This window comes from Emys orbicularis, chromosome 13 (assembly GCF_028017835.1).
Source record: "Emys orbicularis isolate rEmyOrb1 chromosome 13, rEmyOrb1.hap1, whole genome shotgun sequence".
Classification (NCBI taxonomy): Eukaryota; Metazoa; Chordata; order Testudines; family Emydidae; genus Emys; species Emys orbicularis.
In genome coordinates, this window is record NC_088695.1 from 18,968,351 (window position 1) to 19,235,563 (window position 267,213).

The 267,213-nt window shown below is 49.5% G+C and overlaps 9 protein-coding genes across 11 annotated transcripts; 4 read left to right on the forward strand and 5 right to left on the reverse strand.

Moving 5' to 3' along the window:
* Positions 1-1,731: 1,731 nt before the first annotated feature.
* Positions 1,732-19,376, reverse strand: LOC135887554 (zinc finger protein 271-like). The gene is made up of 3 exons (XM_065415281.1): positions 19,257-19,376; positions 4,304-4,382; positions 1,732-3,914 (listed from the first exon to the last, which is right to left on the reverse strand). Exons 1-3 carry the CDS (start codon positions 19,374-19,376, stop codon positions 1,732-1,734), a joined length of 2,382 nt encoding a protein of 793 aa, XP_065271353.1.
* Positions 19,377-34,281: 14,905 nt separating this feature from the next.
* Positions 34,282-38,725, forward strand: LOC135887678 (acetylcholinesterase-like). 2 transcript variants are annotated; one of them, XM_065415404.1, is made up of 3 exons: positions 34,282-35,915; positions 37,180-37,343; positions 37,858-38,725. In XM_065415404.1, the coding sequence occupies exons 1-3, from the start codon at positions 34,282-34,284 to the stop codon at positions 37,863-37,865; spliced, it is 1,806 nt and encodes a 601-aa protein (XP_065271476.1). In that variant the 3' UTR covers positions 37,866-38,725. The 2 variants fall into 2 exon arrangements, with proteins under 2 accessions (XP_065271476.1, XP_065271475.1); XM_065415403.1 differs by lacking the exon at positions 37,858-38,725 and having other exon boundaries at positions 37,180-37,354.
* Positions 38,726-47,081: 8,356 nt separating this feature from the next.
* LOC135887555 (zinc finger protein 883-like) lies at positions 47,082-146,131 on the reverse strand. Its single transcript, XM_065415282.1, has 5 exons — positions 146,005-146,131; positions 145,629-145,742; positions 144,345-145,314; positions 47,387-47,805; positions 47,082-47,305 (listed from the first exon to the last, which is right to left on the reverse strand). Exons 1-5 carry the CDS (start codon positions 146,129-146,131, stop codon positions 47,082-47,084), a joined length of 1,854 nt encoding a protein of 617 aa, XP_065271354.1.
* Positions 58,445-60,451, forward strand: LOC135888088 (zinc finger protein 501-like). Its single transcript, XM_065415900.1, has 4 exons — positions 58,445-58,514; positions 58,893-59,461; positions 59,546-59,864; positions 59,997-60,451. The coding sequence occupies exons 1-4, from the start codon at positions 58,445-58,447 to the stop codon at positions 60,449-60,451; spliced, it is 1,413 nt and encodes a 470-aa protein (XP_065271972.1).
* On the forward strand, positions 82,326-111,433 carry LOC135888089 (zinc finger protein 271-like). The gene is made up of 3 exons (XM_065415901.1): positions 82,326-82,335; positions 82,876-83,882; positions 110,579-111,433. Exons 1-3 carry the CDS (start codon positions 82,326-82,328, stop codon positions 111,431-111,433), a joined length of 1,872 nt encoding a protein of 623 aa, XP_065271973.1.
* A 19,574-nt stretch (positions 146,132-165,705) lies between the features above and the next one.
* On the forward strand, positions 165,706-167,544 carry LOC135887556 (zinc finger protein 383-like). Its single transcript, XM_065415283.1, has 3 exons — positions 165,706-165,832; positions 166,095-166,208; positions 166,523-167,544. The coding sequence occupies exons 1-3, from the start codon at positions 165,706-165,708 to the stop codon at positions 167,542-167,544; spliced, it is 1,263 nt and encodes a 420-aa protein (XP_065271355.1).
* A 27,356-nt stretch (positions 167,545-194,900) lies between these two features.
* LOC135887557 (zinc finger protein OZF-like) lies at positions 194,901-218,910 on the reverse strand. Its single transcript, XM_065415284.1, has 5 exons — positions 218,905-218,910; positions 210,024-210,078; positions 201,398-201,574; positions 200,979-201,092; positions 194,901-196,344 (listed from the first exon to the last, which is right to left on the reverse strand). Exons 1-5 carry the CDS (start codon positions 218,908-218,910, stop codon positions 195,407-195,409), a joined length of 1,290 nt encoding a protein of 429 aa, XP_065271356.1. The 3' UTR covers positions 194,901-195,406.
* Positions 218,911-219,071: 161 nt separating this feature from the next.
* LOC135887703 (zinc finger protein 239-like) lies at positions 219,072-230,145 on the reverse strand. 2 transcript variants are annotated; one of them, XM_065415432.1, is made up of 3 exons: positions 230,067-230,145; positions 229,640-229,708; positions 219,072-220,504 (listed from the first exon to the last, which is right to left on the reverse strand). In XM_065415432.1, exon 3 carries the CDS (start codon positions 220,443-220,445, stop codon positions 219,573-219,575), a length of 873 nt encoding a protein of 290 aa, XP_065271504.1. In that variant the 5' UTR covers positions 220,446-220,504; positions 229,640-229,708; positions 230,067-230,145; the 3' UTR covers positions 219,072-219,572. The 2 variants fall into 2 exon arrangements, with proteins under 2 accessions (XP_065271504.1, XP_065271505.1); XM_065415433.1 differs by lacking the exons at positions 229,640-229,708; positions 230,067-230,145 and adding an exon at positions 223,130-223,181.
* Positions 230,146-247,224: 17,079 nt separating this feature from the next.
* On the reverse strand, positions 247,225-257,579 carry LOC135887704 (butyrophilin subfamily 3 member A2-like). Its single transcript, XM_065415434.1, has 5 exons — positions 257,498-257,579; positions 255,561-255,896; positions 252,217-252,498; positions 251,299-251,482; positions 247,225-249,560 (listed from the first exon to the last, which is right to left on the reverse strand). The coding sequence occupies exons 1-4, from the start codon at positions 257,577-257,579 to the stop codon at positions 251,334-251,336; spliced, it is 849 nt and encodes a 282-aa protein (XP_065271506.1). The 3' UTR covers positions 247,225-249,560; positions 251,299-251,333.
* Positions 257,580-267,213: the final 9,634 nt, after the last annotated feature.

A 267,213-nucleotide genomic window follows, 5' to 3' on the forward strand; every position in this document is an offset into this window, starting at 1 on the left:
ACCCAACCTCCCTCACCCATTGGCTGTGCCCATCCAGCAACAACCCAACTTCCAAATATTCCATTCCCCAGCACTCTCCATTTTGCCTCCCAGATCACCAATCTCTCAATGCCCCAGCGCCCATCTGTAATGAATGTGGGAATTTTCTGCAATATTTTTATGAATCTCCTTCCTTAGAGGTTTTTAAGGTCAGGCTTGACAAAGCCCTGGCTGGGATGATTTAGTTGGGGATTGGTCCTGTTTTGAGCAGGTGGTTGGACTAGATGACCTCCTGAGGTCCCTTCCAACCCTGATATTCTATGATTCTATTAACAATATGAGTCTCAGTTGACCATTTGTCTTTGCATTGTTACTCATTGGATGCAGAGAGAATAAAATGCTTCTCCTGGAACAGAGAAGGAGACATATGATGTTTGATCTCTCTGTGGTGGCATGAATGCACCCTCAGAAGCTGGCTAGAACCAAAACATACCAATGGAAGATCCAGAAGAGACAATGACAGACATTAAGCCTTAACAACAGGTGGTTCAAGCAGGTTGAATGTGTGAACACAGCATGGCTTTTTCTGGAGAACAGAGACAAGAGGTGTCAGGGATCATTGTTTAAGAAGAAGGTTCACAGACACATAGGAGTTCTCATTCAGGACTGAGAGATAGAAGGACAGAGAGAGAAGATGGATCCTACAACAGCATGGCTTTGTGAAGCCCTGGCTTTGTCCAGTCTGAACTGGGTTTTAACCTTTGCTTCTCTAAGGCTATGTCTACACTAGAGAACTTACAGTGGCACATCTGTACCGATGCAGCAGCACCATTATAAGATCTCTCGGGTAACCGCCCTATGCCGACAGGAGAGCTCTCACCCATCAACATAATTAAACCACCCCAACAACAGCTTCTCCCACTGACATAGCACTGTGCACACTAACACTTATGCTGGTGAAATTTATGTTGCTCAGGGCTGTGTTTTTTTCACACCTCTGAGCGATGTAAGTTTTGCCGACATACATGGCAGTGTAGGTATGGCCTAAGTTAACCTAAGGACTTCCTGATACTGTATCCCAGTTGATTATTTAAACCTATCCTGTTTGGAAAACACCTGCCTGGTGTTGCTACCAACACCACCTGAAGTGCTTTGACCCCTGAAGGGTGTGTGTGGGGGGGAAGTCTCAGGCTTTGTCTTCACTACCCGCCGATCCGGCGGGTAGCAATCGGTCTATCGGGGATCGACTTACCGCGTCTAGTGAAGACGTGGTAAAATCGATCCCTGATCGCTCTGCCGTCGACTCCGGAAATCCACCTCGGCAGGAGGCGGCAGCGGAGGCGGCGGCAGCGCGGCAGCGGTCGACTTTCCCGCGTCCTCACCGCTAGGTAAGCCGACCTAAAATACGCAACTTCAGCTACGGTATTCACGTAGCTGAAGTTGCGTATCTTAGGTCGGACCCCCGCTGTAGTGTAGACCTAGCCTCAGACCAGGAGTCTACCTCAGATAGATTCACTGTGCAGAGCTCAGCATGAGGAACAGGAGTGCTGGAGTCCAAAGGCTCAGTCTCAGAGGTGTTGAGGCCGGGGGGGCTGCCTTTGTTGCCAGGGCATGGCATGGACCCTTTAAATCCATAACAGGTACCCTGTAAAACCCAGCCAAGCATAGACCCCACCATCCCCATTTGACTGAGTGTAGCAGAACCGTTAGAAACACCATAACAAAAGCAACAATGAAAAACATTGTGAACACCTATTCCATGTGTATTTTCTGATGCCTTATAAGGTGGGAGCTCTGACGGAAGCTTTTCCCACACTCAGGGCATTTATAGGGTTTTTCTCCCGTATGGATCCTCTGATGTGTTTTAAGAAGTGAGTTCGACTGGAAGCTTTTCCCGCACTCACTACATTTAAAAGGTCTCTCCTCAATGTGGATTTTCTGGTGTCTAACAAGGCCTGAGGTCACACTGAATCGTTCCCCACAGTCGGGGCATTTATAGGGCCTGTCTTCTGAGTGGATTCGCCGGTGTCTCCTAAGGGCTGAGCTGTCAGTGAACCTTTTCTCACATTCAAGGCATTTAAAGGGTCTCTCTCCTGTATGGATTCTTTGGTGTTTCAAAAGGGCTGAGCTGTGACTAAAGCTTTTCCCACATTCAGGGCATTTATAGATTTTCTCTCCTGTGTGGATTATCTTATGTTTAATAAGGCTTGAACTGTCACTGAAGCTTTTCCCACATTCTGGGCATTTATAAGGTTTCTCTTCTGTATGGATTCTTCTGTGTTTAATGAGGCCTGAGTGGTCACTGAAACTTTTCCCACAGACAAGGCATTTATAGGGTCTCTCTCCTGTGTGGGTTCTTTGATGTACAATAAGGGCTGAATTCACACTAAAGGTTTTCCCACACTCAGGGCATTTATAAGGTTCTTCTCCTGTGTGGTTTCTCTTATGTTTAATAAGTCCTGAGCAGTCACTGAAGTTTTCCCCACAGACCACGCATTTATAGGGTCTCTCACCAGTGTGGCTTCTCTGATGTCTAGTAAGGTGTGAGCTCAGACGGAACGTTTTCCCACAGTCAAGGCATTTATAGGGTCTTTCTCCCGAGTGGAGTCTCTGATGTACAATGAGGTCTGAGTTCACACTGAAGCTTTTCCCACAGTCGGGACATTTATAGGGCTTCTCTCCAGTGTGGATTCTCTGATGCGTGATAAGAGTTGATCTGCGATTGAAGCTTTTCCCGCACTCAAGGCATTTAAAGGGTCTCTCTCCCGTGTGGATTCTTTGATGTTTGATAAGGTAGGACCTCGCATTGAAGCTCTTCCCACAGTCGGGGCATTTATAAGGTTTATCTACAGTGTGTATCCTCTCATGTGTAAGAAGGTAGGAGCTCACTCGGAATCTTTTCCCACATTTGAGGCACTCATAGGGTTTCTCTGCTATATGGATTTTCCGATGAGTACAAAGGGTTGAGCTCAGACGGAAGCTTTTCCCACAGTCGGGGCATTTATAAGGTTTAGCACCAGTGTGGATTCTCTGATGTCGAACAAGGCATGAGCGCAGGATGAAGCTTTTCCCACAGTCAGGGCACTTGTAGGGTCTTTCTCCCGAGTGGATTGCCTGATGTACAGTAAGGGCTGAAATCACACGGAAGCTTTTCCCACAGTCAGTACAGTTATAGGGCTTCTCTGCCACGTGGATTTTCTTGTGTTTTATAAAGGCTGAGCAATCACTGAAGCTTTTCCCACAGTCGGGGCATTTATAAGGTCTCTCTCCTGTGTGGGTTCTCTGATGTTTCATAAGGTCAGAGCTTGCACAGAAGCTTTTCCGACAGTTGGAGCACTTGAAGGGTTTATCTACAGTGTGGGTCCTCTCGTGCATAAGAAGGTAGGAGCGCACTCGGAAGCTTTTCCCACATTGTAGGCACTCATAGGGTTTCTCTGCCCTGTGGATTTTCTCATGTGTCCTAAGTGTTGAGTTCTGACGGAAGATTTTCCCGCAGTCGGGGCACTTATAGGGCTTCTCTCCAGTGTGGATTCTCTGGTGAGTAACAAGGATTGATTTCTGATTGAAGATTTCCCCACACTCCATGCATTTATAGGGTCTCTCATCAGTGTGGACTGTCTGATGCACAGCAAGGTCTGAGTTCACACTGAAGCTTTGGCCACACTCAGGGCAGTTATAGAGTTTCTCTGCAGTGTTAATTCTCTGATGGACTTTGTTATTTTTAGTTTTCCTGAGAGCTCTGCCAGTGGAAGTGGCTTTACTCTGTGATGTCTCTCCAGGAATTTTTTCCTGACTGTCTGATATGCATTGAGAGTCACATGCCGTCACCTGGTCAGGACTCGAGGAAACTTTCCCTGCCAACATTCCCAATAAACTCCCATGTGATTCTGCTTCCTCTAGACAATTCTCCTCCTTTAGCTTCACCATCCCATCCTCTGTTGGAATAAAGAGGGAGAATTGAGACCTGATTCATTTCTTGTGCTGGGAAGTAAAGAATCCTTGGAAAGGGGGAACAGCAGAAATAAATAATAATGATATTGTCTGAAATTAGGAGCCAAATCCCACAACGCAGAGGGACCAGTTCTGCTCCCACGTAACACCTCAACCGCCAGGAAAGGACAGAGGATGAGGGGGAGAGAGGTGTATTCGTCAGTCAGTGAGTGTGGGAAGGAAGTCATGACTGACACACCTGGCAGGAGGATGTGACCCCTGCTGGGACAACCCTGACGTGGGTGAAGAGGGGCAGAACTGGGGCCTTGGTGGAAAAGCCAGCTGGTTTGTTCACTCGCCCGTGGTTTCTGAGTTGGCTTAACAAACTCCTCACCTGTGCAGGCGCCTCTCATGATCTCCCCTTCCTCTGCATCCAAGGGGCCCGGCTCCTCCCCTGGCTCCATCAGAGAGATCTGGAGTAGAAATAGCCCCGGGTTAGATGAAGCGTGGACTCCCTGCAGGCTGGGTGAGTTTATTGGCTCACTTGCAGGCGGGTGCAATTTTTACTGATCTTTTATTATGAAAGAGGAAAGTGGTGTTTAAAAGTGAAGAGTTAAAATCAGTGGATGGAAACTTTAATTCTCTCTCCAGTCACCGATCGATGCCACCTTAGGTTGTTGCTATAGCAGGGCTTCCTGCATGCAGCCAGCTGAGAGACGGGATGGGAATGAGACAGGCACTAAGGAGACCTCGGTTCTGTTACTAGCTTTGTCCTGGACCTGAAGAGCTATGATGTCTTCCTCATGCTTTTCTTCTAGGATAAGAGGCTAACATGGCCATTCTCAAGTGTTCAAACACCATGAGTCAGCTCTTCACATAGCCCCGCTCTGAACCCACCCCAGATGTGTTCCTAGCCCACAGTGTTCCCAGAATGCTTCCAGACCCCGTTAGCAGCCAATGTGGTGAGGGAAAAGAAAGATGCAACCAGAGCTACAAGCCACATTAAAGAGGAATCTAGAACCCCAAGGTTCTAGGGTTGTGTTGGATGATATGCCGGCACTGAGAGATGGGGAACGGGGTAGGAACCATATGACATATGTCTGTCCCTCCCTGACCCCTTTATCTATCCCTAGAGTCTGTTCCTATAATGGTGGCAGCCCGCTGGCACTCCCTACCTATTTCCCACTGGGAGAAAGACCCTGTACATTTATTTCTAACAGTCTGAGCTTTATCCAGCTAGTTATCTCAGGATCACAGCACTCTTCTGTCTGGGGCGAGCTCTTAGCAAAGCTTTCTTCAAACACTTCTAGACTCTATCATATTGAGAAAATACTTGGCCAGTTTAGTACAGTGCAGAGCAGGTGTAGTGTCAGAAACTGCTGAGGGTGCATCATATTTTTCTTCCCCATTTCCTGTTTAAAAAACCCCACCACCACCACATTCCTCTTCTTTGTAAGTACAGGGGTAGTGAATTCTGGCAGACAGGGGTCTCCCTCTCAGAATTCCTCACCTTTCCCCATCTTGTAGTCCTTGTGATGGCAGTTTTTTACTAAATTTATTATTATTAAGGCTGTTTTAACTTAGTTCAATAAAGTTCATTCAGGATATTGGAGGATATTATCAGTCTCTCGCAGTTCCCACCCCTTCACCCTTGCCCTGAAGATTCCTTCTGAGACGCTGCCTTTGCTTACCCCTCACTTAGCCCCAGAGAGCAGTGATAACCTACAGCACTTCATGCAGGAATGAAGCATGGTTGGCCCATCAAGGTACACCTGCACCTCGCCTCATATCACAGTCACAGCTCTACCAACCTGCCACAACTACTCCCTCCGCTGTTCAATATACCTACACCGAACGCAGTTAATAGTGGTTGGAATGCATGCAGATAAATGCACAAACAATGGTGCAGTCTCACAGTGCTTCCACGTACCTACGTATGCTGCCGCTGTTGTTGATCCACACCCAGTATCTATAGTACTCCAGGGAGCAGAGTTAAGTCAAATGTACCCACTTTCAAATTCCTCCTCAATACTCTCCTTTGCTGTTACACCTACAAAAATCCTTGGCTGCTTGTGTTCAGAGACCACTACCTATCATGCCTCCTTGTACTCCCCCATCTGTCTGTCTGCATTTGATGTCTGTTGTGTGATAGTTGGAATGTGAGCTGCTTGGGGCAGGGAAAATCTTTTTGTGTTTGTACAATGTGTAGGGCCATGGGATCCTGGTCCATGTGTAGAGTTCCTAGGTGCTATGGTCAATAATAATAATAATAAATTAGGGCTGTCAATTAATCACAGTTAACTCACACAATTAACCCCCAAAAATTAATCATGATTAAAAAAATGAATCACAATTATTCACGTTTTAATCACACTGTTAAACACCCATCCGGTTTTTCACCCAGACAGTCCGAGTGCCATTTCACAAGCCCTGATGTCCGGTTTTTTTGATGGGGTGGCGGGGAAGAGGCGGAGCAGGGGCAGGGCCTTGGCAGGAAGAGGGGGGTAAGGGGGTGGGGCCTTGTGGGAGGCAGATCAGAGGTCTGGCCTCAGGAAGAGGAGGAGCAGGGGGGATGGCCTATGGGGTCCTGTTACCAGCCCTTAGAAAGATGGCAACAGTATTAGCCACGCTCCCCGTTCTGGAAGGGCAGGAGGCAGCACTGGGCAACCTTAACTCTGTGTTAACAAAGCTTTTGAGCAGTTCTTTCACTTGGCTTTTTAAAAATAATTTCAGCAACTCCATGTTCCACAGCCCAGCTCTCACCTCTACTGCCTCTGATTCCTGGGCAATCCTTAACCTGACCACAGAAGGCCCTGTCTGCATGGTTAGTTCCTGTATTGCCCCTGTATCATCTCCCCAGCTCGGAGTCTTCCTGTCTCTCTTACGGTCCAGCCCAGTCCTCCCCCACCCCATGCAGGGACAGACTTTGGCAGAGGCCCTGTAGGTTGAGGAGCTGGGCAGAGGATATGTGAACAGTGCAGAGACTGGCATGGAGTCACTGTGGCTGAGGTGTTTTTTTGGAAGGAGGACAGACTTGGGGGGCATAGACAGAGGAGTGGGGGGGGTTATGGGTGGCTCAGCTGAAGACCCCCTCCATCCCCCACTGCATAACTCTGATGCCTCTCCTTCTCCCCGTCCTCCTGCACTGCTTTGACCTCTCTTTTCCTCTAGGAGCAGCAGCATGTGGTGTGGGGACGGGTGAGCCTGAAGAACCTTCCCCACTGCTGGAAGCCATGCGATTTAACCCAGAATCATTGCACATTTTAACTGTGTGATATGAAGCTGCTGTGAGTAAAACAATTATTTATTGGAGACATCCACACTTTGGTATGTATATGGTCAGATATGTACAAAGAAGGTAAAATGTTAATCTGTAATGCTATGCAACATTAGCTTAGGGAGGATCTAACGGGTTTTTTATCCCCCATGTAGACATACCCTACATCTCTCTGTGTCTCAGTTTCCCCTCTGTACAATGGGGATAATAGCTTTTCTCTGCCAGGGAGAGGTGGTGTGAGGATATATACTTATTGAGAGGTGCTCAGATTCTTTGATGCTATAAACACCTTAGCTAGAATTTTCCTGACATCTGAAAAGTAAGTCTTTGATTATGAGCAATATGTAATATTTATATACCTCTGTTTAATTATGGATATATTTATTACAAAAGACTATTACTAGACTAAAAGTTATAAGGGCTTGTCTATACTCGACCAGTATAAACTAATGTGTGAGTTTAAACCTATAGTTACACTGGTATAACTCCTCATGTGGACACTTATTCCAGTATAAATGAGTGCCCCTGATTGGTTTAGCTTATATCATTTTGGAAGGGGTTTAATCTAAGGCCTGGTCCACACTACCCCCCCACTTCGGACTAAGGTACGCAAATTCAGCTACGTTAATAACGTAGCTGAATTCGAAGTACCTTAGTCCGAACTTACCGCGGGTCCAGACGCTGCAGGCAGGCTCCCCCGTCGATGCTGCATACTCCTCTCACCGAGCTGGAGTACCGGCGTCGACGGCGAGCACTTCCGGGATCGATCCCAGAACATCGATTGCCTGTCGTCGGACCCGGAGGTAAGTGTAGACGTACCCTAAATGGGAAAAAGGCACTCTGGTTTTGGTAGAATAATGTCCACATGGGGGGCGGGGGTTAAATCAGAATAACTACATCTGTATAATTGGTCAAACTTTCCAGTGTAGACAGTCCCTAAGGTGCTGGAGAGAGAAGCAAAAATAACATTCGAGAAAGGCCATCCTCTTTGGTGAATCAAAGGAAAAGGAAGGCATGTTATAGCAACCTAGAAAATCTGACAGCCTGGAAATCACACGATAGCAAAGAAGAAACTTGTGCTAGAGGAAAATTAAGAAGAACAAATATTTTAAATAACACATGTAAAATAAACATTCAGAATATCATAGGAAATATGTTTTACAACAAACTGAGACATGGCTGCTTCGCTACTTGCATCAATTGTGATTTTCTGGGATTATTTACCATTAATGAATGGTTTTTAAGTTGCACAATGACATCCAACTATACAATTAGGGTGACCATAATTCCCAAAGGGAAAATGTGTGGGGCTGGCCTAAGCCCTCCCCCTCCCCACTGTGGGACTAGCCCAAGCTGCATGCCTGAGCCCCTCCCCCCCATGGGGCTGACCTGAGCCCGCCCCCCCCCCCTCAAGTGGGGCTTAATATGGAGATATACCTATCTCATAGAGCTGGAAGGGACCTGGAAAGGTCATCAAGTCCAGTCCCCTGCCTTCACAGCAGGACTAAATACCATCCCTGACAGATTTTTGCCCCAGATACCTAAATGGCCCCCTTAACGATTAAATTTATAACCCTGGGTTTAACAGGCCAATGCTCAAACCACTGAGCTATCCCTCCCCTCAAGTGGCTTGCCCAAGCCCTGCCTGTCGTCCCCCCCCCGTCCCCCCCAAGGTGGATGCTGGTAGCACTGCTCATTCAAGTCCTGCCTGCCCCCCAACTCCCCTCTACATGGAGCTGGCACCACCACTCTCCCCCCCCCCATGTTCCTCTGCACCCCACTTTTCTGACAAAAGTGGGCATTTGTGCTGTTTGCTCTTGCCAACTGATCAAGTCGCCGAGACACATGGGACCAATGCCCACTTTTGCCAAAAAAGTTGGGGCAGCCAGAACAGGGTTTAAAAATGGGACTGTCCTGGCCAAAACGGGAGGTATTGTCACCCTAAGTAAATTAGGATGTGCTAAGGACCATTCCCCCTGCCCCAACCTATCTGGCAGCACAGCTCCCCCTTTCCGAACCCCAGCTACTGCACCCTGTCCCTGGTTTTGCCAATCTGCCCCTCTCCTTCGCTTCCCTCCACTTGTTTTGCCTTCCTCGGCAAACTGCACACACATCCCTGCCATGTGCCGCCCTTTGCCCCCTGTTAATCGCAGGGAGCAGATACTGATGGCAGGTCAGGGCAGCAGAGCATGTTCCCACTGCTCCAGCCTGCTCAGTGACTGCGAAGTCGCAAATTCTGGTGGGAAGCAGTTTCTGACATACACGAAACTGGGCGTGTGTCAGGGAGGGCAGCAGCTCTGAGGCTCGCAGCCTTTTCCCCCGGGTCTCTCCCCTCACCTGCAGGCTCCGGCTCAGGGGCTGGTGTCGGCAGAGCCCGGGGCTGCCAGGGGCAGAAAGTCCCCGCCGGCTGGGCAGAGAGGGGGGTTAATGCAGGTCTCTCCCTACACCGCGCTGGGGAGCAGCAGCGGCTCAGCCGGGGCTCCAGGCTCACAATGGAGGCAGCAGCAGATGCTACTGACCCAGGAAGCTCAACCCCTGATATCCTGAAGAAAGACAGAGAGCAACAGCTTCCTCTCCCTTCGCTCTCGGTGGGGAGGGCTGACAAGCAGGATGGAGAGGGAGGGGAAAGGGACTGGAAGAGCTCTGTGTAGCTGGAAAGCTTGTTTCTCTCACCAACACAAGTTCCTCCAATAAAATCTATTACCTCCCCCAGTTGTCTCTTATATCCTGCGACCCCTGGGCTATAAGAACAGGGCGTACCACATCCTAATGCACATACACAAGGGGGCAGAATTCACACTGTCCCCACGTTCTTGATTCTAGCCCAGCCCAGTTGTGAATGTTTGACTGAGCAACCTTAATCATGTTCATTTTTTGTTCTATGTTCTAGTTCCTGTAGGGAATATCGCTGTAAATCCTCCCCAAAGTGCTGCTCTTCTGTAGAATTACTTAACATGGAGATCTAACCCTCTCCAATCTTGGCCTTTTTCTCACCAGTAATCAAATACTGCTGTAATACCAATCCGATTTTTCCCTTTTCTCAGTTATTGGAATTTTACACAAAATCCCCTCAGATGCTGGTCTCTTTCTACTTATCGATTATTAATATACTGGCAAAATTACTTATTTTTCTCTCTAAATATCTAATAATAGAATCATAGGACTGGAAGGGAGCTGGAGAGGTCATCTAGTCCAGTCCCCTGCACTCAAGGCAGGACTAAGTATTATCTAGAGTCTAGATAGACCATCCCTGACAGGTATTTGTTCAACCTGCCCTTAAAAATCTCCAATACTGGAGATTCCACAACCTCCCTAGGCAATTTATTCCAGTTCTTAACCACCCTGACAGTTAGGAAGTTTTTCCTAATGTCCAACCTAGACCTCCCTTGCTGCAATTTAAGCCCATTACTTCATGTCCTATCCTCAGAGGTTAAGGCAAACAATTCATAGAATCATAGAAGATTAGGGTTGGAAGCATAGGCGCCGACTCCTATGCTCTGCACCCACCAGCAGCTCCCCACCCCGCCCCAGCTCACTGCCTCCTCCCCTGAGTGCGCCGCCGCGTCCTGCTTCTCCCCCCTCCCTCCGAGCGCTTGTGCCGCGAAACAGCTGCGGGATTAACAAATTTGTTAATAAATTTAAATAAATTATATAAATTTATATATTAAATTAATAAATTAAATAAATTTGTTCATCTCTAAGGTACCACTCCTTGTTGTTTTTGCTGATACAGACTAACACGGCTACCCCTCTGAAACCTGTCACTAGGGATTGTTATGGGTGGAGTAGTAATGATACCATAGTTAAGATGGCTGGAGAATTCTCATTTTAATAGGAGCTTTAATCCATTATTGCCAAGAAATGTTGTAAAAGTGCCCCCCTCCCCCCAACACACACACAAATTGCAAATCAGCTGAATTTTGAAGCTTTTCGTTTGGGCAACACCTCATTAATAGGGGGATGGAGACAGAAGATCCCATGGCAGTTGGGAGGGGGTAGTTGGGGGGTGGGGTTGGTGATTGGCAGCTGTTGCTTAGGGGGGCTGGTTTGGGTGGGGGGCAACAGCTGGGACAGGGCAAACCAAGAGCTGGGCAGTTGTCATGTGGGGATATTGCCCCTCTTGTTGGCATAGGGCAACCACCATATTCACACCACTAATGACCCCCCTAGAATCCATCTGTCAGGAGCTTTAGAGACCCTTTGGGGTGACAGTGGTGGTGGGAATGGGCGGGGTTAATACAGCAGGATCGTTATAAAGGATGACAATAGTTAGACACTCTGGATACTGATTAAGGGGATCAGGAACCCAGTCACACACACAGCAGCCCCCTGGAGGGATGACTCTCCCATCCTGCCCCCATCTGGGGCAAAATGCAGCCAGTCAGGGTCTGGCCAACGGCCCCGTCAGCAGCTGGGAGACACTGTCCCCCCAAATGGTGGGAGGCTTCTGGCTTTGATGTTTGTTACATGCAGAACAACTCACTTTCAGCAGCAATCCTGCCATGTTAATTAAAACTAGTGGAAAAATAATTTGATTTTCAGATATGAGGGGGAAACTTGATCATTAAAGATCTTCATTCCCCATTAATGGGAAAATGACTCAAGGCAGTGATTTCCCTCCAACGATTAGGGTAGTGGTCCCCAAAGATTGCACCCCCCCTTACCCCTATCCATGCCCCACGCCTCCCCCCCCCCCCCCCGAGCTGGAGCCGGGGCTGGGATCAATGATGTGGCTGGCTGGGGGGGGGGGCGGTGACAGAGGTAAGGGGGGCCGAGTCTGGGGCCGCAGCTGGGGGTGGATCTGGGGCTGGGAGCGAGGCCGGGTCTGGAGCCGCAGCCAGGGGCCAAGGCTGGAGACAGGGACAGGAGCAGAGCTGCGCCGAGGCTGGGGACGGGGTCAGGCACAGGGATGGGAGCCAGGGACAAGGCTGCAGGCAGGACCGGAGCAGAGCTGGGGGCGGGGAGGGGCTGGGTGGTGCTCCTTCCTGGCCCCCCCATGGGGACTGGCCCGGGCCCTGCTGCACCCCCCAAAGGTACCTCCACACACCCCTGGGGGGGGGCGCTCCCCACAGTTTGGGGACCTCTGGATTAGGGGGTTTATATAGTTCAATAATTAGGGAAGAAAATTGATGAATGTTGGGGGGGGGTATATCTATTTTATATCAATAAAGAATTTCCTTCAGAGATCTTTACAAAGAAGAGTTGGGTTCATTATTCCCATTATACAGATGGGCTTAAAGTGCAGCAAGGGAGGTTTAGGTTGGACATTAAGAAAAACTTCCTAACTGTCAGGATGGTTAAGCACTGGAATAAATTGCCGAGAGAGATTGTGGAATCGCCATCATTGGAATTGTTTAAGAGCAGGTTAGACAAACACCTGTCAGGGATGGTCTAGATAATTAGCCCTGCCCTGAGTGCAGGGGACTGGACTACATGACCTCTCGAGGTCCCTTCCAGTTCTATGATTCTATGGGGAAAATTGAAGTATAGTGTGAAAGTGACCTGCCCCAGCAGGCCAGTGGAGAGCCAGGAATAGAACCATGGGGCCCATCTAATGCCGGTGACCAAGCCACTAAGCTCCACTGTGTCTCATAGTAATGCACACCAAACCCTGCTACAACAGCCCCACGTGGCATCAGTCCATGAATGGAGAGAGAATTAAACCTTCATTGCCCCTCACAGAAAAGCCACACGTCTGATTTTAACTCTTCACTTTTAAAAATGATTTTTCTGTTTTCTAATAAAAGATCAGTTAAAAAAAATCACACCTGGATACATGTGAGTTTATAATTTGACCCCATGTACAGAGAGTCCACACTCCCTATAACCTGGAACTACTTTTTACTCCAGATCTCTCCGATGGAGCTAGGGGAGGAGCTGGGACCCTTGGATGCAGAGGAAGGGGCGAGCCGGAGTGGCAGCTGCACTGGTGAGGAGTCTGTTAAACCAACTTGGAAACCATGGGCGAGTGAAGGAAAAAGCTGAGATTCTCTCCAAGGCCCCGAGAGCCCCCCAGTTCTGCCCCATTTCATCCAGGTCAGGGTTGTGTCCGTCATGGCCTCCTTCCTCCCTGATAGAGGCTTATTAATGAGTCAATTTCCTGAGTGTTGAGGTGATATATGGAAGCAGAATTGGCCCCTCTGCTTTCGGGGATTTGGCCCCCAGTTTCAGATCAAATCATTATTATTTATTTCTGCCATTCCCTCTTCAAGGATTCTTTATTTCCCAGCTCTCAATTCTCCTTCTTTATTCTAACACAGGAGGAGATGGGGAGTAGAAAGGAGGAGAATTGTCTGCCAGAAGCGGAATGACATGGGAGGTTCTTGGGAAGGTTGGAAGGGAATGTTTGCCAGTGTTCTGAGCAAGTAGAAACCCGTGAGAGTCAAGGCGAATCAGAAGTCAGGAAAAAATCTCTCGAGAGGAGCCAGAGGGGTAAAGTCACTTCCACGGGCAGAGCTCTCGGGAGAACTAAAAATACTCAGGCTCGTCAAAGAACCAGCAGTGGAGAGAAACCCTATAGCTTTAGTTGGAGATCAACCCTTTTTAGACCTCAAAGAACCCACACAGGAGAGAAACCTAACAAATGTGATGGCTATTGGAAGAGCTTCAGTGTGAACACAAACCTTCTTACACACACACACAAGAGGACCCCCAGGGCGGAAAACCCCTATAAATGCCTCAAGTGTGGGAAAGGCTTTGATCTGAGCTCAGACCTTATGAGACATCAGAGAATCTTTACAGGATATAAACCCTATAAGTGCCCCAGCTGTGGGAAAACCTATTGTGAGCTCAGACCTGGTCAGAGTTCAGAGAACCCACAGGAGAGAGAACCTATAAGTGCCTTGACTGTGGGGGGAAAGTTTTAACATGAGCTCAATCCTTATGAAACACCAGAGACCCCACAAGACAAAAAGATCCCACACGTTCCCTGACTGCAGGGAAAGTGTCACTGTCAACTTGGCCTTCGTTAGACACCAAAGACTCCACCCAAGAGGGAAACCCTACAAGTGTCCTGACTGTGGGAAAAACTTCTGGTGTCATTCATTCCTTGTGACACATCAGGGAACCTACAAGAGAGAGACTCTGTAAATGCCCCAAATGTGAGAAAACTTCACTTGCTTCTCAGACCTCTTTATGCATCAGAGAATCCACACAGAAGAGAGCCCCTTTAAATGTAGTGAGTGCAGAAAAAGTTCCCAGGCTAATATGCTTCTTATCAGACATCAGAGCACCCACAGCAGGCAGAGACCTTATCCCTGCCCTGACTGAGGGACAAGCTTCTGTCAGAGCTTACCCCATATTACCCAGCAGAGAAATCACACGTGAGAGATGCTCACACTAGGTTTTTAGCTGGTGGCTCTGCAAAATCTACACATAATCTGGAGGTTATGGCACCTCCGGTTGCTTGGGGGCATTGAGAGATGGGGGATCTGTAAGGCGTGATGGTGGGGGCTGGGGAACAGAGGGGAATATCTGGAAGTTGGATTGTTGCTGAGTGGTCACAACCCATTGGAGAAGGATCTTGGGTTCTGATGGGTGGATTATTTAGGGACTAGGATGAGAGATGACAGGGATAACTGATGTCAGAGCCGGTCCGTGGGCAGCTGATATGTACTGGTCAGTTACCATGTTGCGGTCAGGAGATGTGTAGCAGAGTTGGGATCGAGCCAGGTCAGGATACCAGGAATTCAGGGGCAGGTTACAAACTGAAGGCAAGTAATGGGGTTGGGGACAAACCGGGGTCAGGAGCTGGAGTCCAAGGCTCACAATAAAACAAGGTATGGAGCAGAAGCAAGCAAGCAATATCTGCATCATTGCTCAGATAGTTCCCTCTGATGGCTCCCTGGTTTACATACTGGCAGAGGCCAATCTGTGAGCTGCCACTCAGGCCCTGCTGGTCAGCATGTCCTGCAGTGTTTAGTTTCCAGGGTGACCAGCAAAACTCCAGTGGCAATGTGGAAGCACTGGAGGCCCAGAACCTCCACAGTAGCAGATTCTAATCTCATAGGTTCTTTCACTTGAAAATTTTCCATTCTCCCAAGAGATTGAAAAGCAACATGCCCCCACACTTCCACCCAACTCACCCTGTGCCACAACACCCGAGCAGGGACCTCAGCGCTGTTAAAACAGATGAAGTTCCCCAAGGCACAGGCTGTGGAAGAGTCCAACGTGCCAACCTGTTGCTCCCAGAGAATTCGAGGTCGGAGATCAGGTTTGTGCTAGAGGAGATATTGGAGGAAGCTGGGACGCGTGGTGCTTTTCGGTATCTGTTAGAGACAGAAGCAAAAGCCCTACAGCACGCCGGCACCGTACTCAACGCAAAGGTGGCAAGTTCCACGGGAAACTTTCCCCGTCTCATGCCCAGGCTTTTAAGGTTTCGTTGAGTGGGATCCTGAGGCCACCTTTAGTGTCACTAAAAGTTTTTGTTTGTGTTCATATTTAGCGATAGAGGTGCTGATCCGCTGTGGCTCCAAATGAAACCACTGGGAGCTGCAGTTCTGCAAAGGAGCAGCCAGGTGCATCCAGCTTGGACTCCAGAATGTCGGCCCCTGAATGATGGGCCCCTGAACATTGCGGCTGGAAACCCTGTCTGCTCACTGAGGTCAGCGAATAAAGCAGGGTGGATAAATGCCAACGTTATTTTAAAAATAATTTTATTTCAATTGTCTTTTTATTTAAATAATTACTCTTTTAAAAACCTATTAAAAATCAAATGTGAAGTGATGATAACCTACAGTAAGGCCTTACTTTACCATCCCATCTATTAAATACATTTAAATTAAATAAAAATATTAATAAGTAACATACATTTGATGCTGAAGTTTTAAATAAAGTTGAACAGCTGGACTGATGGAAGTAATTGATTAGGCACCGTAACCAGCATTTGTTGAAGTGCTAAACCAGATTTTAACACTTCTTTGGCAGGTGCAGAGAGAACATTTTCTTCCTTTCAGTTTATTCAACTAGTTCAGTTCAATGATTAAGAACATAAGAGTGGCCAGACTGTGTCAGACCAAAGGTCCATCTAGCCCAGTATCCTGTCTACCGACAGTGGTCAATGCCAGGTGCCCCAGAAGGAATGAACACAACAGGTAATCGTCCCGTGATCCATCCCCTGTTGCCCATTCCCAGCTTCTGGCAAACAGAGGCTAGGGACATTAGTTCATTCAATGTTAAGAAAATGATTGGGAGTTGAAAAAGCAAGAAAACTTTTTGTCCCCTCTTCCAATCTATGAATACAAATGAGGTGTCACAGGGTGAGATCTACTAGTTCTGCAACCTTGAAGGGCAGAGTGACCAGAAACAATCAGTTCAGTTCACTACCTATAGATCACACTTCCTTTGTTTAATAAGTCAGTTGTTTATCAAAACAGTTCTTGCATTAAAAGCTTTTTTTTTCTCCTCATGTTGAAGGTAGTTTTATTTAACTAATAAAAAAGTGCTGGTTTTGTGCAGTTGTAACTGAATTCCAATTTCCAGCCAAATACAGCTGGACACAAATCACGAGTAAAATATTAATCATCTAGTAAATAAGAAATGCTTCATTCTCCATTTTCTAACATAAGAAAAAAAGTACAAAGAAGAATCTAAATGTATGTTAACTAATTGCTCAAATAAATGTTTTTGCTAACTGGTAGGTTACACTGCATCTATACACAAGTACTAAATTTAATGTAAAGGCTACATTTAATTACATATCAACAGGTTTTAATGGGTACCAACCAATGAGAATCAACCTTTCTTTAGGAAAGTAACTAAAAAGTTAAAATGCAAAGTGAGATTAAAACTGATCAGTAAAATCAAGGTTTTAGTGATGTCAATTACTTTTATTTAAATCAGTCCACCCTGGAATAAAGCCCCTGATTATTCCCTGGAAAGAGAGACAGAGATGGGGCAATTTCCACAGATATACACCCAGTGGGATCCATGTCAATCAGTCCTGGATTAAAGCAGTTCCAGCAGGTTTGTAAGACCCTCCAAGCTGCTCCGTTTCCCACAGATGTATTTCCCTTCTGAGAACTACAGACTAGAATGTAACAGACCACTTCAAGGTCCTCTTAGTGCTTCAGATCATTGGGGAAGTAACATTTGTCAACACAGTTTTTCAACTTTATATAATGTATTAGAAATAAAGCTAAGTTGAAAAGGAAATAAGCATATTAATAATAGACTAATAAAGAAGTCCAGTTAATAACAGAATGATTCATAATAACGTGAATCAACCATTAATTATTAGCTGAATCAGATCAATATATCAGACCATTCCCACGTGGACTCTAGCAGTGTGGCATGGCAGCAGTTCATTTAGCTATCAGCCCAGGCAATGGGGTGTTTTGCCAATTAGGTCTAAGCTTGTACTCCAGCCAAAGGCTTGATGCAGAAGGGAAAGAACCAAGCCCCAAGACACAGCTAATGTGTGGATCATAATTTAAATTGCTAGCAATCAGCTGTTTCTGCCCAGATTTCATGTTTCGATGATCCCCTTATTCACTGAGTGAGCAGCATCTGACCTAGGAAGCTCAGCCACTGAGCAGAGAGAGAAAGCAAGCAGCCTCCCCTCCCTTAGCAATACACAGAGCCCTCTGATAGCAACTCTGTATTGCTGTGGGATTTTAAAAGCTGCTGTGTCCCACCCCAGAGGTGGCTGCATTAGGGATCCCTGAGCAGCATTGGCTGTTAACTAGCTGCCATACCCCACCTCAGAGCTACTTGCCCACCAGTTACCACAGATCTTCTCTTTCTGCAAGCCACCAGTTGTTTATCTATGTTTTCCCAGTCACCGACCCCTGCTCTGGGCTCCCCTGCAGTCTGGACCTTATCTCCTCCTCCCACACAGGCTGAGCCCAGTGGGGTTGGTGCTCTCGGGATAAACAATCCCCCAGTGACTGCTCCCTGGCTGTTATTCCAGTATCAGAAGACTCCTGAGGTCTCCCATTCCCATTCAGGTTGAGCTGTGAAACAGAGAGAGCGGCCCAACTTGCAACTGGGGAACTAGGAAGGTGAGTGTTTGGTTTCCACCAACTCTGAGACAGGCACCCCAGGTCCAAATGGTTTAACTACATCTCAGAAGGACTGAACCTGGAATCTCTTCCCCTCCCAAAGCAATTCCCTTACACAGCCTTTCAAGCTGCTTTAAGGGCTGGGAATAGTATATTTTCTAAATCCCAGCCCCCCCTGCTCTACCCTACTAGACTCCACTCCCACCCAATAGCTGGGGATAGAACCCAGGAGTCTGGGTTCCCAGCCTCCCCCCATTTCCAATCCACTACCCCACACTCCATTCCTAAAGCCAGGAATAGAACCCAGGAGTCCTGTCTCCCACTCCCCCCTGCTCTAACCTGCTAGACTCCCCTCCCCAAGCTGTGATAGAATCCAGGAGTCCTGATTTATATTCCCCTTACCTGTAACCACAACACCAAACCTTCCTCCTCCTCCACCCAAAGCTGGGGGTCAAGTCACAATAAGGATACCTGAGCTGTACACTGGGAGTCAGGACTCGTGGTTTCTCTCCCTGGCTCTGGGAGGGGAGTGAGGTAGAGTGGAATGGTTAAAGAAGGGGGGCTGGGTGTTCAGGACTCCTGGGTCCTCCTATCCCCGGCTCTAGGACACCACATAGCATCCAAAGGGTATGTTCATCCCCAAAGTGCATCAGCCCTGCTCTGGTAGGACCCTCCCTCTGCATGGGTGAGGGGATTTCAGACTCCCTGGCTCATTTCTCTCTCTATGCTCTCTCATTTTCACTGTGCTGGCTCAGGGGAGCTGGGATGCAGGAGGGGGTGAGAGCTCCAGCTGGGGGTGCGGGCTCCAGAGTGAGGCCAGAAATGAGGAGTTCAGAAGGTGGGAGGGGGCTCCAGTCTGAGGCAGTGGGTTGGGATGCGAGAGGGGGTGAGGGCTCCGGCTGGGGGTGTGGGCTCTGGGTTGGGGCCAGGGATGATGGATTTGAGGTGCAGGAGGGGGCTCTGGGCTGGGATCAAGGGGTTCGGAGGGCAGGAGGGGGATCAGGGCTGGGGCTGAGCAGGGGATCGGGTCCCAGGAGGGGGTCAAGGTGCAGGCTCCGGACAGCGCTTACCTCAAGCAGCTCCCGGAAGCAGCGGTACGGCCCACTCCGGCTCCTAAGTGGAGGCATGGCCAAGCGGCTCTGCGCCCTGCCCCGTCCACAGGCGCCTCCCCCGCAGCTCCCATTGGCCATGGTTCCTGGCCAATGGGAGCTGCGGGGGCAGCACTTGGGGCGGGAGCAGCATGCGGAGCCCCCTGGCTGCTCCTATCCGTAGGAGCTGGAGGGGGGACATGCCTCTGCTTCCTGGGAGCCATGCGGCGCGGAAGCTAGCAGGGAGCCTGCCAGCCCCGTTGTGTGGTGCCGCCAATCAGACAGTCAATGGCCCAGTCAACGATGCTGACCGGAGCCGCCAGGATCCCTTTTCAACTGGTCAAAAACCGAACACCTGGTCACCCTACGCTTCCCTGATGTGAAAGGGCCTCTCCCCTGTAGCAGAGAGCTGGGTAAAGGATGGAGCCAAGCTGTGAGTGCAGCAGAGACCTGGAGTTACTGACTGGGGGCGGGGGGGGGGGTGTTTCTTAAAGGGGATCAGGGATGGTTAAGGGGACTCCTGCCCTAAGTTCCCTCTAAGCTGCGCGGCCGCATGGCCATGCAGCAGCCTATTAAGCGTCGCACAGGCGCTCAGGGCTGCGGTGGGGAGAGATGCCTCTCCCCCAGCCAAGGAGCTGACGCAGCTGGGGGAAAGATTCCCCTCCCCCGGTCCCAATGCAGCCAGGCCCGGACCTGCTATAGCCAGGGAAGAAGCGCCCCTCCCTCGGCCCCAACCCAGCCCAGCCCCGCCCTGGACCTGCTGCAGATGGGGAAGAGGCGCACCTCCCCTGGCCCCAACCCAGCCCAGTCCCCAACCTGCCATGGCGGGGAAGAGGCGCCTATCTTGCGGCCCCAGCCCCAGAGCTGATGCAGCAGGGAGAGGTGACTCAGCCCTCCAGCCTAGGTGCTGCTGTGGGGAGAGAGAGCTGGGGGGAGTCTTCTCTCCCCACTGTAGCCCCAGGGCAGCCTGCACCCTAAGCCCCTCATCCCCGGCCCCACCCCAGAGCCCGCAGTCCCAGCCAGAGCCCTCATCTCCTGCACCCCAACCCTCTGCCCCAGCCCTGAGCCCCCTCCCACACTCCGAACTCCTCGGCCTCACCCCCGCCAAATGAATTTTGTTATGTGCACCAATATGGAGGTGAGGTGTCACACATCACCTCCATATTGGTGCACATAACAAAATTCATTCTGCACATGCATGGGAAAAATTAGAGGGAGCACTGCTGAGTCCTACCTATAGGGGCCTCTTCTCTGGGGGATGCACCAGGACTTCTAACGTAGCATCCTGAGACAGACTTGCCAAGTGTCACACATGCCGTTGGTCTGTCCCGTAGGGTTGGTAAAAATGTCACACTTCGTTTGAGAGAAAAGATGGGTGAGGTAATATCTCTTATTGGACCAATAAGCACGGGTGGTTTGAGCATTGGCCTGCTAAACCCAGGGTTATGAGTTCAATCCTTGAGGGGGCCACCTAGGGGTCTGGGGATTGGTTCTGCTTTGAGCAGGGGGTTGGACTAGATGACCTCCTGAGGTCCCTTCCAACCCTGATATTCTATGAACTTCTGATGGGAAGAGAATAGGGATTTCCTCCTCCCCCAGGTGATCAACTAGCACAGTGTTGCCAATTTAGTTGTTTTCCAACTAGATCTAGTTGTTTTAAAACTTTTCTAGTTTTAAATTCCATGTAGTTGTTGGTTGGAAATTTGAATTGAAATTGAAACATTAATACACACTTTAAAGGCATACATATGATAAATTAGTTGTGTCTGAAAAAAGCATAATAGGTTTGGAAAGTATGAACAGACAAGCTTTCTCACACAGCTGTCAGTACATTCATTTCGGGGATGTTGGCCCACCTAATAATTTCAAATGAAGTTTTCTAAACAGCAATAAATCATCAGAAATTCAAACACTGATGTTTATTGGTGTTTTGTAATGTTTAAAATGTGGGGCCGAGAGTTAGTGCCAAATCACCTTGCCCATGAAAACATACAGCCCATCTTCACCCTCACGGTCTCACCCCTCGGCCCTCACCCCCTGGAAATTCAAACACCCCCTCTAATTTCAATTCCCAGGGGGAAACACAGAGAGAGACAAGCTTTTGAGCTCCACAGAACTCTTCTTCAGGGCTGGGAGAGGCTCTCATAGCTAAATGCAAATTGGAACAGATTGTTTAGCATATGCAGTTAACCCATATTCTAAGGGACCATTCAAGGTAGAGTCGCCTTTTAACACCTCATAGGACAAAAAGGGGAGTTAGTGGGTTACAGATTGTTGTAATAAGCCATAAATCCAGTGTGTCTGGTCAGTCCATGATTTTTAGTGTCTAGCAGAGTAATGAATTTAAGTTCCCAGGCTTGTCTTTTGAAAGTTTTGTGCAGGTTTCCTTTGAGGAGGAGAACTGATAGGTCACCTGGGGGAGGCAATTATTTTTTGTCAAAGGTCCAAATTTCTTGGTCAAGCAAGGGATAGTCAAGGTCCAGACTCCAGAGAAAATAATAAAAAAACAACAACAATAATGATAATAAGTAAATACAAAGATTTCAGGATCCATTTTAAAGCATCTGGTGGTCCGGATTTGGCCTGCTGTCCACCTATTAACTACCCCTGGGTCAGACACACAGTGATCGCTTTGTGACAAGGGTTCACCCACTGGTGATAATTGGACTGACAAAGCTACAGCTACACTGCATACACCTGGTTTGAGGGAGACAGACTCCCCCACACTGTGCCCAGTAGCTGAGGGGAAAGGTGCACCCAGCTAAAGAGTAAGGAACTTTAATCCTACTTCTTCTACACAATGTTCTTAATGCTCCTCTGAGAGTCACAGCTTTGTTCACCAATTCCTCCCATCCCAACTTTAGGGGAGCTATAAACTAGCACTTGCCCATTCCCCCCATTATGTTAGCTGTAACTGGACATCTGTCAGGTGGGGGATTCCCGGGGTTGGGAGAGGGGTTCCCAGAGTTAGTCCCTGGAACAAGCACCACACTTAACAACAGCGTGACACTGTTCCCTAAGCCAGGAGCACAGCCAAGTCAGGATCTCTAGCAGGGGTTACACAGACTTGGCACAGCACAGTCAACCGGATCTTCTCTCCCACTCACGTCGTCTAGACACACACACAGACTCACTGCTCCATGCCAATGCAATACCCGCCCCATGTGCACTCTGGTCCAGCTGGCGGTGAGCGCAGAACAGTGTGTTAGTTACAAGGTCTCCGCTCTAGGATGAGGTTATAACATTCCCCACCCTTTAGCCTGTAGTTACTAGATTTAGTGTTTGACTGGCACTTCCCCCAGCCAATCAGGTTTGTGCAGAGTAGCAGATGGAGAAGAGACAGGAAGGTGCTGTCTCGCAAGCACCACACAAATTCACATCAAGGAGAGCTAGGAAAAGAACCCAGGTCCCTACAAGAACCAAACATCCACTATTTTGCAACAACACCTTTCATTGGAAAGGGGCCACACTATCTGCTTTCCCTGCTAACACAAGGTGGCTCTTTTTGTCCAGGGGTAGTGTCCCCCTGGGACCAAACCAACCTGACCTATCCCGAACAAAATCTGCTGGTTTCTGTGCCATTCTGTGCCCAACACAAGGCTAAACCATTTTTCTTCTTCTGCCAATATGCTCATTGGGTTAGGTGGAGCTGTATTGATACAGGGATTAGTTGCAATAAGTAGCCAGAGCTTGCCCTGGCATCACAGAAGAGCCAGGGCAGCAGTTAGAGGGATCCCCCCCTTTTTATAATTAGGGTGATGCAGTGTCCCTATAGACACTGCCTAACTTACACCCCCTCCTGTTGGCTGCCAGCCTTGTCAGTTTCAGGGCTGCCTCTGGCTCAGAGCAGCAGCTGGGGCTCACAGCTGGAGCCCTGAAATTGACAAGAATGTCAATTTCAGGGCTGGTAGGCTCCCTGCTGTGACATTGAGCCTGTGGTGGGCTCACAGCTGCCCCCCGCCAGGTGTCAGCTAGGCAATGGAGGCTGCTCACCTCCTGAGCCTGGGGCAGGGCTCAATTTGACATTCTTGTCAATTTCACAGCTCCAGCTGTGAGTCCTCCACTGCTGCTCTGAGCAGAAGGCAGCTGGGAAATTCACTGCTGGGAGGCTCCCTGCTGTGAAATTGAGCCGGAGCCACCTGGGTGGCCCGGGGGCTCCAGCTGTGAGCCCTGTGTGGCTGTCAGTGTCCCACAATGCTCCACGTTCCTGGTGAGGATGTGCGCCACCAGCAGAAGGAGGGTAGTGCAGACACCCAGAGCCCATTGAATTACTGCGGCGGCTTTCGATCGACCTAAATTAAGTCAAGCTAATTGTGTAGTGTAGACAACCCCTTAGTGTGCATGAGAGTTTTTTTTTAAAAAACCCATAGAGTTGCAGGGCTGCTATTATGGCTGTGAGAGGCACCTCCCCACGCTGACACTTCGCTAGGTGTGCCGGAAGATGGAGGAATATTAAAAACATGTCACTCCTTTCTGACACCCCTCTTCCTGACTGTTAGTGCCCACCAGATGCCCACTGGCATTCACAGAGTGCTATGCACCATTCCTGCCCTCTTTCTGTGCATCTCTCCCAGTTTCCCTGAGGGTGGTTTAGGCTAACCGAAAGTGGTGGCTCACAGGGAATCCCTAGAACAAGGAGGAACGGATAGGACATCTGTCAAGTCCTTGCCAGTTTGTCTGCAGTTGGCAAAGTGGATGTGCCACTCGCTAGTTCATGTTAGCTAAATTAGGCCTATATACCACCCCTCCTGCCTCCCAGGCTATGGGGAGGTGGTGGGGCTGGGAGGAATGCCTGCTCCAGTTGGAGGCAGCAAAGATGGAGAGTGGAGATGTGGAGATCTGGAGTCCCTTCCTCAGATCTGCACCATGGCAGGCTTGGAGAGGCTGTGGAGTGGCCCTTTAATCTAGATAAGGGGGGTCTCCCCTAAATGAGAACCCCCTCTGGAGATGGTACAGCCTGAGACAATAGGCAGAGGGTGCTCCCAATCACTCCCCTCTTCCAGTCTCGGGGTGAGGGTTATGTGCAGAGGCGCTGACTTCACCAGTTCCCGGGGGGTGCTCGACCTCTGCTCTGCCCCAGGCCCCGCCTCCACTCCACTCCTTCCCCCAGCCCTGCCTCTTCCCATCCCCACTCTGCCGCTTCCCGTCCCCACCCCATTCCACCCCCTCCCCTGCTTCTTCCTGCTCCTGCTCCTCCCCACCCTGTGCCTCCTACAGGCTGCTGAACAGCTGATCATGGTGGGCGGGAGGTGCTGTGAGGGAGTAGGAGGAGCTGATTGATGGGGCCCGCCAGCGGGCCAGAGGGCTGGGGAGGGAGACACTGATCCACGGGGCTCCTGGTGGGTGCTGAGCACCCACTATTTTTTTCCATGGATGCTCCAGCCCCAGAGCACCTGTCAAGGCTGTATCCCTACTTTGAACTTTAGGGTACAAATGTAGGGGCCTGCATGAAAACTGCTAAGCTTATCTACCAGCTTAGCTCTGGTCCCGCTGCCACCATTCTCGATGGATTCCCTCCCTGGGAAGCCTTGAGAAACCTTTCACCAATTCCCTGGTGAATACAGATCCAAACTGCTTGGATCTTAAACAAGGAGAGATTGACCCTTCCCCCCTCCTTCCTTTCACCAACTCCTGGTGAATACAGATCCAAACCCCCTTTGGATCTTAAAACAAGGAGAAATCAATCAGGTTCTTAAAAAGAAGGCTTTTAATTAAAGCAAAAGGTAAAAATCATCTCTGCAAAATCAGTATGGAAAATAACTTTACAGGGTAATCAAACTTAAAGAGCTCAGAGGAATCCCCTCTGTCTTAGGTTCAAAGTATAGCAAACAAGATAAGCACTTTAGTAAAAGGTATATTTACAAGTTGAGAAAACAAAGTAAATCTAAGACGCCTTGCCTGGCTTTTACTTACAATTTTGAAATAAGAGAGACTTGTTTAGAAAGATGGGGAGAACCTGGATTGATGTCTGGTCCCTCTCAGTCCCAAGAGCGAACAACCCCTTAAACAAAGGACACACACAAAAGCCTTTCCCCCCCCCCCAAGATTTGAAAGTATCTTGTCCCCTTATTGGTCCTTGGGGTCAGGTGTCAGCCAGGTTACCCGAGCTTCTTAACCCTTTACAGGTAAAAGGATTTGGAGTCTCTGGCTAGGAGGGATTCCATAGCACTGTACACAGGAGAGCTGTCACCCTTCCCTTTATAGTTATGACACGCCCCCCAAATCACAGATAGTGTTGGACGTCCGGTTCCACACTGGCTGTGATTTCTTCCTGGAGCTTTAGGAGAAAACAGAGTTAATAAAACACATGTACCTTTAGACATACTACTGATTATATAAAAACTAACAATATGTTTTATTTTAAGAACAATTGTTAACCAGTTAACTCTGGGAAACTTTCCCGGGAGAGTGCATCAGCCACTTTGTTAGAAGCTCCCGAAATGTGTTGTATTTCAAAATCAAAATCTTGGAGGGCTAAACTCCACCGAAGAAGTTTTTTGTTATTTCCCTTGGCGGTATGAAGCCACTGTAGCGCAGCATGGTCTGTTTGTAGTTGGAACCGCCGTCCCCAAACATATGGGCGTAGCTTTTCCAGCGCGTACACAATGGCGTAGCATTCCTTTTCGCTGATTGACCAGTGGCTTTCCCTCTCAGACAGTTTCTTGCTGAGAAACACGACAGGATGGAATTCTTGATCCGGTCCTTCCTGCATTAAAACTGCTCCCACGCCTCGCTCGGACGCATCTGTGGTTACTAGGAACGGTTCGTCAAAGTCTGGGGCCCTTAGCACAGGGTCAGACATGAGTGTTGCCTTAAGCTGGTTAAAGGCTTTTTGACACTTATCAGTCCACTGAACTGCATTTGGCTGTTTCTTTCTGGTTAGGTCTGTCAGCGGGGCGGCGATTTGGCTGTAGTGTGGTACAAATCGCCTATAATATCCGGCCAAGCCTAAGAAGGATTGGACCTGTTTCTTTGACTTTGGAACCGGCCACTTTTGGATAGCATCCACTTTGGCCTGTAGGGGATTTATAGTTCCTTGACCCACCTGGTGCCCCAGGTACGTCACTCTGTTTTGGCCTATTTGACACTTTTTAGCCTTAACAGTTAGTCCTGCCTGCCGGATGCGCTCGAAGACTTTTTTCAGGTGCTCCAGGTGTTTTGTCCATGAATCAGAAAAAATGGCCACATCATCGAGGTAGGCAACTGCAGATTCTCCCAATCCTGCTAGGAGACCATCTACAAGTCTTTGGAAGGTGGCGGGTGCATTTCGCAACCCGAAAGGGAGTACATTGAATTCATACACCCCCGCCTGGGTGACGAAGGCTGACCTTTCCTTAGCGGGTTCATCTAGTGGTACTTGCCAGTACCCTTTGGTTAAGTCTAAAGTAGAGATGAATTGGGCATGTCCCAATTTTTCCAATAGCTCATCTGTGCGTGGCATTGGATAGTTGTCAGGACGAGTTACAGCATTTAGCTTACGGTAGTCCACGCAAAAGCGTATTTCCCCATCGGGTTTGGGAACTAGAACCACTGGAGATGCCCATGCACTGGTAGAGGGGCGGATTATACCCATCTGTAGCATGTCCTGGATCTCCCTTTGTATAGCCGCTTGGGCATGAGGTGACTCCCGGTAGGGTGGGGTTCTAATTGGGTGAGCATTACCTGTGTCAATGGAGTGGTATGCCCGTTCGGTCCGCCCTGGAGTGGCTGAGAAAATCGGTGCAAAGCTTGTGCACAGCTCCTTTATCTGCTGTCGCTGCAGACGTCCCAGGGTCGTGGAGAGGTTCACCTCTTCCACGCCACCATTCCTTTTTCCTTCATAGTAGACACCTGCAGGCCACTCCGCGTCATCAGTTCCCTGGGCTGTAAACTGGCAAACGTTTAATTCTCTAGAATAAAAGGGCTTAAGAGAATTAACATGGTATACCTTAGGCTTTATGTTGGAGGTGGGGGAGGCTATGAGATAGTTAACAGCTCCTAGGCGCTCCTGGACCGTGAATGGTCCTTCCCACGACGCTTCCATTTTATGGGCCTGGAGCGCCTTTAAGACCATGACTTGGTCTCCTACTTTGAAGGACCGTTCTCTGGAATGTTTATCATACCAGGCCTTTTGCTCTTCCTGAGCATCCTTTAGGTTTTCTTTAGCAAGGGCTAAAGAGTGTCGGAGGGTGTTTTGTAGGTTGCTTACAAAGTCTAGAATGTTAGTTCCTGGAGAAGGCGTAAACCCCTCCCATTGCTGCTTCACCAACTGTAATGGCCCCTTAACCTCGCGGCCATACACAAGTTCAAATGGTGAAAACCCTAAACTGGGATGTGGTACAGCCCTGTAGGCAAAAAGCAACTGCTGCAACACTAGGTCCCAATCATTGGAGTGTTCATTTACGAATTTACGTATCATGGCCCCCAAAGTTCCATTAAACCTCTCCACCAGACCATTGGTTTGATGGTGATGAGGGGTGGCAACCAAGTGATTCACCCCATGAGCTTTCCACAGGTTTTTCATGTTCCCTGCCAGGAAATTAGTTCCCGAATCTGTAAGTATGTCGGAGGGCCACCCTACCCTGGCAAAAATGTCTGCTAATGCCTGGCACACACTTTTAGTCTTGGTGTTGCTTAAGGATACAGCTTCCGGCCATCGGGTAGCAAAATCCATGAAAGTCAGTACGTACTGCTTTCCTCTGGGTGTCTTCTTTGGGAAAGGACCCAGAATATCCACAGCTACTCGCTGAAATGGGACCTCAATTATGGGTAGTGGCTGGAGAGGGGCTTTAACCTGGTCTTGGGGCTTTCCCACTCGTTGGCACACCTCACAAGACCGGACATAATTAGCAACGTCCTTGCCCATTCCCTCCCAGTGGAAGGACTTCCCCAACCGGTCTTTGGTTCTGTTCACCCCAGAGTGGCCACTGGGATGATCATGGGCTAAGCTCAAGAGTTTTACCCGATACTTAGTGGGAACTACCAGCTGTCTTTGAGGATGCCAGTCTTCTTGGTGCCCACCAGAAAGAGTCTCCTTGTATAAAAGTCCTTTTTCTACAACAAACCGGGATCGGTTAGAAGAGCTGAGAGGCGGTGGGGTGCTCCGTGCCGCTGCCCAAGCTTTTTGAAGGCTGTCATCTGCTTCCTGCTCGGCCTGGAACTGTTCCCTTGATGCTGGAGACATCAGTTCCTCCTTGGACTGTGGACTGAGGCTTGGTCCCTCTGGAAGCGATGCAGGTGCTGGGGCTGTTTCCATTGACTGTGAACCGCTGTCCGCTGGTGCACTATGTGGTATTTCAGGCTCTGGCTGAGCCTCTTGGGTAGGGTTATCTGCTGCTTCCACCAGTTCAGACTCGCTGGTGCCCTCTGGCATTGGAGTTGTAGACGGGCTTGCAAGCGCTGGACTCAGTGCTGGCAATGGTTCTGGTGCTGGGTGCGTTGCCAGTTCCGGTTCCGGGACGGGCTTTGGCTGGGTCTCTGGGATTGGATCCACTACGGCTGTTGCAGTCGTTGGCAGGGGATCCGGTTCCACCACCTGGTTTTGGGTCTCCAGTAACACAGACGGGGCCCTGGTGAACGGCTCAGGAACAGGGATGGGGGTGAAAGCTTGCTTAGCCTGGCTGCGGGTGACTATTCCCACCCTCTTGGCTAGCTTCACATGGTTGGCCAAGTCTTCCCCCAGCAGCATGGGAATGGGATAATTGTCATAGACTGCAAAAGTCCACATTCCTGACCAGCCCTTGTACTGGACATGCAACTGGGCTGTAGGCAAGGTTACAGACTGTGACACGAAGGGTTGAATTGTCACTGTAGCCTCAGGGTTGATGAGTTTGGGGTCCACTAGGGATTGGTGGATAGTTGACACTTGTGCCCCAGTGTCCCTCCAAGCGATAACCTTCTTTCCGCCCACTCTCAAGGTTTCCCTTCGCTCCGAGGGTATGAGAGAGGCATCTGGGTCTGGGGTTCTTTGGTGTGATTGGGGTGTAATGAACTGTAATCGGTTGGGGTTCTTGGGGCAGTGAGCCTTTATGTGCCCCAGTTCATTACATTTAAAACATCGCCCTGCTAAGGTATCACCGGGGCGATGTTGGTTGCTGGAGACTGGTGTGGTGGGGTGAGAAGGCGTCTGGGGTTTCCCTTGGGATGTGGGTGGGGTCTTGGGTTGTCCCCGGTGATAAGGTTTTGTTTCGGCTTGCCCCTTCTGATATTCGCTCCAACTGCTACTAGCTTTTTTCTTTTCTGTCACCTCCACCCATTTGGCTCCAATCTCCCCCGCCTCGGTTACAGTTTTGGGCTTCCCATCTAGGATGTACCTTTCTATTTCCTCAGGAACACCCTCTAAAAACTGCTCCATTTGCAATAGGAAGGGCAACTCTTCCGTAGATTTAACATTTGCTCCTGATATCCAGGCATCCCAATTTTTTCCAATGTGGTAGGCATGTCGGGTAAATGACACATCAGGTTTCCACCTTAGGGCTCTGAACCGCCGACGGGCATGCTCAGGTGTTAGCCCCATTCTGATTCTGGCCTTGTTTTTAAAAAGTTCATAACTGTTCATGTGTTCCTTAGGCATTTCAGCCGCCACCTCTGCTAAGGGTCCACTGAGCTGCGGCCTCAGCTCTACCATGTACTGGGTTGGAGGGATGTCGTATCCAAGGCAAGCCCTTTCAAAATTTTCTAAGAAGGCCTCAGTATCATCGCCTGCCTTGTAGGTGGGGAATTTCCTGGGATGGGAAGTGGTACCTGGAGAGGAGTTGTTAGGATGGTCTGATGCACCCTGCCTAGTCCTTGCTGCTTCCAGTTCCATCTCTTTTTCTTTCAGCTCCATCTCTCTTTTATGGGCCTCCTGTTTGGCTTTTTCTTCTCTTTCTCTCAGCTCCATCTCTCTTTTATGGGCCTCCTGTTTGGCTTTTTCCAGCTCCATTTCTCTCTTGTGGGCCTCCTCTTTGGCTTTCTCTTCTCTGTCTCTCAGCTCCATCTCTCTCTTGTGGGCCCCCTCTTTGGCTTTCTCTTCTCTGTCTCTCAGCTCTATCTCTTTTTCTTTCAGCTCCATAGCTCTCTTGTGGGCCTCCTCTTTAGCTTTTTCTTCTTTGGTAGTCATTTTCCTGGTTTTCTTGTGCTGGGTCACACCCCTCTGCAGTTGACTGAAACTGGGATGTACTTAGCTCAGGCTCCTGCTGAGTGCTGCTGAGTTAACAGAGACTTTCTAACAAGCTACTCCCGAGGATGTAAAAAGAAAAAAAAAACAATTCACCTTGTAAATTACCTTTACTAGATCAAAGTTTGCTCACTTATTGAACCGTTCTCTTAACAAAGGACCTTGTTAAAAAAAACTTAACACCTCTGCCTTCAGGCAAGGAGAGATAAGATATGCATCTACCTTCAGCTCTGCTCTCCAAGCAGCTAGAAGGAAAAAAAAATCTCTTACTGGCTTTTGGGTTTAAAACGATCCCACCGCTGCCACCATGTCAAGGCTGTATCCCTACTTTGAACTTTAGGGTACAAATGTAGGGGCCTGCATGAAAACTGCTAAGCTTATCTACCAGCTTAGCTCTGGTCCCGCTGCCACCATTCTCGATGGATTCCCTCCCTGGGAAGCCTTGAGAAACCTTTCACCAATTCCCTGGTGAATACAGATCCAAACTGCTTGGATCTTAAACAAGGAGAGATTGACCCTTCCCCCCTCCTTCCTTTCACCAACTCCTGGTGAATACAGATCCAAACCCCCTTTGGATCTTAAAACAAGGAGAAATCAATCAGGTTCTTAAAAAGAAGGCTTTTAATTAAAGCAAAAGGTAAAAATCATCTCTGCAAAATCAGTATGGAAAATAACTTTACAGGGTAATCAAACTTAAAGAGCTCAGAGGAATCCCCTCTGTCTTAGGTTCAAAGTATAGCAAACAAGATAAGCACTTTAGTAAAAGGTACATTTACAAGTTGAGAAAACAAAGTAAATCTAAGACGCCTTGCCTGGCTTTTACTTACAATTTTGAAATAAGAGAGACTTGTTTAGAAAGATGGGGAGAACCTGGATTGATGTCTGGTCCCTCTCAGTCCCAAGAGCGAACAACCCCTTAAACAAAGGACACACACAAAAGCCTTTCCCCCCCCCCCCAAGATTTGAAAGTATCTTGTCCCCTTATTGGTCCTTGGGGTCAGGTGTCAGCCAGGTTACCCGAGCTTCTTAACCCTTTACAGGTAAAAGGATTTGGAGTCTCTGGCTAGGAGGGATTCCATAGCACTGTACACAGGAGAGCTGTCACCCTTCCCTTTATAGTTATGACAGCACCCATGGAGTCAGTGCCTATGGCTATGTGCCGGGTGCGCTGGTTCCCAGGGTTTAGCACAGCTCCAGCCTGCATTGCTTAGTGCTCCCTGGCAGGAATTCAGCGAGCATAGGCGCCGACACCGTGGGTGCTCCGGGGCTGGAGCACCCACAGGGAAAAATTAGTGGGTGCTCTGCACCCACCAGCAGCCAAGCTCCCCCTCACCCCCTACCTCCTCCCCCTCGCGTGCCATGTCCCCGCTCCTCCACCTACCTCCCAGCACTTGCTGCTGCCAAACAGCTGTAGCAAGCTCCGGGGGGGAGGAGCGGAACGTGGCTTGCTCAGGGGAAGAGGCGGGGCCGGGGCAGGGACTTTGGGGAAGGGGTTGGAATGGGGGTGGGAGGGGGCGGGGCAGGGGTGGAGTTGGGACAGGGCCGGGGGCAGAGGGGGGTTGAGCACCCACCGGTGCCAGAAGAAGTTGGCGCCTATGTCAGTGAGTGTATCCCAGTAGAGAACAAACTCATCCTAGCTGGTTCTCCTGCACGGCCGCGCTGGTGCCATTTTCAATGTCATAGAATTTAAGGCCACTAGATCACCCAGACCAGGGGTCGGCAACCTCTCAGAAGTGGTGTGCCGAATCTTCATTTATTCACTCTGAATTAAGGTTTCACGTGCCAGTAATACATTTTAACACTTTTAGAAGGTCTCTCTCTATAAGTCTATAATATATAACTAAACTATTGTTAAAAGCAACAGAGGGTCCTGTGGCACCTTTAAAACTAACAGAAGTATTGGGAGCATAAGCTTTCGTGGGTAAGAACCTCACTTCTTCAGATGCATCACTTGCATCTGAAGAAGTGAGGTTCTGACCCACGAAAGCTTATGCTCCCAATACTTCTGTTAGTCTTAAAGGTGCCACAGGACCCTCTGTTGCTTTTTACAGATTCAGACTAACACGGCTACCCCTCTGATACTAAACTATTGTTGTATGTAAAGTAAACAAGGTTTTTAAAATGTTTAAGAAGATTCATTTAAAATTAAATTAAAATACAGATTTTATCAGTTTAGTGCAGTGGCTCTTAACCTGGGGTGCACACACCCGCTGGGAGTGCGAGATGCCCTTTCTGGGGGTGCGAGACATGCGAGATTTTTTTAGACAGTAAATCATCGAAAACACAAATTAAGCACAGGCACATAAGTACAACTACTTTGTTTCATCAAACCTATGTATTTATTAACATTATGCATTTTTTAACGATTACTGTAATATACAAACCAAGTTTTTAAGTTTTCAAGTTTTAAGCTAATTGTAGTGTAATTTTTGATAAGGGATGTGAGAACATATTTTGAGAATTCCAGACCGTCAGCGGGCTGAGCAGGGCCAGAGTGTAGTGTATTAAATTGCTCCCCATAGGAATGTGCTACTTACGGTGCACTACTTAGGGCTGCCAGTCCTGATGGTCTGAGCGGCATGGTAAGGGGACAGGGAACAGGGGTGGTTGGATAGGCACGGGAGTCCCAGGGGGCCTGTCGGGGATGTGGATAGGGGTCAGGCCAGTCAGGGGACAGGGAGCAGGGGGGCTTGGATGGGTGGGAGGTTCTGAGGGGGGCAGTCAGGGAGCAGGGGGTCCCGGGAGGGGGCGGTCAGGGGACAAGGAGCAGGGGGGGTTGGATGGGTGGGGGATTCTGAAGGGGGAAGTCAGGGGGCAGGGGGTCTTGGGAGGGGGCAGTCAGGGGACAAGGAGCAGGGGGGTTGGATAGGTCAGGGGTTGTGAGGGGGGCAGTCAGGGGGTGGATAGGGGGCGGGCTGTTTGGGGAGGCACAGCCTTCCCTACCCAGGTGTAGTGTATTAAATTACTCCCTGTAGGAATGTGCTACTTACTGTGTACTACTTACGGCTGCCAGTCCGTGCTCCGCAAATAGCACATTCCTATGGGGAGAAATTTAATACACTGCACTGGTGGACAGAACTGCAGACTGGCCACTGCTGGTCTGGGGTTCCATCCGCCGGCTTCTCCCAGCTGGGGTCCCAGCCGCTGGCTCCGCTCAACTCGCTGCCGGCCGGGGGTTCCGGTCACCCAGGCTGGCAGAGGGCTGAGCGGGGGCAGCCGCCGGGACCCTGGCCAGCGTACTAGTAAAAATCGGCTCGCGTGCCGCCTTTGGCATGCATGCCACAGGTTGCCGACCCCTGACCCAGACCATCCTCCTATATATCACAGGCCACCAGCACCCTCACATCAGCTCCAACAACTAGGATGGCCAGGTGTCTGGTTTTCGACCAGAAAGTCTGGTCGAAAAGGGGACCTGACGGTGTCCGATCAGATCTACTGACTGGACACCCAGGGAGGCACTGAGTTATCACCTACGCCAGCCCCTACTCAGCCAGGGCTGCCTCCTAACTGCATCCAGCGGCTGCAGCTCCCTGCCCTGGCTCTGCAGGCGAGTCCCTCCCGACCTGCACAGGAATGGGGGGAGAGGGAAAAAGCAGTGAGCAATGGAGGGAGGGGGAAAGAGGAGCGAATGGGGGGCAGGTCCTCAGAGGGAAGAGGCAGGGCAGGGGAGGTTCTAGCACTCCTGCTGGAGTGTCCAGTTTTTAAATATTACAAAGTTGGCACCCTACACAACTGAAATGAGCCCAGAGTCAAGGAGAGCCAAGGGAGGCTAGACTGTTATGTGCCACAGGCAGACAAGAGGAGGGGCTGAGGAGCAGTAGTGCTGGAGGCATGATTAAATGAGATACACCCAGATGATCCAGGCATGCGATGGGGCAGCGTGTCCCTCCCATGTCATCCTGGCCCCACACCACCAGCCAGGCTTTATGTCTCCACCTGGTACTGGCCCAACAAATAACTCCCTGTGGGTGGTTTCTTTCTCTTCCAGCTTCTGCCATGCTGGCACTCCTCCCTGTGCTGCCCTGCCTGCTGCTGCTCCTCTCCCTGCTAGGCCCTGGCTCTGCCTCCGTTGATGGCACTGTGGTGCTCACCAGCAGTGGTCCCGTCCGGGGCAAGCATCTCTTAGCTGGCTCCAGCACAGTCACTGCCTTCCTGGGCATCCCCTACGCCAAGCCCCCCATGGGGCCCTTGCGCTTCAAGAAGCCAGTTCCCCACAAGCCTTGGAGGCGTGTCCTGGAGGCCACCAGCTACGGCAACTCCTGCCCCCAGCAAGTGTTTTCTGGTTACCCTGGCAGTGCCATGTGGCTGCCTACCACACCGCTCTCAGAGGACTGCCTCTTCCTCAACCTCTGGGTGCCCCAGCCCCAGCCCCAGGTCCCCGCTCTGGTCCCCATCCTTGTCTGGATCCACAGCGGGGGATTCTTCATCGGCACAGCCTCCCTTGACGTCTATGATGGGCGCTTCCTAGCCGCCACTGAGAGCGTCATTGTGGCCTCCATGAACTACCGGCTAGGGGCGCTGGGCTTCCTCTCGCTGCCGCCAGCCGCCCCAGGAAACGCCGGCCTGTGGGACCAGCGCCTGGCACTGCGCTGGCTGCAGAAGAATGCAGCCGCTTTTGGTGGGGACCCAGCACGGATGATGCTATTTGGCCAGAGCGCTGGTGGTGCCTCGGTCGCCTTCCACCTCCTCTCACCAGGGAGCCGGCACCTCTTTGCCCGGGCTGCGCTGCAGAGCGGGGTCGCCAATGCACCTTGGGCTTCACTGAGCCCAAAGGAGGCCAGAGAGAGAGCCCGGGCACTCGGCCGACTGATGGGCTGTGGCAAGGGCAGTGACGGTGCTGTGGTAGACTGTCTGAAGAGGAAAGATTCGGAGGAGTTTGTCCGACACGATTTCACCATCACAAGGAACAAGAGGCTGGTTGATTTCCCCTTCTTGCCCACGGTGGATGGGGATTTCCTCCCTGATGAGCCACGGCGGCTGCTGGAGGCCGGGCACATCCACACCAAACCCATCCTCACCGGCATCACTGCCAATGAAGGTTCCATGTTCCTGATGTTCGGCGCTCCTGGATTCAGCCTGGGGAATGACAGCCTGATCGGCTGGGAGGAGCTGGTGGAGGGGGTAAGGTTCATGGTGCTGGGATTGCCAAAGCTCTCCATCCAGGCAGCAGCGTTGAGGTACAGCCAAGAGGGGAAGGCTCGTGGCCTGGCGCAGCACCGCTGGGCCATGAACCAAGCTGCCAATGACTACCTCTTCTTGTGCCCCATGACTGAGCTGGCCGGGCAGCTGGCGAATGCTGGGACCCCCACGTATGTCTACTTCTTTGCACACCGCTCTTCCGGCTCGCTCTGGCCCCACTGGATGGGGGCGGTGCACACCACCGAGCTACTCTATCTCTTTGGGACCCTGGCATCCGAGGGGGGAGCCAACCACACATACACGGAGGCCGAGGCGGCACTCAGCCATAGGGTGATGCGGTACTGGGCGGAGTTTGCCAGGACTGGGTAAGGCATAACACGGCATCCTCCCCTCCCCCTCTTCATAGTCACCTGCCCCCCAATGCCCCTCCCTTGCCCTTACATGTTTGCCTGCCCCTTTTTTCCCCTGTGCCCACATTCATCTGCTCCCATCACTGTCCCTCCCTCCTCTCTGACAGCAGTCATTCTCCCAGAGGACAGCCTGGCTTCCATCCCATTAACAACTCTGGGAACCAGTGGCCATATTTACTAGAGTCAGCCTCAATGCACAGTCATGAAGGCAAGAAGTGGTCTTCATAACTGAGAGAATCCTGAGGTTTCGAGTCCCATAGAGATAAATGGGAGCCAGTATCCATCTTAACTGAAGGTATCCTGTGGTTTCAACCCTACCAAGTCCAATGGAAGATGGTGACCATTTGACTAAGGGGAATCTTGTCACTTCATCCTCATTGAGAACAGGAGAGGGTGGCCATATTGAAAAGACAAAATTTTGGTCATTGGCTCCTGAGTGGCCCTGGACCATAAGAAACTTTAAAAAATAAGGTTGCCCTTGGTCCAAGATGCTAGCCAAAATTCGGGCCTTGCTGAGTTGTTTATGGTAGGAGGAAAAGTTGACTGTATGAGTTGGGTATTTCTTTAGTGGAATCCTGTTGATTTACAAAACATGTGTGCAAAGTCCTGGTGCCTGAACACAGCAGGAACAGATAAGAGTTTCCTTGTTCACAATATCCAAGTGTGCATCTCCAGCCAGTTCTGTGCCTCAAGAAGCTCAGACTCTGCTCCCTCTCAGGGCCATGCTCCCATCCTCTTCTCTGGCTTTTTGGTCCTGTCTGCTTCTGACACACCCTGATCCACCAATTAATACCCCAGCCCCTGAGTTTGCAATCAGTCCAAAGGAAACCCCTCTTATTCTCCCAGCGTTAGTGCTCAATTCAGATCTTCATATGTGGTCCAGTGCCTTCAGCGGTGGCTTCTGTTGTTTCAGTTATCTCTAAACAAAAGGACATTTAATTGCTTCCTCACTTAACTTGAATGAAAGGTGGCTAGCATACACACCAACTTCACTGAGGTCTGTGATTGCCCATAGATCAGACACATGCTAGCATGCCCTCAGCATAACAACACTTTGTGTGTGTGCGTGTGTGTTTGTATATGTGTGTAAGAGAGAGAGACTCTGGTGCCCTCAGTGTATGGGGATAAATTGCCCACAACCCTGTGTTTGAGACCCCTAGCAGCTAAGGTACGTTTCCTTTCCTCTCTCCTGACCTGGCTGGCTGAATTCTTGCCCTAGGAGTCCCACAGGGCCAGACAGGAGCAAGGGGCACTGGCCCCTCTACAACACCACAGAGCAGAACTTCTTTCACATCAGCAAGAATGAGTCTCAGGTCAAAGGGCCATTGACCACGCGGCACTGCAGCTTCTGGGCACGTCTTGAGAGGATCTCCGGACCCAAGGGTAAGCAATGAAAATTGTCATGTGGTTTCATTTAGGACAGAGGTTCGCAACCTTTTTCTTTCTGAGCCCCTCCCCCTCTCCCCCGCTATAAAAACTCCATGGCCCAGAGATGCCACAACAATTGTTTTTCTGCATACAAAAGCCAGGACCGGCTTTAGGGGTTAGCAAGAGGGCAATTGCCCAGGGCTCCATACCACAGGGGGCCCCTTGAAGCTAAGTTGCTCAGGCTTTGGCTTCAGCCCTGGGTAGTGGGACTTGGTACCCCAGGCTCCAGTCCCGTGTGGCAGGACTTTGGCTTTCTGCCCTGGGCCCTCGTGAGTCTAACGCTGGCCATGCTTCGTGGACCCCTGAAACCTGCTTATGGCCCCCCAGGGGCCCCTGGACCCCTGGTTGAGAACCACTGGTTTAGGAAATCCCCATGGAAAGGTTAAAGTTTTGAAAGCTTTTGTTTGTTTCTTTTCCCCCCGAATGGGGAAAATCCCATTTTTCTGACTGGCTGTAATGGACTCACTAGAGCTGTGATGTGCCCTGACGAATGGGAAAGTGACAGAAGATCTCTGCTCATCCTGACTGGTTTCATGCCCCCTGTGAAACATGGAAACTACAGCAGCACAGCACCCTCTTACACCAATGGCTTCTGCACGGCCTCCGAGAGGAGAACGCCCCCATCCAGTCGTCCATCCCACCATCCTGCACCACTTGGCCTTTTCTCTCCCATCCATGTACTTTGCAGATCCAGGCCCCGCCTTGCTTGTATTCACAGCCCTTTGCTGCTATTAACAAGCTTGCTTTGTGTTGTGCAAGCCAACAGATCCCCAGGGCCTAGGGGGCGAATGGAGACCAGAACAAAGAAACTCTCACGTGGGGGGAATATCACTGTCCGGCCGGGTGAAGGGATCTTGCGGCAGGACAGAGGATGACAGCACCGCCCCCGCATCTGTCTATTCTCAGACCCCCCAAATCCATGCTCTGCAGACCTCATTGCTAGGTACATCTGGAGAGCACCCTGCCCTCTCAGCTCCCAAACCACCTGCTTCTGTCAAAGAGAGATATTACTGCTCCCCTCTTACCCTCTCTATGGGGCCCATGATCACACCCACTGAGCCAGGCTCTCATATGTCCCAGAGTGCTTCCGCTCCTGGGCTCCAGCCCCAAGAGGGGTCAAACCCTTTCTCACACCATGATTCAGCAAATTGCACCCCAGAGAACTGCCATCCATCCCTCATCCACCACACACACCTCTGGGGTCGTGATGCCCCCCCCCCCAACCACACACTCATTGCTGCTGATTGGTTCATTAACAACGACCATGACAATGAACTGGCCAACCATCCAAAGTTTTCTGCTGAACCCCAAGTGGATTAAAGAATTTCCATCCTGGAGCTACTATCCTTCCATGTGAGATCTTTTCTAGCTAGGGGTGGGGTGGAGGTATGGGGGCACACAAGGGTGTGGGGGGGAGCCGGGATACATGCCGCTGCTGGGGTTTGACTGGGAAAGTTACAGAGCCTGGAGAGTGCTTAAAACATGAACAATCTGGATCCACTTCCATCAAGAACTGGGAACAGAACCCAGGTGTCCTAATTCTCAGCCACCTCTGCTCTAAACACTAGACACCACTTTCCTCCCAGAGCTGGGAGCAGAACACAGGAGTCCTGACTCCCAGGCCCCACTGCTCTAACTACTAGACACCACTCCTCTCCCAGAGCTCGTGATAGCACCCAGGAATCCTGACTCCCAGCCCTCCCACTCTAACCACTAGATTCCTCTCCCGTAGCCAGACGTGATTGTGGGATCTCAGTGAAAGCCTTAAAAGGCTCTTCATTCTCAAATTTCCTGTGCTGTAAACACAAAAAATAAGTTGGGGCTTCTGTGTGTGACACACACAGAGTGTGATTTGACCAAATTCAATTAGCTAGCCTGTGGCAAAGCCAGGAAATGAGACCTCGATGAGGAGCCTTACGACCATTTGTTTTTAAACAAAGCAATCTTCCTAGAATGGTGCAGAATGAGAAAAGGTTATTAATGTATGTATTTATTTATTGACGTTTCCATAATTGCTTCTGATCAATTTTGGCCATGCCCAAGTAGATCAATACCGTTTGTGCTGTTATGGATATATGGACATATTATGGCAGCAGTCACCAGGTGGCACTACAGGACAATCTTAAAAGTTCTTTTTCTTAGGGTGTGGGCACTGTTCAGTTTTTGAAGATGTTGTTAATTTTGCAATGCAGATTCTGTTTGGGGAGCTGTGGCTGTGGTAAACAGCAAGGGAATTTAGAGTAGAGTTAAGTCAAGTTTGGGGGCAGAGGTGCTTCTCACAAACTAGGAATTAGTGTTGGGCTGAGATTTTTAAAAGGCAGGTTTGCCTGCATCCCATTTATGACCACCTCTGTTCAAGGACTGGTGGATATAGTGTAAATATACAACTCGCAATAGAACATACCCTGACTCTGCGCCATCGATTTCTCCTTCAAAGCAATTGACCTGCAAGGCTCTGACATCTGCTACCGCTTGGCAAAGGGGGCTACAGTATATAGTCAATAAATAAGATAGCTATTATCATTACTTGTGTCAATATTTAGCTTCTGTTCAGCCACAGCTTCAAATGAAAGTTGCAGGTCTGGAAATCAGGATCACGGTGTGTCAAGCTGGGGACTCAAGAAAAGTGGCATCCTGAAATAACCATACCTTCTGCAGCCAGTGTAGTGTCAAAAGCTGCTAGAGGCATGGATTACTTCTATCTTGTGTGTAATTCCTTATCCTGGAGGACAGAGATGGGGGAATTCACCTTACCACACCCTGCACAGGCAAAAGCATCCAGTGGGTCCCCTAAAAATCAGCCCCCAGATTCAACTTGCCACTCCATCCCCTCCTCTCAGCTTTTTCCGTCCTAGGAAAAACCCACCAGCAGCTCCCTGTTTGATAATCCCCTTCTTGATCCATCTCCACTGCAGCTCTTTACCTTCCAGGGGCTGGGATGATCTGGAACAAAACGTGGATGTTACACTGCGGCCAGTCAAGGTGAGAAGGACAATTGGGAAGGTTTCAGAAGGAGCTTTAGTCCATTTCACACTGATTCCCCCCAGGCTCTTTCCCTGACAGTCACTGACACTACACCAGGGCTACCCCCACAGAGACATTTTTATCCCCTCTCCCCTCGTGTCCCTGAGCCAAATGCTAGCAAGGAGCAGAATCAAAGGAGCTGCTTTGGGGAGTCCCCCGATACAGTCCCCAGGACAGCACCTTCTACAGTTTTGACAGGACTATCCAAAGGTCCCGGCTTTGGCTGCTGCTGCTCCCACTGGCTGGCTCCTTGCTGCATTTCTGCTCTAGAACTTGACTTTGTGGTTATTATCGAGCTGCTCACCCAGAGGTGGCTGTTTTTTAGCACTGGGTGAGCAATCCCTGTGCAGTGTGACTGTTATCCAGCTGCCTGGTGGTGCCTGCGTTTCAGTGAGCATCACAGCCTGGCATTCCTGAAAACCATAGATTGTTTTCCAAACAGGGTCTCTGCTTTTCTGGTCACTAACCCTGCTCTGGATTCCCATTGGACTGGCCCTTATCCCCCTCTCCTGTGTGTACAGAGCCCAGCAAGGGGATAAATAAACCTCAAGTGGCTGCTCCCTGGCTGTTGTGCAGGGCATCAGAGGCACCCCGTATCCCCTGTTCACCAGTGAGAGCAGCCAAACCTGCTCCTGGGTGAGGTACATTTGTGCATCCCTCCATCTTAGATATGGCTCGCTGGGCTCTACCTCTCACCAGGGCCAAAAAAACCCTCCCCTTGCTGGGTAACAACTCCCCTTAAACTTCTTCCATACATTTCCTCCTTCCCACAGGAAACCTGACTCAGTACTGTTCCACAGCTGGGACTAGAATCCAGGAATCCTGGTTCCCAACCCCCCTCAAGCCCACTCCCCTGTCAGAGCTGGCACTAGAACCCAGGAGTCCTGGTTCCTAATCCCCCTTGGGCCCATTCCCCTGCCAGAGAACCCAGGAGTCCTGGCTCCCAACCCCTTGCTGACACAGACCCTCTCCCCTCCCAGAGCTGCAAATAGAACCCAGGAGTCCTGACTCCTATGCCATGTGGGGAAGGGAGCTCAGAAACTATGGCCCATTGTCTCTCTGGTTTCTCTCCAGAAGAGCTGGGTGGTTTGGTTGAGGGGGGCACCTGCCCCACTAGGAGCTGAGCTGTGAGCACAGCAGAAAGCCAGAGCCCACAGGGGGCAGGGGGAATGTTCAGGGGATTTGTGAGGGCAAAGGGAACTCTCCTGCCTGTACGGGGCCCTGCCAGGGCTGAGAAACCTGCGGGGGCGAGGAAGGCTATGTTTGGGATGCTGGACCTGCCCGTCAGTGGGGGAATTCGCAGGGACAGAGATTTCGGCACCATAGGGCCCATTTCCCATCCCCCCCAACCTGGGGCTGGAGCAGAGCCAGCATCCCATAGAGGGAGCCCTGGGCCACATTAACAGGGGCGGGGGGGGGTGGTGGTCCCGTGGCAGTTGGGAGGAGGCAGCAGTGGGGAGGGGCAGGTGACTGGCGGCTGGTGGTTGTGAGGAGCTGGGGTGTGGCACACTGGGGCTGGACAGGCTCCATTGGGGTCTCTTGCTCTTCATTTCCCCTCCTGTGGGCCTGCCAGGCTGGCAGAACATGGTGACCGGGACCTGGAGCCACAAAGGGACTTAGTAACGCTGAACTTATAATGCTGAACGTTGCAACACCTAACTTTTTCGGAGGCGGATTAAGGTTTCGTGTGGCCCTGGGCCAGAGCAAGTGGGGGGCCCCCTCCCGCCTGCAGTCCTGCCCCCGTTCTTCCCCTTCAGCCCCACCCCTGTTCCACCCACGATCCCGTCCCATGCCACCCCCCCACTGTGCCCCCCCATTTGCTTCTTTCTGCTCCCCCCCCACTGCAGCCCCAAGACCAGAGAACTCTGTGCCCCTCCCTCCCCTGCCAGGGCCCTGGGGCCGCAGCGGGCAGTGAGAGCTCCCCCAGCCCTGAGGCTGTGGCAGGGAGCCAGAGCTCCTCCAGTCCCGGGGCCACAGTCAGGGTCCGGGTGCAGGGGATTCCCCCGCCCACCTGGCACTGCTGCCGGGTAGTGGAGCAGGATCGGAGCACGGGGGTTTCCCCCGCCCTGCACGACCCTTGTCTGCTGGGGGTGGGGCGTCCATTTTTCCGGTGGCCCCTAATTGGCCGGGGCCTCTGGGCACAGGCCCTGTGGGCCCATTGGTTAATCCGCCATTGCTTTTAGTCACCTTGAAAATCACTGGAACAACACTGGGATCCACAAAGCTTGAGTGAGCCACCTTGGCTCCTCCCCCACTGCCCCCCCCAATACGTGGGAGAGAGAGGGGCCTTAGACTGGGATCCACAAAAGCTGGCATGCTCCATGGATAGGAGAGCCCCCTCAGACAGTCAGTGGGCGATGCCAATGCGAAGTGTGTGTCCCAAGTCCCTCTCATGGAGTTGGGCACCTTGCTCTGATTGTGATCCATGGGTGGCCCCTCTCCTGGAGCCGGCGGCTTAGGCACCTACACTGTTTCTTGTGAGAATGAGGTAGGCGCCTGCCTCACTCCATGCAAAACAAACAGCCATGGAGAAGGTGGCAATACCCACACAACTAACTTTTAACCCAGTAGCTAGAGCACTTACCTGAGGTGCTGGAGACCCAGGTTCAAAATGCCACCTTCTACCTCAGAGGGAGAAAGGCTCCAAACAGCCTAGTCTGTCATGAGAGCAGCCTAACCACCGAGCTATGGGACAGGCTGATAGAAGAAAGGTGAGGACTAGCTCCTAGTACAGGGGTGGCCACACTGCAGCTTGTGAGCCACCTGTGGCTCTTTTATAGTTAAAGTGTGGCTCCAGGAGCCCACCATAAGAACGGCCATCACCGGGTCAGACCAAAGGTCCATCTTGCCCAGTATCCTGTCTTCCGACAGTGGCCATTGCCAGGTGCCCCAGAGGGAATGAACACAATAGGTAATCATCAAGTGATCCATCCCCTGTTGCTCATTCCCAGCTTCTGGCAACAGAGGCTATGGACACCATCCCTCCCCATCCTGGCTAATGGGGGATGCCCCCCCCTCTGCCTAACAGACAGGCGGGGAGGGGAGCTCGTGGCTTCTGCCCTCTGGTGGGGCTCAGGGCTTCAGCCCCGTGGGGTGCGCCTACTGGGGCCCTGAGCCTTGGTAGGTGCCTGCCATGGGGCAGAAGCCCTGTGCCCTGGCAGGGGAGCCCCACAGAGCTGAAGCCCCGAGCCCCAGCAGGCGCGCCCGGCTCTCGAGGTTATGAAGATTATCGGATGCGGCTCAGAGGGTCAGTACATTTGGCCACCCCCGTCCTAGTACATGGCACCACCTTAACAAGCCACTGGGGACATCCAGAGCTGGGAGCCACTGTGTTACCCCTTGGCCTCAGCAAAAGTGAGTTGTGCTGGAGATTAGACAGTGTGTCAGCTCCCTGCCACACCTCTCTGTTTTCCTCACCAGCAAACTGCTCGGCACTCTCCCAGCCCAACCCTGCTAACAACTGGTGAACTCCAGCCCCCGAATGCCTCCAAGATGGTTCTCTGCAATGCACAGCCCCCATCACTCTACATTCACAGAAGATATTAAGTTCACTTCTCTGTTAAATAGTCAGTACATTACAGCTTGTTAACTGAACTAGGGTAAATACACCCTTCCCTTGAAACACAGCCCTGAGTTGCTTTGTATTGAAAGTAAAACAAGTGCATTAAACAAAAGTCATAGCTTAAGGGCATGGCTACACTTGCAGATGTAGAGCGCTGGGAGTTAGACCAGCCTTCAGAGACCGCAGCAGGGAAAACGCTGCCGTGTGTTTACACTCTCAGCTGGAAGCGCACTGGCATGGCCACAGTAGCAGCTCTTGCAACACCACAAAGAGCAGCGCATTGTGGTAGCTAGCCCAGCGTTCAAGTGGCTGCAACGTGCTTTTCAAATGCAGGGGGTGGGGTGGAGTGTGACAGGGAGTGTGTTGTGTGTATGTAGGGGGGGAGAGAGTGGGTTTTTGGGGTGCTGAGAGTGCGTCAGCATGCTGTCTTGTAAGTTCATACTCCTTCCCTCCCCCCCGCCTCTCTCTCACACACTCACAGCAAGCAGCATTCCACACTAATGGCTTGCTTTGTCCCGGAGCAGATAAGCAGCCGGCTGTCAGAAATGGAGCTTTGAAAGGGGATAGCCGCATTCCCACAGCCGATTCCAAAAAAATGACAAGAGTGGCCTCTTGACTTAAGGGGATTTATGGGACGTTTCTGGAGGCCGATCAAAGCGCAGTAATGCAACACCTCGTTCACACTGATGCTCGGGCGTTTCAGCCGAGGCACAGCAAGCGTTATGCTTCTCGTGGAGGTGGATTACCAGGAGCACTCCAGCTGCAGAGTCCAGGCGCTCTAAGTGCCTTGCCAGTGTGGATGGATCGGGAGTTAGGGTGCCTGGGGCTGCTTTAATGCGCTCTAACTTGCAAGTGTAGCCAATCCCTAAGTGATACCTGGTAGAAGGAATAAAGATAGAAAGGGTTACAAACAAACAAAAGTAAAAATACGCTTCCTAATGGCTAGGAGCTAAGTTAACAAGCTCCAATCTTTGTACAAGGTAGTTTCCTCACTAGTCTTCCATTAGGGTGACCAGATGTCCCGATTTTATAGGGACAGTCCCGATTTTTGGGTCTTTTTCTTATATAGGCTCCTATTACCCCCCACCCCGTCCCGATTTTTCACATTTGCTGCCTGGTCACCCTATCTTCCGTTCCCAGCAATGGCTGGCTAGCTTTCAGCCAGGAGCCCCGCTGTCGGAGTTCAAGGTGCTGGTTTTCCTTGTCTCCTCAGCTGAAGGATAATTTAGGGATTTGCTCCCTGTCTCTTTATAATCCAGTAAACCTTAGAAATGTCTTCTTCTGACATGTCTCCCCAGCTACAGTTCCTTTTCCCTGCTGGGGGTGGATGCTATCTCATGCTGTCTGCCTCTATGCTGCCTCACCTTCTCTTCTGCTGGCGATTTAGACAATGCAAATGATCTTTTTCTGCAAGCTCCGATACAAACGAATAGCCTACTGAATTTGGCCACACCTGGTTTCAGGTGTTGGCCTCTTTTCTTTGTCTGGAGAAAACCTTTTGTTTATCAACTCTCCCTGGCACGCCTGGTTTAAACACCTTCTAATCACAGGCTTTAAGGCAGTGAGTATCCAGAGTTCCACCTACAGCACTGTCACATACAATTCTGAATGATATTGACCGGTGTGTTATTAGTTTTTGAATGATAACTCACAACACAGGCGCTGACTTTTTTCCCCCCAGTGGGTGCTTCACTCCCGCTCTGCCTCTTCCCACCCCCAATCTGCCCCTCTCCCCGAGGCCCATCCCTCACATGCCCGCTGCTAGCTTCTCTCCGCCTCCCACCCCAAGCGCCTTCCACTAGCTGCTCGCTGCTCTGCTGGCCGTTCGGGGCCCGCTGAACAGCTGATCAGTGGCCAGCCTGGGCTGGAACCACTGTGGATGGTGGGTGCTGAGCACCCCCTATTTTCTTTCTGTGGGTGCTTGAGCCCCAGAGCACCCACGGAGTTGGTGCCTATGGCTCATAAGGCATATTTTGCACAGATATTATTGCAGTAGTGTGCAGGGTGTGAATCCCGTGGTGCCTAGGATCACAACAACCCAGGAAAAGACCATCAATGGGCCATTAAAGTTGATGGGGAAAACACTGAAACAACCTGAAACTGAAAAGAAAACCCCAGTCTTGGAAAACTAATAGTAATAATGATAATGAAACTTGCCCTCCCCTAGTGCTTCTGTCCTCCTAAGCCACTGAATACACAGTAATTCCACTTCTGAGGGAGGTGGGTAATTGTTATTTCCATTGTAGAGACGGGAGGAAGGGGAGGGAAGTGACTGCACAGGAGACATTAGCAGAGCTGGTTACCCAACCCTGGAAACCTGACTGCCACCTTCACCCCAGTCTAACCTCTAGACATCAGCCCCCTCTCCAGGATTCCTGAATCCGAATTCCCCCTGCTCTCGCTATTACACCACACCGCCCTCACGGGAACAGTGCAATCCCCCAAGGACCCCACCTCTCTGGGGAATCTCCACCATGAATTCCCCAGTCCCCAGCCAGCTTCCTGCATCTGCAGAGCTGGCCAATACACTGAGCATCACTCTGACTAGGGTGACCAGATGTCCCGATTTTATAGGGACAGTCCCGATTTTGGGGGCTTTTTTGTATACAGGCACCTATTACCCTCCCACCCCCTGTCCCGATTTTTTACACTTGCTGTCTGGTCACCCTAGCTCAGACATCCTGTCACTTCAGATCGGCAGCTCTTCCTGCTGTATAACTACAGCTATGCAGGGCCCCTTGCTGCTTCCCTGAATATCATTCCCCTGTCCCTGCCTCAAGATGCCCTAGAAGCCGCAGAGATGACTCAGACACAAATGATAATGGGGCATTTTTACTTCTTCCCTACACTGGAAAGTGTGTGTGGAACCCACAGAAACATCTCCCCACTGATCCCACCACTTGCTCCCCTCGAACCCTGAAATGACTCATCTCCCCAGTGCCCAGCATTTCCTCCTCCTCCGGGCTCCGCCAACCACCCCCCATAGAAACCCCAACCATCCACCTGTCTGTTGTCCCTACCCAGATCATCCTCAAAGGAAGCACATTTACACTTTGCTTCAGGAGGGCACAGACCCATTGCCCTGCAGGGAAAGCTCCCGACACCTTCTATCCTGTGTGCAGTTTCTGGTGGGACATTAGAGAGACCTTCACCTTGAAGCTTTTCCCACAGTCTAGGCATTTATAGGGTGTCTCTCCCATGTGGGTTCTCTGATGTCTAATTAGGGCTGAGCTCTGCGTGAAGCTTTTCCCGCAGTCCGGGCATTTATAGGGTCTCTCTCCGGAGTGGATTCTCTCATGTGTAATAAGGGCTGAGACCTGACTGAATCTTTCTTCACAGATGGGGCATTTATAGGGTTTCTCTCCTGTATGGATCCTTTGATGTGTAGTAAGGACTGATCTCACACTGAAACTTTCTCCACACTTGGGGCACTTATAGGGTCTCTCCCCCGTGTGGATTCTCTGATGCACAATAAGGTGTGAGCTCTGGCTAAAGGTTTCTCCACAGTCCAAGCACCTATAGGGTCTCTCTCCTGTGTGAATTCTCTGATGTTTAACAAGTTCTGAGCTCTGATTGAAGTTTTTCCCGCACTCAGGGCACTTATAGGGTTTCTCTCCCGTGTGGGTTCTCTGATGTTTACTAAGTTCTGAGCTCTGATTGAAGCTTTTCCCACAGATGGGACATCGGTAGGGCCTCTCTCCTGTGTGAATTCTTTGATGTCGAAGAAGGTCTGAACTCTGCTTGAAGCTTTTCCTGCAGTCAGGGCAGCTATAAGGTCTCTCTCCTGTGTGAACTCTCTGATGTACAATCAGGTTTGATCTCTGGTTGAAGCTTTTCCCACACTCAGCACATTCATGGCATTTCTCTTTAGTGCTGATTCTCAGCTGCATTGTGGTCCCATTGAGGTCCCCCAAATCTCCCCCACGGTGACTGGATTTTCCCTGTCCATCTCCTGGGGGGTTTCCCAGCTGCCCCTTTGGCCTGTATTGAGTCTCACAGGATTCTCCCAGCTCAGAACTTTGGAAAATACCCTCTTCAGGTCTTCCCAGCAATATCCCACGCGGTTCCACTTGCTCAAGACTTTTCTGCTGAGGACTCTCTTCCTCGTTCTCACTCACCATCACATCACCTGCTGGGACAGAGAGAGAATCAAGACAGGAGTCAGTCCCTGTGCCAGGGGGAAAGGGTACCTGAGAAAGGGGATGAGAATGGGGAAAACAAACCCAAATAACTTCTGGGGAGATCAAAAACTCAGGAGTAGAATCTGAATCCCAAGACCTTCCTCCAAACAGAGAGAGAGGAGAGGACCAATTTTGCCTCTTCATCCTATCTGAACATTCAGAGAGACATGAGCTGCTGCCAGATGTTGGTCAGGGTGGGAGGAAAGCCATGAGTAACATCTGCCAGGAAGATATGACACCTCATGGGCATAATCTTGACTAGGTTGAGATGAGGTAGAAATGGGGGAGTTTATGGGGCCTGTGTGAGAATCCCAGATGTTTATGCCAAGGCTGGATGATTTATGCGTCTGTTCAAACAATTCCTCACCTGACCGGCACCTCTCAGGATCTCTCTTTCCATGGAGCCCTGGTGAGCTAGGACTCATGGCTCTTCCCCCATTTCCAGCTAGGAGATCATGTTGGCTGTGGGAACTGGAAACCCAGCTCAGGGGAAAGAAAACAGCTGAGGCTGAGACTAGGGTTTTACAGTTATTCTCAGGCACAGCTGTTTCCAGATGTGCCAGGTAGTGCCTTTGTATAAACCAAATGGACTGAAAAATGGTCTTGGAGATCCTTTGGGGGAGGTCGGGTGTTTATAGTGGCATGTGATTCCGCGGAAGGAGATCCCGGGATCTCCATAAATTGGGGAGTCTTATGACTCTGGTTTAGGAATTGGACCATCTCTTACTCCTTTCTAATATTGTGGGACCAAAGCCCTCTCCAGGCATAGACCCAGTTCTCTGTAGGGAGGGACACTGTGCGCCCATGTTTAATAATACGGAGGAGAGGAACATGCAACTCTTCCTCTCCATTGGAAGTTCTGGGGATGGACTAGCATCTCCAATGCGTCTCTGAATCTCCTCTCCCTTGAAAGAGGGTGTGGAGTGGTCATATGGATTCTGGGGGTGATGGGGCTGATCCCCCTGAAATATAAGGGAGCAGGGAAGAACCCTGAGCAGAAGCCAACCCAGGTGCCTCAGAGACACCCCCACCCCCAGCTTCTAATTCCTAAGGGTACAGGAATCCTTACCCAGCGAGGTCACATTCTCACAATTCTCCTGCATGATGAGTCTCCTTCTTGAAGGTCACTGGCCCCTGAAATAGCAAGAGATCCTCATTCATTTCCTGCTGCCCCAGTCACAATCCCACCAGTTCACTCCAGGAGAGGGCTGGAAAATCCCCCTCCCCGCAGAGAACAGGGAACTTTTCTGGGGAGAGGTGGAAAATTTCCAGACGCTTTAATTGAAAACATACTGGTTGTGAGGTGAAAACCTGATGCCCAAGAGCCGCCGACTTTACTGAATGCATTTTGAATCTCATGATATTTAGTCTGGAGTTTTAGAAGTTTCCCATGATCTCACAATTCCTGACGCAGAACTCACTTGTTTTCCCTTTTTCATCTCCCATTACCTTCAGAAATGCTGAAGTCAAGCCGTCCTTATTCAAGAGAGACAAGGGTGATATCTTTTATCGGTTCAACTTCTGTTGGGGAGAGAGACAAGCTTTCGAGCTTACACAGAGCTCTTCTCCAGGTCTGGGAAAAGTACTAAACTCAGGGTGTCACAGCTAAATGCAAAGTGGAACAGATTGCTTACAAAGCCCCATTCAAGGTGAAGTGGCCTGTTAACACCACTGTAGTAGTCATAGAACAAAAAGGGGGTTAGAGAGTTACAGATTGTTGTAATAAAACCATAAGCCATAAAATCAGTGTCTCTATTCAGTCCATGATTTTTAGAGTCTAGCAAAGTTATGAATTTAAGCCTCCAGGTTCGTCTTTTGAAGGTATGGAGCAGGTTTCTTTTGAGGATGAGGACTGAGAGTTCACATACAGAGTGATCATTTTGTGAAAAGTGCTCACCCACAGGTGATAGAGCGTTTTTGTCTTTTTGCATTTTTATGTGTCAGTTCATTCGAGAGCATAGAGATTGTCTGGTTTCACCCACGTAGTTGTTACTGGGGCAGTGCACTGGGTGAGGTACACCCCATGTCATGATGGGCATGTGTAGGACCCATGGATCTTGAAAGGTGTGTTCTGGGGGGTGTTGATCATTGTAGCAGTGGAGATATGTCTGCAGGTTTTCCATCTGTTGTTCTGGCAGGGTCTGGTGCTGCTTTGAGTTGGTGTGTTCTGGTCTGCCCATCCAGACCAATAGTCATTGATGGAGCCATCTTCTTTGGCGGCGTGTCCTTGTTTGGTAAAGGTGGTTTTAAGTGTGTTAAGGTATGTATCCTGGACTTTTTCCTCAGAGCATAATCTGTGGCATCTGAGTGCCTGGCTGTAGATAACTGATTTCTTGGTATGTTTGGGGCAATTATTGGATCTGTGAAGGTATGTGTGGTGATCTGTGGGTTTCTTGTATATTGCTGTCTGTAGGGTTCCATTATTGCAGCTGATTGCTGTCCAGGAAGTTGATGCTAGTGTGGAAGTATTCCAGAGAGAGTTTAATGGATGGGTGATGGTTGTTGAAGTTGTGGTGGAAATCTGTGAGGGAGCTGAGGTGATCTGTCCATAGGATGAAAATATCGTTGATATATCTCAGGTACATCATTGGTTTCATGGTTCATTTGTCTAGAAATTTTTCTTGGAAAAGGCTGGCATTTTGGGGAGCCACCTTAGTAATACCTATGAATGTTCCCGTAGTAGAGTTGAGGACTATTATTGTTCATTCAATAATTATTCATTATTATTCCAGATGGCCGCCATTTCCCTACAGATCTTCCAGGCATGTGGAAGTAAGGCAGCTCCTAGTAATGGTCACCAGCTCCTATTGTTTTCAGTATGGTTAAAGCTATGCTCTCCTCAGGGAATATGGCTGGGGCCCTGTGGTTAGTTGGCTGGATATATAAGAACATAAGAATGGTTTATACTGGGTCAGACCAAAGGTCTATCTAGCCCAGTATCCTGTCTACCGACAGTGGCCAATGCCAGGTGCCCCAGAGGGAATGAACAGAACAGGTAATCATCAAGTGATCCATCCTCTGTTGCCCATTCCCAGCTTCTGGCAAACAGAGGCTAGGGACACCATCCCTGCCCATCCTGGCATGGACCTATCCTCCATGAATTTATCTAGTTCTTGTTTGAACCCTGCTATAGTCTTGGCCTTCACAACATCCTCTGACAAGGAGACACCATGCATAGAAAGGGAGACACGGGAAGCTAGAGCAAGACTGAGGAGGGTGCAGGGGAATTAGTGAGGGGTGGAGGGGGCGAGAGGTGGATTGTGGGGCAGTGCGCAGGGTCGTCCATGTCCAGGGGGCAGACTGAGGGGGGAGGAGGTGAGTGAGATCCTGGGAGGGGAGCAGGAGACAGACAGAAGAGGGTAATGAGTGAGGGGCAGCAGGGAGAATGAGGGATGATGCAAGGCACATGGGGACAAGAGGGAAACAGAGGCCCATAGGAGTATGTTCGGGGGGATAGAGGGAGGCTGAGAGCAGTGCAGGGGAATTTGTGGGGACCAGACTGAGTCTGACAATGATTTAGGGGAATGTCATGGATTAGGGAGTGCAGGGGAATGTGGGGTGCAAGGTTGGAGGCTGTGGGGGTTTGCAGATAGGGAGCACAGGGGCATGTGGGGTGGCTGATGCGAGAGGTACACGGAAGGTGTAAAGGGAACGGCAGGTGACTAGAGGGGCAGGTGTGAAGAGGAGACTGTGAGGATCAGGGGAGAAGAGACTGGTGACAGGGCAGTGATGAGGGAGAGTGTGGAGTTGGACACAGAGTAGCAGCTCCCCCTATCCCAGGAGTAGGGGAGGGTCAGTGGGTGGAGTCTCCCTGTGAGGAGGGAGGCTGCAATTTTGCATGTGCACTGTGGCAGGTAGAGTTTTGCTCTTGTGATGCAATATGCACACACACACTCTCTCTCTCTCTCTCGCTCTCTCTCACTAAGGGGGCAGGTCGCTTCCCCCCACAGGCTTAACCACCAGAAGATAAATAAAATCACCCCTCCCCACAAAGTGTATTTTTAAACCTTGTGATATTCAAGCCCAGTTCCCAACTTTCCAGAGTGACTTGAATGCGCTGGCTGTGCGCCTCTGATGTCTGCGTGGTCAGTCGTTTGTTACTTCTCATAGGGGAATTTTCACCCCCTCCTGCTGGGGTTGTCCCTACAACTTATGCCCCACATTAAAGCAGGCTCAGAAGGGATTTCACTTGCTGGGCTCCTACCTTTCTGCATTCCCCACCTATACCCAGACCGAACCCACCAGCAGTTCTGTCCTTTCCCTGTCCCCTGGGAGGAGTGGGTGATCTGGAGCAAAATATGGCTGTTACTCTGCAGCTTGCCAGGGTGAGAACAGCGGCTGGAGCAATTCTAAACTCTGTGACACTGAGGAAGATGCTTAGTCGTGTTTTTACCTTGTTGATCCAGGATCGCCCTTTGCATGTGCACCCACAACTCTGCACCCACAACTCTTTTGCATGCATCCCTCTCGCCCTCCATCAGAGTGTGCACATGGCATCCATGTGCACATGCCCAGCATATGAAAACATCCCAGGGGAGGCTACATTTTGGATGCCAATTCAGAGACCATGTTTAAATATTTTGTCCCTGTTATTTCAGAGTTTTGGGGAGTGTCAGTTTTCTATGGAAAAAAAAAACCCAATGAAATAATAACCATGCCCCAGCCCTGCCCCTCTCTATCACTTTGCATCTGGGGCTCTCAAAGTTCTTTACCCCCCTCAGCCTCACAGTCCCTGTGCAGTGGGTCAGGCTCAGTCAAAGACCAGAGCCACAGAGACCTGCCCTAGGGGGAGAGACAGCGGAGACTAATCACCCTGCCTGATGTAGCTTGTCAACTAGATTTCCCAGTGCTTTAGAGGAACCCATCCTCTACAGCCCGGCCCCAGCCCTTTCCCCCAGGTCTCTCCCCTCACCTGCAGGATCCGGCTCAGGGGCTGGTGTCGGCAGAGCCCGGGGCTGCCCCAGGGGCTGGGTCCAGCCACTGCAGAAAGTCCCCCATTGGTTTCTCTGGTCTCTCCCTGACACAGAGCAGCAGTTGCTTGGTCCAGGTCTCCAGATCACAATGGAGGCAGCAGTAGCTTCTTCTAGGAGCCTTGATTACTAATCAGTCAAAAGCAGGAGTCACACAGTGCATGATGCTCGGTTACGCTATCTAGATATACTGTATAGTTGTATTGCAGAAAAGCCTCCGAGCCCTTAACTCTCCCCCTTCCCTCTTTCCCCTGCCAGCATCTGTTACTTATATTCTTAGGCTCTTAGCTGCTCAGCCCCTTCCTTGGTCCCTCGCTACCAACCTGGGCTGCAGCCCAGTCAGTGGGACCAGCTGTAACTAAAGCCCAGAGCATCTGTCTGCAGGGAAAGAGCCTGGGGGGAATTGGGGTGTGACATGAACAAAAGCCCCTGCTGAAGCTTCCCCAATTGCCCTTCTTGCCCTGCCAGGCTGCTGAATAACGGCCACGTTTTGCTCCAGATCCTCCAAAGGGATGGTGAACATTTGCTAGTTTGCTGTCACTGAGCAGGCCGGAGCAGTCTGAGCAGGCTCGGTAACATCTGCTGAAGCTGCTACCCTCACCTGCCCTCTGAATCTGGGTGGGTGGGTATGGTGGATTTTTACACACCAGCCATGTAGTTATACCAACATAGGTCTGTCATGTAGACCTGGCCTCAGTCCTTTCAGACCTGATGGGTGTGGAGCAAACAGGCCCCTGTCAGCACTGGAATGCTGAGGAGATTTACCCATCGCTGCGGAGTTCACAGGGACCCCCGGCTTGTCTCAAGATAATGGGGTAGATTTTTAAATGAGGAATAACCCCCCCACACACACTCCCCTGAGCCCCCCACTCTTCTCCACTCGCTGGGGTGCCCCCCCGCACAACCATGCTGCCTTTACCCCCCCTTTCCCCTCCATCTCCTTATTGCTCACCCCTCCTCTTCCGCCCAGGCACAGGGGGGACCCCCGCGGGGGCCTGATCCTGCTATCCCGCCCCCCAAGGCCTTTCTCTCCATTTCCTTCACCTGAACCACGACCCCCTACCCCACCCCTAAGCCCCTGCAGGGAAAATTTCTGCGCTAAAGTCCGAGACTGGCAGACACGCGGGGAGCAGCGATGGGGTGAGGAGGGGGGGGACACCCAGCACTTTCCCCCCAGTTCTCCCTCAATTACCTGGAGTCTCCGGCTCCGCCTGGTGGGCTCCCGGCTCCCAGGAGAAGCAGCAGCAATAAATCGCAGCTCCCCGGCTGTGCTGAGCACAGAGAGCAGCGCCCCCGCCACCAGTCGCAGCACCCGGAGCGCTCCCCTGGCTACAGCGTTGCTGGGCAGCTGTTCCCGAGCTGGGGCTGGGTCAACATTGTATCTGCATTTCCGGAGCTGCTGCCGCCAGGGGGCTCTGCTCAGGGCTCGGGGAAAGGAGGCGGCTGATCGCTGAACTATCCCGCTCTCCCTGCTCAGGATATCGGGGTTGAACTTCCTCCCGGGTCAGACGGTGCCGCCTGCCTGGGGTATGAGCCGGGAGCCGGGGCTGAGCAGCTGCTGCTGCCCCGCGGGGTCTGTGCGGGGACAGACCTGCACTAACCCCCCTCTGTGCCCAGCCGGGGGGACTTTCTCCGGTGGCTGCCTGCAACCAGCCCCTGGGGCAGCCCCGGGCTCTGCCGACACCAGCCCCTGAGCCGGAGCCTGCAGGTGAGGGGAGAGACCCGGGGGAAAGGGCTGGAGCCGGGCAGGAAAGTGACTCTGCACCAACGGCCAGGGACCGAGTCTCCCAGCCCGAGGGGAGAGGGGGCAGGAGGGAGACAGGGGCAGAGACTGGCAGGGGCAGCAGGAGCAATCAGTGGGGAGGGAGGTTCCCGGCTCCCAGCCCTGCCCAGCCCCATTCCCTGCAGCGCCCCGGGGCAGATTGACTTTTCTGGGGAGGAGCAGGGAGAGGAAACGCCAGTTCCTGCCTCTGCCTGGTCCCTGCGCTGCTGGGGGGATGCGCTGCCCTGGGGACAGTGTCAGGGGGGATCCCGCAGAGCGTCTCCTTTGATTCTGCTCCTTTCAGTGGTTTGGTTCAGAGGCTCTGTGCCTGGGAGGGAGGGGGAGATTAAAAATGTCTCATTGGGTTTAGTCCTGGTAGGAGGGGCCAGAATAATATTACAAACTGCTACTGGTCATAATTTGCTACTTTGCTGTTGTTACTGAGCAGGTTTCAGCCATCTGAACATGTTCAGTAACATCTGCTGAAGTCACTTCCCTCGCTGGCCATCCGAATCTGCTCCCTGCTGTAAAGGGAGACAGAGGGGGCTCAGATCATGGGCCAAAACTGGACCACCAGATGCTTTTGAATGGACCCCACAATGATTTTTATTTATTCATTATTGTCATTGTTGTTATTATTTGTATTATTTTCTCCGAAGTCTGGATCTTGGCCATACCTTGACTAAGAAATTTGGACCTTGACAAAAAATATTTGACTATCCCTGGCTGAAATGATTACAGTTTCTCTCCTGAAGCCGGCTCTATTAGTAGGTGTGTTCCAGTGTGACAACACCTCCCATTTCTGGAATATTTGAGCTCACTATAATGCCAACCTCAGATGTCAACAAGGAACTTGAAGGATACTAATTCCTTATTTTAATTTAAATATAAAGTTGTTATATGTTGATCACTTGTACAGAGAAAAACATTGTATGCAGAAGGGCAACCTGGACTATCATGGATTGTGACAATTTAGAATACTGGTCGTTCTACAATTCTTTCCCCCTCCCCCTTTTTACTTGTACTAAATTTACTCTGCAGACAGGGGTTGGTCATCTCTTCCTCTGGAGGGTCAAAACTCCATGAAATTCTGTAGTGTTGGCTACCACACCAATATAATTGTCCTGTTTAAATTCTGCTGCTGACTGTGACCGATTGTTGCTAATTGTGTCCACCAATGTGGTTGCTTTTCTTGATGTACTTCATCTGGCCTCACATATGCAAATAAGATGATCTTGCACTAGGATTGAAAAAATGAACTGACACTAAATACGAGCAGTGTGGAGTCTTTTTTTTTTTTAACCCTTAGCTGGAAAAATAAAATGGGGTGTGTGTGTCCACTATTAATAGGGCCCTACCAAATTCACGGCCATGGAAAACTTGTCACGGACCATGAAATCTGGTCTTCACCGTGAAATCTGGCCTTTTGTGTACTATTACCCTATACTATACAGATTTCACAGGGGAGACCAACATTTCTCAAACTGGGGGTCCTGATCCAAAAGGGGGTTGAGGGGGTGGGGCGGTTGCAAGGTTATTGTAGGGGGTTGTGGTATTGCCACCCTTACTTCTGCACTGCCTTGAGAGCTGGGTGGCAGGAAAGTGGTGGCTGCTGGCCAGGCGCCCAGCTCTGAAAGCAGCACTGTCAGCAGCAGTGCAGAAGTAAGGGTGGCAATGGGCAGCCGGAGGGTGGCGGCTGCTGGCCGAGGGCCCAGCTCTGAAGGCAGCAGCACAGAAGTAAAGGTGGCAATACCATACCATGCCATCCTTACTTCTATGCTGCTGCTGGCCATGGCACTGCCTTCAGAGCTGGGCTCCCGGCCAGCAGATGCTGCTGTCCAGCTGCCCAACGCTGAAGGCAGCACAGAAGTAAGGATGACAATATCACAACCCCCCTACAATAACCTTGCAATGCCCCCAATACCCTCTTTTGGGTCAGGACTCCTACAGTTACAACACTGTGAAATTTTAGATTTAAATAGCAGAAATCATGAAATTTATGATTTTTAAAATCCTATGACCGTGGCATTGACCAAAACGGATTGTGAATTTGGTAGGGCTCTAACTATTAACCATAGGGATATAAATGTTGTAATAATTATCTTGCTCATAGTTAGATACTTACCTTCCATATTTTTGGAAAATTCTAACTAAGGTACTTTGAGGACCTTGGCAGTTTTAATGTATTTATCCACCAACTACCCCTGTGTAATAAGGAAATGCTATTGTCCCCACCTGGGGAACTGCAGCAGAGAGAGACTCTGACTTTCTCAGAGTCACACGGGAAGTCTGCGGCGGAGCGAGGTCTCCTGCATCCCAAGTTAGCAACCTAACCACTGGACCATGGTATGACAATCAGGGTCCAGACACCCAAACGGGAGAACCAAAGGTTTAAATCCACATAAGTAAGCAGTTAAACCAACTGGTTGCATGCTGTGTCATTGCACTGTAAAAACATATTCAGTAAGGTCTTTTATGAAAGCTTGTAATGTTCTGAACCTGCTGGCTGTTATGAGATATACCAAGGGTTCTCAAACTCAGTGAGGATGTATTTGGGGGGGACCCTGGACTGGAAGGGCTGTTCGTGTCACCCTACAAAGAGTAACTGGGCTGGTGAAAGCTAGGATGGAAAGGAATTTCTTCTGTGTGCTGCACTTACTTTTATTTAAATAAGTAGCAGAATAAAATTTCATTTAAATGTATCTTTATCTATGGTGGAATTGCTTAGTATATGCTTCTCGGGTGATCATATCAAAAATGCCTAATTGATTTCAAAGCCTAAGTCTCATTAATTTTCAGTCAAGTCCCTTTCTGGCATTTTGGGTTGGGTCTTCTCTATCAGAGGTACCCAAAATAACTAATCACTTTTAAATACCACGATCAGTATCTCTAGTTCTATCTCCCTGTCTGTGTGTTGTCAGCTTGTGATATTTGTCTCATGATATTTAGTGGGGGGGGGGGAGGAGGAGGGGTTAATAAAGCCCCAGTTCAAGGAGTCCTGCAATTACATGAGAATCTCAGCTTTCATTTAAAAAAATAAACAAAATAAAATTCTAGCCACGAGGGTAGCAGAAAAAGTGATCCCAACAGACTGCCAAACTTGGAAGAAAAGAACCCAAAATGTATTATTATTGGTTTGTTCTCTTTATTTAAATCACTTTTTTCCTAAGGAAATCTCATGATTTTTGAGATCTGACTCCTGATATTTGGAAACTTAGGGATGGGAATATTGCTTTTCAGGTCAATGACAGAGCTGGGTGTAGATCAGAGGTCTCATGCTGGTCTGCCTAGTACCATATCCACTAGGACTCATTGCTAAAGCAACAGCACAATGTGGCATCGGTCTGTGACCAGAGAGAGAATTAAAGCTTCGTTTCCCTCATAGAAAAACCACAAGTCTGATTTTAACTCTTCACTTTTCAAGATGACTCAACTGTTCCCGGCTAAAAAATCGGTAAAAATCGCACATGGATACACATGAGTGAATAAAGTCACCACATGTGCAGGGAGCCCACGCTCCATCTAACCCGGGGCTGTTTCTACTCCAGATCTCTCCGATGGAGCCAGGGGAGGAGCTGGGCCCCTTGGATGAAGAGGAAGGGGAGATCCTGAGAGGACCCTGCGCAGGTGAGGAGTGTGTTAAACCAACTCAGAAACCATGGGTGAGTGAAGGAAACAGCTGGGATTCTCAAAAAGGTCCCCCAGTTCTGCACCTTCTCACCCATGTCAGGGGTTTCCCAGCAGGGGTCGCATCCTCCTGGCAGATGTCAGCTTCCCTCACACCCTGACTGACACATGAATACACCTCTCCCCCCTTCATCCCCTTTCTTTCTCAGTGCTCAGCTGCCATGCAGAAGCAGAACTGGTCCCTCTGCTTTGGGGGATTTGGCCCCTTATTTCAGATCATATCATTATTTATTTCTGTCATTGCCCCTTTCAGAGGATACTTTACTTTCCAGCACAAGCAATGACTCAGGTCTCAATTTTCCCTCTTTATTCCCACAGAGGATAGGACAGTGAAGATAAAGGAGGAGAATTGCCTGCGGGAAGCGGAAGCAGATGGGAGGCTATTGGGAAGATCCGAAGGGAGCATTTCCCCGAGTCCCGAGAAGGTGACTACCTACGAGAGTCAATGCAGTTCAAAAGATCTGGGGAAAATTCCTGTAGAGGAGTCACATGGTAAAGCCAGTACCACAGGCAGAGCTCTCAGGAAATCTAAAAGTATAAAAGTCCATCAGAGAATCCACATGGGAGAGAAACCCTATAACTGCCTTGAGTGTGGGAAAATCTTCAATCGGAGGTCATTTCTTATTACGCATCAGAGAATTCACACTGGAGAGAAGCCCTATAAATGCCCCGAATGTGGGAAAAGCTTCACTGTGAGATCAACCCTTATTAAACATAAAAGAATCCACACCGGAGAGAAACCCTACAAGTGCCCCGACTGCGGGAAAAGCTTCCGTCTGAGCTCGACCCTTTGTACCCATCGGAAAATCCATACAGGAGAGAAACCCTATGAGTGCCTCAAATGTGGGAAAAAATTCCGAGTGAGCTCTTACCTTCTTGCACACGAGGCCACCCACATGGTGGACAATCCTTACAAATGCCCCGACTGTGGGAAAAACTTTAGTGTGAGTAGAGACCTCCTCGTGCATCAGAGAATCCACACTGGAGAGAGACCCTTTAAGTGCCCCGTGTGTGGGAAAAGCTTCAATCGGAGATCGATCCTGATTGTACATCAGAGAGTCCACACTGGAGAGAAGCCCTATAAATGCCCTGACTGCGGGAAAAGCTTCAGTGTGAGCTCAGACCTCACAGCACATCAGAGAATCCACACAGGAGAAAAACCCTATAAATGCTTTGATTGCGGGAATAGCTTTCGTCTGAGCTCCCACCTTACCAGACATCAGAGGAGCCATACTGGAGAGAGACCCTATAAATGCCTGGTCTGTGGGGAAAGCTTCAGTGACTGCTCAGGCCTTATTAAACATAAGAGAATGCACACTGGAGAGAAACGAAGGCCAACGCCTGTTACACATCAAGGAACTAACACGACAGCAGCACCTTATAAATGCCCCGACTGTGGGAAAAACTTTAGTATGAATTCAGCCCTTGTTAAACACCAGAGAATCCACACAGGAGAGAAACCCTATAACTGCCCCGAGTGCGGGAAAAGCTTCAGTCATTGCTCAGCCCTTATGAAACATCAGAGAATCCATACAGGAGAGAAACCCTTTAAATGCCTGGACTGCGGGAAAAGGTACAATGACAGCTCAACCCTCCGGAGACACCGGCGAATCCACTCAGAAGACAGGCCCTATAAATGCCCCGACTGTGGGGAACGATTCAGTGTGACCTCAGGCCTTATTAGACACCAGAAAAGCCACACTGAGGAGAGACCTTTTAAATGTAGTGAGTGCGGGAAAAGCTTCCAGTCGAACTCACTTCTTAAAACACATCAGAGGATCCATACGGGAGAAAAACCCTATAAATGCCCTGAGTGTGGGAAAAGCTTCCGTCAGAGCTCCCACCTCATAAGGCATCAGAAAATCCACACGGGATAGTTGGTCACAGTGTTTTTTCTCATAGTTCTGCTCCACTCACTCATCTGGGGATTGTGAGATCTATAGGTGGCTGAGGATGGGTGCTGGGGCATTGAGAGACTTGGGACCCATGAGGCAGGATGGTGGATGCTGGAGCACGGGAGGTGAATGGAGTATTTTGAAATTGGGTTGTTGCCGGATGGGCCCAGCCAATGGGAGAGGTATCTTGGGTGCTGGTGGGTGGGTTACTTGGAGATTGGGATGGGAGGTGAGGGAATAACTGTCCTAGAGTCTAAAAGTTTTCCTTCTCCAACAGAGATTGAAAAACAACATGCCCCCACTCTGCCGTCCAACTCACGCTCTGACACAAAACCTCTGCAGTGACCTGCACGCTGTCAAAGCAGATTGATTCCCAAATGCACGGGCTATGGGAGATGGGATGTGCTGAACCGTTGACACTGCGGGGTACGTAAGATTGGCCGTACTGTGTCAGTCCAAAGGTCCATCTAGCCCAGTATCCTGTCTTCTGACAGTGGCCAATGAAAGAAGCCTAGTACTAGTTCACCGGTCGGGTTTTGTGTTACAGCATGAGTGGGATGAAGTTGGATGCATGTTACTTTTGGGTTCCTGTTAGAGATGGAAGTGAAGGCCTCATGAAGCGTGGGTGCATATGATCCAAGATGCTGTAATCAGTGTGACAAGTCTTTTCCCTTCTTCTCGTGTTGGGCAAGTGAGTCCTACCGGAACCTTCACTCTCATTAAATGTCATTTTTGTTTCTGTTAATTTTATTCAGTGACTTTCATACAAATGTTTTTTCCCCAACAAGTTATTTTTTCTCCTTGCTCCCCAAACCCTCAAGTTTTGGATAAAGACAGCGCAGAGTGGGTTATGTTTAAAAAAATTTTTTTTGTGTTGTTGTTGTTGAGAAAATCAACTCACAAGGGGCAAACAGCTCTACAGCATCTTCTTGTTTCCTTTTCTATGTCTCTGTCCATCATTGACAATGCAACCGGGATCCGGCTTTCAGCCCCTCCCTCTTCTGTCTTCAAGTAGAAAATTTCTCCCATTCTAAAAATATTCAAGTGAACGCTCCGGGAGTGGAAGAGTATTTCCAGAACACGTCAAAGAAATTGAACTGGTAGTTTTTGAGAGGAAGACTCCTCCGAGGCCAAGGGGAGAGGAAGGAGAAACATAGGGATGGAGGATATTGGGAGTCAGCGGCCTGTCAGCTCTACACAGTGTTGAAACTGAGGTGAGCTGAGAAGTTTTTTCCCATCGTCCATTTCTGCCAGAGAGGCTTCATCTGACCCTGTAGTTTGCCAAGGTGGTGGGTACTCATATCAGGGATTTGGTTATCAGCATATACTTGAGCTTTCAGAACCTGTGAAACAAGTTCCACCCATTTTCTGACATGGGTTAGGGAATCCTGGTCTTGCTCAGAGCATCTCAGTGGGCTCTTCTCCAGTGGAATCATTTCAGACCCCAGGGTCTGCTTTGGTTCCTGTAGAAATTACGTACATTCCCCAAGTTCTCCCTCCCCCGCCCCCCCCCCCTCCCTCGGGTGAGACTAGAGTCTGGGGCCTCTCCCTCAGCAAAAGCGATGTTTGAAACCCCTAACCGACCTCCCACCTCTAAATTCTCTAGCCTGTGTTTGCCAGAAGCTGGGAATGGGTGACGGGATGGATCACTTGATGATTACCTGTTCTGTTCATTCCCTCTGGGGCACCTGGCATTGGCCACTGTCAGAAGACAGGATACTGGGCTAGATGGACCATTGGTCTGACCCAGTGTGACTGTTCTTATGTTAAATTTGGGACCTGTTCCCTTGGCTGTCCAAGTTCCCAAACACTTTGAAGCCTGGCTTCCCCAGAGCAATAGTCCCACTTCCCAAAGTTTGAGATTTGGGGGGGGGGGGGGGGCTTTTTATGTGCCTCATTTTCCCACAACCAAAACATGCTACCCCCAGGGCCTTATTCTTCCTTTGTCCAAACGGGGTCCCCACATCCTTTGTTTCAATCCCATAATAGAAGGGGGCCCATCACCCCTTAGCACAGTATCTTTAAGAGTCTGGGCCTTCCCCATTTCTATAGGGTCCTGAGCAGTGGGCAGAACTTACCATCACAATGCATACATACCTCCAGGCCTCTCTCTTTCTGCCTCTGGGGTGGCCAATCTCTTCCTGTTGTTGGATCTCCTCAGCATGTTGCTGTGGAAGCCTGGGAATTCCCAGCAATTGGAGCTGGAACTCCGGTGGTCAGTGCTCCTGCCCTATGCTCCAACTTGGTCTCTCTTCCCTCCTCGATGGGAGGAGCCTCTCAGTCCTGCAGTCTACGCCATATGGAAATGGACATGCCTATTCTCTGTAGCACCCCTTATGGCCAAATGAGGCTCTGCACTGGACCTTGCTCCCTTTTTTGCCAGTCACCCTATGACAGAGGGGATGGGCTATTCCACCCATAACACCCTTTGGGGGTTCTTAAAGAGAGATTTTATTGGGGGGTGGTCAAAATATAGAGACAGGTGAACTGGAAGACATGAGCTCTACCATCATGGCAGCCACTCCCCCCCCCACACACACACACAACTAGGACCTTGAGATCCATTATGACACTATTGGACCTTCATGGTCCTGATCCTGAAAGGCGTCATGACTGGACCAGAAAGAGGGAACCAATGACATTACCATCTCCCCTGTCTTCGGCTAGGTTCTGAGCTGCACTTCGGATGGGAAACGAGTTCCTGCTGCCGCCCCGTCCCTCCTGTGTCCTTTTCCTTCCCTTTCCTACCTTTCTCCTTTTGCCCTCTGTTTAAAAAGATCCTGCCTGAGCCGGACAAGATGGCATTTTTTGCAATGCTGCTATGAACCTGTGACTAGAGGGGCAGCTAAAAGTAGCATCTTCCAGAAAGCAGAGAGTGGCTAAACTGTAATGTCTGAAGATGAGGAATTGCAAGGTAAGGTACATGTCACCCCTGCGTAGGGGGTGAGGGTGGAGAATTGGAGGGGGTGGACTGGGTGTGCAAGAGGCCTAGCTGGGGAGGTCTGTCTGGGATGGGGATGGTGGGGGTGTGAACCAGCTATGTTATAGTTAAGGGAGAGAATCTGGTTAAATGATGACTCTTCTGGCTGCTCTCAAGCCCACATGCACCGACTGTCTTGAAATTGGCAATTCCTCATGGAATGTGGGGTAATTTCAGCAACGCATTCCCACAGTGCAGCCCCTCGACCCTCTCCCCCCAGCCCCAGAAATATTTCACAAACTCAACAGAGTTACCTATTTTATTTGTATTTGTGGGGCTCTGATATCACATGGGTGACCATATTTCCTGAAGGGAAAATGGGACACCATAAGGGGCTAGCTTGAGGCTCCCTCCCCAACTCGCGCAGGGCTGGCCCGAGCCCTCCTCCCCACAAGGGACTGGCGTTGCTGCTCACCTGAGCCCTGCCTGCCCCCCTGCCCGGGGCTGGCATCTTTGCTCATCCCCCTACATGTTCCTGTGCACCCCACTTTTTTGACAAATCTGGGTATTTGTCCCGTTTGCTCTTGCCAACTGATGAAGTTGACAAGAGCAAATGGGACAAATGCCCACTTTTGCCAAAACAGTTGGGATGGCCAGGACAGGGCTTAATAAAGGGACTGTCCTGGCCAAAATGGGACGTATGGTCACCGTAGATGTCATGGCAATATTTGATGATTAGAAGCCGCAGGGGCAATGTTGGAGGGGATTAGCTCTGCAAGTTAGATAATTATATAGAAGAACTGGATAAGAGAGGATTTATATCCATATGACGCACAAAACGCGACATTCTTCTTAGTATATGCACCATGTGACCAGGATTCATCACCGAATTTGGTGCGCTGGTTGGATCATTAGCTTCCTGGGCCTGGGCCGGGTACTGATGGGGAGTGCGACGTGAATGCTGAAGAAGGTCATTAAGGTTGCTCAGTCAAGCGCTCAGAGTTAGGCCAAAATCAAGGTGCCCGAACAGTGTTAATTCTGCCCCACATGGGTGTGCGTTATGGTGCAGTCTCTAATGACAGGATCCCCTACTGCACTGTTCATTAACACCAGGCCCTGCCTCACTCACTCCTTTCAGACCTGCTGTGGATGATGGAGCCAGCATGTCTCTGTCAGTGCTGAAATCCGGGGGGAGCTTTACCCATCACTCCAGTTTGAGGGGACCCCACGGCTTGTCTCAGTCTCCTGCTCAGCCGGGTGGGCTCCCAGGTCACAGGAGAGGCAGCAGCAATAAATCTGTGCTGAGCAGAGAGAGCAGCCCTCCAGCCCCCTTTCGCAGCACCGGGAGTCCTCCCGTGGCTACAGTCAGGGCCGGCTCCAGGCACCAGTTTGGCAAGCAGGTGCTTGGGGCGGCCACTCCGGAGAGGGGCGGCAGGTCCAGCTATTCGGCGGCAATTCGGCGGAGGATCCCTCACTCCCGCTCAGAGCGAAGGACCTCCCGCCGAATTGCCACCACAGGTCACGATCGCGGCTTTCTTTTTTTTTTTTTTTTTTGCGGCTGCTTGGGGCGGCAAAAACCCTGGAGCCGGCCCTGGCTACAGTGTTGCTGGGCAGCTGTTCCCGAGCTGGGACTGTGTCCCACCAATTCCTGTGGCACCAGGGGCCCTGCTTGTTGCAAAGGGGGAGGAGGAGGCTGCTTTGCTCTCTCCGCTCAGGATAGCAGGGGTTGAGCTTCCTGGGTCAGATGCTGCTGCTGCCTTCATTGTGATCGGGAGCCCGGGCTGAGCTGCTGCTGCCCAGCCAGGGGTGGGGGTGGGGGGGACTTTCTGCGGTGGCTGGACCCAACCCCTGGGGCAGCCCCGGGCTCTGCCAACACCAGGCTCTGAGCCGGAGCCTGCAGGTGAGGGGAGAGACCCGGGGGAAAGGGCTGGAGCTGGGCAGGAAAGAGACTCTGCACCAACGGCCCCTCCTCGCCCCAGCTCTGCTCCCGGGGGGGCGGGGGTCTGCGAGTCCCAGAGCTGCTGCCCTCCCTGACCCACCCCAGGCTCTGCTCCCCTGAGCGCCTGCAGGAGCCGAGCCAGCTCCGGGAGAGCGAACGCCCCGGGCCGGATGTAGTGTATTAAACTAGGGACCGAATGGCTAGGTAGCAGTTCTGCAGAAAAGGACCTAGGGGTCACAGTGGACGAGAAGCTGGATATGAGTCAACAGTGTGCTCTTGTTGCCAAGAAGGCTAATGGCATTTTGGGCTGTATAAGTAGGGGCATTGCCAGCAGATCGAGGGACGTGATCGTTCCCCTTTATGCGACATTGGTGATGCCTCATCTGGAGTACTGTGTCCAGTTTTGGGCCCCACACTACAAGAAGGATGTGGAAATATTGGAAAGAGTCCAGCGGAGGGCAACAAAAATGATTAGGGGTCTGGAGCACATGACTTATGAGGAGAGGCTGAGGGAACTGGGATTGTTTAGTCTCCAGAAGAGAAGAATGAGGGGGGATTTGATAGCTGCTTTCAACTACCTGAGGGGGGGTTCCAAAGAGGATGGAGCTCGGCTGTTCTCAGTGGTGGCAGATGACAGAACAAGGAGCAATGGTCTCAAGTTGCAGTGGAGGAGGTCTAGGTTGGATATTAGGAAACACTATTTCACTAGGAGGGTGGTGAAGCACTGGAATGCTTTACCTAGGGAGGTGGTGGAATCTCCTTCCTTGGAGGTTTTTAAGGCCCGGCTTGACAAAGCCCTGGCTGGGATGATTTAGTTGGGAATTGGTCCTGCTTTGAGCAGGGGGTTGGACTAGATGACCTCCTGAGGTCCCTTCCAACCCTGATATTCTATGATTCTATGAAACTGCTCCCCGTAGGAATGTGCTACTGTTAGCAGTTACTGATACCTAGGATTGTAAGAAACTGCTATTGTATAAAACTGCTACCTGATGTAGCAAATGCCGACCGGTAGCAGTTTCTTGCACTATAATATGTGTGAAATTGCTATGTGTAGAAATGTGCTATCTGTAGCAGTTATTGATATGTGTAGGTTGTAAGAAACTGCAGATGTAAAAAACTGCTCCTTGATTTTTACATTATTTGAAACATGATAACAGTTTTCATCTTCCCTCCTAGGTCATGTTTTCTAGACCTTTAATCTATTTTTTTTCTCTTCTCTGGACTTTCTCCAATTTGTCCACATCTTTCCTGAAATGTGGCGCCACGAACTGGACACAATACTCCAGTTGAGGCCTGATCAGCGCAGAGTAGTGCAGAAGAATTACTTTTTGTGTCTTGCTCACAACAGTGCTGCTTGTCTTGCTTACAACACTCCTGCTAATACATCCCAGAGTGATGTTCAGTTTTTTTGCAACAGTGTTACACTGTTCACTCATATTTAGCTTGTGATCCACTATGACCCCAGATCCCTTTCCGCAGTACTCCTTCCTAGGCAGTCATTTCCCATTTTGTATGCGTGCAGCTGATTGTTTCTTCCTAAATGGAGTACTTTGCATTTCTCCTTTTTGAATTGCATCCTATTTACTTCACATTATTTCTCCAGTTTGTCCAGATCATTTTGAATTTTCATCCTATCCTCCAAAGCACTTGCAACCCCTCCCAGCTTGGTATCGTTCACAAACTTTATAAGTGTACTCTCTATGCCATTATCTCAATCATTGATGAAGATATTGAACAGAAATGTATCCAGAATTGATCACTGCAGAACCCCACTCGTTATGCCCTTCCAGCCCTACTCTCTCAGAACTGTTTTCCAACCAGTTTTGCACCCACCTTATTTTAGCTCCATTTAGGTTGCATTTCCATAGTTTGTTTATGAGAAGGTCATGGGAGACAGTATCAGAAGCCTTACTAAAGGCAAGATAGACCATGTCGACCACTTCCCCCCATCCACAAGGCTTGTTAGCTTTCTTTGACAGGGTATCAGGTTGGTTTGACATGTGAGACTGCTATCTGTAGGAATTAGCTACATCAGGGGGCATTTTTTAAGCAAAGTAGGACCTGTCGCTGCAGGGAGTACGATCGTACAGATAGCAGTTTCACACATCCTCTGGTGTAAGAAACTGCTGTCTGTAGGGATGTGCTACCTGTAGCAGCGACAGGTCCTACTTTGCTAGAAACTGCTATCTGATGTAGCTAATCCCTACAGATAGCGGTTTCTTACACCATAGGCTGTGTGAAACTGCTACTTATAGGAATTTGCTACCTGTAGTACGGAGAGGTAGTGAATTGTTACCATTAGCAGTTACTGATACATTCTTCATGTTCTTATGTGCTGACTTGTCCTAATTTGCTAAAATTTGACAGTGGTGTGGGATGGAAGCAAAAGTGTTCAGCTTCCAAACGACCCTGCCTAGATTCATGTTAGTGGGACGCGGGACATGTGGAGGATAATTTAAAATCTTAATTTCCTTAGGGTTCGCCTTCAATATACTTCTATGCTGGTGCAATCTCTGCCCATTACAGTTCATCAGCTCAGCAGGCAGGCCCAGGCAGCAATGCACTTGTCCTGTTGCCTTCACTGAGAGAGGTTTCTGATCAAAGGGAGGGTAGATTCCAGCAAGCTCCTGAGGTAATATCTCATGGGAGATATGGTGTGTGTTTCTCATACCCTATTTTGTGTTTCTTACCATCATGCCATCTTTAGTTTTGTTTGGGGTTTTTTTGCAAGTCACATCATTGCAGTATAAGCAGTAGTCCTCCATGCTCTCTGAAAAAATCAATACAATTTTGTCAAATGATGTGACAAAAACTGTAAATAGAAATCTTCATTTATTCATTACTGTCAATTACGCCAAAAAAATTAACTTGTTTGCAAATACTTTTTCTTTTTGGGGGGTCATAGTTTGGATTGGATCACTGCTTGCCACTTCTGCCAAAAAACACTCCTCTTTGTCCGTGTCTGTGACCTCCACCTTTATCACTTGGCTGTTGTGAGGCTTGTGAGATACATTGCCTCCCATTTCTCCTACCTCTTCTGAGGTGACTTTTTTCATAGTGTCATCCACAGCAGTTTCCATTTCCATGTTTTCCTGTAATCTGTTTTCAGCAGCTAATGTTAGAGGCTCTTTAAATAGTTTTAAGTGGGAGATACTGTACATAGATCCTAAAAGTTTCCCTGAGATGGTTTCTAATTTTACTCTTTTACCCTCTACAGTGGTGACTTTGTATGGTCCACGGTAGGTAGGTTGCAGCAGCCCTCCCTTTCTTGTTTTCCTTCTTGCATTCAGTAACATGACACTGTCCCCAACCTCAAATATTATTTTCCTATGTTTACGAGTCTTAGTTTTGTCATACTGCATCTGTTGCTTTTCTTGTGCTTTAGAAATATTAGTAAGAGCCAATTCAATGTCAGCAGCACGTCAAGATTCCATATTTATGATGTACTCTTTGTAGAATTGTTCATCGAGTTCCTCAAAATCTGTTGGCTTTGTAAACAAATGGAGAAGGAGTTGTGTTTGTAAAATGAAAAATCATAGAATAACATGCACCTGAAAGCTGATGGTTCTTAAAGACACCTACCATGTAATTTTCTGAGACTTGGTCTGGGAATGTTGCTTCAAAGCCATACAGTAGTCGAAAGGGTGACATTTTGGTTGTTGTGTTTGGTTTTGATTGCAAAGAAAATAAAATGTCACCAAGAAATTCGTCCCAGTTACTCCCAGTGTCATCAACCAACTTCCGCAATGCTCTTTAACAAATGGTGATGGATTATTTGTGGGGGGAGGGGAAAGGACTGTCTTTACTGAGAGAAATTGTACGCAATCCAAAAGGTGTAAAGAGGCCATCCTAGTTTATTGGTACGATTACTTTTTCTTGAAATAAAAGACAAGTGGACTTGCAATGTACTAAAATTTTGAAGCTTGCAACGCCAGACAGCTACCGGTCAGTCAGGAATCAATTTGGAGTGGGCAAATCTACTGTGGGGGCTGCTGTGATGCAAGTAGCCAAAGCAATCACTGAGCTGCTGCTACCAAAGGTAGTGACTCTGGGAAATGTGCAGGTCATAGTAGATGGCTTTGCTGCAATGGGATTCCCTAACTGTGGTGGGGTGATAGATGGAACCCATATCCCTATCTTGGCACCGGACCACCAGGGCAGCCAGTACAGAAAACGCAAGGGGTACTTTTCAATGGTGCTGCAAGTACTGGTGAATCACAAGGGATGTTTCACCAACATCAACGTGGGCTGGCCGGGAAGGGTTCATGACGCTCATGTCTTCAGGAACACTAGTCTGTTTAAATGGCTGCAGCAAGGGATTTACTTCCCAGACCAGAAAATAACCATTGGGGATGTTGACATGCCTATAGTTATCCTTGGGGACCCAGCCTACCCCTTAATGTCATGGCTCATGAAGCCATACACAGGCAGCCTGGACAGTAGTCAGGAGCTGTTCAACTATAGGCTGAGCAAGTGCAGAATGGTGGTAGAATGTGCATTTGGACGTTTAAAGGGTCGCTGGCGCACTTTACTGACTTGCTCAGACCTCAGCCAAACCAATATTCCCATTGTTATTGCTGCTTGCTGTGTGCTCCACAATCTCTGTGAGAGTAAGGGGGAGACGTTTATGGCTGGGTGGGAGGATGAGGCAAATCGCCTGGCCGCTGATTATGCGCAGCGAGACACCAGGGCGATTAGAAGAGCACACCAGGAAGCGCTGCGCATCAGAGAAGCTTTGAAAACCAGTTTCATGACTGGGCAGGCTACGGAGTGAAAGTTCTGTTTGTTTCTCCTTGATGAAAACCTGCTCCCTTGATTGACTCATTCCCTGTAAGCAACCCACCCTCCCCCCTTCAATCACAACTTGTTTTAAAAGGAAATAAAGTCACTATCGTTTAAAAATCATGTATTCTTTATTAATTAATTATAAACATAGGGAGAGAACTGACAAGGTAGCCCGGGTGGGGTGTGGGAGGAGGGGAGGAGGGAAGGAAAAGGCCACTTCAAAACTTGTTGAATGACAGCCTTTTGCTTGGGCTGTCCACTGGGGGGGGGGGAGTGCACGGAGCATCCCCCCCCCCGCGCGTTCTTGGGCATCTGGGTGAGGAGGCTATGGAACTTGGGGAGGGGGGAGGGTGGTTATACAGGGCTGCAGCGGCACTCTGTGATCCTGCTGCTGTTCCTGAAGCTCCACCAGACGCCGGAGCATGTCCATTTGATCACGCAGTAGCCCCAGCGTTGCATCCTGCCTCCTCTGCTCTTCCTGCCACCACCTCTCATCTCGAGTGTCCCTCCTGTCCTCACGTTCATCCCTCCTGTCCTCACGTTCATTGGCTGCTTTCCTGTACTGTGATACCGTGTCCTTCCACTCATTCAGATGAGCTCTTTCATTGCAGGTCTACTGCATGATCTCAGAGAACATTTCATCTCACGTGCGTTTTTTTCGCCGCCTTATCTGAGATAGCCACTCAGGCCTGGGTATGAAAAAAAACCTACTTCTTCAGAGGGCTGAGAAATGACACTAACCAATCAGGATCCAACAGGCAAGCTAGGAAGGCTGCCTGCTTCATCCTGGGGGGAATGCTGGGTGATTCTGGGACAAAAGAGGAGCACCTCTGCCCTACCCCAGAAATCTTGTGCCAGGTCGGGGCCTTTGTTTAAACGCTGCGACCACGCAGTTACTTTCTGTGTTTGTTTACAAGTTTAAAGGTGCGGCCAGACAAAACTTTGAGTGTAACTTTCACCAGCACTGATCTGGCTGCATGAGTCATCTTGCATCACCCGTGCTGAGTCATCCTTCTGAGAAGTTGCCTTCACTGACCTCTCACTGACCCCTGGGGAGACCACAGTGAGATCTGCCACCAGACTGCAGACAGTCCCCACGGCAGGAAGACACCCTGATGGACCGCTGCTGACACAGCCTACGGAACTCAGAGCCAAAATGAAACCTGGCTGGTCCTTCAAAATCCACCCTCTCCTCATATCGCAGTGACAGCTCTGCCAACCTGCTCCCAGTGTGATTCTCCCCCTTTCAATACGGCTACACCAAGCACCGTGAAAGCACTGGGAGTGTGCAGGATTGTGGGTACACACAGACCGGTGAGGGGTTCTGTCCCCACCTGCCCTGTAACCTTGGGGCCTTTTTGCTGTGCAGCTAGGATTAATTCCCTGACACTGGCAGCCAGCCGACAAGCGTAAGCAGGGGCGGCTCTAGCTTTTTTGCCACCCCAAGCATGGCAGGCAGGCTGCCTTCGGCGACTTGCCTGCGGGAGGTCCCCGGTCCCGCGGATTCGGCGTACCCGCCGCCGAATTGCCGCCCAATCCGCGGGACCGGTGGACCTCCCGCAGGCATGCCGCCGAAGGCTTGGAGCGCTGGTGCCTGGAGCCACCGCTGAGCGTAAGTTCTCACCCCAGCTTCCAACAGCCTCGTTACTCCTAGCAGATTGACACCAACAGCCCTTCTAGTCCTGACTCTCCCCAAATCCATCCTCCCCAAGTTCTTAATTATCAGCAGGGATCCTAGAAATCCCTTTGCCGGGGGAAAAAGTGGGATTTGTGTTTTTAGAGAATCTTTAGTCTTTACATTTTTGTGAAAAAATAAAAACATATACAGAAAAACCCCGTTTAGCTGAGCCTCCATTATCTGGCTCTCCGTATTAACCAAACCACCAGCTGCCCGGGGCGCAGGCTGACCCCCTGAGGCCCAGCTGTCTGGGGCTGACCACCCAAGCCAAACTCGCCCAGGGGCTGACTGCCCAAGCCCCACCGCTGTCAGCCTTGGGCAACTGGTGTTTCAGTTAATATGGGCAGCAGATAATGGAGGTTCTACTGTATATCAATAAAACATTGTGCTCAACTGAGACCTATATATATATTGTGGCTCGGGAAACTGAAGTTCAACATTTCATTTTAATTGCAGAAAAATGTAGATTTTTTTTATCAGAGAATGTTGGGGTTTTATCATGGAAAACTAGGATCCCCAATTACGAGACACTGAGACTTTTCCCCTCTGGTTTGTAGCCCCAGATACCAGCATATTTTGGCACACACACTCCACACAGTTTACACACCAGACACTTGCTTGGGATAAATGAAAAGTTTATGTAATAGCAAAATCACAGATTCAAAGATGAAACCGTCTGGGTAAGCAAATGTATACCAGTTACACAGAAATTAAACATCAAGACGCAACCTTTATACTTCCATATTCGATAAAGTCCCTTTTCTCAGACAAGTTACTTATTGCCTTTGAATAATTTCCCACTGTAACTAGGGTTGCCAACTTTCTAATTGCAGAAAACCAAACACCCTTGCCCTGTCCCCTGTCCCCTGAGGCATCGCTCCTTCCCCACCCCTTTTCAGAGGCCCCACCCCCACTCATTCCACCCCCCCTCCATTGCTTGCTCTCCCCCACCCTCGCTCACTCACTCATTTTCACTGGGCTGGGGCAGGGTATTGGGGTGCAGAAGGGGGTGAGGACTCTGGCTGGGATTGCAGGCTCTAGGGTGGGGCTGGGGATGAGGGATTTGGGGTGGAGGAGGGGGCTCCGGGCTGGGGCAGGGGGTTGGGGTGCAGGAGGGGTGAGGGCTCCAGCTGTGGGCTCTGGGGTGGGGCTGGGGATGGGGGATTTGGGGTGCAGAAGGGGACTCTGGACTGGGAAAGGGGGTTGGGGCACAAAAGAGGGTTCGGGGTGCAGGCTCCGGGCGGTGCTGACCTCAGGCAACTCCTAGGCAGAGGGGGCCAGGGGGCTCCTCAGGAGCCCCTGCCCGCATTTGCCGCCCCCACAGCTCCCATTGGTCATGGTTCCTGTCCAATGGGAGCTGCAGAGCTGCTGCTTGGGGTGATGCCTGTGGGAAGGGGCAGCAAGCGGAGCCCCCCCCGGCCGCTCCTCCACCTAGGAGTCGGAGGGACATGCCAGCCGCTTCCCGGAACCTGCGTGGAGCCAGGCATGGAGCCTGCCTGCCCCACTGTGCTGCCAACTGGACTTTTAACGGCCCGGTCAGCTGTGCTGACCAGAGCCACCAGGGCCCCTTTTCAACCGGGCGTTCCGGTCAAAAACCAGACGCCTGGCAACCCTAACTCTACCCCATTGTCATGTGGGGGGAATCCAGCATTCACAGACAACTCCCACCATGAGACTGCCCTCCAGTTTCTGGATGAAAATCTCAGGCTATGTCTAAGTTTAAAATGCTGCAGCAGCACAGAGGGGTTCTCCTGTCACTGGAGTTAATCCACCTCCCCAAGAGACGGTAGCTAGGTTAATGGAAGAACTCTTCCGTCACCCTAGCACTGTCTACACCAGGGGTTACGTCAGCTTAATTATGGCCTTGTCTACACTACAGAGTTTTGCTGACAAAAGTAGCCTTGTAGTGTGTACACCTCCACTGTTTTTTTGGCAAAAGCTGTCTTTTTCCGACAAAACTGTAAGTGTACATGAGGCCTCTGTCGCTCAGAGATGTGGATTTTTCACACCCCTGAGCAATGTAGCTATGCCAATGTATGTTTTTGGTGTAGACCAGCCCTCAGTTTTTAAAGGCTTTTGCCTTTTCTTTTCCCTCCTGGCATGGTGACTCATGGCTATTCAGAGAGGGGAACTTCTAGCCTGTGTCTTCCTATTAACTCTAATGGTCCATCGTTGTCTTTTTCTGGGCTGGATAAAGGATGGGCACTTGGAATTGGTTCTGTGTGAACAATGGGCTTGGGAGGTGCCCCTGAGCCCTGACTGCTCCCTGCCCTGTTCTGAGGCGGAGCTGAAGTTTATGAGCATAAGTATTCTATATGCACAAATACATAGTTGTAATCATGGTCTGGATACAGAGATCATAATGCCTATCAAGTTCAGAACATTACAAGCTCTCATAAAAGATCTTACTCGATCTATGTGTATAATACAATGACAATCAATTAATGTAACTGTTCAATTTAACCCTTCTCTTCTCCCCTTGTGGTATCTGGACCCTGATTGTCATAGAGGGCATGCAGATAAATTCTGGAATTGCAAGTCTGTGGAGCACAACACAGGTAATGGAACTTCCTTGTGTCTACTTATTATGACACTGATCCATTCCCACTATTACTAGCTCCAGAAGGTAGAGTTGTATTGTGGGGATGACTTATACCACGTACAAGTATTCCCATTGATATCATTATCATGCATAGGTAGCTAAATGCAAATGTTTATATTTAGTAGAAATTACAGGAGAAATTTGCCTTCGAGAGGTACTTCAGATAAGACAGGACAGTGTCCTTAGTCAATATTTGGGAAGTACATTCTACCACAAGTGGTGACATGAAAAAGCACTAATGTTTTGTCTACATGGGAAAGTTTGGTTTAAGATAATATATGCAGTGTTGGCAATGCTCATGATTGTGTCATGAGTCTCATGGTAATTATTGTTTTTCTTAAAGCCCCAGCTCCTGGAGTCAAGTGGAAATGTGATGATTACAGCCTTCCTTCTGAAAGAAAAATGAAGTTTCTAGCCTTCATGGCTGTGGAGAAAGCTTCAAAATGTGACCCCAGTGCACGCTAATGGCTCAAAAAGCAGAAGGCAAATAAAAAGAACCCCAAAGCTATTATTTTCACATGATCTCATGAAATTTAAAGTCAATCTCATGATTTTTGGTGAGCCTGACTCATGATTTTTGAACATTTGGGGTTGACAATCCTGTGTGTGTTTAAACCAGTACAGTTATACTGATATAAGTCCCTATGGATGCTCATATTCTGGAACAAGGGCCTTTTTTGGTTTAACTTATGTCCTTTGGGAATGGCATTAAGACAACCAAACAAAAAAGCCACTCATTCCAGAATAAGAGTATCCACATGAGGAATTTATCTGTATAACTAGGACTGATTTGATTTAGTTGGGGGTTGGTCCTGCTTTGAGCAGGGGGTTGGACTAGATGACCTCCTGAGGTCCCTTCCAACCCTGACATTCTATGATTCTATGACTGTATAACTGGTAAAACTCTCCAATGTAAACAATCTCCTCACTGGAGAAAGAAGCAAAACAGTGATTGAGAAAGGCAGATGTCATTGGTGGATCAAAGGAAATGGAAGAAATGTTGATGGTAACCCAGGAAATCAGACAGCACTGAAAGTCCTGTGACAGCAAAAGATAAACTTGTGCTATAGGAAAAATACAAAGAACCAATTTGAAATAAAAGTGGTATGTTACAAAACCACAGTCAGAACGTAGGAAATGTTACACTAAAAAACACCGTGAGGTGTGATTGCTTAGCTACAAGCATCAATGAATGATCATTTCTCCATCATTTTTCCCCATTAAAACGATACATTAAATAACACAATGAGATCCATCTGCAGTATGTTTACCCAGGTAAATGATGGAGTGCTAAGCACAATCGGAGTAATACAAATACCATTTTTAAAATAAATCAATGGAGTGGAATTCCACTTCCAGTGGATTACAGGAAAGGGAGCACCCATCAGAAAATCACAAGAGCAGATCCAGCCAATTTCTGAGCTGCTATGAGGCCTAGTGCAGGCATGTCACATGCACATAACTTGCCAAAAAAAAAAAAAAAAAAAACACCCCTCTTTTAAACACCAAAAACATACATGAAAATGATGACAAATTTTAGCTACACTGTTCCTTTAACACCATAGCCCAGGGGGGCTGAGATGAACCATCCTGGGAGAAACACAAGCCCCTCTGCCTGCCCCCCACAACCAGTGGCAGATTAGCCACTGGGTCAACGGGGCCTGCGCCCAGGGGCCATGGCCAATTGAGGGTCAGGCAAAATGGGCACCCCCACACCCCAACCTGATCTGCCTGCCCAGCACTCCTTCCAGGGAGTGGGGGAAGCCCCCGTGCCCGGATCCTGCTCCCCGGCAGGAGTGCCAGGCAGATGGGGCAGGGCAAGAACCCCAACCCCATTTCCCCCAGCAAGAGGTGTGGGGTGGGGACTGCAAGCAGAAGGGAAGGGAGTGGACCCCACTTGCTCTGGCTCAGGGCCCCACAAAACCGTAATCCACCTCTGCCCACAATTTATGTTGGTTGCCACTGCAGGTGGCACATCCCATGTGTGGCAACTTTTCTCCCCTCTGCCCCTCTTTATCCCAGAGTGGTTTCTTCCTTTACCCCACCTATCCACCCACCCCTCCTCTTAGAGCAGGGAGCAGATTCCCATGGCCAGAGAGGGCAGCAGCCTGAGCAAATGTGACTTTTCCAGATCTCCGAAGGGGAAAGGACCAAATTTCCCCGGCGGGAGGGCTAAAAAGACCTGACGTGAAACATTGATGTTAATTTGCAGCCTGGCAGGCCTGAAGGCGGATGGGGGAGGTTCCTGAAGAGGCTTTAGTACATTTCACACCCTCACTTTCCCCCGCCCCTTCTTTCCCTGCAAATAGATGCTCTAGTCTAGGCTTTGGTTACAGCTGGTCCCAAAGGATGGCTGCTGCAGCCCGAGTTGGTATCCAGGGGCACAGGAAACGGCTGGCTCAGCTGAGCGCGGTTGCATCCGGTGCTGGCAGAGGCGAGAGTTTAGGGCTCCCAGATGCTGCCACAATCCCAGTGACAGCAGCTGTGCGCGGCTCCTGACTGGTCAGTGATCGCAGCTGCTAGAAGAAGCTGCTGCTGCCTCCATTGTGAGCCGGGGCTGAGCCGCTGCTGCTCCCCAGCGGGGTCTGTGCGGGGAGAGACCTACACTAACCCGCCTCCGTGCCCAGCCGGGGGGGACTTTCTGCGGTGGCTGCAACCAGTCCCTGGGGCAGCCCCGGGCTCTGCCAACACCAGCCGCTGAGCCGGAGCTTGCAGGTGAGGGGAGAGACCGGGGGGAAGGGCTGGGGCCGGGCAGGAAAGTGACTCTGCACCAACGGCCCCTCCTCGCCCCAGCTCCGCTCGCGGGGGTCTGCGAGTCCCAGAGCTGCTGCCCTCCCTGCCCCCCCCCCCCCCCCCGGCTCTGCTCCCCTGAGCGCCTGCAGGAGCCGAGCCAGCTCCGGGAGAGCGAACGCCCCGGGCCGGGCCAGGGACCGAGTCTCCCAGCCCGAGGGGAGAGGGCAGGAGGGAGACGGGGCAGAGACTGGCAGCGGCAGCAGGAGCAATAGGTGGAGAAGGAGGTTCCCGGCTCCCAGCCCTGCCCAGCCCCATTCCCTGCAGCACCCCGGGGCAGATTAACTTTCCTGGGGAGAAGGGGAGGAGCAGGGAGAGGAAAAGCCAGTTCCTGACTCTGCCTGGTCCCTGCACTGCTGGGGGGATGCGCTGCCCTGGGGACAGTGTCAGGGGGGATCCCCCAGAGCGGCTCCTTTGGTTCGGTTCCTTTCTAGCATTTGGTGAAAGTGTCTTTATGGGTTTAGAGAGACAAGGTGGGGGAGGGGATATCTTTTATTGGACCAACTTCTGTTGGGGAGAGAGAGAAGCTTTGGAGCTGCACAGAGCTCTTCTTCGGGCCTGGGGCTAGGTCTGTACTGTGGTGAAGTGACCAGGCATTTCCCCAGCATTGCAGTCAAGTCTCTTCCTTTGTATACTGCTTGGGTAAGAGCTCTCCCGAGAGACGAGGTTGCCAGGACCCTGCGATAACTGTAGCTGGACAAGCTCAGACAGAGAAAAAGAAAAGTACATGGACCGTCTGCAAGGGCTCTGGGGGCTGTTCTGAGTGTGGAATGAGTGGGGGATGCCAGTGCGATAGGAAGAGACAGACTGGACTCACAGGGGGTGTCTCCACACACACAAAAAATCCCTACAGCAGTAAGTCTGAGAGGCTGGGTCAACCTAGTTGGGCTCACACTCCAGGGCTAACCATAGTGTAGACATTCAGGCTCTGGCTGAGACCCTCCCCTCTCACCAGGTTTCAGAGCATGGGCTCCAGCCTGAGTTGGAATGTCTACACTGCTATATTTAGCCCCATAGTGCAAACCGGAGTCAGTTGACATAGGCTCTGAAACTGGCTGCTGACGGGGGTCTTTTGCTTTGTGGACATCCTGACAGAGACTTTTGTATGAGGGTGGACACAGGGAAGTGGCTGGAGTGGAGAGGGGGTGGTGAGGTAGGGAGGGGTGAGATAGGGAGGGGTTACATGGCTTCTAGCCCCTATCCCACAACCGGGCCGTCTCTTTCTCCTTTTATACAGCAACATCGCTAGGGGTGGAAGGCTTGCATATTTATTGATAAATGTTAGTAAACATCTATTTCACAGACACAAACCAATGAAAAAATATTTCCCTCAATAATACTCAACATTTACAAATAGCCAAAGTAAGAAAAATATGGTTTGAAAACTTCTTAGAGTGAAAAATCCAGTAGTGTAGCCTTTTGAATTAGGCTTGTTACAAATGGACTAGCGAATGTACAGTAAAACAAGGCTTGATTTGTTGATTGAAGGATATTTACTATGTCTGTTCTGACGTGTGATGCTGACAATTTAGGGCTTTTGAAAGCTTTACATTTTGGAATCTGAACATCTGCGGTCTTTAAATAATTGCCTGACCACCCCCCAATTTCATACCACTGTGAAAATGTAAATAGATAAAAATCTGAAAATATGCTTTGATGTTTATTTTAATGTTATCCATCAGTATTGTAACAAAATGAAAATTGAAAGCGACTAACCCAAAATATAGAAGACCGACAACTCTGCTGTAGTTAAGGTTGAGCGTCATTTTCTGTTTAACAGTGGGCTACAGTAGAACCTCACAGTTATGAACACCTCGGGAACGGAGGTTTTTCGTAACTCTGAACAAAACATTGTGGTTGTTCTTTCAAAAGTTTACAACTGAACATTGACTTTAATACAGCTTTGAAACTTTACTATGCAGAAGAAAAATGCTGCTTTCCCTTTATTTTTTTTTAGTAATTTACATTTAACACAGCACTGTATTGTATTTACTTTTTGTCTCTGCTGCTGTCTGATTGTCATAGAAACATAAAATATCAGGGTTGGAAGGGATCTCAGGAGGTCATCTAGTCCAACCCCCTGCTCAAAGCAGGACCAATTCCCAACTAAATCATCCCAGCCAGGGCTTTGTCAAGCCGGGCCTTAAAAACCTCCAAGGAAGGAGACTCCACCACCTCCCTAGGTAACGCATTCCAGTGCTTCACCACCCTCCTAGTGAAATAGTGTTTCCTAATATCCAACCTAGACCTCCCCCACTGCAACTTGAGACCATTGCTCCTTGTTCTGTCATCTGCCACCACTGAGAACAGCCGAGCTCCATCCTCTTTGGAACCCCCCTTCAGGTAGTTGAAAGCAGCTATCAAATCCCCCCTCATTCTTCTCTTCTGGAGACTAAACAATCCCAGTTCCCTCAGCCTCTCCTCATAAGTCATGTGCTCCAGACCCCTAATCATTTTTGTTGCCCTCCGCTGGACTCTTTCCAATTTTTCCACATCCTTCTTGTAGTGTGGGGCCCAAAACTGGACACAGTATTCCAGATGAGGCCTCACCAATGTCGAATAAAGGGTAACGATCACGTTCCTCGATCTGCTGGCAGATCTACTTATACAGCCTAAAATGCCGTTAGCCTTCTTGGCAACAAGAGCACACTGTTGACGCATATCCAGCTTCTCGTCCACTGTGACCCCTAGGTCCTTTTCTGCAGAACTGCTACCTAGCCATTCGGTCCCTAGTCTGTAGCAGTGCATGGGATTCTTCTGTCCTAAGTGCAGGACTCTGCACTTGTCTTTGTTGAACCTCATCTGGTTTTTTTGGCCCAATCCTCTTAATTTGTCTAGGTCCCTCTGTATCCGATCCCTATCCTCTAGTGTATCTACCACGCCTCCCAGTTTAGTGTCATCTGCAAACTTGCTGAGAGTGCAGTCCACACCATCCTCCATATCATTAATAAAAATATTAAACAAAACCGGCCCCAGGACTGACCCTTGGGGCACTCTGCTTGAAACCGGCTGCCAACTAGACATGGAGCCATTGATCACTACCCGTTGAGCCTGACGATCTAGCCAGCTTTCTATCCACCTTACAGTCCATTCATCAAGCCCATACTTCTTTAACTTGGTGGCAAGAATACTGTGGGAGACCGTATCAAAAGCTTTGCTAAAGTCAAGGAATAACACATCCACTGCTTTTCCCCTCATCCACAGAGCCAGTTATCTCATCATAGAAGGCAATTAGGTTAGTCAGGCACGACTTCCCCTTGGTGAATCCATGCTGACTGTTCCTGATCACTTTCCTCTCCTCTAAGTGTTTTAGAATTGATTCCTTGAGGACCTGCTCCATGATTTTTCCAGGGACTGAGGTGAGGCTGACTGGTCTGTAATTCCCCGGATCCTCCTTCTTCCCTTTTTTAAAGATGGGCACTACATTAGCCTTTTTCCAGTCATCTGGGACCTCCCCTGATCGCCATGAGTTTGCAGAGCTATTAGCCTTTATTTTTGAAATCTCATCCGCCAACTCCTTTAGCACCCTCGGATGCAGCGCATCCGGCCCCATGGACTTGTGCACGTCCAGTTTTTCTAAATAGTCCCGAACCACTTCTTTCTCCACAGAGGGCTGGTCACCTTCTCCCCATACTGTGCTGCCCAGTGCAGCAGTCTGGGAGCTGACCTTGTTCGTGAAGACAGAGGCAAAAAAATCATTGAGTACATTAGCTTTTTCCACATCCTCGGTCACTAGGTTGCCTCCCTCATTCAGTAAGGGGCCCACACTTTCCTTGACTTTCTTCTTGTTGCTAACATACCTGAAGAAACCCTTCTTGTTACTCTTAACATCTCTTGCTAGCTGCAACTCCAAGTGTGATTTGGCCTTCCTGATTTCACTCCTGCATGCCTGAGCAATATTTTTATACTCCTCCCTGGTCATTTGTCCAATCTTCCACTTCTTGTAAGCTTCTTTTTTGCGTTTAAGATCAGCAAGGATTTCACTGTTTAGCCAAGCTGGTCGCCTGCCATATTTATTGTGCATACTTCCAGTTCCAAATGAGGTGTGTGGTTGACCGGTCTATTCGTAACTCTGGTGTTCATAACTCTGAGGCTCTACTGTATTCTGAGAGCGATACAACCAATCTTGAATTTCAGATTGTCTTGAAATTTTCTGAGCCTCATATGGGTACTGGGGTAGTGATAGTGTTCAAATCTGGGATCATTTGAGCAAGGGTTTCCTGAGTAGCCCCCCCCCCCCCCCGAAAAAGCAATATTTTACTAAAAAAAAACCCAAGTCTCATTCACCTACCATGTTTTTTTGCACACCTATGGCACTAACCCTTCCTCAAATTGATCTCAGTCACCTGGGGTTTATCTCAACTCAAGCATGGCACCCAGTGCCCTTTTGGGGAAGCCACATTGAAAAAGTTATTAACATTACAGTCTGGAACGTCAGGTCAGCATGTGCCAAAGCGATGCACTTAGCACTGTGAAATTCACATGTGCAGCAAGACCTGTGCACAGTTGAAGCCAGAGGCTTTCCAGGTAGTGACAGGGGGTATACTGTGGTTATGGACCCTGACCCATGAACTGTGTGTTCGAGCCCTGCCCTAAGCAGTTTTCAAGACCGTGTGTCCTGTGCTCCTTGCATTCTACACAGGCTTCTTTTGGAAACTTTTTCCGGAGACCAAACTTTCTGGTTTAAGAGCAATATTAAAGTAGGAGGGAATGGGGCAGATGGGGTGTATGTACCTCACTGTGTTTTTAAACCAAGGTGCACAGATTTTGCATGTCCCTCCCTTCCCAGGATTGGGTCCATGCCAGGATAGGGCTCTGGTCACGGCAGGTTCAGAAAGGGGTAAGAGGTGGCACAACTTCCCTGCCAGAGTCAGAACATCCCCCAGTGTGTGGAGCTCCCTGTGGGACCCACCCATCTCTCAGGAACCATCTGACCCCGCCAAAGGATCTCCAGGAATATTTTCTCCACCCACTCAAGACATCTGCAACTGATGCTGTCTCCGACTAACTAGTCTCACCTGTTTTTCTTTCTGTGGAGCAGTTCCAGTTTCCCAAACGTAATGTGATTTCCTGGCTAGAACCAGAGGCAGAGCCGTGAATCCCAAATCTCCAGGGCTTTGAGGAAAGGAAGATCCTTAAAACATGAACACAGGTAAGGAGTTGGTGAAATGGATGCAGAAATTATCGGTCACTGGAGTTAGTGGCTGGGATTCCCATAAAGGCTTCATGCACGCCCAGGAGCGCCGCCAGCTTTTCTGCCGCCCTAAGCGGCGGAAGGTCCCACCCCGAAATGCTGCCCCCTACAGAGGCAGTCCCGCCACCGAAATACCGCCGCGGTCGCCGCCCTCCAAATTGTAGTGCCCTAGGCGACCGCCTAGGTCGCCTAATGGGTTGCGCCGGCCCTGTGCACGCCCCAGTATTCTGCCTCATCTCACCCAAGTCCTCAGCAGGTATCGTATCTTCATGGCAGGTATTGCTTATGGCTTCCCTTCCACCCTGAGGCCAGGCGGTCACTCCCTTGCCATTAACTTTTTTTTTTTTTTAAGTAAGTGCGGGGGATTTGGCTCCTGATTTTTTCAGTCTCCCCAGCAGTTATTTTGGTTTGTTCCCCCCATTTCCCATTCCCCTTTCTGAGGGTTCCTTTCTCCATGGCAGAGGAAACATTTCATGTCTGGATTCTCTTCCCCAGCAGGTGATGGGATGGTGGGTGAGAACCAGGAAGAGAATCCACAGCAGGAAGGTCCTGAGCAAGTGGAACCATGTGGGACAGTATCAGGAAGATCCAAAGGGGAAGTTTCCTTGAGTCCTGAGCAAGAAGAAGGCCGTGAGACTCAGCGCAGGTCAGAGAGGCAGAAGAGCAACCAGCAAAGGAAGAGACAGGATGAATCCACTTGCCGAGCGAGAAGTTTGGAGGATCCTAGTGAAATCATGGTCCAACAACGAGTCCATATGAAAGAGAAACTGTATAACTGCCCCGAGTGTGGGAAAAGCTTCGCTCAGATATCAAACCTCCTGGTACATCAGAGAATCCACACAAGGGAGAGGCCCTATAAATGCCCTGACTGCGGGGAAAGCTTCACGCGGAACTCGGACATTATTTCCCATCGCTCAGTCCACACAGGAGACAGGCCCTATAGCTGCCTTGAGTGTGGAAAATGCTTTGCTAATTTCTCATCCCTTATTTCACATAGACGAATCCACACAGGGGAGAGACCCTATACGTGCCCCGACTGCGGGAAGAGCTTCAAGCGGAGCTCAGACCTTAGTAAACATCGGAGACTCCACACAGGAGAGACGCCCTATAAATGCCCTGAATGTGGGAAAAGTTTCACTCAGAGCTCAAACCTGGTTTCGCACCAGAGAATCCACACAGGAGAGACACCCTATAAATGCCCCGAGTGTGGGAAAAGCTTCAAACAAAGATTCAGCCTCATCGTACATCAGAGAATCCACATCGGAGAGAGATCCTATAAATGCCCTGACTGCGGGAAAAGGTTTAGTAACAGCTCCCAACTTATTAGACATCGACGAATCCACACAGGAGAGAAGCCCTATAACTGCTCTGAATGTGGGAAAAGCTTCAGTCAGAGCTGGGGAGTCCTTAGACATCAGAGAATCCATTCAGCAGAGACACCCTATAAATGTTCTGTCTGTGGGAAAAGCTACAAGGGGAAGGATTCGCTGAAGTCACATCAGAAAGTGCACACAGCATAGAAGGTTTCAGGAGCTCTCCCTGTGGGGCAATGGGTCTCTGCCCTCTGGAAGCAGGTTTCATCTGAGGATGGTCTGGGTAGGGAAAGCAGGCTGGTGGCTGGTCTGGGTTTCAGTGGGGGGTGGTTGGTTAGGGGCCGGGGAGGAGGAAACACTGGGTACTTGGTAGATGGGGCATTTTAGGGTCTGGGGGGAGCAGGTGATGGTATCAGTGGGGAGACATTTCTGTGGCTTTCACACACACTTTCCAATGTAGAGAAGAGACAAAAATCCCCCTTGTAGTTTGTCTGAGTTGTCCCTGCAGCTCCTAAGGCCCCTCAAGGTGAGGGCAGGGGGACGTTTTTGAAGGGAGCAGCAAGGGGCCCTGCAGGACTGTAGTTCATAGAATCATAGGACTGGAAGGGACCTTGAGAAGTCATCTAGTCCAGTCCCCTGCACTCGTGGCAGAACCAAGTAGACCATCCCTGATAGGTGTTTAGAGATTTTTTTAAGAGCAGGTTAGACAATGATGGAGATTCCACAGCCTCCCTAGGCAATTTATTCCAGTGTGTAACCACCCTGACAGTTAAGAAGTTTTTCCTAATGTCCCACGTAAACCTCCCTTGCTGCAATTTAAGCCCATTTCTTCTTGTCCTGTCCTCAAAGGTTAAGAAGAACAATTTTTCTCCCTCCTCCTTGTAACAACCTTTTAAGTACTTGAAAACTGTTCTCATGTCCCCTCTGTCTTCTCTTTTGCAGACTAAACAAACCCAATTTTTTTCAATCTTCCCTCATAGGTCATGTTTTCTAGACCTTTAATCATTTTTGTTGCCCTTCTCTAGACTTGCTCCAATTTGTCCACATCTTTCCTGAAATGTGGCACCCAGAGCACATGCTGATTAGGCCTCAACTGGAATAGAGTGGAAGAATTACTTCTCGTGTCTTGCTTACTTACAATTAGTTATAAAATAGCAAGAGCTGCCTATCTGAAGCGACAGGATGTCAGAGTGATGCTCAATTTATTTGGTGTCTCTGCAGCTGCAGGGAGGCAGGGGACGGAGACCGGAAAACTCATAGGAATACATTCCCCCGAAAGGATTCCGCTGTCCCAGTGTGGGCAGGATGGTGTAATAGAGCAGGGGGTATCGGTTCTCTGGACTCCTAGGATCTCGTCTCAAATCTGAGTGGAGCAAGGGCAGAGAGCCTGGCAGTCAGGGCTCCTGGGTTCGATACCCAATTCTGCTAGTGTCCCCTTGTGCGATCATGGTTCACTCACTTCCTTTCCTCTCTGGGGGTCTGTTCCTCCCATCTCTACAATGGGGATAATAGCAGATGCCCACCTCCGTGTGGAGTCGTGAGGGGTTGCTGATCACGTGGTGTTCAGTGGCTCAGGAGGACAGAGGTGCCAAGAGAGGGAAAATGTCATTATTATTATTACTGTATTGTATTAGTCTCTGACACTCCTGTCCCTTCCCAGCTCTCTCTGTTGGGGGATGGTTTTCCTGAGTTAGCTAGAGTCCCTTGTCCATGTTTTCAGGCAGGGGATTATGCTGAAATAGCTTCCCGGGAAGGGATTCTCCCCTCTTCTCTGGACAGAGGGTGGGGGAGATGGGCTCTCATGGGTCTGTTTCAAGTTTCAGGGAATCTTTGACCTTTTTACCTCACTAGGTTTCTTTTTTGCCCAAATAAATGTCTAATAAAACATTCCTGGTCTGTTCTGGTCCCCCAAGAATTTCCTTCATTTTTGGGCTCTAGGGCCAGGGGAAAAGTTCCCCAGACCTGTTCAGTTTCCTTCCTGAGGAGGAATCACTTACTCCCCAGCCCTTCTGCTGACATCTCTTGTGAGGTCTAAAGGTTTAATTTCAGGAGAGGGCCATGCAGCTCTCAGAGAACTCGGCTAATTTACCTTCTTCGTGTTTCTGGACCATGTTGCAATCTGAAAAAAACAAGCGAGTGCTGTGTACTTTGCATGGGTTTTATTAGAAAATATAATCAAGCAAATATGTAGATTAAACAAACACATAACTGAGGCTAAAACTATTATAACTTCACTAACCTCAGATGGAGTTGATCATGGTATTGTTTCAAATTTACAACTGAGATTGAGTCAATACATCACTGGATTAACAATGCTGGGGTTTTTTGGATCATCGATTTCAGATTGAATTAATAATGCAGGTACTCAAATCCTGAGGCTGATGAAAGAATCGCTTTTCGTTAATCCTGCAGCAGGAGACCGGAGGAGGTGGCTTTAATCTAACACCCTCCGTGACGGATGCAAGACCTTGGAAGCATGGAAACATAAAAGACTATTGTAATGATATGTGCCATTGGCATTTTGTATCTATAAATGTTGTATGTACCTTTGGGAAGTAGGGATTATAAGATTGCGCCATGGGGGAGGCTAACTGAGCTTCTCCAGGAACTAAATCCAGTGATGGTTAATTACTGAAGATCCCAGGGCAGGTAAACAGCCCAAGAGCAGCACCACCTCCTGGGCTGAATTGCATAGACTGGCTCAGACCAGGTTCAAGAGGCCCAGGAGTCAAAGAAGGAGCTTGTGGTATAAAAGGCCAGCCTGAACTGATGGAAATCCCTTGTTATGAGATAGTAGCCAAGAGGGCAAAACCCTGCTTGAAGGACTGGAAAGCTAAGAGGGTCTCCCTGTGGAAGACGGCTGACAGCTGATAAGCTAGCATGCACACAGACTGGTGGTTGTTTTATGATATGTGTTCTCTGTAATGTTTTTGTCCTAAAATAAATGTACGGTGCTCCATGAAAGCTGGCTGGTCACTGTAACCCTGAAAGTCCCTTCTGAAGTCTCCCAAATCCCCTTCTCACCCCGACAGGTGCCAGCATAACGTTCATGTTTAGCTCCCGACCGTTCGTTCCTCCCAGTGGCTGCAGTGGAGACAACTCAGGTAGGGGATTTTCAGGGACTTGCTGGGGGGTTCATCCTGGAGCCAAATTTCCAGCCCCAGATTCGCCCAGCCCCATCAGGTAGGAATAGGGCTCAAGGTATTTACCAGACTCTCACTGCCAGAGGTGGATACCACAGATAAATGAAGAACCACCCAGCAAGACCCATGGTTGATGCCCATTCCCCACATGCACCCTGGTAGCATTTGACTATCATGTGTTCCATGCATTTGGGAAGTTCATCTGCTTTAACAGTGCTGAGGTCCCAGGAGCCCAATGGTGCAGGACAAACTATCAAAAGTAACAGCACCAAGAACAACCAGTCATATTTAGCTGTGACACCATAACCAATCAGCTGCAGGGATCCTCTGTGAAGGGGTCTGTCTCATCACTCGTCTCCTGAAACATGCCATAGCCTCACGTGGATGTTTGGAAAATAGATACACCCAGCAGCAGCAGCCAGGGCAGTAGAAAATCGGAGATCAGGAATGCTATCCCTGGCTCTGGGAAGATGGTGTGGTGTACTGGTTAGAGTAGGGTAACCAGATGTCCCGATTTTATAGGGACAATCCCAATTTTGGGGTCTTTTTCTTATATAGGCTCCTATTACCCCACACCGCCTGTCCCGATTTTTCACACTTGCTGTCTGGTCACCCTAGGTTAGAGGTAGGCTCACAAAAGCACTTATTTGTGGAACAATCAATCTGAAAGGCAGCCTGGCCGAGTGGCTAAAATCTAGCTCTAGCAGATTGGTGATCTGGAGTAAAATCCTGGCTCCCTTGAAGCCTGTTTGAAAAAAACCATCAATTTCAGTGGGGCCGGAATTCACCAGTGGGGTCTATTGCCACCTCTGTCTGAACTGACCTGGTGCAATCTTTCTGTTCATTTATTTGTAAAGTGAGCAGGTGGCAGCTCATGCGTGTTGTTAAATCAGGGGCTTCCTGTCTCTCTGCCTGTCCAACACAGACAGGCTCTCCCTCCCCAACCCTCCTCACAGAGGGGTGCACTGTGGAGTGGGCCCCTCTGATGAGAAGCTGGGCAGAGGACAGGGCCGTCCTTAGGATTTATGGTGCCCTAGGCGGGATTATTAAACTGGTGCCCCTGTGCCTGACTTGCTCTTAACAACACAAACATAAGCTTACAGTATTGGAAAACTTGCCACATGCATGTTATTAAACCCAGTTTAACTTAATTAAGCACACTGTAATGCTGATGGACTAGCACTAAAGAAGTAGCGCTATAGAAAAAATTCTGATTTGACAGAATGATGCAAATAATATAATTTTTTTAATTTGTCAACATTTTATTGGAAATTTATATGAAGAAGTATTGAAACAAGGATTTGTTTTTAATTAAAAGCAATCTTTCTGGCTTTTTTGGCGCAAAAGCAGTAATAATGTCATTGTATGACAAAGACAAAGTGATGTCTTGTTCGATTGCAGGAATAGCAAGACCAGTCAAGCGTTCCTGACTTATTGTAGAATGGAGATAGTTTTTAATGAGCTTTAGTTTTGAGAAACTCCGTTCTCCTGATGCTACTGTTACAGGAATTGTCGGTAGAATACGAGTGGCAATGTACACATTGGGATATATGTCAACAAGTTTGCTGGTATGAATAAACTGTACAATGTCCATCACTGATTTTGCATGTGGCAACATTGGTGACAGTGTACTCAATTCTTCGTACGGTTCAAGTCCATTTAAATCAAAACTATCACCGTGCTTCAGGAGGCTCTCTAGGTTCTTGCGCTGTGACCTTGAGCTAGTGTGAAGACACCTCACAAGGCGCTCCGCCCTGACTGAGACACAATAGAGTTGGAAACCCATGTCATTTTTACAAAGCCACTTTTTAGTTTTAAATGTATAGTGGGCATCAGTCTTAGGCCTGGTCTACACTAGGCTTTTATGTCGAATTTAGCGCCGTTACATCGAATTAACCCTGCACCCGTCCACACCACGAAGCTATTTAGTTCGACATAGAGCTCTCTTAAATTCGACTTCTGTACTCCTCCAAAACGAGAGGAGTAGCGCTAAATTCGAAATGGCCATATCGAATTAGGCTAGGTGTGGATGGAAATCGACGGTAATAGCTCCGGGAGCTATCCCACAGTGCACCACTCTGTTGACGCTCTGGACAGCAGTCCGAGCTCGGATGCTCTGATCAGCCACACAGGAAAAGCCCCGGGAAAATTTGAATTCCTTTTCCTGTCTGGCCAGTTTGAATCTCATTCCCTGTTTGGACAGCGTGGCGAGCTCAGCAGCACTGGCAACGATGCAGAGCTCTCCAGCAGAGATGGCCATGCAATCTAATAGAAGGAGGGCCCCAGCATGGACTGATCGGGAAGTCTTGGATCTCATCGCTGTGTGGGGCGATGAGTCCGTGCTTTCAGAGCTGCGCTCCAAAAGACGGAATGCAAAGATCTACGAGAAGATCTCTAAAGCCATGGCAGAGAGAGGATACAGCCGGGATGCAACGCAGTGCCGCGTGAAAATCAAGGAGCTGAGACAAGGCTACCAAAAAACCAAAGAGGCAAACGGACGCTCCGGATCCCATCCCCACACATCCCGTTTCTACGAGGCACTGCATTCCATCCTAGGTGCGGCCGCCACCACTACCCCACCACTGACCGTGGACTCTGAGGATGGGATATTGTCCGCGGCAGGTTCCTCGTCGGACATGTTAGCGGACGGGGAAGATGAAGAAGGAGATGAGGAGGACGAGGCAGTCGACAGCGCTGGCACCGCTGATTTCCCCGACAGCCAGGAGCTCTTCATCACCCTTACCGAGATCCCCTACCAACCGTCCCCATCCCTTACCCCGGAGACAGAATCAGGGGAAGGATCAAGCAGTGAGTGCTTTAAATATCTAAACATTTATTTTTACAAGAACTAGAATATTTATAATATTAACAATGGCTGTTTATTAAAGTGCTTAAACATGTAAACAATTAACTGCAAAAAAACTGGAATATTTACAATCGTAACAAAGGGTTTTTCATGATTTGTCTGCCTTAGGCTCTTCACAATTTAGTCCCAAGTATTTAAAATTTTTTTTACAATGTCCGGTAAGTCATGATTATGCTGCCCAAGACGCTCCACTCTTTAGTCCCAGTGCACCTACGCGAAAATCCGGTCAATATGGCCGGGGATGGAGGCGAAATCCTCATAGGAGAACTCCTCGTAGGTCTCAAGAAGGTACATTTCCAGCCTGTTCATCAGGTTCCTGGGTAGGGCGATCTTAGTGGGCCCTCCGTGGTAGGACACGTTACCGCGCCACGACACCATCAGATAGTCTGGTATCATCGCCCTGCAGAGCATAGCGGCAAACGGCCCTGGTTTCTGAAGGCTTTCTCGAAACATCCTTTCCCTCTGGGACTCCGAGATCCTCAGCAGGGTGATGTCGCTCATTACGCCCTGCTTTGAATTAGGGAGGGGAATGTTAGTATTGGGACTGCTTTACAGCCACGCGGTGGAGGGAGAGGGGCAGCATACAGGGATCTTTCCCTGGAACAGCCGCGAGGGGGTGGGACAGGGGCATAGTTCATGCTGTCCTGATTGCTGGCAGCAGAGACTGGCATTGCTTTCAATGTGAAAGGAGGCCAGTGCTACTAGTACAGTTTTAAGCAGCCAGAAGTCTACGGCTTACCATGATTGCACGCTACAGAAGTTCAGGTGTCCTGCCACGCTTCTCAGATAACTGCAAGACCACTGCAGGACCCCAGGCACTGAAGGCGATGGCCGAAAATTCGACCTTGTCCTGAGTGCGCATGTGAGAGGTGCAGTGCATGGTCTTGTTCACAGAGAAAGACTAGGTTCTTTGTACACAACTTCATTTATCTGTCTCAGGAATTCACTCCATTTTTCCCATTCACACAGACACATCTGCGACTGTCTCCCAACCCAGCCTGTCAGCACACTCCCAGAGGCTAGCGCAGATTAGGAGGAGGAAGAAGAAGACGCGGGAGGACATGTTCTCAGAACTAATGAGCTGTTCCCGAGCCCAGGCAGCCCAGCAGACACAGTGGAGGGAGAACTTGTCCCAAATGCACCGAGCAGTCATGGAACGGGAGGAGAGGTGGCGTCAGGAGGACCAGCAGGCTACTGAAAAGCTGCTTGGACTTCTGAGGGAGCAAACGGACACGCTCCGGCGCCTTGTGGATGTTCTGCAAGACCGGAGGCAGGAGGACAGAGCCCCGCTGCGGTCTATCTCTAACCGCCCTCCCCCGCCACCAAGTCCCACACCCCCCTCACCCAAAGTACAAAGAAGGAGGGGCGGCAAGGGCCGTTAAAACTTTCAGTCAACCCCTGCAGACTGCTCTAGCACTAGAAGGCTCTCATTCCCCAAAATTTTAAAAGTCCTTTCCTACACACCTCACAGAAGCCCCCGTGCAAGTTTCAACCCCCACGTTTCATGTCTGGTTCATAATAAAATATTCGTTTCTGTTAATTACTGTTTCCATGATTTTATTTTGGAGGAGAGTCTGTCTGAACGAGGGGAAGGGGCATGGTAATTGGACAGGACAGTCACCTTTACCAGGGTACAGAGGCGGGGTCAGGTCCAGGATCAGGACACATACCCAGTGCAGTGACTAGTGACCCTGTTCAATCTGGGAGGTGGTTTTCGTGTTCTGGGGGGGGGGGTTGCTCTGTGACTTTGTGGCGGGGGAGGGCAGTTACAGATCTAATGCATCACAGAGCCCCGCAGCAGGGGAGCTGTAACCCTCCTCCCCCTGCCAGACAGTCACATAGCCGACACATACACGCTGTCCCGCCCAGGAGGGCTGGCAGGCTCTGTTGAAACAACCAGTCCACCACTGCGGAACCCGTCATTCCTGGAGTTTAGAAGCATCATTTGCATCACAACAGTAAACCCGCACCCCGCCACAGTCTGCGTCCCAGGTTTAAAACATTCCCGCGAAAACAGTAATAAAGACAACGGTGTTCATTAACAAAACAGAACAGATTTTATTTTTTGGGAAGGGGGTGAAGGGGGTATGTAACTGGAGAGGATAGTCAACGGTAACTGGGTAAAGAAACGGTGGCAAGTTCAGGTTCTGAGTCCACAAACTTAAAATTCACTGGTGACCCTGCTCAGTCTGGAAACTGTCTTTCAAAGCCTCCCGGATGCACAGTGCGTCCCGCTGGGCTCTTCTAATCTCCCGGCTGTCTGGCTGGGAGTAATCAGCAGCCAGGCGATTTGCCTCAACCTCCCACCCCACCATAAAGGTCTCCCCCTTGCTCTCACAGAGATTGTGGAGCACACAGCAAGCTGCAATAACAATGGGGATATTGGTTTCGCTGAGATCACAACGAGTCAGTAAGCTTCTCCATCTCCCCTTGAGACGGCCAAAAGCACACTCCACCACCATTCTGCACTTGCTGAGCCGGTAGTTGAACAGTTCTTTTTCTGTGTCCAGGGCGCCAGTATAGGGCTTCATGAGCCAGGGCAGTAGCGGGTATGCTGGGTCCCCGAGGATCACTGTAGGCATCTCCACATCCCCAAGAGTTATTTTGTGGTCCGGGAAGTAAATACCTTCCTGCAGCCTTCTAAACAGACCAGAGTTCCTGAACACGCGAGCGTCATGAACCTTGCCCGGCCATCCAACGTTGATGTTAGTAAAACGTCCCTTATGGTCCACCAGTGCTTGCAGCACCATTGAAAAGTAGCCCTTTCGGTTGATGTACTGGCTGGCCTGGTGGTCCGGTCCCAGGATAGGGATGTGAGTCCCATCTATAGCCCCACCGCAGTTTGGGAATCCCATCGCGGCGAAGCCATCTATGATGGCCTGCGCGTTTCCCAGGGTCACTACCTTTGACAGCAGTACCTTCACGATTGCCTTGGCTACTTGCATGACAACAACCCCCACGGTAGACTTGCCCACGCCAAACTGGTTCGCGACTGACCGGTAGCTGTCCGGCGTTGCAAGCTTCCAGAGGGCTATGGCCACTCGCTTCTGGACAGTCAGGGCTGCTCGCATCCGGGTGTCCTTGCGCTTCAGGGCAGGGGACAGCAACTCACAAAGTTCGAGGAAAGTCCCCTTCCGCATGCGAAAGTTTCGCAGCCACTGGGATTCATCCCAGACCTGAAGCACTATGCGGTCCCACCAGTCCGTGCTTGTTTCACGGGCCCAGAATCGCCGTTCCACAGTATCCACAAGACCCATTGCCACCGTGATGTCCTCGGCACTGGGTGTCGTGGTTTCAGACAGGCGTGTGCTACTCTCGGAGTTCAGGTCCTGACCCCGGTGCCGTAGCCTCCTCGCCTGATTTCTCTCTATCTGCCTCAGTGAAAGGTCGATGATGAGCTGCGATGCGTTGACAACGGCCACAACTGCAGCGATGGTCACAGCGGGATCCATGCTCACAGTGCTGTGGCGTCCGCGCTGTCACTGACCAGAAAAGTGCGCGAACTGATTTCCCGCCGGCGCTTTCAGGGAGGGAGGGCGGGAGTGACGGTTGGATGACGACAGTTACCCAAAAGCACCCTCGACACATTTTTTTACCCAGAAGGCAATGGCGGCTCGACCCAGAATTCCAATGGGCAACGGGGACTGCGGGAACTGTGGGATAGCTGCCCACAGTGCACCGCTTCCAATGTCGACGCTTGCCCCGTTAGTGTGGACTGACAAAGTCGAATTACTGTCCTTAGTGTGGACACACACGTTCGACTTTGTAATATCGATTCCACATATTCGATTTAACTAAAATCGAACTACTCTCGTAGTGTAGACATACCCTTAATGTTAGTTACAACTCTATATCAACCTTCTACTGTAAATCGATCAATGGCATTATCCAGTTTAATAAGCTGGGTTTCCGAGCAGTGGGGAAATATAACCCCTAGTTTTACTCCTAGGTAAAGCACAAAGTGACCAAAATGAAGTCAGCACAGAATCATCTCATCTACATTAAGGTAGCACAGAAATGTTACACAAGTCCTATTGTGCCTTATTTTTGTTTGGAAAGACATTAGCAATAGCAGCACATTTTGGGCACTGCCAGAAATACATGATAAATCACTGCCTCTAAAGTTCCATCAAAAACTGACATTTTCACAGCTCTCGCATGATCTGCTGCACAGATTCCTCACAAGGAAGTGTCCCTGGCCTTTTTAACTCATATTAACCATGTATTTACTTTATGAAAGTTGGACAAAACATTGTGAAAATGTAAGACATTGGCTGCCCAACCTCTGGGCTGGCAAAAGCTATACTGACTCACTGGGAAAAAAAGCAAGAGAATCTTAGTACAACATATGGTCACTCTCTACCAGGGGTCGGCAACCTTTCAGAAGTGGTGTGCCAAGTTCACTGTAATTTAAGGTTTCCCATGCCAGTAATACATTTTAACATTTGTAGAAGGTCTCTCTATGTCTATATTATATAAATAAACTATTGTTGTATTTAAAGTAAATAAGGTTTTTAAAATATTTAAGAAGCTTCATTTAAAATCAAATTAAAATGCAGATCTTATCAATTTAGTGTGATCCTTGCCTGGGATCCTTGTCTGGGGTTCCAGCCACCAGCCCCGCTCAGCCCACTGCTGGTCTTGGGTCCAGCTACTGGCCCTACTCAACCCACTGCCGGTCTGGGATTCCATTCACTCAGCCGGCAGCAGGCTGAGCGGGCCGCTGGCGGGCTGAGCGGAACCGGCGGGGGGGCTGAGTGGCTCAGTCCGTTGCCAGTCTGGGGTGCCGGCAGCACTCAGCCTGCTGCTGCTCTGGGGTTCCGGCTGCCGGCCCCTTGCCAGTCGGGGTCCCAGCCGCCGGCCCCGCTCAGCCTGCCGCCGGCCCCACTCAGCCCCCCACCGGCCCCGCTCAGTCCGCTGCTGGCTGAGTGAATGGAACCCCAGGCCGGCAGTGGTTTGAGTGGCTCAGACGGGGTCTCAGCCGCCGGCCTGCTCAGCCCGTTGCCAGCCTGGGGTTCCTTGGGGGTCCCCAGGCCAGCAGCAGGCGCTGAGTGGGGCCGGCGGCTGGGACCCTGGCTGGCAATGGGGCAGCAGCCGGAACCCCAGAGCGGCGGTGGGCTGAGCTGCTCAGCCCGCCGCGGCGTGCCATCAAAAATCAGCTTGTGTGCCACCTTTGGCACGTGTGCCGTAGGTTGCCGACCCCTGCTCTATACACTAGTAAGGGGATGAGCATATTACAGTTGTTGGAGGGCTCTATTTAGCAGTAACAGGGCTATAGGAAACTCAGTCAACATTTTTTGTTTCTCTGATGAAAACTGTCCCACTCCCTGCCCCAAACCAAACTTGTCACAAATAATTGTCAAGAACTTAATTTTCTGTTTTGGGCTAAGGTATTGATTTTTTTTTTAAAAAATATTGAAATTGAATTCAGGGATTGTTAGCAAGCATTTTTGGCAAACAAAGTTGTTAAATGACAATCTAAATGGCAACACAGTCCTGCTTTCATGCTTGGCTCACCCCCCAGCCTGCTGGTCCAACAGCTGCAGTAGAGGAGGAGATAGGTGGAAAACTGCAGGACCCCAAAATCCACCTCTTGGGGTGCAGAGTGGCAACAGCAGCAGCAAACCCTCAGGTCCGATCACACACCAATGGGCACCACCGCCAGCCCAACGGACCATGGTGAAGTTAGCACAGCATCTGATCTCAGGGACGGGGCACCCATGGAGCCACAGCAACTCATCCTGCCCTGCGCAGCTCCCCCCGGATGAGATGGATTGCTGCCAGCCCGGGGGAGAGACGCGCTCCCCAGCTAGGGTGACCAGATCCAGATGTCCTGATTTTATAGGGCCAGTCCCGATATTTGGGGCTTTGTCTTATATAGGCACCAATTACCCACACCTAGGGTGACCAGACAGCAAGTGTGAAAAATCAGGACAGGGGGTAGGGGGGGTGGGGTAATAGGAGCCTATATAAGAAAAAGACCCAAAAATTGGGACTGGCCCTATAAAAGTGGGACAGCTGCTCACCCTATCCTAGGGTTACCATCTTTTAGTTTTTAAAAAGGAGGACACTCCATGGGGACCCGGCCCCGCCCCTTCCCCGCCCTCAGCCCCGCCCCAACTCTGCCCCCTCCCCTGAACGCTCCGCCCCCTGCTCCTCCCCATCCCCTGCTTCCCACGAATCAAATGTTCGCGGGAAGCCTGAAACAGGGAGGCAGCAGGTAAGCTGGGACGGGGTGCGGCGCGGCTCAGTCCGGCCCTCCTGGCCGAGCGGCTCCCTTCGGCGGCCGGCTGGCCGGCCCAGGCCAAGAGGCTCTGGCCCCGGCGTCTCCCGCCCGGCTTGGCTCGGGCCCTGGGGCACTGGCTCCCGGCCCGGCCCCGCGACCCCGGCTCCTGGCCCGGCCTGGCCCCCGGCCCGGCCCCGCGACCCCGGCTCCTGGCCCGGCCCCGCGACCCTGGCCCCCGGCCCGGCCCCGCGACAATGGCCCCCGGCCCGGCCCCGTGACCCCGGCTCCTGGCCCGGCCCGGCCTCGCGACCCCGGCTCCTGGCCCGGCCTGGCCCCCGGCCCGGCCCCGCGACCCCGGCTCCTGGCCCGGCCCGGCCTCGCGACCCCGGCTCCTGGCCCGGCCCGGCCCCCGGCCCGGCACCGCGCCCCTGGTTCCCGGCCCGGCACCGCACGCCCGGCTCCTGGACCCCGGCCTGGCACCGTGCCCCCGGCCCCGCGACCCCGGCCTGGCACCACACCGGCACCGGCCCCGCACCCCCAGCTCCTGCCGAGCACCGCCGGCCCCGGCCCGGCCCCGCACCGCCGACCCCAGCCCCAGAGGCCCCGGCCGAGCACCGCCGAGCCCTCCCTCCCTCCCTATTTTCCCGGACATGTCCGGCTTTTGGGGATTTCCCCCCGGACGGGGATTTGAGCCCCAAAAAGCCGGACATGTCTGGGAAAATCCGGACGTATGGTAACCCTACCCTATCCCAACCCCCCGTCCTGATTTTTCACACATGCTATCTGGCTATCCCCAGCCCAGTCACGCGTGACCATTCCAATCCTGGCTGGCTGCCAAGGAAGTGAGTTACTTTCACTTTCATTCCTCAGCAGGCAGCCAGCTAGCCTCCCCCTCCCCCCCAACACCTCACCCAACCCAGCCCTGCCGGAGGGGAGGAGAGAGAGAGAGAAGGGTGCTCCTTGGCGGGGGAGAAAAGGGGAGTGCTCCGTGGGGTGTGGGGGGGAGAAGAATGGACGTTATGGGGGACAACCAGGGGCGGCTCCAGGCACCAGTGCAGCAAGCGCCTGCCTGGGGTGCTGTCTGCCGGTCGCCCTGAGGGCGGCAGTCAGGCTGCCTTCGGCAGCCTGCCTGCGGGAGGTCCCCCGGTCCCGAGAGGCACCCCTGCTCTTACACACCCCAAATACTCTGTCCAGCACCTCCCAAATACCATCTCCCAGTACACACACACCCCTCCAGCACCCCAAAATACCCCCTCGAGCTCACCCCCTCCCCCCGCAGCAGTGTCCTCTATTACGGAACTTGAAATACAGGTGGGGTCACCCTAGATACAGTTGAATTTTAAAGGCAGGTGTTTCTGTTCTACCTCATGGAGTGACCGCAATGGGGCCAGGCTCTGGAAGTCTCAATGAGCTACAATCCCAGCTGTGTCCGCAGAGGTAGTTCCAGAAGGGCGGGGTGATTCCCTGCACAGCCCGGGCAGAGGTAGCGTTGCCCTTTTCTCTCCCCTCATTCCGAAGGCTTGGCCCGGACCCATGACACAAGGTTGGGTGAGCTGGGTACACGCTGGGAAAAGCCCTGAGTGGGGGGACTCAGGCTGGTGCAGAGAGGGGAGCAGAGCCCGGAGGCCTCCAGCCTGGCTCTCTCTCTCCTTCCCCTCTCCACCTAGTACCTTGTGTACCCCGCTGCGGCTGGGCTGAATCTCGCCCCAGGGGGCCCAGCCGAGGGACACCCCGTCTTTCTCTCGCTTTCCCGGGGGTCTCTCTCGGAGTCAGGGTCACCGTCCACTGACGGAAGAGGTGCCTGGCAGTTGCGGGGAGTCTCGCTTGCTCAAGTGGAGATGACTCCGTCCAAGGCAGAGTGGCGCCTGCCGACATTCCCCGCTCCGGCGGGGTCTGTCCACCAGCTACCTCGTCCCTGGAGCGCAGGGTCTCGCCTCTGCCCCACACGGAGGGAGCCCTCATTGCTCAGTGTATAACAGGGGGGTCGCTTAGCCTCCTGTACAACACGAGCAAGAGCCTTGTGTCCAGCAAGTATAAATGGGAGTGGTTCCCCCCGGGCTTTGTCTGTGGGTCCGGAAGCCCGGGAGGGCGCCGCCCCTCACTCCCAGGCTGGGGTGGCCGCATGGCCGGAGTGAGACTGCTGTCTAGCCCTGTCCACACGGGGGACAGAGAGGGGGACATGGGGGCACACATCAGAGCTCCTCACCTATGATATAGGAGCACAAGCCCCATGGACTCTCACCCTCGGTTTTACAATTGTACTTCTTTTTTCTTTCTTTTTGTGTGTGTGTTTTTTCTTAATAGTTATATTTTTACCTTTTTAATATATTTTACTTGTATTTCCTTTTTTATTTTATTGTTGTTTATATATATATATATATTAAGTTTCTTTTAATTTTATTTCCCCTTTTATGGTTTTTATGTATTTTACAATTCTTTTATTTTTCAGTTTTTATTATTTTACTTTTTTTAAGTCTGTTAATATTTTTGTATTTTATTCATTATTACTATTTTAAATTTATTTTGCACTTTTTATAAATGTATTATTTTTTCTATTTTTTATTCTATTTTATGTGAATCGTATACTGTTGTCCAATCATTTGGGCTCCTATCTTCTCTCACTCCAGCGAAGATCTTCAGCCTCTCACCCCATCATGGTAGTCATGCGCCGCCCCAGCCAAGTCTCTTTGTCCCCTGACTCCAGCCAGACCCTCCACCACCACCATTCCAGCCCATGGTGCTGAAGTGCGCACCCCCTGGCTTGAAGTGGTTTCCATCCTATGTTTACAGATTGGTTCACTGACTCTCAGCACCCCACTATAAAAATTGTTCCAGCACCTCTGATCTAGCCTGGTCTCTTGTCCCAGGAGTCAGCTGACTGGTGTGGGGGCCAAAGGGCTGAGCTGGGTTTTACAGTTCAGTCAACATAACCAAATAAAGCATGTTTGTAAGCCTCTGTGAAAAAGTGGTAGCCTAAGGGAAGTTAGGCACCAACTTCTTTTAGAGCATAAAGTGCTATAGAAAGTTAACAGTACTCCTATGTTTTACCCCACCCATAAAACTTTGGCTGTTTTATCAAAATGTAAATTAATGTGATCATTTAACATAACTTGCTTAAATCCAAAGAATGAGGTTAGTCCATATAAGGGACAAATTGTCAAGGCCCCAGGGCTCACGTAAGTCAGGGATGGGCATTGTTTTAAGAACATGAATAGAATAGAATCTGACTCCTGGTTAGGAAGAAAACAATTCAGTGATAGAGTGGGGATACACAACTGGATACACAACTGCAGGTTATTGCTGTAGCTCCATAAGCAGGCTGAACTGACTTATTCCCTGCCCTCCATCTCTTCTCTTCCCCCCCTCTGGTAGATGCATAGGGAATCTCCTAGCATGGGCCACCTAATTCGTCTCTCCTTTCCTGGACTAATCCATGACCTCAAAGGAATAATTGTGATCTTATTACCTCTTACTAGCCATCAAGAAGGCACACTGGATGCACAAGCCTAAGCACAAATATTCCCTTTGAGTAAAGCAAGTGGGTTTAAATATCTTTTAAAAAACAGCTCTGACAAATGCTGCATTTAATAAATCCCTTTGCAGATCAATTCCATCAGCCAGGGAAAAGTGGTTTTACTGAACAGCCATTATGGATAAAAGCAAGGGGAACAAAGGAAATTGCACTGCAGAATTGTGAAGGAGTGGGGAAGCATGACAGATGTAGCTACAGAATAAGTGGGAAACAGGGCCGGCTCCAGGCACCAGCTAAAGAAGCAGGTTCTTGAGGCTGCCAATACCAAAGGGTGGCACTCCAGCCGCTATCGGGGCGGCACGTCTGGGTCTGCAGCGCAGTAATTCGGTGGCGGGTCCCTCAGTCCCTCTCGGAGCGAAGGACCTGCCACCCAATTGCCACCGAAGAGTGGAATGGCGCAATCGTGCTGCCGCGGCTTTTTTTTTTTTTTTTTTTTTTGCCGCTTGGGGCGGCAGAAAACCTGGAGCCAGCCCTGGGGACAACAAAGGATACTGGTGCCAGAGCTGCTGAGCCTGCCTCACCTCATGCTGGGGGAAAGAGTCACACTCACAGGTGAGTTCCTTCCCCCTCCCCTTCCCTTCCCAGAGACCCCAGCAGCCAATCCCCTCCCTCAGACTGTGCTGCATTCGGCTCTCTCTAGGACCCAGCAGCCCTGCTGTTAAATGCTCCACTGCTTCCCGTCTGTCCGCTCCCGGCTCCCGGCTCCCGGCAGAGCGGTGCCCCCAGGTAGCGCGGTTGCCTGTTCTGCCTATGGCTAAGGACGGCCCTGGCAGAGGATGCAGGAACAGTGCAGGGACTTACATGGAGTCATGGGGGCTATTGTTAAGGGGGACAAACACAGGGAGTGTGGCGGGGCGGCGAAGAGGCAAGGCTGAAACCTGCAAGCCCAGAGGTGCCAGGACTAGAAACTGCCCAGCCCAGAAGTGCCAGGGCTAGGAACTGCCAAGCCTAGAGGTGCTGGAGCTCAGCCCGGCAAGCCCTGGCACAATTAAGCGCTGCCTCCCTCCACCTATTTCATCCTCCTCTGGGCATGTCTTGCCCCGTGCACAAATTCTGCGCATCCCTCCCCTCCCCCTTTAGCTCCCATGTACTGTATAGCAGGGAGCAGATTCGGAGGGCAGGAGGCTTCAGCAGATGTTACTGAGCATGCTCGGATCCCTGCACATTCCCCCCCCCCCTTTTGGGAGGATCTGATTGTTCTGCAGCCTGTGGGGGTGAGCAGGGGGATGTGGGGGGGCGGCTGTAGTCCTTTTCACACGCCACTTTCCTCCAGGGAACCCCTAATCTCTGCAGACAAGTGCTCTGGGCATTGCTTGCAGCCTGTCCCAGACCCAGGGAGGGCTGCAGCCCGGGTTGGTATCGAGGGGCACAGGAAGGGGCTGGATCAGCTGAGAGCGGTGGGCTGTATCTGGTGTTGGCAGGGGGGAGGCAGAGATATGGGCTCCTAGGTGTGTCTGCTTTGCAAATAATCATAATAATGAATAATTGTAAGAACGGGGATGAGAGACTGCGGCTCCTGCATTGCAGTTGCTCCTAACCCGAGCTGTTTGAAGTTGTTGCTGCCTCCATTGTGAGCCGGGAGCCCGGGCTGAGCCGCTGCTGCTCCCCAGCGGGGTCTGTGCGGGGAGAGACCTGCATTAACCCCGCCCCTCTGTGCCCAGCCGGGAGCACTTTCTGCGGGGGCTGGAACCAGCCCCTGGGACAGGCCCGGGGCTCTGCCGACACCAGCCCCTGAGCCGGAGCCTGCAGGTAAGAACTGATTCAGCTATGGGAGAGCGAGTGCCCCTGGGAATGGGACAATGGCGGGGGGGAGACTAATGGGGGGAGGCCGCAGGAGAAATAAATGCGGAGCTAGGTTAGGTGTGGGAAGTTAACCGGCCTGTGCTGGGTTGGAGCTTCTTGGGGTATGGCTGCATCCATGGTAGCGTTTATAGCAGCATAAATATATAGGTAAAAAAATCGCGCCCCCTAGGTGACATGATACCAGTGTAACTCCTCTAGTATAAACCAGAGCTTAACGGCTCTGTGCCTCAGTTTCCCACATGAATGGTGCTCTCCTGTCACTTGGGGGTATTGGGAGGATAAATAATTTGTTTAAACTGGTGCTCAGGTACTAGGTTTTGGGGGCCAGGTAAGGACCATAGAGAGCAAAGCAGCCCCTGGCGAATACGGCACACTAGCTCTTTTTCAGAAACCTCCCCCTCAGCTTTTTAAAGGAAATGGGAACTCATGAATGTGAGTATCTGCTGAGCCAGGGTTCTCGACCTTTCTCTTTCTGAGCCCCTCTCCCCCCAACAATCTGTAAAAACTCCACAGCCCACCTATGCCACAACAACTGGTTTTCTGCATATACAAGCAGGAGCACCATCAGCTTTTCTGCCGCCCTAGGTGGCGGAAGGTCCCGCCCCAAAATGCCGCCCCCCACAGAGGCGGCGGAAGGTCCCGCCGCTGAAATACCGCTGCGGTCGCTGCCCCCCAAATTGTAGTGCCCTAGGTGACCGCCTAGGTCGCCTAATGGGTTGTGCCAGCCCTGTATACAAGCCAGGGCCAGCGTTAGGGGGTAGCAAGTGGGGCAGTTGCCCAGAGCCCCATGCCACAAGGGGCCCTGCAAAGCTACATTGCTCAGGTTTCCCCTTCAGCCCCGTGTGGCAGGGCTCAGGACCCCGGGCTTCAGACCCATGCAGTGGGGCTTTGGCTTTCTGTCCTGGGCCCCAGCGAGACTTAAGGCTGGCCCTGCTTGGCAGAGCCCCTGAAACCTGCTCGCGGCCCCCCATCCGGCCCCAGACCCCTCACTGAGAGCCACTGGGCTATAGAAATAGGAGACACTGCTGTATCTCGGGTAGGTGTATAGGAGCTATAGGAATAGAGACACGCAGGGTGATGTGCCTTGCTGGAGCACTTCTATGCATGCACTCACACGGGAAGAGAGATCTCTTGCCCTTGCCTCTTGCCCTTAGTATGTGTCATAGAGGCGTAGGAGATGCCTGTGTATGTGACTGTGGGTGCTGTGGAGGGGTGCCAGGGGCTGTGTGGCTATATGTGCTGTAGAAATGTACCAGATGTCCCCAGTGCATCAGTAGGCTCCATAGGCCATGGTGTCTGTGCTACCAATGTGTGGGCTATGCTATGTGCATATGCAGGAGTCATTATTGATCATTTCTCCAGGATGGGGGGCTACATGCTCTATTGGGGGATTGCCTCCTCTGCCAGCAGTCTCCTTTCCTGTTCAGTAGCAGGTTGCCAGATGCGAGCATGTGAAGGTGCTGCTGCAAGGAGCTGTATATGTATAGGGATGTTGGGTCTATACACAGTCTATGGGCGTGCAGGGGACTGTATGAGTGTTTAGCTAGCTATATGCATAGGTGATATATACTAATGTACTGGCTCTCAGACTACTGTACCCCTTGCAGGAGTCTGATTTGACTTGCATACCCCAAGTTTCCCTTTACTTAAAAATGACGTGCTTACAGAATCAGACATAAAAATACAAAAGGATCTCAGCCCATTGATACTGAAAAATTGCTTCCTTTCTCATTTTTACCATATAATTATAAAATAAATCTACTGGAAATATTGTACTTACATTGCAGTGTATAGTATATAGAGCAGTATAAACAAGTCATTGTCGGTATGAAATTTGTTTGTACTGACTTCGCTAGTACTTTTTATGTAGCCTGTTGTAAAACTAGGTAAATATCTAGATGAGTTGATGTACCCCCTGGAAGACGTCTGCGTACCCCCAGGGGGGTCACATACCCCTGGTTGAGAACCACTGTACTAACTAACTAATTGAGGGTATGTGGGTGAGGATAAAAAGGGAAAAGAACAATAGCAATGTTATGGTGGGGGGTCTATTATAACTCACCAAATCAGGAAGAGGAAGTGGATGAGGCATTTTCCAAGCAGGTAACAGGATTAGCTAACACGTGAGTCAGTACTGATGGGGGATTTTAACTTCCCTGATATCTACTGGAAGACTAATACAGCAAAACATAGTGTGTCCTGCAACTTCTTAGCGTGTGTAGGGGACAGCTTTCTGATTCAGAAAGTTGAGGAAACAACTAGGGGGTCAGCCCTTTTGGATCTGGTTTTGACCAACAGGGATGAATTAGTTGCGAACCTGAAGGTGGTCAGGAACTTGGGAAGAAATGATCATGATCTGATAGAATTCAAGATCCTAAGGAAAGGAGGACCAGCAAACCAAGGACACTGGACTTCAGAAAGGTGGATTTCAGCCAACTCAGAGAAATAATAGGCAAGGTCCCATGGAGAGACCAATTGGGAAGAAAAGTAGTCGAAGCGGGCTGTCAGTTCCTAAAAGATGTAATACTAGATACTCAACATCAAGCTATTCCCATGCAGAGGAAATATAAGGAGAGCCACAGGAGGCCAATGGGGCTGCACAAGAAGCTTTTTAGCTATCTAAAAGCCAAAAGGGATACATACAGGGAATGGAAGGAGGGGCATGTCACCAAGGAAGTATACACATGGGAATAGCGTCAGCGTGTAGGGACCAAATCAGGAAAGCCAAGGCAAAGAAGGAGTTACAGCTGGCAAGGAATGTTAGAGACAACAAGAAGGGGTTCTACAAATATGTCAGACAAAAAGAAAGATCAGGGACAATGTGGGTCCACTGCTCAATGGAGAAGGTGAGTTGGTAACGGAAGATGATGGGAAGGCAGAGCTGCTCAATGCCTACTTTGCTTCTGTCTTCTCACAAAAAATAACAGGACTGGATGACTAGCGAAGTTACTATAGACCAGGGGTTGGCAACTTTTCAGAAGCGGTGTGCCGAGCCTTCATTTATTCACTCTAATTTAGGGTTTCGCGTGCCAGTAATACATTTTAACGTTTTTAGACGGTCTCTTTCTATAAGTCTATAATATATAACTAAACTATTGTTGTATGTAAAGTAAATAAGGTTTTTAAAATGTTTAAGAAGCTTCATTTAAAATTAAATTAAAATGCAGAGCCCCCCAGACCAGTGGCCAGGACCGAGGCAGTGTGAGTGCCACTGAAAGTCAGCTCGTGTGCTGCCTTTGGCACACGTGCCATAGGTTGCCTACCCCTGCTATAGACAATAGTATGCAGATTGAGATAAATAGAGAACACGTTATAGATCTTTAGTATCAGAGGGGTAGCTGTGTTAGTCTGGATCTGTAAAAAGCAACAGAGAGTCCTGTGGCACCTTTAAGACTAACAGATGTATTGGAGCATAAGCTTTTGTGGGTGAATACCCACTGCGTCTGACGAAGTGGGTATTCACCCACAAAAGCGTATGCTCCAATACATCTGTTAGTCTTAAAGGTGCCACAGGACTCTCTGTTGCTTGTTATAGATCTTGTGACTAATCTGAATCAATTCAAGTCAGTGGGGCCTGATGTTATTTACCGCAGGGTGCTGAAGGAATTAGCTGCAGAAATTTCAGTTGCTGGCAATAATATATGCAAACTCATGGATAACAGGAGAGGTCCCGGAAGACTGGAGAAGGGCTAATGTAGTGGCCATCATTAAAAAGGAGGAGCTGGGGAACCTGACTTCAGTACCTGGGAAGCTACTAGAGCAATGTATAAAACATTCAATTTGCAAATACCTGGAGGATGAAGGGGTGATCACTAGCAGCCAGCATGGATTTACCAAGAACAAATCCTGCCAAACCAGCTTTCTTTCTTTCTTTGACAAGGTAACTAGCTGGGTTGATGGGGGAATGTGGTGGACATAATATACCTGGACTTTAGCAAGGCTTTTGACCCAGTCCCACATGACATTCTGACAGGTAAGCTGGAGAAATGTGGGCTCAGCAGAACTACCATCAAGTGGATACATAATTGGTTAAATACCCGCAAACAAAGAGTAACTATTAATAGAATGATGTCCAATTGGGGGGAGGTCTCAAGTGGGGTTCCACAGGGATCTGTTCTGGTTCCGGTGTTATTTAACATCTTTTATTAATGACCTGGATGTAGAAATAGAGAGCGTACAGATCTAATTTGCAGACGATGCAAAGCTAGGGAGGGTTGCAAATACTTTGGAGGACAGAGCTAAAATTCAGAGGGATCTTGATAAATTGGAGAACGGGGCTACAGACAAAATGAAATTCAACAAAGACAAATGTAAGGTGCTACGCAACTGTGAAGCCTTGATCTTGCCTGTTTTCTTCCCTGGGAGCAGATTTTCCAATTCCCAAGCCCAACATGATCTCCTGGAGGAAACGGAGAAAAGAGCTGTGGGTCCCAGACTCTCAGAACTCTGAGGAAAGTGTGACCCTGAGGAACACCCTCACAGGTGAGGAACTGGTTAAAGTGATACAGAAACCATCCATCATTGATGTAAACAGCTAGAATTCCCACAAAGGCCCCATTCGCTCCTCTGCCTCATCTCACCCAGGTCAGAATGTTGTATCCTCTTGGCAGACCTCATGCATGGCTTCCCACCCATCCTGAGTGGCACCTGGCAGTAGCTCTCTTCCCTCTGAGTGTTCGGATGATATGTGGAGGCAAAATTGGTTCCCTCCTCTCTGTCTTCTGAAGAACGATTTGGGGGGCAGGATTCAGCTCCTGATTCTTAATCTCCCCAGCATTTAATTCAGTTTATTTCCCCCTCCCCACCCCCATTCTCCTTTCTGAGGTTCCCTTTCCCCCAGCACAGGGAATGTCTGGATCCCCTGTCTGTCCCAGAAGCTGTCGGTACAGTGATTGAGGACAAGGATGAGAATCTTTAGCAGGGAGGTCCTGAGCAAGTGGAACCACACGGGAGGGTATCGGGAAGAGCTAGGAGCAAAGTGTAGACACGCTCAAGCAATCTCATTACTGAACACCTGTATGCCGACATAAGTTAGGTCGATTAATTTTGTAGTGTAAACATGCCCTGTGATTATTCCTGTAATAACTGCAGTTGGAGGGATTTTCTCCTTGTTTCTTGATGACTGGGGCATGACGCAGTCTCATGTTTCTGGAATTTCAGGTGTCAAGGGAGTCTTTATCTCTCACTGAAGTTTTTACCTCAATAGGTTTCTTCTTTCCAAACAAACTCCTAATAAAACATTTGTTTTATATCTCTTGTCTTCTCTGATATCCCAGGAATTTCCTCAGTTCTTAAGCTCTAGGGTTGGATGTAAAGTGCCCCTAACCAGATAAGTTACCTCCCTTATTCACCACCCCCCCTTAGGAAGAATAGCTCACTTCTCAACCCTTTTTGTGTGTGGGGGTCTCGGGTAGCTTAGCTAATTTATTCATTGTGATTCTGTACCCATGTTGCAACTGGAAAGAATAAACCCGTGCTGCATACTTTTTGTGGGTTTCATTAGAAAAGATAAGCAAGGAAATAATAAATTAAACACTGAGGCTAAAACTAGCGTAACTTCACTAAACTAATTTAAAACTAAACAATGCAATGATCAAATTAAGGTCATTATTGAGACTTAAGGCCGGTCTATGGTTAAACCACTTCACCAGTGCAGCTGCGCCACTGTATCGCTTTATAGCTACCCCAAGAGGTGGTAGCTATGTCAATGGGAGAATTCTCCTGTCTTGTCTACACCGGGGGTGAGGTCACAAAGCGCCATAGTTAAACCAACGTAAGAATCATAGAATCATAGAAGATTAGGGTTAGAAGAGACCTCAGGAGGTCATCTAGTCCAACCCCCTGCTCAAAGCAGAACCAACCCCAACTAAATCATCCCAGCCAGGGCTTTGTCAAGCTGGGCCTTAAAGATCTCTAAGGATGGAGATTCCACCACTTCCCTAGGTTTCTAGTGTAGACCTGGCCTTACTCAGTACATCGATGGGTTAACAAAGACGTTAGCTGGGATTATCAATTTATAATGTCAGGTTAATGCAGCAGCTAATCGAATCCTGAGGTTGACAAAAGGAAAACCTAAATCCTAGTGTAAATAGAGCTAGGTTGATGAAATAATTCTTCTGTCAACCTCGCTACCACCTCTTGGGAAGGTGGATTACCTATGCTGATTGGAGAACCCCTCCCATCGGCGTAGGTTGCATCTACACTGAAGTGCCATAGTGGCACCATTTTAAGTGTACACACACCCTCAGTTTAAAGAACAGGAGTACTTGTGGCACCTTAGAGACTAACAAATTTATTAGAGCATAAGCTTTCGTGGGCTACAGCCCACTTCTTCGCATCCGAAGAAGTGGGCTGTAGCCCACGAAAGCTTATGCTCTAATAAATTTGTTAGTCTCTAAGGTGCCACAAGTACTCCTGTTCTTTTTGCGGATACAGACTAACACGGCTGCTACTCTGAAACCCTCAGTTTAGTGAGTGTAGGCCTAGAGTTTCTTTTTTTACTTTAGACCTTGACCGAGAGAGAGTCCACCAAGGAGTGGTAAATTGAGCTTGGCTAGTCTTAAGGAAGTACAGAGACCAAATTGGTTTCTTTAACCACAGCTTCACTGCTACTACTTCCTTCTTAAATCTCACCATGATAGCTATTATTCTACTCTTCTTAGCTCTACTCACCCACACACATACAAAGTGTGTGAGTTTTACAAGTGATATAACAGAGGAGATTATCGAGCCAGGCTTACAACTACCAATAGCAGTGCCCAGTAGCATGTCTTTATCATGTGCGGCACTCACTGATGTAGATGGCAGACTTGGAGTTTAGGGAACTATTAATGGTGCCATTTTCCAGAAACATAAACTCACTCAATAAACACCCTCACAAGTATCCCTCCCTTATGACGACAAGAAAAGAGTTCACAGTTCTCCTGCTGCGTGGTTCTTTGGGATCTTTGGCTCGCGTGACTGCAGTTACTGGAACCAGGCAATGGAGTAGCTTGGTCAGGGTTCTTGATGCCCACAGAATTCTCTCAGGCTAGGTCTACACTACAGCGGGGGTCCGACCTAAGATACGCAACTTCAGCTACGTGAATACCGTAGCTGAAGTTGCGTATTTTAGGTCGGCTTACCTAGCGGTGAGGACGCGGGAAAGTCGACCGCTGCCGCGCTGCCGCCGACTCCGCTGCCGCCTCCTGCCGAGGTGGATTTCCGGAGTCGACGGCAGAGCGATCAGGGATCGATTTTACCGCGTCTTCACTAGACGCGGTAAGTCGATCCCCGATAAACCGATTGCTACCCACCGGATCGGCGGGTAGTGAAGACAAAGCCTCAGACAGTAGCATACTGGTCAGGGAGGTATAGCCAATGAATGGAGTCTTCACTTCTTCGTACTCAAAGGGAACTAAGAGGGGTTCTTTTCATAGATGTTGGTGACCCAGGAGAGCACATGTCTCTTCTCCAGGGTCTTGACCTTCATAGTGGAGGGTGATTCCCACTTACACCATCCTATGGTCCACCTTCATAACTCGTTCAGTGGCCTGTGCCTTCCAGATACAGTCAATATGGCCCAGTCCTCTCACATGGGCAAGCATCAGGCCTGCAGTCTCTATGGAAATTCCCACTCAGGGATAACCATTGTCCCGAAAAATCCTCTGTTGCAACTGCAATGTCTGATGGGCCATCTGGTGGCTAATAAGGCTTAAGCTCCAACTGAAGATTTTCCCACACTCAGCACGTTCGTATCGTTTCTCTTTAGTGAAGATTCGTGGCTGGATCATGATTGCATTAAGGTCCTCCAAACCTCCCTGTCTCCTTGGCTGATTCCTCTGCTGCCTCTCTGACCTGCATTCACTCTCGCAGGCTTCTCCTCATTTGGGACTATGGGAAATTTTCCCTTTGGTTCTTCCCGATACTATTCCATGTGGTTCCATTTGCTCAGGGCTGAGTATTCCCCTCCTCGTCCTTGCTCACACCTCGCAGTAGCTCCCTTCCCGCAGAGTTTTAACTCGGGAAATGGCATTGAACTGGTCTCTCCTCACCTCTGGGGAGAGGTTCTTGGGTTTGTTTGTTTGGTGGGAGAGGAATTCAGCTTCTGATTGCTTGATCTCCTTAGCAATTATTTTGATTTATTTTCCCCCTTTCCTAATACATATAAAATGAAGGGGTCTAAAGGAGCTGTTACCACTCGAGAGAGATCTTGGAGTCATTGTGGGTCGTTCTCTGAAAACATCCACTCCATGTGCAGCAGGAGTCAAAAAAGCGAACAGAATGTTGGGAATCCTTAGGAAAGGGATAGATAATAAGACAGAAAATATCATATTGCCTCTATATAAATTCATGGTTTGTCCACATCTTGAAAACTGTGTGCAGATGTGGTTGCTCCATCTCAAAAAAGATATATTGGAATTCGAAAAGGTTCAAAAAAGGGCAATAAAAATGATTAGGGGTGTGGAATGGCTGCCACATGAGGAGAGATTAATAAGACTGGGACTTTTCAGCTTGAAAAAGATGACTAAGGGGGGATATGATTGAGGTCTATAAAATCATGACTGGTGTGGAGAAATTAAATAAGGAAGTGTTATTTATTGCTTCTCATAACACAAGAACTAGGGGTCACCAAATGAAATTAATAGGCAGCAGGTTTAAAACAAACAAAAGGAAGTATTTCTTCATACAACACACAGTCAACCTGTGGAACTCTTTGCTAGGGGATGTTCTGAAGGCCAAGACTATAACAGGGTTCAAAAAAGAACTAGATAAATTCATGGCGGATAGGTCCATCTATGGCTATTAACCAGGATGGGCAGGGATGGTGTCCCTAGCTTCGGTTTGCCAGAAGCTGGGAATGGGCAACAGGGGATGGATCACTTGATGATTACCTGTTCTGTTAATTCCCTCTGGGACACCTGGCATTGGCTACTGTCAGAAGACAGGATACTGGGCTAGATGGAACATTGGTCTGATCCAGTATGGCCATTCTTATGTTTTTATGTTCCCATTCCCCTTTCTGAGGTTCCTTTTCTCCCTGCCACAGGGACTGACTCCTGTCTGGATTCTCTCTCTTGCCCAGCAGGTGATGGGATGATGAGTAAGATTAAGGAGGAGAATCCTCAGCAGGAAGGTCTTGAGGAAGTGGAACCACACGGGACGCTATTGGGAAGATCCAAAGGAAATGTTTCCCAGAGACCCAAGCAAGGAGAAGCCTGTGGGAGTCAGCGCAAGTCAGAAAGGCAGAAGGGAAACCAGCCAAGGAAGAGACGGGCTGAATCCACTCATCCAGGAGGAGGCTTGGAGGATCCTAAAGAGACCATGATCCAGCCAAAGATCCACATTAAAAAGAAATCGTATAACTGCCCTGAGTGTGGGAAAAGCTTCACTCAGACATCAAATCTTATTATACATGAGAGAATCCACACAGGGCAGAGACCCTATAAATGCCTTGAGTGTGGGAAAAGCTTCAGACAGAAATCAGACCTCAGTAAACATCAGCGAATCCACACGGGAGAGACCCCTTATAAATGCCCCGACTGCGGGAAAAGCTTTAAGCAAAGATTCAGCCTCATCGTACATCACCGAAGTCACACTGGAGAGACCCCTTATAAATGCAATGACTGCGGGAAAGGCTTCACCCAGAGCACCAACCTGGTTTCGCACCAGAGGATCCACACGGGAGAGACACCCTATAAATGCGCCGACTGCGGGAAGAGCTTCAAGCAAAGATTCAGCCTCATCGTACACCAGAGAAACCACACTGGAGAGAGAGCCTATAAATGCGCCGACTGCGGGAAAAGCTTCAAGCAGAGCTCAGAGCTCATTTCGCACCAGAGAATCCATGTCGGAGAGAGGCCCTTTAAATGCACGGAGTGTGGGAAAAACTTCAGTCAGAGCTCGGGCCTGATTAGACATCGGAGAACCCACACGGGAGAGAAACCCTACAAGTGCATCGATTGTGGGAAAGGCTTCAGTCAGAGCTCAGGACTTATTAGGCATCGGAGAACCCACACGGGGCAGAAACCCTATGACTGCCCTGAGTGCGGGAAAAGCTTCACTCAGAGCTCAGCCCTTATTGTACATCAGAGAGTCCACACAGGAGAGGCACCCTATCGATGTTCTGTCTGTGGGAAAAGCTACAAGGTGAAGGACTCCCTTATTTCCCACCAGAAACTCCACACAGGATAGGAGGCAAAGGGAGCCCTCACAGCGGGGCAATGTGTCTGTGCCCTCCTGAAGCAAAGTATAAACTTGCTTCCTTTGAGGATAGTCTTGGGAGAGGAGCAAGGGGGGGGTGGAGCATAGGCACCAACTCCATGGGTACTCCAGGGCTGGAGCACCTACGGAAAAAAAATAGTGGGTACTTAGCACCCACTGGCAGCCCTACGAGTCAGTGCCTCCTCCTCCCCCACAGTGCCTCCCGCCTGCCTGTGGCCCCCTGATCGGTTCCTCCCCCCCCCCCCCGGCACCTCCTGCCTGCCGCAATCAGCTGTTCCTTGGTGTGCTGGAGGCATTGGAGGGGGAGGAGCAGGAACAGGTGGGAGGAGGGGGGCAGATTAGAGGCAGGGTGGGGGCTTGGAGGAAGGGGCAGGGTGGGGGAGGGGCCTGGGGCACCCCCCGGGATCTCTGTAAGTCAGCGACTATGGGGTGGATGGTTTCAGTTTGGGGAGAGGGGGTTGGCGGGATCAGTGAGTTAGTCAGTATAGAGATGCGCCACTTCCTGAAGTCTTTTTGGTTTTCCTGTGGCACCTTTCCTGCGAGAGGGCAGAAACAAAGCAGCTCAGGACAGGACAATTGCAGGCTGCAGCTACACAGAGCAGTCGGCAGTTTGGTTACCTCATTGCATGTTGTACATAGTGTCCATAATAAAGGATTTATCTTGACACCTCTGCTGATCAGAAAGATACCGCATGGTACCAGCAGTGGGAGGCACCCAGCATGCTGGAAGACCCAGTGAGAGGTCACATTGCAATGGCCGCTACAGAGCCTTTACAACTACAAGTAACTTCTCCACCCACCCTGAGAATCAGAGGATATGCCTGAAAAGGATTCAAACAGCAGTTTGAGCTTCTTATGAAAGTCAGCCACAGGGACAAATAAAGTGGAGGCTAAGCCAAAGATTGCTTTGATCCTTCCCGCGACAGGCACTGAAGTCCCAGATGGTGGTGGAGAAAGAGAGGAAAGTTGTGCAGAAATATCAAAAATGTTTGAGGCTCATTGTGTTCTTAGAAAAAAATGTGACTTATGAGAGAGAGATGGGTCAGGATAAGAACACAGAACGAAGGGGAAACAATGGAGGAATTTTGTCAAAGATTTAAAGCTAAAAAGTCAGTCCTGTGACTATGGAATCATAAAAGATTCTCTCATTAAAGACCAAATTATCCTGGGGTGTAACAATAAAAAAGGTTATGAAGGGAGATGGATCTGTCACTAGAAAGGGCAATATGTTTAGGTAAGCGCCTTTGTTTTCAGTTTAAACTGATTTTTACAGAAAAATTCCCAGGTTTTACAAAAAGTATTATTCCATTTTTTCTGATTTTCACCCTACTTTTGTATCATTCAAATATATAAAAAAATAACATGTTTTATTAGGAAAATACCATACATGGCATGAGATCTATGTATTCTGATCATACATTAGTTTGGGTGTATATGCGAAGCTGCCTGTTGAAGTAAGGCTATGTATTAGTCTAGAAGATACACACAATAAACGGGCGGGCACGCAAATGCCAAAGTGCGTGCGCATCTGAATGTACTGATGACTCTCATGCCCACCACATACACGTTTCAAGCTGTTAGCAGATAACGGGTTAAAGATTTGACACACTAAAATGGGAAGAAAACAAAAATCTGTATCAGAATACGTTACAGAACACAAGGAAGTATTCGAAAGTTTAAAAAAAACAAAAATAGAAAGGGATGAAGTTGAGTGTATGTGCTTCAAATGGTGTGGCCCAATTATTAAATGTAAATATTTATAGGCTAATAGTTCTAAGTCTACAACAGTAAACTGTTTATTCAAATGAAAAGCCTTATTTGGGGATTAGAGATATATTATTTTCTTAAACTCAGAGGTGGTATTGTGTTTTGAATTCTGTTTTAGTTCTGCAGCAAACCACACTGATGAATGGAATTCAGAAGCATCTACTGAATGCTTTTCTCCCCAGTCTTTCCGTCCTCCAAAATAAACCCCGATATTTACCCAGAAAAACTATAATTTTTTTTGCACCGATTTTCACCTGTTTTTGTTGTAATAAACACTGATAAAATCTTGGGAAAAATTAAATTAAATAAAAACTGAAAACGAAGGGCCCTATGTATAGGCCAATCAGCAGAACAAACAAAGGCAAATAAAAAGTCTAGAGAGAAGCACAGAGCATATTGCTTTGGTTACTATAGCTAAACCAACAAGAGAAAAGTTCCCAGAAATTAAATTGGCCAGGGACAGAAAAATGGAAAGCAGGAAACAACGTCAGTGATGTGGCAACCAGTATGATTATAGAAAATATCCAGCATTTGGGCAAATATGTAGAAACTGTAATAAACCCAACCATTATACTAAAATGTGCAGAGAATGCAGGAAAGTTCATGTATTAAGTGCAGAAAGGGATTCCTCAGGTGAAGAGGAACTGCTGTTCTAAAGCAAATAGAGGAGGGTGAAAACTCGAAAGATTGGCAAGATGCAAGATAGACACTGGCATACAAATAAATGTAATAACACAAACTGAAATAGAGAGATGTAAGGAGCATGGAGAAGTGGAAGAGTCAAAAGCATCTGTGAAGACTATGATGGAGGAACAATTCCAGTGGTGGGAGAGTGCACGCTGACACTTCAATGCAAATGGAAAATGATAAAGCAAGAGTTTGTGGTTGTAGACAGAGGCCAGCCCAGACTTGGGCCTACACATGTGTCAGGAGTTAGGTCTCATTAAGAGGATGCATACCTCAGATAGACAAAAAGACAATGCAGAACCAGATACGAAAGTATTAAGAGCAGCATATGAAGATGTATTCCCAAGAAATAGGTGCCTCCCAGTAACAGACATAAGGCAGTTAGAAGAAGATGCAGAACCTATGGTAGATGCTATGTTTCACACCCCTTAGGAAAGAGGGTAGAAGAAGAGTTGTGAAACATGACAGTAAATGGTAGGATTTGGAGAATAGAAGAGCCAGCAGCTTGGGTTCCCTCCTTAATAACTAGAGAAAAAAGGATGGAGACTGTGGCTGTGTATGGTGCTGAACAAAAACAGGAAAAGTACACTTGGCCACAAGAAGTGAACTATCTGAGATGGCAGGAGCCAAACTCCTCACCAAATTAGATGTATTGGCAAGGTAGTGGCAGATCCTCTTAGACCAATGGTCCCCAAACTGTTGAAGGTCGCGCCCCTCCCTTACCCCTGCCAGCTTCCTGCCCCCCCACCCCCCCGAGCTGGGTCTGGGGCCGGGAGCGGGGCCGAGACTGGGGTCAAGACTGGAGTCGTAGCCAGACTGTGTTGGGAGCCGGCAGCTGGGTCTGCGGCCAGGTGCGGCTCCGCTCCCAGCCTCAGCCCCGGCCACGGCCGCTGGTCAGGAACGGAGCCGCAGCCAGTGGCCGATGCGGGGGGCTGGCGCAGGGCCCGGAGTGGAGCCGCACCGAGGCTGGTGATAAGGCCAGGCTGGGAGCAGAATCAGAGCAGAGCTGGGGGCGGGGAAGGGCTGGGTGTCGCTCCCTCCCCGCACTCCCGTGGGGGACGGCCCAGGCCCCACTGTGGCCCCCTCAGATGTTCCTCCATGCCCCCCTAGGAGGCCACACCCCACATTTGGGAACCTCTGTCTTAGAGAGTTCTCCAAGATCTACACTTTAAACATTACCCACTGATTAGCAGATACTGCTTCTGAAGACTAAGCTGCCTTTCTGTAGAGGTTCAGTTCCAGCAGTCTTTCACTGTCCAGGAAGCCAAATGCTGGAAGGTCTGGCAGATGTCAGAGTTGTCGTGGTTAAAGACCCCCACGCAGTCATTTTAGTTCACAGACTCAGAGCCTGAGGCCAGTTTATTGACATACAAACCAGTGCGCACTGGGGTGTAGTTCGGAGACCAACACACCTAGCAACAGCTCACAAACTGCTTTTATTCCATTAAACCACAAGCAGGGTACAAACAATACGTTATGAATTAAGAAATTGGGGACCAATTATAAGCTGGGCATGGGGTGAACACGAGCTCGGGGGCAAATCACAGGCTGGGTTTGGGGTGATCACGAGCTAGGGTATTGGGGTTGGGGTCAGTCCTCTTACCCCCCTCCGTACCCTCTGACCTAATTTCCGAGGAGTGGGTGTTTGTTTGGGTAGAAGGGCGCTTGGTGGTTTCCGCAGGGGTGGTGCTCGGCCCTAGCTTTGGTACATTTCTTAAGACTTGAACTATGTTATTTTCCGGGGGGTTTTAGCAAAGGCTTAAGGGGGGGGGGCTAGTTTGCAGATAGCTGGGCTATGGAAAATTTTGCAAATAGTTATAGCAGCAAGGATGATTAACTGTCTGCAAAACAATTTCTTAATATCGAGCATCTTACGTTATTTTCGTAGCTTGCGGTTATCATATTTCATCAGCTATGAACATATTTCATTAGTACTGCTGGGGGGGGGGGATTTATTTTTTTATTCCCTCCTCTGTTGCTACTTTTGACTGGGCATAGCCTTACAAACTGATTTTTGGTTCAGGCTTTTAGGCCTACCCCATTACCCACGAAAGTTCTCAGTATGGCAGATTTCTAGGGGAGATGTTTCAGGGTCTTCAGGCCCAGGATCTTGGTTATCAGAAAGAAGGCCACCCTGCTCTATTTCCCCACAATCTCCCTCCTCTGATGCCATATAGGCATCACTATTCTTATTCAGAATGGAGGTTATTGGGCAATACTCAGACTCCGAGTTTATACTAAGGTGGTTAACAGTTGGGTCTGAAAGATTATTAACATTGGTGGAAAAGAACAGGGCCCTGAGGGGTGGTTGTGGCTGAGGCTGGGATATAGGACAAACTCTACATAAGCAGCACAAAAAGGCAATTAACAATTTACAACAAGCAGCTAAAATAATACCAAGCAAAATCTTTACATCTATAAAAGTGGAAAGGCTGGGTGCAAGCTGAGCCAATTCTTTAGAGACAAAACACGCACTATTAAGATAAGAACATAAGGCACCTAATTTATAAATGGCCTGAAAGGCTTTAACTGTTTTGTTATATTTTACTTCTATTACATGTATTTGGGCTTGAAAGCGAGATAGGTTGGAGAGGAGGTTAAATAGAGAGGTTAAATTTAAGAAACGGTTAGGGAGGAGAGGAGTTCAATTAAAAGTAAGAGGGATGGCTGGGTTGAGAGACACATAGATTTGGGGCATACCAGGCCAGGTAATAAAGCGGCTGCCTTGTGCAGTGGTTAAATTAAGATTGTATGGAATGGGGATTTGGGGCTGAGATGGCAGGGCACACCCATCCTCTTTGCTAAACAATAATTTTTCCTTTGGGTTCTTTCCAATTGCTTTTTCTTCCCAACAGGCTATGTCCAATACATTGATCATTTCCCCAGGATGCAATTTGCGGAGGCAAAATAGCTGTGGGGGTTCCAAGGGCCATAATGACCACAAGGTTCCGATACCCACCCAGATATGTTGAGCAGCGAAATCATAGGGAGTGGTGATGAAATGGCTAGGTTCATGGGGTGGTTTAACTTCCCATACCTGCCGGTGGATAATCCAGTTCCATAGACAATTCGCCCAGGGTTTTGGCACAAGTAAGTGCACTGGAGCCCAGGTGCCATTTACCGGTTCCGAAGCTTGGAAGGTACATGCGACAGAGTTACAGCTTTATTTTGACAATGTTTACGTATTTCTTCACTTTCACAGCTTGGGTGGCACTCCCACAGTAGTGGTAAGGGTTTCAGGCCACCGCTGATTTAAAAGGGACCGTTAAAGAAATCCTGCATTTGACTACAAGCTGAATTCCAGACAGTGTTCTTTTCTGCTAAGGCTAGGGTGTTTATTAATTTTGATAGAAGGGTTTGAATTGTGGTTCCCAGTCCCGACAAGGCATGGAGGGCTTTTATATTGGTATAGGTGTTAGTTAACCCTGCCTCAGTAAGGAGGCCTGATGCTCTTTCCAAATTTCCCAGACGTTCTTCATGATCCTGGGTTTTATCTATTGTCCAAATAGCGGCAGCCCCAGTTAGGCCATGCAAAGCTTCTTCCACCAAACCTCTTCTTCCTCGATAAAAACTTTTTTACTGCACAAGCTGGGCCAGTTTAATGGCCGCTCTCTGAAAACAATTAGGGTACTAGGTAGTTATTTGGAAAGCAGAGAGGGAAATGAGAAAGTGGTGGTTCTTATAGTAGCATTTAGCACAATTCACCACTGTAAACAACAATTTTATCGGTAGGATGTGCTATACCACATTCGTTGTTCCGAGACTTGAATTTTCCTGAGGCTACGGCCAGACAGATTTGTATGGGAATTGGAGAAGATACGAGGGGGAGTAGCTGGGGAGCGGGGACTACAACAATGGGCAACCATATAGAGCCGGAATACACTGCAATACGACACAGGCCAAACCGGAGGCTACTGATTGGCCAAGATTACTTTTTTCCTCCCCACCCCAAGTTCGTTAAGGAGGAGAGGCTGAGAAATATTAAAAGTTTTATTTTCAGGTAGTTTTGGCTAGCTTTCGCAAGCTATTCTTTAAGATTTCGTAGTTTTAGTTCACTTAGCTGTCCGGCAATGAGGTTGCAAGGGAGGGGTTACCAGCACAATCACCTTGCTTGGTTGGAGGCTTTATTATGGCCTCAGGTGGAGAAGTTGTTTTTTTAGCAAGGTCCGAAGGCTTAATGGATTTGTCAGCGGACAAGAGTTCGTTAGCACGGGGCGAGGGCAGTTCTTTGCTGATGGACCCTTATGCAAACCCAGTCTCAGGTTTCAGCGAGTGGCAGGACTGCTGTATATAAAAAGACCTAACACATTTTGTTAGTGCCTGACTAGACTATTGTGTAATTTATTAAATGACTTTATTTGAGCTAGGCCAGCAGGGCACTGTTGGTAGCTGCATTGGGTGCTCTGGTAAAAATTTTATGAGGGCTGAATTTGGTTCCTTGATTGGGAGTGGCCTTTAAAGGGCATTTGGCCATACTGGATCTGTGAAGCTGCACACATACTGGATCTGTGAAGCTGCACATAGCTCTTTTATAATTAGTTTAGATATGCCAGATTGTGATACAAAATTCTTAAGCAAAAGCTCCACAACAGCCCCCGCATGACATATTTTACCAATACAAAACTGTTGCAAAACCTTCATCCAAGATCCTGCATTTGCCCTCTCTGCAAGAAAATACACCACCAAAACTAACACACACTTATAATTATAACTTTTAAACATTTGAACAAATTAATTTAAATATCCAAAACAGATTTAAATTTTTTCATTTTAAAACAATTTAAACTTTGCAAAGCACTAAATTACTTTAAGGATTAAATGCCAAATACCAAAACTAAACAACACTAGTTTATTTTGTTTGGGAAAAATATTTTTCTTGGTTCCATAACCCCAAAACAACATTAACTTATCTTAAACTTATAAAACAAAAATTATACACACCAGGAGTGTTTTTTAACAAATTTAACTAACCTTTTCTTATAGTCAAATGATTTTACCTTAATAACCTTTTGCCTGGATTACTTACAGCCAAAGGAATGGCTGCAAAGAAACCAAGAATTTTCTTTTTAACATTTATTCATAGTTTTACCGCTTATGCCATTTGTGACGGGTTGGATCACAGAAACCCACTTGGGAGCTGCCACCCAATGTACCAAGACTACTTCTGCTCCTGCTTTTCCTGCCAGCCTAGGACTTCAGCACCCCGTTTTGCTGAGCCAGACACTTCAGTCTGCTCTAACACAGACCCCGCTGAATCACTTGTTCCAAAGCTGCAAGTTTACCTGAAAACAGCTCACAGTAGTGTGCTTGTCTCTAGCACTCAGATGCCCAAATCCCAATGGGGTCTAAACCCAAATAAATTCGTTTTATTCTGCACAAGCCCATGCAGGGCAAACTTATAAATTGTTTGCTCTCTATAATACTGATAGAGAGATACATTTTATATTTCCAGTTTTAGATACAAGAGTGGTACAAATCAGATGACTATACTCAGTAGATTATAAGCTCTGTAATGATACCTTACAAGAGATCTTTTGCATAAAGCATATCCCAGTTACGTTATATTTACTTATTACCATATTTTTTCTAAAACTATTCCAGTTACATTATATTGACTTATTATTAAGTTTTTATAAAATCATATAGACTGCACAACGTTACATCATTATTTAAGCAATCACTATTATAAAAGAAAGAAAGCAAGAAGCCAACTCTGCAATTACTTAATTTTCACCAGCAACTACAGAGTTAACCCCTCAGCTCCTCCTCTCCTGACTTTCTTAAACTGCGGTTGTCTGCCCGCTTGGGCCCAATTCTTTTTTTCTTATGGGCACAGGCACTGTTTTACTATCAATTCAGCAAGGAGGGTGGGCTGTTTTTACCAACTCTCCTTGTAGAAGAGGACCAATTATTTAACAAAACAATTATTATTATACTTAAAGAGTGGTTAAACAACACAACAACACTAAAACACTTGCTATCATGCTGGAAGAATAGTTAAACAACACTAAAATCTATATTACACAAATTAGAACACTGCAATAAGCTCTGCTCTCTCTTCCAGGGGAGAGCAATCCTTCCCCTATGCTCCTTTTTAAACCTGGGTGTAGCCTCACCCCTTTTAACATTCACACCACTGGGGAGGATTTATAAGGGAGGTCCTCGCATGCACCCTGTCCGGCAATGAGTTACCAATCCGCCCTTAAAAGGAACGGAGTAGGATGCCCGATTGTTCCAGGTTTTGGCAAACGATTTCCAGGGGCTCCCCTTCACACACAGCAAGGGGAGGGAGCTCACTCCACAGTGATCCAACCCACACGCGAGTTCTTGCTTCAGAGGAAGATAAGATTTGGGGAAGGGTTTTTGGTCGTAGGTTAATCACACGAAAAATTAGGAAAGCCTTGGTTACCGTACTCTCCTCCCCCAGTAGAGAGCACCGGCCCGTCTTTAAGAGTACGGGATGGGATACTTTACTACCTAGGAGTACTAGGACGGATTTCTTAGGGGCCCCCCCGCTCTCCGAGCAAGGAGGTGGTCTCCGTACACTCCTCCCCCAGCAGAGAGCACCGGCTCGTTTTCAAGAGAACGGGATGGGTTGCATCACTGCCTAGGAGTACTTGGACGGTTTCCCGGGGCCTTCCCGCTCTCCGAGCGAGAAGGGACACAATTGTCACTTAAATGGGTAGAAAAGGGTGGGGACCTACTACTCTACCTTACACAAAACGGGGGTTTCCGCTACTTCACTTCACGGTCCCTTACCCCGCTCGTAGCAGGTCCCGGAACCACCTTACGACCTACAATCACACCACACCTAAACCGGGATCTTTGCTATAACAGTCCTTTCCAGCCCCCAGCCTATTGCTAGTGGGAGTTCTGTCAATCCCCGGGCCGCAGGTCTTACCAGTCCACACAGCCTATTGCTGGTGGGAGTTCTTTGCCCCCTTCGACTGCACCGGGATTCCCTGAAGTCCTGCCCTACTACTACTTACTTAAGTGGGGGTCTCCGGTTTTCCCAGTCCCTTACCCCACCCGTAGTAGGCTTCAGGGTGCCCTGGCCTCATCCCACCACTGTTACTCTAGGCGGGGGTCTTCGCTATCCTCGGTCCCTTACCCCGCCTGTAGTGGGCTCCAGGGAGTGGCTTCAGTCCCCTACTCACTATGGGGTCCACTTTCCCGGGGTGCTCCTGCAGCCTGATTTTTACCTTCCTCTGAGATCACCACTGCCCAGAGGGATATGGCCACAAAGCTAAGCAAGCAACAATATAGAAAGCTTAAAAAGGCAAAGCATAGGAGTTTGGCGTACTTTTTGTTCTTATTAAGATTAGAAACCCTTTCAGTTGTTTACCTCTAGTTCTCGGGCCACTCAGTTTTTGAGTCAGTGGTGGTTTTCTTTATATCCCAGAGACATCACCCAGCCTATTCAGCCTTTGTTCCTGCCTGAATAATCTTCTGTTATCCGAAACTTGTTTTTATTCTGGGCTGGCACTCTAAAAGTGTTTAACTGCCAGACGGATGTCCCAGTAACTTCACCGAGGCTGTTTCAAGGAAACCGTTGGGTTTAAGACCTTGTGTACACACCACAAAACAGACAGTTACCTACGCCCCACCCCCTAGCTTATAGCCTAAGGAAACAATGATAGAGTGAGAGCAGCATGATGCAAGAATTTAAACAGACAAGTTACAGAACAGACACACACAAAACGAACAGGCGTCAGGCAAATGACTTTTACCTCAAAAAGGTTCGGATCACAGCGCGCCCTTACCTGAACCCAGAGCCTATGGGCAGCTCCCCACCGAAGCCCAAATAGAGACAAGGGTCTCTTACCTGGCGCCTGGGATTGGTGTGAGAGCGGTCCACGGTCCTCCGGTCCGGTGGGACGTCGAGTGATCCCGGACGAGCCCCCAAATTGTCGTGGTTAAAGACCCCCATGCAGTCATTTTAGTTCACAGACTCAGAGCCTGAGGCCAGTTTATTGACATACAAACCAGTGCGCACTGAGGTGTAGTTCGGAGACCAACACACCTAGCAACAGCTCACAAACTGCTTTTATTCCATTAAACCACAAGCAGGGTACAAACAATACGTTATGAATTAAGAAATTGGGGACCAATTATAAGCTGGGCATGGGGTAAACACGAGCTCGGGGGCAAATCACAGGCTGGGTTTGGGGTGATCACGAGCTAGGGTGTTGGGGTTGGGGTCAGTCCTCTTACCCCCCTCCCTACCCTCTGACCTAATTTCCGAGGAGTGGGTGTTTGTTTGGGTAGAAGGGCGCTTGGTGGTTTCTGCAGGGGTGGTGCTCGGCCCTAGCTTTGGTACATTTCTTAAGACTTGAACTATGTTATTTTCCGGGGGGTTTTAGCAAAGGCTTAAGGGGGGGGGGCTAGTTTGCAGATAGCTGGGCTATGGAAAATTTTGCAAATAGTTATAGCAGCAAGGATGATTAACTGTCTGCAAAACAATTTCTTAATATCGAGCATCTTACGTTATTTTCGTAGCTTGCGGTTATCATATTTCATCAGCTATGAACATATTTCATTAGTACTGCTGGGGGGGGGGGGATTTATTTTTTTATTCCCTCCTCTGTTGCTACTTTTGACTGGGCATAGCCTTACAAACTGATTTTTGGTTCAGGCTTTTAGGCCTACCCCATTACCCACGAAAGTTCTCAGTATGGCAGATTTCTAGGGGAGATGTTTCAGGGTCTTCAGGCCCAGGATCTTGGTTATCAGAAAGAAGGCCACCCTGCTCTATTTCCCCACAATCTCCCTCCTCTGATGCCATATAGGCATCACTATTCTTATTCAGAATGGAGGTTATTGGGCAATACTCAGACTCCGAGTTTATACTAAGGTGGTTAACAGTTGGGTCTGAAAGATTATTAACATTGGTGGAAAAGAACAGGGCCCTGAGGGGTGGTTGTGGCTGAGGCTGGGATATAGGACAAACTCTACATAAGCAGCACAAAAAGGCAATTAACAATTTACAACAAGCAGCTAAAATAATACCAAGCAAAATCTTTACATCTATAAAAGTGGAAAGGCTGGGTGCAAGCTGAGCCAATTCTTTAGACAAAACACGCACTATTAAGATAAGAACATAAGGCACCTAATTTATAAATGGCCTGAAAGGCTTTAACTGTTTTGTTATATTTTACTTCTATTACATGTATTTGGGCTTGAAAGCGAGATAGGTTGGAGAGGAGGTTAAATAGAGAGGTTAAATTTAAGAAACGGTTAGGGAGGAGAGGAGTTCAATTAAAAGTAAGAGGGATGGCTGGGTTGAGAGACACATAGATTTGGGGCATACCAGGCCAGGTAATAAAGCGGCTGCCTTGTGCAGTGGTTAAGATTGTATGGAATGGGGATTTGGGGCTGAGATGGCAGGGCACACCCATCCTCTTTGCTAAACAATAATTTTTCCTTTGGGTTCTTTCCAATTGCTTTTTCTTCCCAACAGGCTATGTCCAATACATTGATCATTTCCCCAGGATGCAATTTGCGGAGGCAAAATAGCTGTGGGGGTTCCAAGGGCCATAATGACCACAAGGTTCCGATACCCACCCAGATATGTTGAGCAGCGAAATCATAGGGAGTGGTGATGAAATGGCTAGGTTCATGGGGTGGTTTAACTTCCCATACCTGCCGGTGGATAACCCAGTTCCATAGACAATTCGCCCAGGGTTTTGGCACAAGTAAGTGCACTGGAGCCCAGGTGCCATTTACCGGTTCCGAAGCTTGGAAGGTACATGCGACAGAGTTACAGCTTTATTTTGACAATGTTTACGTATTTCTTCACTTTCACAGCTTGGGTGGCACTCCCACAGTAGTGGTAAGGGTTTCAGGCCACCGCTGATTTAAAAGGGACCGTTAAAGAAATCCTGCATTTGACTACAAGCTGAATTCCAGACAGTGTTCTTTTCTGCTAAGGCTAGGGTGTTTATTAATTTTGATAGAAGGGTTTGAATTGTGGTTCCCAGTCCCGACAAGGCATGGAGGGCTTTTATATTGGTATAGGTGTTAGTTAACCCTGCCTCAGTAAGGAGGCCTGATGCTCTTTCCAAATTTCCCAGACGTTCTTCATGATCCTGGGTTTTATCTATTGTCCAAATAGCGGCAGCCCCAGTTAGGCCATGCAAAGCTTCTTCCACCAAACCTCTTCTTCCTCGATAAAAACTTTTTTACTGCACAAGCTGGGCCAGTTTAATGGCCGCTCTCTGAAAACAATTAGGGTACTAGGTAGTTATTTGGAAAGCAGAGAGGGAAATGAGAAAGTGGTGGTTCTTATAGTAGCATTTAGCACAATTCACCACTGTAAACAACAATTTTATCGGTAGGATGTGCTATACCACATTCGTTGTTCCAAGACTTGAATTTTCCTGAGGCTACGGCCAGACAGATTTGTATGGGAATTGGAGAAGATACGAGGGGGAGTAGCTGGGGAGCGGGGACTACAACAATGGGCAACCATATAGAGCCGGAATACACTGCAATACGTTTCAGGGTCTTCAGGCCCAGGATCTTGGTTATCAGAAAGAAGACCACCCTGCTCTATTTCCCCACAGAGTGTACATTGATGATATACTGATTTGGGGCAGCAATGCCCTTGAACATCAGGACCCACGGAGGAGAGTACTGAAAACTGTAAGAGCTAAGACTCTTACACTGAAATGATGTTAATTTCAAACCACGGAAATAGCCTTCTTGGGAAAGAGACTGACAGCAAAGGGAACCAAAGATTCAGGCAATACTGAACAGGCCGACACCTGATGATAAAAGGGGAATTCAAAGGCTGCTAGGCATGCTGCATTATGTCAGCAAGTTCATACCTAACCATACAGCTCACACAACTCATCTATGACGTCTCTGCCACAAGGTCACCAAATGGAAGAGTGTTCAATGATTTAAAGCATATTATGACATCAGCTCCAATACTGCAAACTCTGCAAAGTGTAGGACTGGAAAAGAAAAGGCCATTACTGGGATATAAGAACAGGAGTACTTGTGGCACCTTAGAGACTAACAAATTTATTAGAGCATAAGCTTTCGTGGGCTACAGCCCACTTCTTCGGATGCATATAGAATGAAACATATTGAGGAGATATATATACACACATACAGAGAGCATGAACAGGTGGGAGTTGTCTTACCAACTCTGAGAGGCCAATTAAGTAAGTGAAAAAAACTTTTGAAGTGATAATCAAGATAGCTCAGTACAGACAGTTTGATAAGAAGTGTGAGAATACTTACAAGGGGAGATAGATTCAATGTTTGTAATGGCTCAGCCATTCCCAGTCCTTATTCACCTCCTACAAGACAGGCCCAACAAAGAAAATAACAGAACACCACTAGCTGTCACCTTCAGCCCCCAACTAAAACCTCTCCAGCGCATCATCAGAGATCTACAACCTATCCTGAAAGATGATCCTTTACTCTCACAGATCTTGGGAGATAGACCTGTCCTCGCTTACAGACAACCCCCCAACCTAAAGCAAATACCAGCAACCACACATCACTGAACAAAAACACTGACTCAGGAACCTATCCTTGTAACAAAGCCCGATGCCAACTCTGTCCACATATCTATTCAAGTGACATCATCACAGGGCCTAATCACATCAGCCATACCATCAGGGGCTCGTTCACCTGCACATCTACCAATGTGATATATGCCATCATGTGCCAGCAATGCCCCTCTGCCATGTACATTGGCCAAACTGGACAGTCTCTACGCAAAAGAATTAATGGACACAAATCTGACATCAGGAATCATAATACTCAAAAACCAGTGGGAGAACACTTTAACCTGTCTGGCCATTCAATGACAGACCTGTGGGTGGCTATCTTACAACAGAAAAACTTCAAAAACAGACTCCAACGAGAGACTGCTGAGCTGGAATTGATATGCAAACTAGATACGATCAACTCAGGATTGAATAAGGACTGGGAATGGCTGAGCCATTACAAACATTGAATCTATCTCCCCTTGTAAGTATTCTCACACTTCTTATCAAACTGTCTGTACTGAGCTATCTTGATTATCACTTCAAAAGTTTTTTTCACTTACTTAATTGGCCTCTCAGAGTTGGTAAGACAACTCCCACTTGTTCATGCTCTCTGTATGTGTGTATATATATCTCCTCAATATATGTTCCATTCTATATGCATCCGAAAAAGTGGGTTGTAGCCCACGAAAGCTTATGCTCTAATAAATTTGTTAGTCTCTAAGGTGCCACAAGTACTCCTGTTCTTTTTGCGGATACAGACTAACACGGCTGCTACTCTGACTACTGGGATATACTTTGTGGAAGGTCCAAGGCTGCCTCCTAGTGGACAAACTCCAGGCTCTCAAAACATGCCCTATCCCAGCCACAAAGAAACAGGTCTGAAGGTTTTTGGGACATGCAGTTTACTACTGCTGATTTGTACAGGGTTTTCTATGATAGAGCCCCCCGCTCCCTCCCATTAACCTAATTAAGGCCAGGAGCCCCCAGGAAGATTCACTGGCCTGCAAAAGGGCTTTTGAGAAGTTGAAAAACCATCTGTCCTGTTCAGTCCCAGCTTCTCAAAATACTTCATTTTGCAGACTGACATAATCCCAGGTAGTTAATGGAGTGGAAGATACTGTACTCTATCGAAGCAACGAACTGTTCCTTTGGGAGTGGGCATATTCCGTAACAGAAAAGAAAAGACTTTGTGACACAGAAGCTCCTTGGCAAAGGATCCCCTGTTCTTTGCCAAAATTTTGACCTCAGACCTGACAAACTCACTGCACCAAACACATCTTGCAGAATATTGATCCATAAGAGTAGCATGTAAGGTATCTACAGAATGCTCATAACATAGATTCATAATCATTGTGAGATGTATGTACAGGTAATATTTAAGGAGTAATGTATTGAGATTGAAAGTATGCTTCATGGACTTGGAATAAAAGTTAGTCACCATGGAATAATGTGTCTTGGTGATGGGCAATTCAAGCAGAGGAGTGTTGACACCTCACCCTGGTTAGTCAGTGATGTAATCCTTGCTCCATCCCAAGACTTTCCATGGAAAACCATCAGAGACAACTGTAAACTGTCTAAAACACTTGGAGATAAAAAAGGAATATTACAACAGACGGAATCACCCTGCCTCTGAACAAAGACTGGTCCAGTATAATACAGCGTGAGGAAAGGCACTCCAGATTCATTCAGTGAGGAAACAGCATGTGGAATGAGGGTGTTTTTATCAACATTTTAGTTCCTGGTACCTGTGGAGCCAGCCAGCTCTGCAACAGCCTGAACTTTTGGCAGAAAGCCTACTTCATTATTAGCTAGGAGAGGTAACAAGTAATAAATGTTGACCCAGGTTCATGGTTTATGGTTTTGTTGTGTATTGTAACCATTTGTTTCTATTGCTCGCTCATGTTTCTAGGTAAGTCTCCATTCTTTTAAAATAAACCTACTTTTGTTTCATTACAAGCATTCACAAGGTGTGGGGTTCATAGCACACAAGCTGTGTGGTTTAAAGTTAAACTGGGATACATGGCTCCTTTGGGGGCTGAGGATCTGGGATTTCTGCGAGTAGCCAGGATCAGGGGCTGGCTATCACGGGGAATGATTCAAAGGGACTCAAGGTCAGGGGTGCACCTCTTGTTAAGCTGCAAGGCAAAGACAGGGCTGGCCTCACCCAGAGGAGAGAGCCTGAGTGGCTGACAGACTGATGGCGTTAGGGAGCTAACGCCCTGTCACAGAGTGTGGGGGAGTCAGGGCCCTGCACCCCCCACTTCCTGCAATTCACCGTGACTCTCAGCCAGCCAGTAAAACAGAAGGTTTATTAGACAACAGGAACACAGTCTAAAACAGAGCTTGTAGGTACAGAAAACAAGATCCCGCTTGGGGGGGTGGGAAGCCCAGACCCAGGTTCTGGGCCTCCCCCCATCTCCCCAGCCAGCTCCAAACTGAAATGCTTTCCCACTGCCTCCCCCAGCCACACCTCCAGCCTTTGTCCAGTTTCCAGGGCAGAAGGTGTCTCCTGGCCCCAATCCCCGCCCCGGGCTCAGGTTATGAAGGGCAGCCGCCATCGTTTACGTGCTGGCCGTCAAGTACCATCCTTCAGTGAAGTCACACCCTTATTTCCCATCCCCATCTAGTATTGGTGCAGTACCCCAGGGAAACGGAGGCACACCCCATGTTAGCAGAAGACAATAAACTAGTAAAACTCCCATGCAACATTACCAGGTTAATACTCCCTACTCCATCACACCCCCTGACCCCAGGGCAGGCTCCCCAGGAGCCATTTAAAGGGGGAGGGCGTGACATGGGTATACAAACCCCAGCCTGGACAACATGGCTGTTACCAGCTGTGAGCAGTCGAAGGGCGGCGGGGAGCTTAGGAGCAGCCGCAGACCCCAGAAACCAGCAGGAGGAGACGGGAGCATCACAGCCACACGCACCAGGGCACCAGCCAGAGCAGCAGCTGCCCCTCACTGCTCAGCTCTGGCTTCTGGACTCCAGCCTGGCCAGTGGGCGGGGCCTCGGGGAGGGGGAGAGGAGGAGGTAGGGCCTGCACTTACCTGAGGATGAGCAGGGGGTGAGGCCATGGAAAGGGGCGAGGCCTTGTGGTGAGGGGGGGCGCAGCCCCCCAATTTTCTGTCTAGCCCACCTCAGTCCCCCCACCAAGAAGAGGCTGGCACCACCCCGCTCTGTGTGCTTTTTATGGGTTTCATGCGTAGACTGCGTAGACTGTCGGTCCTTCATCAGTTAAGACTGAGCCGATCACAGCACATCTTCCAATCTTCTCTCGCTCTGGCCAGCCTTCGCCATGTTTGTCCATATCTCCTTGTTAAGAAATCATCCCACCTCTTTGGAGGCCGACCGCGTGGCCATTTCAGTTCTCGTGGATATCACTCAGATATAGCTGCAGTCCATCTGTTGTCACTGAGTTGGGCCACATGTCCCACCCACTGCATTTTGCTGAGCCTGCTTTCGACAACATCTCGGACTCCAGACTGCTGCCTAATTATTTCATTGGATATGCAATTGCGGAGCAAAATGCCCCAAAATGTTCGTTCCATTGCCCTCTGTGTGACAGACAGTTGATGTTCTTCAGTCTTCATCAGCGACCATGTTTTGTTGCCATATAGCATCGCTGGAAGCACGGTTGAGTTAAAAAGATTCGCACAAGTTGTTTTGCTGATCTTTCCTTGGAGGATGTCCCTGATGTCATTGAATGTGCACCATCCAGCTTTTTTTCTGTGTGACAGTTCGCCTTTCTGATTGTGGCGCATGTTGACTTCCTGGCCCAAATAAACGTATTTGTCGGCCTCTTGGATCTGCTCTCCTCCAAGAGTTATTTGGGTTGTTGGCAGAACATCCGATCTCATATATTTCATTTTTGACTGGTTCATTTTTAATCTGACTTGACTACTTTTCGCGTTCAGTTCTTTAAGCATTCTCTCAAGCTGGACTGTATTTCCAGCTATCAGCACTATATCATCTGCGAACCTGAGATGGTTTAGCCGCTCGCCATTGATATTAATCCCGCCTTTCAGGTCTGCTCGTCGAAAGACCAATTTAAGACAGGCTGTGAATAATTTTGGTGAAACTGTGTCTCCTTGTTTCACACCTTTCTCGATGGGGATTCGGAGGTGAGTATCGAACAACGATATATCCGTGCTGCAGCCAGAGTTCGCTTCCTTTAATAATGTGATGTATTTTGCGCTGATGCCCTGTTCTGAAAGAGCTTTAAGAACGGCGTTAGTCTCCATGCTATCAAACGCCTTCTCGTAGTCCACGAAGGCAATGCACAAAGGGAACTTGTATTCCCTTGAATGCTCTAGTAGTTGGTTTAGAGTGAAGATGTGGTCTATCATGCTGTAATTTCTTCGAAAACCGGCCTGCTCCTAGGTTGTTGTTCATCCAGGTTTCGCGACAGTCGATTTGTTATTATTTTGGTGAACAAATTATAGACACGCAAAAGCAGGCAGATCAGGCGATAGTTCTTTAGATTTTCTCGATCGCCTTTCTTATGCAGCAAGATGGTATTGGACTCTTTCCAACTGGACGGTATCTTCTGGATTTCCAGGTAACGGCTCAACCTTGGGGCGAGAGCTTTCCAGAGTTCCTGACCTTCCATGGGTTTCATGACAAAGGATAATCAAGCAGATCTTCAGACTAAAAATCACTGGGCCTACTCTAACTTCGCTAAAATAATTAAGAATTAACCAATCCAGTGAACAAACTGAGATCGACTCAATATATCAATGGGTTAACATTGTCGTTGGCTTATCATCTAATTCATGGTTTGGCCACATTAAAGCACACCGGTAGTTCATGGTCTATCCATAGGTGCTCTGTCTCAAAACAGGGTGTGCAGGCAGAGTATGTTACAGACACGTCCCCAAAGCCCAGCTCCTTTCAGCAAAATCCCATGCGGAGGGCTGAGTGTTACTGGGGAAGTTAACTGTGCTTTCCTTAGGGGTGGGGTTCTGATTCTAGTTCCTGAGTAATTTGCTCATCCGTTCCCTCAGTCATGGGCATTACCTCTGTTCCCAGCAATTCCTCTAGAAAGAGGATCACTTCTGCTCCCACGTCTAGAAGCCCTGTACACACAGCAGCAACTGGCATTTCCATTTTGAGGTGCCCTTCATTGGGGTTTGACTGGCTGAGTCTCTACCGCCCCCTGCCCATTCTATGGTCCACCTTCCGGCTGTTTGCCAGCACACCCAGACTGCTGCAGGCTAGACACTTCGGGATGGGGAGCGACCCATCTAATTCTCCCCAACTGTCCCCTAGTGGTTCCCTTCCCCCTGGAGAAGAGTCACCAGGATGCAGACACCTTCAAGACACTGTTAGAGCATTTCCCCTGAATGTGTGGGAAAACCTTCGCTCGGAGCTCAAACCTTTCTGAACATCAGAGGATCCACACGGGAAAGAAGACCTATGACTGCCCCAAATGCGGGAAGAGCTTCAGCCAGAGCTCAGTCCTTAAAAGGCATCAGAAAATCCACACAAGAGAGGCACCCTATAAATGTCCTGACTGCGGGAAAAGCTACAAGGTGAAGGTCTCTCTGATGTCCCACCAGAAACTGCACACAGGATAGAAGGTGTTGGGAGCTCTCCCTGTGGGGCAATGGGTCTGTGCCCTCCTGAAGCAAAGTGTAAATGTGCTTCCTTTGAGGATGGTCTGGGTAGGGACAGCAGGTGGGTGGATGGTTGGGGTTTCTATGGGGGGTGGTTGGTGGGGCCCAGAGGAGGAGGAACTGCTGGGCACTGGGGAGATGAGATTAGTGGGGAGACATTTCTGTGGGTTCCACACACACTTTCCAGTGTAGGAGAGAGGTAAAAATGCTCCATTGTAGTTTGTGTCTGAGTTGTCTCTGCAGCTCCTAAGGCCTCTCGTGGGGAGCAGCAAGGGGCCCTGTGGGTCCTGGGTATATGAAGTCTTTCCCTGGATGTTTCTTCTTGTTTTAAGATCCAAAGGGGGTTTGGATCTGTATTCACCAGGAGTTGGTGAAAGGAAGGAGGGGGGAAGGGTCAATTTCTCCTTGTTTAAGATCCAAGGAGTTTGGATCTGTATTCACCAGGGAATTGGTGAAAGGTTTCTCAAGGCTTCCCAGGGAGGGAATTCTTAAGATGGTGGCAGCGGACCAGAGCTAAGCTGGTAGATAAGCTTAGAAGTTTTCATGCAGGCCCCTACATTTGTACCCTAAAGTTCAAAGTGGGGATACAGCCTTGACATGGTGGCACAGCGGTGGGATCGTTTTAAACCCAAAAGCCAGTAAGAGATTTTTTTTCCCTTCTAGCTGCTTGAAGAGCAGAGCTGAAGGTAGATGCATATCTTATCTCTCCTTGCCTGAAGGCAGAGGTGTTAAGTTTTTTTAACAAGGTCCTTTGTTAAGAGAAGTGTTCAAATAAGTAAGCAAACTTTGATCTAGTAAAGGTAATTTACAAGCTGAATTGGTTTTTTTTTCTTTTTACATCCTCGGAGGTAGCTAGTTAGAAAGTCTCTGTTAACTCAGCAGCACTCAGCAGGAGCCTGAGCTAAATACATCCCAGTTTCAGTCAACTGCAGAGGGTGTGACCCAGCACAAGAAAACAGGAAAATGACTACCAAAGAAGCAGCTAACAAAATAGAACTGGCCAAACTAGAAGCAGAAGAAAATGAAAGAAAACATCAAAGACTGCTTCAAATTAAAAAACTTGAAGAGGAGGCCCACAAGAGAGAGATGGAGATGGAAAAAGCCAAAGAGGAGGCCCACAAGAGAGAGATGGAGCTGGAAAAAGCCAAACATGACAGAGAAGAGAAAGCCAAACAGGAGGCCCATGAAAGAGAAGAAAAAGCCAAACAGGAGGCCCATAAAAGAGAGATGGAGCTGAAAGAAAAAGAGATGGAACTGGAAGCAGCAAGGACTAGGCAGGGTGCATCAGACCATCCTAACAACTCCTCTCCAGGTACCACTTCCCATCCCAGGAAATTCCCCACCTACAAGGCAGGCGATGATACTGAGGCCTTCTTAGAAAATTTTGAAAGGGCCTGCCTTGGATACGACATCCCTCCAACCCAGTACATGGTAGAGCTGAGGCCGCAGCTCAGTGGACCCTTAGCAGAGGTGGCGGCTGAAATGCCTAAGGAACACATGAACAGTTATGAACTTTTTAAAAACAAGGCCAGAATCAGAATGGGGCTAACACCTGAGCATGCCCGTCGGCGGTTCAGAGCCCTAAGGTGGAAACCTGATGTGTCATTTACCCGACATGCCTACCACATTGGGAAAAATTGGGATGCCTGGATATCAGGAGCAAATGTTAAATCTACGGAAGAGTTGCCCTTCCTATTGCAAATGGAGCAGTTTTTAGAGGGTGTTCCTGAGGAAATAGAAAGGTACATCCTAGATGGGAAGCCCAAAACTGTAACCGAGGCGGGGGAGATTGGAGCCAAATGGGTGGAGGTGACAGAAAAGAAAAAAGCTAGTAGCAGTTGGAGCGAATATCAGAAGGGGCAAGCCGAAACAAAACCTTATCACCGGGGACAACCCAAGGCCCCACCCACATCCCAAGGGAAACCCCAGATGCCTTCTCACCCCACCACACCAGTCTCCATCAACCAACATCGCCCCGGTGATACCTTAGCAGGGCGATGTTTTAAATGTAATGAACTGGGGCATATAAAGGCTCACTGCCCCAAGAACCCCAACCGATTACAGTTCATTACACCCCAATCACACCAAAGAACCCCAGACCCAGATGCCTCTCTCATACCCTCGGAGCGAAGGGAAACCTTGAGAGTGGGCGGAAAGAAGGTTATCGCTTGGAGGGACACTGGGGCACAAGTGTCAACTATCCACCAATCCCTAGTGAACCCCAAACTCATCAACCCTGAGGCTACAATGACAATTCAACCCTTCGTGTCACAGTCTGTAACCTTGCCTACAGCCCAGTTGCATGTCCAGTACAAGGGCTGGTCAGGAATGTGGACTTTTGCAGTCTATGACAATTATCCCATTCCCATGCTGCTGGGGGAAGACTTGGCCAACCATGTGAAGCTAGCCAAGAGGGTGGGAATAGTCACCCGCAGCCAGGCTAAGCAAGCTTTCACCCCCATCCCTGTTCCTGAGCCGTCCACCAGGGCCCCGTCTGTGTTACCGGAGACCCAAACACAGGTGGTGGAACCGGATCCCCTGCCAACGACTGCAACAGCCGTAGTGGATCCAATCCCAGAGACCCAGCCAAAGCCAGTCCCAGAACCGGAACTGGCAACGCAACCAGCACCAGAACCATTGTCAGCACTGAGTCCAGCGCTTGCAAGCCCATCTACAACTCCAATGCCAGAGGACACCAGCGAGCCTGAACTGGCGGAAGCAGCAGATAACCTTACCCAAGAGGCTCAGCCAGAGCCTGAGATACCACATAGTGCACCAGCGAACAGCGGTTCACAGTCAATGGAAACAGCCCCAGCACCTGCATCGCTTCCAGAGGGACCAAGCCCCAGTCCACAGTCCAAGGAGGAACTGATGTCTCCAGCATCAAGGGAACAGTTCCAGGCCGAGCAGGAAGCAGATGACAGCCTTCAAAAAGCTTGGGAGGCGGCGCGGAGCACCCCACCGCCTCTCAGCTCTTCTAACCGATCCCGGTTTGTTGTAGAACAAGGGCTTTTATACAAGGAGACTCTTTCTGGTGGGCACCAGGAAGACTGGCATCCTCAAAGACAGTTGGTAGTTCCCACTAAGTATCGGGTAAAGCTCTTGAGCTTAGCCCATGATCATCCCAGTGGCCATTCTGGGGTGAACAGAACCAAAGACCGGTTGGGGAAGTCCTTCCACTGGGAGGGAATGGGCAAGGACGTTGCTAATTATGTCCGGTCTTGTGAGGTGTGCCAATGAGTGGGAAAGCCCCAAGACCAGGTTAAAGCCCCTCTCCAGCCACTACCCATAATTGAGGTCCCATTTCAGCGAGTAGCTGTGGATATTCTGGGTCCTTTCCCAAAGAAGACACCCAGAGGAAAGCAGTACGTACTGACTTTCATGGATTTTGCTACCCGATGGCCGGAAGCTGTACCCTTAAGCAACACCAAGGCTAAAAGTGTGTGCCAGGCATTAGCAGACATTTTTGCCAGGGTAGGTTGGCCCTCCGACATCCTTACAGATTCGGGAACTAATTTCCTGGCAGGGACCATGAAAAACCTGTGGGAAGCTCATGGGGTGAATCACTTGGTTGCCACCCCTCATCACCATCAAACCAATGGTCTGGTGGAGAGGTTTAATGGAACTTTGGGGGCCATGATACGTAAATTCGTAAATGAACACTCCAATAATTGGGACCTAGTGTTGCAGCAGTTGCTTTTTGCCTACAGGGCTGTACCACATCCCAGTTTAGGGTTTTCACCATTTGAACTTGTGTATGGCCGCGAGGTTAAGGGGCCATTACAGTTGGTGAAGCAGCAATGGGAGGGGTTTACGCCTTCTCCAGGAACTAACATTCTAGACTTTGTAAGCAACCTACAAAACACCCTCCGACACTCTTTAGCCCTTGCTAAAGAAAACCTAAAGGATGCTCAGGAAGAGCAAAAGGCCTGGTATGATAAACATTCCAGAGAACGGTCCTTCAAAGTAGGAGACCAAGTCATGGTCTTAAAGGCGCTCCAGGCCCATAAAATGGAAGCGTCGTGGGAAGGACCATTCACGGTCCAGGAGCGCCTAGGAGCTGTTAACTATCTCATAGCCTCCCCCACCTCCAACATAAAGCCTAAGGTATACCATGTTAATTCTCTTAAGCCCTTTTATTCTAGAGAATTAAACGTTTGCCAGTTTACAGCCCAGGAAACTGATGACGCGGAGTGGCCTGCAGGTGTCTACTATGAAGGAAAAAGGAATGGTGGCGTGGAAGAGGTGAACCTCTCCACGACCCTGGGAGGTCTGCAGCGACAGCAGATAAAGGAGCTGTGCACAAGCTTTGCACCGATTTTCTCAGCCACTCCAGGACGGACCGAACGGGCATACCACTCCATTGACACAGGTAATGCTCACCCAATTAGAACCCCACCCTACCGGGAGTCACCTCATGCCCAAGCGGCTATACAAAGGGAGATCCAGGACATGCTACAGATGGGTATAATCCGCCCCTCTACCAGTGCATGGGCATCTCCAGTGGTTCTAGTTCCCAAACCAGATGGGGAAATACGCTTTTGCGTGGACTACCGTAAGCTAAATGCTGTAACTCGTCCTGACAACTATCCAATGCCACGCACAGATGAGCTATTGGAGAAATTGGGACATGCCCAATTCATCTCTACTTTAGACTTAACCAAGGGGTACTGGCAAGTACCACTAGATGAACCCGCTAAGGAAAGGTCCGCCTTCGTCACCCAGGCAGGGGTGTATGAATTCAATGTACTCCCTTTCGGGTTGCGAAATGCACCCGCCACCTTCCAAAGACTTGTAGATGGTCTCTTAGCGGGATTGGGAGAATCTGCCGTTGCCTATCTCGATGATGTGGCCATTTTTTCTGATTCATGGACAGAACACCTGGAGCACCTGAAAAAAGTCTTCGAGCGCATCCGGCAGGCAGGACTAACTGTTAAGGCTAAAAAGTGTCAAATAGGCCAAAACAGAGTGGCGTACCTGGGACACCAGGTGGGTCAAGGAACTATAAATCCCCTACAGGCCAAAGTGGATGCTATCCAAAAGTGGCCGGTTCCAAAGTCAAAGAAACAGGTCCAATCCTTCTTAGGCTTGGCCGGATATTATAGGCGATTTGTACCACACTACAGCCAAATCGCCGCCCCGCTGACAGACCTAACCAGAAAGAAACAGCCAAATGCAGTTCAGTGGACTGATAAGTGTCAAAAGGCCTTTAACCAGCTTAAGGCAACACTCATGTCTGACCCTGTGCTAAGGGCCCCAGACTTTGACAAACCGTTCCTAGTAACCACAGATGCGTCCGAGCGAGGCGTGGGAGCAGTTTTAATGCAGGAAGGACCAGATCAAGAATTCCATCCTGTCGTGTTTCTCAGCAAGAAACTGTCTGAGAGGGAAAGCCACTGGTCAATCAGCGAAAAGGAATGCTACGCCATTGTGTACGCGCTGGAAAAGCTACGCCCATATGTTTGGGGACGGCGGTTCCAACTACAAACAGACCATGCTGCGCTACAGTGGCTTCATACCGCCAAGGGAAATAACAAAAAACTTCTTCGGTGGAGTTTAGCTCTCCAAGATTTTGATTTTGAAATACAACACATTTCGGGAGCTTCTAACAAAGTGGCTGATGCACTCTCCCGGGAAAGTTTCCCAGAGTTAACTGGTTAACAATTGTTCTTGAAATAAAACATATTGTTAGTTTTTATATAATCAGTAGTATGTCTAAAGGTACATGTGTTTTATTAACTCTGTTTTCTCCTAGAGCTCCAGGAAGAAATCACAGCCAGTGTGGAACCGGACGTCCAACACTATCTGTGATTTGGGGGGCGTGTCATAACTATAAAGGGAAGGGTGACAGCTCGCCTGTGTACAGTGCTATGGAATCCCTCCTAGCCAGAGACTCCAAATCCTTTTACCTGTAAAGGGTTAAGAAGCTCGGGTAACCTGGCTGACACCTGACCCCAAGGACCAATAAGGGGACAAGATACTTTCAAATCTTGGGGGGGGGAAGGCTTTTGTGTGTGTCCTTTGTTTAAGGGGTTGTTCGCTCTTGGGACTGAGAGGGACCAGACATCAATCCAGGTTCTCCCCATCTTTCTAAACAAGTCTCTCTTATTTCATAATTGTAAGTAAAAGCCAGGCAAGGCGTCTTAGATTTACTTTGTTTTTCTCAACTTGTAAATGTACCGTTTACTAGAGTGCTTATCTTGTTTGCTATACTTTGAACCTAAGACAGAGGGGATTCCTCTGAGCTCTTTAAGTTTGATTACCCTGTAAAGTTATTTTCCATACTGATTTTGCAGAGATGATTTTTACCTTTTGCTTTAATTAAAAGCCTTCTTTTTAAGAACCTGATTGATTTCTCCTTGTTTTAAGATCCAAAGGGGGTTTGGATCTGTATTCACCAGGAGTTGGTGAAAGGAAGGAGGGGGGAAGGGTCAATTTCTCCTTGTTTAAGATCCAAGGAGTTTGGATCTGTATTCACCAGGGAATTGGTGAAAGGTTTCTCAAGGCTTCCCAGGGAGGGAATTCTTAAGATGGTGGCAGCGGACCAGAGCTAAGCTGGTAGATAAGCTTAGAAGTTTTCATGCAGGCCCCTACATTTGTACCCTAAAGTTCAAAGTGGGGATACAGCCTTGACACAGGCCTTTTCTCCCCAGCAGACCAGAATTATTTTAAAGCTCTCCTGGAGCCCCCCAAAAGTGCTACATAGAAACTCATTGTTTTAAAAAATAAACAGGGTTTCTTGAAACACAAAATTGTCCCCCAGTGCTGACTAATAAGAAGCCAGTCCCTGATTGCAGCTAGAGCTCTTTCTAGTCAGGGCCGGCTCCAGGGTTTTTGCCGCCCCAAATGGTGGGGGGGAAAAAAAAAGCCGCGATTGCGATCGGCGGCAGCTCCACCGCGCCGCTTTCTTCTTTGGCAGCACTTCGGCGGCAGGTCCTTCCCTCTGAGAGGGACCAAGGGACCCACCGCCGAATTGCCACGGAAGAGCCCGACGTACTGCCCCTTCCCCTTGGCTGCCCCAAGCACCTGCTTGCTGAGCTGGTGCTTGGAGCCGGCCCTGTTTCTAGTGAGCAGTCATTTTCACTAAGATCAGGAAAATCACCCAGGCCCCCCATCCTTCCAAGCAGTGCTTCTATATCCTGGGAAATTTCCCAAAAGCTGGGAATTTTTGAGTAAAATGTTTTGAATGAAAATTCCCAATTTCCCAAGTTGAAACATTTTATTCACAAATTCCCAGGTTTGGGGAAATTTCCCAGGTTATAGAAGCACTGTAAAAAACTTTATCTGGGAATTTTTCACCAGATTTGGGAAATTTTTAGCGCTAGGTTGGGAAAAGTTGGCATCACGATATAGAAGCACTGCTTCCAAGGTATTTCAGAGGCTGTGCCATGATTGGCAAAGGTGGGGTGGAAATGTTCAGACAGACCCCCCCCAGTCTAAGCCCCCTGGGCTCATCCCTGAGGGAGTGGGTAATGTGGGGAGACTTTTAAAATTCCGAATACCCCCCACCCACCCCTCTCCTGTGCCCCCAGCTCTGCTCCTTCCCCCTGTTACTCCCCTAACTGGGCAGAGCTGGGTAAATCTGCCACGTTTCATGGGTCTCCTACTTCTCTCCTTCTTTTTCTCTCCCTCTTCATCTTACTTTTTGCCCTTAACCTTCCTGACAGCTCCCCCCTCCCCCAGACAGATGAAGGGGAGTCCCCACTGGGGCAGACTGAGATTCCCAGAGGGGCTGCGAGATCTGAGCCTCCCTGTGTAGTCACTTTCCTGCCTGGGCCCAGCCCTTTCCCCCGGGTCTTTCCCCTCACCTGCAGGCTCCGGCTCAAGGGCTGGTGTTGGCAGAGCCCGGGGCTGCCCCAGGGGCTGGTTCCAGCTGCCGCAGAAAGTCCCACCCTGGGGCTGGGCACAGAGAGGCTTGAACAGACCCAACTGGGGAGCAGCAGCGGCTCAGCTCCAGCTCCCAGATCACAACGGAGGCAAAAGCAGCGTCTGACCCAGGAAGCTCAACCCCTGATATCCTGAGCAGAGAGAGCAAAGCAGCGTCCTTCCCCTGTGCCCCCAGCGCCACAGGAATCAGTGGGACATGGCCGCAGCTCCCCAGCAACTCTGGAGGGGGCTGGGGGGCTGCACAGCAGGGGCTGAGTGTGATTTATTGCTGCTGCTTCTCCTGTGCCGAACACAAACCAACCCACAGCAGCTCTTGGAAATGGTCCCATCAGTGAAATATTTTGAATTGTTGAAGAACAATAAGCTAAGAAGGGTAATTACAGAGCGAAGTCTCCAAACAATGCTGTCGGCTCACTCAGGGAGGTGGCGGGGGTACCCTGGCACTGAGGAGGCCCAACCATTGATGCCCAAGTGGGTCTGGCCAGGGTAAAGATCTGCCACGCTGCTTATTATATTCTAATTTTCATTGTCGCTGGAGGGCAACAAGCAACTCTCTCCAGCCTTGGCACAGCTGCCTTCTGCCTCAGTGTCTCAAAAAGAACATTGGGGATGCAGCGACACCGTTTCGGTGATACGGGCAGTTGCTCTAGTTGCCGGGTCAGCGACAAAACAGGAAAACAATGGGGTGAAATTAATTTTCCTTGTGGACTAAATGGATCCACATATTCATTTCTGTAGTTATATTCGTATTGTTTGATGGGCTGTTTCTAAGTGTAATTTGCATTTGGCAGCAGGGTTGAATCTCTATTTATTTTATCTTTTGTATTGGTGTCGATCTAAAATGTGTGCTTACTTCTTGAGCATCATGGCAAATTACACTGGTCTACAATTTTTGAGAAGTCGTCTGCTTCAGAGATAAAATGTGCTATTTATTATGTATTTTGATGTGCTGAATTCAAATATGACAATTAAAACAACTGATTGGCTACTGTTTCTAAGATATTTAAGTTTTTACATTTTATGTCTATGTATATTGTGTAGATAGTAGAGTTTTAATCATAAATTGTAAACCTAGGTCTTTTCATGTGTTTATGGTTGCTTTACATGATAATATTTCACCTGTCCTTTTTATGTAACACTTTAAAAATCAGCAAAAGGGCTATGGAAATAAAATTTATTATGAAACAAAAGGCAAAAAACTATTATGTACATAGTTTAGTCCTATTCAGTGTCTACTCAGCACTTCTTGGCTTGTCTCTTGTATTCATTAAATGGAGCATCTCTTGTCACTGTCCAGCAATAGTCTGCAAGCATTGATGGGCTCCATTTGCCCTGATAGCGTTTCTCCATTGTTACAATGTCCTGGTGAAATCGCTCGCCGTGCTCGTCGCTCACTGCTCCGCAGTTCAGTGGGAAAAAAATCTAGATGAGAGTGCAAAAAATGTATCTTTAGTGACATGTTGCAACCAAGGCTTTTGTATGCCTTGAGGAGGTTTTCCACCAACAACCTGTAGTTGTCTGCCTTGTTGTTTCCGAGAAAATTTATTGCCACTAACTGGAAGGCTTTCCATGCTGTCTTTTCCTTGCCACGCAGTGCATGGTCAAATGCATCATCTCGAAGAAGTTCACGAATCTGAGGACCAACAAAGATACCTTCCTTTATCTTAGCTTCACTTAACCTTGGAAATTTTCCACGGAGGTACTTGAAAGCTGCTTGTGTTTTGTCAATGGCCTTGACAAAGTTCTTCATCAGACCCAGCTTGATGTGTAAGGGTGGTAACAAAATCTTCCTTGATTCAACAAGTGGTGGATGCTGAACACTTTTCCTCCCAGGCTCCAATGGCTGTCGGAGTGGCCAATCTTTCTTGATGTAGTGGGAATCTCTTGCACGACTATCCCATTCGCAGAGAAAACAGCAGTACTTTGTGTATCCAGTCTGCAGACCAAGCAAGAGAGCAACAACCTTCAAATCGCCACAAAGCTGCCACTGATGTTGGTCATAGTTTATGCACCGCAAAAGTTGTTTCATGTTGTAATAGGTTTCCTTCATATGGACTGCATGACCAATTGGAATTGATGGCAAAACATTGCCATTATGCAGTAAAACAGCTTTAAGACTCGTCTTCGATGAATCAATGAACAGTCTCCACTCATCTGGATCGTGAACGATGTTGAGGGCTGCCATCACACCATTGATGTTGTTGCAGGCTACAAGATCACCTTCCATGAAGAAGAATGGGACAAGATCCTTTTGACGGTCACGGAACATGGAATCCCTAACATCACCTGCCAGGAGATTCCACTGCTGTAGTCTGGAGCCCAACAGCTCTGCCTTACTCTTGGGTAGTTCCAAATCCGTGACAAGGTCATTCAGTTCACCTTGTGTTATGAGGTGTGGTTCAGAGGAGGAGGATGGGAGAAAATGTGGGTCCTGTGACACTGATGGTTCAGGACCAGAAGTTTCATCCTCTTCCTCATCTGACTCAAGTGAGAATGATTCTGGTGCATCAGGAACCGGCAGTCCTTCTCCGTGGGGTACTGGGCGTATAGCTGATGGAATGTTTGGATAATGCACAGTCCACTTTTTCTTCTTTGACACACCTTTCCCAACTGGAGGCACCATGCAGAAGTAACAATTGCTGGTATGATCTGTTGGCTCTCTCCAAATCATTGGCACTGCAAAAGGCATAGATTTCCTTTTCCTGTTCAACCACTGGCGAAGATTTGTTGCACAAGTGTTGCAGCATATGTGTGGGGCCCACCTCTTGTCCTGATCTCCAATTTTGCAGCCAAAATAAAGGTGATAGGCTTTCTTAACCATAGTGGTTATACTGCGCTTTTGTGATGCAAAAGTCACTTCACCACAAACATAGCAGAAGTTATCTGCACTGTTCACACAAGTACGAGGCATCTCTGCTCACTTTGGCTAAACAGAAATGTGTCCCTTTGCAAAATCAAACACTGACAAATAAGAGAGCACCACACTGTATGATTTCTAGAGCTGATATAGGGCAATTTGTTCAGCAGAGTGATGTAAGCTTCGTTATGATTGCATCATCCATGACTTCTAGGAATAACATGATGCAATTCATATCATGTATGACGCAATACCAGCTTCAGATTGCATCATTCATTGTTTTGCCTAAAAAGCAAGTACTGTCCAAACCCAGTCATAGATTTATTCATAGATCCAGTCAAAGATGTATTTTAGTCATTTCTGGTTTAAATTGAGATCCCTTCCCTTTATAACTCACTTATCCTCCGCCATTCCCAAGTCAAGGGTCGTATACACTGACCGAATAGCATATCTTGAAAACTAGAGCCAATCAACAATTTTAAGCATCATTTTCGTTCTCGGTGACCCAGAATTAGTAAAGTTTGACTACATTTATTTCAGAAGCATTTTGGCTGTAGAGCAGTGTTACAGATACGGCACTAATCAGTTTGATCTGGCAAACCCCTAGGAGATTCCCAGTTCTCTACAGACCCACACGAGAGCCCCTGAAGCTCAAGCCAAGACATGCAACTTTCCCCTCCAAGGAGATCTTTGGGCACACAGTCCTTTTTCCTTAAGAAATCCTCCCAGAATGAGAGCCATGAAACAGGAATATCAGGACCCCTGCAGTTCATGGCCCTGGGCAGCCAGGCTGGGTCCAGACTCCCAGGTGGGAGTCCCCAGAGCTCTGCAGAGAGTGACTCTCCCCTCCCTGCTCCACGCTGTAGGCACACCTTTGCCTACACAGCCCTGAGAATCACACTGGCCTTTGCTGCTGCTTTGTCACATGGCAAACTCCTGGGTCGCTCGTTCCCACTCACACAGTTAGTCCAGCCTCTCCAGGACAATAGGGATTATTTGCCCTTATGGCCTTCCCCAACCCCCATTGGCTTTTCCAACTCCAGGGCCTTACTCCCCGCGGGCTCCCAGAGCCATTCCCCATCCCTGGCAGGGCTGGTCTGTTTCCCTGCAGCTCAGACAATGCCCCAGGGCTTTTATGAACACCTGCACTAAGACATTGGGGCTGGTTGTTTCAGACAGTAGCAAACCCATGGGATATTTTGGCCGGTGGCAGCATTTGTTCACTGCCCTCTAGAACAGGTCCAGTGCTGGGGTTGTGATCAGAGCCCTAGGGCAGGGGTTGGATGGCTCCAGCGTGCAACAGAGCCAAGGGGGAGAAGAGAGAACAGGACAGCAGAGTACTGGTGAACCAGGGGATCTCCCCAAGACAGAGATGCAGGCAACACAACAGGGACCTACAGAATCACAGACACCCACAGGAAAGTGTGGGTAGGATCCAGCACCCGATGGAAAGCGAACACCTGGGATGGAGTCTGGCCAGGGGCTCTGCAGCTGCTCTATGCCCATGAGAAATGTCACAATTCTGCCCATGAGTCACTGGATTCCTCACTGAGCTGGGGCAGAGCAGATGGGACAGATGCTGGAGACGCTGCTGGGGAGAAGGAGACGAGCTGCTCCCCATCTGGAAATGTCCATCTATCCATCGTCTCTAGCTGTGGGTGTCCTCTGGGGCTCACCCCCAGCCAGGGCTCCTGGATTCTGCCTCTGAGGATGTTTCTCTCCTGCCCCAATTAAACCCCTTGTAGAGGGGAAGAGAAGACCGAGAGTTCCAGCCCAGAGGCCATCAGAGCTGCCAGAGCAAGGACACGGATGTACCTGCAATCCAGCTTCTAAAGCTGGATGGGCTGAGACATCAGGGAAAGGGCTGAATATGGGGGAAATGTGTGATTCCTGCAGAGGGAGACAACTCACCCAGTCTGGGACACTTGGCCCCTTTCCCTCCCAGAGCTCAAGAACCAGTGAAATTCCCAGGCTGCTCAGGAAAATGGGATTTGCCAGAAATGTAAATAAAACTTCTTATTTGGGGCGGGGGGGGGGGGGAAACCCCAACAAATAACTGAGCAATATTGAGAAAATAATTTAATGAGTAATAAAGACTCCACTGACACCTGATTTTCCAGAAACTTAAGACACCCCACCTTCCCCATCCTCCAGAAACAGAAAGAAAATGTTTCCTGGGATGACAATTTAAGGAATAATCCCAGTGTGCAACTATGTGAACCGAGCCCCTGCCTGAAAACAGGGACCAGGAAATCCAGTTAAATCCTTCGGCTCAGTAAAAGCCTCCTCGTGACAGAGAGCCAGGAAGGGATGGGAGGGTCAGAGATTAATACAATACAGTAATAATAATAAAATCACTGTCCTGGTGCCTCTGTCGTCCTGAGCCACTGAGCACACACGTAAATAGTGGGGCCACTTGACTCCCTTGGGAGTTGGGCAACTGTTGTTATCCCAATTGTAGAGATGGGAGGAACGGACATAGGAAGAGGTGGGGAAGTGGCTGGCACTAGTCTATGAGACGTTTCAGGTGAAATATCAGAGAGATCTTGGCCTTGTACCTTTTCCCACACACGGAACATTCATAGGGGCACTCACCCGTGTGCATTCTCTGATGTCTAATGAGGTTAGATTTACGACTGAAACTTTTCCTGCAGTCAGGGCAGTTATAAGGTCTCTCTCCCATGTGGATTCTCCGGTGGACAATGAGGTTAGGGCTCTGGCTGAAGCTTTTCCCACAGTCAGGGCAGCTATAGGGTTTCTCTCCAGTGTGGACTCTCTCATGTACAATAAGGTCGGAGGTGCAAGAGAAACTTTCTCCACAATCGGGGCATCCATAGGGTCTCTCGCCCGTGTGAATCCTCCGATGTCTAGTCACATGCGAGCGCTGAGTGAAGGTTTCTCCACAGTCCGGGCATTTATGGCATTTCTCTCCTGTGTGGACCCTCTGATGTGCAAGAAGGCCTGAGCTGTCCCTGAAGCTTTTCCTGCAGTCAGTGCACTTATAGGGTTTCTCTCCTGTGTGGGTTCGCTGATGTCTAATAAGGTTGGAGTGGTCATTGAATTGTTTCCCACACTCAGGGCAGTTATAGGGGGTCTCTCCCGTGTGAGATCTCTGATGTCTAATAAGGTGGGATTTACAATTGAAGCTTTTTCTGCACTCAGGGCAGTTGTAGGGTCTGTCGCCTGTGTGGACCCTCTGGTGTCTTATAAGGTTTGAACTGCACTTGAAGCTTCTCCAGCACTCAGCACATTCGAACCACTTCTCCTTAGTGCAGGTTCTCGGCTGGGTCATGGCCTCATTACAATCCTCCAAACCTCCCACGCTGTGAGTGGATTCACCCAGTGTCTTCCCTGGTGGGTTTCCCTGCTGCTTCTCTGGCCTGCACTGAGTTTCTTGGGCTTGTCCCTGCCCAGAAATCTGGGAATCATCCCCTTCACACCTTCCCAGCAACGACCCCTTTGCTTCCATTCGCTCAGGACTTTCTGAATAAGGATTCTCTTTGTTGCTTTCACTTAAGATTTCATCACCTGCTGGGACAGAGAGAGAATCTGGACAGGAGTCATTCCCTGTGCTGGGGCAAAAGGGAAGGTGAGAAAAGGGGAACGGGAAAGCGGGGAAACAAGCCAAAATAATATCTGGGAAGACTGACAAATCAGGAGTTGAATCCCCCCCACCCCCCAATCCTTCCCTGGAAGAAAGAGAGGATACGATACCTACTGGGCACAATCCTGACCTGGGGGCAATGAGTTAGAACTGGAGGAGCTCAAGGGGCCTGCGTGGGAATCCCAGCACTTTAAGTCAATGAGGGATGGTTTCCACATCCGTTTAACCAATCTCTCACCTCTGGGGATGTTTCTCTGGATCTCTCTAGCCTGGGACCCCTGGAGATAAAGGACCCACGGCTCTTCCGCTTGGTCCAGCTGGGAGATCACGCTGGGCTTGGGAATTGGAAAACCTGCTCCGGGAAAAGAAATGAAGTGAGATCAGAGTTTTACAGTTGTTCTGAGACAGCTGTTTCCAGATGTGCTGGATGGGTGGATTTTATGACTCTGACACAGTGCCACTGTGCAAACTCTTTACACCTTCCTAACCCTGCTGAGCCTATGGAGCTGATCCCTCTGAAATCTAAGGGATCAGAGAAGAACCCCTGAGCAGAAGGCAACCTGGGCACTTCAAAAATGCCCAGCTTCTAAGACTGAGGGCACAGGAATCCTTACCCAGTGAGGTCACATTCCTGTAATTCTCCTGCATGACGTCCCTGTACAGGGCTCTCTGACCCAGGTCCAACAGCGCCCATTCCCCCTTGGTGAAATACACAGCCACCTCCTCGAAGGTCACGGGCATCTGTATCAACAAGAGTCCCCCACTCAGAACCTGCTGCCCCAGCCACAGCCCCCACTCCCCCCCCCCCCCCCGCAGGCTCAGTCACAGAAAGAGCTGGGAAAATCCCCCTCAGCCCCGGAGAGCAGGAACATTCCTGCAGGAGAACAACCTGGTTGGCTTGGCCATGAGGGGCTCTGGCTTAACCTTTCCTGCTCTCTGCTAATCTCCGGGCTCCCCTGTGCTGGGTCTGAGCTGACTAACAAACTCTGCTCTGTTTGGAAAAGGCTGCCGGGTGTCACTGCAAATCCTGGACCCTGCAGAGCGGGCAGGTCTCTGACCAGGAGTCTGGCTCAGTTGGATTCATTGGACAGAGCTCACGGTGTGAAGCACCAGGGCTGGAGCCCAGACACTCGGTGTTGGAGGCAGTGAGGCCATGTGGCCTCCCCTTGCAGAAGAGTGGGACTCCTGGGGGGTCTGGTCCACTGAAGGGGAACCCCCAAGGGACTGTTAAAAAGCTGGGGGTGTCACACCGATCCTGTGGATCTGTGACAGCAGCTAGGATGCATACTGAGGAGGGTGAAGGAGGATATGGGGGTGGAAGTGGGAGGTAGGCCAAAGTCTGGACAGGGGTTGCATGGGGTGGGGGAGGAGACAAAGGAGGGCACAGAGGGATGTGATTGTGGGGGGATGGGAGCAGATGATGGTTGGATGCATGGGGGAAGGCGCACAGGGATTTGGGTGTTGAGGAGACTGTCAGGAGGTAGCTGGAAGGGTTCCCAGGGGGACATGAGACGGGATTGGCAGGAGACAGGGGATATAAGAGGCAGAATGAAGAGGGCGCAGGGGGATGTATTTGGGGGGGGGGGAGATGGGAAGCAGACTGAGGAGGGTGCTGGGGAGGTGGGGTTCAGAGACACACCGGGAAGGGGACAGGCCCAGACTGAGCAGGGGGTGGTCAGATATTTTATAGCTTAAAAGCTGGTGCTATTCAGGCCCAACTTCTGACATTAAAGCAGGAATTTCATTGACTGGTCTCCTCCCCTTCATAGAATCATAGAATCATAGAATATCAGGGTTGGAAGGGACCTCAAGAGGTCATCTAGTCCAACCCCCTGCTCAAAGCAGGACCAATTCCCAACTAAATCATCCCAGCCAGGGCTTTGTCAAGCCGGGCCTTAAAAACCTCCAAGGAAGGAGACTCCACCACCTCCCTAGGTAACGCATTCCAGTGCTTCACCACCCTCCTAGTGAAATAGTGTTTCCTAATATCCAACCTGGACCTCCCCCACTGCAACTTGAGACCATTGCTCCTTGTTCTGTCATCTGCCACCACTGAGAACAGCCGAACTCCATCCTCTTTGGAACCTCCCTTCAGGTAGTTGAAGGCTGCTATCAAATCCCCCCTCATTCTTCTCTTCTGGAGACTAAACAATCCCAGTTCCCTCAGCCTCTCCTCATAAGTCATGTGCTCCAGACCCCTAATCATTTTTGTTGCCCTCCGCTGGACTCTTTCCAATTTTTCCACATCCTTCTTGTAGTGTGGGGCCCAAAATTGAACACAGTATTCCAGATGAGGCCTCACCAATGTCGAATAAAGGGGAACGATCACGTTCCTCGATCTGCTGGCAATGCCCCTACTTATACAGCCCAAAATGCCGTTAGCCTTCTTGGCAACAAGAGCACACTGTTGACTCATATCCAGCTTCTCGTCCACTGTGACCCCTAGGTCCTTTTCTGCAGAACAGCTACCTAGCCATTCGGTCCCTAGTCTGTAGCAGTGCATGGGATTCTTCCGTCCTAAGTGCAGGACTCTGCACTTATCCTTGTTGAACCTCATCAGGTTTTTTTTGGCCCAATCCTCTAATTTGTCTAGGTCCCTCTGTATCCGATCCCTACCCTCTAGTGTATCTACCACGCCTCCTAGTTTAGTGTCATCTGCAAACTTGCTGAGAGTGCAGTCCACACCATCCTCCAGATCATTAATAAAGATATTAAACAAAACCGGCCCCAGGACCGACCCTTGGGGCACTCCGCTTGAAACCGGCTGCCAACTAGACATGGAGCCATTGATCACTACCCGTTGAGCCCGACGATCTAGCCAGCTTTCTATCCACCTTACAGTCCATTCATCCAGCCCATATTTCTTTAACTTGGCGGCAAGAATACTGTGGGAGACTGTGTCAAAAGCTTTGCTAAAGTCAAGGAATAACACATCCACTGCTTTCCCCTCATCCACAGAGCCAGTTATCTCATCATAGAAGGCAATTAGGTTAGTCAGGCACGACTTCCCTTTGGTGAATCCATGCTGACTGTTCCTGATCACTTTCCTCTCCTCTAAGTGTTTCATAATTGATTCCTTGAGGACCTGTTCCATGATTTTTCCAGGGACTGAGGTGAGGCTGACTGGCCTGTAGTTCCCCGGATCCTCCTTCTTCCCTTTTTTAAAGATGGGCACTACATTAGCCTTTTTCCAGTCATCCGGGACCTCCCCCGATCGCCATGAGTTTTCAAAAATAATGGCTAATGGCTCTGCAATCTCATCCGCCAACTCCTTTAGCACCCTCGGATGCAGCGCATCCGGCCCCATGGACTTGTGCACATCCAGTTTTTCTAAATAGTCCCGAACCACTTCTTTCTCCACATAGGGCTGGTCACCTTCTCCCCATATTGTGCTGCCCAGTGCAGCAGTCTGGGAGCTGACCTTGTTTGTGAAGACAGAGGCAAAAAAATCATTGAGTACATTAGCTTTTTCCACATCCTCGGTCACTAGGTTGCCTCCCACATTCAGTAAGGGGCCCACACTTTCCTTGACTTTCTTCTTGTTGCTAACATACCTGAAGAAACCTTTCTTGTTACTCTTAACATCTCTTGCTAGCTGCAACTCCAAGTGTGATTTGGCCTTCCTGATTTCATTCCTGCATGCCTGAGCAATAGTTTTATACTCCTCCCTGGTCATTTGTCCAATCTTCCACTTCTTGTAAGCTTCTTTTTTGCGTTTAAGTTCAGCAAGGATTTCACTGTTTAGCCAAGCTGGTCGCCTGCCATATTTACTATTCTTTCTACACATCGGGATGTTTTTTTCCTGCAACCGCAATAAGGATTCTTTAAAATACAGCCAGCTCTCCTGGACCCCTTTGCCCTTCATGTTATTCTCCCAGGGGATCCTGCCCATCTGTTCCCTGAGGGAGTCAAAGTCTGCTTTTCTGAAGTCCAGGGTCCGTATTCTGCTGCTCTCCTTTCTTCCTTGTGTCAGGATCCTGAACTCGACCATCTCATGGTCACTGCCTCCCAGGTTCCCATCCACTTTTGCTTCCCCTACTAATTCTTCCCTGTTTGTGAGCAGCAGGTCAAGAAAAGCTCTGCCCCTAGTTGGTTCCTCCAGGACTTGCACCAGGAAATTGTCCCCTACACTTTCCAAAAACTTCCTGGATTGTCTGTGCACCGCTGTATTGCTCTCCCAGCAGATATCAGGGTGATTAAAGTCTCCCATGAGAACCAGGGCCTGCGATCTAGCAACTTCTGCTAGTTGCCAGAAGAAAGCCTCATCCACCTCATCCCCCTGGTCTGGTGGTCTATAGCAGACTCCAACCACGACATCACCCTTGTTGCTCACACTTCTCAACTTTATCCAGAGACTCTCAGGTTTTTCTGCAGTTTCATATCGGAGCTCTGAGCAGTCATACTCCTCTCTTACATACAACGCAACTCCCCCACCTTTTCTGCCCTGCCTGTCCTTCCTGAACAGTTTATATCCATCCATGACAGTACTCCAGTCATGTGAGTTATCCCACCAAGTCTCTGTTATTCCAATCGCATCATAGTTCCCTGATTGTGCCAGGACTTCCAGTTCTCCCTGCTTGTTTCCCAGGCTTCTTGCATTTGTGTATAGGCACTTAAGATAACTCATCGATCGTCCCTCTTTCTCAGCATGAGACAGGAGTCCTCCCCTCTTGCGCTCTCCTGCTTGTGCTTCCTCCCAGGATCCCATTTCCCCACTTACCTCAGGGCTTTGGTCTCCTTCCCCTGGTGAACCTAGTTTAAAGCCCTCCTCACTAGGTTAGCCAGCCTGCTGGCGAAGATGCTCTTCCCTCTCTTCGTTAGGTGGAGCCTGTCTCTGCCCAGCACTCCTCCTTCTTGGAACACCATCCCATGGTCGAAGAATCCAAAGCCTTCTCTCCGACACCACCTGCGTAGCCATTCATTGACTTCCACGATTCGACGGTCTCTACCCAGGCCTTTTCCTTGCACAGGGAGGATGGACGAGAACACCACTTGCGCCTCAAACTCCTTTATCCTTCTTCCCAGAGCCACGTAGTCTGCAGTGATCCGCTCAAGGTCATTCTTGGCAGTATCATTGGTGCCCACATGGAGAAGCAGGAAGGGGTAGCGATCCGAGGGCTTGATGAGTCTCGGCAGTCTCTCCGTCACATCGTGTATCCTAGCTCCTGGCAAGCAGCAGACCTCTCGGTTTTCCCGGTCGGGGCGGCAGATAGATGACTCAGTCCCCCTGAGGAGGGAGTCCCCGACCACCACCACCCTCCTCCTCCTCTTGGGAGTGGTGGTCGTGGAACCCCCATCCCTAGGACAGTGCATCTTTTGCCTTCCAATCGGTGGAGTCTCCTTCTGCTCCCTTCCCTCAGATGGGTCATCTAGTCCACTCTCCGCATTAGTACCTGTGGAGAGAACATGGAAACGATTGCTCACCTGTATCTCCATTGCTGGTGCATGGACGCTCCTCTTTCTCCTTCTGGAAGTCACATGCTGCCAAACCTCTTCACAATCCTTCTGTCCCTGCTGTGCCTGCTCTGAATCTTCAGAACATTGTGGCCGTAGAAGCATCTCCTGACGTCTGTCCAGGAAATCTTCATTTTCCCTTATGCAACGCAGTGTTGATACTCGTTTCTCCAGCCCTCGAACCTTCTCTTCCAATATGGAGACCAGCTTGCACTTTGTACAGACAAAGTCGCTTCTGTCCTGTGGAAGAAAGACAAACATGGCACAACCTGTGCAGGTTACAACAGCTGATCGCTCACCTTCCATATCCCTGTCCTCTTAAGAGCTTCCTCAGCTGTTGCAGGAACTACTCAGAGAAACCTGCAGATGAAAGCCTCAGTGAGCTCTCTCCAGGCGAACTCCCAGGCAAACTCCCTCTGTTAGCCTCTGCTGTTCGCCCTTCTGCATGTCCTGCTCCCTCCCCTTCCCACCGCACATTCAGACAAAGCCCCCAGCCACCCGCACAACCCCCCTGACAACCCCTACCTGAGCTGGGTCTACTGCCGCCATTCCCCTTGGTACTCTGCAGCCTGTCAGGGTGCAAAGGGCAGGGGAGAGATTTCCCGTCCTCTGTCCTGCTGGGAAAATTCATTTAAATTGCCCTGTTGTCTGGGATCATCCTTTGAATTTACTCCCACAATTATTTTCCATGCATTCCTCTCCTCCCCAGCTGAATGTGCAGATGGCACCTGTGTGCACGCCAAAGCCTCGCAGGGGATTCCCACATGGGGGGGGGCACATTTTGCCTCTGTTGTCCCTGAATTTTTTGGGGTGTCTGTTTTCTATGGGAAGCCACTAAACCAACCCTCCCGCCCCTCCCCTGCCCTGCCCTGTCTCTCTTTAGCTCTTCCCCTTTGGGACTTTCAAAGGGCTTCACCCACATTCACCCCTCAGCCCCTGTGCGGTGGGTCAGCCTCAGAGCCCTGCCCTAGGGGCAGAGACAGCCGCGACTGATCACCCTGCACCCTTAGCCGGAGCTTTGTCACCCAGAGAGCTCCCAGCGCTTTACGTGCATCTTCAGCTCTTCCCCCGGGTCTCTCCCCTCACCTGCAGGCTCCGGCTCAGGTGCTGGTGTCGGCAGAGTCCGGGGCTGTCCGGGGCGCTAGGGAAGGGCTCTCCCCGCACAGACCCCGCTGGGGAGCAGCGGCTCAGCCCGGACTCCCGGCTTACCATGGAGGAAGCACTGGCAGCACGATCTGCAAATCTGTCTGACCCAGGAAGCTCAACCCCTGATATCCTGAGCAGAGCCAGCGTTAGCAGCCTCCTCTCCCTCAGCAACAAACAGAGCCCGGCCCCGCCAGGAATGAATGAGCTGCATTAAAATCCACATTCTGATGAAAAAAATAGAAGGCCAGGAAATGAACACGGCGCAGGTTCAATGGATTAACAGCTGGATAGTTGATAGGTCTCAAAATGTAACTGTCACTAGGGATTCAGCATTAAGTGGTTGAGTTTCCAGGGGGCCACGCAGGGGTTGGTTCTTGGCCCTTCGCTATTTAACATTTTTATCAATGAGCTGGGAGGAAATATAAAAACATCACTGATAAAGTTTGCAGAAGACACAAGATTGGGGGAGTGGCAAATAATGGAAAGGGCAGGTCACTGATTCAGAGCAATCTGGATCACTTGGTGAACTGGGCAAAAGGAATATGTGTTATAATACGGCGAAATGTCAATGTAGACATCTAGGAACACAGAATGTCGGCTGTACTTACTGTCCAGGGAGACAGTGACTGTGGAGAAGATTTGGGCGTTGTGGTGGATAATCAGCTGAACATAAGGTAATGCAATCCTGGGCTGCTTAAACAGGAGAATCTCGAGTAGGAGCAGAGAGGTTATTTTACCTCTGTATCTGGCACGGGTGCGACTGCTGCTGGAATATTGTGTCCAGTTCTGGTGCCCACAATTGAAGAAGGATGTAGATATATTGGAGAGGGTTTATTGGAGAGTCTTGAGAATGATTAAAGGATTAGAAACCATGCCTTAGAATGATACACTAAAGAGCTCAGTCGATTTAGCTTACGGAAATGTTAAGGGGTGACTTGATAAGGGTCTATAAGTATCTGCATGGGGAATCAATATTTAATAAGATGCTCTCCAGCCCCTTATTAAATAAATAATAAATGTAAATAATGTGTAAATTTTTAACAGTGAGAGTAACTCACCATTGGAACAATTTACCAAGTGTCGGAGTGGATTCTCCATCACTGACCATTTGTAAAGCAAATTGGATTTTTTTCCCCTGAAAGATCTGCTCTAGGAGATCTGCTCTGGCCTGTGTTACACAGGCAGTCAGACTAGATGATCACAGTGGCTCCTTGGAATCTATGAATTGACTTTAGGATTAAACGGAAAGCCGAGACAGAGAAAGAAAGAGAGAGAGAGCGAGAGAGAGCGGATGGACAGGAGGAAGAATAGTGGGGAGGCTGAAAGAAATGCACAAGGGAAGGGGAGACAGAGACAGAGGTGGAGTCTTCACTGGTGCGGTGGTGATGGCTGAGATTTGGGCTTTATAATGATGCAATGATTTTTTGAGATCGACGGGCAAAGCATGACATCCCTGGAGCAGAGTGGAAACCTGACAGTCATCCCCATCCTCCAAGAATCCCTCAATCGGGCCCCCTGTCCTCCCAAAGTCTCTTCTGAAGGGCCTCAAAAGAGGGGTGATGGGTGGAATAGCCCAGCCTCTCATTACTGTGTCCACCAATCATAGGTGCTGGAACTAGGGGTGCTGAGGGTGCTGCCACACCCCCTGGCTTGTAGTGGTTTCCATTATATACAGGGTTCACAGTTTGGTTCAATGGCTCTCAGCACCCCCACTCTACAAATTGTTCCAGCGCCCCTGCCACCAATTAGGCCTAGCTTTCAACATGCCAAGTTTGGTCAACTAACTTCCGGTCCCAATGTCCCATGCTCTTTTTGTTTCCCTGGCATGGTCTCAACACCATCCTTGAGCTACATCCGTAAACCTTTCTGTTTAGACTAACTTAGGGGGTTTTGTTGTTACAATTTTTTTACTTTTGCTGATTTTATAAACAATTTTATCTACTAGGCTGATTCGGACTTGTGTTACCTTCTGCCATTAATGTTTGTTGTGATGGGTGATTGGGCCACTTTACAACCTTTCATCTACTCTCCCATAGTTAGGCTCACAATGGGGGTAGGCCTAGTATGCCCCAACTATCTCTACCAACACCAGAGTGCTGATGGTCCCCATGGCCAGGAGACATCCTTGTGTACCTCTACTGACACAGCCTATGGAACGCAGCTCTGAAATCAAGCATAACTGATCCTTGGAAGTACACCCACTGCTCCTCATATCACAGTAAGAGCTCTGCCAACCTGCTCCAACTAATTCCTTCCCCTTTTATTGTGGCTACACCATAGTAAGGTGGTGGGAGGTCATGCGGATAAAAGCTGGGATTCAAGTCTGTGGAGCACAACACAGACAATGGCATGTTCTCTAAGAACTTTCTCATGTCTCCTTATCGCATCTCCTCACTGAACTGTTCCCAGTGGCTATTGCCAGCTCCAAGGGCCAGGTTTAATGCTGCTGTGACACTGACTACCCTGGTGCCAGCTCTGGCCAGTGCTGCAGGCTAATTCACTCATATGCTAATAGAATAGAATAGAATGACTTTACACAATTACAGGGAGGGGAGCTAAGGACTCTGAGGCTGCAATGTGTGATGCCTCTGGCCTACACACACCCCGTGCTCCTTTCTGCAGCACCTGCCTAGACACAGCCTCAAGCCAATCAGATCCTGTTTGCATGATGTGCTAGGCAAGTGTTTCAGAGAGACATGGGCCCCTCGAGTCTGTGTCAAAGCTGAGTGTGACCCACCCAGGATGGGGGGCTGCATTTGAGGATGTCTCCTGTTGCATGCCTTCTGCCAGCAGCTCTGTTCCTGTTTGGTAGCAGGTTGCTAGGTGTGAGCATGTGAAGGTGCCACAGAAGTGCAAAGTGCTGTATACGTATGCAAGGATACGGGGGTGTATAGCTTTCTTTCCTTCAGTTAAAAAGAAGGAAGTTTTTAGCTCTCTTAGTTGAAGAGAAAAGGTGGAAAACATGAGCAGAGCGATCCCCAAAGGCTCAGAAACCAGCAGAAAAACAACAAAAACCCAAGTATACCCTTTTTATCAACCAAAAAATTCATGATTTTGAAACCCACCCCATTTTTGGGGACCTGACTCATGACCAGAACTTAATTTGTGCCAGGGCTCACCCCCAGCACATCTAGGCCTGGTGGTTCAGAGCTCCGGCATTTCTGGGCCTGGTGGTTCTGAGCGGCACCTCCGGGCCTGGCGGTTCAGCGCTCTGGCACCTCTGGGATTGCTGCATCAGTTATGAAAGTAAAAAGTATTGCTTGAGCCCCAGCATCTCTTTCATTACAAATGAAGCCTGGCTCCTGACTGATAACTGTTGAAGTGCACAATACTGAGTGCGGATGGGTCCCAGTTAGCCCAGGGCCATCTCTCGGAGAACACCCTGAGCACCAGCGGGGCTGACTGAGGCCCATGGTTTTCCTTTGGTTGGTTTTAGTTTTGCTCTTCAGCCTCTGTTCCTTATTTCTGTACCTGAGCAAAGGACTCCAGCCCCCTGACTCCCCCTACGCTGCACTGCCTCTCAGGGCGTTGACGGGGGGTGAGCATCAGAGCAGTTTCATCGCGTTTTGTCACTGCGGGGCGTTAGATTCCTCTGCTCAGGAAAGGTAGCGGGGGTTGAGCTTCCTGGGGTTAGACCAGACGCCGCCTCTGTTGTGAGCTGGGAGCCCAGGCTGAGCCGCTACTGCTCCGCAGCGGGGTCTGTGCGGGGACAGACCTGCACTAACCCGCCTCCGTGCCCAGCCGGGGGACTTTCTGTGGGGGCGGGAACCAGCCCCTGGGGCAGCCCCAGGCTCTGCCGATACCAGCCCCGGAGCCTGCAGGTGAGGGGAGAGACCCGGGGGAAGGGCTGGGGCCGGGCAGGAGAGGACGAGGCTGGTTGTAAAGCGCTCGGACAGACGCTGGGTGAAAAGCTCCGGCTAAGGGCGCAGGGTGCCTGGTCTCTGCTGTCCCTCCCCCAGGGCAGGGCTCTGCTCTGGGACTGCGCCTGACCCATTGCACACGGGGATGGGGATGAATGGGGCAGAGCCCAGGTGTGTGTTTGTTTCATAGACTTGCTCAGTTGATTGCTGCTGCAGAACGAATTTCTTGCACACACCAGTGGCTCCTTGCATCCCTCCATTTCCCATCCCCAACTCCTGGGACCCCCCCATCCCCCTCTATGGCAGAGATTCCCTGCTACTCCCCCACCCACTAGGACATGCCAGAGACTTTGTGTGTCCCGATTCCCGCTCCCCCCCAATGGGTCTGCTTACTCCCAATGCAAAGTTCTGTGTAGCCCCACTCCCCATTCCTCCATGCCAGGGTGTCCCATTTCCCCCACACACATGCCAGGGGCTGTGTGCACCCCCATTTCTCACCCCCCCCATGCCAGGGTTCCCCATTCCCTACTCCAGCCTTGGCTCTGCATGTCCCTGGGGATGAAACCGGGAATCTGTCTGTTCCCTTTATGAACCGCTGTGTCTGTGTCAGGCTGCAAACTCGGGCCTTGTTCTGCCTTCTCTGCGGCCTGTTTGCCCCCATCCATGCTGGGTTGAAAATCCCAAAGGCTCTTAACTACCCAGAACTGGTCTAGTAGAAGATATTACTGCACCCACCTTGTCTCTAATATCCTGGGACCGACACAACTACAACAACACTGCATGGATCTTAAGTACCCAGTCATTGGAAATCTATTCACCTTGGACAAAAGACTGGTCCCCATAGGCGATGCGTAGGGAGGACATGTAGGGTCAAGTGCCTCCCCCCGGCCCAGATTTCTGCTTGGCCTGCCAAGGAGTAGCGAGAGGGGCTCCCTTCTCCCGATGCACCTGTCCCCTGCATGCTCGACTCCTGTCCCTGGCCTGGGCGGGACCAGCCATTTCTTACACCGGCCGCTGCTCTGTGCAGTGCATTGGCTGCCTGAGAGAGAGCCCGCCTGGGCAGTTGGCCCACCCCGCCCCCTCTGCTCCTTGCCCGGCTGCCAGGGACAGGGGCCGAGTGAGCCAGAAACATGCTGGGGGAGCTCTGGCTCGCTTGGCCCCTGTCCCCAGCAGCCAGGTGGGGCGCAGAGGGGGCGGCCTGCTGCCTCCTCAGCCAGGGTCTCTCTCAGACAGCTGCCACGCTGCACAGAGCAGCGATGCAGTGTGGCCAGCTTCAGCCAGCATGAGAAGCAGCTCCTTCCCACTCCTCGCCTGGGCCCAGCTGTCAGGGAGAGCAGCCAAACGTGGCTTGAGGCTGTGTCTAGGCAGGTGCTGCAGAAAGGAGCACGGGGTGTGTGTAGGCCAGAGGCATCACACATTGCAGCCTCAGAGTCCTTAGCTCCCCTCCCTGTAATTGTGTAAAGTCATTCTATTCTATTCTATTAGCATATGAGTGAATTAGCCTGCAGCACTGGCCAGAGCTGGCACCAGGGTAGTCAGTGTCACAGCAGCATTAAACCTGGCCCTTGGAGCTGGCAATAGCCACTGGGAACAGTTCAGTGAGGAGATGCGATAAGGAGACATGAGAAAGTTCTTAGAGAACATGCCATTGTCTGTGTTGTGCTCCACAGACTTGAATCCCAGCTTTTATCCGCATGACCTCCCACCACCTTACTATGGTGTAGCCACAATAAAAGGGGAAGGAATTAGTTGGAGCAGGTTGGCAGAGCTCTTACTGTGATATGAGGAGCAGTGGGTGTACTTCCAAGGATCAGTTATGCTTGATTTCAGAGCTGCGTTCCATAGGCTGTGTCAGTAGAGGTACACAAGGATGTCTCCTGGCCATGGGGACCATCAGCACTCTGGTGTTGGTAGAGATAGTTGGGGCATACTAGGCCTACCCCCATTGTGAGCCTAACTATGGGAGAGTAGATGAAAGGTTGTAAAGTGGCCCAATCACCCATCACAACAAACATTAATGGCAGAAGGTAACACAAGTCCGAATCAGCCTAGTAGATAAAATTGTTTATAAAATCAGCAAAAGTAAAAAAATTGTAACAACAAAACCCCCTAAGTTAGTCTAAACAGAAAGGTTTACGGATGTAGCTCAAGGATGGTGTTGAGACCATGCCAGGGAAACAAAAAGAGCATGGGACATTGGGACCGGAAGTTAGTTGACCAAACTTGGCATGTTGAAAGCTAGGCCTAATTGGTGGCAGGGGCGCTGGAACAATTTGTAGAGTGGGGGTGCTGAGAGCCATTGAACCAAACTGTGAACCCTGTATATAATGGAAACCACTACAAGCCAGGGGGTGTGGCAGCACCCTCAGCACCCCTAGTTCCAGCACCTATGATTGGTGGACACAGTAATGAGAGGCTGGGCTATTCCACCCATCACCCCTCTTTTGAGGCCCTTCAGAAGAGACTTTGGGAGGACAGGGGGCCCGATTGAGGGATTCTTGGAGGATGGGGATGACTGTCAGGTTTCCACTCTGCTCCAGGGATGTCATGCTTTGCCCGTCGATCTCAAAAAATCATTGCATCATTATAAAGCCCAAATCTCAGCCATCACCACCGCACCAGTGAAGACTCCACCTCTGTCTCTGTCTCCCCTTCCCTTGTGCATTTCTTTCAGCCTCCCCACTATTCTTCCTCCTGTCCATCCGCTCTCTCTCGCTCTCTCTCTCTTTCTTTCTCTGTCTCGGCTTTCCGTTTAATCCTAAAGTCAATTCATAGATTCCAAGGAGCCACTGTGATCATCTAGTCTGACTGCCTGTGTAACACAGGCCAGAGCAGATCTCCTAGAGCAGATCTTTCAGGGGAAAAAAATCCAATTTGCTTTACAAATGGTCAGTGATGGAGAATCCACTCCGACACTTGGTAAATTGTTCCAATGGTGAGTTACTCTCACTGTTAAAAATTTACACATTATTTACATTTATTATTTATTTAATAAGGGGCTGGAGAGCATCTTATTAAATATTGATTCCCCATGCAGATACTTATAGACCCTTATCAAGTCACCCCTTAACATTTCCGTAAGCTAAATCGACTGAGCTCTTTAGTGTATCATTCTAAGGCATGGTTTCTAATCCTTTAATCATTCTCAAGACTCTCCAATAAACCCTCTCCAATATATCTACATCCTTCTTCAATTGTGGGCACCAGAACTGGACACAATATTCCAGCAGCAGTCACACCCGTGCCAGATACAGAGGTAAAATAACCTCTCTGCTCCTACTCGAGATTCTCCTGTTTAAGCAGCCCAGGATTGCATTACCTTATGTTCAGCTGATTATCCACCACAACGCCCAAATCTTCTCCACAGTCACTGTCTCCCTGGACAGTAAGTACAGCCGACATTCTGTGTTCCTAGATGTCTACATTGACATTTCGCCGTATTATAACACATATTCCTTTTGCCCAGTTCACCAAGTGATCCAGATTGCTCTGAATCAGTGACCTGCCCTTTCCATTATTTGCCACTCCCCCAATCTTGTGTCTTCTGCAAACTTTATCAGTGATGTTTTTATATTTCCTCCCAGCTCATTGATAAAAATGTTAAATAGCGAAGGGCCAAGAACCAACCCCTGCGTGGCCCCCTGGAAACTCAACCACTTAATGCTGAATCCCTAGTGACAGTTACATTTTGAGACCTATCAACTATCCAGCTGTTAATCCATTGAACCTGCGCCGTGTTCATTTCCTGGCCTTCTATTTTTTTCATCAGAATGTGGATTTTAATGCAGCTCATTCATTCCTGGCGGGGCCGGGCTCTGTTTGTTGCTGAGGGAGAGGAGGCTGCTAACGCTGGCTCTGCTCAGGATATCAGGGGTTGAGCTTCCTGGGTCAGACAGATTTGCAGATCGTGCTGCCAGTGCTTCCTCCATGGTAAGCCGGGAGTCCGGGCTGAGCCGCTGCTCCCCAGCGGGGTCTGTGCGGGGAGAGCCCTTCCCTAGCGCCCCGGACAGCCCCGGACTCTGCCGACACCAGCACCTGAGCCGGAGCCTGCAGGTGAGGGGAGAGACCCGGGGGAAGAGCTGAAGATGCACGTAAAGCGCTGGGAGCTCTCTGGGTGACAAAGCTCCGGCTAAGGGTGCAGGGTGATCAGTCGCGGCTGTCTCTGCCCCTAGGGCAGGGCTCTGAGGCTGACCCACCGCACAGGGGCTGAGGGGTGAATGTGGGTGAAGCCCTTTGAAAGTCCCAAAGGGGAAGAGCTAAAGAGAGACAGGGCAGGGCAGGGGAGGGGCGGGAGGGTTGGTTTAGTGGCTTCCCATAGAAAACAGACACCCCAAAAAATTCAGGGACAACAGAGGCAAAATGTGCCCCCCCCCCCATGTGGGAATCCCCTGTGAGGCTTTGGCGTGCACACAGGTGCCATCTGCACATTCAGCTGGGGAGGAGAGGAATGCATGGAAAATAATTGTGGGAGTAAATTCAAAGGATGATCCCAGACAACAGGGCAATTTAAATGAATTTTCCCAGCAGGACAGAGGACGGGAAATCTCTCCCCTGCCCTTTGCACCCTGACAGGCTGCAGAGTACCAAGGGGAATGGCGGCAGTAGACCCAGCTCAGGTAGGGGTTGTCAGGGGGGTTGTGCGGGTGGCTGGGGGCTTTGTCTGAATGTGCGGTGGGAAGGGGAGGGAGCAGGACATGCAGAAGGGCGAACAGCAGAGGCTAACAGAGGGAGTTTGCCTGGGAGTTCGCCTGGAGAGAGCTCACTGAGGCTTTCATCTGCAGGTTTCTCTGAGTAGTTCCTGCAACAGCTGAGGAAGCTCTTAAGAGGACAGGGATATGGAAGGTGAGCGATCAGCTGTTGTAACCTGCACAGGTTGTGCCATGTTTGTCTTTCTTCCACAGGACAGAAGCGACTTTGTCTGTACAAAGTGCAAGCTGGTCTCCATATTGGAAGAGAAGGTTCGAGGGCTGGAGAAACGAGTATCAACACTGCGTTGCATAAGGGAAAATGAAGATTTCCTGGACAGACGTCAGGAGATGCTTCTACGGCCACAATGTTCTGAAGATTCAGAGCAGGCACAGCAGGGACAGAAGGATTGTGAAGAGGTTTGGCAGCATGTGACTTCCAGAAGGAGAAAGAGGAGCGTCCATGCACCAGCAATGGAGATACAGGTGAGCAATCGTTTCCATGTTCTCTCCACAGGTACTAATGCGGAGAGTGGACTAGATGACCCATCTGAGGGAAGGGAGCAGAAGGAGACTCCACCGATTGGAAGGCAAAAGATGCAGTGTCCTAGGGATGGGGGTTCCACGACCACCACTCCCAAGAGGAGGAGGAGGGTGGTGGTGGTCGGGGACTCCCTCCTCAGGGGGACTGAGTCATCTATCTGCCGCCCCGACCGGGAAAACCGAGAGGTCTGCTGCTTGCCAGGAGCTAGGATACACGATGTGACGGAGAGACTGCCGAGACTCATCAAGCCCTCGGATCGCTACCCCTTCCTGCTTCTCCATGTGGGCACCAATGATACTGCCAAGAATGACCTTGAGCGGATCACTGCAGACTACGTGGCTCTGGGAAGAAGGATAAAGGAGTTTGAGGCGCAAGTGGTGTTCTCGTCCATCCTCCCTGTGCAAGGAAAAGGCCTGGGTAGAGACCGTCGAATCGTGGAAGTCAATGAATGGCTACGCAGGTGGTGTCGGAGAGAAGGCTTTGGATTCTTCGACCATGGGATGGTGTTCCAAGAAGGAGGAGTGCTGGGCAGAGACAGGCTCCACCTAACGAAGAGAGGGAAGAGCATCTTCGCCAGCAGGCTGGCTAACCTAGTGAGGAGGGCTTTAAACTAGGTTCACCAGGGGAAGGAGACCAAAGCCCTGAGGTAAGTGGGGAAATGGGATCCTGGGAGGAAGCACAAGCAGGAGAGCGCAAGAGGGGAGGACTCCTGTCTCATGCTGAGAAAGAGGGACGATCGATGAGTTATCTTAAGTGCCTATACACAAATGCAAGAAGCCTGGGAAACAAGCAGGGAGAACTGGAAGTCCTGGCACAATCAGGGAACTATGATGCGATTGGAATAACAGAGACTTGGTGGGATAACTCACATGACTGGAGTACTGTCATGGATGGATATAAACTGTTCAGGAAGGACAGGCAGGGCAGAAAAGGTGGGGGAGTTGCGTTGTATGTAAGAGAGGAGTATGACTGCTCAGAGCTCCGATATGAAACTGCAGAAAAACCTGAGAGTCTCTGGATAAAGTTGAGAAGTGTGAGCAACAAGGGTGATGTCGTGGTTGGAGTCTGCTATAGACCACCAGACCAGGGGGATGAGGTGGATGAGGCTTTCTTCTGGCAACTAGCAGAAGTTGCTAGATCGCAGGCCCTGGTTCTCATGGGAGACTTTAATCACCCTGATATCTGCTGGGAGAGCAATACAGCGGTGCACAGACAATCCAGGAAGTTTTTGGAAAGTGTAGGGGACAATTTCCTGGTGCAAGTCCTGGAGGAACCAACTAGGGGCAGAGCTTTTCTTGACCTGCTGCTCACAAACAGGGAAGAATTAGTAGGGGAAGCAAAAGTGGATGGGAACCTGGGAGGCAGTGACCATGAGATGGTCGAGTTCAGGATCCTGACACAAGGAAGAAAGGAGAGCAGCAGAATACGGACCCTGGACTTCAGAAAAGCAGACTTTGACTCCCTCAGGGAACAGATGGGCAGGATCCCCTGGGAGAATAACATGAAGGGCAAAGGGGTCCAGGAGAGCTGGCTGTATTTTAAAGAATCCTTATTGCGGTTGCAGGAAAAAAACATCCCGATGTGTAGAAAGAATAGTAAATATGGCAGGCGACCAGCTTGGCTAAACAGTGAAATCCTTGCTGAACTTAAACGCAAAAAAGAAGCTTACAAGAAGTGGAAGATTGGACAAATGACCAGGGAGGAGTATAAAACTATTGCTCAGGCATGCAGGAATGAAATCAGGAAGGCCAAATCACACTTGGAGTTGCAGCTAGCAAGAGATGTTAAGAGTAACAAGAAAGGTTTCTTCAGGTATGTTAGCAACAAGAAGAAAGTCAAGGAAAGTGTGGGCCCCTTACTGAATGTGGGAGGCAACCTAGTGACCGAGGATGTGGAAAAAGCTAATGTACTCAATGATTTTTTTGCCTCTGTCTTCACAAACAAGGTCAGCTCCCAGACTGCTGCACTGGGCAGCACAATATGGGGAGAAGGTGACCAGCCCTATGTGGAGAAAGAAGTGGTTCGGGACTATTTAGAAAAACTGGATGTGCACAAGTCCATGAGGCCGGATGCGCTGCATCCGAGGGTGCTAAAGGAGTTGGCGGATGAGATTGCAGAGCCATTAGCCATTATTTTTGAAAACTCATGGCGATCGGGGGAGGTCCCGGATGACTGGAAAAAGGCTAATGTAGTGCCCATCTTTAAAAAAGGGAAGAAGGAGGATCCGGGGAACTACAGGCCAGTCAGCCTCACCTCAGTCCCTGGAAAAATCATGGAACAGGTCCTCAAGGAATCAATTATGAAACACTTAGAGGAGAGGAAAGTGATCAGGAACAGTCAGCATGGATTCACCAAAGGGAAGTCGTGCCTGACTAACCTAATTGCCTTCTATGATGAGATAACTGGCTCTGTGGATGAGGGGAAAGCAGTGGATGTGTTATTCCTTGACTTTAGCAAAGCTTTTGACACAGTCTCCCACAGTATTCTTGCCGCCAAGTTAAAGAAATATGGGCTGGATGAATGGACTGTAAGGTGGATAGAAAGCTGGCTAGATCGTCGGGCTCAACGGGTAGTGATCAATGGCTCCATGTCTAGTTGGCAGCCGGTTTCAAGCGGAGTGCCCCAAGGGTCGGTCCTGGGGCCGGTTTTGTTTAATATCTTTATTAATGATCTGGAGGATGGTGTGGACTGCACTCTCAGCAAGTTTGCAGATGACACTAAACTAGGAGGCGTGGTAGATACACTAGAGGGTAGGGATCGGATACAGAGGGACCTAGACAAATTAGAGGATTGGGCCAAAAAAAACCTGATGAGGTTCAACAAGGATAAGTGCAGAGTCCTGCACTTAGGACGGAAGAATCCCATGCACTGCTACAGACTAGGGACCGAATGGCTAGGTAGCTGTTCTGCAGAAAAGGACCTAGGGGTCACAGTGGACGAGAAGCTGGATATGAGTCAACAGTGTGCTCTTGTTGCCAAGAAGGCTAACGGCATTTTGGGCTGTATAAGTAGGGGCATTGCCAGCAGATCGAGGAACGTGATCGTTCCCCTTTATTCGACATTGGTGAGGCCTCATCTGGAATACTGTGTTCAATTTTGGGCCCCACACTACAAGAAGGATGTGGAAAAATTGGAAAGAGTCCAGCGGAGGGCAACAAAAATGATTAGGGGTCTGGAGCACATGACTTATGAGGAGAGGCTGAGGGAACTGGGATTGTTTAGTCTCCAGAAGAGAAGAATGAGGGGGGATTTGATAGCAGCCTTCAACTACCTGAAGGGAGGTTCCAAAGAGGATGGAGTTCGGCTGTTCTCAGTGGTGGCAGATGACAGAACAAGGAGCAATGGTCTCAAGTTGCAGTGGGGGAGGTCCAGGTTGGATATTAGGAAACACTATTTCACTAGGAGGGTGGTGAAGCACTGGAATGCGTTACCTAGGGAGGTGGTGGAGTCTCCTTCCTTGGAGGCTTTTAAGGCCCGGCTTGACAAAGCCCTGGCTGGGATGATTTAGTTGGGAATTGGTCCTGCTTTGAGCAGGGGGTTGGACTAGATGACCTCTTGAGGTCCCTTCCAACCCTGATATTCTATGATTCTATGATTCTATGAAGGGGAGGAGACCAGTCAATGAAATTCCTGCTTTAATGTCAGAAGTTGGGCCTGAATAGCACCAGCTTTTAAGCTATAAAATATCTGACCACCCCCTGCTCAGTCTGGGCCTGTCCCCTTCCCGGTGTGTCTCTGAACCCCACCTCCCCAGCACCCTCCTCAGTCTGCTTCCCATCTCCCCCCCCCCCAAATACATCCCCCTGCGCCCTCTTCATTCTGCCTCTTATATCCCCTGTCTCCTGCCAATCCCGTCTCATGTCCCCCTGGGAACCCTTCCAGCTACCTCCTGACAGTCTCCTCAACACCCAAATCCCTGTGCGCCTTCCCCCATGCATCCAACCATCATCTGCTCCCATCCCCCCACAATCACATCCCTCTGTGCCCTCCTTTGTCTCCTCCCCCACCCCATGCAACCCCTGTCCAGACTTTGGCCTACCTCCCACTTCCACCCCCATATCCTCCTTCACCCTCCTCAGTATGCATCCTAGCTGCTGTCACAGATCCACAGGATCGGTGTGACACCCCCAGCTTTTTAACAGTCCCTTGGGGGTTCCCCTTCAGTGGACCAGACCCCCCAGGAGTCCCACTCTTCTGCAAGGGGAGGCCACATGGCCTCACTGCCTCCAACACCGAGTGTCTGGGCTCCAGCCCTGGTGCTTCACACCGTGAGCTCTGTCCAATGAATCCAACTGAGCCAGACTCCTGGTCAGAGACCTGCCCGCTCTGCAGGGTCCAGGATTTGCAGTGACACCCGGCAGCCTTTTCCAAACAGAGCAGAGTTTGTTAGTCAGCTCAGACCCAGCACAGGGGAGCCCGGAGATTAGCAGAGAGCAGGAAAGGTTAAGCCAGAGCCCCTCATGGCCAAGCCAACCAGGTTGTTCTCCTGCAGGAATGTTCCTGCTCTCCGGGGCTGAGGGGGATTTTCCCAGCTCTTTCTGTGACTGAGCCTGCGGGGGGGGGGGGGGGGAGTGGGGGCTGTGGCTGGGGCAGCAGGTTCTGAGTGGGGGACTCTTGTTGATACAGATGCCCGTGACCTTCGAGGAGGTGGCTGTGTATTTCACCAAGGGGGAATGGGCGCTGTTGGACCTGGGTCAGAGAGCCCTGTACAGGGACGTCATGCAGGAGAATTACAGGAATGTGACCTCACTGGGTAAGGATTCCTGTGCCCTCAGTCTTAGAAGCTGGGCATTTTTGAAGTGCCCAGGTTGCCTTCTGCTCAGGGGTTCTTCTCTGATCCCTTAGATTTCAGAGGGATCAGCTCCATAGGCTCAGCAGGGTTAGGAAGGTGTAAAGAGTTTGCACAGTGGCACTGTGTCAGAGTCATAAAATCCACCCATCCAGCACATCTGGAAACAGCTGTCTCAGAACAACTGTAAAACTCTGATCTCACTTCATTTCTTTTCCCGGAGCAGGTTTTCCAATTCCCAAGCCCAGCGTGATCTCCCAGCTGGACCAAGCGGAAGAGCCGTGGGTCCTTTATCTCCAGGGGTCCCAGGCTAGAGAGATCCAGAGAAACATCCCCAGAGGTGAGAGATTGGTTAAACGGATGTGGAAACCATCCCTCATTGACTTAAAGTGCTGGGATTCCCACGCAGGCCCCTTGAGCTCCTCCAGTTCTAACTCATTGCCCCCAGGTCAGGATTGTGCCCAGTAGGTATCGTATCCTCTCTTTCTTCCAGGGAAGGATTGGGGGGTGGGGGGGATTCAACTCCTGATTTGTCAGTCTTCCCAGATATTATTTTGGCTTGTTTCCCCGCTTTCCCGTTCCCCTTTTCTCACCTTCCCTTTTGCCCCAGCACAGGGAATGACTCCTGTCCAGATTCTCTCTCTGTCCCAGCAGGTGATGAAATCTTAAGTGAAAGCAACAAAGAGAATCCTTATTCAGAAAGTCCTGAGCGAATGGAAGCAAAGGGGTCGTTGCTGGGAAGGTGTGAAGGGGATGATTCCCAGATTTCTGGGCAGGGACAAGCCCAAGAAACTCAGTGCAGGCCAGAGAAGCAGCAGGGAAACCCACCAGGGAAGACACTGGGTGAATCCACTCACAGCGTGGGAGGTTTGGAGGATTGTAATGAGGCCATGACCCAGCCGAGAACCTGCACTAAGGAGAAGTGGTTCGAATGTGCTGAGTGCTGGAGAAGCTTCAAGTGCAGTTCAAACCTTATAAGACACCAGAGGGTCCACACAGGCGACAGACCCTACAACTGCCCTGAGTGCAGAAAAAGCTTCAATTGTAAATCCCACCTTATTAGACATCAGAGATCTCACACGGGAGAGACCCCCTATAACTGCCCTGAGTGTGGGAAACAATTCAATGACCACTCCAACCTTATTAGACATCAGCGAACCCACACAGGAGAGAAACCCTATAAGTGCACTGACTGCAGGAAAAGCTTCAGGGACAGCTCAGGCCTTCTTGCACATCAGAGGGTCCACACAGGAGAGAAATGCCATAAATGCCCGGACTGTGGAGAAACCTTCACTCAGCGCTCGCATGTGACTAGACATCGGAGGATTCACACGGGCGAGAGACCCTATGGATGCCCCGATTGTGGAGAAAGTTTCTCTTGCACCTCCGACCTTATTGTACATGAGAGAGTCCACACTGGAGAGAAACCCTATAGCTGCCCTGACTGTGGGAAAAGCTTCAGCCAGAGCCCTAACCTCATTGTCCACCGGAGAATCCACATGGGAGAGAGACCTTATAACTGCCCTGACTGCAGGAAAAGTTTCAGTCGTAAATCTAACCTCATTAGACATCAGAGAATGCACACGGGTGAGTGCCCCTATGAATGTTCCGTGTGTGGGAAAAGGTACAAGGCCAAGATCTCTCTGATATTTCACCTGAAACGTCTCATAGACTAGTGCCAGCCACTTCCCCACCTCTTCCTATGTCCGTTCCTCCCATCTCTACAATTGGGATAACAACAGTTGCCCAACTCCCAAGGGAGTCAAGTGGCCCCACTATTTACGTGTGTGCTCAGTGGCTCAGGACGACAGAGGCACCAGGACAGTGATTTTATTATTATTACTGTATTGTATTAATCTCTGACCCTCCCATCCCTTCCTGGCTCTCTGTCACGAGGAGGCTTTTACTGAGCCGAAGGATTTAACTGGATTTCCTGGTCCCTGTTTTCAGGCAGGGGCTCGGTTCACATAGTTGCACACTGGGATTATTCCTTAAATTGTCATCCCAGGAAACATTTTCTTTCTGTTTCTGGAGGATGGGGAAGGTGGGGTGTCTTAAGTTTCTGGAAAATCAGGTGTCAGTGGAGTCTTTATTACTCATTAAATTATTTTCTCAATATTGCTCAGTTATTTGTTGGGGTTTCCCCCCCCCCCCGCCCCAAATAAGAAGTTTTATTTACATTTCTGGCAAATCCCATTTTCCTGAGCAGCCTGGGAATTTCACTGGTTCTTGAGCTCTGGGAGGGAAAGGGGCCAAGTGTCCCAGACTGGGTGAGTTGTCTCCCTCTGCAGGAATCACACATTTCCCCCATATTCAGCCCTTTCCCTGATGTCTCAGCCCATCCAGCTTTAGAAGCTGGATTGCAGGTACATCCGTGTCCTTGCTCTGGCAGCTCTGATGGCCTCTGGGCTGGAACTCTCGGTCTTCTCTTCCCCTCTACAAGGGGTTTAATTGGGGCAGGAGAGAAACATCCTCAGAGGCAGAATCCAGGAGCCCTGGCTGGGGGTGAGCCCCAGAGGACACCCACAGCTAGAGACGATGGATAGATGGACATTTCCAGATGGGGAGCAGCTCGTCTCCTTCTCCCCAGCAGCGTCTCCAGCATCTGTCCCATCTGCTCTGCCCCAGCTCAGTGAGGAATCCAGTGACTCATGGGCAGAATTGTGACATTTCTCATGGGCATAGAGCAGCTGCAGAGCCCCTGGCCAGACTCCATCCCAGGTGTTCGCTTTCCATCGGGTGCTGGATCCTACCCACACTTTCCTGTGGGTGTCTGTGATTCTGTAGGTCCCTGTTGTGTTGCCTGCATCTCTGTCTTGGGGAGATCCCCTGGTTCACCAGTACTCTGCTGTCCTGTTCTCTCTTCTCCCCCTTGGCTCTGTTGCACGCTGGAGCCATCCAACCCCTGCCCTAGGGCTCTGATCACAACCCCAGCACTGGACCTGTTCTAGAGGGCAGTGAACAAATGCTGCCACCGGCCAAAATATCCCATGGGTTTGCTACTGTCTGAAACAACCAGCCCCAATGTCTTAGTGCAGGTGTTCATAAAAGCCCTGGGGCATTGTCTGAGCTGCCGGGAAACAGACCAGCCCTGCCAGGGATGGGGAATGGCTCTGGGAGCCCGCGGGGAGTAAGGCCCTGGAGTTGGAAAAGCCAATGGGGGTTGGGGAAGGCCATAAGGGCAAATAATCCCTATTGTCCTGGAGAGGCTGGACTAACTGTGTGAGTGGGAACGAGCGACCCAGGAGTTTGCCATGTGACAAAGCAGCAGCAAAGGCCAGTGTGATTCTCAGGGCTGTGTAGGCAAAGGTGTGCCTACAGCGTGGAGCAGGGAGGGGAGAGTCACTCTCTGCAGAGCTCTGGGGACTCCCACCTGGGAGTCTGGACCCAGCCTGGCTGCCCAGGGCCATGAACTGCAGGGGTCCTGATATTCCTGTTTCATGGCTCTCATTCTGGGAGGATTTCTTAAGGAAAAAGGACTGTGTGCCCAAAGATCTCCTTGGAGGGGAAAGTTGCATGTCTTGGCTTGAGCTTCAGGGGCTCTCGTGTGGGTCTGTAGAGAACTGGGAATCTCCTAGGGGTTTGCCAGATCAAACTGATTAGTGCCGTATCTGTAACACTGCTCTACAGCCAAAATGCTTCTGAAATAAATGTAGTCAAACTTTACTAATTCTGGGTCACCGAGAACGAAAATGATGCTTAAAATTGTTGATTGGCTCTAGTTTTCAAGATATGCTATTCGGTCAGTGTATACGACCCTTGACTTGGGAATGGCGGAGGATAAGTGAGTTATAAAGGGAAGGGATCTCAATTTAAACCAGAAATGACTAAAATACATCTTTGACTGGATCTATGAATAAATCTATGACTGGGTTTGGACAGTACTTGCTTTTTAGGCAAAACAATGAATGATGCAATCTGAAGCTGGTATTGCGTCATACATGATATGAATTGCATCATGTTATTCCTAGAAGTCATGGATGATGCAATCATAACGAAGCTTACATCACTCTGCTGAACAAATTGCCCTATATCAGCTCTAGAAATCATACAGTGTGGTGCTCTCTTATTTGTCAGTGTTTGATTTTGCAAAGGGACACATTTCTGTTTAGCCAAAGTGAGCAGAGATGCCTCGTACTTGTGTGAACAGTGCAGATAACTTCTGCTATGTTTGTGGTGAAGTGACTTTTGCATCACAAAAGCGCAGTATAACCACTATGGTTAAGAAAGCCTATCACCTTTATTTTGGCTGCAAAATTGGAGATCAGGACAAGAGGTGGGCCCCACACATATGCTGCAACACTTGTGCAACAAATCTTCGCCAGTGGTTGAACAGGAAAAGGAAATCTATGCCTTTTGCAGTGCCAATGATTTGGAGAGAGCCAACAGATCATACCAGCAATTGTTACTTCTGCATGGTGCCTCCAGTTGGGAAAGGTGTGTCAAAGAAGAAAAAGTGGACTGTGCATTATCCAAACATTCCATCAGCTATACGCCCAGTACCCCACGGAGAAGGACTGCCGGTTCCTGATGCACCAGAATCATTCTCACTTGAGTCAGATGAGGAAGAGGATGAAACTTCTGGTCCTGAACCATCAGTGTCACAGGACCCACATTTTCTCCCATCCTCCTCCTCTGAACCACACCTCATAACACAAGGTGAACTGAATGACCTTGTCACGGATTTGGAACTACCCAAGAGTAAGGCAGAGCTGTTGGGCTCCAGACTACAGCAGTGGAATCTCCTGGCAGGTGATGTTAGGGATTCCATGTTCCGTGACCGTCAAAAGGATCTTGTCCCATTCTTCTTCATGGAAGGTGATCTTGTAGCCTGCAACAACATCAATGGTGTGATGGCAGCCCTCAACATCGTTCACGATCCAGATGAGTGGAGACTGTTCATTGATTCATCGAAGACGAGTCTTAAAGCTGTTTTACTGCATAATGGCAATGTTTTGCCATCAATTCCAATTGGTCATGCAGTCCATATGAAGGAAACCTATTACAACATGAAACAACTTTTGCGGTGCATAAACTATGACCAACATCAGTGGCAGCTTTGTGGCGATTTGAAGGTTGTTGCTCTCTTGCTTGGTCTGCAGACTGGATACACAAAGTACTGCTGTTTTCTCTGCGAATGGGATAGTCGTGCAAGAGATTCCCACTACATCAAGAAAGATTGGCCACTCCGACAGCCATTGGAGCCTGGGAGGAAAAGTGTTCAGCATCCACCACTTGTTGAATCAAGGAAGATTTTGTTACCACCCTTACACATCAAGCTGGGTCTGATGAAGAACTTTGTCAAGGCCATTGACAAAACACAAGCAGCTTTCAAGTACCTCCGTGGAAAATTTCCAAGGTTAAGTGAAGCTAAGATAAAGGAAGGTATCTTTGTTGGTCCTCAGATTCGTGAACTTCTTCGAGATGATGCATTTGACCATGCACTGCGTGGCAAGGAAAAGACAGCATGGAAAGCCTTCCAGTTAGTGGCAATAAATTTTCTCGGAAACAACAAGGCAGACAACTACAGGTTGTTGGTGGAAAACCTCCTCAAGGCATACAAAAGCCTTGGTTGCAACATGTCACTAAAGATACATTTTTTGCACTCTCATCTAGATTTTTTTCCCACTGAACTGCGGAGCAGTGAGCGACGAGCACGGCGAGCGATTTCACCAGGACATTGTAACAATGGAGAAACGCTATCAGGGCAAATGGAGCCCATCAATGCTTGCAGACTATTGCTGGACAGTGACAAGAGATGCTCCATTTAATGAATACAAGAGACAAGCCAAGAAGTGCTGAGTAGACACTGAATAGGACTAAACTATGTACATAATAGTTTTTTGCCTTTTGTTTCATAATAAATTTTATTTCCATAGCCCTTTTGCTGATTTTTAAAGTGTTACATAAAAAGGACAGGTGAAATATTATCATGTAAAGCAACCATAAACACATGAAAAGACCTAGGTTTACAATTTATGATTAAAACTCTACTATCTACACAATATACATAGACATAAAATGTAAAAACTTAAATATCTTAGAAACAGTAGCCAATCAGTTGTTTTAATTGTCATATTTGAATTCAGCACATCAAAATACATAATAAATAGCACATTTTATCTCTGAAGCAGACGACTTCTCAAAAATTGTAGACCAGTGTAATTTGCCATGATGCTCAAGAAGTAAGCACACATTTTAGATCGACACCAATACAAAAGATAAAATAAATAGAGATTCAACCCTGCTGCCAAATGCAAATTACACTTAGAAACAGCCCATCAAACAATACGAATATAACTACAGAAATGAATATGTGGATCCATTTAGTCCACAAGGAAAATTAATTTCACCCCATTGTTTTCCTGTTTTGTCGCTGACCCGGCAACTAGAGCAACTGCCCGTATCACCGAAACGGTGTCGCTGCATCCCCAATGTTCTTTTTGAGACACTGAGGCAGAAGGCAGCTGTGCCAAGGCTGGAGAGAGTTGCTTGTTGCCCTCCAGCGACAATGAAAATTAGAATATAATAAGCAGCGTGGCAGATCTTTACCCTGGCCAGACCCACTTGGGCATCAATGGTTGGGCCTCCTCAGTGCCAGGGTACCCCCGCCACCTCCCTGAGTGAGCCGACAGCATTGTTTGGAGACTTCGCTCTGTAATTACCCTTCTTAGCTTATTGTTCTTCAACAATTCAAAATATTTCACTGATGGGACCATTTCCAAGAGCTGCTGTGGGTTGGTTTGTGTTCGGCACAGGAGAAGCAGCAGCAATAAATCACACTCAGCCCCTGCTGTGCAGCCCCCCAGCCCCCTCCAGAGTTGCTGGGGAGCTGCGGCCATGTCCCACTGATTCCTGTGGCGCTGGGGGCACAGGGGAAGGACGCTGCTTTGCTCTCTCTGCTCAGGATATCAGGGGTTGAGCTTCCTGGGTCAGACGCTGCTTTTGCCTCCGTTGTGATCTGGGAGCTGGAGCTGAGCCGCTGCTGCTCCCCAGTTGGGTCTGTTCAAGCCTCTCTGTGCCCAGCCCCAGGGTGGGACTTTCTGCGGCAGCTGGAACCAGCCCCTGGGGCAGCCCCGGGCTCTGCCAACACCAGCCCTTGAGCCGGAGCCTGCAGGTGAGGGGAAAGACCCGGGGGAAAGGGCTGGGCCCAGGCAGGAAAGTGACTACACAGGGAGGCTCAGATCTCGCAGCCCCTCTGGGAATCTCAGTCTGCCCCAGTGGGGACTCCCCTTCATCTGTCTGGGGGAGGGGGGAGCTGTCAGGAAGGTTAAGGGCAAAAAGTAAGATGAAGAGGGAGAGAAAAAGAAGGAGAGAAGTAGGAGACCCATGAAACGTGGCAGATTTACCCAGCTCTGCCCAGTTAGGGGAGTAACAGGGGGAAGGAGCAGAGCTGGGGGCACAGGAGAGGGGTGGGTGGGGGGTATTCGGAATTTTAAAAGTCTCCCCACATTACCCACTCCCTCAGGGATGAGCCCAGGGGGCTTAGACTGGGGGGGGTCTGTCTGAACATTTCCACCCCACCTTTGCCAATCATGGCACAGCCTCTGAAATACCTTGGAAGCAGTGCTTCTATATCGTGATGCCAACTTTTCCCAACCTAGCGCTAAAAATTTCCCAAATCTGGTGAAAAATTCCCAGATAAAGTTTTTTACAGTGCTTCTATAACCTGGGAAATTTCCCCAAACCTGGGAATTTGTGAATAAAATGTTTCAACTTGGGAAATTGGGAATTTTCATTCAAAACATTTTACTCAAAAATTCCCAGCTTTTGGGAAATTTCCCAGGATATAGAAGCACTGCTTGGAAGGATGGGGGGCCTGGGTGATTTTCCTGATCTTAGTGAAAATGACTGCTCACTAGAAACAGGGCCGGCTCCAAGCACCAGCTCAGCAAGCAGGTGCTTGGGGCAGCCAAGGGGAAGGGGCAGTACGTCGGGCTCTTCCGTGGCAATTCGGCGGTGGGTCCCTTGGTCCCTCTCAGAGGGAAGGACCTGCCGCCGAAGTGCTGCCAAAGAAGAAAGCGGCGCGGTGGAGCTGCCGCCGATCGCAATCGCGGCTTTTTTTTTCCCCCCCACCATTTGGGGCGGCAAAAACCCTGGAGCCGGCCCTGACTAGAAAGAGCTCTAGCTGCAATCAGGGACTGGCTTCTTATTAGTCAGCACTGGGGGACAATTTTGTGTTTCAAGAAACCCTGTTTATTTTTTAAAACAATGAGTTTCTATGTAGCACTTTTGGGGGGCTCCAGGAGAGCTTTAAAATAATTCTGGTCTGCTGGGGAGAAAAGGCCTGTGTCAAGGCTGTATCCCCACTTTGAACTTTAGGGTACAAATGTAGGGGCCTGCATGAAAACTTCTAAGCTTATCTACCAGCTTAGCTCTGGTCCGCTGCCACCATCTTAAGAATTCCCTCCCTGGGAAGCCTTGAGAAACCTTTCACCAATTCCCTGGTGAATACAGATCCAAACTCCTTGGATCTTAAACAAGGAGAAATTGACCCTTCCCCCCTCCTTCCTTTCACCAACTCCTGGTGAATACAGATCCAAACCCCCTTTGGATCTTAAAACAAGGAGAAATCAATCAGGTTCTTAAAAAGAAGGCTTTTAATTAAAGCAAAAGGTAAAAATCATCTCTGCAAAATCAGTATGGAAAATAACTTTACAGGGTAATCAAACTTAAAGAGCTCAGAGGAATCCCCTCTGTCTTAGGTTCAAAGTATAGCAAACAAGATAAGCACTCTAGTAAACGGTACATTTACAAGTTGAGAAAAACAAAGTAAATCTAAGACGCCTTGCCTGGCTTTTACTTACAATTATGAAATAAGAGAGACTTGTTTAGAAAGATGGGGAGAACCTGGATTGATGTCTGGTCCCTCTCAGTCCCAAGAGCGAACAACCCCTTAAACAAAGGACACACACAAAAGCCTTCCCCCCCCCAAGATTTGAAAGTATCTTGTCCCCTTATTGGTCCTTGGGGTCAGGTGTCAGCCAGGTTACCCGAGCTTCTTAACCCTTTACAGGTAAAAGGATTTGGAGTCTCTGGCTAGGAGGGATTCCATAGCACTGTACACAGGCGAGCTGTCACCCTTCCCTTTATAGTTATGACACGCCCCCCAAATCACAGATAGTGTTGGACGTCCGGTTCCACACTGGCTGTGATTTCTTCCTGGAGCTCTAGGAGAAAACAGAGTTAATAAAACACATGTACCTTTAGACATACTACTGATTATATAAAAACTAACAATATGTTTTATTTCAAGAACAATTGTTAACCAGTTAACTCTGGGAAACTTTCCCGGGAGAGTGCATCAGCCACTTTGTTAGAAGCTCCCGAAATGTGTTGTATTTCAAAATCAAAATCTTGGAGAGCTAAACTCCACCGAAGAAGTTTTTTGTTATTTCCCTTGGCGGTATGAAGCCACTGTAGCGCAGCATGGTCTGTTTGTAGTTGGAACCGCCGTCCCCAAACATATGGGCGTAGCTTTTCCAGCGCGTACACAATGGCGTAGCATTCCTTTTCGCTGATTGACCAGTGGCTTTCCCTCTCAGACAGTTTCTTGCTGAGAAACACGACAGGATGGAATTCTTGATCTGGTCCTTCCTGCATTAAAACTGCTCCCACGCCTCGCTCGGACGCATCTGTGGTTACTAGGAACGGTTTGTCAAAGTCTGGGGCCCTTAGCACAGGGTCAGACATGAGTGTTGCCTTAAGCTGGTTAAAGGCCTTTTGACACTTATCAGTCCACTGAACTGCATTTGGCTGTTTCTTTCTGGTTAGGTCTGTCAGCGGGGCGGCGATTTGGCTGTAGTGTGGTACAAATCGCCTATAATATCCGGCCAAGCCTAAGAAGGATTGGACCTGTTTCTTTGACTTTGGAACCGGCCACTTTTGGATAGCATCCACTTTGGCCTGTAGGGGATTTATAGTTCCTTGACCCACCTGGTGTCCCAGGTACGCCACTCTGTTTTGGCCTATTTGACACTTTTTAGCCTTAACAGTTAGTCCTGCCTGCCGGATGCGCTCGAAGACTTTTTTCAGGTGCTCCAGGTGTTCTGTCCATGAATCAGAAAAAATGGCCACATCATCGAGATAGGCAACGGCAGATTCTCCCAATCCCGCTAAGAGACCATCTACAAGTCTTTGGAAGGTGGCGGGTGCATTTCGCAACCCGAAAGGGAGTACATTGAATTCATACACCCCTGCCTGGGTGACGAAGGCGGACCTTTCCTTAGCGGGTTCATCTAGTGGTACTTGCCAGTACCCCTTGGTTAAGTCTAAAGTAGAGATGAATTGGGCATGTCCCAATTTCTCCAATAGCTCATCTGTGCGTGGCATTGGATAGTTGTCAGGACGAGTTACAGCATTTAGCTTACGGTAGTCCACGCAAAAGCGTATTTCCCCATCTGGTTTGGGAACTAGAACCACTGGAGATGCCCATGCACTGGTAGAGGGGCGGATTATACCCATCTGTAGCATGTCCTGGATCTCCCTTTGTATAGCCGCTTGGGCATGAGGTGACTCCCGGTAGGGTGGGGTTCTAATTGGGTGAGCATTACCTGTGTCAATGGAGTGGTATGCCCGTTCGGTCCGTCCTGGAGTGGCTGAGAAAATCGGTGCAAAGCTTGTGCACAGCTCCTTTATCTGCTGTCGCTGCAGACCTCCCAGGGTCGTGGAGAGGTTCACCTCTTCCACGCCACCATTCCTTTTTCCTTCATAGTAGACACCTGCAGGCCACTCCGCGTCATCAGTTTCCTGGGCTGTAAACTGGCAAACGTTTAATTCTCTAGAATAAAAGGGCTTAAGAGAATTAACATGGTATACCTTAGGCTTTATGTTGGAGGTGGGGGAGGCTATGAGATAGTTAACAGCTCCTAGGCGCTCCTGGACCGTGAATGGTCCTTCCCACGACGCTTCCATTTTATGGGCCTGGAGCGCCTTTAAGACCATGACTTGGTCTCCTACTTTGAAGGACCGTTCTCTGGAATGTTTATCATACCAGGCCTTTTGCTCTTCCTGAGCATCCTTTAGGTTTTCTTTAGCAAGGGCTAAAGAGTGTCGGAGGGTGTTTTGTAGGTTGCTTACAAAGTCTAGAATGTTAGTTCCTGGAGAAGGCGTAAACCCCTCCCATTGCTGCTTCACCAACTGTAATGGCCCCTTAACCTCGCGGCCATACACAAGTTCAAATGGTGAAAACCCTAAACTGGGATGTGGTACAGCCCTGTAGGCAAAAAGCAACTGCTGCAACACTAGGTCCCAATTATTGGAGTGTTCATTTACGAATTTACGTATCATGGCCCCCAAAGTTCCATTAAACCTCTCCACCAGACCATTGGTTTGATGGTGATGAGGGGTGGCAACCAAGTGATTCACCCCATGAGCTTCCCACAGGTTTTTCATGGTCCCTGCCAGGAAATTAGTTCCCGAATCTGTAAGGATGTCGGAGGGCCAACCTACCCTGGCAAAAATGTCTGCTAATGCCTGGCACACACTTTTAGCCTTGGTGTTGCTTAAGGGTACAGCTTCCGGCCATCGGGTAGCAAAATCCATGAAAGTCAGTACGTACTGCTTTCCTCTGGGTGTCTTCTTTGGGAAAGGACCCAGAATATCCACAGCTACTCGCTGAAATGGGACCTCAATTATGGGTAGTGGCTGGAGAGGGGCTTTAACCTGGTCTTGGGGCTTTCCCACTCATTGGCACACCTCACAAGACCGGACATAATTAGCAACGTCCTTGCCCATTCCCTCCCAGTGGAAGGACTTCCCCAACCGGTCTTTGGTTCTGTTCACCCCAGAATGGCCACTGGGATGATCATGGGCTAAGCTCAAGAGCTTTACCCGATACTTAGTGGGAACTACCAACTGTCTTTGAGGATGCCAGTCTTCCTGGTGCCCACCAGAAAGAGTCTCCTTGTATAAAAGCCCTTGTTCTACAACAAACCGGGATCGGTTAGAAGAGCTGAGAGGCGGTGGGGTGCTCCGCGCCGCCTCCCAAGCTTTTTGAAGGCTGTCATCTGCTTCCTGCTCGGCCTGGAACTGTTCCCTTGATGCTGGAGACATCAGTTCCTCCTTGGACTGTGGACTGGGGCTTGGTCCCTCTGGAAGCGATGCAGGTGCTGGGGCTGTTTCCATTGACTGTGAACCGCTGTTCGCTGGTGCACTATGTGGTATCTCAGGCTCTGGCTGAGCCTCTTGGGTAAGGTTATCTGCTGCTTCCGCCAGTTCAGGCTCGCTGGTGTCCTCTGGCATTGGAGTTGTAGATGGGCTTGCAAGCGCTGGACTCAGTGCTGACAATGGTTCTGGTGCTGGTTGCGTTGCCAGTTCCGGTTCTGGGACTGGCTTTGGCTGGGTCTCTGGGATTGGATCCACTACGGCTGTTGCAGTCGTTGGCAGGGGATCCGGTTCCACCACCTGTGTTTGGGTCTCCGGTAACACAGACGGGGCCCTGGTGGACGGCTCAGGAACAGGGATGGGGGTGAAAGCTTGCTTAGCCTGGCTGCGGGTGACTATTCCCACCCTCTTGGCTAGCTTCACATGGTTGGCCAAGTCTTCCCCCAGCAGCATGGGAATGGGATAATTGTCATAGACTGCAAAAGTCCACATTCCTGACCAGCCCTTGTACTGGACATGCAACTGGGCTGTAGGCAAGGTTACAGACTGTGACACGAAGGGTTGAATTGTCATTGTAGCCTCAGGGTTGATGAGTTTGGGGTTCACTAGGGATTGGTGGATAGTTGACACTTGTGCCCCAGTGTCCCTCCAAGCGATAACCTTCTTTCCGCCCACTCTCAAGGTTTCCCTTCGCTCCGAGGGTATGAGAGAGGCATCTGGGTCTGGGGTTCTTTGGTGTGATTGGGGTGTAATGAACTGTAATCGGTTGGGGTTCTTGGGGCAGTGAGCCTTTATATGCCCCAGTTCATTACATTTAAAACATCGCCCTGCTAAGGTATCACCGGGGCAATGTTGGTTGATGGAGACTGGTGTGGTGGGGTGAGAAGGCATCTGGGGTTTCCCTTGGGATGTGGGTGGGGCCTTGGGTTGTCCCCGGTGATAAGGTTTTGTTTCGGCTTGCCCCTTCTGATATTCGCTCCAACTGCTACTAGCTTTTTTCTTTTCTGTCACCTCCACCCATTTGGCTCCAATCTCCCCCGCCTCGGTTACAGTTTTGGGCTTCCCATCTAGGATGTACCTTTCTATTTCCTCAGGAACACCCTCTAAAAACTGCTCCATTTGCAATAGGAAGGGCAACTCTTCCGTAGATTTAACATTTGCTCCTGATATCCAGGCATCCCAATTTTTCCCAATGTGGTAGGCATGTCGGGTAAATGACACATCAGGTTTCCACCTTAGGGCTCTGAACCGCCGACGGGCATGCTCAGGTGTTAGCCCCATTCTGATTCTGGCCTTGTTTTTAAAAAGTTCATAACTGTTCATGTGTTCCTTAGGCATTTCAGCCGCCACCTCTGCTAAGGGTCCACTGAGCTGCGGCCTCAGCTCTACCATGTACTGGGTTGGAGGGATGTCGTATCCAAGGCAGGCCCTTTCAAAATTTTCTAAGAAGGCCTCAGTATCATCGCCTGCCTTGTAGGTGGGGAATTTCCTGGGATGGGAAGTGGTACCTGGAGAGGAGTTGTTAGGATGGTCTGATGCACCCTGCCTAGTCCTTGCTGCTTCCAGTTCCATCTCTTTTTCTTTCAGCTCCATCTCTCTTTTATGGGCCTCCTGTTTGGCTTTTTCTTCTCTTTCATGGGCCTCCTGTTTGGCTTTCTCTTCTCTGTCATGTTTGGCTTTTTCCAGCTCCATCTCTCTCTTGTGGGCCTCCTCTTTGGCTTTTTCCATCTCCATCTCTCTCTTGTGGGCCTCCTCTTCAAGTTTTTTAATTTGAAGCAGTCTTTGATGTTTTCTTTCATTTTCTTCTGCTTCTAGTTTGGCCAGTTCTATTTTGTTAGCTGCTTCTTTGGTAGTCATTTTCCTGTTTTCTTGTGCTGGGTCACACCCTCTGCAGTTGACTGAAACTGGGATGTATTTAGCTCAGGCTCCTGCTGAGTGCTGCTGAGTTAACAGAGACTTTCTAACTAGCTACCTCCGAGGATGTAAAAAGAAAAAAAAAACAATTCAGCTTGTAAATTACCTTTACTAGATCAAAGTTTGCTTACTTATTTGAACACTTCTCTTAACAAAGGACCTTGTTAAAAAAACTTAACACCTCTGCCTTCAGGCAAGGAGAGATAAGATATGCATCTACCTTCAGCTCTGCTCTTCAAGCAGCTAGAAGGGAAAAAAAATCTCTTACTGGCTTTTGGGTTTAAAACGATCCCACCGCTGTGCCACCATGTCAAGGCTGTATCCCCACTTTGAACTTTAGGGTACAAATGTAGGGGCCTGCATGAAAACTTCTAAGCTTATCTACCAGCTTAGCTCTGGTCCGCTGCCACCATCTTAAGAATTCCCTCCCTGGGAAGCCTTGAGAAACCTTTCACCAATTCCCTGGTGAATACAGATCCAAACTCCTTGGATCTTAAACAAGGAGAAATTGACCCTTCCCCCCTCCTTCCTTTCACCAACTCCTGGTGAATACAGATCCAAACCCCCTTTGGATCTTAAAACAAGGAGAAATCAATCAGGTTCTTAAAAAGAAGGCTTTTAATTAAAGCAAAAGGTAAAAATCATCTCTGCAAAATCAGTATGGAAAATAACTTTACAGGGTAATCAAACTTAAAGAGCTCAGAGGAATCCCCTCTGTCTTAGGTTCAAAGTATAGCAAACAAGATAAGCACTCTGGTAAAAGGTACATTTACAAGTTGAGAAAAACAAAGTAAATCTAAGACGCCTTGCCTGGCTTTTACTTACAATTATGAAATAAGAGAGACTTGTTTAGAAAGATGGGGAGAACCTGGATTGATGTCTGGTCCCTCTCAGTCCCAAGAGCGAACAACCCCTTAAACAAAGGACACACACAAAAGCCTTTCCCCCCCCAAGATTTGAAAGTATCTTGTCCCCTTATTGGTCCTTGGGGTCAGGTGTCAGCCAGGTTACCCGAGCTTCTTAACCCTTTACAGGTAAAAGGATTTGGAGTCTCTGGCTAGGAGGGATTCCATAGCACTGTACACAGGAGAGCTGTCACCCTTCCCTTTATAGTTATGACAGCCTGTCAAATGGAATCTGAAATGGGGCGGATTGGATTCTCCTTCGCTGGAAATGTTTAAACCAGGAGTGGAGGCTTTCGAACAGATTTGCTTTAGCTCAGTGGTTCTCAACCTGCACCCACAGGCCACTTGCAGCCCAATCAGCACACGGCTGCGGCCCATGTGACTATGCAGGGCTGTGCAGGTAGTATTGGATGCAGCCCATACAACACATTGTGGGCCATATATGCGGCCTACAATGGTAAATAGATTGAGAACCACTGCTGAGCTCAATGAGAAGCTATGGGTTCAATCCAGGAATTACAGGGGCAAACTCTCTGGCCTATGTTATGCAGGAGGTCAGACTAGATGATCGTAGTACTTCTCTTCTGATCTTAAAGTGTGTGACTCTGGAATTCCACATGCCTGTGTGAGCATGCCTTCCCAGCAAGGGTTTATTTATTAATATAGTTCCCTAGTGGCAGAAAGTGATCAGGACTTTATCAAACACATCCTGCTGCCTTTAGCCCTAGCAGGCACTGAGCTGTAGTTTGAATTAGGATGTGAGATTATGAGGATGGTGCTGTCAGAATTTTTAAAGATGACCTGAAGAAGATGAAATAATTAGTTTTGTGTCAATTTTTGCTCCTTTATGATCACTTAAAAAGGCCTAGGAGGTATTTTATTCTTTTTTGTTTTTAATTCTGGGGAAGAAGAAGGGATGTGGATTTTTATTCAGTCAGTTTAAGCATTTTTTTAAAAATGGTTTGCTTTTGTAACATGTTAAACCTCAAGTGCTTGGAGGTTCAAGATTCAGCACTTCCATCTTCACCGAGAATGGAACAAAGCTCCCGAAACATCTGGGAGCCAACCAACCACTCCCCAACAATAACAGAGAGGAGAAGACATTTTTGGAAGTCAAAAATGAAAAACATTCATTTTTCTAGTGGAGGAAAAAAACCTGCCACAAAATCCAAAGGACACACAGAGCCTTCATTCTTTCCTCTTCAAGTCACCTTTGAGGACGGCCATTTTTAAAGTACTAGACACTGGACTCCCAACCTCAGATTTTGCTGTTTTCTCCCTAATTCTTGCATTTTGAAATAAAATCACCTATGATTTTCCTCCTTTCCCCTCTAGTTGTTAAATATTCATACAGAATCCTGTACAGAGGGAAGAGCCATGTCCCCCACTGAGACTCATAGAATTATAGAATATTAGAATTGGAAGAGACCTCAGGAGGTCATCTAGTCCAACCCCCTGCTCAAAGCAGGACCAACACCAACTAAATCATCCCAGCCAAGGCTTTATCAAACCTTAAAAACCTCTAAGGATGGAGATTCCACCACCTCCCTAGCTAACCCATTCCAGTGCTTCACCACCCTCCTAGTGAAATAGTGTTTCCTAATATCCAACCTAGACCTCCCACACTGCAACCTGAGACCATTGCTTCTTGTTCTGTCATCTGCTACCACCGAGAACAGCCGAGCTCCATCTTTTTTGGAACCCCGCTTCAGGTAGTAGAAAGCAGCTATCAAATTCTCCCTTATTCTTCTCTTCTGCAGACTAAACAATCCCAGTTCCCTCAGCCTCATATAATTGACATGTTTTGTACAAAGTATGCCTTGTGAGGTATCATTTCGAAAGTCTTGATCTGGCAAACACTAATATGCTGTTGGCTTGTCTGTGCTCTCATGTTATGTGAAGTTATGAGATTTTCTATATGGTTGTTACTGAAATATGTTGTAAGTTTGCGACGCTCTACTGCTATCTCTTCCTTATGCCACCAATTCTCCCTCTCCTTATGCCAATCAGACCTTTCCCACTTCTACCTCCCAACTCCTCCTGGCCCTGATCTTCACTGATCAGAGATTAGTGAACTGACTTTCTTTCTCTCTCTTTGATCAGAGCTCATAAGTTCTGAGGTTCCTACTGCTTGGGTGACCCCAGCATTCATCATCTCCCCCAGACTTGAGCAAGGCATTTTGAAAGTCTTGATCTGGCAAACACTAATATCCTGTTGGCTTGTCTGTGCTCTCATGGTATGTGAAGTAATAAAATGTTGCTGTGTGGTTGGTACTGAAATATATTGTAAGTTTGGAAATCTCTACTGCCAGGTGGGTATTAACCAACCAGTAATCAACTCTATGGCTCAGTTGCATGAGTTCACACAATGGAGGTTTACTCGATCAGTGACTCAGCAAAGCCCACCAGGCATGGGACCCCTGCAACTCAGCAAAGCTCATCAGGACAGGTCTGGACAGGTGTCTTCTAGACACATGGACTGAGGGTATAAAATGAGGGACGGCGGCATCCCCCACTTATGCTGGAAGCAACAGGAATGCTGAGAAGACGACAACTTCACTTGAGGAGACTGGTCTAGGTTTAAGAGGGAAGCCTGTGTATTATGCACTGTAACATCCAGTGGGGTGAGAAAATTGCTTGATCTAAATACTGCCTAGTGTAATAAGGTTTAAGATTTAGATTGTGTATTTATCTTCTATTTTCTTTGGTAAGTATCTCTGACCTTTTATGCCTGCCATTTATAATCACTTTAAATCTATCCATCTGTAGCTAATAAATCTGTTTTATACTTTACCTAAAACAGTGTGTTTTGCTTGAAGTGCTTGGGAAACCTTCGCTCAGTTTACAAAAGCTGGTGCATGTCCTCTCCGCATTGAGGGAGGGGCGGACTGGGTAATAAACTTACACTGCTCAGGCTTTGGACCAGCGCAGGACAATACAGCTCTGGGGTGTAAGGCTGTGGAGCTGGGAGGATTTGGCTGGTGCCTTTCTCTGTGTGATTCATGAGTGGCTCTGGGAGCATTCATGCAATCTAGCTTGGTGTGGGGCTCCACATGCTGTTGTGCTGAGTGATAATGGAGCTTGGAGGGGTTTGTTGCTTGTCACTAGCAAAGCAAGTGAGAGACAGCCCAGGCTGGAGAGTTAAGGGGGCGCAGTGATATCCCAGTTCTGGGTTGAACCCCAGGGATCCTGTCACACATACCCTATATAATTCTGTATTGAAATGATGCAGAAACCTCCAGGTGCACACCTCATTCCTTTGATAACACACTTGGGTGGGGGTGGGGGCTCAGACCCAGATCTCCTTAGCTCAGTTACAGCTCTCCCAAGCTACTGCAACTCATTCCTCCAACATACAATATAGCTACACCTAATGCAGTGAATGCAACTGGAGTGCACGCAGACAATTCCCAGCGGCTATTGCCAGCTCCAGGGCGGTGAGGGGCAGTTAAGGTTGTGTGGACATTCACCTTAACTCTATATTGCCTGGTTTTCAGAAGTTTCAGTTTTGCTGAACTTGACATTCTGGAAGTGCCCAAGCGGTGGCTGAATTCCCTTATAATGACATTTTTTGCTATTTAATTCAATAATGTTTTTTATTCTTGAAGTTACTGGTTCAGGATTTTGCCCACTAATGGTTTAATAAATGTTGATGTAAACTCTGCAAGAAATTCACCACGAATGATCTTATGCATTTCTTCTACATGGCGGTCTACTCCCTTCACACAGGAGTTCCCAAACTTTTTTCCCTGAGATCCCCCTGTGCAGCTGCAGTAGGCACCGTGGCCGAGTATTAACAATTAACAGTGCTTGTGGAAAATTATTAATTTATTACATCCATATAAACTACAACACTGTGAATATACTATGTACATGTTTTCTTTTCCGTTATAACACACTGAGGCAACTGTTGTAGGAGCAGCAGTGATCTGTATGCTCTGTATGACTATGCTGTGTATAACCTGTATGCTCAAAAGATCTGTTACACTCCACCCCCATTTTGTCTCCTGTGAAGAACTGGGACTGTTCCTAATGTGGTCTTTGAATGCTGAGTGGGGAGGTTGGCTGGGACGGTCTGCACTGGGGGATGGGAGACTGGCCTTGAGGGAAGATACCTGAGCATGTAACGTGAGAACCCAGAAAGGGGGTTGGAGGCGAGGTGACACCTCTGCCCAGGAAACTGGACAAAGGCTGGGTGAGAGACGCTGGAGGGAGTTGGAGTTTCAGGAGCTGGCTGGTAATGGAGGGGAGCCCGGATGGGGCTCTGACCCCCCCAACGGGGCTGTGGTGCCCCTGGGACCCCAAGATGGACCTAACTGAGGGGGTCCTGTTGTCTGTGCCTGCAAGACCTGTCTTGGACTGTGTTCCTGTCGTCTAAATAAACCTTCTGCTTTACTGGCTGGCTGAGAGTCATGGTGAATCGCAGGAAGCCGGGAGTGCAGGGCCTTGTGCCTGGTGGTAGCGGTGGGATCTACTGCACCCCGTGGACGGCGCTGCCTGCAGTAAGTGACTGGGGAGCAGTAAAATGAAGGGGGATTGACGGGGACCAGGCATGCTGAAGAGTCGGAGAGAGACGGTTTCAGGGGGCGATTAACCCCTGGGAGTGTGTGACCAGAGAGAAGGACTTTTGCAGTAACAGGGTCCCCCGGGGGATTGCAGTGAGCGGTCCCAGGGGCAGAGGAGTCTGCAGCTCGACCCTGGCAGAGAGGTGGTGACCTGAAGAAGGGCTGGCACACTAGGGGTCTCCCTGGAACAGTGGAAAGCTGAGAGCACAGGCCGATGAGTGGCCAGCAGGAAGATGTATGCTAAACGTCTTAAGAGCGACCTGGTGGAGTTGTGCAGGCAGAGGGGGCTGCGCACTGGGAGGTCCACCAAAGAACACCTAATTGCCCAGCTGGAGGAGAAGGATCGCTTGGATGAACCGAGCCCTGTCCCTGAGGGAAGCCGCCCGGCGGATGCAGCGTGGGCCCCGGGGCCTGACATGGCTGGGAGGGGTCAGACTACTGCTGAAGACATCCCGAGACCCTGCCTACCTGTGCCTAGGGGAAGGGTTGGGGGAAGCCCAGCGAATACCGAGGGCACCCTGACCCCGGCGGCCAGCAGGGGATCGTCCCGGTGGAGCTCCCCGTCCCTGGAGCGGAGGCGGCTGGAATATGAATGGGAGATGAGACGGGAAGAGCTCGAGTTAAGGAAGCAAGAGCGGGAGGAGAAGGAGAAACAGCGTCAGCATGAGCTGGAGCTGGCCAGGCTGGGGAGCAGTGGGGCCCCAGCTGCGATGAGTGAGGGGGGACCCAAGACTGCAAAGAGCTTTGATAAGTGCTTCCTGGCCCAGTGTAAGGAGGGGGAGGACATGGATACCTTCCTGACGGCCTTTGAGAATGCCTGTGAGCTGCACCTGCTTGACCCTGCAGACAGGCTCCAGTTTCTCATCCCCTTACTGGACTCCACAGCCATGGAGGTGTACAGCTGAATGAAAGGGGTGGAGACAGGGGACTACGAACTGTTCAAAAAGGCCCTGCTCCATGAGTTTGGGCTGACTCCTGAGATGTACCGGAAAAGATTCCGGAGTCAGCATAAAACCCGTGAGGTCACATACCTACAACTGGCCAACCGGACGCAGGGGTATGCCTGCAAGTGGACAGCTGGGGCCCAAACTAAAGAAGACCTACTTGACCTATTCGTACTGGAGCACCTGTATGAGCAGTGCCCATCCGACCTGAGGCTATGGTTGATGGACCAAAAACCAGAGAACCCACAGCATGCAGGCCAGCTGGCCGACAAGTTTGTGGACAGTCGGGCAGAGGATGACAGGGAGGAGTCCCAAAGGAACAGGCCCGCCACGATGCAGGAAGAGAATGACCCTGGGACCTCCCAAAGGGGAAACATGGAGAACCCCTTCCCAAGGGGAACACCCAGCGTCAGGACCAACTGACCGGCTCGAGGGGACCCACGGGACATGGGCTGCTATTACTGTGGCCAGAGAGGCCACATACGGACCCAGTGCCCCAAGCTCAGGGACAGACTGAGCAGACCGAACCCACAGAGGGTCAACTTGGTAGAGACCCAGCCGGATGAGGGGAAGATGGCCTAGGCAAGGGGGGCTGACAGCTTCCCAACTGCTCAGGAGGGAGGAGTGCCCCAGGCCAGCTCCTCTGGGGGGCTGGATGCTCCAGACACCAGGTTCTCCGTTTACAGGGTGGACACGGGGCGGTCCTTGCGGAGTGAGTGCCTTGTTCCCCTGGAGGTGGATGGGAGGAAGGTCAATGGATACTGGGACACAGGTGCTGAGGTAACGCTGGCCTGGCCCGAGGTGGTAGCTCCAGATCAGGTGATGCCCAACAGCTATCTAACCCTGACGGGGGTGGGCGGGACCCCATTCAAGGTGCCTGTGGCAAGGGTACACCTGAAGTGGGGGGCCAAGGAGGGCCCCAAGGAAGTGGGGGTGCACCACCATTTGCTCACTGAGGTGTTAATGGGGAGGGACCTGGAGGACTGGCCAAGCAACTCCCAGGGTGCCCTGGTCGTGACCTGTAGCCAGAGCCGGTGAGGGGCACTGCGCCCTGGCAACGGGGAGGGTGCCTTGCCCGAGGCGCAGGACCCTAACCGGCTGGGAAGGGAACGCCCAGGGACACGGCTCAGGGAGGCTGCGGCTTCAGACCCAGCCAGCGGAAGGGAGCAGGTGCCCATCCCTGTCCCAGCTGCTGAGTTCCAGGCCGAGTTACAGAAAGATCCCTCCTTGCGGAAGATAAGGGACCTGGCCTACCTCAGTGTGGTACAGACCATGGGGAGAGGTTGCCGGAAAAGGTTCCTGTGGGAGAAGGGGTTCCTGTACCGAGAATGGGCTCCCCCAGGGAAAATGGAGTTAGGGGGGATCAGGAGGCAGCTGGTGGTACCCCAGAAGTATCGCCGCCAGCTGCTGTGCCGGGCCCATGACATCCCCCTCTCAGGGCACCAGGGAACCTGGTGTACCCAGCAGAGGCTGCTACGGAACTTTTACTGGCCTGGGATCTTTATTACTGTCCAACAGTACTGCCGATCCTGTGATTCCTGTCAGAGGGTGAGGAAGGCCCGGGACAAGGGGAAAACGGCTTTAGACTCATAGACTCATAGACTTTAAGGTCAGAAGGGACCATTATGATCATCTAGTCTGACCTCCTGCATGATGCAGGCCACAAAAGCTGGCCCACCCACTCCTGGAATAATTCTCTCCCTTGACTCAGCTGTTGAAGTCCCCAAATCATGATTTAAAGACTTCAAGTCGCAGAGAATCCTCCAGCCAGTGACCCCCTGCCCCATGCTGCGGAGGAAGGCGAAAAACCTCCAGGGCCTCTGCCAATCTACCCTGGAGGAAAATTCCTTCCCAACCCCAAATATGGCGATCAGCTGAACCCCGAGCATGCGGGCAAGATTCTCCAGCCAGCCCCGCATTGACCATTGATACTAATTACAGCGATGGCACGTTATTGACTTATTGACTAGAATCACGTTATCCCATCAAACCATCCCCTCCATAAACTTATCAAGCTTAATCTTAAAGCCAGAGAGGTCTTTCACCCCCACTGTTTCCCTCGGAAGGCTGTTCCAGAACTTCACCCCTCTGACGGTTAGAAACTGTCGTCTAATTTCAAGCCTAAACTTCCCGATGGCCAGTTTATATCCATTTGTTCTCGTGTCCACGTTAGTACTGAGCTGAAATAATTCCTCTCCCTCCCTAGTATTTATCCCTCTGATATACTTAAAGAGAGCAATCATATCCCCCCTCAGCCTTCTTTTGGTTAGGGTAAACAAACCGAGCTCCTCGAGTCTTTCATACGACAGGTTTTCCATTCCTCGGATCATCCTAGTGGCCCTTCTCTGTACCCGTTCCAGTTTGAGTTCATCCTTTTTAAACATGGGAGACCAGAACTGCACACAGTACTCCAAATGAGGTCTCACCAGTGCCCTGTATAACGGAAGCAGCACCTCCTTATCCCTACTAGAAATACCTCGCCTAACGCATCCCAAGATCGCATTAGCTTTTTTCACAGCCACGTCACATTGCCGACTCATAGTCATCCTGCGATCAACCAGGACTCCGAGGTCCTTCTCCTCCTCCGTTACTTCCAACCAATGCGTCCCCAGCTTATAACTAAAATTCTTGTTAGTCATCCCTAAATGCATCACCTTACACTTCTCACTATTAAATTTCATCCTATTACTATTACTCCAGTTTACAAGGTCATCCAAGTCTCCCTGCAGGATATCCCGATCCTTCTCCGAATTGGCAATACCTCCCAACTTTGTGTCATCCGCAAACTTTATCAGCCCACTTCTACATTCGGTTCCGAGGTCAGTAATAAATAGATTTAAATAAAATCGGACCCAAAACCGAACCTTGAGGAACTCCACTGGTAACCTCCCTCCAACCTGACAGTTCTCCTTTCAGTACAACCCGCTACAGTCTCCCCTTTAACCAGTTCTTTATCCACCTCTGGATTTTCATATCGATCCCCATCTTTTCCAATTTAACCAATAATTCCTCATGCGGTACCGTATCAAACGCTTTACTGAAATCGAGGTATATTAGATCCACCGCATTTCCTTTATCTAAAAAATCTGTTACTTTCTCGAAGAAGGAGATCAGGTTGGTTTGGCACGATCTGCCTTTCGTAAAACCATGTTGTAATTTGTCCCAATTGCCATTGACCTCAAGGTCCTTAACTACTTTCTCCTTCAAAAATTTTTCCAAGACCTTGCATATTACAGATGTTAAACTAACAGGCCTGTAGTTACCCGGGTCACTTTTTTCCCCCTTCTTGAAAATAGGAACCACATTAGCTATTCTCCAGTCCAACGGTACCACCCCCGAGTTTACAGATTCATTAAAAATTATCGCTAACGGGCTTGCAATTTCTCACGCCAGTTCCTTTAATATTCTCGGATGAAGATCATCCGGTCCGCCCGATTTAGTCCCGTTAAGCTGTTCGAGTTTGGTTTCTACCTCGGATACGGTAATGTCAACCCCCCCTCCTTTATTCCCCTCTGTCACGCTGTCTCTATTCCTAAGCCCTTCATTAGCCTCATTAAAGACCGATGCAAAATATTCGTTTAGATATTGTGCCATGCCTAGATTATCCTTTAGGACCCTTGCCCATCATAGAGGAGCCTTTCCAGAGGGTGGCCACGGTCAAAAGGGGGGCTCTGAACCAAGAGAGCCCGAATCACAGACCTGCAGACTGGAACGCTGGGAGAAGACCCCAGCCCAGTTTGAACCCCAGGGGTATTGGGGTTGGAAAAGGGCACGGGCCGCATAAGCCTTCCCACATGCGAACTACAAGTGTCATCGAGCACACCCGACCTAAGGGGGGCGGGTGTGAAACTGGAAGGGCCTGGTGTAATTCTCACCAAGGAATGGGAGGAAGGCGGGGGCATCCATGGGAACATGAGTAGGTTCTAACTTCCCCAGGTCTCTGGCTGAAGTGACCCTGCTCAGTTCGGTCTCGAAGGGGGGAGAGATGTGAAGAACTGGGACTGTTCCTAATGTGGTCTTTGAATGCTGAGTGGGGAGGTTGGCTGGGACGGTCTGCATTGGGGAATGGGAGACTGGCCTTGAGGGAAGATACCTGAGCTTGTAACGTGAGAACCCAGGAAGGGGGTTGGAGGCGAGGTGACACCTCTGCCCAGGAAACTGGACAAAGGCTGGGTGAGAGATGCTGGAGGGAGTTGGAGTTTCAGGAGCTGGCTGGTAATGGAGGGGAGCCCGGACGGGGCTCTGACCCCCCAACGGGGCTGTGGTGCCCCTGGGACCCCAAGATGGACCTAACTGAGGGGGTCCTGTTGTCTGTGCCTGCAAGACCTGTCTTGGACTGTGTTCCTGTCGTCTAAATAAACCTTCTGCTTTACTGGCTGGCTGAGAGTCATGGTGAATCACAGGAAGCCGGGGGTGCAGAGCCTTGTGTCCCCCACGCTCCGTGACATCTCCTCTCCCTCTTTGAATACCTGTGAAGTGGCTTTCCCCCTCCCTCCTGGAATGCTTGGGGGATGAATGGGCTGCTTGAACAGCTGGAAGATCAGAAGAACTCCCAGGTAGACAAGGTGTCTGGGACTCTAATTAGGCAGCGATCACACACCCAATGCATGGATGCTGCATGGACACTGCCCGAGGTGGAGTGTGACCAACCAGACGCGGCCAAGTCATCTCTAGTCACAGGCCATGAGGAGCAGGTCCTTAAAAGGGGAAGGGGCCATGTGCTCAGGAGTGCGCTCACAATCTTGTACCTCCCGTAAAGGCCCTTCGCCCGGACCGCCTGGCCAGTGGTTCACTGTGTTGCATTCCATCATGCCTCGGGAAGACTTACCTTCATTGTACTGTCCGTCGCTGCACTGTGGGACACTTACCTTGAAGGATCCTGACATCTCCAGTGCCGTGCCTGTCCTGGGAGCATGAGTATGCAAGTGTGAGTGTGATCCCCTGCCCCCATTCTTTTGAGCTTAGCCATCAATATAATAAACGTGCTGCTTTCTGCCCGTGAGTCATTAGTCCTCCCTAAGCTTACTAGCTGGCCCAATTTGGGGTAACAGCAACAGGTTCTCATCTGACCCAGTAAAGGAGAATCCAAACTTCAAGTATGTCTCATCCTATTTTCCTAACACTTACTTTATTTTTTTGGCTGGCTCATTTCGTGTAGCTGGTCCGTGACTTTCATTATGTTCTCCACCAGTGCACCCTTATCATTTTCAGAAAAGAAATCCATCTTTGTCAGATTGAAGTAGAGTTGTAAATGGCGGACTGCGTGTACGTTGCTAGGTCACCTTGCAGTGAAATGCACCGTTGTACTAGTGAGAATTACACCGGACGTATTGCAGCTTGTTTTTTTTTTTTAAATAAAATAAAATAAAGTTTTTTCTATATTCTGACCAACATATACGCTCAAATCATTATATTGATGTAGCTTTTACTTAGATTACGCAAGTCACATGGAGTCAAATATTTACTGAGAATGTGACTGGCGAATGCAGTTGCGCTGGTGGACCACCCAGGAGTGGTGGGCCGCGGCCCATATTTTGGGAACCCCTGCCTTCCCCCTTTTCAAATTGAGAACATACTCTTCTCAGACATGCAACCCAATATCCGGCTATCCACTGGAATATCCTTAGGTGACATCAGCCATCTAAGGGTGTGTCTGCACAGCAGTTAGACATCTGTGGCTGGCCTGTGCCAGCTGACTCGGGCAGATGTGGGGCTCTGGGTGGGGCTGGGGAGCCATTTAGTTGCAGTGTGACTTCCGAGCTCCTCCCACCTCACAGGGTCCTAAAACCCAGGTCTCAGCTGTCACCCAGAAGTCTATACTGAAGTGTAGACACACCCTTAGAGATCTAAGAAAAAATGGCTGCTGATGGCATTTTTGTGATTCTTTATGGTTCTTCTTCAGCTATTGAGATTTCAGTCATTCTTTATGGTTCTTTACCAGTTCAACTGGTTGATTGCTAGTGCCCTAGAGAAGTTTTTTGAATTGCAAGGGGAAAAAATATTTTATTGAACTAATGAGGCAGTAAATATGTGCCAATAAAATGTTGTGAAACTTTTGTAGCTCTATAGTTGTGTGTTAATCATACAGTGTTTAAAATTAGATGAAACAGTTGCAGTTAACAGGTTACCACCAATTCCAGACCTTTGCAATATAAGTCTACTTGCGAAAATACAATTAGTTCATCACTTCCTTTCATACAAAGTAGAAATGGGGCCTAACTATAGTTCATTGTAAAGAAAAAGTAAAGCTATGTTTAAAACTCTGTTTTTATTAAAAAATATTAGATTGTAGCATAAAACCTATGAAAAAGTTCCCTAAAAAACAAATCAAGAACAGCGCTTTGAAATGGTCCCATCAGTGAAATATTTGGAACTGTTGAAGAGTAATAACCTAAGAAGGGCAATTACAGATCTGAGTCTCCAAACAATGCTGTCGGCTCACTCAGAAGGCGGGGTACACTGGTACTGAAGAGGTTCAACCATTTATGCCTAAGCATGTCTGGCCAGGGTAAAGATATTGCCGTGTTACTTATTATTTTCTAATTTTCATTTTGCTGGAGGGAAATAAGTGACTCTCTCTAGCCTTGGCACAGATGCCTTTTGCCTCATTGGCTCAAAAAGAATATTGGGGATGCAGCAACACCGTTTTGGTAATACGGGTAGTTGCTCTATTTACCGGGTCAGCAACAAAAACGGGAAAAGAACTGGGTGAAATTAATTTTCTTTATGAATTAAATGGATCCACATATTCATTTTTGTAGTTGTATTTTTATTGGGTCTTTCTGAGTGTAATTTGCATTTGGGAGTAGGGTCGAATCTGTGCATTTTATCTTTTCTGTGTCGATCTAAAATGTGTGCTTATTTCTTGAGCATCATGGCAAATTACAGATACTGCACTAATCAATTTGATCTGGCAAACCCCTGGGAGATTCCAGGTTCTCTACAGACCCCACGAGAGCCCCTGAAGCTCAAGCCAAGACATGTAACTTCCCCCTCCAAGGCGATCTTTGGGCACACAGTCCTTTTTCCTTAAGAAATCCCCCCAGAATGAGAGCCATGAAACAGGAATATCAGGACCCCTGCAGTTCATGGGCCTGGGCAGTCAGGCTGGGTCCAGGCTCCCAGGTGGGTGTCCCCAGAGCTCTGCAGAGGGTGACTCTCCCCTCCCTGCCCCAGACACCTTTGCCTACACAGCCCTGAGAATCACACTGGCCTTTGCTGCTGCTTTGTCACATGGCAAACTCCAGGGTCAATCGCTCCCACTCATGGCTTCTTGTCTGTCTCCCTCAGTCACTCGTGCTCCCCATGTTTGCCCTCCCATATGGTGTCTGCATGGCAAATTATTCTCACCCCCACCTACCCAGTTTTGCCATCTCTCCCACCCCAACACCCTCCCACTCTCCCACAGTTAGTCCAGCCTCTCCTGGACCATAGGGATTATCTGCCCTTATGGCCTTCCCCAACCCCAGTTGGGTTTTCCAACTCTGGGGCCTTCCTCCCCAAGGGCTCCCAGAGCCATTCTCCATCCCCGGCAGGGCTGCTCTGTTTCCCTCCAGCTCAGACAATACCCCAGGACTTTCATGAACACCTGAATGGAGACACGTGGGCTGGTTGTTTCAGTCAGTAACAAACACATGCGATGTTCTGGCTGGTGGCTCCATTTGTTCACTGCTCTCCACACAGGTCCAAGGCTGGGGTTGTGATCAGAGCCCTAGGGCAGGGGTTGGATGGCTCCAGGATGCAATGGAACTGAGGGGGAGGAGAGAGAATGGGACAGCAGAGTGTTGGGGAAACAGGGGTTCTCCCCAAGTCAGAGATGCAGGCACCACACCAGGGAACTACAGAATTACAAAAAAATGCAGGAAAGTGGGAGTAGGATCCAGGCATCCGATGGAAAGCGAACACCTGGGATGGAGTTGGCGAGGGGCTCTCAGAGCCATGCAGTTGCTCTATGCCCATGAGAAATGTCACAGTTCTGCCCATGAGTCACTGGATTCCTCACTGATGTGGGACAGAGTAGATGGGACAGATGCTGGAGATGCTGCTGGGGAGAAGGAGATGAGCTGCTCCCCATCTGGAAATGTCCATCTATTCTGCCTCTGAGGATGTTTCTCTCCTGCCCCAATTAAACCCCTTGTAGAGGGGAAGGGAAGACCCAAGGATAGAGCCCAGAGGCCGTCAAAGCTGCAAGAGCAAAGACACAGATGTGGCTATTCTCCAGCTTCCAAAGCTGGATGGGCCGAGACATCAGGGAAAGAGCTGAATATGGGGGAAATAAAAAATAAATAAATAATAATAATTAATGGAGATATCCCATCTCCTAGAACTGGAAGGGACCTTGAAAGGTCATCGAGTCCAGCCCCCTGCCTTCACTAGCAGGACCAAGTACTGATTTTTGCCCCAGATCCCTAAGCGGCCCCCTCAAGGATTGAACTCACAACCCTGGGTTTAACAGGCCAATGCTCAAACCACTGAGCTATCCCTCCCCCCCAAATGAGCAATTCCTGCAGAGGGAGACAACTCACCCAGTCTGGGACACTTGGCCCCTCTCCCTCCCAGAGCTCAAGAACCAGTGAAATTCCCAGGCTGCTCAGGAAAATGAGATTTGCCAGAAAAGTTTTATTTACATCTTATTTGGGGAAAAAACACATAATTGAGCAATACCCAGAAAATAATTCAATGAACAATAAACAATCCCCTGACACCCAACTATCCAGAAATTTCAGACCCCTGCTCTCCCCACCATGCAGAAACAGGGAGAAAATGCCTCCTGGGGCAGCAATTTACAGAATAATCCCTGTGTGCAACAATATGAACTGAGCCCCTGCCTAAAAACGGACCAGGAAATCCATGTAAACCCTTTGGCTCAGTAAAAGCCTCCTCATGACAGAGGGACCTGGGATGGGATGGGAGAGTGTCAGAGAATAATGCAATACAGTAATAATAATAATGTCACTCTCCTGGTGCCTCCGTCCTCCTGAGATACACAGCACACAAGTAAATAGTGGTGCCACTTGACTCCCTAGGGCATTGGGCAACTGTTTATTATCCTCATGGTTCTTCCTATCTCTACAGATGCAGAGAGAGGAGGGGAAATGTCTGGCACTATTCTGTGTGGTGTTTCATGTGGCATGTTAGAGAGTTCCTGGTTTTGTACCTTTCCCCACAGACGGAACATTGATAGGGGCACTCTCCTGTGTGCCTTCTCCAATGGACTTTGAAGCCAGATTTACTTTTGAAGCTTTCCCCACAGTCGGGGCAGGTATAGGGTCTCTCTCCTGTGTGGATTCTCCGATGGTCAGTAAGGTGATGGCTGTGACTGAAGCTTTTCCCACAGTCGGGGCAGTTATAGGGTTTCTCTCCCGTGTGGATTCTCTGATGTATAATAAGGTCAGAGGTGGAAGCGAACTTTTTTCCACACTCTGGGCATCCATAGGGTCTCTCACCCGTGTGAGTCCTCCGATGTCTAGTAACATGCCCTCTCTGAGTGAAGGTTTGTCCGCAGTCAGGACATTTATGGCATTTCTCTCCTGTGTGGACTGTCTGATGTGTAATAAGGCCTGACCTCTGACTGAAGCTTTTCCCGCAGTCAGTGCACTTATAGGGTCTCTCTCCTGTATGGGTTCGCTGATGTCTAATAAGGATTGATTGGTCACTGAATTGTTTCCCACACTCAGGGCAGTGATACGGGGTCTCTCCAGTGTGGACTCTCAGATGTCTAACAAGGTGTTCTTTACAACTAAAGCATTTCCTGCACTCAGCACATTCGAAACGCTTCTCCTTAGTGTAGGTTCTTGGCTGGATCGTGGGTTCATTAGGTTCTTCCAAACCTCCCCCTCGGCAAGTGGATTCACCCAGTATCTTTCCTGGGGGGGTTCCCTGCTGCTTCTCTAGCCTGCACTGAGTTTCTTGGGCTTGTCCTTGCCCAGGAATCTGGGAATCATCCCCTTCACACCTTCCCAGCAACGTCCCCTTCAGTTCCATTTGCTCAGGACCGGCCGGACAAGGACTCTCTTCATTGCTCTCACTCACCGTCTCATCACCTGCTGGGACAGAGAGAGAATCCAGACAGGAGTCAGTCCCTGTGCCTGAGGAAAAGGAAGGTGAGAAAAGGGGAACAGGAAAGTGGGGAAACAAACCAAAATAACTGCTGGGAAGACAGTCAAATCAGGTGTTGAATCCTGCACAAACCATTCCCCGGAAGAAAGAGAGAAGGGAAAAATCAGCTACCAACCTTTACTGTATTTGCTGTTTTTCAAGATGTTGCACATGTCTATTCCACTTCACATCTATTCCGCTTTAGGGGTGTGCATGACACTGTAATGGGAGAGTTTTCTGTAGTGGTACATGTGCCATGCATGCCTTCATTCATCCAGCTGAGGGCATGAAGGGCAGATCTGCCCCGGGAATCATCTCAGTTCATTTGCACCAGCATCCTAACATAATGGACTCTGAAGCAGAAGAGAAGAGGATGGGTGGTGGAATAGACATGTGCAACACATTCTGGAAAACAACCAGTGTGATGCTGTATGGAATATGGGTGACCATTTATAATATTATCGATATTAATATTACAAAATTGCAGTGAATCATATATGTCATATAAAGTATCAGTGAAAAAGTTATGATTTGCTAAATATGATAAGCTTGTTTATTTGTATGTACCATCTTTGTATCATGAGTTATAAATATGTGTGGTATAGTGCTAGCTCAAACTTGTGCTGTGTTTCTGGGTGACCCCCCCAGACAGATTGGCATCAGCACTATCCAGCCTGCTTACTGGCCTATCAAGGGCAATCAGCTGTACAATGAACCCATTGAGAGAAGGCAGGGGCTATGCCTATGAGTCAGCAGAACATGTAGGGACATGCCTATAGACAGGGGACTCTAAGTACCTTTCCATGCCCATGTGCTGTGAGCTTGTGTTTGGGACAAAAGATGTACAAGCCACATAGCAGAGAATAGAAAAAGGCAACAGCATCACCTCCATATTGTCTTCAATCCTGCTCCTCACCTCTGGAGTAACTTCTCTACAAACTAAAGCTTTGGACAAAGGATTGATAGACCCATCTAGGCTTTGGATGTGTTCCAGAGGGACTTTCCAAGCCAGCAAACTCACCAGTGTTGCTAAGAACCTGACATATGGCATCTGAAGTCATATGTATGTATCTGATTGCTTTGAACATTTAACAACTCTCTTCTCGTTCTTTACTTTTCTAATAAATCTTTCGTTTTAGAAACTAAAGGATTGGCTGGCAGTGTGGTATTTTGGGTAAGATCCAAACTAGTATTGATCTGGTAATGTGGCTGGCCCTTTAGGGATCAGAAGAACATTTTGTATAGTGAATAGAGTTTTAAGTAACTTCTCACTTTACAGGACTTTGCTGACTCGGAGCCAGTGACTGGAGTGGATGAAAAGGGGCTGTGTGATGGCTGCTTTTTATTTATTTTTTTAGCTTCTTCATAACTAGCATGGGGGATCAGGAGCACAGTTTGTGACTGGTTGGTGAATCTACCTACAGTGTTAGCCACCAGTTTTGGGAGAATTTGCTCTCTTCTTTGGAGCCTGCCTTGACTTTGGCATTTTCAGTGTGGGCTGCCCTAGGCACCTCGGGTCACATAGGTATCTAATTTTTGTTATCTTTGAGTGATTTCATGTGTCTATTCCACTTCAGGTAACTCCCAGGCAGTGTTCTATGGAGGAGGGTTCAGAGTCTATCTGCAAAGCCACTGCAGACCAGCCTTTCTAAAGCTAGCACAGTCTCTGGAAGTGGCTGAAATGTCACAGTGCTTGGGAACAGTGTGAACTGAAGACCAGGTTGCTGCCCTGCAGATATCTTGGATTGAAATATCCCTTAGGAAAGCTGCCGAGGCTCTCACTGAACATACAGTCAGCTTGGAAGGTAGTTTTAACTTTGCAGCATCATAACTTGTAGTGATACGAGAGGTGATCCACCAAGAAATTCACCGTAAGGGAACCTCCTGTCGTTTCATTCTCTCCACGCAGGAAACAAAGAATTGAGGCAAAGACTGAAACTGTTTTGTCCTGTCCAGATAAAAGGCAAGGGCCCAGCAGATGACCAGAAAATGCTGTTTCTCCTCAAGCTTACATGAATGTGGTTTGGGGGAAAAGGGAGGTAAAAAGCTGGTTTGGTTGAGATGGAAATCGGTAACCAGCCTTGATAAAGAACGTTGGATGAGGCTTTAAAGCAACTTTATCCTCATAAAAAGAGGAAAGAGGGGTGGGGGGAGGGGTATGAAATTCATGCTTGTGGTTTCCAAACCCTTCTAGTGGAAGTAACTGCCACTGGAAAGGCGACCGTAGCTGATAAAATTAGGCAGGCCACTTGTCTGGTATTAAACTGAACAGTCCTGTTTTTCTCGGGTGTGTTCGCATCTGGTATTCAGACAAAATTGGTTTTGTCCAGTATCAGATGGGGGATGCCAGTCCTACCCTGACAGCGTGATCCTAGACATAAGGTCACGCTGGTGCGGGGGGAGAGGGGAGGGAGGGCTCTTAAAAATTCCACTCCCCATGTGGCGTGAGCTCACACACACCAGGCATGAAAAGTCACTCTGGTGGGCATGGGGTCATGTCAGCAGGGACAGGCTCATGATGTTTTGGAAAGTACCGGAGTGTGCCATATTCTGGGAGCACGAGAGTTGCCATCCTAGGATAAATACTGAAGAGGACAAAAAGCCATCAGCTCAAAGGGAGAATCCCTGGAAGAGACAATACTAAATTTTAAGCTCAGGGGGTGTTGGCTTTGTAACTTGAGAAAAGACTTATGAAAGAAATAACTAAACTTATCTACAGAGCATGTCTTTACAGCACAGCTAGTTTGAGGTATAACGTGAGTCTTACCCCGAACTTAATTCCCACCCACACAGAATTTCTTGGAAAACAGTCTGGAGAAACCAGCCTAGAAGCTGGAGGGATGCTGCATGGGTTCCAGTCCAGCTATTGCATGTACCCGTATGACACAGGGTTCATCTGCAAGATCATGGAAATCTATGTCTAGATCTACCATTGTGGTATCATCTCCATTGAATGCTCTATTTTGTCACTGAAGAACGTAATGGAGAGAATCTAGATCTCCCTCTACAGTAAGAAGTATAGGGTTCTTCTTCTGAATCTGATAATGAATATGGGCAGTTGGATGCCACCGGTGGTATGATACTAGGAGGAATCACAGGTGTAGAGCCTCTGGATCTGTGCGTGTTGGCAGAAGGTTTAAATGTCAATACTGATGTCTTGAGTCCTGTCGGAACCATCTGTGTACAAGAAACCGGTACCGGAGGCTTCAAAGGTACAGAGGACACCATGACTGATGGTATCGGTCCTACAGACATTCTAGCCAGTGCTGAGGGCAGCTCTGGCTGTAATAAAGGTTGTACCCTATGAGTAGTCAGAGTTGGGTCTTGTTGCAGCCAAGGGGAATTCGGGACTGACAGACAGAGCAAATCTCATGACATCTCAATAATATTTTGGCAGAAGTTCGTGCTTCTAATAAACTGTCAGAGCCATTCTCGAGGATACCTGCACTGGTCCTGGAGTCAATGGCTGGATTTCCTGCCCTGATTTCACTGTCGATACTGGGGAGCAGCTAGTCTCTACTTGTGCTGTAACCTGACTGTTCCCATGAGGACTCTGCTGAGGCTTTTCAGTTCCCAGAGTCTGGTTCTGAAGAAGAAAAAGCTCTTTGATTTATAAGTCAAGTCTTACCCTGAGACTGACTTACAGTTCTTACAACACATGGTGGGAGAAGGGGAACAATTCCTCTTCTCTTGTGTCTGTCTCTGACTTCAAGCCATGAGGTGAGTCAGAAAAATCCATAGGAAAACTCCTGCCGTAGGACAAAGCATTGGACTCCAGATGACTGAGGTCTGAGAAGGGATGCAAGCATGCTCCATATGGTAATATTTTACTCTCATGTCCCTAGATTTTTGTGTTCTCCTCTTGAAAGTTCTACAAATAGAGCACTTGTCTCTCATGTGCCCCTCAGTGAGGCAAAATAAACAATGAGTGTGAGGATCGTTCAGTGGATTAGACACCCTGCAAGTGAGACAGTGCTGAACTCCAGGAGACTTTGGCATAACCAAGCCACCCGGTACCAGGTAAAAGAGCCCCAGAGAAAAACAAGAACAAAAGCTTCATAAAATAGGAAATAAACAAATCTCCAGTGGGAAAAACATGGCTAAAAAATAAGCTACCAGAACTATTTATATGGAGAAAAAGTTTTCTTAGAAGAAAAAAAGGGAACCCGTGAACAGCAGCCGATGGAGAACTCTGACCACCAGACACCGGTGGTGAGAAGGAGCTGTGAGGGTGCTGGGGTGGATACACGAGGAGATGCATGGCAAACTGACAGGTACCACTAGGGAAAGCTCTCTGGCTACAGATCACTGAGCACTCACACACCTGGAAGGAGAACACCCAATTCTTCCTCCACATCCATCTGAACAGTCAAGGGGCAGGGAGCTACTGCCAGGGGTCAGTCAGGATGCGTGGAAAGCCATGAATTATGTCTGCCAGGAGGTCATGACACCTGCTGGGCACAATCCTGACCCGGAGGCAATGAGTTAGAACTGGAGGAGCTCAAGGGGCTTGCGTGGGAATCCCAGCACTTTAAGTCAATGAGGGATGGTTTCCACATCCGTTTAACCAATCTCTCACCTCTGGGGATGTTTCTCTGGATCTCTCTAGCCTGGGACTCCTGGAGATCAGGGACCCACGGCTCTTCCCCTTGGTCCAGCTGGGAGATCACGCTGGGCTTGGAAATTGGAAAACCTGCTCCGGGAAAAGAAATGAAGTGAGATCAGAGTTTTACAGTTGTTCTGAGACAGCTGTTTCCAGATGTGCTGGGTGGGTGGATGCCCTTGTATACACCAAAGGGATGGGAAGTGTTCCTGGAGACCCTTTGGGGAGGGCAGAAGAGGATTCAGGGATCTCCACGCACTGGGGGATTTTATGACTCTGGCACAGTGCCACTGTGCAAACTCTTTACACCTTCCTAAGCCTGCTGAGCCTGCGACTATGGGGCTGATCCCACTGAAATCTAAGCGATCAGGGAAGAATCCTGAGCAAAAGCCAACCTGGGCACTTCAAAGATGCGCAGTTTCTAAGACTGAGAGCACAGGAATCCTTACCCAGCGAGGTCACATTCCTGTAATTCTCCAGCATGACGTCCCTGTACAGGGCTCTCTGACCCGGGTCCAACAGTGCCCATTCCCCCTCAGTGAAATACACAGCCACCTCCTCGAAGGTCACGGGCACCTGTATCAACAACAAGAGTCCCCCGCTCAGAACCTACTGCCCCAGCCACAGCCCCCCCAGGCTCAGTCACAGAAAGATCTGGGAACATCCCCCTCGGCCACAGAGAGCAGGAACATTCCTGGGGGAGAGGGGAAATTTCTGAAAGGTTAGACGATAAGCATGCTGTTACTGTGGTGCAACCACAATGCCCAGAGCTACTGATTTTATCATGGATCTGACAGTGTTTATCTAGGATTTGAAAAATTTCTCATGATCGCACCATTCCTGGCAGTGAAATCGCACATTTCCCCTTTTTCGAAATGACTACCTTCTCCCATTGGAGGGGAGGGCCTGAAGCTAAAATGCCTTTACTCAAGATGGCCACCATTCCTCTACCCTTTGGCATGTGGAAGGCAGGCTGTCCCTAGTGAAGGTGGCCACCAGCTACCATTGTTTTCATAGCATCACAGAATCGTAGGACTAGAGGGGACCTCGCAAGGTCCATTTCCCTGCACCCAGATTAAGTATTACCTAGATCAGGGGTCGGCAATGTTTGGCACGCGGCTCACCAGGGTAAGCACCCTGGCGGGCCGGGCCAGTTTTATTTACCTGCTGACGCGAAAGGTTCGGCCGATCGCGGCCCCCACTGGCCGCGGTTTGCCGTCCCGGGCCAATGGGGGTGGCGAGAAGCCGCGGCCAGCAGATCGCTCGCCCACGCCGCTTCCTGCCGCCCCTATTGGCCCGGGACGGCGAACCGCGGCCAGTGGGGGCCGCGATCGGCCGAACCTGCCGCGTCAGCAGGTAAATAAAACTGGCCCGGCCCGCCAGGGTGCTTACCCTGGCGAGCCGCGTGCCAAACATTGCCGACCCCTGACCTCGATCATCCCTGACAGGTGTTTGTCTAACCTGCTCATAAAATTCTCCAATGATGGAGATTCCACAACCTCCCTAGGCAATTTATTCCATTGTTTAGCCACCCTGAGAGTTAGGAAGTTTTTCCTAATGTCCAACCTAAACCTCCCTTGCTACAATTTAAGCCCATTGCTTCTTGTCCTATTCTTAGTGGTTAATGAGAACAATTTTTCTCCCTCCTCCTTGTAACAACCTTTTATGTACTTGAAAAGTGTTATCATGTCCCCACTGAGTTATCTCTTCTTCAGACTAAACAAATCCAGTGTTTTCAGTCTTCCCTCATAGGTCATGTTTTCTAGACCTTTCATCATTTTTGTTGCTCTTCTCTGGACTTTCCCCAATTTGTCCACATCTTTCCTGAAATCTGGCACCTAGAACTGGACAGAATACTCCAGTTGAGGCCTAATCAGCATGGAGTAGTGCGGAAGAATTACTTCTCATGTCTTCCTTACAACACACCTGCAAATACAGAATGATGTTTGCTTTTTTTGCAACAATGTAACACTGTTGAATCATCTTTAGCTTGTGGCCCACTATGGCCCCTAGATCCCTTTCCACAGTACTCCTTCCTAGGCAGTCATTTCCCGCTTTGTATGTGTGCAACTTAGGCTAGGTCTACACTACCCGCCTGAATCGGCGGGTAGAAATCGACCTCTCGGGGATCGAATTATCGCGTCTCGTCGGGACGCAACAATCGATCCCCGAATCGATGCTCTTACTCCACCAGCGGAGGTGGGAGTAAGCGCCGTCGACGGGAAGCCGCGGAGGTCGATTTTGCCACCGTCCTTAGAGCGGGGTAAGTCGGCTGCGATACGTCGAATTCAGCTACGCTATTCGCGTAGCTGAATTTGCGTATCTTAAATCGACCCCCCCCATAGTGAAGACCTGCCCTTAGTGTTCCTTCCTAATTGGAATACTTTGCATTGGTCCTTATTGAATTTCATCCTATTTACTTCAGATCATTTCTCCAGTTTGTCCAGATCATTCTGAATTTTAATCCTATCCTCCAAAACACTTGCAACCCTTCCCAGCTTGGTATCGTCCGCAAACTTTAGAAGTGTACTCTCTATGCCGTTATCTAAATCGTTGATTAAGATATTGAACAGAAGCAGACCCAGAACTGAGCTCTGGGAGACCCCACTTGATATGCCCTTCCAGCATGACTGTGAACCACTGATAACTACTCTCGGAGAATAGTTTTCCAACCAATTATGCACCCACCTTATAGTAGCTCTAGTAGGCTGAGGCTAGACTCTGCTTGGGGGTGAGCAGACTGGGTATGTAGCTATGATGAACAATGGGAAAATGGGGAGCTAGAGGAAGAAGCAGTGGAATGAAGGAGCAGGTGGACAGGAGGTGTTTAGGGATGTGGGGGTGCACAGTGAGGAAGACATAGGGGACATGTGTGGGGAGGGGTGGAATGCAGAGGAAGGTGCATGGTAATGCATCGTGGCAGTATCTAAGGAGGGATTCGGGGGATGAGTCTGTGTTTGGGGGTCAAAGTGAGTCTGAGGCGGAAAGAGGGGATATGTGAGGTAGAATGAAAAAGGCGCAGGTGGATGTAGGGGTGGCGGGAGGAGGTTAACCAAGGACAGTGCAGGAGTGTCAGGCTGAGGAGGACACTGAGGGACATGCATGGGGGAGGCATGACAAAGTGGGAATTTTCTGTAATATTTTCATGACTCCCATGTGTGTGCCTCAATTTCCATTTCTGCTTTACATTGCTACCCAGTGGGTGCAGGAGGGTTAACGCTGCTCCTGGAGCAGCAGAGAAGACATACGGGGCTGGGAGGGGGCTGTCACCTTGCTGTCTGGGGCAGAATGACTGGGTCATTAAAGGACTGGCTGGAAACTGACCCCCATATCAATGGAGAATCTGAAAAGACAGTGGACGCCCCAATGGCTGGGACATTCACCCCTGGCAACCAACCGCCCAGAGGAAGGAGATTTCCCCCACGGCTGGGTTGGGAAGTTGAGCAAAGCTGAGGCCCCAGTTAGAGAACAAATGGGAAAGGTGCCAGAGTTAGGTGCTGCCCTCTGGACACAGAGCTCTCGCCTTGGACTGACAGAGTATGTCTACACAGCAAAGAGAACGCCGCTGCTGGCCTGTGCCAGCCGATTTAGGCTCAAAGGGCTTTGGCTGAGGGGCTGTTCCATTGCTGTGTAGACTTCCAGGCTCGGGCTGGAGTCCAGCTCTGGGACCCTCCCACCTCACAGGGTCTTGGAGCCCAGGTCCAACCCAGATGTCTACACCGCAATGAAACAGCCCCACAGCCCGAGCCCCGCGAACCTGACTCCGCTGGCATGGGCCAGCTGCAGCTGTCTAGTTGCTGTGTGGACACACCCAAAGAGACAGGGCCGGTAATGGAATCCATCACAGCTTGGCTGGCTGATTGCACTGGCTTGGCCAGGATGGGCTATGGCTTAACCTTTGCTTATCTGCTCATCTCAAGGCTTCCCCGTGCTGGGTCCCAGTGGACTAATAAACCCTACTTTGTTTGGAAAAGGCTGCCGGGTGTCACTGCAAATCCTGACTGAGATGCCTTGGGCCCTGCAGTGTGCACAGGTCTCTGCCCAGGAGTCGGGCTCACTGGGCAGAGCTCACAGCATGAAGCAGCAGGGTTGGAGCCCAGGGGATGACTCTAGGGCTCAGTGAGGCCACGTAGCCTCCCCTTGCAAAAGAGCGGGACCTCTTGGTGGTCTGGCCCACTGAAGGGGATCCTGCAAGGCAGTGGCTTTCAACCTTTCCAGACTACTCTACCCCTTTCAAGAGTCTGATTTGCTTTATGTACCTTGAGTTTCACCTCACTTTAAAACTCCTTGTTTATAAAATCAGACAGAAAAATCCCAGAGTGTCCCAGTACACTGTTACTGAAAAAATGCCGACGTTCTCATTTGTACCACATAATTCTTACATAAATAGATGGGAATATAAATATTGTACTTACTTCTCAGTGCAATACTTGAGCCTGTTTTTCACTTGAGCCTTGTCTGAAGCCCAAGCCCCACTGCCCAGGGGTGAAGCATGTAACTGAGCTTCGCAGGGGCCCCCATGGCATGGGAGCTCTGGGCAATTGCCCTGCTTGCCATCCCCTAACACCAGCCCTGCACTTGTGACCATCCTAAAACCGTTCTGTGACCCCCATGGAGGTTGCAACCACCAGGTTGAGAAACACTGATCTGGATGAGTTGAGTACCTCTTGGAAGACCTCTGCGTACACCCAGGGGTATGTGTACCACTGCTCCCAGGGACTGTTTAAAAGCTGGGGATGTAGCACCGATCCTGTGGATCTGCGACAGCAGCTAGGAAGTAGACTGAGTAAGGTGCAGGGAGACTAGAGGGGTGAGGGCAGGAGGTAGGCCAAAGATTGGACACAGGGATGTCGGGAGGGCAGGAGACAGAGGAAGGAGGTCACAAGGGGATGCCTTTGTGTGGGGATGGGAGCAGACCAAGGGTTAGACAGGGAGATGCATTGGCAGTGGGGAGGCAGACTGAGGAGGGCGCACAGGGATCTGTGTGTTGCAGAGGACTGGCAGGAGAAATCTGGACTCTGCACAAACTGCCCCTCCTCACCCCATCTCAGTGAGTCCCAGAGCTGCTGCTCTTAGTGCAGAGATGGTCCCTGCAGCCTCAGATCTCGAAATCTGCTCCCTCTTCTGGGGCACACCACATTTCAAACCAAAATGCATCAGCATGAGGATTTTAGAGCACATAGAATCATTGACTTTCACACAGGAAGCTGTTCTCATCCTTAGCTAGAAGAGTTGGACCTCTCCTGTGCAATTACTGGCATGGTGTAAAAGCCAGAATGACATTTTAATAAATGCAATTATTGGGGAAAAAACAACAACAACCCCACACTGGACCATGTTACAGACACCTAAGAACAATATTTCAGTAATGAGAACTCACTAACAATGCACTGTTATTAGCCCCGACCAGCCCTGCACCTTTAAAAAGCACCCAGAACACTTGGCTTCGAGGCAGCTCAGGGGCCAAAATGATACACATAATACAACCCCCCAACAGAAGAACACTAGACTGCAGAAAACCTCTACTGAGCCCACCTCCAAGTGCCCACGCTGGGCAGCAAACAGCTTTATTAATAAAACCGCTCAGAGCACTTGGTTCCAAAGTGGCACAGGGAACAAAAGTATGCCAGAAGAGCATTTTAGTACAGACAATTAACTTAAAATACAGCAAATACAGTTAGCCAAACTGGAGAATATTTGAGTAATAAGAACTGATTAATAATGCACTGTCGTTAGCCCATTCTAGCCACATCCAGGTTTGGATCATCTATATTCTGAGAGAACAGGGAAACAGGAGCTCATGTTGAAGCATTTTCTGCCAGGGCTATTTCTAAACCCACACATATAAATCCCTCTCTGACCTCATATGAATTTTGCCCATACCAGACCTTGAATCAGATGATCCAATTTCTCTATAGAAAGGGCCAAAAATCAAGGCTGCAGGGGAAAACCAGTAAATGTGTCAGGCCTGATTCAGTGCATGCGCGCGCGCACACACAGGGTTTTCCTTTAGTGCTTAAGAACAGCAAAACACAAGCTCAGTCTAATCTTCCTCCTGGGTTGAAGGAGAAGGGTAGTGTCTCCCTGGTGGACCCCTCTGCACCCCTCTCTAGTTCCTGAGGGCGAATCTGCAATACCTACACCTGTGTGCAGGGCCCTAGCACCTAACACTCCAAGTGAGGCAGCGAAAGAGAGAAGTGTCATGATGTTAGGGCCTCTGGAGCTGTGTACATGAGGAACTTACAGCCCCTCTACAGCCTTCCATATTGACTCATTTTGTTATCCCAAAACGTGGATTCTTGGGTGTTTCTGGAAAAACCTGCCTATTGCCCCCTTGTGCTGGGGCAATGTTTCCAGGGTAACCAGAGTTGTTAAGGAAAACACTAAAGGACAGGGATATAACATTCTAATAAAGTAATTGACGCAGGCTGTATTCTTTTCCAAAACAGAGTATCCTTTTATTAATGAAGCTAGTAATCTCTCATACAGTACGTTCTAAAAATCCTAAACAAGGCATAAATCCCCTAGTGCAAGTTTAAAGAGCATTCAAACTATAATGGCATATTGTTTAAATGGCCAGTTTGCAACAAATTGCTGACAACAGTTCTTGTATTTGCTTTAAAGGTTACACATGTCAATTGCAATTAATAACAGAATTTTATGCATTCTTATAAGCACATAAACACACACATCCTATATACTATTCCACACTGTACTATAATTAAAAATAGCAGGCTTACCAACAGATTTATAAAGTATCCCTTTAAATTGCAGGTGCTTCCTGTTTCTCTGCCCTGGTCACAGCAGCTTTCCTTACTCTGTCCTTTCATGCATTAGTTATTGTGTTATTAATGCTGCTGCTGTTTCAGCTTCCTTCAACCGTCTTTCCAAGCTGTTCTTCTGCCCTCTTGGTCAGCCCCTGTGATCTCTCCCTCTGGCAGCTCTTTCAGCAGATATTTTTGCTGGCTTCCAATTTCTCCCTCCGTCTCCCCACCAACTGTGCTCGCTCGCTCCAAATCCAAATCTACTTCCTGGCAGCCAGTTTTTTATGCTGCACTTTGGCTCCTTCCCTATGTCTTTCTGTTCTTAGCAGCAATTATCACATTCACATATGCTCAGTACCAACCAGTAGCTCAGAGCGCTGATTGACAGCTCTGACCTTTAGAACTAGCTGTAACCCTCTGAGTGGGCTGTGACCAGCCAGCTGGTCTACCTCTCTCTCACCTCATCCTGCACATGCTCAGTAGCTATTAACTTGGCACATGCTCACTGCTGCTTTACCTCAGGGTAACGATTGTGTGGACCAGGGCCGGCTTTAGGCCGATTCCCCGGAATCGGGTAAGAGGGCCCCGTGCCTTAGGCTCACCCGGTGGCGGTCCGCTCCGGTGTCGGGGGGGAAGGTCCTCCGGGGTCTTCGGCGGCATTTTGGCGTCGGGGGGTCCTTCAGTGCCACGGAAGACACGGAGCGGACCCCCCGCCCCTGAAGTGCCGCCAAAGACCTGGACCACCGCCGGGTACTCGAATCGGGCCCCGCAGGTCCTAAAGCTGGCCCTGGTGTGGACCCCCTACAAACACACACAGCGTTTTGCCAGGACACCATCTTAGACATTTTGGGGTTTCTGTAGGGTGACCATATTTCCCAAAGGGAAAATGGGGCACCATGTGAGGCTAGCCAAAGCCCTCTCCCCATCCACGCGCGGGGCTGGCCCGAGCTGCTCGCCCGAGGCCTCCCTCCTCCCCCTCCCCCTCTCCCTGCACAAGGCTGGGGCTGTCGTCGCTGCTCGCCCCCCATGTGAGGCTGGGATTGGTGTTGCTGCTCTCTCAAGCCCTGCCTGCCTCCCCCCCTGCATGGGGCTGGCATCGCCGCTTGTCCCCCCCGCATTCCTCCTCATCCCACCTTTTTGACAAAAGTGGGCATTTGTCCTGTTTGCTCTTGCTAACTGATCAATTTGGCAAGAGCAAATGGGACAAATGCCCACTTTTGCCAAAAGAAGTCGGGACTGCTGGAACAGGGCTTAAAAAAGGAACCTTTCCTTAGGGTGCCCAGATAGCAAGGGTGAAAAACGGGGACAGAGTGTGTGTGTATGTGGGTAATAGGTGCCTATATAAGAAAGAGCCCCAAATATCAGGACTGTCCCTATAAAATCAGGACATCTGGTCACCCACCTTTCCTGGCAAAAACAGGACATATGGTCACCCTAGGCTTCTGCCAACTAAAGACTGGCAGTTCCCACCTTAGAGTGAAGTAGCTCCTGCTTGTTCAGAATAGAGATCAGGCAAACAACATGGAGGCTGGAGAATGTTTTTAGTAACAATATCTGCCTCTTCCTTTGTATATATTTGATAAAGATCAAAATGGTCAAGGAACGCTGGGTGTCTCTTGGTCCCCTTGAAGGGAGCAGGACAGAGGTTCTCAACCTGTGGGGCCCACCTCCCTGAGGGGGCACAGGCATGCACCAGGCAAGGTGTCATTTACATTTTTTGTTTGGCCGGGCAGCTCCCAGTTTCTGGCTGAGCTATAGATGCTGCTGCTGCTGCTAGATGCCACTGTTGATAGCGCTCAGCTGCTAGGGTTGGACTGCAGTTCTGGCTGGCCCCAAGAGATGCCACGTCAGGGTTGGCTGGCTCTGGCAGAGAGAGACTACTCCCTGCCTGTGCAAAACAAGAATGCTGCAGCCCATGTGCCCAAGTGGAGCACCGGTAAGGGGGCGGTGGAATCAGCTGCCTCCCTTCCTTCTCCTGCTCCGAGGAAGGAGAGATGCAAAGGTGAGCTAAGTTGGGGGGGGGGGGAGAAGGGCAGGGACCCAGGAGAATGTGCACCCCTCCTCTCCAGTCAAGTGCACTGCTTCTATGGAGGAAGCAGTGGATGCCAGATTATTGCCTTTGGTGGGACAAGGAGCGTGGCAGTGGGCGACAGTGATGTCACTAGAACCATCATTTAGATTTGTCTTTCATCCATCTCCCTGGTGTCTGCAATTAACGAAGTCACTGCTCAGGAAGAGATGGAAACTTTCCTCTCCCAATCAAAAAAGAAATCTGTCAAACAATCTATAACTTCGAGCTTTGCGAACAGGGGCTGCAAACAGGGAGTTTCGCAAGGGAGTTCTCCAGGTGAAGGAGGAGCTAATACAGCATCTGTGGGGTAAGTGACTGTCTGTAGTGTGTGTTTGTTTGTGTTTGGGGGTTACTTGCTGTGTGCTGAGCTTGTGTTTGTTTGTTTGTTTGTTTGAGGGACCGTGTGCTCTGGCTGGCAGTTGGAGGCAGGTTTGAAAGCTCGAAGCCTCTGGTAATTGGCTGAGCCTTACTCAGTGGGCGGGGCATTCACTCAGGCCAGGGCTTTATAAAGCCGCGCACAAGCGACCAGGGAGCTTTGTGAACAGGGGCTGCTAACAGGGAGTTTCGCAAGGGAGTTTAGAAGGGGAGTGGGAAGGGAGTGGGAGTCCCTCGCCAGCCGTAACCCCATCCCCGTGGCCCCCCCCTAAAACCTATAAACCAAACCACATTCCAAAACTTCCTTCTGTAAACCACCCTTTCACTAACTTGGATACAATGCAGGCAGAAGCCCAGCAGCAGAGTGGGGGCTATCCAGTTTATTGCACCGACTGTTGCATGTATGATTACCTGCCCTGTGGGCGGGTGGCGTATGTGTGCAGTCGGTGCAAGGAGCTCCTGGCCCTCAGAGACCATGTACGGACTTTGGAGGCCAGGGTGGCGGAACTGGAGGAGCTGAGAGAGGCAGAGAGGTATGTTGATGAGGCTTTCCGGGACACTGTAGAATTGTCCCACCTCCGCTTAGACAGCACCTGTGCTGTTAAGGAGGAAGAAGGGCCCAGGGAAGTAGAGCAGTCAATGGGAGCAGAGGGAAACTTTCCCGTAGTTGGGACCCTCCTTCCAGATGGTTCTGGGGTTGCCTCTCGCACTGAGGTTGCCTCTCCGGGGGAGGGAACTCCAGTTTCTAGGAATAGGCAGGTGTTAGTAATGGGAGATTCGATTATTAGAAATGTAGATAGCTGGGTCTGTGATGACCGGGAGAACCGTATGGTGACTTGCCTGCCTGGTGCGAAGGTTGCGGATCTCTCGAGGCATCTAGATAGACTTATGTGTAGTGCTGGGGAGGAGCCGGTGGTCGTGGTACATGTAGGTACCAATGACATAGGGAAGGGTAGGAGAGATGTCCTGGAAGCCAAATTTAGGCTGCTAGGGAAGAGACTGAAATCCAGGACCTCTATGGTGGCATTTTCAGAAATGCTCCCAGTTCCACGCGCAGGGCCAGGTAGGCAGGCAGAGCTTCAGAGTCTCAATGCGTGGATGAGACGATGGTGTAGAGAGGAGGGGTTCACGTTCATTAGGAACTGGGGAAACTTCTGGGATGGGAGGAGCCTATACAGGAGAGATGGGCTCCACCTAAACCAAAGTGGAACCAGACTGCTGGCACTAAACATTAAAAAGGTTGTAGAGCAGTTTTTAAACTAGGAGATGGGGGAAAGCCGACTGCTGCAGAGGAGCGTGTGGATCGGACACAGACTTCCCTTAGGGGAGAGTCTGATGATAGAGAATCTCCAGGTTATAGTCAGGAGCAGAGGACTGAAAAGTATAATGTAAGGGCCGGATCAGATGATAAACAGCCACATAAAAAAGAATCTGGCACATCAGAAAAAGACAGGCTAATAAACAGGGACAAGTTTTTAAAGTGCTTGTACACAAATGCCAGAAGTCTAAATAATAAGATGGGTGAACTAGAGTGCCTTGTGATAAAGGAGGATATAGATATAATAGGCATCACAGAAACCTGGTGGACTGAGAGCAATCAATGGGACACAATCATTCCGGGGTACAAAATATATCGGAAGGACAGAACAGGCCGTGCAGGGGGAGGAGTGGCACTATATGTTAAAGAAAGTGTAGATTCAAATGAAGTAAAAATCTTAAGCGAATCCACAGGTTCCATAGAGTCTCTATGGATAGAAATTTCATGCTCTAGTAAAAATATAACATTAGGGATCTATTATCGACCACCTGACCAGGACAGTAATAGTGATGATGAAATGCTAAGGGAAATTAGAGAGGCTATCAAAATTAAGAACCCAATAATAGTGGGGGATTTCAATTATCCCCATATTGACTGGGAACATTTCACTTCAGGACGAAATGCAGAGATAAAATTTCTCGATACTTTAAATGACTGCTTCATGGAACAGCTAGTACGGGAACCCACAAGGGGAGAGGCGACTCTAGATTTAATCCTGAGTGGAGCGCAGGAGCTGGTCCAAGAGGTAACTATAGCGGGACCGCTTGGAAATAGTGACCATAATACAATAGCATTCAACATCCCTGTGGTGGGAAGAACACCTCAACTGCCCAACACTGTGGCCTTTAATTTCAAAAGGGGGAACTATACAAAAATGAGGGGGTTAGTTAGACAAAAGTTAAAAGGTTCAGTGACTAAAGTGAAATCCCTGCAAGTTGCGTGGGCCCTTTTTAAAGACACCATAATAGAGGCTCAACTTCAATGTATACCCCAAATTAAGAAAAACAGTAAAAGAACTAAAAAAGAGCCACCGTGGCTTAACAACCATGTAAAAGAAGCAGTGAGAGATAAAAAGACTTCCTTTAAAAAGTGGAAGTCAAATCCTAGTGAGGCAAATAGAAAGGAGCACAAACACTGCCAACTTAAGTGCAAGAGTGTAATAAGAAAAGCCAAAGAGGAGTTTGAAGAACGGCTAGCCAAAAACTCCAAAGGTAATAAAATGTTTTTTAAGTACATCAGAAGCAGGAAGCCTGCTAAACAACCAGTGGGGCCCCTTGACGATGAAAATACAAAAGGAGCGCTTAAAGATGATAAAGTCATTGCGGAGAAACTAAATGGATTCTTTGCTTCAGTCTTCACGGCTGAGGATGTTAGGGAGATTCCCAAACCTGAGCTGGCTTTTGTAGGTGACAAATCTGAGGAACTGTCACAGATTGAAGTATCACTAGAGGAGGTTTTGGAATTAATTGATAAACTCAACATTAACAAGTCACCGGGACCAGATGGCATTCACCCAAGAGTTCTGAAAGAACTCAAATGTGAAGTTGCGGAACTATTAACTAAGGTTTGTAACCTGTCCTTTAAATCGGCTTCGGTACCCAATGACTGGAAGTTAGCTAATGTAACGCCAATATTTTAAAAGGGCTCTAGGGGTGATCCCGGCAATTACAGACCGGTAAGTCTAACGTCGGTACCGGGCAAATTAGTTGAAACAATAGTAAAGAACAAAATTGTCAGACACATAGAAAAACATAAACTCTTGAGCAATAGTCAACATGGTTTCTGTAAAGGGAAATCGTGTCTTACTAATCTATTAGAGTTCTTTGAAGGGGTCAACAAACATGTGGACAAGGGGGATCCGGTGGACATAGTGTACTTAGATTTCCAGAAAGCCTTTGACAAGGTCCCTCACCAAAGGCTCTTACGTAAATTAAGCTGTCATGGGATAAAAGGGAAGGTCCTTTCATGGATTGAGAACTGGTTAAAGGACAGGGAACAAAGGGTAGGAATTAATGGTAAATTCTCAGAATGGAGAGGGGTAACTAGTGGTGTTCCCCAAGGGTCAGTCCTAGGACCTATCCTATTCAATTTATTCATAAATGATCTGGAGAAAGGGGTAAACAGTGAGGTGGCAAAGTTTGCAGATGATACTAAACTACTCAAGATAGTTAAGACCAAAGCAGATTGTGAAGAACTTCAAAAAGATCTCACAAAACTAAGTGATTGGGCAACAAAATGGCAAATGAAATTTAATGTGGATAAATGTAAAGTAATGCACATTGGAAAAAATAACCCCAACTATACATACAACATGATGGGGGCTAATTTAGCTACAACGAGTCAGGAAAAAGATCTTGGCGTCATCGTGGATAGTTCTCTAAAGATGTCCACGCAGTGTGCAGAGGCGGTCAAAAAAGCAAACAGGATGTTAGGAATCATTAAAAAGGGGATAGAGAATAAGACTGAGAATATATTATTGCCCTTATATAAATCCATGGTTCGCCCACATCTCGAATACTGTGTACAGATGTGGTCTCCTCACCTCAAAAAAGATATTCTAGCACTAGAAAAGGTTCAGAAAAGAGCAACTAAAATGATTAAGGGTTTAGAGAGGGTCCCATATGAGGAAAGATTAAAGAGGCTAGGACTCTTCAGTTTGGAAAAGAGAAGACTAAGGGGGGACATGATAGAGGTATATAAAATCATGAGTGATGTTGAGAAAGTGGATAAGGAAAAGTTATTTACTTATTCCCATAATACAAGAACTAGGGGTCACCAAAAGAAATTAATAGGCAGCAGGTTTAAAACAAATAAAAGGAAGTTCTTCTTCACGCAGCGCACAGTCAACTTGTGGAACTCCTTACCTGAGGAGGTTGTGAAGGCTAGGACTATAACAATGTTTAAAAGGGGACTGGATAAATTCATGGTGGCTAAGTCCATAAATGGCTATTAGCCAGGATGGGTAAGAATGGTGTCCCTAGCCTCTGTTCGTCAGAGGATGGAGATGGATGGCAGGAGAGAGATCACTTGATCATTGCCTGTTAGGTTCACTCCCTCTGGGGCACCTGGCATTGGCCACTGTCGGTAGACAGATACTGGGCTAGATGGACCTTTGGTCTGACCCAGTACGGCCTTTCTTATGTTATGTTCTTAACTCCCACCCTTTTCCTCTGAGTCTAATCTTGCAAGTTTCCAGCACACAAGACAAACTGTAACTACCCCAGAGAGGGAGTTTTGGTAGGCTGTGTGTGTGTGGGTGGGTGTAATTTTGTTGAGGCATACATTTCCTTGTTTCTCTTCCACACACAGAAAGGAAGCTGGATCCCTACAGGATACTGGGTTTAGGCAATGTTCTCCGTTATTTCTGATCATGCAGAAAATTGGCACCTACTTTTGGTTGCTGCCCATCAGTCAGTGAAAAAGTCTTGTGAACTCAAGATCTTGAATCTGAAGAATCTGAAGGTTCATTCTGTTCCTGAAACCTTTTCTCTTCTAGCACTAATTCCTGACTACAGCCTGCTGCTTACCCAGTATTTTCACCTCTGCTTCACTGAAGTATGGAACCGTGACATGTCCGCCCCGGCTTGCAGCATTCAAATCCCATGGGTGCACACCTATGTCTGGAATAGATAGGTCCAGAATAGGCCCCTCAATTCTAGATCTGTTGTTGTTGCCAATAGTTCAATTGGTAGTGAGTGGCACTTCCATGGCAAATGTTGTTATATTTTATTCATCCTACTCTATAGTCAGTTGCCTCTTGACAACTGTCCAGCTGGCGGCATGTCTGCCCTATACTGTGCAAAGCATGATTTGCGCAAAGCTTTGGAGGAAGCTTTAATGAAACCTGCAGTTCATAAGTACACAACTGTAGTAAAATAAATGGTTTCGTTTTTATTTTCTCCAGCATGCGTAGATTAGTTTATATGAGTAAGTTGGGACCACTTTCACCACAAGAAGCACTGGATATTTTAAGAAGTCCAATAAAAGAAAAAAAATGGACTCTGTGACACGATGTACCTCAAAATAACACCCTGTAATTATGCACATCGTTAATGTGTATGCAGTTATGAGATCTTGCTCTATGGTTGGTACTGAAACATGTTGTAAGTTTGAGAATCTCTACTGCCAGGTGGGTGTTAACTGACCAGTAATCAACTCTATGCCTCACTTGCACAAGCCCACACTATGGGGATTTACTCGCTCACTGTGATTCAGCAAAGCTCACCGGGACATGTCTGGGCAAGCGTCTGCTAGGCACATGGACTGAGAATATAAATTGAGGGACGGTAGCATCATGTTTTGGCCTTTCTCCTCCCGCACTTACTCTGGAATCAACAGGAACGCTAAGAAGACAACAACTTCACCTAAGGAGATTGGTCTAAGTTAAAGAGGGAAGCCTGTGTATTATGAACTGTAACATCCAGTGGGGTGAGGAAAATTGTGGCTCTAAATACTGCCTAGTGTAATAAGGTTTAAGATTTAGACTGTGCATTTATCTTCTATAAATCTGTTTTATACTTTACCTAAAACAGTGTATTTTGCTTGAAGTGCTTGGGAAACCTCAACTCAGTTTACAGAGGCTTGTGCATATCCTCTCCACCTGGAGGAAGGGGCGGACCGGGTAATAAAATTACCCTGGTCAGCCTTTTGACCAGGGCAGAACGGTACAGCTGTGGCGTGCAAAGCTGGAGGGAATTGGCTGGTGCCTTTCTCTGTGTGATTTGTGAGTGGCTTTGGGGTATTCCTGCAATCTAGCTGGGTGTGCAGCTCCACGTGCTGGTGTGCTGAGTGATAACAGCACATGGAGGGGTTTGCTGGTTGTCACTAGCAAAGCACTGTGAGAGACAGCCCAGGCTGGAGAGTTAAGGGGGCACAGTGATACCCCTTTTCCAGGTTGTACCCCAGGGGCCCCATCACAGACTCTCCCAGCTCCTAACCCCCAAAATGGAAAGCTGTTCCTGTACAGTGATGAAGGGCAAAAGGATAGAAAAGATGACTGGAGTTATGATCTATACAAAGAAGGTATATTTTGCCAACGGAGATCATCTGGTAAGGAAGACATATTTTTGAAGACTGATTGATGCACATGAAGTTATGTTTCACAGATATGGATATTAAGTTCCTGATGAAAGCATGGACAAGCTGATTGTTCATTCTTTGGGACAAGATGAAACACCTGAGCTATGTGTGGCCCATCGGAATATGAGAAATTTTCCCTTGAAATCTCATTCATACAATGCTATGCATACTGTCAGAAGCTGTGAAGTAGAAACATTTAGGTCTGTATAAAAAGTACCAGTGAAAAACTGCAGAATCTGATGCATCACCTGCCCACAAGAGAGTGACACTAACCAAATACAAAATAAACTAATGTATGTGTAACTTCTGCCACAAGGAGTCGGCAGCAACCAGGGCCGGGTTCAATATCTAGTGGCTCCTTTTCAACAATCCAACACAGAACTGGCTCGAGCCTCCACCCAGTAACTTGGGAACATTACACACCACCCCTGGGCACCTCGAAGAGGCAACACTTCCCCTCTCGCAAGCACAGAGTCTGAGTATAGAAAAGAAACTTTTATGAAAGGAGAGAAGCCACCCGACATTAATTAAGGAAAATGCTGCAAGCAAGATTCATAATCACAAAACTGTGAGCAGGACACCCACCCCAGAGTGAGTGGGGCAGTTTCTTCTGCTTCAGGTTCCTGAGTTCTACAACCAAAAGCTCCTTTACCATGCTCCTCTGTGCTCCCTCACCACACCTCACTCACAGTGGTTGTCCTTGGTCAGTGAGGGCCCAGAGTTCAGAGGTGCATCTGTGCGAGTTCACCTCCCTCCCGGGGAAGAAGGCGCTTTGCTTGAGCACTTACTCTGGCGTTACTGCCCTGCTAGCCAGCCGCCGTTCCATTCCACTGCCCCCCCAGCTGCCGTTCCAATGGCTGCCCTACCAGGAGCTGCACTGCATGCAGTCACCTTCTGCTGCCACCTGCTTCTCTAATGTGACTTGGCAGGTCAGTCTCTTGAGGTTCCCCCCCAGCTCTCAGTGATTGTCAGCTCGGGGGGGGGGGGGGGGAGGAGGAGACTTCATTGCTGAAGCAGGCTGGGCAGAAATGCTGTCCCACAACAAGTGATTTCAGCTCTAGTGAGCACTTAACAAAAGACTCCTAATGAAGCCCTACTTAGCTCTATCTTTTAACCCTGGGGAGGGGCAGGCTAAGCCATGCCGGGGGCTCTGAGATAGAGCCCACACCTCCTGGCAGGGACACCTGTCCCCACCCCCTCTTACTTTCACAGGGGTCTGCCATTTGAGCCTCTGGCTTAGCGAGTTCATTTCAGTTCAGGGTGACCTCCTCAATCAGGATAGGCTAAGAATAGGTGCTGACTTTACTTTTCCCTGGGGGTGCTCCACCCCCTCTCCGCACTGAGGTCCTGTCCCCACTCCGCCCCTTCCTCTAAGGCCCCACCCCCACTCCGCCCCCTCCCACCCCCGCTCTGCCCCCTCTCCAGGAAACGGGCCGCTGCTGCCTCCCAGCCAGGCTCTCTCAAGCAGAAGCGGCTCTGTTCCCCTCCGCACCCAGCTTCCAGGGAAAGTGGCCAACTATGCGGGGGGAGGTGCAGGAAGATAAGGAAAATGAGCCCCGCATCCCTGCAGGTAGAGCACTGCGAACCCAGGTTGCATGCAAGGGGGGGGGCACTGCACAGGGGATACACATGGGGCAGTCACATGTCCTCCCCTTTAGATTGTGCTCCCCCACCCCCCAGTATAGGGAGGCACCAGTTGTCTATGCAGCCAGGGCACCCATATCAGACTTCTGCTCCCCAGCCATTACATTTCTGGGTGGAGTATTTCCAGGCTGCCCAACTCCCTGCCTTCACTGTGTTATTTACAGCAGAAACAGGCTGCCCAAGGACACCTTCTTGCTTTCTCTTCAGAGACTGAAAACAGTGATTGTCAACAGGGGGAGGGATAGCTCGGTGGTTTGAGCATTGGCCTACTAAACCCAGGGTTGTGAGCTCAATCCTTGAGGGGGCCATTTAGGGATCTGGGGCAAAAATCTGCCAGGGACAGTACTTGGTCCTGCTAGTGAAGGCAGGGAACTCGATTCGATGACCTTTCAAGGTCCCTTCCAGTTTTATGAGATAGGTATATCTCCATATATTTAACAGTTGTGTCACCACACAGCTCCTTCTATACAAGCCCATTTCATTCTTAAAGTAAAAGAACTACAGAGAAAATATACTGAAAACAATAAACGAGTCTGTATGCATGCTAATAAGCTTACCAGAGTTCACCTGAATCCTTGTGGAGGGGAAGGGAAGACCCAGAGATCAAGCCCAGTGGCAGTCAGAGCTGCAAGAGCAAAGACACAGATGTACCTGCATTCCAGCTTCTAAAGCTGGATGGGCAGAGACATTAGTAAAAGGACAGGAATGAGTGATTCCTGCAGAGGGAGAAAACTCACCCAGTCTGGGACAGTTGGTCTTTCTCCCTCCCAGAGCTTAAGAACCAATGAAATTCCCAGGCTGCTCAGGAAAATGGGATTTGCCAGAAAAGTTTTATTTGCATCTTATTTGGGGGAAAGAAACATATAATTGAACAATACTGAGAAAATAATTAATCAGCAATAAAAACTTCACTGACATCAGACTTTCCAGAAACTTCAGACCCCTCCGCTCCCCCAGCATGCAGAAATAGGGAGAACATGCCTCACGGGGCAGCAATTTCCAGAAAAGTCCCAGTGTGCGACAATGTAAAACGAGCTCCCGTCTGAAAACAGGGACCAGGAAATTCAGCTAAATCCTTCGGCTGGCTAAAAGCCTTCCCATGACAGAGAGAGCCAGGAATGGATGGGAGAGTGTGAGAGAATAATGCAATACAGTAATAATAATAATGTCACTCTCCTGGTGCCTCCTTCCTCCTGAGACACACAACACACAAGTAAATAGTGGTGCCACTTGATTCTCTAAGGAATTGGGCAACTGTTTATTATCCCCATCGTTCCTCCCATCTCTACAGATGCAGAGAGGATGGGAAGTGGCTGGCACTAGTCTATGTGAAGTTCCATGTGGAATAATAGAGAACTCTTGGTCTTGTACCTTTCCCCACAGATGGAACATTTGTAGGGGCACTCTCCTGTGTGCCTTCTCCGATGGACATTGAAACCAGATTTTTGTCTGAAGCTATTCCCACAGTCGGGGCAGGTATAGGGTCTCTCTCCTGTGTGGATTCTCCGATGGTCAGTAAGGTGATGACTCTGAGCGAAGCTTTGTCCACAGTCGGGGCAGCTATAGGGTTTCTCTCCCGTGTGGACTCTCAGGTGTATAATAAGATCTGAGGTACAAGCGAAGCTTTCTCCACACTCTGGGCATCCATAGGGTCTCTCGCCCGTGTGAATCCTCTGATGTCTAGTTACATGTGCACTCTGGGTGAAGGTTTGTCCACAGTCAGGGCATTTATGGCATTTCTCTCCTGTGTGGATTCTCTGATGTACAATAAGGCCTGACCTCTGACTGAAGTTTTTCCCGCAGTCACGGCACTTATGGGGTCTCTCTCCTGTGTGGGTTCGCTGATGTCTAATAAGGTTTGATTGGTCATTGAATTGTTTCCCACACTCAGAGCAGTTATAGGGGGTCTCTCCCGTGTGAGATCTCTGATGTCTAATAAGGTGTGATCCAGAACTGAAGTGTTTCCTGCACTCAGCACATTCGAAACGCTTCTCCTTAGTGCAGGTTCTCGGCTGGATCGTGGCCTCATTACAATCCTCCAAACCTTGGAGAGTGGATTCATCCAGTGTCTTCCCTGGGGGGTTTCCCTGCTGCTTCTCTGGGCTGCACTGATTTTCTTGGGCTTGTCCCTGCCCAGGACTCTGGGAATCATCCCCTTCACACCTTCCCAGTAACGACCCCTTTGGTTCCATTCGCTCAGGACGTGCCGGACAAGGACTCTCTTCATTGCCCTCACTCACCGTCTCATCACCTGCTGGGACAGAGAGAGAATCCAGACAGGAGTCATTCTCTGTGCTGGGGGGAAAGAAGGTCAGAAAAGGGGAACGGGAAAGTGGGGAAACAGACCAAAATAAATGCTGGGAGGACTGACAAATCAGGAGTTGAATCCCCCACAAACCCTTCCCCGGAAGAAAGAGAGAAGGGAAAAAATAGCTCCCTGCCTGTACTGTATTTGTTCTTCTTCAAGATGTTGTGCACATCTATTCCCCTTCACCTCTATTCTGCTTTAGGGGTGTGCACTCTGAGTGCACTCTAATGGGAGAGTTTTCTCTAGCAGTGTCCATCAGGATGGCACATGCGCCATGCATATCCTCATGCATCCAGGTGAGGGCATGAAGGGCAGATCTCCCCCCTGCACCATCTCAGTTCATTTGCATCAGCATCCTAATATAATGGATTCTGAAGGGAGGAGGGCGGGTGCTGGAATAGACATGTGCAACACAATCTGGAAAACAACAGTTACATACCGGTATGTAATTTTTCTTTTCTTTGAGTGATTGCATGTTCCTATTCCACTTCAGGTAACTCCCAGGCAGTGTTCTATGGAGGAGCGTTCGGAGTCTATCTGCAAAGCCACTGCAGACCAGCCTTTCCAAAGCTAGCACAGTCTCTGGAAGTGGCTGAAGTGTCACAGTGCTTGGGAACAGTGTGAATTGAAGACCAGGTTGCTGCCCTGATGATATCTGGGATTGAAATATCCCTTAGGAAAGCTGCCGAGGCTTTCACCGATTGTGCAGTCAGCTTGGAAGTGGTTTTAACTTTGCAACATCATAACTTGTAGTGAGATGAGAGGTGACCCACCAAGAAATTCACCGTAAGGGAATCTCCTGCCCTTTCATTCTCTCCACACAGGAAATAATTAATTGTGGCAAAGACTGAAACTGTTTTGTCCTGTCCAGATAAAAGGCAAGGGCCCAGCAGATAACCAGAAAATGCTGTTTCTCCTCAAGCTTACGTAAATGTGATCTGGGGGAAAAGGGAGGTAAAAAGCTGGTTTGGTTGAGATGGAAATCGGTAACCAGCCTTGATAAAGAACGTTGGATGAGGCTTTAAAGCAACTTTATCCTCATAAAAATAGTGGAAAGAGGGGTGGGGGGAGGGGTATGAAATTCATGCTTGTGGTTTCCAAACCCTTCTAGTGGAAGTAACTGCCACTGGAAAGGCGCCCGTAGCTGATAAATTAGGCAGGCCACTCATCCGGTATTAAACCAGACAGTCCTGCTTTCCTTGGGTGTGTCCCCATCTGGTACTCAGACGAAACTGGTTTTGTCCAGTATCAGATGGGGGATGCCATACTGAAGAGCATGTTGCTCTATCCTTGCCAGTGTGACCTTATAGGGTGGTGCGCACTTAAAAATTACGCCTCCCATGTGGCGTGAGCTCACACACACCATGCATGAGAAGTCACTCTGGTGGGTATGGGGTCATGTCAGCAGGAACAGGCTCATGATGTTCTGGGAAGTACCGGAATGTCCTGTATTCCTGGAGCACGTGAGTGGCCACCCTAGGGTAAGTACTGAAGAGAACAAAAAGCCATCGGCTCAAAGGGAGGATTCCTGGAGGAGACAATACTAAACTCTAATGTCAGGGTTGTTGGCACCGTAACTTGAGAAAAAAAGACTAGTTATTCCTTTCACAAATCTTATTGACAGAGTGTGTCTTCACAGCACAGCTAGCTTGAGTTATAATGTGAGTCTTACCTCAACTCCCACCCACACAAAACTTCTGTGAAAACAGTCTGGAGAAGCCAGCCTAGAAGCTGGAGGGATGTCGCATGAGTTCCTGTACAGCTATTGCATGTACCTGTATGACACAGGGTTCATCTGCAAGATCATGGAGATCTATGTCTAGATCTACCATTGTGGTATCATTTCCATCGAATGCTGTATTTGGTCACTGAAGAATGTAATGGAGAGAATCTAGATCTCCCTCTAGAGTAAGTAGTATAGGGTTCTTCTTCTGAATCTGATAATGAATATGGGCAGTTGGTTACCACCGGTGGTGTGATACTAGGGGGAATCACCGGAGTACAGCCTCTGGAGCTGTGCCTCTTGGTAGGTGTAAATGTCGGTACTGATGGCTTGAGTCCTATCGAAACCATCTGTGTATAAGAAACCGATACTGGAGGCTTCAAAGGTGCCGAGGATGCCATGGCTGATGGTATTGTTCCTACAGATGTTCTAGCCAGTGCTTAGGGCAGCTTCGGCTGTAAAAAAGTCTGTATCCTATGAGTAGTCAGAGTTGGGTCTTGTTGCAGCCAAGGGGACTCCTGCACCCAGAGAGAGCAAATCTCATGACATTGCATGAGCATCAGGTGTCGTGATTACCAATTATACTTATGGTAGTACTGAAATTCACGCCTCTAATAAATTGTCAGAGCCATTCTCAAGGACACATGCACTGGTCACGGAGTCAATGGCTGGATTTCCTGTCCTGATTCACTGTTGGTACCAGTGAGCAGCTTGCGCTCCAACCTTGGCACCTGACAGTTCCCATGAGGACTCTGCTGAGGCTTTTCAGTTCCCAGAGTCCCGTTCTGAAGAAGAAAAAGAGCTCTTTGATTTATAAGTTAAGTCTTGCCTGGAGACTGACTTACAGTTCTTACAAGACGTGGTGGGAGAAGCGGAACAACTGAGTCAGAAAGATCCATAGGAGAACTCCTGGCCCAGGACAAAGTACTGGACTCCAGATGACTGAGGTCTGAGAAGGGATGCACAGCACGCTCTATAAGATAAGTTTAAAAGGTTATGTCCCTAGATTTTTGTGTTCTTTTCTTGAAAGATCTACAAATAGAGCACTTGTCTCTCATGTGCCCTCACCAAGGCAAAATAAACGAGTGTGAGGGTCATTCAGTGCATTAGACACCCTGCAAGTGAGATAGTGCTTAACTCTAGGAAACTTTGGCATAACCAAGCCCCACTGGTACCAGGTAAAAGAGCCCCAGAGAAAAACAAGAACAAAAACTTTATAAAATAAGAAATAATCAAATCTCCAATGGGAAAAACATGGGTACACAATATGCTACCAGAACTATTTACAGAAAAAATAAAGTTTCCTAGGAAGAAGGAAGGGAACCCATGAACAACAGCCGATGGAGAGCTCCAACCACCAGACACTGATGGCGAAAAGGAGCTGTGAAAGTGCTGGGGTGACTCCACCTTTTATTCCTTTGCCTAGATACATGAGGACATGCACAGAAAACTGACAGGTACCACTAAGGAAAGCTCTCTGGCTACAGATCACTGAGCACTCACACACCTGGAAGGAGAACACCCAATTCTGCCTCCACATCCCATCTGAACACTCAGGTGGCAGGGAGCTACTGTCAGGTGTCAGTCAGGGTGTGCGGAAAGCCATGAATTATATCTGCCAGGAGGACACGACACCTGCAGGGCACAGTCCTGACCTGGGGGCAATGAGTTAGAACTGGAGGAGCTCAAGGGGACCGACTGGCTAAGCAGCAGTTCTGCAGAAAAGGACCCAGGGATTACAATGGATGAGAAACTGGATATGAGTCAACAGTGTGCCCTTGTTGCCAAGAAGGCCAAGGGCATATTGGGCTGTATTAGTAGGAGCATTGCCAGCAGATTGAGGGAAGTGATTATTCCCCTCTATTCGGCACCGGTGAGGCCACACCTGGAGTACTGTGTCCAGTTTTGGTCCCCCCACTACAGAAGGGATGTGGACAAATTGGAGAGAGTCCAGCAGAGGACAACGAAAATGACTAGGGGGCTGAGGCACATGACTTATGAGGAGAGGCTGAGGGAACTGGGGTTATTTAGTCTGCAGAAGAGAAGAGTGAGGGGGGATTTGATAGCAGCCTTCAACTACCTAAAGGGGGGGTTCCAAAGAGGATGGAGCTAGGCTGTTCTCAGTAGTGGCAGATGACAGAACAAGAAACAATGGTCTCAAGTTGCAATGGAGGAGGTTTAGGTTGGATATTATGAAACACTATTTCACTAGGAGGGTGGTGAAGCACTGGAATGGGTTACCTAGGGAGGTGGTGGAATCTCCATCCTTAGAGGTTTTTAAGGCCCGGCTTGACAAAGCCCTGGCTGTGATGGTTTAGTTGGTGCTGGTCCTGCAGGGGACTGGACTAGATGACCTCCTGAGGTCTCTTCCAACCCTAAGATTCTAAGAGTTATCCTCTACCATTGCTTTTGTGGGAGAGGAGAGCCTAATGCCAAGATGACCTTACTCAAGATGGCCACCATTTCCCCATTGTTTGGCATGTGGAAGAGAGGCTGCATCTAGTGGCCACCAGCTCCCATTGTTTTCAGGGAGGCGGAAGCCAGGCTTTCTTGGGGGGACGTGGCTGGGGCTCTGGGGTTGGCAGACTGTGTACATAGCTATGGGGAACAATGGGAATGTGTGGTGCTAGAGGTGGGGAGAGGAAGAAGCAGGTGGACGGAGTGTGTGTGGGAGCGAGCTGGGCAGACTGGGAAGGTCACAGGGGACATGTGTGGAGGGGCAGGATGCAGAGGACGGCGCTTAGTAATGCATGTTGGGGCTCGTAAACTGAGGAGGGATGAGGGGGACGAAGGGAGTCAGTCTGAGGGGGAAAAAAGGGGGATATGTGGGATAGAATGAAAAGGGTGCAGGTGGATGTGTGTGTGGGGAGAGGAGCTTAACCAAGGACAATGCAAGGTTGGGACAGGGGCGGCAGGCTGAGGAGGACACAGAGGGATGTGCATTGGGGGAGGTATGACCAAGTGGGAATTTTCTGTAATATTTTCAATGTAATATTTCCGGAGCTGGAGCACAGACCAGTAGGTTTTTGCCCGGAGCTGGAGCAGAGCCAGAACGGAGCAATTCAAAACTTTGATTGCTCCAAATCCCTGATTTTCATGATGGCCATGGGTGTGCCTCAGTTTCCCTCTCTACTATACATTGCTACCCAGTGGGTGCAGGAGGGTTAACACTGCTCCTGGAGCAGCAGAGAAGACATGTGGGGCTGGGGTGCGGGGATGCCACCTCGCTGTCTAGGGTGGAATGACTGATAACTAAAGGGCTGGCTGGAAGCCAACCCCCAGATCAATGGAGAATCCGAAAAGACAGTGGGAGTCCTCGGGGCTGAGACACTCACCCCTGGCAACCAACGACCCAGAGGAAGGAGATTTCCCCCCCACACCTGGGATGGGAAGCTGAGCCAAGGCCCCAGCTAGAGAACAAAGGGGAAAGGTGTCAGGTGGCCAGGTTAGGTGCTGCCTTCTGGAGAGACAGAGCTCTCGCCTTGGACTGACAGAGAGTATGTCTACACAGCAAACAGAAACCCACTACTGGCCTGTGCCAGCTGATTTAAGCTCACGGGGCTATTTCATTGCTGTGTAGATTTCTGGGATCAGACTGGAGCCCCAGCTCTGGGACCCTCCCACCTCACAGGGTCTTAGAGCCCAGGCTCAAGCCCAGATGTCTACACAGCAATGAAACAGCCCGACAGCCTGAGCCCCATGAGCCCGAGTCAGCTGGCATGGGCCAGCTGCGGGTGTCTAGTTGCTGTGTAGACACACCCAAAGAAACAGAGCCAGTAATGGAATCCATCACAGCTTGGCTGGCTAACTGCACTGGCTTGACCAGGATGGGCTATGGCTTAACCTTAACCTTTGCTTCTCTCTGCTAACCTCAGGGCTTCCCTGTGCTGGGTCCCCACTCACTAATAAACCCTGTTCTGTTTAGAAAAGGCTGCCGGATGTCACTGCAAATCCTGGCTGAGATGCACTGGTCCCTGCAGAGTGGGCAGGTTTCTGCCCAGGAGTCTGGTTCCTTTGGACTTGCTGGGCAGAGCTCACGGCATGAAGCAGCAAGGCTGGAGCCCAGACACTTGTTCTTGGAGGCGCTGAGGCCGTTACAGAAGAGTGGGACCCGTTGGTGGTCTGGGCAACTGAGTGGGGGCAGGAGGCAGACAAAGGAGGTCACAGGGGAATGTGTTTGTGAAGGGGTGGGAGCAGACCCAGGATTAGACAGGATGATGCATGGGGGATGAGTGGGACGCAGACTGAGGCCTTGGCTACACTGGCGCTGTACAGCGCTGCAACTTGCTGCACTCAGGGGTGTGAAAACGCCCCGCCCCCCGAGCGCAGCGAGTGCAGCGCTGTAAAGCGCCAGTGTAATCAGAGCCTGCAGCACTGCACGCTCGCTCGCAGCGCTGCAAGCTATTCCCCTCGGAGAGGTGGAGTACATACAGCGCTGCGAGAGCTCTCTCGCAGTGCTGGTGGCGCGACTACACTCGCGCTTCACAGCGCTGTCGCGGTACCGCTGCCGCGGCAGCGCTGTGAAGTCCCGAGTGTAGCCAAGGCCTGAGCCTTGACAGTGCAGGGATTTGTGCGTGTCAGGAGGTAGCTGGAAGAGGCCCCAGGGGGATGTGGGGGAGGGGAATAATCAGCAGGAGACGGTGGTATGGGAGGCAGAATGAAGAGGATGCAGGAGGATTTACTTGTGGGGGGAGGTGGGTAGCAAGCTGAGGAAGGTGCTGCGGGCGTAGAGGTTCAGAGACACACTGGGGAGGGAGGGAACAGGCAGCAGACTTGTTACCCCAAAATAGATTTTGGGTGCCCTTAGGTAAATGACCTGCCTATTGCTCCCTTAATCTGTCCTCTCCAAGGTATACATTTCCAGAGTTGTTAAGGAAAATACTAAAGGACACAGATATAACCTTCAGATAAAGTAATTGACACAGGCAGTATGCTTTCCTAAACAACAAAGTATCTTTTTATTAAAGTAACTAATAATCCCTACTACAATCTAATCTATAAATAGAAAATAAACACAAATCTCTTACTGCAAATTACAAAGCATTGATACTGCAACAGCATACAGTTTAAATGATTCTAAGGGAAGCATTTTGCTACAAATGGCCAGTTTGTAACAAATTGCTAACAGCAGTTCTTAAATTGCTTTAAAGTTTACACAGTTAAATTGCAATTTTATGCTTATATTCTACTATAATTGAAAGAATAGCAGGTTTACTTTATAAATCCATTAGTATCCCTTTAAATCACTGTTATTGCTTTATAAATGTTATTGCTGTTCAGCCCCTGGTCAATCAGTTTTGCTCCACTCTGATATTTTTTTTTTCCCCCTCTCTCTCTAGCACCATTTCTAATATGTTTCTAGTAGCTCTTCTTTGGCTTCCCTGGCTGGCTTCTAATTTGTCCCACTTTTCCGGATTGACTCTTTTTTTCTAATCCAAATCCCCTCCTGCATACTGGCTCTCTTCTAGTATAACTTTCTAGTTTTAGAAGCAATTACCTCATTTACAGATGCTCAGTATTAACCACTATTTCAGAGCTGTGATTGACAGCTCTGACGTTTAGGACAAGTTGTAACTGATATGAGTGGGCTGTAACCAGCCTGCTGATCAGCTAACAGACGGGCTTCCTCACCCCATACTACACATGCTCAGTAGCTGCTAATTTTGCACATGCTCACTAGACTCTACCTCAGAGGTGTGATTCTGTCCATATACACACACTCATATCTGGCTCTTTGTCAGGGCACCATCTTAGAAATTATGGACTTTCTGCCAATTAGCTGAATTTTTCACCCTATCTCAGTACTGAGAATGCTTAAAATCAACAGCATAGAGTGGAGCAGCTCTTGTCTGTCCTGAAATAGAGATGAGGCAGATAAAATGGAGGCTGGAGAATTTCTCTAGTAGCAGACTGAGGAGAGTGCTGGGGATGTGGGAGGCGTAGTTTGAGAGGCTGTGACAGGGTCCCTGGGGTACAGGCTGGACTGTGCGACTGATGAGCCTCTGTTCCACCAGTCCACCTGGACTGCCTCTCCCTCTGTGATACTGATGTCAAGCTACAAGCATCTGACAGGCACTGCACTTACACAGACATCCACAGGCAGGGACACACTCATGTGTTGCATGAATGATCTCCCAGCCACTCATGAACCATCAATAAAGAGACCCCAGGCAATTCCCCCCAGCTCCGCAGTCTTGCATCCCTGAACTGTACTGTCTTGCACTGGTCAGAAGCCTGGTCAGTGTAAGTTCATTACCTAGTTCGCCACTTCGTCAAAGGAAAGTGGAAATGCACCAGTTTTTGTAATCTGAAATTTCCCAAGAACTTTAGACAAACTCACTGGTAAGGATAAAACATTAAAATAAGTCTGTTAATTACAGAAAGATAGATTGTAAGTGATTATAAGTAGTAGGCATAAAGGTCAGATATAGTTAACTTAAGAAAATAAAAAGTAAACATGCATTCTAAATCCTAATCTTTTAGTCTAAGCACGAGTTGTATCAAACAGCTTTTCTCACTGTGACAGATGGTAAAAGTAGGTTACAGGTCCTCAGTACGTTGGCTGGGACTACGGTACCTTCCAGCCTGGGGCCAAACTTCCTCAGCTCAAAGCCCTTGTCTTTCAGCCAAACTTCCAGGTGTTAAGATGGGGGAGGGGAGGGGAAGGAGTCAAGTGATGATGTCACTGCATCTCTTATACGTTCTTCCAGCTTTCTGGAAAGATATTTGCTGTAATGTGGATTAGTCTGTCTCTATGGTGTATGTGCCTTCTCTGGGCTAGGGAACCATGTGTTGATGAGCGATTAACCTCCTGGGTATTGACGGCTACTCCTTTGTTGTAATTGAAAGGCTGATTATAGGTGTTCCCAACCTCACAACATATTTCAGTAACACGTATGGCAATACTTCACATAGAATGCTAGCACATACAGTCCAACAGGATATTAATCTTCAACAGATTAAGGCTTTTAAATGATACCTCACAAGGCATACTTTGTACAAAACATACAATACTCATATCACAGAGGTGAATATGGGGGTGCCAGGGTGCTACCTTGAGGTAAAGAGTGCCACAGGCAGCACACTGAGGAGGGTGCTAGATGTGTGTGTGTGGGGGGGAGGCAGTGAGACGCATGCCAGGGAGGGGAGTGGGGACAGGCAGCTGAAGGGGGGGGGGGGACTTTATTGCTTAAAAGCTGGTGATATTCAGGCCCATCTCCTGACATTAAAGGCTTCCAGCAGGAATTTCATTTACTGGTCTCCTCCTCTGCATGGCGTTCTCCCTCCCCTTCCCACCGCACATTCAGGCAAAGCCCCCCCGCCGCCACCCGCACAACCCCTTGACAATCCCCTACCTGAGCCGGGTCCACTGCAGCCATTTCCCTTCCCCGGCCCCTAGAGTGATGTGATAATCTGAAGTGAATCTGGAGCAAAAGGTGGTTGTTACTCTGCAGCCTGTCAGGGTGGGAAGGGCGGGGGAGAGGTTTCAGATTCCCCCCAAGCCATGCAGACACTCTGGACTCTGCCCTGCTGGGAAAACCCTCAGCCATCTCAATTGCCCTGTTGTCCGGGATCACCCTTTGAATTTGCTCCCACTGTTATTTCCATGCATTCTCCCCTCCGGTGAAAGTGCAGATGGCATCTATGTGCACAGGAAAGCCTCGCAGGCAGGCCCGTTCCTAGCTATTCTGGGGCCCTAGGCAGCCCCACCGCAGGGGGCAGGACTGTGCGGGGCGGGGCTGGCTTGGGGGTAGGGGGAGAACCACCCCTCCCAGCACTCACCAGCGGCGCGGCTGGGTCCGGGTCGCCGCACTTCTAGCCGCCAGTGAGCAGGCCCGACCCTGCTGCAGTTTTCAGGGGAGTGGAGGCAGAGGCGGGGCCGAGGCGCAGCAGGGCAGAGGCTCTGGGGAAGGGGCGGGGCTGGAGCACCTAGGCAGCTGCGTACTTTGCCGGCCCCAGCCGTTTCCCCCGGGTCTCTCTCCTCACCTGCAGGCTGCGGCTCAGGGGCTGGTGGCGGCAGAGCCCGGGGCTGCCCCAGGGGCTGGTTCCAGCCCCGGAGAAAGTCCCCCCGGCTGGGCACAGAGGGACGCTAGGGAAGGGCTCTCCCCGCACACACCCCGCTGGGGAGCAGCAGCGGCTCAGCCCGGGCTCCCGGCTCACAGTGGAGGCGGCGCTGGCAGGGCGGGTCTGAGCCAGGAAGCTCCACGGGCGCCGCTATGACACCGACCCGAGGGGGCCGTTCAGCCAGCGCCCGGCTCGCACAGGACGGGGTCGGGAATAGCTCTCCCCTCCCTGAGCGAGGGGCGCCCCGGCATGTGTGACAACACAAATAGCAACCCTCCTGGGCATGCTCAGTTCGGGTGAGCATGCTCAGTGCACCCACGGTAGGGAATTGGGAGAGGGAGCTGTTTGTGTCGTTACAATCCTGCCATTTGCATCAGCATCCATTATAGGCCTAAGTAGTTTCTTAAAAACTGCTAGTGGCCTACCCAGCAGCTCTGCTCTCACACACACACATATTGTCTCAACACTCTGGAAATTATCCCATGACAGGCTGTCACATCCTTGCCTCAAGCAAGAAAATTAGGGGGGCACCCAATGTGTTAAAGCTCATGGTTTGTCTTTGTTTCTTTTCACCTAGGAACATAGGACTGGAAGGGACCTCCTGGGTGATGGTCCATTTGCAGGCATCCCCATATATTATCTTGTTCACAAACTTTTCATTCATCCTCAAATAGATTGTTTGCCCCCATGATTCCTGTTGGGAAGCTGTTCCAGAATCTCACTCTTCTGATGGTTAGTGTAGCCAATGATTTTAGTTTATTTTCATTTATCAACATGTTATATATTCATTGTATGTTAATTAGAGTTAATTTGTAGGATTATAAAAGTATAAGATTAATTAGTATATAAAATAATAATGCATTAGACATAAGTAAGACAAGCTGAAATGCAAGAATCTGTAGGCTGAGGCCTGCAAAATTTCAGCTTAGATATTTTAGGCCTTGAAGACAAGAAATGATGACATAAGCCAATGACCGAGAAATAACCCAATGCCCTAAGATTATGGGAAAAGAGGTACCAAGTGGTGGTAATGCGAAAAATTACCCAGAAGATTAATATTAGATCATAACAATACTGTAAAGGCAAATCTGTCTCTGACATGTATCTTAACCACAGGATACAGGTTGTGTGTCAATGCTAATGAGAATAAAGGGAACTTATCCTATAGAAAATTGGGGTCCCTTAAGTTTCAAGGAGACAGCAGACCAATAAGAGAAAAGAGGGTTAACACTTTTATGGACATGCGCAGAATGAGGTATAGTCAGAATCAAATTATAAAGCGGGCGCCTAGATTAGAAAAATGGAGTTCCCTATGGGAACCCCAGCAGGAACCATCCCTCTACTGATGATCAAGTCATGAGAGATACAACAGATCCTAACAGTATCTAGGAGGATGTGAGTATAACTATATTTGTAACTTGTGCATAGGTCTGTATAGAATTTCTGTATACTCAGGTAATCATAACTTTAATAAAACTTGTAAAACAGATGAGACCTTGTACTTGTGAATGTATGTGTGGTCACTATGCTTGATCTTTATGTGTTCATAAAGATTCTATCTCTAAAGCAAGTAGCAGAGGTGACTTTCACAATGTTAAGCTTGAAACTGTAGCTGCCAGAGTCAAACCCACGGTGCTGTAATACCACAGTACAAAATTCACGTTAACTAGAAAAAAGGCTACATTAGAAAGCTCCTTCTAATTTCCAGCCTCAGTGAATTCATCACCAGTTTATACCCTATACACCTAGAAGGAGAGAGCTGCACTGACATCTATATTAATTCCCTCTTACACAAAACAATTAACACACATGCTAAACCAGAATTCGAAGAATTGGACCACCTTACCTAGCTACACAGGGTATATTTCTTTTCAATTGGAGGTAAAGGTAGAGCAAGATAGGAAAGATGAGAAAGAGTCATATTCACAGCAGATCACTTGTCTAGCCCTGATCACCAGGCTGAGTTCTGGAGGCATCATGGCAGAGGTGACCATTAAGGAGGGACCTGGGGGAGGAGAAGGTAGCAGCTGCTTGGGTTTTATTAGGGAGCATTTGCCATGCACAAGGGGCAGCGTGGCAGGCAGCGAAGAGGTGTTTAAGGGAGATGCTGCCTCATGGGCTAAAATCCAGATGCATCACGGTGTTCATGCTTCAATCTCTGGCTGAGACAAAACATGATCCAACATCCATTGATGTCCTCAGAAATGGCAGCAGCCTCTAGACTGTGCCCTCAGTTATTGGAGGGTTGTGGAGGACACAGTCTAAGGGAGGTCCCTACAGACCAGACCCAGAAGAACGGGTAGATCTTCCCAGAAAAGGAGGAGGTGAAGGCGTGGAGGGGGGCCATGGTATCAGCATCGTAGAAGCACACAACCCCTCCTTCATAGTCCAGATACACTCTGATCTTGCCAGGGTTCTGGGGCGGGTCCAGCGGGCTCCATTCCACAGTGACTTCCCGGTACTGGCCCCTGGAGAGCTGGATGGCCCACGTGCCTTGCTTGGGGCTGAACATGAACCATCCCTTCCTGCTGGCAGACTCCCTGGTGATGCCCAGAGCCCAGCCCCCTGTGCCAGCCACCTCCACGTCCCAGTAATGCGTCCCCGACTCGTAGCCGTCGGAGCCGAGCACGCAGGAGTAAATGTCGAATCTCCCGGGGTTGTTGGCCAGAGCCAGCTTTGTCTTTGTGGCTATCACACTTCTCCGGTCCTTGGAAAGGGCCAGACTGGGGTGAGCTGTATCTGGGTCCAGAGTGACATCCTCTGTGGAGAGAGACAACCCAGCAGGTGAGAGCCTAAGCTTATACATAGGAGCAGAAAATGCTATTGCAGTTGCTCAGGCAAGAGCTCCTCCATTCCTCTTTCTCAGGCTCTGGGAAATAACTAAAGGACAGAGGGCCCTGGGCAGAGATTCTCAATAGAAAATTTAAAATTTACAATCAGAGACTTGGGAGAGGACTGGTATCCCCAGGTCTCAGAGTGTGAGAGGTAGGAGGGGGCAGCTACAATGTATAACGGGAACAGGACAGCAGAGGGTGGAGCTCGGGAAGGGGTAGCTAAACTGCATAATGGGCACTAGGGGCAGCAGAGGGTGAGGGGTGGGGAAAGGGCAGCTATACCGTACAATGGGCACCAGGGGGAGCAGAGGGTGAGGGGTGGGAAAGAGCATCTATACTGTATAGTGGGCACTAAAGGGTAGCAAAGGCCAGTGGGAACCTTCCATTTCCCAGGAGTGGATGGGAGGATGGGGTATCTCAACGGTATGGCTAGCTGGTGTGTAGCGCCCTGTGAAGTCGCACCGGCACCCACAGGGGTCTGGTTCTTTGATGCCCTGGGAACCATGCGGGAGCAGTTACCTTTTTCTCTGTAGACCTTCATCTTGGGGTAACCCAGCAAGGAATCGTAGCCCATGAGGACGGCTAGGATGTGAACAGCCAACGGGGAATATGGATCTGCTGTGACCAACCAGGGGGAAAGCTGTTGTCCGGAGTGGATCCTTCTAGGACATGGGTGGGCAAACTACGGCCCGCAGGCCGGATCCGGTTCATCAGGGCTTTGGATCCGGCCCGCGGGATTGCCACCCCCGTGGCTCTGCAGGTCCTGTGCCTGCAGCTCCTGGGGAAGGGGGGGCCAGAGGGCTCCGTGCGCTGCCCTTGCCTGCAGGAACCGCACCCCGCAGCTCCCATTGGCCGGGAACTGGAACCACGGCCAATGGGAGCTTTGGGGGAGGTACCTGCAGGCGAGGGCAGTGCACGGAGCCCTCTGCCCCCACTCCTCCAGGGCCGTAGGGATGTGATGCCGTCCGCTTCCGGGAGCGGCGCGGGGCCAGGGCAGGCAGGGAGTCTGTCTTAGCCCCGCTGCGCACCGCTGCCACCCCGGAGCCACTCCAGGTAAGCGGCGCCGGGCTGGAGCCTGCACCCCGAACTCCTCCTGCACCCCGCACCCCAACCCCCTGCCCTGAGCCCCCTGTCACACCCCCTCCTTCAGCCCAACCCCCTCCCCTGAGCTCCCTCCCACACCCTGCACCCCAACCCCCTGCTCTGAGCCCCCTTCTGCACCCCAACCCCCTGCCCTGAGCCCCCTCCCACACTCTGCACCCCTCCTGCACCCCAACCCCCTGCCCTGAGCCCCCTTGTATGCCCTACACCCCTTCAGCACCCCAACCCCTTGCCTTGAGCCCCTTCCTGTACACCACACCGCACCCCCCTCCCACACCCCGCACTCCCTCCCACACCCCAACCCCCTGCCCCAGCCCTACATTCATGGCCCCGCATGCAATTTCCCCACCCAGATGTGGACCTCGGGCCAAAAAGTTTTCCCACCCCTGTTCTAGGAGAATCTCTGCCCTGGAAAAAGAGTATGCCAGAGATAACTTCCACTCTCTGTCCCTCCACCCCAAATGGGAGTGTCCTTTCTACTGTACTTGTAGGCATGTCTCTGAGCCACCCCACCCTCATTGCCGGACTATCCGAGCCCCCTTAGCCAACTTTAAATAATCCCCACAACCCCCCTACAAGGGGAGGGACCACTATCCCCATTTTATGGAGGAGAAACTGAGGCATAGATAGACTAGCCATGATCACACAGGAGACCTGACTCCTAGCCCCTCTGCTCTAACCTGCTTGACCCCACTCCCTTCCCCAAACCAGGGATGAGTTCAGGAGTCCTGGTTCCCAACTCCCCTGCTCTGACCACTCAGCCACACTCCACTCCCCAAACCAGGGATGGACCGCAGGAGTCCTGCTTCCCAGTCTAGTGCCCTATCCACTAACCCACAATGTTCCCCCCTACAAATCGCTAATAACCCCCATTGATTTTGGCTGGCATTGTGCCTGCTTGTTACACCTGAAAGGCCCCAGCACTCGCCTCCTTCCTTCCTACCTGCTCAGGCCCAGCTGCCGTCTGACCCCTCCTGGCCCGTACAGATCCTCTGGGGGCTGCTTATCAAATCCCCATCATGTTCCCAGCCCTTGAAGCGCCTGCCGAGATGAGGCTGGATGCCCGGCCGAGCCCTCAGCAGTGCTGGGCAGTTAGAATATGGTTTGGGGCTGCAGACCAGGCAATTTCCCACCCTGCTGGGTTCAGTCCTCTTCTCTCCAAGGGGGCTTCTGGTTGCCTGGAAAACAACTCAAAGTGCAACAGAACAAGGAGGGCGGACTTTCATCCCAGTCACAGGTCACCTCTAATCCCGCTCGGGACATGGCAACCCTGCCAGGAGAGAGCTAATCTCCTGTGTTGAGATAACGAGCCAGCTGAACAGAATGCAGCCCAGGGCAGGCACCCGGGCCGGGGCTTGTGCCTCTGTATGCGGAGGCACCAGACTAGGAGCCAGGACTCCTGGGTTCTATTCCTGGCTCTAGGAAGGGAGTGGGATCTAGTTGGTTACAGCAGGGAGTGGGGTGGGAGCTGGGAATCAGGCTCCTGGGTTTTGGTCACAGATGGACCTCTCAGTGCTTATCTGGCTCCCATTACTGTGGTATCTGAACATCTCACATGCATTGATGAGTTTACCCTCACCGCCCCCTCTGAGGCAGGGAGCGATGGTTACCCCCAAGGTACAGAGGGCACGAAGACTTCAGGGACTTTGCTTCAGGTGACATGGGCAGTTTTGGACCGAGAATCACTATGCTGGAAAATAGCTATGCAGGCCCAGCGGAAGCTACACTGTATAAATGGAAGGGAACCAGCCCCAGTGACTCCAATGGGGTTACTCCTGATTTACACAGGGGTGAACGAGTGGAGAATCAGGTCAGTATGTTTATTACTGTATTACCTTGAACCATTCAGTCACTTTGTCCTTAGCAACAAATATTACATTTTTACAGAGCAGAAACTACTGGCCCAGATCATCAATTGGTGTAAACTGGCATTAATTCCAGTGGAGCAACACTGATTTACACCTGCTGAGGATCTGGCCTAATCAATAGAAATTGGGCTCTGGTAAACTTACACCAGCTGGGGGGTCTGGCACCATGACTCCAATGGAGCTACAGCCCATTGACTCCAACTCGGGATCTGGCCCCATTGACTCCAATAGATACCAGCTGGGGGTATAGGCACCGACTCCATCGGCACCCACTGGCAGCCAGCTCCCCTCTCACTCCCAGCACCTCCCACCCACCAGCGGCCCCAACGATCAACTCCTCCCTCTCCCTCCCAGCGCCTCCCGCCCACCATGATCAGCTGTTTCACGGCGTGCAGGAGGGTCTAGGAGGAAGGGGGAGGAGCAGGGACGGGGCACGCTCGGGGGGGGTGTGGAACTAGGTGGGAAAAGGCGGGAAAGAGGCAGGGTGGGAAGAGGCAGGACTAGGGTGAGGGTTTGAGGGAAGGGGACGGGTGGGGGCGGGACCTTGGGCAAAGCGGGGGGTTGAGCAATCCCCATGCCCGGAGGAAGCCGGCATCAATGGCTGGGGATCTGGCCCCATTGACTTCAATGGAGCTATGGCCCATTGACACCAGCAGGGGATCTGGCCCCATTGACTCCAATGGAGCTACGGCTGATTCCCACCAGCTGGGAATCTTGCCCAATGTTTGCAATCGCTGGCCCTGCCTGGAAGACTTAGGCGGGAAATGTCAAATTGGGCCTGTTGGAAAAGGCTCCATGAAAGGAGATGCAAAGAACGTGTGCAGCAGAGGGCCCTGGGGCAGTAACGCCTGGCACCAGTGCGGTCAGGGTCTAACAGAGCCCCAGTGCCAGATTCAGGGGCCAGCTGGAGTGAGGAGATCGCTGGCCTGGTGGAAAGGGCACTTGGCTGGGAACCTGGAGATATGGGTCCGTTCCTGGCTCTGCCAGAGACATCTGGGTGATGCACTGCATCGCTCTTACCTCCCCCACCCTTGTAAGAACATAAGAACGGCCATACTGGGTCAGACCAAAAGTCCATCTAGCCCAGTATCCTGTCTTCCAACAGTGGCCAATGCCAGGTCCCCCAGAGGGAATGAATAGAACAGGTGATCATCAAGTGATCCATCCCCTGTCACCCATTCCCAGCTTCTGGAAACAGGGGTATGGACACCAGCCCTGCCCATCCTGGCTAATAGCCATTGATGGACCTATTCTCCATGAACTTATCTAGTTCTTTTCTGAACCCTGTTATAGTCTTGGGCTTCACAACATCCTCTGGCAAAGAGTTCCACAGGTTAGCTGTGTGTTCTGTGAAGAAATACTTTCTTTTGTTTGTTTTAAGCCAGCTGCCAATTAACCTGTGACGTAGGGTAACTACTTTTTCTTTCCACCCTCCTCATTCAACGTGACCTACGATGCTGCTGACCTGAGCTGAGAGAGGTCCCACAGATGGGGGTTGGGAGGGGCGGGAATAAACAGGTTGTTTGATGCAGGTCTGTGTGTAACTCAGCCCTAGATGTTCTGCCCACGAGTTACACCAGCAGCACCTGACCCTTGCTGGGTTTACTGTGGGAGGGTGATGCAGGCATGGGGCTAGCCCAAGGGCTGGTTTCCAGCTGTGGGCTCATGCCTATAATCAGGAGAATCCCTCCCACCGTAAACACACCCACCCATGTCCGTGTCTGTGAGTTAGTGTGGAACCACATCAGAGCTTCTGTCACTGCACAAAGCTCTTCTCTCTGCTACTTGCTCAGCCCTGTGTGGTCTCGCCCAGTGGCTGAGCTCTCAGCTGCTGACACAACGCAGATAATAGACAACAGCACCCCGAGTCTTGCTGCTGGGAATGGTCCAACCAAACCCTTTTCCCACCCACCGGAAAACGGGAGTTCATCCAAACCATCATTTGGAGAGGCAGGAAAGTGTGTTTTTCAGCTAGGTTCCTCAATGGGGAATTTCAATCTGATGCATTTTTCGTTTTGTCTTGAACTGAAATTTTCATTTCGATTTCTGGACTATGGAAATTTCAGAGTTTGGGGTTTTTTTTCTTCCCTATTGTTCCCTCTCTTGCCACTGAATGCAAGGAACAAATGCATCCATGGAGCTTTCTTTGTTTCTATTTAGATCGTTAGCTCTGTGGGCAGGGACGGTCTTTTTGTTCTGTGTTTGGCCAGAACCTAGTACAGTGGAGTCCTAGTCCATGACTGGGGTTCCCAGGCACGACCCCAATACAAAGACATAAATAATAACATAATATCTAGAAAATTGTTTTTTCCTTTTTCCATTCTGTAACTTTTCAAAACTTCTCCAGCTTTGGAAAAATGACAGGAAAAAAAGAAAAAGAGAGAAAAACTGGTAGTCTGACCAGTCCTGGAGATCTCACCCCCTGGGAACCAGGCATCTGAACCTCACGTAGCTGGGTGTCTGACTCTTGCTGATGATCTGGATTGGGAGGGATGGTACAGTTGCATGCAATAGAACTTGTTTCCAATGTTCTATTTCATTAAAAGCAGGTTTATTTCCATTCCCACAGTGTGAAAACAACCTTCCCATAAGGTTTCGTAGCTAAGCAAACACAGCCATCTGCCCATTTATGGCACAATGTGCATTGAAAAAGGGCTGTCCCGCAATCCGGATAGTTGCCTCTGATCCTATGATGCATCGGCAGGTTTGCATGTGCAGAGATCTGGCTGGGAGAGGGCAAGGCTCAGGGACACAGCCTAAGGGAGGTCCCTACAAACCAGACCCAGAGGAACTGACAGCTCTTCCCCATAAGGGAGGCAGTGAACGCATGGATGGGAGCCATGAGGTCAGTGCCATAGAAGTACATGGTCCCAACTTCGGAGTCCAGATACACTCTGATCTTGCCAGGTCTCTGGGGCAAGTCTAGCTGGCTCCATTACACATTGATTGCCCTGTCCTGGCCCTTGCTTGTAACTGAAACTGAACCAGCCCTTCCTGCTGGCAGACTCCCTGGTAACGTCCAGAGCCAGCCCCTTGCACCTGCCACTGCCACCTCCACCTCCCACTAACGTCTCCCTGACAGGTAGCTGTCAAAGCCCAGTACGCAGGAGTAAATGTCCAATCTCCCCGAGCCATTGGGCTGGGGTGAGCTGTGTCTGGCTCCAGGGTCACGTCCTCTAGAGACAGACCGACAGGGGGACAAATGAACAGAGATCACAGGCCTGAGGGAGGCAGTTTGTTAATTTCAAAGGCAGAAATTGTTCCTTCTAGAGAATTAACCAGTGAATCTCTCTTGATTTAAAGGGGGGGAGGGGAAATGTGATAACTGTGAATGCCAATAGCAGGTCCTGAAGCACTTGATGTGTTTGACAGGTGCCTCTTAGCGCATGCAGAGGAGGCTGATTATCAGACATTTGATAGAAATTTGAGGTGGGAGGCACTCCCCAAAAAAATGAACCATAGGAGAGAGAAGCTTTTAATCTGAGCATTCAAAAAAGAAGGTGAAACTATAGAAGAGCTTGTGGCTGATCTGAGGCTGACCAGTCAATCTTGTAATTTTGAGGGGCCTACATAAGCGGCGCATGAACCACCCGTTTGGGGAAGTTAGCCCCCTGGCCCCAGTTCTTGTGCCTGAGGCCCTGCCCCTCCTCCACCCCTTTCCCCCACCCCCCAGCACCGAGTCCCAGGCTGCTGGCCGGCCTGTCCTAGCCCAAGCCGCCGCCCCCGCCCCCACCCATTTTGGGGAAGAAGAGCTTGGGAAGAGAGGGAAGCAGGAGGGGGCCTTGGGGCGGAGCGTGGGTGGGGCCATGCCTGGCTGTTTGGGGAGGCTCAGCCCCCCCTGGACTGCAATACCCACTGCCCATGGGGGGCTAATAGAGTCCCTGATGAGAGAACCAGATCATGACTGGGATCTAAGACAAAAAACTCAGAGAGACAATACTGGAACACCCAGCATGAATCCTTCGCAAGCAACAGAAAGGAGGCAGTGCAGAATGAAGCTTATGGAAGGTGGAGTGTGCTCTGACACTGTGGATGTGACAGAGAATCCAAAATACTACAGGAAAAGAGACCAGAACCAGAGAGAGACATGTGGAGGTCAAAGTCAGAGTCCAGAAGACCGGTGCATGGAGCTGCACGCAGTGTGACAACCAGAACAAGCCAAGACAACGCCCGGCCTATGGGAAAGGAGGCAAGAATAGCAATAGATTATATCAGTTTACAAAAGTTTGCAAGCAGCAGTAGCATGTGCACAGCATGGACATAGAGAACAGCCACTGTACCACTAGTGCAGAGGAATTCTTCACAGGAGCAGTGAACCGCATTGCAGCAGAAGATGACGGGACTGTCACCCTGAAAGCAAATGGGACATTTGTTAATTTTAAGTTCGATGCAGGTGTACGAGCCACTGTGGTTTCAGAAACAGTGATACTAGCACTGACAGAAAAGCCCCCGGGCAGTAGAAGATAAACGGGTACAACTCAGGGCTTACCGAGCTGAGCTTATCCCCACTAAGAGAGCATGCAAACTGGATGTATGCATAAGTGCCGACTCCGTGGGTGCTCCGGGGATGGAGCAGCTACAGGAAAAAAACAGTGAGTGCTCAGCACCCACCAGCCACAGCTGATTGGAGACACCGCCAAACAGCTGTTTGGCAGCTCGGAGAGAGACTTGTGGGAGGGCAGAGAGCAGCGAGTAGCAGGCAGGCAGGGGCCTCGGGGGAGGGGGCGGAGCAGGGCTGGGAAGAGGCGGCGTGAGGGCGGGGCCTCAGGGGTGGAATGGGGGCAGGGGCCTTTGGGGGAGGAGTGGAATGGGGACAGGACCTCAGGGTGAAGCAGGCATGGAGCACTCCTGGGAAAAAGTAAAACTCAGCTCCTATGGTTGTATGGGTAAAAAACAAACTGGAAAGGATCCAATTAGTAATAGTGCCAGGGAAAAGAGCGTGCGCTGTTGAGGTAGAACAGTGGTTCTCAACCTATTGACCTTTGTGGGCCGCATCCAATACTACTTGTATGGCCCTGAGGATATTAACTGGGCCGCAGCTCGGTGATGATTGGGCTGCAAGGGGCCCGCGGGCTGCCAGCTGAGAACCATTGGGTTAGGAGCATGGCAAGCCCTGAGGGTTCTCACTGGAGGGGCAGGGGACCAAAACAATTGAGGAAGAGTTTGAGGACATCTTCCAGGGGATAGGGTACACAATAAAGCTGAAAGAGCCTGTCATAAACATACAGCTATGGATAGCATAAAATTCCTCCTTCACCTGTAAAGGGTTAAGAAGCTCAGATAACCTGGTTGAACAGTGTCTTTGGTTTTGCACACTTTACCCAGCCTGCCTTTATGTCTTTTTTAATAACTGTAACTTATCATTTAAGGCACAATGACCTGTTAACGCTTAAAATGAGTACAAAAACCTTCCCCCACAGATTTGAAAGTATCGTCTCACCTTATTAGTCCTTTTGGTCAGGTGCCAACCAGGTTATTTGAGCTTCTTAACCCCTTACAGGAAAGGAGGGATTTTATGCTACCCTTAGCTGTATGTTTATGACAGAGCCCAACTGCCCTACAATTCACATCCCTGGAAAAATTCCCATCACCCTAAGGCAAAGGCTAAGAGAGGAGATGGGCCGCTCGTTGCTCTGGGAAACATAGATCAAACAGAAGAACCAGGAGTAGATACACATAGAATCATAGACTCATAGGACTGGAAGGGACCTCGAGAGGTCATCTAGTCCAGTTCCCGGCACTCGTGGCAGGACTAATCACATACTGGTGACTGTAGGCAAGACAGAACCCTTGGCTTATGCAGGATTAAATCAATTAAAGAATTAAATCAATACATAAAAAGGGAACTTTTCCTACTACCTACAAAGCAGAGATGTCTTTGTGGAGGTGAACGATGCCAGATATTTTTATACACAGGATGCATCAGCAGGGTTCTGCCAGGTGGAAAACAGACCCGATGTCTGTGCACATTCACACTCTTTCTGGGAGACAGACTGTGCAGATTGGGCTGTGCTCAGCACCCACAATGTTTCACTGGAAAATGCAACACATTTTGGATGGTGTAGAGGGTACCAAGATTTACATAGGTGACATTTTGAGCTGTAGAAGAACATGACCAGAAGCTCCAAGCCAATGGTGGATTAATGGGGCCCATGCCCAGGGGCCCTGGCCAATTTGGGGGCCTCCGCAGGAACCTGGGTAGAAGTGGGGGGGCCCAGCCATGCTGGAACTGTGGTCTCACTCCCTGTTCCTCCTTATCCTCTTGGCCAGAGAAGGAGGCTTTTCTCGTAGTCTATAGGTGTAAAAAGTTCCAGGTCCTTATTTAAGGGAGGCCTGTGATATCTGAAACTGACCATAACCCACTTACTGCCTGCGATGGCACAGAGAGAGACCCCACACCAGCAGAGAAGGGGTTAAAGAGAGTCTGTGGGCCCAGCTAGACCCTCCCCGCTGCACTGTCAGTCAATGCCAAGCCTGGAGGGAGAATAAAAGGTGAGAATGTGGCTCAGTTCAGGGCTGAGCTTTGCCAAGTCTATAGAGACGGATCCAACAATGACATCACGGGTAGAGTGGGAACAGCCTTCTGTGTTCCTAGCCTTGGAATCCAGAAATCTAAACCAGCTCCTGTGACCGTTCCGACGGGTGATCTAATCAGGATATTGTTGACACTAAGCTGGGTAAGAGATGTGCAACTGGCCGGCATGGGTGGCTGGTGAAGCTTCCCCTGGGGGAGGCTAGCTCCCTGTCCCACCTCTTCTGCTCGCAGCCCGGTTCATACTCCACCTACTCCCCATCCCCGCTCCACCCCAGGCCCTGCCCCTGCTCAGCCCCCTCCCCACTCAGCCCCTCTCCACTGCCGCTCACCGCGTTCCTCCTCTCCTCACCCGTCCCCCGCAAGGCCCCCACCACCTGCAGGGACACAAGGAGCAACGGGTGGGGGGGGGTGTCTCGCGGGCGCAGGGGGCTGGAGGAGAGGAGGGACTCGGCCAGGGATGGGAGGTGGGGGCCTTGGGGAAGGGGAGGAGCAGGGAGGGGAAGAGGTAGAACGCTGGCGGGGCCACCACGGCCCAGGTGTCCAGCAGCAGGTCCACAGCGGCTGTGCCAGGGAAGGCTTAGCATCCCCTGGCCTTTTATACCTGCCGCCTATGCTGGCCAGAGCTGTAATTTTATCTGATTCCTTGTCAGGCAAAATGACAATTGGAACAGGGACTTCGGAAAGCAGAAATGACATCATAAATGAAATAATGTTCCTCACTCCGGTAACAATTTAGGCAGTATAACAAATAGCATGGATTCCGGCACGTATTGGAATACCCGGCGATGAGATGACTGACAAAGCAACAAAACATGCTCTAAAAAATGAGGAGGTGGAGATTAAAATACCCTTAAATAGGCTGGAATCTGAAAGTCACGAAGGAACTTGCGAAGGAGTGACAAGAACTACAGACTAAGGAACCAAAAGGACGAAGGTTCTATGATGTGTGCTCCAAAATCCAAGCTAATACTACACTCTGCAGTCAGGAAAGGAAAAGCGAAGTACTCATTTTAAGCGTTAACAGGTCATTGTGCCTTAAATGATAAGTTACAGTTATTAAAAAAGACATAAAGGCGGGCTGGGTAAAGTGTGCAAAACCAAAGATACTGTTCATCATGGTCTACGGCATAGTGGGCAATATTCTATGGAAAGAAAGTTTCTTTATGAAAAATGGAGTCTGCTTGGGATCAAAGATTTGTCCCCAAAGGGTCTGGTGAGAATCAGCTTAACATACATCTGGGTTTTCCTGGACAAAGCCTCTTTTTTGAGCCTCCTTCCTCTGTCCAGGTGGATTTTTCAAATAACAGGCAACCTCCAGGGGGTTTGCAGAGCAGACAAGCCCTGCTCAGAAAGAGCCCCAATTGTTCTGCTTCCTGATTGGTTCCTCCCCTACATTTGCAGCTGATTGGTCCATTCCCCTGCAAGCAACTGCTGCCAGATCCCACCCACCTCGGCTATAGTTCCCAGCCCTGGGGAGGGGGTCCTGCAGGTGTTGTACTTAAAGTACTGCACAGGATCTTTTGAGGGAGAATAAGGCAAAACGCCACATTTATTGGTAATACATGTATTAATTAACACTGTATCATATGCATATGATATATATTACACTCACACACTCACATACACACACATAAGCATACTCTTGTCTTGTTGATGTTACCAATTACTTGCTCCCCTTAACTTCACTGGCCAGGTGAGTTAGATGAGGGAGGGGTTGGAGCTGGGCTTCTGCCAATCCGGATCGATGCTCCCATGTTGACAAGATGAGACCTGGGGTCCTCTGCAAGACACCTCACATTTATAGCAGCTTCCCTCTCATGCAAATCTGTACCAGATTCAAAATCTGTGTCTGTGTCCATTGGTCCTTTGTGCTGCTTCCTTCTGGGTGTTGTCCCAATGCTGCAAAGAGGGTGTTTCCAAAAGAAGATGCTTGCTTCTGACCCCTGAGGCCGTCAGTATGTCTGCTCTTCTTTAATGAGCCCACTTGGCACGTTTTATTGTCCTTGGGTCTGGCTTCCATCCCCTCTCCAAGGGTTGCAGCTGTCTGGAGGTGCTGTCTTCCACGCCTTCCTCATTCACACCTCCTTCATTCAACAGGGCAATTGATTAAGAGTGGGGTGGGGGGGGGAGATCTTGTTCTACTGCTAGCAAAAAGACATTTTTCTTCTATCTTATTCTATCCTTAGGGGCTATAACATTATACCAAGGTTCAATGCAAAGTTTCTCTTTGAGGCTTTGATACAAAGTTTCATGAAAACAGAGGTCACACGTGGGTAGACCCACTACAAGGTTATATGAAGAGGCACAATGTAAAGTCATATGAAAATTATCAGAGATTTATCTACACAGGGAGGGGCTGACTGATGACTGGCATTGAATCCTGAGCTTGTGCCAGCTGCCCTGCCACCATGACAGGGAGTGACACAGCCCCCCACCTCCAGTGAATACCCCTACCACAGGTACCCCCTCCAGCACCCCCAACTGTACCCCCTCCAGCTCACCCCCCCCCCCGGCAGTGTTCTCTTTTTTGGGAACCTGAACTATGGTAACTGTATGTGAGAGTGCCAGGGAAATGGAATTGTGCAAAGAAAGTCTGGCTGAGTTTTCTTAAGGCTACTAGACTGTGCAAAAGGAGATAGATAAAAAATGCATCTAGCAATGAATGAAGGAAGTGGCCGCCATAGACAAAAAGAGGCAAAGTTCAGGGCTGGCTGGCGAGGAAATTCCAGAGGTGGATAAAGAACTGGTTAAAGGGGAGACTGCAGCGGGTAGTACTGAAAGGTGAACTGTCGGGTTGGACGGAGGTCACCAGTGGGGTTCCTCAAGGTTCGGTTTTGGGTCCGATTTTATTCAATCTATTCGTTACTGACCTCGGAACCGAATGTAGGAGTGGGCTGATAAAGTTTGCGGATGACACAAAGTTGGGAGGTATTGCCAATTCGGAGAAGGATCGGGATATTCTGCAGGGAGACTTGGATGACCTTGTAAATTGGAGTAACAATAATAGGATGAGATTTAATAGTGAGAAGTGTAAGGTGATGCATTTAGGGATGACTAATAAAAATTTTAGTTATAAGATAGGGACGCATAGGTTGGAAGTGACGGAGGAGGAGAAGGACCTCGGAGTCCTGGTTGATCGCAGGATGACTATGAGTCGGCAATGTGACGTGGCTGTGAAAAAAGCTAATGCGATTTTGGGATGCGTTAGGCGAGGTATTTCTAGTAGGGACAGGGAGGTGCTGCTTCCGTTATACAAGGCGCTGGTGAGACCTCATTTGGAGTACTGTGTGCAGTTCTGGTCTCCTATGTTTAAAAAGGATGAACTCAAACTGGAACGGGTACAGAGAAGGGCCACTAGGATGATCCGAGGAATGGAAAACCTTTCCTATGAAAGGAGACTCGAGGAGCTCGGTTTGTTTAGCCTAACCAAAAGAAGGCTGAGGGGGGATATGATTGCTCTCTTTAAATATATCAAAGGGATTAATACCAAGGAGGGAGAGGAATTATTTCAGCTCAGTACTAATGTGGACACGAGAACGAATGGATATAAACTGGCCGTCGGGAAGTTTAGGCTTGAAATTAGAAGACGGTTTCTAACCGTCAGAGGGGTGAAATTTTGGAACAGCCTTCCAAGGGAAACGGTGGGGGCGAAAGACCTTTCTGGCTTCAAGATTAGGCTTGATAAGTTTATGGAGGGAATGGTTTGAAGGGATAACGTGATTTTAGTCAATTAGGCATTAACGTGCCATCGCGGGTAAAATGAGGGTCCGGCTGTAGAATCTTGCCTGTATGCTCGGGGTTCTGCTGATCGCCATATTTGGGGTCGGGAAGGAATTTTCCTCCAGGGTAGATTGGCAGAGGCCCTGGAGGTTTTTCGCCTTCCTCCGCAGCATAGGGCAGGGGTCGCAGGCTGGAAGATTCTGTTGTGGGTGGGTCAGCTTTTGTGGCCTGCATCATGCGGGAGGTCAGACTAGATGACCATATTGGTCCCTTCTGACCTTAAAGTCTATGAGTCTATGAGTCTATGAGGAAGGGAGACAGAGCTCTCCCTCTCTGCAGGAAGGGTGGAGAAACAGGCCTGATGTAGTAGGGCAGCCGCTGGGGGAGAAGCACTCAGCCCCCAGGAGACAGCGCCGCTTTGCTAAGAAACTGTTTAGGAGACTGGGGACAACCCAGTAGTGAGTTAACTTTACTTTACAGTTAGGAGCTAAGCCTCTTCAGTGCCCTAAAAGGGTTAAGACTGTAGGAGCATCCAGTGGACACAGGGGACAGAGGCTTCCTCCTCCCCACACCCCATGGAGATACAGTAGAACCTCAGAGTTATGAACCCCAGAGTTATGAACTGATTGGTCAACCACACACCTCAGTTGCAACCAGAACCACGCAATCAGGCAGCAGCAGAGACCAAAAACTAAAAAAGCAAATACAGGACAGTACTGTGTTAAATGTAAACTACTACAAAAATAAAGGGAAAGCAGCATTTTTCTTCTGTGGAAAGTTTGAAAGCTGTATTATGAAGGACATAAATCCACACCATGTAGAGGTCAAAGCATAGGGGTTTATTACACACAGCGCTGGCGGAGTGTCACCTGGCTTATTAGGCTCAGAGACACTGTCAATCAATTGATTACAATGAAATATATAGATTTTCCATGGGTGGGGGAAAGTGACGGGGTAGGCAGTTTCACACCCCAGGATAGGTTTTGCAGCAAGACAAGATAGCACATTAGCCAATGGTTAAAAGGTTACATAATGTCTCCGCCCATGGTCTCAAATTAGCAAGTTAACATTTAATTAATACTTTGATAAAATGTTATTAGTATAAAATATATATGTTGAATTCTGATTTGGGGTCCATAGGAATGGAGCAACTTCTTTGATTGTTCAACAGGTACATTCCTAGGGGTTAAAGCAAAGAAACAGTGAAAGGATATGGTAATACAGATTGTCTCCTTTATGCCTTAAGGCAGGGCATTGGTCCCTGGGAAGGGAGGTGGAAGGATGCCATATCATTATACTGACATGTGCCAATTTTTCATAAACTCAAGGTTGGATCTGTGGGAAGACTGTTTTCCCTTCAGGAGAAACACAATAGGAACAGGGATTCTTTGTTCAATTTGAAACATTGGATGAAACATAATTATTCAGTTATTGCCTTAACATCTGGCATTTCTACTGACCAAGCATATCTTAGCAAAGGCAATGTTATTTTGTTTACCCCAGCTTTCTCTTAGCTGATCACTATTAGCTAGGCCTCTGGTCTCCAGACCAAACTCTGGACTTTGGGTCTGGAAAAGAGCTGGCATAATTCATATACCAGGTTGTTATATAACATGCACATGGATTTTAACCCTTCAATTAAACCAATGTTCAGTTGTAAACTTTTGAAAGAACCGTAACGTTTTGTTCAGAGTTACGAACATTTCAGAGTTATGAACAACCTCCGTTCCCGAGGTGTTCTTAATTCTGAGGTTCTACTGTAACCGCGGCTGGGTCAGGATGCTGGGAAAGTCCACAAGGGGGCACTATTCCATGACACTGCGCTTGCCAAAGGGGCCTATATCTGAGGGCAGGTCTACACTACGGCTGGGATCGATGCTCTGAGATCGATCCACTGGAGGTTGATTTAACAGGTCTAGTAAAGATCCCCCAAATCGACAGCAGATCGCTCTTCAGTCGACCCCTGTACTCTACCCCCGACAAGAAGAGTAAGGTAAGTCGACGGGAGAGTTTCTCCCGTCAACCCCCCGCAGTGTAGACCCTGCGGTAACTCGACCTACGGTACTCCAGCTATGTTATTCATGTAGCTGGAGTTGCGTCGCCTAGGTCGACTTACCGCAGTAGTGTAGACATAGCCTCAGTTCCCACATGTCTGTGCTAATTTCGATGGAAGAAATGGGGCCAGAGATTCCAAGGTGTTAGCATGACCCTGTCACTGTCCAACACGAAACAGTTCAACACAGGCTGGGGCTCCGAGGGCAGAGACCTCGGCCTGCTTAGTCCCATGGCAACGACCACCCTTAAAAATCAGTGTAACCTTTTATTAAAGAGACAGGAAAAGAAGGGAAAATGATCCAGCCTTTGAAATGTAAACTATTAAGGGAGATTTTTGTTGTAACAACATCCCTTGTCCCCTTTCCCTTTCACTGGAGAGAGTTCTGGCCGTTTGACAATCCTTCGGCTGGTATTACAGAGGGTATTAAACTGTCCATTTGCGGGAATAGACAAAAGTTGAGCTGAGATGGTCTGAAGCTGTTGTTGCTAGAATCTGCTCCTGCTTCCTTTAAGACAAAACAAGACAAACACACTCAAGACAGGAAAGGAAAGAACAGCCGAGAGAGAAAATGCAGCTTCTGTCTCTAGCGTTAACTCGCACTCACAAACTCACTGTTGGAGAAACACAGGCCCAGCACATGGTCCCATCAGCCACTCCGAGACCTTGGGCCAGTTTAGGGCATTGCTTTTAGCTGCCTCTCTGGTCATGGGCTCACAGCAGCATTGCAAAATATACAGTCTTGGGCAACTAAGCCAGACTCTCATTAAACAGAAGGCAAAAGGAGAGGAATAGGACAGAGAAATAATAAGGAGGGAAGGAAAAGGACACACGGGGGGCCAGGTGGCAGCAAAGACCCAAGTCTCATGTCCCAGATGCTCTTCAGGATTTAGCCAAAGCCAGTGGAGGTGGTAGTGTCGTCTGGGTCAATCTGGCTGGACCGCACTGAGGATCAGGACGGTGCGGGCCCCACAGTGTAATGGTAGATCCCGGACTCCCAGGAGACGGTGGGGGTGGCAGACATGTTGGTAGGCCTGACTCCTTCCAGTCCACTCAGCTTCCACCATTGTGACTCCCCACCAAAGACTCTTTTTCAGGACCCTAAAAGAGAATGATGGGGGGAACAGCCCCTCCCCTCATTATTTTGTCCACCAATTAAGCCAAATTTCCAACAAGCCTGTTTTGCTCCATTCCTTTCTGGTTCCATTCTCCTCTTATTTACCAGGCACGCTCTCAGCACACTCCTTGGGTGGTATTGGTTGGCCATTGTGTTTGGACTAATTCAGTCTGCCTTTAATTTTCTTGCCTTTCATAAATAATTGTATGTAGTTGGCTGAGTTGGACATCTGTTACCTTGGACAACTTAACAGTGTGTGTGTGCAGTGCCCAGCATGATGGGGCCCAGATCTCGGTCACTGTGTGTGTCATAACTATAAAGGGAAGGGTAACAGCTCTCCTGTGTACAGTACTATAAAATCCCTCCTGGCCAGAGACTCCAAAATCCTTTTACCTGTAAAGGGTTAACCTGGCTGACACCTGACCCAAAGGACCAATAAGGAGACAAGATACTTTCAAATCTTGGGGGGGGGGAAAGGCTTTTGTTTGTGCTCTTTGTTTTGGTTGTTGTTCGCTCTTGGGACTGAGAGGGACCAGACATCAATCCAGGTTCTCCACATCTTTCTAAACAAGTCTCTCATATTTCAAACTTGTAAGTAAACAGCCAGGCAAGGCGTGTTAGTTTTTATCTTTGTTTTCTCAACTTGTAAATGTACCTTTTACTAGAGTGTTTATCTCTGTTTGCTGTATTTTGAACCTGAGGCTAGAGGGGAGTCCTCTGAGCTCTTTAAGTTTGATTACCCTGTAAAGTTATTTTCCATACTGATTTTACAGAGATGATTTTTACCTTTTTCTTTAATTAAAAGCCTTCTTTTTAAGAACCTGATTGCTTTTCCCTTGTTTTTAGATCCAAGGGGGTTGGATCTGTATTCACCAGGAGTGGGTGAAAGGAAGGAGGGGGGATGGTTAATTTCTCCTTGTTTTAAGATCCAAGGGGGTTGGATCTGTATTCACCAGGAGTTGGTGGAAGGAAGGAGGGGGGATGGTTAATTTCTCCTTGTTTTAAGATCCCAGGGGGGTTGGAACTGTATTCACCAGGAGTTGGTGGAAGGAAGGAGGGGGGGATGGTTAATTTCTCCTTGTTTTAAGATCCCAGGGAGGTTGGAACTGTATTCACCAGGAATTGGTGGAAGGAAGGAGGGGGGATGGTTAATTTCTCCTTGTTTTAAGATCCAAGGGGTTTGGATCTGTATTCACCAGGGAATTGGTGAATGTCTCTCAAGGCTACCCAGGGAAGGGAATTAGCTTTGGGATGGTGGCAGCGGACCAGATCTAAGCTGGTAGTTAAGCTTAGAAGTCTTCATGCAGGCCCCCACATTTGTACCCTAAAGTTCAAAGTGGGGAAGCAGCCTTGACAGTGTGTCTGTGCAGCGCCCGGTGCGACGGGGCCCTGATCTCGGTCACTATGTGTCTGGGCAGCACCCGGTACAAAGGGGCCCTGATCTCTGGCACTTTGTGTCTGTGCAGCGCCCGGTGCGACGGGGTTCTGATCTCGGTCACTGTGTGTCTGTGCCGCGCCCGGCGCGACGGGGCTCTGATCTCGGTCACTGTGTGACTGTGCCGCGCCCGGCGCGACGGGGCTGTGATCTCGGTCACTGTGTGTCTGTGCAGTATCTGACATTACAGGGCCCTGATCTTGGTTGGGTCTGTAATACATATAATGAAAATAATGCTAGCTGGGGGAGCAAAGCAGGTGTGTTGATTTATAACAATTGATACCCACGTAGGAATTTCCTTTCTCCTGTATCGAAGGATCCATCACTTCTTTGTGGTTAAATTGGAGGATTTCCTTTTTGCTCTTTGAACCCTCCATAAGTAGCAGGCAGGCAAGAAGAGGAGGCAAACACACACTGACAGGAACAAGAAGAGGCCAACCTTCCAAGAGGAGACTTGGGGGAAAAACTCATCTGCAAAAGGAAGAAAGAAGAGACCTCATGTTAGCCTTCTGCAACATGCAAAGGCAAATAAACAAACAAAACAATTGGACATGGGCCCTGTTTTGTCTCCTTCATGATGCATGAAAAAGCCCTCAGTGCTATTTTCTTAAAGTTGTTTATTTTCTCTCTTTTTGTTTTTAAAGCATTCAAACCCCAGAAATATTGAATTCAGGTTTTCCGCACTGGACCTCTCTTTGGAGAACCCAGGGATGTGGGCTGAGAGTTTTGGCAATTCTTGAATAATAGGGTGCCGAACAAAGAGGGGTTTTGCTTGGGCATTTGAGTCCTAGAACTAAATAATGGTGGCATTTTCAATATGGCCTAGTGAATATAATTGTATTTCATTTTTTCATTTCAGTGGCGCCTAAAGGCCCCAAGTAAGATCAGGGCCACGTCACGTTGGGCGCTGTACAGACACACAGTGACCAAGATCAGAGCCCCGTCACGCTGGGTGCTGCCCAGACGAACGGTAATCGAGATCAAGGCCCGATAGCTCTGGGTGCTGCACAAACACACATGGTGACTGAGATCGGGGCCCCATTGTGCCTGGCACTGCACAGACACACGGTGACCGAGATCAGGGCCCTGTCATGCTGGGTGCTGCACAGACACGCAGTAAAAGACAATCACTGCCCCAAAGTTCTCACAGTCTATCAGTGCCAATCTGGACCCAGGTCTGTGTCCTGGTTCCATTAGCAGCTCACCGGAGATGAGAATGGCTGAGACTTTCTCCGGGCCAGGTGAGCCGGGTCTGATGGCACAAATCAGTGTTGGGGCCGACTGCTCAGTCACTACCACGGAGCTGGAGACATCAAAGAGGCCCCGGTTTCTGGAGATTTTTTCCTCCTTAGATGGGGTCAGTCTCTCCCTGTGGCCATTTCTCCAGAGCACCTTTGGCTTCGGGTACCACCCCACAGAGAGACATGTCACGTTCATCTGCTTGCCGTCATATCCACCAATATGGAGGAGGGGGTCCGAGCCGGAGCCTGGGGGAGTGAAATCAACGTGAATTCTCCCTTGATTTCATGCTATCCTCATTCCTGATCCCCTTATGGACTGCCCCGGAGAGTGGGGTTCTGAGAGCTGGGGAGAGCTGATGGCTGGGCACTGGAGCTGAGACATTGACACTGAAAATAGGGGGCACATATCTGCCATTGCAGGGCATCCTCTATGGAAGGAGGCTCTGTCGGGCTGTCACAACCCAATGGCCCCCTCCCCTTAGGGAGTCCCCTGGGAAGGTAGATCAGCACTGTATATTGCTAATGCTGTTGCAAGCATCACAAAGAATTTTGGGGAGGGTTAAAGGTGTGTGAGTGGAGAGTGGAAGTTTCCTTTGTAGGTTACAAGAGGTTGAGAAGGGGGGAAGAAGAAGAAAAGACCAAAGAACAAGTTAACTCAACACTGCAGCTAGCAAGCTCAGTCCGAAGATAAGATGCTGGCCCTGGCCCAAGGTCATGGGCTAGACGAGAAATCTACAGATGCCCAGCCGTGAGAGGACGAGAACTAAGTTGAGCAGAGCTGCAGAAATAGCAGCGAGAACAGGGAGAGAGAATGAGATGCAGAGCTGCAGAGATAGCAGCGAGAACAGTGAGAGCGAATGAGATGCAGCGCTGCAGAGATAGCAGTAAGAACAGTGAGAGGGAAAACAAAGTCTCCAGAGCCAGTGTTTTGGGCAGCCAAGAAGGCCACAGAAAGCCGGTTTGGACTGGAACAAAGACTTATGAGGAGAGGCTGAGGGAACTCGGACTGTTTAGTCTGCAGAAGAGAAGAATGAGGGGGGATTTGATAGCTGCTTTCAACTACCTGAAAGGGGGTTCCAAAGAGGATGGTTCTAGACTGTTCTCAGTGGTACCAGATGACAGGTTCGGTTTTGGGTCCGATTTTATTTAATCTATTTATTACTGACCTCGGAACCGAATGTAGGAGTGGGCTGATAAAGTTTGCGGATGACACAAAGTTGGGAGGTATTGCCAATTCGGAGAAGGATCGGGATATCCTGCAGGGAGACTTGGATGACCTTGTAAATTGGAGTAATAGTAATAGGATGAAATTTAATAGTGAGAAGTGTAAGGTGATGCATTTAGGGATGACTAACAAGAATTTTAGTTATAAGCTGGGGACGCATCGGTTGGAAGTAACGGAGGAGGAGAAGGACCTCGGAGTCCTGGTTGACCGCAGGATGACTATGAGTCGGCAATGTGACGTGGCCGTGAAAAAAGCTAATGCGATCTTGGGATGCATTAGGCGAGGTATTTCTAGTAGGGACAAGGAGGTGCTGCTTCCGTTATACAGGGCACTGGTGAGACCTCATTTGGAGTACTGTGTGCAGTTCTGGTCTCCTATGTTTAAAAAGGATGAACTCAAACTGGAACGGGTACAGAGAAGGGCCACTAGGATGATCCGAGGAATGGAAAACCTTTCATATGAAAGGAGACTCGAGGAGCTCGGTTTGTTTAGCCTAACCAAAAGAAGGCTGAGGGGGGATATGATTGCTCTCTTTAAATATATCAGAAGGATAAATACCAGGGAGGGAGAGGAATTATTTCAGCTCAGTACTAATGTGGACACGAGAACAAATGGATATAAACTGGCCGTGGGGAAGTTTAGGCTTGAAATTAGACGAAGGTTTCTAACCATCAGAGGGGTGAAATTTTGGAACAGCCTTCCGAGGGAAACAGTGGGAGCAAAAGACCTCTCTGGCTTCAAGATTAGGCTAGATAAGTTTATGGAGGGAATGGTTTGATGGGATAACGTGATTTTAGTCAATTAGGCAATAACGTGCCATCGCTGGTAAAATGAGGGTCCGGCTGGAGAATCTTGCCTGTATGCTTGGGGTTCTACTGATCGCCATATTTGGGGTCGGGAAGGAATTTTCCTCCAGGGTAGATTGGCAGAGGCCCTGGAGGTTTTTCGCCTTCCTCCGCAGCATGGGGCAGGGGTCGCAAGCTGGAGGATTCTCTGCGACTTGAAGTCTTTAAATCACGATCTGGAGACTTCAACAGCTGAGTTAAGGGAAAGTGGGTGGGTCAGCTTTTGTGGCCTGCATCATGCGGGAGGTCAGACTAGATGACCATAATGGTCCCTTCTGACCTTAAAGTCTATGAGTCTATGAGTCTATGAGAACAACGAGTAATGGTCTCAAGTTGCAGTGGGGGAGGTTTAGGTTGGATATTAAGAAAAACTTTTTCACTAGGAGGGTGGTGAAGCACTGGAATGGGTTACCTAGGGAGGTGGTGGAATGTCCTTCCTTAGAGGTTTTAAAGGTCAGGCTTGACAAAGCCCTGGCTGGGATGATTTAGTTGGGAATTGGTCCTGCTTTGAGCAGGGGGTTGGACTAGATGACCTCCTGAGGTCCCTTCCAACCCTGATATTCTATGATTCTATGATTCTATGAAAGAGCCCCAGGAACGGAGGTCGCGGAAAGGAACACCACCGAGGAGCCAGGACTTAAAACCCTCCTGAGAGCTGGAGCAATTTGGAGAGCAAAGCAGATCCTTGGACGGCCTGGGCCCAGGACAGCACTCCCGTCCACCTCTCCCCCACCCTTCTTCTGACGTTACACCCAGACTTGGCCAGTCTGGGTCGTGCGTGTGTGGGCATGAAAGTGGGTTACGGCTTGGGGCATTAATGCTTTCTTTCTTCCCCTGAGTGACGTGGGAGCGTTCCCAGCACTCTCTGCTGTTATTTTATTATTTTATTAATAAAGCTTTAAAATTTAGACACTTGGTGTGCCTCATCATCTCCTCCCCAAAAAGATCCTGTGCCCCAGCCTGATCAACTGTGGCCCCGGTCAGATTGGTAACAAAAATCTGTCACAGGGCTCCTGGGGAGCCCACATGCTCGGGGTCTTTATATGCAGTCTGGGCGTCTCTGCCCCACAGGCTCTGCTTTGGCTCAGCCAGCTGGGCTGGACGGAGGAGTCACTGGGGGAGATTTTCTGGTCTGTGACTGCAGCAGGCTTTATGGGATGGTCCCCCCCAGGCCATCCCTCCCTGCCCCAGAGCCGCGCAGGCTGAATCCGGCCTCTCCCCACCCCAGGATCACTCACTCGTCACACGGAGCTCCAGTGTGGCGTTGCCAACGGTGTTGTTGGACTGGAAGTCACAGAGGTAGCGCCCTTCATCCCGCAGGGTGAGGTTCCAGATCCGCAGGGCCAGGCTGCCTCTCTGGATCCCATCCCGCAGGAGCTCCGTCCTGCCCCGGTACCTCTCACCCTGCACCTCGCTCCCGTCCGGAAGGTACACATGGACGTCCTGGCCTAGCCGGCTCCATTTCACCTGCATGGCCTGGGCGCTGAGCGCGGGGGAGAGGTGGCAGGGCAGCAGCACGGTGCCCCCCAGTGGGGCGAAGAGGGGGCCGGCGGGAACCAGCACCTGGAAATTCACTGGGGAAAGGAGCAGAGAGACAAGCCTGGGGTCAGAGGGGAGTGGTGGGAAGCAGCTTCGCCTCTCACACAGCCCAGCCCCAGCCCCACCACCCAGCCCGGAGACCCCAGCGTATCCTGGAGAGAGGGGCTCAGAGAGAGCTGTGAGCGGGGGTGGGGGAGGGAAGGGTGGAGGCATGTGTATAGGGATGGATGAATGGGGGAGATGGATGGAAGAGGTGTATATTGATGGATTGGGGAGAGGACAGATGTATGGAGGAGGAGTGTATATGGAGAAGGATGGAGGGATGTATATGGAGAAGGATGGAGGGGTGTGGGGATAAATGATGGATGGATGGATGCATGGAGGAGCGTGTGTATGGGGAGGCCTGGATGTAATGAATGGATGGAGGGGTGTGTATCGGGATGGAGGGAAGGATGTGGGAGGTTGGATGGAAGAAAGGATGGGACAGATGGAGGGGTGTATATGGGAATGGATGGATGGATGGATGGATGGATGGATGGATGAAGGAGTGTTTATTGGGATGGATGGATGGATGGATAGATGGATGGATGGGGTGGGGTGGGGATGGATGGAGGGGTGTGTATGGGGTGTATGTGGGGATGGATGTGGGGGGATGGATGGAGGGGTGTGTATGGGGATGGTTATGGGGGGATGGATGGAGGGGTGTGTATGGGGATGGATGTGGGGGGATGGATAGAGGGGGGGATGGATGGATGGATGTGGGTGGATGGATGGATGGAGGGGTTTGTATGGGGATGGATGTGGGGGGATGGATGTGGGTGGATGGATGGATAGAGGGGTGTGTATGGGGATGGATGTGGGGGGATGGATAGAGGGGTGTGTATGGGGATGGATGTGGGGGGATGGATGGGAGGGGATAGATGTGGGGGGATGGACAGTGACTCCATTTGTCACACGTTACTGTGTGTATGAGTGAGCGCTAGATCCTGCGCTCTCACCCCCGAGCCCAGTGCATTACCAGGGCAGTCACCCCAGACTGTTCCCGCCATACGTGAGAGCCGGCTGGGGCCCCATGACCACCCAGCACCATTACGGACAGAGCCTCTGTCACGAAGTGTGCAGGGAGACAAGGCCCTGCACCCCCGGCTTCCTGCGATTCACCATGACTCTCAGCCAGCCAGTAAAGCAGAAGGTTTATTTAGATGACAGGAACATGGTCCAAGACAGGTCTTGCAGGTACAGACAACAGGGGCCCCTTAGTTTGGTCCAGCTAGGGGCCCCAAGGACACCACAGCCCCGTTGGGGGGGGAGGGGGTCAGAGTCCCGTCTGGGCTCCCCTCCATTTCACCAGCCAGCTCCAAAAACCTAACTCCCTCCAGCGTCTCTCACTCAGCCTCTTCCCAGCTCCTCCCCCAGCCTTTGTCCAGTTTCCCGGGCAGAGGTGTCACCTGGCCTCCAACCCCCTTCCTGGGTTCTCATGTTACGTGCTCAGGTATCCTCCCTCAAGGCCAGTCTCCCATCCCCCAATGTAGACTGTCCCAGCCAAACTCCCCTGCAACCTTCCCCGGCCAACACTCCCCACTCAACATTTAAAGACCACATTAAGAACAGTCCCAGTTTGTCACAGCCTCCTTACCGGCCACTGCAGCCTGAACGTGCAGGAGGAGGACGGCTGAGAGCAGGGCAGCGCTGGAGTGTGGGCGACAGGCTCCCAGCATCTGGCAGGGTGGCTCTTCCTGGCCTCAGGGCTGGACAGGAGCTGATGAACTATGGGGAAGCCAAGGAGACAAGAGATGAGAAGGGAAATAGCTGCTCACCCGACGACTCCCTCCCTTCACCCATGGGTGGAGTAGGAGCACCTGGGGACTGAGCCCTTGTGGGGAAAGACCCAGGAGGTGCAGATGCTGGGATTGTAAGTCTTCTGGTGGGGACCATGGATGAGGGGCAGAGCCCCCACTGGGGTGGATGGGGCAGAGCCCCTATGCTTGGGTGTTTGGGTGGGTGAAACCCCCCAGGTTGCGTAAAAAATTGAAAATAATCTAATTAAAAGCATTGTTTTTAACCACCAACATGTAATATTGTCGGTAAACCCACTATCCGAAGTGGACAGCTCATGCCAAGGTGGGCAGCTGTTTATAATTTTCTACCAACATGGAAATTCCATCTGAGACTTTTTTAACCAAAAAATTTTCTTCAAAATATTATTTTTTCCTCCTGCAAAAACATGCGTTTCAGAAATCAAATCTGGTCCGATCCTTCTCTAGACACCACCCCATTAAGAACAAAGCAACACATCAATGTTTGGAAAAGCCACACACTTCTTGGAAGATCTCTCTTAGCAGATCAGAGATCAGCAATTTTTACTGGAGCAAATGCAGGACTCTTGAGTCCCGTTTGTTGATACAGAGCCCATGATTTCAATTGGGAATGCCAGCTCCCCAAGCACCCTATAGCAGTGTAGAAATGCTGAAATTCTGGAAGAGAGCCAAGAAAAAAATTCGCTTGGGATGTTTCTCCATGTTTAGACACTGAAATAATTTTCCCTTTATGGTTGGGAGTTTGGGTTGTTTGTTTAGTTTTTTTTAAGTTATTTCTATTAACTCCCCTGCTATCTACTGTTTGCGGTGTTGCTGGAGTTGTGTCGGTCCCAGGATATCAGAGAGACAAGGTGGGTGAGTTAATATCTTTTATTGGACCAACTTCTGCTGATGAAAGAGACAACAGAGACAAGTTTTGCTCGTCTCTTTCACCAACAGAAGTTGCTCCAATAAAATATATTATCTCACCCACCTTGCATGTCTGCTATCTACTGGCAGTCTGGGAACATTTCCTCCAAAGAAACAGACCTTTTCCCTCCCTGTTTGCATGGAAAAAGTGACAGTGCATGAAGTGAAATGGCATGCCAGTTCAGAAACATTTGACTGTTGGCATTTGGCCTGCTAGCAGCAGGTGTTACAGCTGCCGGCTGGCTGTGCTAAAGGAATACCTTACAGATGTTTCTAAGCAATCAAATTCTCAAGGCAAGCCGTGAAACAGGATCCTGGACTTCAAGGTCGCTCATTCCCCTAAGCAAAGAGGGTGCAGTGGAAATTATTTTCTCTTTAGCAAGTGAAAATTAAACCGTCTGGGCTCGGATGAACACCGTGTTATTTCCATTTGTGCAAGCACAGCTTTCCCCTTATAAACGCATGCTAAGAGTGGTATTGTATTTAAAGCCGACAGATGCCAACACCAATGGCTGTAGACAGGGCCAGCCTTAGGGAAAATGGCACCCTGGGCAAACTTGCATTTTGGTGCTCCTGGCCCCCATCGGCATGGTGCCCCCCCATTGCTCCTGGTCCCCCATGGGCTCCCCAGGCTCCCCACCCTCCCTTCCCCCCAACCCCTGTAATATGCCACCTTCACCCCAATCCCTGCACTTTCCTTCTGAGCCCCTAATCCCTGCACTGTGCATGCTCCCCTCACCCCGACCCCTGCATTCCTCACCTGTTTCCCTAACCCCTGCACTGTGCCCTCTTCACCCCAACCCCTGCACCTCTATCTTGTGCCCCTAACCCCTGCACTCCTACCTCCTGCACCCCTAACCCCTGCATCCCCCTCCTGCACCCATGTGGGGAAACTGACCCACCTGGATGCACAAAGCAGCTGGCATTGCTGCTCGCTCCCCCACGGGACGGCTGCTCCTCTGCCCCAGGCACCCCCTGGGCTGCATAAGGAGAGGGCAGGAGAGCAGCAGCTGCTGATGTAGTAGTAGGATTTTATGTTTGTATTTTATATCATTTAGAATGAAGGATAAAGAATAATAATATAGTATGTATTAAATGTATTGGTGTATGATTTGATCATATTCTGCCAGCCACCCTTTTTGAATAGCAGAAAGGAATGGCCTAATGGGCCATCAGCCAGAATCTGTGTCTGGACTGATTTCAAGGCAGTAACAGATCCTTTGAGGGTCACCAATTTGTTGTAGGTTTAGCATTTTAAAATAAGTAAAGGAATGCCATGATCATTCCTTTTTTTTTTTTTTTTTTTTTGGCATTGCAATTTGATGTTCCTGTTCAAAATGTTCTGCGTACATTAATTTTGTTTTGTGTGTGAATGAGGAATGTGTGGGTTACGAGATAAGTGTGAAGGCCGTTGCTGAACCGGATGGTCTAGGGAGGAGCCAGAGACAGACGCAAGGGCACCAGGAGGCTGCAACACGCCCCTATTGAGGCATCGCAGAGCAGATTGACGACTCTAAAGATGAGACAGGCACCTATCAATGGGGACAAGATAGCTGTGATCAAAACCAGCCTGGGATAACTCCCTGAGGAACATGATGTAAAGAATGAGAAGGACAATTTAAGAAAACGAGCACTCGTCAAACAACAATTGATTACAGCATGACGGTGCAAAACTCATTGGTCCCAATGAATGAAAATCACTATATAAACAGGGTGCCTTGCCATGAAACTTTGGGTTCATCCTGCCAAGACTTCCCTAGAGCATCATGTCGCGACAGACGGAACCCAGCTCCTCCCCACTTGTGATCAACCTAGCTGGCCACTAGCTTGATCCGGACTCTGGACTGGTAACTATCACATCGACTGGCGGGACAGTGTGAGTGTGTGTGTGGTGTGATTGAATGCATATGCTAATTGTTGTATCTTCAATAAATGCGGCGTATTGCCTTTTCCCCTGAAAAAGATCCCGTGTGCTTCTTATAAGCATAACATTTTTGGTGGAGAATTGCAAAAGGGGGAAGACATGCACTGTGATTGTTGAAAATACTGCTAAATATTGCTAAAAGGTTATACCATTCGTATAAAGTGATGGATCATTCAGGTATGCACACCCCCGGTCGTAGAAGTGCCGGGCAATAGGGGGAGGATTAGAGTCCTCACTCCAACCCGTCAGTCGGGAAAACTATACAGATAAGATATATACAAACTGTCCAGGTATATACACCCCCGGTTGTAGAGGTGCTGGGCCATAAGGGGGAGGATTAGAGTCCTCGCTCCTACCCGTCTGTCAGGGAAAAATTGTATAGGTGAATATACCCTCAGTCATAGCAGGATCAAGCCCAAAAGGTAGGGGGCTTAGCGTTCCCCCTCCTGCTCTGTCAGGTAGAGCTTTTAGTGGGTATAGACATTTGTGTTGTGTAAGTCCCAGCACCAGCCTGGGCACAGAAGTGTTATAAAGGTAAAAGAGATTTATAAAGAAATATGTTTAGGCGAAAGGAGTCCCCTAAGGACAAAGCTCAAGAAGAGCAGAAAAAATTACCATTCCTACAGGAAATGACTCCTTTTAAGACAATTTTGTAAAAGTTTGGGCACAGCCCATGGACTGAACAAGCATTAGCCGATGTTCATACTATAGCTGATTTGGAAGATAGATTGGCAAAATATCTGTTGGTCTATAGGCCATCGACCCCGAATAAAAGAGACTCGGCTGCAATCTGGCTATTGTGGGAAGCATGCAATGAGGCATTCCTTCGCTTGGCTAGCCACCAGGAGGAGAATGCTGCACTGCATGAGAAACTTGATGTATCTGAAGGAGAAACTGATAAATGGAAAATACTGGCCACTGGAGTTCAAAGCCAGTTAGACATTCTCAAAGATTCCCTAAGAGAAGTTAAAATAGAAGAGAGGGGATTATCTGAACGAATGGAGGAAAAAGATAAAATACAAAAAGAGAATCAGGTTTTACAGGGAATGATAAAGAAATTAACATTAGAACAAGGTAGAGCCCCTGCCAATCACAACCACTGTGAATCTATTATTAAGCATCTTAAAACAAAATTGGGGTTTGCTAACCGCCAAGTAGCAGCTGTGATGACAAGAGAATGGGGCCAAGCCCAAGATAGTGAGGTCCCCGAATGGGAGGGAAAATGGGACCCTAGTGAAGCTTGGAATGGAGATATATGGGATGAGCCCCAGGGATTGAAACCTATCGAACAAAACCCTATCGCAGCCATACGACGAACTACAGTCACAACACCTGCAGAGGGAGGGGGAAGTACAACTGTCACCACTGTCCCTGTATCAGCCGCCAACTTAAAAGCCATGGCTGATAGTTTGGGACCCCTAAAAAAGGACAATTTCTCCAGATGGTGTTCTAATGCGTTTTTGCTCACTATAAGGGAAGAGCTGAACACCACTGAAGTCCGCCGCTTGATGGGCATCTGTGCAGCTTCAGAGATTCGGAGGGCCCTAGATAGGATTAGAGTTGACGAGAACAATAGCATATTGACTCTAATGGGACTTTTTGGAGAGCAAATAGGCAGGCGCAATTTTATAGTACAAGCTGTAGCCACAACCCAAGAGCCCAATGAAAACCCCGATAATTATTTAACCCGATGGGGTCTGATGCAGATAATGGCCGGCTTAACACCGTGGGGCAACACCACAGCACTGGATACAGCGGCATTCAGTGTACAATCCTTAAGAGACTGTGCTGCTTCCCTAACCCCCTACTACTCCGGGAGACTTGGAATTTGGCAAGAGGGTCACCACCACAAAACGGCTCCTAGACCCACATCCGATGCATCGGTCTGTAGCAGGAACTCCTTGGTGAAATTGGGGCTGTACAAGACGGGTCCTTCAGGGCTTGAAAAGCCTCCTCACAAGCTTTGTTTCACTGGATCATGTTTGGGCTGCCGTTCTTGAGCAGATAAGTGAGAGGGGCCACAATGGTTGAGAAAACCAGAATAAATCGGCAGTAGTACCAAGCTACTCCTAAAAACTGGTGTACCTGTTTCCTCAAGGAAGCGGCATGGCACGTCTGGAGGGCCTGGACCTTATTGACCAAGGGTCGCACCGTACCTTTTCCTAAAGTGTACCTGAGGCAGGTTGTTTCATCCTTGCTCAAGTGACATTCAGCAGGATTTGCTGTCAGGCCAGCCTCCTGGAGGGATTGTAACATGGCTGTCACATGCTTTAGGTGGTCCTGCCAGTTTTGACTGTAGATACCTGTGACGTCGTCTAGGTATGCGGCAGCATATTGGCTATGGGATTGGAAGATCCAGTCCGCTAGCCGCTGGAATGTTTCCGGAGCCCCATGCAACCCAAAGGGCATTGTCCGGAACTGAAAGGGGATGGAAAAAGCTGTCTTTTCCCTGGATTCTGTGACGGGGTTCTGCCAATATCCCTTTGTCAGATCGAGAGTAGTGATGTACTCCGCTTCCCCTTGCTGGTCGAGAAGTTGATTAACACATAGCATCAGGTATGCATCAAATTTTGAGACTGCATTGACCTTCTGGAAATTGATACATGACCAGGTGGTCCCATCAGTCCTGAGGAGCAACATTACGGGGCTTTTCCAGTTGCTGCATGATTCTTTGATTACTCCCAGTTTTAGCACTGATTGGAGTTCTTGCTTCATGGTTTCCCTCAACTTTGGGGGAAATGGTCGAGGGTTTTCTCTGACTTTAAGCCCCGGTTCTGTCTGACTGTTATGGGTTATTAAATGGGTTCATCCAGGGTAGGTAGAAAACATGGAAGAGAAAGTGGTGATCACCTGTGAAGCCTGGCTTCTCTGGTTTGGGGTGAGGGTGTTTCCAGTCTTGACCATCCCTGGCTCCGAGTCTTCGACAACCTGCAAGCCTAATAGGGGTTCAGGTGCGTAGGGGCCTATTAGTAGACTTTCTTGGGCTTTCCATGGTTTTAAAAGATTCACGTGGTAGATTTGTTGTGTCTGTCACTTGTCTGGTTGTTGGATTTCATAACTCACCTGCTCCACTCAGCGTACCACCTTATGGGGCCCTTGCCAGCGGGCTGGGAGTTTTGATTTGGAGCTGGGTAATAACAAGAGAACATGATTGCTGGGTTGGAACTCCCGGAGGTCAGCCCTTTAATGATAGATAAGGTTAAGGTTTTGTCATGGGTATTTTTAGTAAAAGTCAGGGACAGGTCACTGGCAATAAACAAAAATTCACAGAAGCCCACGACCTGTCCCTGACTTTTACTAAAAATACTGGGAGGGGACTATCAGGGGCGCTGGCCGCTGCTCCAGCCCGGCCATTGCTGCTGCAGGGGGGGCTGCTCCAGCCCCGGCCGCTGCTCCAGCCCCCGGCCGCTGCTCCAGCCTGGACCCACCCAGCCCTGGGGGGCTGACATAGCCCCAGCTGCAGCTCCAGCCTAGTTCCTACCAGTGCTCCAGCCCTGTACTCATCTCCTGCTACTGCTCTAGTCCCGGCCCTAGCCACTGCTCCAGCCCTGGTAGCTGATTGCTGGCCACTGCTTCAGCCCTGGTGGCTGACCGCCGGCCACTGCTCCAGCCCCACTACTACTCCTGCAACTGGACCAGGCACGGGGCTGAAGCCAAAGAAATCGCGGAGGTCCATTAAAGTCACAGAATCCCATGATCTCCATGACAAAATAATATCCTTAATTATAGGCTGCATCCTGGGTGCTCTGGGTGTGTAGACGGTTCTCCCTGGCAAATGAGCCCAGGGTGTTAAGCTTCTCCCATAGGGCCAAGACGTATTGTATGACGTTACTGGCCCGAGATGGTTGTTCTTCCCACATTTCTTGAATGCTGGGATCCCACACTAACGCGGGGCATGTATCTCTCTGGAGGCTGCTCCATGGAATGCTGCCGCTCCCACATGTCCCCCCGTCTGTGTGTGGGAAATAGCCTGCTATTGCCACCACCTGGTGGAGCTACACCGTCAGCTCCAGTGCAAAGGGCTTCTGCTCTGAAGGCCTGGGGTTCAAACCCCCAGTCAGCTGAAGCTGTGATGGATGTCTCTGGATGGGCAGCAGGTGTGGTGGGACTGAGGAGTGGGTGTTTCAAAGAAGCCGCAGGGCATTAGGTGTCATGTGTTCCTAACTCTCCCTGTCACCTTTGAAACTCCCCGCCTCTCATCACTCCCTTGGATTGGGTCAGCGCCAACATTTCCAAGTTGCCCTGGACCCCACAAATCTGCTGGGCGTGGCTGGATTTCAGGCCACGGGCTTTAACCCTAGGGAGTACGAGTGTGCATTGGTGGGCGTGGCCAGTGGGCTTGCAGGACACAGCCAGTGGGCGTGGGGCCGAGGCACATGGCACCCACCAGACTCAGATGGGACAACTCCTGGTTGAGGCATCCGCTGGGGGTTAACCCTTTCTTTCCTGCTTGCAATGCAGCGCCCCATTCCAATCATGGCCTAAGTCGCCCATGAGTACTGCCCAAACAGCTGGCGCCAGAAAATTGCAGTGGGTGGGTGGGTGTCATCACACTACACCTCTCCTGGGGGCAGCTCACCCAGCACTGTGGGGCCCTTACATCGCAGGCGAGGCCAGCCATGGGGCTAGATGGAGCAAGATCTGGTGCACTCTGTGAATCCACCTATGCCTTGGGCTAGCGAGGAAGGACTGGCACGGATATTGGCGAACACACTGGCCCCTGTCCGAGTGTCCTGATCCACACACAGACGGGGGGACATGTGGGAGCGGCAGCCACCCCTGCCCCAAATGCACACACATGTGGAAATTAACATGCCCTAGGTGACAAGATGACTGATGGTGGCTAGAGAATGATAGATAGATAGATAGATAGATAGATAGATAGATAGATAGATAGATAGATAGATAGATAGATAGATAGATAGATAGATAGAGACCTCCTGAGGTCCCTTCCAACCCTGGTATTCTATGATTCTATGAGGATGAATACATAGAAGGATGGGAACAGAGAGACAGACAGGTGGGTATGGTTGGGGATGGACAGATAGACAGATGAGGCTGAAGTTAGTTTCCTTATTCCCAGTTACTTATTCAAGCACCTAAACAGAATGGAAGTGGGCAGGGGGCATGACCTGTGGCAGCACATTGTGCAGGAAAAAAAGCTTTGGATCAGCGAGTGGCACATGCTAGCTGCTTCTAGACAGCCTGATGGCCATGGGGATACATCACCTGGGGGTCCCCAAAACACAGTGTGTCGTGTCCAGCCTGGCAAACCCAGCTGCTCTCTTGAATGGTTCAATAAATGCTGAACGACTGACACAAACTGTCCTCGCGTTCAGCCGCACAGTGGTGGGGAAAGCTCGGAAAGTCTGATCTGCCAGTGCGGAATGAAAAACAGCAACGATTCTCGGAATCAGGAACCAGTACCACGAATGAGGAACTAAGGGAAAGGAGCCAATTTCAGCCTCACAACAGAGAAACAGCCAAGCATGGACAGGCTGCATGGACAGACAGACAGACAGGCAGGATCTGCACTGATCAGGAATCCCCTGTATACCTGCAGCCCGGATCCTGCAGTGAAGCTGTTCCCTGAGTGGCAGGGAGGGGGGCAGGCCCAGCCCCTCACCGCCACATCCCGGCCAGGACGGAAGCACTGGGGAGCGAGTCCTCTCTGCAGCCGCCCCGTCCCGTTCTCAGCTCTCTGCTGTCCCGGCCTGCCCAGCTGCAGGAAAAGGCTCCTCAGGAGCAGCCCCGCAGAGCCAGTGTGCACCAGCTCAGTGAGAAAGTTCCCTTCCACCCCACGGCCAAGGGAGCCGAGCATCATTTCCTGTCAGCTGCACGGGGCAGGCCGAGCTCCCGGCTTGGGGCTTGTCAGCACTTGAAAATTAATGGAGAGTGCAGGAGGGTGACTGTTCCCGAGCCACCCCACGGGGGACTAGCCCAGGGCAGGAGGCCACTGCCTGTTTCGCTGACCCCACGGCTGTGCGCACACCGGCCCGAAGTCCCCCAAACAGCCGGGAGGGATCTCATCCCCCCTCCCCCACCCCTCCTGGAACTAGGGCCAGGCTGGCAGAGGCCAACACATGGGGAGCTCAGAGCCCAGACGAGGCCTGCAGGGGAGGGAAGAGACCCCCACATGCCCCAGAGGGGCCTGGCTCAGCCAGACCACAGACCACAGCCAGGGCCACCCAGGGCGGAGCAACAGCCTTGGCCAAGGAGAAGGCTCTGCTACACCACAGCGGCAGCGTAATCCCCAGTGAAGCGACACTGGGGTCAATGAGGCTAGATCCCCAGCTGGGGAAAATCAAAAGTGCCCAAGGGCCTAAATTACACTGAAAAGGAGTTAGGCCAGTAGGTGCCTTGCACAATCCCACAGGGTGCTTTTCTGCAAAAGCAGGCACCTAAATAACTTTAAAAATCTAACACTTCATTGCTCTTTCCCTCTATTCTTCATCTGTAAATGGAGATAAAACTGTTCTCTGTTGAGATTTGGGGGAGGGATTGCCTCTCACTGAGTCTCTGCAGTGCCCAGCACGACAGGGCCCTGCTCTCAGTCACCGTATGTCTGTGCTGTGCCCGGCACGATGGGGCCCTGATCTCGGTCACCGTGTGTCTGTGCAGCGCCCGGCACGATGGGGCCCTGCTCTCAGTCACCGTGTGTCTGTGCTGTGCCCGATACGACGGGGCCCCGATCTTGATTGG

What these genes read in the sequence shown, in the direction of transcription:
- LOC135887704 (XM_065415434.1), bottom strand. Translation starts at nt 257,579, where the DNA reads ATGCTGGGAGCCTGTCGCCCACACTCCAGCGCTGCCCTGCTCTCAGCC. An exon ending in CGTTCAGGCTGCAGTGGCCG is followed by an intron (nt 255,897 to 257,497) that starts GTAAGGAGGCTG and finishes TCCTTTCCCCAG; the next exon opens with TGAATTTCCAGGTGCTGGTT. An exon ending in CTCAGCCATTCTCATCTCCG is followed by an intron (nt 251,483 to 252,216) that starts GTGAGCTGCTAA and finishes TTCCTTTTGCAG; the next exon opens with ATGAGTTTTTCCCCCAAGTC.
- LOC135888088 (XM_065415900.1), top strand. Translation starts at nt 58,445, where the DNA reads ATGGAGCCAGGGGAGGAGCTGGGCCCCTTGGATGAAGAGGAAGGGGAG. An exon ending in CCTGAGAGGACCCTGCGCAG is followed by an intron (nt 58,515 to 58,892) that starts GTGAGGAGTGTG and finishes TTATTCCCACAG; the next exon opens with AGGATAGGACAGTGAAGATA. An exon ending in AAGCTTCAGTGACTGCTCAG is followed by an intron (nt 59,865 to 59,996) that starts GCCTTATTAAAC and finishes GTATGAATTCAG; the next exon opens with CCCTTGTTAAACACCAGAGA.
- LOC135887557 (XM_065415284.1), bottom strand. An exon ending in GACAGATTTCTTTTTTGATT is followed by an intron (nt 201,575 to 210,023) that starts GGGAGAGGAAAG and finishes TGATACAGGTGC; the next exon opens with CCGTGACCTTCGAGGAGGTG. An exon ending in CGCATCTTTGAAGTGCCCAG is followed by an intron (nt 201,093 to 201,397) that starts GTTGGCTTTTGC and finishes TTCCCGGAGCAG; the next exon opens with GTTTTCCAATTTCCAAGCCC.
- LOC135887554 (XM_065415281.1), bottom strand. Translation starts at nt 19,376, where the DNA reads ATGGCCAATGGGAGCTGCGGGGGAGGCGCCTGTGGACGGGGCAGGGCG. An exon ending in GCTTCCGGGAGCTGCTTGAG is followed by an intron (nt 4,383 to 19,256) that starts GTAAGCGCTGTC and finishes TTTCTACTCCAG; the next exon opens with ATCTCTCTGATGGAGCCAGG. An exon ending in CATGAGAGGCGCCTGCACAG is followed by an intron (nt 3,915 to 4,303) that starts GTGAGGAGTTTG and finishes TTATTCCAACAG; the next exon opens with AGGATGGGATGGTGAAGCTA.
- LOC135887678 (XM_065415403.1), top strand. Translation starts at nt 34,282, where the DNA reads ATGGGGCAGCGTGTCCCTCCCATGTCATCCTGGCCCCACACCACCAGC. An exon ending in GCGGAGTTTGCCAGGACTGG is followed by an intron (nt 35,916 to 37,179) that starts GTAAGGCATAAC and finishes TTCTTGCCCTAG; the next exon opens with GAGTCCCACAGGGCCAGACA.
- LOC135888089 (XM_065415901.1), top strand. An exon ending in CGCTGAAGTCACATCAGAAA is followed by an intron (nt 83,883 to 110,578) that starts GTGCACACAGCA and finishes ATCCAGCCAAAG; the next exon opens with ATCCACATTAAAAAGAAATC.
- LOC135887555 (XM_065415282.1), bottom strand. Translation starts at nt 146,131, where the DNA reads ATGCCCGTGACCTTCGAGGAGGTGGCTGTGTATTTCACCAAGGGGGAA. An exon ending in CCAGAGAAACATCCCCAGAG is followed by an intron (nt 145,315 to 145,628) that starts GTGAGAGATTGG and finishes CTGTCCCAGCAG; the next exon opens with GTGATGAAATCTTAAGTGAA. An exon ending in GTGCCCCAAGTGTGGAGAAA is followed by an intron (nt 47,306 to 47,386) that starts GTTTCAGTGTGA and finishes CCATCTGTGAAG; the next exon opens with AAAGATTCAGTCAGGTCTCA.
- LOC135887556 (XM_065415283.1), top strand. Translation starts at nt 165,706, where the DNA reads ATGCCCGTGACCTTCGAGGAGGTGGCTGTGTATTTCACCAAGGGGGAA. An exon ending in CAGGAATGTGACCTCACTGG is followed by an intron (nt 165,833 to 166,094) that starts GTAAGGATTCCT and finishes TTCCCGGAGCAG; the next exon opens with GTTTTCCAATTCCCAAGCCC. An exon ending in CCAGAGAAACATCCCCAGAG is followed by an intron (nt 166,209 to 166,522) that starts GTGAGAGATTGG and finishes CTGTCCCAGCAG; the next exon opens with GTGATGAAATCTTAAGTGAA.
- LOC135887703 (XM_065415432.1), bottom strand. Translation starts at nt 220,445, where the DNA reads ATGGAACCAAAGGGGTCGTTACTGGGAAGGTGTGAAGGGGATGATTCC.